The following is a 282,806-nucleotide window of genomic DNA, read 5'->3' as shown; positions in this document are numbered from 1 at the left end:
TAAAGTCACAGCTGAATAAAACCACATGAGGGAACAGTTTGAAGACAAGTCTCAGGGAATTTTGTGGAACTGAAGTTTTCCCAGCCCTCCTACAAATCAGGCTGGGTCAGTCTCAGCTGGGCTCGAGGCACTGGGGAGAGATTTTGTCATTGGCTTGGGTAAAGCCATTTCCTTCCCTGTGCTTCTGGAGCAAAAGTCCCCCAGAAATCCCTGTTGTGGTCAGTCCTGGCTGCTGAGAGATCCCAAACTTCCCTGTCCTGATCAATCCTGGCTGCTGAGAGATCCCAAACATCCCTGTCCTGATCAATCCTGGCTGCTGAGAGATCCCAAAAGTCCCTGTCCTGATCAATCCTGGCTGCAGGGGATCCCAAACATCCCTGACAGGTGATAAACTCCAGGTGATAAACTCCAGGTGTGCCACTGTCACACCTGGTGTGACCCAGGGGACATTCACACCTGAGCAAAGACTCTCTAATGGGCGAGCTGCCTCCACAGCGGCTTTGTTAAACTCCTTCCTAATCACAATGGCTTTGTTAAACTCCTTCCCAACCACAATGGCTTTGTTAAACTCGTTCCTAATTAAGAATTAGCTGCTCCCTTTGGAAAGCAGCACCGCCACCCTGCCCGTGGCTCCTGCTCAGCCCCAGGCTGTCACACCACCCTCACCCAGAGCGGTGCACAGGCCATGTCACAGGACCTCAGTGGCATTTGGCCGGTCCCTAGCCAAGATTATCTCCCCCCTGTAAATATTCAGCCCCCGGCGGGAGTTTGTACAAACCTCACCCACAGGAGCCGACTCCTCTGAAGCACGGCCTCAGCTCAGTTCTGCGGTGCTCACACAAGTCAGGGTTCAACCCCAAGCAGAGCAAGCATTTCTTTTCCTTTTGGATTGTTTCCACGCCCTCCCTGGACTCCACTCATTGGTTTTTTTATTCCCATTTTCCCCCTGTCACCAGATGACACAAGGAAAAACGACGCACCACAGCTTTGGTCACGATGAAGAGATTAATTTATTTTCTCTGACTCCGATCTTTTATAGTTCTCCAAAGGTGCCAGTGGATTGGAGGGTGAACGTGCCACCTCTCCAACGCCACTGGACAAACCACCTGTACATCAAATTTCTCCGCCTCTGTGAAAGAATGCAAAACAATCGGTTGTTTACAGAAAGTGTGTGAGAAAGTTCTCTACAGGAATGTAAACTCAGAAGGCTTTAGAAAACTCTCGATAATCAGGGCGACATCCCCCCAGTTCCGTGCCAGTACGAGTGCTTGTGTTTGTCTTTATCAATATCTTCTCCTAAGACACAACACAGCTGAGAAATGGAAGTTGAACCTCGATACCCAGCAACAGATTCACTGGGGAAATTTGGGATCGTCGATCTTTGCACAGATGCAGCAACCCCAAAACCTCGGGAAGAAGCTCTTTGCCACTGTGAAAAATGCATATTTTATGACTGGCTTCTCACAAAGGTTACAATGAATATTATATGTGTAATGTTAGAAAGTTGTGCTGTGTCAATTCTCTTCAGTGGTGTGTTAAATATATCTTTAGGTTATAACACAATGTTAAACTGGAAACTTTGCAATGTAAGATACTTTTTAACTAGCTCAAGAAAGAGATGAGATAATCAAGATACTTTTCACACAAAGATAACAGCGACAGGGCACATAAAGAGTTACAGCCTCCTTATCAGAAAAAAAACATTCTTCCACCTTCTCTCTGTCTTTATAGAACCACCAGGATTAAGGGGAAGAAGTTGACAAAACCCAGAAAAGTTCTTAATTTGCAAGGGATTTATGCACCATGTATGAGATGTATGAACATGCAACAGGCTGAGGATTTTAAGGGTTTTTCCTTTGTTCACAAGGCGTGGTTTTGGCAGCTCAGTGCCCAAAAACACCTGGGCATCCAGAATCCTTTGCTTTCTATTGTCTTGCAATTGTCCCAACTCTAAATTTTTATTACTCTAATTGTATTACTATTTTTATAACCATTTTATGATTATTAAACTTTTCAAAATTCTAAAAACAAGCGATTGGCGTTTTCCACACGCAGCAGCCCCAAAAACCTTGGGAAGAATTTCTTTGCCTGCACTCCTCAACAGGCAGAGAGCTTCAGGAAGGAGACACCAGCAGTGCAGAGGGAGAAAATCACCAGAAGCCCCAGTTTTAGTTCCACGAACCCATCTGGAAGACGAGCTGGTGTTGCTGACAGGATGTTCTGAATGCTCTGAAGGCCCCTGAGAACCACGAGGAAAAAACACAAAACCGAGAGAGTCTTGTGTGAAAGAGACTCCGAACTAGGAGCGAGCAGGGCTCTGCTGCTCTGTGCCCCAGGGATCTGCAGAGGGATGGAAACCCCAAGAAGTCCTTGGCAAAGATGTGCTCACAGATAAAAAAACCAAAAAAAACTGAAACCAAACCAAACGAAACAAAAAAAACCAAAAAACAACAAAAAACAACAACAACAATAAACAAAACAAAACAAACCAAAACAAAAAAAAAAAACAAAAAAACCCACAAAACCCAAACAAACAAACAAAACCAAACAAAAACCCAAAACAAAACAATACAAAACAAAAACAAACAAAAAACCCCAAACAACAAAAAACCCCAAAAAACCCAAAAACAAACAAAAAAAAAAACCCCACCAAAAACCACAAATAACCCCCCCAAAAAAACCACAAAACCACCCACAAAACCAACTAACCAAACAATCAAACAGAAAAAAAAAAAAACCCAAACAAAAAACCCCAAACAAAACAAAACCCCAAAACAAAAAAAAAAAAAAAACAAACCTATTTAATCCATCCAGCCTTTCATAGAAATTTAAAAAAAAGCCAGAGGATTGCTGACAAAACACAGTCAGTGTTTGGAAAGGAGAAATCTGGATTTTAAAGGCACCTCTGCCCACCCTGTGGGAGCTGGGGAATATCCCAGATGGCTGCAAACTCTCCCTGCCAGCAGAAATTCTCGTTCCTCACACTCCGTGAACCCTTCCCTGCTTTTCTCCACTAAAGAGGGAAGAGGCAACTCCAGACCTCGAAAATAAATTTCTCAGCACTGATTCTCCACCAGTCTCCAGCACACAAACAATTATATCCCACTCTGCTCTTAAAGGAAAACCCCACTCTTTGTCCTGTTTCCTTTAAATTAAATGTCTCTCTTGAAATTTCTTTTGACACAGAAAATAACTTTGACCTTGTGTTTAGCCAGTTTTACACCTCCACATAAATATCTTTGTGTGTGTATAAATATCTCAAAGGCAAGAACCTCATAAAATTCTATATAAACTGAGCTTCACTGGGGATTTCAATGCCAGTGAAGTGCATGGAGAAAAAATATTATTTAATTTAGAAAAATTATTTAAAATAATTTAAAAATTATTATTAATATTTAGAAAAAATATTTCTATAAATCATAATTTTTTCAGTCATCTGCAAGTTAAATGAGAAGTGTCATGTCAAGATTTCTAGTTAATCCGTAGAAAGGACTCTGCTGTAAATCCCAATATGCACAAAAAACCCACAGGTTAAACCATCCTGTGTGGGGTTTTTTCTGGTTTTCTATGAAACAACAACCAAGAACTCTGGGTAGGATGAAGTAAGTTGAAAGTACAAACCATTTCCAAACAATTTGCAAAACATTTTCACCTCACCCCAGAGCAGCTTCCGCGCTGGGGAAGGAAAACTCCGCTCCAAACACTCAGCACTGGGGCTTGTTTGGGATGTCTTTTTAAAGGGATCCACCAAAGCAGCTCCTACAGAACCATCTCCTTTTCCTCGGGCTGGAAAATATCCCCATGGAAACAGAGATGAACAGATGAGCAGACAAATGAGGAGGAGCAGGAATCCTTCAACTACACAACCTCCAGGAATAAAATGGGACAGGAGCAGGAAAAGAAACTCTGCAAACCTCATCACAACCGCTGCTCCAGCTCCCCATCCCCTTGCAGAATTCCTGCTTGAAGGGTTTTTAACAGCCCCAAAAAAAAAAAAACCCCGATGTAGGAACTGCCCCCTGTTGATGGAGTCACCAAGTCACCCTTTGTCTCCTTACAAAGGACAAAAGCCCAGGAGTTTCTCTCCTCAATTTGGGTAAAAGACACCTCACAGGACCTTGGGGACTTCACCTCAAACTCAAGGACACCCAACTGGGCAGGAGCCAGAAAGTCCCACCTGAGCAACTCCCGAGAGAAAGAAGAGAACAAAAGAAGTAAATCACTTTTGTGAAGTGTTTTAGCAGGAGCAGGAACCTCTTGCCCTGGCTCGGTTTTCCTCTGGGAAGAGCTTTTTTATTTTGCCTTTTATTCAAACTTTTCTGTTTCCAGCACTGTCACAGGAGCCACCCTGCTGCTTTTATGCCACCTGGGGTAGCTGAGCTATCTTGAGTGTAATACTTATTTCTGAGATAAGTTTTTATTATCTCTGAGAGCTTATGAGACCTGGCTCGAAGAGACCAAGCATTACCCCAGCACAGGTAATTCCGGGTTTTTAAAGATTCCCAGAGCCAAGGATGATGCAGTGACCTGTTGCCCTGATTTTTAAAAGTGTTAAGTTTCCTTTTATAGTTCTTTTGGAAGTTTTTAAGTTCTTTTAATAGTTTTAGATACCTTCTGATGTTCACATATTTCTCCTGCAGTTCTCACAGCTGTTCATGTAAACAATGATTGTTTTGCATTCTTCTTTGTGGGAGGAGAGAATTGCTGGATGTTGGTTTGACCAGTGTGCTTGGAGAGGTGGCAATTTCACCCTCCCATCCACTGTCACTTTTAGAATTCTATATTCTGCGAGGTGTGAAAAACGCATATTTTATGACTGGCTTTTCACAAATGTTACAATTAACATTATATGTGTAATGTTGGAAAGTTACGCTGTATTCATTCTCTCCAGTGGTGTGTTAAATGTGTTTTTAACTTATAACACAATGTTAAAATAGAAACTATGCTATGTAAGATACTTTTTAACCAGCTCAAGAAAGAGATGAGATAATCAAGAAATTCTTTGCACAGAGATAACAGCGAAAGGGCACATAAAGAGTTACAGCCTCTGTATCAGAAAAACCATTCTTCCACCTTCTCTCTGTCTTTATAGAACCACCAGGATTAAGGGGAAGAAGTTGACAAAAACAAACAAAAAAATCTTAATTTGCAAGGGATTTATGCATCATGTATGAGATGTAGGAATATGCAGCAGGCTGTGGATTTTAAGGTGATTCCTTTGTTCACCAGGGGTGCTTGGCGTGGCTTAAGTGCCCGAGAGCATCCGGACGTCCGGAATTTTTGCTTTTTATTGTCTTGTAATTGTCCTAACTCTAAATTTTTATTACTCTAATTGTGTTACTATTTTTATAACAATTTTATTATTATTAAACTTTAAATTTTTATACATCTAATTGCATTACTGTTTTTATAACCATTTTATGATGGAAAGGGGTAAGATAATCAAGAAAGAGATAACAGCGACAGGAAATCTGAAGAGTTACAGCCTCCTTATCAGAAAAACCATTCTTCCACCTTGTCTCTGTCTTTATAGAACCACCAAAATTAAAGAGAAGAAATTGAGAAAAACAAAAAAAAATCTTAATTTGCAAGGGATTTATGCATCATGTATGAGATGTATGAATATGCAGCAGGCTGTGGATTTTAAGGGTTGTTCCTCTGCTCACAAGGCCTGGTTTTGGCAGCTCAGTGCCCAAAACCATCCAGAGACATCCAGAATTTTTGCTTTTTATCATCTCATAGCGTCCTAATCCTCACTGTCCAAATTTTTATTACTCCAATTTTATTACTATTTTTTGTAACTATTTTATTACTAATAAATTTTTAAGATATTTTTGCTTTTTATCATCTCATAGTGTCCTAATCCTCACTGTCCAAATTTTTATTACTCCAATTTTATTACTATTTTTTATAACTATTTTATTACTAATAAATTTTTAAGATTAAAAAAAAAAACAAAAAAAACCCCAAGTGATTGGTGTTTTTCACACTCAGCACCTGCAGCTGCCAAGGAGAATTTCCCAGTGTGGATTTCTCAGGTGTGGAAGCTGAAATGATTCCCTTTGCCAGGGGGGCCAGAGGGAAATTCTGCAGGGAAATGAAGATAAAAGAGAAGCTGCATCCTCCAAAAGTTTGAGAGACCCCAAAAGAATAATTAGCACAATTAATTATTGTGATTGTGCTGATAATCTCAATTATTATTATACTTGTTATTAGATATTATAAAGATTTATTATAATTTATAAATTATCTAGAATTTATATTATTTTATATAATTTTATAATATCATATAATGTTATTGTTTTAAATTATTTTATTATTTTAAATTATTAAATTTCTTTTTATCAAATTCATTATTAAATTAAATCCAAAATTTTATTATTTTAAATTTTTAAATAACATTTTATATTATATATAATTTATATCTAATTTCTATATCATATATATAATTTATATCTAATTTCTATATCATATATATAATTGATATATATATGATATATCATATATAATTGATATATAATTTTTATATATAATTTATATAGTATGATAATAATTTTTATCACAATTAATTGCTGTGATTCATTGTGATAATAATAATCACAATTATTCTTGGGATCCCACCTAATCACAACTTTAAATTACTTCTGTTGGCTGGAGTTTGCCCCCAAATTCCCTAAATCCAGTTAAAGCTTCACACAAATATTCCATATTTCACCTCAAAAAGAACAGCCACACTTCCTCAGCTTCTGTTCTGAAAACAGACAAAATTTCAGGTTTTTTTTTTCAATTTTATTGGATGCTTCCAACTTTATAGCTAATAATATACAGATACTCAATTTTGTCATTGTTCCATTCACATCCTCACAGAGTTCAGCCATTCTGTCACATTAAAATTAAAAAAAAAAAAAAAAAAAAAAAGCACAACTGAAATAAAATAAATCCATAAGCTGGAAAAATACAATATAAACTTCTATTCAAGAAACAGTCTCTTTATAATTAATAACCTACTTGTAATAATTAAAGTAGGATTTAAAGAAAAAAAAACTTGATTTGAATTTTTAAATAGGTGGCCTTTGTGTATACTTTTAATCCTTTTATATGTACAAGCCCAACCAGTATCTCTGCCTACCTGTGACAGAATACCTGAAAAAAAAAAAAAAAGACACTGAAAAGGAGTTTTTAAACAAACAAACAAACAAAAGATCAATATTAATTCTCCAGGAAAATACAGTATAATCAGAACTTTAAACACATGCTTCCCTCATCTGGATTAAGGCCTAAGAGACAGAGGTGCTTTAATAAAAGCAGACAGTATGAAGAAAAGTCCTTCCACTTTTCTCTTCAAATTCCTGTAACAGCTCATCTATTTCATTTTCCATGTCTTCTGTGTGCTGTATCTGGAAGAGAAAAAAAAACTCTGAGCAACCAAACTCCAAGGATTCGATGGTTAGAAAACTCTAATAATCCCATTTTTTTGGTTTACTGGGAAATCTAAGTGGGCAGGCTGTACCCAACAGGGCTTTATGGCATTTCTTGAGATTCCCAGCATTCCCAAAGAAACAGATATTCTGTTTTATTGATAATCCCCAAAGGCACAGATATTCTGTATTATTGATAATTCCCACAGGCACAGATATTCTGTTTTATGGAGAATTCCCAAAGGCACAGATATTCTGTATTATTGAACATTCCCAAAGGCACAGATATTCTGTTTTATTGATAATCCCCAAAGGCACAGATATTCTGTTTTATGGAGAATTCCCAAAGGCACAAATATTATGTTTTACTGAGAATTCCCACAAGCACAGATATTCTGTTTTATTGAGCATTCCCAAAGGCACAGATATTCTGTTTTATTGATAATTCCCAAAGGCACAGATATTCTGTTTTACTGAGCATTCCCACAGGCACAGATATTCTGTTTCTATTGATAATTCCCAAAGGCACAGATATTCTGTTTCTATTGGTAATTCCCAAAGGCACAGATATTCTGTTTTATTGAGAATTCCCAAAGGCACAGATATTCTGTTTTATTGCACATTCACAAAGGCACAGATATTCTGTTTTATTGAGAATTCCCAAAGGCACAGATATTCTGTTTTATTGCACATTCACAAAGGCACAGATATTCTGTTTTATTGAGAATTCCCACAGGCACAGATATTCTGTTTCTATTGATAATTCCCAAAGGCACAGATATTCTGTTTTATTGATAATCCCCACAGGCACAGATATTCTGTTTTATTGATAATCCCCAAAGGCACAGATATTCTGTTTTATTGAGCATTCCCACAGGCACAGATATTCTGTTTTATTGAGAATTCCCACAGGCACAGATATTCTGTTTCTATTGATAATTCCCACAGGCACAGATATTCTGTTTTATTGAGAATTCCCAAAGGCACAGATATTCTGTTTTATTGAGCATTCCCACAGGCACAGATATTCTGTTTTATTGATAATCCCCAAAGGCACAGATATTCTGTTTATTGAGCATTCCCACAGGCACAGATATTCTGTTTTATGCTGATCTGCAGATCCCAGCCCACCCTGGTGGCATTTCAGGAGGACTTTGGTGAGCAGGCACCATCCCCTCCTCCCCAGATAACAAACAGAGGCTCCAGAACAGCTCCAGGAACAGATGGCTGAAATTTCAATTCCTTGAGCCCTCTTTAGGCTTCTTGGATCTGGAAAGGACTTGGGAGCAGAATAAATCACCCAGGCTGGAGCCAGAGCCAGCCTGGGATGCTGAACTCCTCAACCTTGGAGCGTAAAAGAGCCCAGCACCTTCCTCTGCTCTCACCACACTGAGCACAGCTCATTTCAATCCTGGTTTTTAGTTTAGTGTGGCTCTTCCCAAATCCAAACTCAGTTCAGTCTTTGCACTGAGAAGGGTCCACAGTGCAGGGGAGGCAATGGACAATCCGAGGGCATTGATGTGCTCATTCAATAGGTAATTTTGAAGGATATTTGGGTTCACAAGGCCACCCTCACATGTGTCTGTAGGGAGCTCAACTCTGCAAACCACGGGCTCAGCTCCATTCACCCCTTTGCCCAACAGCTCCGAAAAGAAGGCGGAACTTTGCGCTTTGGCAGGGATTGGATTTTACTGGGGCTCTGTGGAGCAGCAAGCACAGGGCAGCCCCTGAGCAGAGCGCGGAGGGGGTTTGCTCCTTACTTACACACTGGCAGAGCTCGCAGATGAGGAAGGCGCCCAGCGTTGCCTCCTCGTGGTTGTCCTGGATGTCCACGTTGATCACGTGCACGGGCTGACACGTCTCCTGCTCCCTGGAGTTCAGATCTGCTCAGAGCAAAGCACAGCAGCAAAGCTTTGGGTGCAGCGGCGCCGCGTTTTACACAAAGTCGTAAGAACATTTGTAAAAGCACCTAGGTGTTGTCACATTTAAATTTTCCAAAGTGTTTTTTAGAATTTGTTTCATATTGTCTTCGTAAGAACTTTTATATGATATATTTAATATTATTTTTACACTCTATATTTTATATTATTTTTATAGCCTATATTTTTATTACATATTTAATAAATAGAATTATACTGTATAAATATTCTTATTAAAATTTTATCATACACTATCATTTCATAAAATTAAAATACTTGAAATTTATAAATATACAATAGATAATATATCTTTTATAATTTATTATTATTTAATTTCTATTATTATTGTATAAAAATTAAAATACTTGAAATTTACAAATATATATTTATATGTATTTTAAAATATATTGTATATTTTAAATATGTTTTGTATTATATTTTAAAATATATTTTATATTGTACTTTAATGTATATTAGATCTTATATTTTAATGTATATTATATTTTAATGTATATGATATTTTATATTTTAATGCATATTATATTGTATATTTTAATGTATATTATATTTTATACTGTATATATTATTGTCTTAGTAATAACTTTTATTTCAAAAAGACTATATATATATTTTAATATATATATAAAATATTATATATTTATATATAAAAATATTATATATTTATATATAAATTATTATATATTTATATATATATTTATTTTTTATATATATATAAAATATTTTATATATATATATATAAATATAAATACCTTTTATTTCAAAAGGCAAGAAGCAGATTTTGGAAACATATGAACTCAGATGTGTGAAAGGGTCATGGCAGTTTATTTTCCCTGCCCAAAAGAAGTTATCGCTCCTCTCACTCTGACAATCTTTAAAGATGAAGAATCTCAAAAGTCAAGAAGGATTTTGAGCTTCCTCACCTGGAATGTTTTCACTGCTCCTTTTTATAAAAAGCTCTGAACTGCAAGCTCAGCACTGATAGTCGCATTGGAAAATTCTATTTTTATCATGCTCCATTGACTAACAAGGCTGGAAAAACCAAAATATTTTTCCTCCAAGTGCTCAGGTGTTACTCTTGTGCCTCCCTAACACATCCTAAAAGATTTTATCCTGGATTTTAACCGAAAAGTTGCTCTCTCCTACCTCCACTCTGCACCTTCATTTTGGGAAACCCGTTTAAAAATATCACCTTTCACATCCAGAGCCCTTTGGGCCCAGTGAGAAGGGCATTGTGAAGGCAGAGAGCTGGAAAATCTGCGAGTGGTGCTGTTCACTTCCCTTCCTCACAGCCAAAAAGCAGAGGGAGAGCTGCTTTCCACCTGAGACGGGCGGAAGATGCCCTCGAGGAGCAGGGCAGAACTCACCAACACCTCTCAAACCCTTCACCTGAGCATTCAGAACCCTGGCAAAGCCCGAAAATATCCTTTCCTTGTGACACCACCACCAAGAGGCCAAGTGACAGCTTTCAGCCCTATGGGTGACACCGACCCACTGGGCTGCTGTTTCAGCCTGGAGGAAACTCCTCAAACCTCCCACAAACTGCACCCAGGGACACAAAGCAATTCCAGGGACACAAAGCAATTCCAGGGACACAAAACAATTCCAGGGACACAAAACAATTCCAGGGACACAAAGGAATTCCAGGGAGATAAAGGAATTCCAGGGAGATAAAGGAATTCCAGAGACACAAAACAATTCCAGGGACACAAAGCAATTCCAGAGACACAAAGGAATTCCAGGGACACAAAGCAATTCCAGGGACACAAAACAATTCCAGGGACACAAAACAATTCCAGGGACACAAAGGAATTCCAGGGAGATAAAGGAATTCCAGGGAGATAAAGGAATTCCAGAGACACAAAGCAATTCCAGGGACACAAAGCAATTCCAGGGACACAAAGCAATTCCAGGGACACAAACGAATTCCGGGGACACAAAGGAATTCCGGGGACACAAAGCAATTCCAGGGACACAAAGCAATTCCAGGGACACAAAGCAATTCCAGGGACACAAAGCAATTCCAGGGACACAAAACAATTCCAGGGACACAAAGGAATTCCAGGGAGATAAAGGAATTCCAGAGACACAAAGCAATTCCAGGGAGATAAAGGAATTCCAGGGACACAAAGGAATTCCAGGGACACAAAACAATTCCAGGGACACAAAGGAATTCCAGGGACACAAAGCAATTCCAGGGACACAAAGCAATTCCAGGGACACAAAGCAATTCCAGGGAGATAAAGGAATTCCAGGGACATAAAGGAATTCCAGAGACACAAAGCAATTCCAGGGACACAAAGGAATTCCAGGGACACAAAGGAATTCCAGGGACACAAAGGAATTCCAGGGACACAAAACAATTCCAGGGACACAAAGGAATTCCAGGGACACAAAGGAATTCCAGGGACACAAAACAATTCCAGGGACACAAAACAATTCCAGAGACATAAAGGTATTCCAGGGACACAAAGCAATCCCAGAGACAAAAACCAATTCCAGAGACACAAAACAATTCCAGAGACACAAAGGAATTCCAGAGACAAAAACCAATTCCAGAGACACAAAGCAATTCCAGAGACAAAAACCAATTCCAGAGACACAAAGCAATTCCAGGGACACAAAGTTCTCAGCCCAGGAATTAACAGAGGCTCTGAGGGAGTTCCCATCCATGCCCTGAGCTGTGCTCATGTGGAGCTGGATCTCCAGCTGGGATCCTTCTGGCTCCTCTCTGACTCATTTTTGGGGCAGAGCTGCAGAATATTTGCAGGGTTCACCACGCTCCAGGAGCTCCTCAGAGTCCAGGAATGCAGCTAAGATAGTGAAAACTACATACTTTAATTAAGAGCTTCAATGAATTAAGGGGTTCAGTTAGAAATGTAGTTAGCAAAGATCATTCACAAGGAAATCAATTGATACCAGATGGGGGATAACTGAAGCAAAGTTAGGAGTGATGGGGGATACATGAAGTATTGTAAAAGAGCAGGAACATGGATTTTACAGCACATGAAGTATTGAAAAAGAGCAGGAACATGGATTTTACAGCACATGAAGTACTGTGAAAGAGCAGGAACATGGATTTTACAGCACATGAAGTACTGTAAAAGAGCAGGAACATGGATTTTACAGCACATGAAGTATTGTGAAAGAGCAGGAACCATAAATTCAAGTGGCTTCTAAGAATAATGGAACTATGAGGGGAGGCTTGGACTGTGACCAGCAGGTCAAGAAGCCCTGCCAACTTGACACAGGTGAAGAGTTCACCACGAGGAAGAGCTCTTACTTCCTCTTCAAAGAAGCCCCTGACCCATCTCAGAGCCCACAGACCCAATTAAAGAGGACAACTGGGCAGCTGTAATGAACATCCAGCTAATTATAATACAAAGTGGGGACAGGTAATAATTATGTATTAGGTGTCCTGGAAAACATCTGAATATGTAAAACCTTTCTGGATAAGTAGAGAGCAGCAGTTTGTGACTTTTTCACACATGCCTTTGGGAAATATTCTGCATGTGTCCAGTGCTGTCATAAATAAAACCTGTTTTCAACTTTAATTAGCCGAAGAGTCGTCTGTGCATGCTTCACTCCACCTGCCCAGGAGGTGTTTAATGGGGATGAACTGCTTGGGAGCTCACAGGAAGCCTGCAGGGAAGGCAGCTCAGACTTTGTTTTTCCATCAGCTCATCCCCAATTTGTTCAGTTTCTGAGATCCATGAGCATTTCCAAAGCAAACACGGAGTTTCTATAAATTTCCTTAAGCCAGCCCTTGCTGTGCACACACACTCTGAGTAGCTGCCAGCACCTTTTGGGGACAAGTGCTCAGCCACCACTTCTCTGGTGCATAAATCTACATCAGTAACTGCAAGCTCTTGTCCTCACTGGTTTTCCAGTAGCTGGAGGAGAGAAAGGTTTCCAGATTTGTGGAGGACTTCAAGGAGGAGGGAAAAAACCCCAAAGTTAACTTGATTTACCAGTTCAAGCTCCTTACCTTCTACTACTTGATCATAGACTCTTTCTTCACACGTTAGGATCAAATCAAAAACGTCTTTGCAGTTCTGGAATCTTTCTGGTCGTGGCTTGATTCTCTTATTTCTGTCCAACATGTGTAAAATTCCATTCTGTGTGTATCTGAAGTAGCTTGAGTTAAGTATCTTTACTTGAAGGAAAGTCATGGTTTTGAGTAAATGACCAGCACAAGGTAAATAATGAACGTATCTTTATAATAAAATATCCTGGTTGCAAATCTAAAAATCAGTGACCACTAAAGAGATTCCCAATGTGAGTGTGACCCCCATCATGCAGCTGCTTTTCACAGACCTGTCAGTGGCACCACAGCTTTAAAAGGCCCTCAGAAGAAGAACTTTTCTTGGGCAACTATTTTTATATCCATAAATACTCCGACCCCCCCAGCCTGTGCTGTTCTGTGAGCAGTTCTGTTCTCTTCTGTTCAGTCCTACATCCCTTTCAGCCACTGCTCCTCACTCTTCAAAGGCCATCCCGAGGTGTTTCAGGTGCCACCTGCACAAAGCCCTACCTGGCAATGTGGATTTATGCAACTGAAACTCCAAAGGAAGCCAAAGGAACCACAGAAGCACATCCCATAAAAATATCCTGAGATGCATAAATGGGGAGGAAAAGAAAAACACTGACTTTATGCCTGTCAGAGCTTCGTCACTGTGTGAAAGGAATCTGTGATGCTGCTATATTTATGCTGCTGCTGTAACCTTGAGGCTCTGATTTTACATCCTGGAGCCCCTTTTCAGGCAGGGTTCTCTAATCCCAATGTTTCCCACCCTTCTGGGATGTGCACTTTCATTGGGAGCGCTCCAGGCTTGACTGTCACATAGATCTGCTGGCTGGAGTAAAACCAAACAGCCTCTGAAGGGGAAGTTTTGGGGGTAAATTGGGAATACCAGGAAGGTTTGGATTGAGAAAGCCTGGAAGGGGATGCATCTCTGCCTGACTTTACCACAGCAGCATTTTTAGCCATCTAAGTAGGTATTTTTACAATGTAACAGTAAGGATAACAGCCTGTAATTTCTTGAGATAACAATTCTGAGAATAAAACAATTTGCAGCAATATGTAAGAGGTCATCTGGGCTTATTTCCTTGCTGAAAAGGTGACAGACAGGTATTTCTTTTCAGAAAACACTCCTGCTATTTTTGTAACAAAGGACAAACAATTTCCTGCCTACCTTTTAGCAGGAGCTGGAATTCTACTGCCCAGATGTGCACCTGTGTGCTCACGGTGCTCCTGCTCAAGCAAACAGCCTCCAAAGCTTTTAAATCCTTCAAATTTTTAATTTGTATTAAAAAATTAAACCCAGCTTTCTACCTACAAGAGTCTACTTCATGTTGGAAATAGATTCAGTTCTTCTGTGTGTCTGCATCACTGCACTTCAACTACTTGTAATTTCAATTTTGCACCACGAACTGAGTGATGTTTATCACAATTAAATCTTGTCAATTAGCCTCACTTCTGCTGCATTTCTTTTCTCTACTCCCAAGCCTTTTTTACTCTTCTTTATCAAAAGGTTTCTCCTTATATTCTTAAGGAATTGTCCTTTACAGCCCAAAGCTCTTGCACACCAGCACCCCTGTGAAATCTCCTGGGGTTTGTCATGTTTGGGGAAAAAAAAAAAAAACAAAAAACCACTTGGATGGAGCCATCTCAGACCTCTGGTTATTTGCAGAGCAGGAAAATGACTGCATTTTCAAAATACCATTTCCAAAATATCTGCCATTTCCAAAATATGCCAACATCTGCCTGCGTCGCTTTGCTCAGTTGGAAGGGGAGCCCTCCCCGGGCTCTGCACTCCTCATTTCTACATCACGCAGTTCAAGAGGGGGGGAAAAAAAAAAATCCACAACATCCCACACACTTTTTTGGGTTCTCTTTTTTCCCTTTCTAGGATAAAATGTTGCTGGCATCTGTCCCCTCGCTTTCCTGAGTGAGCCTGGAGACAGAATTACGCAGATTCCCAAACCCACACAAGATTTCTGTTTGCAGCCCAGCTCTCTGCTGCCAACTTACAGCTATTTTTTTTTTTTTTTTCCAAGGGTCCATCTGCCTATAAAAGGAGACTGAGAGAAGCAGTGAAGATTTATGGTGCTTTCCTATTTGGTAGCCTGGAATCTTTTTCACCTGGAAAAAGCCAGGAAGGGGGTGTGCTCTGCACATTATTATTCCAAGGTATAATAACCCAGCTCTTTGGGAGCTCAGGTGAATGCAGATAAAATAACTTATGAATGGTTTCCACCACACTGGCAGGTGTTGGGTCATTTAAGTCAGGCTCTGCTTTCCTTCCAACAGATTTCAACTCCACACTCCCTGTCCTGTGCATCCCTGCTCTCTTTTCAGGAGAGAATTCCCCTGGTTTTCTGTGCTGTCACATTTTGTAGCCCTACCAAGCCCAGGAGGACACCAGAACTTGCCTACGTTTCCCTTCACCTAACTCTTGGCAGAGTAAATCCACCACATCTCTCCAGAGTCCAATTTGGATTTCACCTTTAATAGAGTAACTGTGCTGAACAGGTCCACAGTGTGATGGAATTTAGGCAGGACTTCTCAGCAGTGGAAAGGCTCGATATAAAAAGGAAACGTTGCAGCACAAAAGTTGGGTTTTTCCAACAGGCACAGCATTGTTGCTCATTCTCATGGAGAATTTCTATTACTGACTGTGCATTCTCTCCTTTTAGCTAAGGTAATCCCATACTGGTGATGAAGATTCATTAAAAATAAGAGTGTTTAGGTAAACCCCTAAAGCTTTCACTGCTTTTGCGACACAAATTTAAAATTCCTGTCATGGACACCAGAAATGCCTTTTACCATCCAACTGATGGGTCCCTGCTCCAGACATCTGGGTAACCGTCCCTCCAAACATCCCTCACTCCTCCAGATTTTATATTTCATACTCCATTATTTGTCACTGACAGGACCCAAAAACCACTTTTAGCCACGAGCACCAACCTAGAGATGGCCAAGAGAGTCAAGTGTCTATCCTGTATGATAAAATTATCTTACTCATCTAAGTATTCAGTAAATTCCCTTTTAACTCCCATGTGAAGCTGAAGCTCACAAGTGATTTGAGCTGGAAGTGTTGGGGTATAGAAATTAATTATATCGATCTAAAATTCCCATCCCTATCCCTTGAAGTGCCCAAGGCCAGGCTGGATGAAGCTCTGAGCAGCCTGGTCTGTGCCAGGTGTTCCTGCCATGGACAGGGCTGGAATGAGATGACATTTAAGGGCCCTTCCAACCCAGGCCATTCCTGAAAATATAAAAGCCAATTTATTAAACCTAACTGGGCAAATGATACTTGCTAAAATGTACACGCTCATTTTAGGGGAAAAAATTTAAATCTTTAAAGTAATGGATGGCACCCAAAGCTTCTACATCTTCAAATAAATCTGCTGATTACTCCCTTTGGTGCAGCTGACACCATCCTCAAACACTGCATTTCTTCTTTGGGAAAACCAGGAGCAGAGCAGAGTGCTTCTCACCAAAGCATGAATGGCATTTGCAGGTCTCTTTTCCACATCAGCCTCATTTATTTTTTAGTATCTGCACTATGAACACGACACCTTGTGTTACAGTTTGTCTAGGAACTGGACATTTCCTTAAATGAAATGTGTGAGGGGGGTGAGGCTGCCCAAGCATCTTCCACCTTCAGAACCAGCTCCTTTTAGAGGGAATGAAAGACTGGAAATGGGCACAGGCACCACAAATTTCAATTTCCAGGCACAGTGGTTATGGCTGCAGTAACTGCCTTCACTCCACACCCAGAGAACACAATGCCTGTCCTTTGGAATGGAAACTGGGCAGTCTGGAACAAACTAGAGATTTTGCACAATCAAAGCTGAACCATTCTATTGGATTCAAATGGAAAAAGAGCAGGGTGAGATGGGATATTAGGAAAAAATTCCTAATACAATGCCTGTCCTTTGGAATAGAAACTGGGCAGTTTAGAACAAACCAGAGATTGTTCACAAGTCTTCTGTTGGTCCCTAACTTGATAAAGTCTTAAGCTGAACCATTCTATTGGATACAAATGGAAACAGAGCAGGGTGAGATGGGATATTAAGAAAAAATTCCTAATACAATGCCTGTCCTCTGGAATTGAAACTGCAGTTTAGAGCAAACCAGAGACTGTGCACAAGTCTTTTGTTGGTCCCTAACTTGATGAAGTCTAAATGCTGAACCATTCTATTGGATTCAAATGGAAACAGAGCAAGGTAAGATGGGATATTAGGGGAAAATTCCTCTCTGTGAGGGTGGGGAGGCCCTGCACAGGTTGCCCAGAGAAGCTGTGGCTGCCCTGGAAGTGTTCCAGGCCAGGTTGGATGGGGCTTGGAGCAACCTGGGACAGGGGAAGGTATTCCTGCCCATGGCACAGGACGAGCTTTAAGGTCCCTTCCAACCCAAACCAGTTTAGGATTCTAAAATATGCCATCCAAAACAATCAGGAAGACACTAAGCTGGGCTCCATGACATTTCTACAACATTTGTGCCTGCATGAATGACCTGCAAAAAACCTGAACTTGTTTTTTCTAGTGAAAGACAAGCACCCAGCATTTGGAAGCCATGAGCTGCAAGGATTAATCCAACTGCTCCTAGGAGCTGGTCCAAATATAAATAACCACATGCCAGCCCTGCTCAGTTCCCGAAGCCTGGCTGAGCCCAAAGCTGAGGGTGAAGTGTCTTCACATCAGTGAGGGCAGCAAACACCTTGAGTTTAGCCCTGAGCTCAAGTGCCAGACAAGAATTTACCAGTGCTGAGCAGCTCAAGCTGTATTTGGGGTGAGAACTGACAGATCTAGCTGCCAGAGGGGAAAAGAGGGAGTAATGGCCAAGTCCAGTGGCAAAGAGGCGGAGAAGGAATGTCACAGATGTACTGGAGGGAGCAGCAGAATGACAAGGGTACCAAGATGACTCGAGGATGTGGCACTGAGTCTATGCCATCAAACAGCTGAGCGTGCACTTCATCCAAGTGTGGACTTCAAGAGGAGTTTGGTTTGGATTGCTGCAATCCAGAGTGTTTGATCACCTGGCAGAGAGTGACACGGAGATGTCACTTTTGCAGTCACTCCAAGGAGCAGCAGATGAGCGAGAGGGCTGGATGGAGCCCTGAGCAACCTGGTCTGTGCCAGGTGCTCCTGCCATGGCCAGGGGTGGAATGAGATGACATTTAAGGTCCCTTCCAACGGGACTCGGGGCTGCTCCCTCAGGTCTGGGAAGCAGTGCCAGGTTCCAGAGATGAGCAGCAAATGCAGGACTGGGAGGGGGGATGTGCTTTGAGGAGAGAGGTCTGTGGGAAAGGATGAATCATCCCCTTGCCCAGGGAAGCAGGGACTACAACAGCCATTTCCAAACTGGCTTCTGCTGCTGTCACCCTTCTGCTGCTGCTGTGAAGCTCAGAATTTCCAGTTACAGCCGAAGGTACCTCAGACAGAGCAAACCACAAGCATTGCAAACCCTGAATCGATTAAACCATTTCATTTAGCACATTTGGGAAACCCGAGAATACAATGAAGAGACAGTAGGACCACTTGGCACCAGGAGGATGCAGAGAAAGCACCGCGCTGGATGAGGTCTGCAGGAAACATCCCTGGCCTGCAATCAATGCCAGTTTAAGGAATTACAGTTGAAATGAAAAGGGAATCGGTTTGGAATAAATGAAAAGAAGTATAAGCATCCCTAATGTTGGCACAGAAGTTTTATGTTAATGGCAGGGAACTTCAAGGCAAGAAGCATCGACTGTCACTTCACTCCCCCCCTTCAAACTGGGATGAAAGTGCCAAAGAGTGAAATCACTGCAGCTCTGAATGGATTTTACAAGAGTCACCAGCCTCACACTGGATCCTTCAGTCAGAATTCCTCAGATCTGTTTGGGGCTCACCTTGGATAAGGAAATAAACCTTTCAGACTACCCAGAAGAGACAGGATGGCAGAGGGTGTTTTATGTTGTTGAAAAGCATTTGCTATTAGATCAGAGTCTGTAGTTTGTACCATGTCCCACAGCTCAAAAACAGGGGAAATAGTATTTAAATAATATATATCCAGCTCATATATTTTTAATAATTTGATGTATTTCGTTTTTAATGTGAATGAAGCCAAGATTAAAGGCACTGTGATCTGAAGGCAGATGAAGAAGTACTGAAAATTTGCTGCCTTTGAAAGGCCCAAGATCCTGTGAAGCCTTTTGGTCTTAACAATCCTTCACGGAGAAAAAGGGATTGGAATGCAGCCTGTGGCTGGAAGCATGTTGATTTGCAGAAATGTGCCTCTCAGAAGCCTGTTTAAATCCAGTGTAAACACTTTCTTTCCATCCTCATCCCCGCTATTTCTAGCAGCACTGAAGTGCTTTGTAAGACATGGTAAGAATGAAAATGAGACTTGTAACTGCTCTGCTTTTGGAAGAAGTTTTGCCACTGACACACAAGCCATGACTTCAACTATTTTTAGGCCTTGCAAGGTTAGGCTTCAAAATAAAAAAAAAAGAAGAAAATAGCCAAACTCAACAAAAGGAAAAAATCCCTCAACAGATCTAAATGAAACATTCCAAAGTGGCTTCCAGAGACACAGCTCTCCTGCTGAACACTGGAATGACAGCTCAGGAGAGAAGCTGACAAGTGCTTAGCAGTTCAAAATCCACGAAGAAAAACCAGATGAAAATGTAAGATAAATACATGCATGAAGAGCTTACCTGAAGTAGAATTTAGGTCAGTTACTCCTCAAGACTGAGCTACGTATAAAATATCACATGGGCATCCAACTTCAATATGGAGTTCACAGGGTTAAAGCTAGATCCCATCACCAAGATTAGCACTACCTTTTGGGTTTTTTTTTGGACAGAAAAGAATCAATGTCTTCAAGGGAGGTGCACCGAGTTCTTCATTTCTGGAATTTTCCTCCTAACTGAAGCAGCTTTAGGAACTTCTTCAGGACACATTTTCCACCCTCCCCTCAATTTTATAACCTCACAGAGCTAAGGAGCTAAAACTGGAATCCTATCTGAAGTTAGGGAGGTCAAATTAAAAGAGGAGGTAAAAAATGTCAGGAACAGAGGAGGAGGCCAAGCTTGCAGGGTAAGTGCAGGCTGCCTAGAAATCCTAATTAAAAATACCCCATCTGTGAAAATCATCTTTAATGTGAGGGTCACAGACACATCAGTGTTGAGGAAAGGAAAGAAATCAGCCATGGAGTTACATTGATAAAGAACCCAGGAGCAATTCCTGCAGAATTCTGGCCAAATTTCCATTTGAACAGCTCCTATCCCTGGGCACAACATCAACTGCTGATGAAGATTTAAACTGAGTTTAAATTTAAACTGTTTAGCAAGTTTCACCCTTGACTAGTTTCTGCCTTCACTTGAAGGCAAAGCTCATCAGCAGTTTTGCTCTAATTTTGTTTCAGCTTTAAGGTCACCACCACAGAATTAGAATTAAGTCCTCAAACCCCTTCACGGAGTTGTAAGGGGTAAGTAATGACAAGGACAAATAATCCTAATGTGGGAAAGGTGGGTTACATATGCAAATACAAGGTGGTGTATGGGAACTACAGACCATGGCTGTGTCTTCCTCAAATTAGGAGCAGAATTCTCTACTATTGTCCTAGAAATAACAGAGGGATGCTTTAAAAAGCAACCTTCAGAACACTGTTGAATGGTTTTGGGGCAGTCCTCGACTGGGGCTCAGAGAATTGAAATGCTACATTCTAAAAATTCAATGGGAGATGCTGATACTTATTTTAACTCTAAGTTTTAACTGCCACATCTTAGAAGGCTTTGAAGTACTTCCATTTTAGATTTACTGTAACCACCTACTCAACCAAATCTGTATTCCTGGCTCCATTAATCCCCTATTCCTGTGCTGCTGAAATTCAACATATGCCTTCAAGGTATGAGAGCCTGTGCTCTATATTACACTAATTAACTGCAATGAAGGTGCTTTTAATCTCTGCAGAGTGGGTTTTTAATAGCTGTTCCCCCCTCTTCTCAAGTGAACAGTAGAGGTTCAGTGCATCTCTTCTCTCTAACACAACTTTAACCTTGCTCTGAGTGAGGTCCAGCAGTGCAGCAGCTCATTTTGGTTTGAGGCCACTGCCTTCTGAACCTGGGGGTTGTTTATTTGGGCAGAGGATGTTCCCTCACAGCCACAGTGTCACTGAGTATCTGGTGTCCACAGTGCCTGCAAGGAGAGCACTCAAACCTCAGGTGTCTCCTCACTGGGATATGGGAACAAGCAGGGTGTTGGCAGCAAGACTCAAAATTTCAGGCTACAGATGATGAAAGCAAGGCTGGGAAACAGAATAAGCAGCTCAATCATATGGAAGCACCCCTCCTTTGTACCCCCAGCCCAACCACACTCCAAGCCCATGAGGAGAGCAGCCCCTCCCACCCCACAGGTAATTCCCATCCCCTCTCTGAAGTTATGCTCACCCAACAGAACTGAGAGCCCCTGGGACACAAAACCTATTCCACAACTCGCTGATGAGAGCAGGTCTGGTTTTGGTTAAAATCTTTACCCTCAAAACCCACTTCTGGAAATGGAGTTGCTTTCTGTGCTGCCAGTCTTCAGTCTGAAAACCTTAAATTATCTGAGAATCAAAAAAAGCAAAGTCACAGAGGCATTTTGCCGTTGCCCTATTTCCCTTGCAGTGGCTTTTGTTTAAACCTCCTTTATCTTGAGAAAAGGTTTAACTGTTACACTGCAAATATATTTGGGGAACACAGCAGAGCATGGAGCAGAACCACAATGGTGACTCCAAATCATGCTGAGAGGGGGAACAAGTTGGCTTCCTGTTGTTTTTTGGTTTTTTTTTTTTTTTTCTTAAGTACTGCCATATTCAGCACAGCAGCAGTGAAGAATTCAAAAAAGGAAATCTCAAGTCATTGGTGCTTGTTAAAATTCATTCTCAGTTTCAAGGAGTTTTCTTTTAAGCAGTTCTTTTAATCAGGATATGGATATGGCATACCTCATTAAGATGGGTTTGCAAGATTTTCCTTTTCTCTATAGGCAGAAGAATTAAGAAAAAAAATCAAATAAACCAGCACATCACATGTGATATATTAAGACTACATCCTACATTTTGAACTTTTTTTTAAAAAAAGTATCTTTGTTGAAAAAACATCTAGAATGAGTTCCCCAAGTTCTGTTTGTGGGTTTTCTTATTAAAAAAAAAACAAGTTTAAATACAGGTATTTTAAAATAATGCAGCTGGGACATTTTTAGTAGTGTGCCTAACCCTGACCACCTTTGCTCTCCAGGATTAAATGTTATTGGGCTCTCCTCTGTCCATTCTTTATAACAAACTACAGGGTTATTTTTTCTCGGTGCACAGAGCAAATCACATATCACAAAATCCTCAGTGAGAAGGGTGAGCTCTTTAATGAAAGGCATCCTCTCTCCCAGAGAAAGTATTCTGTAAGCCTTACCTGGCAGTTTGTCTGAGCTAAATACAACATTAAAGTCGAGGTGGTCGCTCTTCCCAAATCCAAACTCAGGACAGTCTTTGCACTGAGAAGGATCCACAGTGCAGGGGAGGCAATGGACAATCTGAGGGCATTGATGTGTTCATTCAAGAGCTAAACATGGTAACACACTACAAAAGAGCATTTGGAATGTGTGCATTGGAACTGGGTAACAATTTACAAGGGAGCATTAGAGGCCCACTGTTAAAAAAAAAAAAAAACCTCCTATAAACTTAATCATTTAAAATTCGCCAGCCAAGCAACTCTAGAGATTCTTAATGCCAAATAATGAATTACACCTTTCAAGGATGAACCACACTGGATTTTTTAAAGAGGCCATGCCACAGGGATACAGTTCTTTGTCTTTCCTAAGCAGATCATTGTACATCTGATCATATGTTGTTTTGAAGTCATAAACATTTGGCTTGTCCGGGGCTGGTCCTGGCAGTTTCACGTGAGTCCCTGTGCCAAAGGATCGGACGCTGAATCCTCGTTTGCTGAAAGACACAAGGGAAGGGGGGAGAACACAGTTAGACTGGATTGAATTGAATTTTTAAAGTGCTGAAGAACATTAGAGTGAATCTTAAAAACACCTCTTAGCCAGCAGCTAAAATTCCTAGCTGAGCAACCAAATTGCCTAGAGTACCCAATGTGTATTTACTTACAGTTACAATCTAAATTCACACATCATTTCAAGGGAAACACCTCTACTTGACAGCAGTTTTCTTACAATTCTGGTACACAGCTATTTGGAAATGTCATTTGTGCTTTCAGACATCCTGGATTTGCAACAAACACGTTTTGTATTTGTGACAACACACTCAAAGATGGTTTTCTCTTGATACAAATAAGCAACTGTACTGACTGATCAGTACTTCAGTGTCCTGCTGAGACTGTTGGCCTAACTGCATTATTCTTCTCACTTTGTTGCCCAATGTGTAATTTAATTAGCCCAGGACAAACATTTGTGTGCCTGCCACTGAAAACCATACAGTGCAATTACCTTTACACAAGTGGGGCAAATGTTCTGCTGGCTGCTCTTTAAAACTCTTGGCTAAACCAGGGATTACTTCATTCCATTCTTATGAACACCTACTTGTTTAATAGTTACAATAAAAAAAAAAAAAAAAAAAAAAAAGGCAGGAACCTGCTTGTCTTTAGGAGTAATGCCAAAATGTTCTTGCTGATTAACTGAAATACTCAAACCTCAACACCTCCTTCAGTAATATTAAAAAATACAGCAATCTATTGAACAATGGGACAAAAAAGAGATTTTCTGGTGGTCTAATGGACAAAGTTACATGGTAAAGTACTGTTGCCATCACCCAGAAGGCTGCAACATTTGGGCTGTGATGAAAACCTAACTTGAAACAGCAAGACCAGGAGTTAATCTATTTTTTTAAGGACTCACACTTTCAGCTTGAATGATTTTAGCAGAGACTGAATGGAGTGAACAATGTTAAAACAAAAAGCAAGTGAACCACCCAGTGCCTGTGCCCCCACACCCCCAGAAACAACCCCAGATTTGCAGTGCTTTCCTCTGAGGGGAGTGAGCAGAACTGGGACTCAGTGCAAGAGCTGGCCCAGGCTCCTTGGTCAGCACATCCAAGGGAATTCAGCAGAAGACACCAACTCCAATTGTTTGTTTGCCTTCAAAGGCCGTCCCCAAAGTGATCCCAAAATGCTGCTGGGCAGAGACTGTGACCACCTCCTGCCCCAACCTCAAACACAGCTCTGAAACTGCCAACACTTATTTCCTTCAGCTCCTCCCACTGGAACACAGCCCCTCTTCCTCTTCTCTTGCTTCCCCACACTTTTTCCTCCAGCAACTATTTATAGGTGCCTATTTCTGTAAACAGACAAGATACATGAGGATTTTTTGCTTCTTTCTGCAGGACTGATGACTGAAAATGGATACAAGTGGAATAAAGTGCAATTCTTTGTCCCTCCCAGCCCTCCATCACATGTAACTGGTGCAGTTATGAGTCACTGTTCGTTTATTTTCCCTGCAAGACTTGCAGATCCAAGTTTTGATTCTGCTGCTTCTACTGGATGTGAAGTGAGACATAATATGTACAGAAGAAATTGCAGTGCTAAAAAATTCATGTTTCAATTTATCTTTTCTTCTATGATTCCCTTTATTTTAACATTATTCTTTAGAACAGATCTGCTTGGATCACACACATTAAAACCTCCACCTCTAATTGCTGTAGGTGTCCCTGAAGTTCACATGATTTCATACAAAGCCAATTTGACTCTTTGACATTTAACACATCAAAAATTTGTGCCTCCAAGGCCCATGATCCATTCAAAATTACTTCCTTAATAGCTGGAATATGAGTTCCTCACATGGAATTTCATGCTTTGTACCTTGGTGAGTGGCAGTGTCATTTTTTACACTATTTATGCCCCAGGTACAACAAAATATTCTAAAAACATTCCAACACATTTCTTACAACGACTGGGGCACAGGAGATGGAAAAATGCCAGCAGAGAGCCATCAGTCAGGAGCTTTTATTAAATATTATTCAGCTTTTATTAAATAGCTGGACACATCCAGTGTAGTGAATCCTCAGGTGTCTGTGGAAATGTGGCACAACTGTAAAAATGAACAATTCCTACAAAACAATGGCTTTGGTTTTCACCTGGTAAAACTACCCAGAAGATGGAAAAAAAAAAAATGAGCTTTGGCACAAAAAGTAAAGAGTAAGACAGACTAAGAGACTTATCTTCTGAAAATGTGGAGCTTAAACTTTAACAGACTAATAATGAGCACATTTCAGGGAGTTGTTTCTATGAATGCTATTAAGGCAGATGTAGATAAACCACCGATGTGTTAAGGACAAAGCGAGCCACTGCCCAATCTCGTTTCAGCTCTCTGCTCACCTCTCAGTCCAAAGCTCACCACAAAGGATCACTCAAGTGCCCCTGAGCACTTCCCTCCAAAGGATCTCAGAGCTCACCGAAAATAATTCTGAAATCAGAGACCAACCTGGACTGCACTGACTGGGACCACTCAGGAACTGGCAGGAGAAATAATAATCATCTGTGCAGCTTGAGACATGAGCTTTTGTCCACACCTTTTATTTCACTCTTATCTGGGGATCTCACACATTCTTATTAAATTGCTGCTCAGTTTCTTGTTTGTTCCTAACAGCACAGCCTCTCTTTCCAATGGCTGTAGGAAATATTGTTAAATATTAAAGCAAATGCAATAAATCCTCCAGTGCCACTGCTCTCGGAGTAGTGAAGGATTTCAGGGACCAATCACTAATTTTACCACGTCCCTTTCCACAAGAGGTAGCAGGAAAATAACCAGCAACCCTTGTAGGCTACTTAAAAAACATCTCATGCCACCCAATCAATATAAAAAAACATCCCCCAAAACAAGCCCACACTGCTGAACAGCAGGACAAAAGCATTGTTAACTCACTTTGAATACTAACAACTTATAATTTGCATTATCACTACTAAGCTGTCAAATGAAAGTGTGCTTTAATATAAAAATGTGAAAATAACTCCTTCTTGCAGGGTTATTAATTTAGGATTTCTTAAATTAGGCAATACAGATGCCAATACCTCCCTGCATTTTGGTGCTGACAGATGATGTCAGGAGAGAAGCTGTGATAACAACTTCTGAAAACAGCACGTGTCTAACTTAAGTTTTCTTAACATCAATATGAGAACTAAGTTTTTGCTACAGGGGTTGCAATATTTTAATTTCCCTGCTGCCACTAAGATCTCATCTTCATACTCCTAACTTCCTAAAAGTTAGCTTTCTACAACAAGGACTATGTGGCAGAAGTGTGTATCAGCATTTTAGAAATTTTTATTGCTAGTAAGTGACACAGAGAACTTGAACTCAGTAACTTCCTTCCAAAGCCATCAGGGTACTACCAAACAAACAGAAATGTGGAAGTTGCTGCATAAAAAAGTTTGTCTGAAAGAGATTTACCCTTCTGCCTTCCTCCTCTGAGGGAGAACCATGGCCTGAGTCTGCATGCTCTATGACAAAACATAAAATAAAAGATAAAATCACTTGCAGAACGAGCTGGTTTTGGCTGGGGTAGAGTTAATTTTTGTCCCAGCAGCTGTGTTGTGGGTTTGTGTTTGCAACAGGAGGATGTTTTTGTTATTGCTGTGCTACACAGCACCCAGGCCTGCTCTGCTTCTCTTCTCACCCCACCCCAGCAGAGCCTGCAAAAGCATTAAAATAACGCAGGGTGAGTAAGAGCTGACCTAGGGCGGGGTTACACACAGCCAGCCTGACAGCTTTTGAGGAGGGCCCGTGGCTTTCTGCACGGCTCTTCCTGCTCCCCTTTGCTTCCTCGGCCCTGTGGTGATGGCTCTTACTCTACCAACAAACTTCAGACAGGCCTCCAGCCTGACTTCTGCTGGAAAATGAGAACGAAGTGTTTAAAACTTGGTTAATTACAAAACACGCTGAATGCTGCACCCCAGACTTTGTTTTCCAACAGCACACAGAATTTGTGTCTTTTAAAGTCTTGTCATCCAGTAACAAAATACCTTAAAATTTCGTAATTCCTCAGCTTCTTCCTCTTTTAATCGTGTGTTCTTTCCAACTGCGTTGCAACACACTGCCCTGAACTGGTGAGGCAGGCTGGCTTGGAGCCAACACAGGCATTTTCCTCAAGTTTGCTGGCAAAAAGGCTGTTACTTCTTTACAGCAGCATCAGCAATTTATCTCTGCTTTGCCATTTGTGCTACTGCTGCTGTAACTACAGACGATGTTAATAAAATGAAACGTTTTCTAAATACTGTTTTGTTACTTTTAAATTCAAATCTTAAGGGAGAACAGACTTTTAAAAACCACCCCTGCCACGTTTGGCGAGCATCGGTCACACCGGAAGTGATTTATTTCTGCAAAAGCACGGGGGAAGGAAAAGGCCAGACATCAGAAGTAAATTTAGCTTTGTCCTTAACACTCAGCTTTCAATTAAAACTCAGTTCCAGCATTATTAGAGGAAAAACAATGTCATGTTTTCACAGAACTGCCACAGGTAACATCCGATGCCAAGAGTGAGCGTGAAGTGCATGAAACGCTGTCACAGTAAGATGGCTGCCAGACCAAATGCTTCTATTATTTATTCCTTTCAAAGCTTTTATTTTTATTTACATGTAGCACGCAGCTTACGCACAGTTGTTTTGCTTATTATGCCATTTGATGTGAATGTTTCTTTGCGTAACTTTAATAAAATAAACCCGACCATCCTTATCATGTTCGTGTAAGGGGAAGATTTAGGGACACTATTTCAGGCAGATCAGGTCTCTCCTGTCCATCCGTCTGTCCCCAGTCTCCCATCTCACCTCTGCAGCCAAGATGAGGTTTGGGAGTGCTAAACAGATTAACAATCATAATCTCAAAGACATTTAGCATTCTGAACCGAATGTTCTGGTTTTCCTGTGAGAGGAAAGGGCTCCCTTTTAGGGCACAGAGTGGCTCAGTCTTCACAGAATGTTAATGGGTGGGAAGGGACCTTAAAACCCAACACCTTCCACCATCCCAGGTTGCTCCAAGCTCTGTCTAACCTTGCTTTGGACACTTCGAGGGATGGGACGGCCACAATCTCCCTGTGCCAGCGTCTTACCACCCTTTTTACCATGCTAAAAAAAATTTCTTCCTAACATCTAACCTAAATTTCCTCTCTTTCACTTTGTACCCATTACGCCTTGTCCTATCACTCCAGCTCCTGACGAAGAGTCCCTCTCCGGCTTCCCTGTGGGCCCCTTCCAGATGGACTCAAGGGGAAAAAAAAAAAAAAAAAAAAAAAAAAAAAAGGGGGTTGGAAAAACCCAGGGAAAAAGGGAGCATTTAAGTTTCCACAGCCGAGACACAGGCCCTGCTCCACCCAAGTCCCCAGCTCGTGTTTTCAGCACTGGGGCCACAGCTCCGTCAGGGAGGGCCGGGACCCCGACCGCGGCCTGGAGCGGGGCGCGGAGGAGGCGAGGTGAAAACGGGGTAAAAAGCGGGTAAATGGGCGGTGAAAAGGGCGTACAAACAGGGTGGCAGCGAGGTGAAATGCGGGTACGAGCGGGATGAAGGCAGGGTGAAGGCAAGGTGTTGTCCCGCAACCACGGGCCTGCCGGGCCGGGCGCGGGCCCCAAAGCACGGCCCCATCCGCGCCTCCCTGACAGCGGAGCGCCGGCGGCACGGGGCGGGGGGGGGGGGGGGGGGTGGTGAACCGGGCAGCAGCGTTTACCTGAGGATGTTGTGCGCCTCCATGCTGCGGTTCTGGTTGCTGGAGCACACCACGGCCACGCGGAGCGGCGCGGACGGCATGGCGGGCACGGCGCTGGGGCTGCCCGCGCCTCCCTCCCTCCCGGCCGCCGCTCCACAAAATGGCGGCGGCAGCGCGGCGGGCGGGGACGGGACGTGTCAGCAGGGCCCCGCCGCGGCCAACCGCGGCACGGCGCGGGGGAGGCGGAGCGGCCGCGGCCGCCGTGAGGGGAGTGCCGGGAGAAAGGACCGGAGGGTGCTGGGCGAGGGCGAGTGGGGTGTGAGTGGCCGGCGAGCTCTGGGAAGCGTCGGGCGCAGCGTGGAGGGAGAGGGTTGTGCCGCCTCACCGCGAGTTTTGGGCGATAAATAATATATTAAAAAAATGGATATTTTTATAGGCGTGATATAGATGTATAGATAATGATAATATTTATAAGGTGTTGGTGCTCAGAGGAGGGTAGTGGGGGAGAAGCTTTATGAGGAGCGTGAGGGCTGGAGGGGGCTGAGGGGAGACCTCATTGCAATGTACAATTTCGTGAGGGGAAGGGGAGGGACAGGCACTGATCTCTGTGGGGACCAGCGACGGGACCCCGGGAACGGCTGGAGCTGTGTCAGGGGAGGTTTAGGCTGGATTTTGGGAAAGGTTTTTCCCCCAGAGGGCTCTGGGGCACTGACCAGACTCCTCAGGGAATGGTCCCAGCCCCAAGAGCTCCACGAGGGTTTGGATACCGCTCCCAGGGATGCACAGGGTGGGATTTTGGGGTGTCTGGGCAGGGTGAGGGCTTGGACTCTGATCCTTGTGGATCTCTTCCAGCTCAGGATGTTTTATGGTTGTAAAGCTTCTCGTTCACCTCGTCCAGGGAAAGGAACGGGGCTGGACACCAGGAGAGGCCGAGGGAGCTGGGAAAGGGGCTGAGCCTGGAGAAAAGGAGGCTCAGGGGGGACCTTGTGGCTCTGCACAACTCCTGACAGGAGGGGACAGCCCCAGGTCGGGCTCTGCTCCGGGGAACAGGGACAGGAGGAGAGGGAACGGCCTCAGTTGCACCAGGGGAGGTTCAAGGTTGAACATTAGGAAGATTTCCTCCCGTAAAGGGCGATGAGGCCTCCAGCGCTCCCACCACCCAGCAGCCATTCAGCGCCAATCCCTGAATCCCGCTGCCTCTGCGGGCTGCGGAATTTAAAAAGCGCCGCTTGTCAGAAAAGCGGGGTTTTTTTTAGCACAAGTTTCCCTCAGCTTGGCGCTAGATGGCAGCCGAATGCCGAGGGGAAGCGTTTGGATGCAGGATTGAGTCATCCCGAGGAGGAGAATTGGGCTCGACACCTTGGATGATCCCTGTGCCCAGGGGGATGCGCAGCGAGCAGAACGCCAACACATGGCTGCTGTTAGGATTAAACATGCAATTCTGCATTCCGGGAGGAAACGCTGGCGCTTTTACTGCAAACGGCACAAATTCGAATGCCAAAACTAGGAGTTATTTCTGTTATTTCTCTTATTTACCCACCGACTGGTGAAATAGGCTGGTTTCAGGATTGTTTTCTCGCATCCAGGTCAAAATTATCAGGGTGCTCCTTGCTCAGCCCAGCTCAATCCCATTTTTCTCTTGAGTTTTTTTTTCCATCTCATAATGTTTTTCCACTTTGGTCTCCTTGCACTATTTCAATGGCAGGAGGAGGTAACGGAGCAGGAGAAATACAGGAGATAAACCAGGACATCAAAGGAACAAATCTATTCCCCAGCCCAGCTGCACTTCACTAGTGAGGCAGGACTCTCTCCTCAGTGCTTCCTAAAAATATTTTTTGTCCTCCCATTGATATTTTTTTCCGTTTGTGCTTTCTGAGGAATTATCACCACAGCACTTCCAGCAGAGCCTTTTCCTGCTCCCACACCACCATTCTCCTCTGTGTAAAACTCTCCCTCACTTTTGTATTTTCCATTAAAATTAAAGCTTTTCTCACTATCCCCTCAACTTTAACAAAGAAATCTTTCCCCTTTCCTCGTGCAGCCCTTTTGTCACCCAGCATTTCCCACCTAAACGTGCCCCCTCAGCACTTGCAAAAACTTCTTTCCTTGGGTCTCCTCTCAGCCATTCCCATCCCTGCCCATCATCTTCTCAATTCTGATTCTGCAAATAATAAGATCTGATCACCTGGTAGTTCTGCTCAGGGAATGATCAGAGATGCAGTGACCACACCTGGGCTGAAGCAAGTCTCAGGGTGGTTTTGCTCAGGTTAAAGCTGCCAAAAAAAACCCCACCCAAGCATCCCTGCTGTAATTCCAAAGCTTTTACCAGGAATGTGACACTCTCACCTGCCCCTTTTCCTCCTTCCAGCCCACCTTTCTTTTGGAACATGCTGCTGAAAACACAGCGGCAGTTTGCAACCTCATAAAACTGAAACTCCAGATCACTATGGAAGCAAAATCCCAGCTTTTGCCTGCACCTCCAAATAAAGCCAGGCAGCCTTTCCATTTACATCCCACAAAAAAAAAAAAAAAGAAAAATCAAAATGCACTTAAGAGAGATTCTTTGCCTGAGGCACAGACTGTTTCCTCCAGAACACTCAAAGCTGGGGCCAAGCTGGGCTTTGAGCTGCTCACATTTGAAGCAGTTGTTTTCCTCACATTTAGCACAGGGCAAGGAAAAAGCAGCTTGTTAATGAGCATAAAATTCTCCATTTTAACTCCTGGATGTGGCCTGATGTTTGTACTGGAAATGCCTGGATGGATGCAGGATAATAAAACACCCAAGAAGGCACCACATGGATTTTTAATAGCATAGAAACATGGAGAATGTGTAGTTGCCCTAGGAGCTATTTCCACTTTTTCCCAAAGCAGCTTCTTGGCAGCTATAAATCAGCATTCTGCCACTTCTTTATTGCTGCCTGCACAGGCCAGGGTGGATTATCACTCCCCAAGGCACTCTGCACGTTTTGGGAATTGCTGCAAAGCCTGGAGAAAGCTTGAACTGTGCAGTCTCACTAAGGCTCGTGGCAGCTGGATTAGTACCAAGCCTGTGTACACATAATTTCCCCTTGTATTATTATCACAAGAAATGTCCACATTCATGGTGGAGGAAATTCCTACAGCGATAGAAGGAAAAAATCCAGTTACCAATGGGTCAGCAGCTGTTTTGCTTAATGTCACACAAAATCAAACAGGGAATACTCTGATTTTCTTCTCCACACGCCCAGATGTGTTCAATTAAAGCTTAATCCACCAAAAATGAATGAGAAACTGAGATATTGTTTCCCACATCCCATTTGTAATGCATGGAAAAGGAAAAAAAAAAAAGAATCCTTTAGTAAATTGCAGATTGTCTTCTATCAGGATTTATATTCTTTTTCTACCCTCTGCCCAGGAGGCTGTTGCAATGCAATCCCCAGAGACTGATGAATAAAAATGTGAAATGACTACAAAAACACCTCTTTAGTATCTTCTAGGTGCTGTTTTAGGGTTATCCCATTATCCATTAGGGTTATACCATTATTATTATTTTTTAAGGTATCCATTATTACCTGCAGAGTTGTCTTACTGAAGACAGTCACGTTCAAAACTGTAAATTAAATTTCCATTTCCTCAGACTCACATCAGTGTTACCATCTGAATTACCCAGTTATCTATAGTCCAAACCTCTAGTAAATAAAATGGAGTATTAAGAGAATAAATATATTTTTTTTTCCAATTAATGCTGTCATAATTTTACAATGCACATGGAATATTATTATGACCAGTTTGGGCAGACTCACTTTGAGTCAAGCAAGATCTTGAACCTTTAAATATTTATGAAATTTTCATTTCTTTTCATCATCCTCTTAATTTATTAAGTTCAATGCCAAGGTCGTGGTTTATACAGCTGGTTTTCACATCTGGCAATTCATGACACGATGAGGAACAGAACAGTGACATTGGTTGACAAAAGGTGACAGAAATGTACAAAATCAGTGGCACTCCAATGCTCCTGTGCTGAACTGGATACAACAACAAAAAAAAAAACAACAAAACAACACCCTGCAACCTTTAAAAGACCAAAATTTGTCTTTATGTTCTTCAAAACTGCCTTTTCTTCCAGCAGTCGATCCCCTTAGGGATAAAAACCCCAAAATGATGGCATCAGTGAGTTGCTTAAATCCAGCACACAGGCAAGGAAATAAACACAGAACACCTGGAGTCAGCTGCACGCGAGAATGGGAACACAGCAGGAAAGGAAACAAAGGAAAAGGTGTCGATGGAATGCAGACCTTCAGCTCCTCAGCCACTCCCAAGTTCTTGGAGAAGGGATTATGTTCAGTACAAATACTGTGTATTATTAAGGATTCCACACGCTTCCTATATTTACCCTCTACCACCCAGTTTAAACTTCACAAACGACTTCCACAAGGAAAAGCAAACAGGTCGTTCACCAGTGCTAAACATTTACACAAACAGATCACACAGTCCCTTTACAGGAAAGCCTTTCCCCTACTTTTTTTTTTTTTTTTTTTTTTTTTTTTTGCTTTAAGTGCACAGCTCCTAAGTGATAATAAATTATTTTTTTGTGTTACAGCAGTCAACTACATACAAACAACACGTACTAAAAACTACCTCACTAAATACCTCTCTGAAGGTAACTACTCTGTGTATATATTAAATTTCAAGTAATGATCAGCCCAAGTTGGTTTGTTGTTATTTTTTTTTTTTTAAAGAAAACAATCAGACAAACCAACAACCACTAATTCCAGGGACAAGAACACGAGGGAAGATACGCTTAACTACAAGGACTACAGGAAACAGATACACCAATAGAAATGGGACAAATTCTCAGCACTAAGGCACAATAGAATCAGTACTAGAGTATGGCTAAAACCTTACTTTACTACAGCATCAAGTGAGGAGTTACCAGGGAGTGTTCCTACGCTCAAAACACTCGGCTACAACATCAGTGACTTCCGTGGTCAAGAAGCTTCTACCTTAGTGCAGCTGCTTTGCTAAAGGAGGGGATTTCAGGGGCCAAGGGGGTGCTCACTTATATCTTACTTATAATTAAGGGTTGGTTCCTACTTGCTCAACGAAATTCTTACTGAATTTATCCCTTTACCTGCACTCTTTGTAAAACTATGACACAATTCTGATGGGAGAAAAGCGGGTGTTGGATGTTGGCGGTCGCTGGAGCTGACCAGAAAACCCTCGAGCAGAAAAACCCCCCCGTTGTTTTTGGATATTGGCCCCAAGATTTGTGACCACCGTTAAGGCGTGACACAAAACCCACCTAAAACACGAGATTAAGTGGGCTTTGGATCAAACACACACTTAGCTATGGGGTTTGTGGTCCCACCAGCCAGTTCTCCTGAACTTTAAACAACTTTACCCCACAGGAAAAAAAAAAAAAATCAAGCACGGGTCTAAGACCAAGAGGTTTTAGGCTTAAAATAAGGGTGTTCTGGAGAGTCTTTTCAAACAGGCCCTCGGTAGGATCTGCCGTTTGCCCTTAAAAACAGACGATTTCTGGCACTTGGGGACCTCTGCTATTGATTTTGGATCCGCTGAGATGCCACGAGTTCAGTCAGCACGAAGGGCTCTGGCCGAGGAAGAGCTCCGAACTCCGCTTGAAACGCGCATCCTGGAAATGTGGGCACGGCAAACCCAGCGCTGCCAGAACAGTCCGGAAAACCTCTTCCCTCGCCGGAGAGCGCTGGAAGGACGGCTGCGGGAGCGGCCGGGCGCCGGCCCCGCGCCCCGCGGCGCAGCATCACCATCACCACCATCATCATCATCATCACCATCACCATCCCCTCCCGCACTACGCGCGGCGCGCAGCGGCGGCCGCGTGTCCCCCGCGGGCGAGCGCGGGGCTCATGAGGTTCTCGGTGATGTAGGCCACGAGCAGGCAGATGAAGACGAGCATCACGCAGATGGATCCCCCCACGGCCGTCATGGCCACGACGATGTCGCGCATGGCCGCGGGCTCCACGCGGAACTCCACGCACTGCGCGGGCGGCGCGGGGCGCGGCGGGGCGTAGCGCGGCTGCAGGCACAGGCGGTAGCGCACGCTGCCGTGCGCCTCGGCCAGCAGGTAGTCGCGACATGCGGCTCCCAGCTCCACGCTGTCGCAGGGGAAGCGCGTGTAGGTGCCGTCCCAGGAGCAGTTGAGCGCGAAGCCGCGCAGGGCGGCGGAGGGGCGCGGCGGCGGCGGCCCCCAGTGCCGCAGCCCCCACTGCAGCAGCACGCTGCCGTTCCGCAGCACGTTGGCCACCAGCGCGCCGCCGGCGGAGCGGTGGGCGCGGCAGCCCCGAGCCGCGCACTGGAAGCCGCGGGCCGGCGGGCGGAAGCATAGCCGCGCCCCCGCCGCCGCCGCGCCATCGCCGCCCACCTTGTAGGGGCACCACGGCTCGTCGGGGTCGGCCTTGGGGTCGGCGACCCCGAGGCACAGCAGGGCGAGCAGAGGAGGCAGCAGGCTGGGCGTGCCGGGCATGCCGGCGGCCGCCGCCGCATGGAGCCGCGGAGCGCGGGGCCGGCGGACGCGCGGGGCGAGCGCGGGGCGAGCGCGGGCTCGGCAGCCGCCGCGGGGCCGCCAATGGAGAGGCGGTGCCGCCGTTAACTCTCGCCGGGCTGCGGAGCACCCGCCCGCTGCGGCCGCTGGTGGCCGCCCGGACGCGGCTCTCGGGGCTCCGCACGGCGCACGGAGCGCTCAGACCCCGCGGGGGCGCGTTCTGGCGGTGCTGAGACCCGCAAGGACCGGCACGGGGGTGCTGAGACCCCGCAAAGACCGGTACGGGGGTGCTGGGACCCCGCAAGGACCGGTACCGGGGTGCTGAGACCCCGCAAGGAGCGGCACGGGGGTGCTGGGACCCCGCAAATACCGGTACCGGGGTGCTGGGACCCCGCAAAGACCGGTACGGGGGTGCTGGGACCCCGCAAAGACCGGTACGGGGGTGCTCAGACCCCACAGGGGTGGGCACGGGGGATGATGAGACCCCTCAAGGGTTGGTACAGGGATGCTCAGACCCCACAGGGGTTGGCACAGGGATGCTCAGACCCCTCAAGGGTTGGTGCAGGGATTCTCAGACCCCTCAAGGATCGGCACAGGGGGATGCTCAGACCCCACAAGGGTCGGCGCAGGGGGATGCTCAGACCCCACAGGGGTTGGTGCAGGGGGATGCTCAGACCCCACAGGGGTTGGTGCAGGGATGCTCAGACCCCTCAAGGGTTGGTACAGGGATGCTCAGACCCCACAGGGGTTGGTGCAGGGATGCTCAGACCCCTCAAGGGTTGGTACAGGGATGCTCAGACCCCACAGGGGTTGGTGCAGGGATGCTCAAACCCCTCAAGGGTTGGTGCAGGGGGATGCTCAGACCCCACAGGGGTTGGTACAGGGATGCTCAAACCCCACTAGGTTTGGCACAGACCCCACAAGGGTTGGCACAGGGGGTGTGCAGCCCCCACCGCCCCTGCCCTGGGCTCTGCTGTGCCCACCAGGTGATGTTGGGGAGCTGCTCAGTCCTGTCTTGGTCGAGTTGCAGGTTTCATCCCACACCAAACAATGTTAAAATTTTTTTCCATGTTTTTGATCTGATTTTACATAACGTCCTGTTTTAATTTTTATAGCAAAACATAAGCATTTGTCTATATTTAACCTGTAAAATATGGCAATTCTCACGTTACGTGGTTAAAACCCCCCCAAAAAATGTGCCTGAGGATGGCCGGGAGGTGCCTCTGTCCCCGGGGGCTGCCACCAACAGGGCTGCGGTCCATGGCAGGGCTGGGGAAAGTGACAGAGCTCCCCTTCAGCTGATGCAAACCTTGTTGGAAAATCGGGCTCACACGGATTTTATTTTATTTTATTTTATTTTATTTTATTTTATTTTATTTTATTTTATTTTTAACATGGTGATAACCGCACACCCAGGCTGCTTTAACCTCTTGGCTTTGGGAATTTAAATAAACCCGGCGAGGATGTAATAAAGACACGAGACCCTCCCAGGAGGTCAGCTGAGAGCGGGGATAACTCTGGGTCTTAGTGCACACCCTGAGACAGAAGGAACAAGGATATTCCTCTTCCTGCCCTGCCCCATTTCCTCCCCCTGCAGCAGGAGCAGCTCTCCCTCCACCCCTGGCTCCGGAGCCAGCAGTTGATTTTGCAGCACAGGAGGAGACACAGCAGTGCTCCATCCCAGCTTCACACCGTAATTAATGCTCTCTGAACGACCTTGAGAGAGGTACACGACAGTACTGACTTGTCTAAATGGGGAAAGAAAAGAGCTCTAATGAAACAATAATAAAAAATACAGGATTAAACAGTGTTTGGAGATCCTTCGAGCTGTTAAATTTGGTAAAAGTTGCTTTAAATCCTTTTTCTGAGTAGCAGAGGGAAAAAAAAAAAGCAACGCTTCTTTTTGGTTTTGATCAGGTTTTACATAAAGTTGTGTTCCAGATTTTATAGCAAAACATAAGCATTTGTCTACATTTAGCTTGTAAAATAGAATAATTGACATATTATTTTGTTAAACCCCTCAGAAATGTGCCAAAACTCATTGCTGTAGTTCTTCACTGTGTTACCTGTTTAGAGACACATTGCAGTTTGCTGTGTATGTTTTCTTTAAAAACAAAATTTGAATTATGTAAGTTGAAAATACAACAAAAATAAGATCCCGAGGCCTATTTTTATTTCATAGCCTGAATAAAACCAAACCCAAATCATACCTGGAAGGTGATGCTTGCATATACACAAAGTGTAATTTGCAGCAGTGTGGAATTTGTTTAAATAATTTTGCTTTCTGATGCATTGAACATGAATGGTCTGACAGCAGGACACCTTTCCCTGTTGGAAAGACTGGATTTTTCAAGTGTATGGTTCCTGAGGAAATCTTTAATTTACCAATATCAAATATTACAAGTTATTATTTCCACATCTAGTTTTTCACCAGATTTAACGGGGGTGTCTGCTAGCCTATGGAAAGTTGCCAGGAATCTTTTTTGATACCAAGAGGGATCAATAAAAAAAATAGGATCAGCATAGAAAAGGATGCTGAAGGTGCAGTTATGGCTTGGAAAACACTCGGATGTTGGAGCAGGAAGAGGTGCTGTGCTGCTGAAGGCACTTCTTGGCAAATTTACGTGTGGAATTCCAGCCAGGATGCAAAAACTGGAGATCTGACAGCCCTTCCTGAGAAATGTGAGCGTGTTCAGCAAGTGGCTGGAGCCAAACCAAGCAAGTTTTTCCTCCTTCAAACTTCGTGTCCTTCTCCTCACGGCGTGATTGTTCCCAGAGCTGTCCTTGTTGCCATGTCCAGGGAGGAGATCTGGCACCAGCCTCTGTGCTTGCTTGTGATTAACACCTCACGCTGAGTTCTGCTGGGAGATCCAAGGGTCTGGAGTGTGGCGCAGGGAAGGAAAAAGGTTGGCACAGCAGTGAAGGCCCTGAACCCATCGAAAAAATTACAACACTACAAGTTAACTACACCTTCGGTGATTTTTTTGGCCTTGCACTGTTGTCACAGGGACATCCTTCTTTCTTCCAGGATTTTTCATAGAGTAGTACAGAAGAAAGAGAGAGAAAACAATTTGTATTTCTGCTCCTTGTTTTTCCCATGTGGAATGTGTTTGGAGAATTGTTTACCTGGGGTGATTGCTTGGTTGGATTCTGGTGAGGATTGTTTGAGCCTGGTGGCCAATCCAACCCAACCCAACCCAATCCAACCCAATCCAATCCAATCCAATCCAACCCAATCCAATCCAATCCAACCCAACCCAACCCAATCCAACCCAATCCAACCCAATCCAACCCAACCCAATCCAATCCAACCCAACCCAATCCAATCCAACCCAATCCAACCCAATCCAATCCAACCCAACCCAATCCAATCCAATCCAACCCAACCCAACCCAATCCAATCCAATCCAACCCAATCCAATCCAATCCAACCCAATCCAATCCAATCCAATCCAACCCAACCCAACCCAACCCAATCCAATCCAATCCAATCCAATCCAATCCAACCCACCTGTGGCTGCACTCTCAGAGAGGGGCACGAGCTGTGGGTTAGATTTGTAGTTAGAGAAGCAGGTTTGTAGCTTTAGTATCTCCTTTAAATAGTATATTAATGGATTATAGCATAGTTATAATAAAGAAATCATTCAGCCTCTGAGCTGGAGTCACACATCAGCATTTCTTCCCCCCCAGGTTCACCTGCGTTTACAATACCCTGTGTCTGAGCAAAACCCCAAATATTTATGCCAGAGCCAAGCAGACCCACATGCTTTGGCTTGGTCAGCCAGCCCGAGCTGCCTCCCTGCGAATCCTTTGTCTCAGTGTTTGCTCTCCATCTGTTTCCTGAGACCTTGTTCTGTGCAGTAAAACCCATTTTTCATGGCATCGCTTCAGCATTCTGCTGCTCAGGCCAGTCCCTGTGATCTGCTCTAAGCTGTGAGCCCCCAGCAGCGTCCCAGATTGCTTTACAGGCCTCCAGCCAGAGCCAGCACCGCAGGGGTTTGGCTTTTCTGCTTCTCCTCCGCTGGGTTTATTGTCTCTTCTCAAGGAAACGGTGAAGGAGCATCAAAACTTGCTGTGGGCCAGGCAATGAAGCACTGACAACCTTCCAGCTCACAATTTATGCAACACTCTGCTAATTTTAGTCTCAGATATGGCCAAGGCAGACAGTCCCCAGGGCAGAGATGTTTGCTCTCAGCTGAGGGCAGCACATGACATATGGTTCCTAAAGCATCCTCCAAGCTGGGAGCTTTGCATTCAGTTGAGTTGCTCCATTTCCCTCCAAGTCATAACTTTGAGGATTACTCACCCCAGGCATGCAAACACAGAGAATCTGCCTCCAAATTTAGATTATCCAGCAGCCTGAATCCTTGAGCAGCCTCACCCCCACTGGGCTTCTATTTCCAGTGCTTGATTCACTTCCAGTCAGGGCTGAACCTGGCAGTGCCAGGCTGAGGGAGAGCGGGGAGAGCTGGGCTGGGGCAGCTTGGGCACGGAGCTCTGGCACTGGGGCCGTGCCTGGGGGCTCAGGGGTGCTGCTCTCACCTGGGAAAGGGAGGCACTTCTGATCAGGATGCTCTGAAGCAGCAACTGCAGCCTCAGCTGGTCTGCTGTGAGCGTGCTATTCACAGAGGAGCTGCATCACAGCAGGGCTGGCAAAGCACCAGTGCAGCTTTAAACATCTCAGGGCATTTGGGGGATCTTAAACCCCACTAGGGTTTTGTGGTGAGCTCCTTACTGGGTTCCATGAGCAGCTCTGGCACTTGGCTAAAAGATAATTTCCTAAAATTGTCCCTTTCCTTATTCTGCTCCGCTCTGTGCCAGAGTTGGACTTGCACAGCTGGGGTTGTACTGGTAAGAAACACAAGCAGAATCAAAACAAAGAAGCAAAAAGTCCTATGAAATGTAAATTTCAAGCTCCATTACAACCAGTGGAAGAAAAAAAAAATAATCAATGCTGTCAGAATAAAAAAAGGCTGAGCTTGTTGGGAAATAAATATTGTTTTTCCCAGTGTCTAAAAGTGCTTGCAAAATATGCCACAAACAAGGGATTAAAAAGAGCTCAACTAATTCAAATAGAGAACAAAGATGCTCTGATTTTTTCCCAGGTGATGACATTCAGGCACAGGCTGTGTTTGATGGTGAGGTCCCAGAGTCTGGTGATGAGGAAGCAGCAGGCAGCTCAGGCACAGGGGTCTGGCACGGGACAGGGAGTGGGACAGCTCTGCCCTGTTCTTATCACTTAAAACAGGTTCTGGGCTTTGAGATACCCTGATTAAACCCATTCTCCTTTCATTTTAAATTCCAAGGGTTCCAGCTGACTGCTCCTTCTTTGCCCCTGAGGTCAGGTAAGATGTCTTTTGGAGGCCAAGTAAAGTCCCACAGGATTCAATCTATTGCATCAACAATTCCCAGCTTCCTGATCAAAACCTGTCTAGAAGAAGCAAAATTGACCTTAGCTCCCTCGTCAAGTGTTGGGAGACTGGAAATAATCCAAACAGGTTGGAACTGCATTCGTTGGGCTGCAAATATTCCTTTTTTTTCCCCTTTCTTGGTGTGGCTGTCCCTGTCCCCATGGGGAAGAGCCTCTCTCAGCTCAGGCCAGCCCTCACCTCCAGCAGGGAAGATGCACAGCATTCCATGGGGACACTCTGAGGCCGGCAGGACTGTCAAGGAGAGCTCTGCAAGGATCTGCTCCAAGTCCCTGGAGGGTCTCTGCAGCAGGAAGGGGGTGCAGGTGTTCACATCCACACACTCTGCTGGCCGTGGTTGGTGCTCTTGCACAGCTCCAGGCAGAGAACAGGAAATTTCCTCTGGTTCCCTCCCCACCCTACTCCAAGGATGTGTTAAAGAAACAGCACCGAGCAAAATCATTTATGAAGACAGATTCCTTTGTATTAGAGATCAGTCGAGTGAGTCCAGGGACCAGCTCAGGCACCCCTCTGCTGCCCAGGGGGGGTAAAAAACACCCCCCAAAACCAACCAAAAAAGCCCTCTGCAGCTTCGAAAGGGGATGTGAAAAACAAGAGGGCGAAGAACACAGTAAATCAAAAAGTGCTTCTAAGAAAAGCAGCAGGATAAGATCACTCCCAGTCTCAGAGATCTCTGAGAGGCAGCAGTGGCCCCACATCGAGATGGGATTTTCATCTGCAAAGCCCCTGCAAGGGCCTGCAGAGAGTTCCCTCCTCCTGCCTTTGCTCTGGGCAGTGTTTAACTCAGGAGGCAGTTCCCAGGAGGAGTTCCCATCCCCTCATTCCTGGAGTATCCCGTTTTTTCCAGCAGCTCTCAGAAGTAGTCATCCTTCTTGCCACCAGCTCCCTGCCTTCCCACACGGTCCTTCTGCTCTTGGACAAGCTCCAGGTCATCGTTGTCATCCACCTCCCCTCCATGATCCTCCTGGGGGCACAGGGAACAGGCAGGAAGGACAAATCAGCAAAAAAGGAAAACCTGGAGAAGGAGACCCTAAAGCACACCACGCTGTCCCCAAGCAGAACTGTCCCACCAAAGCAGCCCAGCTTTGGAAACCTGGGGAAACAGGGAAGAAGCCACCCCTGCCAGGCACCTTCAGGTGTCACTGGCAGGACACAGAGGTGTTTTAAGCACATTTAATATCCTGCAATGCAACTTGGACGTCTCTGCCTGTTGCCTCTGCTGCATGAGGAGCAGAATGAGGGCCAGGTGTAAAGAGCAGGTAAGAGGAGGTGACATTTTACATCCACCACATTTAAAACTGTGCCACCAGCCCCACCCAGGCCATGCAGCAGCCAGCACAGCCTCCATGCATGATTTTAGCTCCAACCATCCATTGCAGACACTCACAAGAGGCCTGAACTCACTCAGGGAAAGGAGACCTGACACCAGCTCTGCTCTGCCCACCTTGTATTTCCCCACTCCCTTCACTCCCACACCCTCAGCTCCCCAGCAATCCTTGGAAAACTGCAGAAAAAACCCTCAGGAGCCACTCACAAAGGGCAGGGAGAGAATGAATGAGACTGGAAGAGGATTCATTTCTATCTCTGTGAGCCAGAAGGTACCAGGGTGACCCTCTCTAGCTCTTGCTAGAGAAACATTGATCTGGCCTTGGTGCACTGGCACAGCCTTGATTCCTGCTGTGATTGCTGCTGTGATTGATTCCTGCTGTGATTCCTGCTGTGATTGATTCCTGCTGTGATTCCTGCTGTGATTGATTCCCCCTGTGATTCCTGCTGTGATTCCTGCTGTGATTGATTCCCCCTGTGATTCCTGCTGTGATTGATTCCCCCTGTGATTCCTCCTGTGATTCCTGCTGTGATTGATTCCCCCTGTGATTCCTGCTGTGATTCCTGCTGTGATTGATTCCCCCTGTGATTCCCCTTGTGATTCCTGCTGTGATTCCCTCTGTGATTGATTCCCCTTGTGATTGATTCCCCCTGTGATTCCTGCTGTGATTCCTGCTGTGATTGATTCCCCCTGTGATTCCTCCTGTGATTCCTGCTGTGATTGATTCCCCCTGTGATTCCTGCTGTGATTCCTGCTGTGATTCCCTCTGTGGTGGCTTCCCCCTGTGATTGCTTCCCCCTGTGATTCCTCCCAGCTGCTGTTTGGGAAGCATCCCACGCTCAGCTGCTGCAGGTGGATGCAGACAGAAGGGAGGAGGGGACAAAGAGCACAGAGGGTGCTCTGAACACCTGGAAAAGGCAGCAGTGGGCTCCAGGTTTGGTCTGGACACCTCACTGAGCAGGCAGAGGCAGATCTGGAGGCCCTGCTCACACCTGGCTCCCTAAAAGCTGAATTCCCCCCCAGCTCCTGGCTGCCAACACCCCCAGGCGAGCCCACACCAGAGAGGGAAAGAGGAAGAACCTTGGTGTCGTACAATTTCCTGCTCCTGATCTTCTTGGTAGTCCTCCAGAGGCTCTTCCCTGGGCTTGGCAGGTCTGCCAGCATCCTGAAAAAACACAGCCAGGCAGGGTTGAGAGTGCCCCAGCCTGCTCCCATCCCTGCCAGGACACAGCTCCCTGCATCAGAGCCCCAGCTCTGGAGCTCAGGGCTGGATCTGCAATCGGGGGAGCAGAGGGACAATCAGACAACAAAAACTCCATTTATTTTTTCCATCCAGTCTCTTTTCCCACCTGCTGGCAGCTCCTCTTTCCTGCAGCAGGAGGGCCCCAGGGCTGTTGCCTCAAGCCCTCTGGAAAACTTGGGGTTATTTAGGGTAGAGATTCAGGGAGCACAGCACAGCCAGATCTGAAAGCCAGGTATTTATGTCACTAATTCTTTCCACATTTTCACTAATCTCAAGGAGGTGTTGCTCTGCTGGTGCCAGCACCTCTCTTTTATTTGATTTCATTGGCCTGGATTTCTTTTTTTCTTTCTTAATCCCACCATTAATCATGATTTTAGAGCCTGACAGATAAAACACTCCTTTTTTTTTAAAACAAGCAACGTTCAGCTGCTTGTCAAAACAAATGAACATTTCCCTGATGCAGAGTCTGGCTTCAGGCAGCAAGAAACACTTTGTGAAATAAATGGATTCCATCTGCAAGGAAGCAAACAAGGAGGCAGAGCTCTCACATGCTGCCAGGAGCCTTGGACAGGGCCAGAACCCGAGCACAGACTCAGATTGTTGCCTCTGGTTCTGCTCCCAAGTCCATGAGAGTCCCCTGTTCCACATCTCCCCATCCCTAAAGGTGTTGCAAGTGCCAGGGGGGACTTCAGCAAGCAGAGAGGATGAGGCCAGAGCAAGCCCTGGTGCATGGCTAAAAGAGAATTTCCTAAACTCTGGCACCTTTGCTTATTGTGCTCCACTCTGCACCAGAGCTGGACTTGCACAGCTGGTTGTACTGGTAAGAAACAAAAGCAGAATGAAAACAAAGAAGCAAAAAGTCCCATGAAATGTACATTTCAGGCTCCATTAAAAACAGGTTGGTTTTGACCAACGTGCCAAAGAGCTTTCTCCCACCTGCCATAATCCTGGAGGGATTACGGATCCCTCCAGGAATCTGATGTTTCCCTTCCAGTCCTTAAACTTTCTAAAGCCCACCCATCCATCCCCAGCTGGGGATCCCTCCCTGGGTTGTCCCCAGTCACCTTTGGTGGCTTCTCCTTCGACTCTTCTTTAACTCTGGGCTCCTTCAACTTCTCCGAGCCTCCCACCTTCTCCTCAAAGTCGGGTCTCTCCAGCTCAGCCTCCTCAAACTCATCCTCACCTTGGTTATTGGGGTCCTGGGCAGGATCTGCAGCATCATCTGGCATCTGGACGAGAAAAGCCTCTTGTGGAAGGATATTCCCTGAGGAGGCAGAAACCTGCCTTCCCCAGCAGGCCTGGAGCACTCTCCAAGCCTGTTAGTGTTTGTTAAAAACCCCAAAGCAGTCTTTGCTATCCCTCCACACCCAAGGGGTTTGGAGTGGAACTTCACAGAAACTTCTGTGAAGTAAGCACTGACTTTTTGGACTCTTATTCCGAGCCAGAGTTGCATCCAGATGAAATAGGGCAGGATGAAAAGATGACAGCTTTTCACAGGGTGGGGCTTGGAGCACCCTGGGACAGGACAAGGTGTCCCTGCCCAGGACAAGGTGTCCCTGGGACAGGACAAGGTGTCCCTGGGACAGGACAAGGTGTCCCTGCCCAGGACAAGGTGTCCCTGGGACAGGGCAAGGTGTCCCTGCCCAGGACAAGGTGTCCCTGGGACAGGACAAGGTGTCCCTGCCCAGGACAAGGTGTCCCTGGGACAGGACAAGGTGTCCCTGCCCAGGACAAGGTGTCCCTGGGACAGGACAAGGTGTCCCTGCCCAGGACAAGGTGTCCCTGGGACAGGACAAGGTGTCCCTGCCCAGGACAAGGTGTCCCTGGGACAGGACAAGGTGTCCCTGCCCGTGGCTGGGGGTGGGCTGAGATGAGATCTGAGGTCCCTCCCAAGCCTTGGAGTGGGTTTGTGACGCTGTGGTTACTCACCATGGGCTCCTGGACCACGGGCTCCTTCTGTGAGTGCAACTCCCTGTCGATGACTCCTGCATCTGCCAGGGACAGGGACAGGGACAGACACAGGGACAGGGACAGACACAGGGACAGACACAGGGACAGACACAGGGACAGGGACAGACACAGGGACAGGGACAGGGACAGACACAGGGACAGGGACAGGGACAGGGGCAGGGACAGGGACAGGGGCAGGGGCAGGGACAGGGACAGACACAGGGACAGGGACAGGGACAGGGACAGACACAGGGACAGACACAGGGACAGACACAGGGACAGGGACAGGGACAGACACAGGGACAGACACAGGGACAGGGACAGGGATAGGGACAGACACAGGGACAGACACAGGGACAGAAACAGGGACAGGGACAGACACAGGGACAGGCACAGACACAGGGACAGACACAGGGACAGGGACAGACACAGGGACAGGGACAGGGACAGGCACAGGGACAGGGACAGGCACAGACACAGGGACAGGGACAGGGATAGGGACAGACACAGGGACAGGGACAGGGACAGGGACAGGGACAGGGATAGGGACAGACACAGGGACAGACACAGGGACAGGCACAGGGACAGGGACAGACACAGGGACAGGGACAGGGACAGGCACAGGGACAGGGACAGACACAGGGACAGGGACAGACACAGGGACAGGGACAGGGACAGGCACAGGGACAGGGACAGACACAGGCACAGGGACAGGGACAGGGACAGGGACAGACACAGGGACAGGGACAGGCACAGGGACAGGGACAGACACAGGGACAGGGACAGACACAGGGACAGGGACAGGGACAGGCACAGACACAGGGACAGACACAGGGACAGGGACAGGGACAGGGACAGGGACAGACACAGGGACAGACACAGGGACAGGGACAGACACAGACACAGGGACAGACACAGGGACAGACACAGGGACAGGGACAGGCACAGACACAGGGACAGGGACAGTCAGTGGGGTCTCCTTGAAGCCACTGCCACCACTTGGGCGGTCGATCTCAGCCTGCCTGGGGCAGAGCCCTGTGGGTGTCTGCAGGGAAAATGACGCAGGACAGGGAGGGACAGGACCCTCCGCGGACACGGGAGCTGTGATCGGCAGCCTGGGAAGAAGCCGGGCTCGAGTAAAAGAGAAGCTCACAGGCATGAGGCAGAACAGTGGGAACGTGATGTTTCTGTAGGTGCAAGGAGCAACGTGCCTTAGGGGAGTGAGAAACTACTGATGGGATTTTATAGCTGAAAGGTTTTATAGCGTAGCAATGTAATTGTATAGAGTAGGATAAGGATATAAAATCTATAATTATGTATTATATGTAATAAGGATATATAATGTATAAATATATATTATATATTATACATCGTAATTGTATTATTAATATAAATAATAATATATGAGAACAATATGTTATATAATAATTATAATAATGTACATACTATATAATTATATGTAATATATATAATATATAAAATATACATATAAATATGTATAATATTGCCTATTATATATTTGTTATTAATGTATATAACATAGATATATGATGTTCATATATAATATTTAATATTATAATATTTATATTATAAATAGTGTAATATGTATAATATTATAATAATAGATAATATATTATATCTACATTATATATTATATATAATCAGATTATTATATATAGTTATAAATATTATAATATTTATTTTTATAACTTATAATATATAAGTATATAGTGTAATAGTACATAAGTATATAGTATATATACTACATATAAAAAGATATCATATAATATATATAATATATAATATATAATATATAATATATAATATATAATATATAATATATAATATATAATATATAATATATAATATATAATATATAATATATTATATATTATATATTATATATTATATATTATATATTATATATTATATATTATATATAATATATAGAGTGTATATATATCTTGTGTATAGTATATAAGTATATTATATCTACTTATATATTTTATTTATATTTATATTAGATGTACTATATATTATGATAATATTATTGTATATATATACAATATATATTGTGTATATATATACACTATATATATATATATATACACTATATATATATATATATATATATATATATATATATATATATATATATATATATATATATATAAAAAATTATAATATGTATTATAATAGAAACGTAAGGGTGTACATGTAACAGTAGCCCAGTGGCTACTTATACCCAGTGCAGTAGAATTATACCCAGTGCAGTAGAATTAATTAAAAGTGACAGGTTTGAAAAACAAAATAAACTTTGTGGCAACTTTCCATTGGATTAGAGTGTTTTATATTGCCTTGCAACAAATAAACTTTTGACTACTTTTGAGCTGCGCCTGACTGGTTTTAAAACTTTAAAAATCTCATTTTAAAATTCAAAACTTTAAATTTGAATTGAATCCTTGTTATAAATTGTAAATCTCACAGCCTTTGAGGCTGACGTTTCTCTGAGCAATAAATGGGTTTTTTTTTTTCGGCCCGGCAGTAAGTGCCACCCCTTCGATTAAAGATGATAATTGGCGCGCCCATAAAATTATTAGAAGGGAATTCATTTGCATACCCATTTCCAGCTCCTCCTCGTCCGCCCTGTCCTGCTCTGCCCCTCTCCTGGGGCTGGGGGGCCGGGGGCTGCCCCTCTGCCCGGCCTCGGGGGCAACCTGGGGCTCCCTGGGGTAGCCACGCGCTCCTTCCTCGGCCAGCCGGGCGCTCTCCTTGCCAGCGAGGTCCTTCCAGCTGCGGCCGACCAGAAAACACCCAGAGAACTCAGTCAGTGTTCTGGAAAACTCAGTGAACAGCCCAGAAAACTCAGTTAATATCCAAAAAAATCAGTGAATATCCCAAAAACTCAGTTAATATCCCAGAGAACTCAGTCAGTGTTCTGGAAAACTCAGTGAACACCCCAGAAAACTCAGTTAATATCCCAGAAAACTGAGTTAATATCCCAAAAAACTCGGTTAATATCCCAGAAAACTTAGTCAGTGTTCTGTAAAACTCAGTAATTATCCCAGAAAACTCAGTTAATTTCCCAAAAAACTCGGTTAATATCCCAGAAAACTCAGTAAATAGCCCAGAAAACTCAGTGAATATCTCAAAAAACTCAGTTAATATCCCAAAAAACTCAGTTAATATCCCAGAGAACTCAGTCAGTGTTCTGGAAAACTCAGTGAACACCCCAGAAAACTCAGTTAATATCCAAAAAAATCAGTGAATATCCCAAAAACTCAGTTAATATCCCAGAAAACTCAGTTAATATCCCAAAAACTCAGTTAATATCCAAAAAACTCAGTTAATATCCCAAAAAACTCAGTAAATAGCCCAGAAAACTCAGTTAATATCCCAAAAAACTCAGTTAATATCCCAAAAAACTCAGTAAATAGCCCAGAAAACTCAGTTAATATCCCAAAAAACTCAGTTAATATCCCAGAAAACTCAGTCAGTGTTCTGTAAAACTCAGTTAATATCCCAGAAAACTCAGTTAATATCCCAAAAAACTCAGTTAATATCCCAGAAAACTCAGTTAATATCCCAGAACACTCAGTCAGTGTTCTGGAAAACTCAGTAAACATCCCATAAAACTCAGTTAATATCCCAAAAAACTCAGTTAATATCCCAAAAAACTCAGTGAATAGCCCAGAAAACTCAGTTAATATCCCAAAAAACTCAGTTAATATCCCAAAAAACTCAGTAAATAGCCCAGAAAACTCAGTTAATATTCCAGAAAACTCAGTTAATATCCCAAAAAACTCGGTTAATATCCCAAAAAACTCAGTAAATATCCCAGAAAACTCAGTCAGTGTTCTGTAAAACTCAGTAAATATCCCAGAAACTCTCAACTCCAGGTGCAGTGTGAGCTGCTGTCTTCACATTTTATTTTCAGACACAGCAATTCCTCTCCAGGCCTGGCAATCAAGGACCCCTCACTGCCTCAGTCCTCAAAAAAAAGTTAAACAAAAATGAATTTGGGGGCAGCAAACTTGGAATAAATCCCTTCATTACCTGAAGCTGTAATTGGGAGATTCACCCCCAATATGCAAATGGACCAAACTTATAAAAATATAAAAACCTGTGACTTGTTGTCCATTTTTTGGGGGGCTTTGTCTGCCCTAAATGTACCTGGGGGCCCTTCAATAAATAGAACTGCTTTTTATTCCCCTAATTTTGTCCGGTTTGTGTTTTTAGGTAGCCCCAGAAGGCATCACAGCCACAAATCCCCTGAGCTGTTCCTGCTGCGTCCCTGCAGATGTGATTTATCACAGCACTTTGGGGAGGACGTGGCCGTTTGAAGCAAAAAAACAAAGCAAAAATCCCTGCCCTGGAAAGGCCACAGGTTAAGTGAACAGACAAAAATAGGAGAGAAGAAAGGGCAGGAACAGGCTGAGTCTAGAACGAAATCCAGAAGTTTCCTCTACAGATAAAAGAGAAACGAAATCCTGTCTGCTCCAATAAGCTGAGCAGGCACGACGTGCACACACACGGATAAATAAGTTCAAGGAGGAAGCATTATTCATTATTTTCAGAGCCACTTCTTGGATTGTGGCCAGGCTTTGATGAATTGCAGCCACAGAGAGACATTTTCTTCCTTTTGCAGAACAGAGCAGCGTCCTGCCAGAGCTGCTGAGACAATACATTGGTTTTACAATTGGTTTTTTTTTTTTTTTTCCCAGTGTCTGTATGTTGGATTATGTGGTTTTTTTTTTTTTTTAACACTAATGGAACTTTTAAAACAATATAGATGTTATAATTCACATTATCACAATCAGAAGTCGACTATTTCTTGATTACAATGTATTATAAGTGTTTCTTGGCTTATCAGTTTTTGCTACACTGTATTATAAATGTCTTAAAGTTTACCATCTAAAATTACCCCTCAAGAGTCTTACTACAATACATCTTTCATCATTCTCTAAAATATCAAATCTTATTTATAAAAACATCCTTTAAAACTTTATTTCTAATTTTTTTTTACTTTCAACAGTATCCATCTTATTTTATAACATTTCGAAATTAGCCTGTCTTATCTCAAAATTTACAAATTTTACAAATTTACAAATTAGCCTGTCTTGTCTCAAAATTACAAATTTTACAAAAAAAATACAAATCCATGTTATATATGTATTTTACAAATTAGCGTGTCTAATCTCAAAATTTACATACAAATACATACTACATACACCTGTCAAACCTTAAAATTTAGGATTTGAGCTTTTTCTATTAGCTTTTCTATTTAGCTTTTCTAATTAGCACGTCTTACCTCCAAACTTACATACAAATCCATATTTTATATGTATTTACAAATTAGCACGTCTTACCTCCAAACTTACATACAAATCCATATTTTATATGTATTTACAAATTAGCATGTCTTATCTCAAAATTTACATACAAATACATACACTTTCTGTCAAACCTTAAAAGTTTTAAGATTTGAGCTTTTTCTATTAGCTTTTCTATTTAGCTTTTCTAATTAGCATGTCTTACCTCCAAACTTACATACAAATCCATATTAGATATGTATTTACAAATTAGCGTGTCTTATCTCAAAATTTACATACAAATCCATATTTTATATATATTTACAAATTAGCGTGTCTTGTCTCAAAATTTACATACAAATCCATATTTTATGTATACACACCTATCAAATTTAAAAAAAAAATTCTCTAGAAATCTATTTCCCACATCTGTACAGCACCCTCTGGATGCCCAGACTGCCAGGAATTCCACCAACACCAGCAACACACCAAGAAAAAAAATTTAAAAATAAAAAAAAAAGCTGCTCCTCCCAAGCGTTTTTCAAGCAAACGCACAAGAAGAGGGATGAACCTTTTGGGCATCTTCAGCCCCGAGGCTGAGAGCAGAAGGGTTTTGTGTCACCAACCTTTGCACTGGCACCTGTCTGCTCGCTGCTGAGCGCTGGCCGCCTGGCGCTGGAGCGTTTTCTGCTCGGGAGGGTTGTCCTGGCTCAGCCAGGGACAGCCCAGGAGCTTGGCTTTCCTCGTGGCTCCTCACCTGGATGCGCATCAGCATCTTCAGGTCCTGCAGAGGAGACACGCCCGGCGTATCAAACACCCCCGCTGAAAATCCTTCAGCAAAGAACGAACGTCCCGAAGCGCTCCAGAGGAAATCTGCAGCCCTGCCCACCCTGCAGTAGAAGATTCCTCCTTTCGTGCAGCCCAAAAAGGAATAATTCAGATTCCAAAAGGGAATAATTCAGATTCCAAAAAGGAATAATTCAGATTCCAAAAGGGAATAATTCAGATTCCAAAAAGGAATCATTCAGATTCCGAAAGGGAATAATTCAGATTCTGAAAGGGAATAATTCAGATTCCGAAAGGGAATCATTCAGATTTCAAAAAGGAATCATTCAGATTTCAAAAGGGAATAATTCAGATTCCAAAAAGGAATCATTCAGATTCCAAAAGGGAATAATTCAGATTCCAAAGAGGAATCATTCAGATTCCAAAAGGGAATCATTCAGATTCCAAAGAGGAATCATTCAGATTCCAAAAGGGAATCATTCAGATCCAGCTTTGGCTGGGGTAGGTGGAACTCCAAGAAAAGAGGAACAACACCAGGCTGATGTAATTAAAGGTATTCAAGGGGTATCCCTAAAGAGAACAGTGCGCTCTTGGCTGAGCCAATAACCTTTGCTCTGTGGTCCTTGTCTCCTATTGTCCTTTATGAAACTTTTTACATTTTTGCTCTGTGGTCCTTGTCTCCTATTGTCCTTTATTAAACATTTTACATTTTTGCTCTGTGGTCCTTGTCTCCTATTGTCCTTTATGAAACTTTTTACATTTTTGCTCTGTGGTCCTTGTCTCCTATTGTCCTTTATTAAACTTTTTACATTTTGGTTCTATGGTCCTTGTCTTCTATTGTCCTTTATTAAACCTTTTACATTTTTTCTCTATAGTCCTTGTCTCCTATTGTCCTTTATGAAACTTTTTACATTTTTTCTCTATGGTCCTTGTCTCCTATTGTCCTTTATTAAACTTTTTGCATTTTTTCTCTATAGTCCTTGTCTCCTATTGTCCTTTATGAAACATTTTACATTTTTGCTCTGTGGTCCTTGTCTCCTATTGTCCTTTATGAAACTTTTTACATTTTCACAGCGGAGTGAAGGTGTTTTTCACTCAGACTTGGCAGAAGAGCCCACTCCCCTGAGCCTGGCCATGAAGCCACCGCCTCCCCAGCTGACCCCAGCCCTGCCCACATGCACAGCACCCCCAGCCCCAGAGCTGTGAGCTCCGAGGAGCCCAGGCCCCAGAGAAGCAGCGCCGGACGCACGGGGCTGGCCAGGCTGTTCATGGTGCGGGTGAACCTGACGGCGTGGCCGGCGCCGCGCCGCGCTGGCCAGGCTGGCACGGCCTCTGGCAGCGAGTTGCCATCCTGTGCCAGGGCTGGCTGGATGAAGGGCACCTGTGGCTGGGCATCCCCGGGGCCAGCGTGGCTGGAGGATCCCTGTGCCGGCGGCTGCTGCGCGCCAGGCACTGCTGAGCGGTTCTCCTGGCTGGGCTGGAAAGCCTGGAAGGGAGAGAGGAGAGGGAAGGAAAAGAGAGGGAAGGAAAAGAGAGGAAAGGAAAGGAAAAGAGAGGAAAGGAAAAGAGAGGAAAAGAAAAGAGAGGAAAAGAGAGGAAAAGAGAGGAAAAGAGAGGAAAAGAGAGGAAAAGAGAGGAAAGGAAAGGAAAGGAAAGGAAAGGAAAGGAAAGGAAAGGAAAGGAAAGGAAAGGAAAGGAAAGGAAAGGAAAGGAAAGGAAAGGAAAGGAAAGGAAAGGAAAGGAAAGGAAAGGAAAGGAAAGGAAAGGAAAGGAAAGGAAAGGAAAGGAAAGGAAAGGAAAGGAAAGGAAAGGAAAGGAAAGGAAAGGAAAGGAAAGGAAAGGAAAGGAAAGGAAAGGAAAGGAAAGGAAAGGAAAGGAAAGGAAAGGAAAGGAAAGGAAAGGAAAGGAAAGGAAAGGAAAGGAAAGGAAAGGAAAGGAAAGGAAAGGAAAGGAAAGGAAAGGAAAGGAAAGGAAAGGAAGGACAAGAGGAAACTCTCAGCTTTGCTGTTTTGAAGCTCCAGGAGCCTTGCAGAATGCTCATGCCAGGGTTTTCCTGGGAATACCACACCTTCTGCCTCCCTGGCTGCAGCTGGCTGCTGGCTGGCACCAGGGGCTGCTGCCCCTTCCCACCTCCTCCTCCTCCTCTCAAGCCTGGCATCTTCTGGAGAGCCTCCTTGAGCTGCCTGAACTCTTCCATCTGGGCCTGAGGGGAGGAGAAGGACACAGAGAAACCTCACACGGGGTTAAACATCTCCCTGCTGGGAGCAGCCATGCCTTGCTTGTTTGGCAGAGGGACATTTTAAAGAAAAGGTGTGTTTTATAAGTATGAAATTTGGAGAAAATTCACAGCCATCAGTGACTGTGGGGACTCTGAATGAGTTAAAGTTGGGACCTCTGAGTCTTTCAGATGATGGGATTTATTTTTTTTTTATCTTCTACACAGGCAGGAGGGGTGAGTTCAGCTCACATCTTCACTGCATGGCTCAGAAGGTCACAAGACCCCTGGTTATAGGACTTATAAAGGATTTATTAACCAATAAAACACTAACAAGGATATTTATGTTTTTGACCCAATCCTTAAATATTTCATCTTATGGACCCATGCTACAGAGTGAGCTCTCTTAGGCAATCATGTTCTGGCACACAAACCCACAGTGCTGCATTCTGAACTCCTTGTTACCTCTGTAACTACCTTTATTTTTATTGCTTAAACTCTAAAACTCGAAACTTTCCTCTTCCTTCTTTCCTTCTTTCCTTCTTTCCTTCTTTCCTTCTTTCCTTCTTTCCTTCTTTCCTTCTTTCCTTCTTTCCTTCTTTCCTTCTTTCCTTCTTTCCTCCTTTCCTCCTTTCCTCCTTTCTTTCTTTCCTCCTTTCCTCCTTTCCTTTTCTCCTCTTCTTAGCTTAACGTGTCTCTGCTTTAAACCATAAATCCACATTCTCACTTCCAGCACCCCAGTCTCAATCACCTTTTCCAAGGTCTCACATCAAATCCTGGGTTTAATTCTAAACTTTGGCTTCCAGGCCCAAAGTTCTGAGGGTCCTCTGCATTTCAGATTCCAACATCTGACAAACCCAGATTTCTGTATTCTCCTTTTGCCTCTCATTTTGTTGCACATTTACCCTGAGCTGCTGCACTGATCCTTTTCCTGGTGCTGTTCAGTGCAGGAGCTGTGGATTAACTCCTTCCATTTCCCCTGCACGTGCTCGCCCCACTGGGGCTGACAGTAATTGGCATAATCCTACTTGACAATCCAATTTATTTTGCAAGACAAAGGCAAATCGATTCTCCTGGACTGGGTAAGGAGATGCAGTCCTCCTCTCTGTCCTGCAGCTGTTGGAGGCCTGGATGCTGAACAATTTAAACTTTCCAATTAAAAAAAAAAAAAAAATAAACTAATAAACTCAACCCCCCAAGAAAACACTACCTTTAACCTAAAGCCATAAAAAAAGCTTCCAAAAAGCTTCTTTCTTTCATCTCCAAGCATGAAAAGTAGGGCCTGAAAAAGCCACTCAGGAAAAGCTGCTCATTTCCACCCTGGTTATTTATAGGAAATTGAGGGGGGGAGACTTTTTCATCTGCTTGCCAGGGTACCTGGAAATGAACCAAATTCGGGATGGGCAGAGTAGGGGAGCAAAGTTTAGCAGGAAATTAATTCCTGAGCAGGCTCTGCTGATTTCAGTTCTTCCCCCTGAAATGTGACCTTAAAAATAACATTAAAGACCCAACAAGCAGCAGCAAAACCCCCTCAGCAAAGCAAACATGAAAGGAACGAGGAGAAGGCGGCCAAGGAGAGTTCCTGGGACATGAATTTGTAGGAAGTTTCCAGTCAGGACAAACCAGATGGATGCAGGACTTGTGGCCATCAATTCAGCATCACCTGGGAGCGTTTGGAATGTGGGGAGACATTCCAGGGCTGGGAATTCAGGGACTTTGTGCAGCACATCTGTATTTTTCAGCTGCTGGGACAGATTCCAGGCTGGAGAATTTTACAGCATGGGTCTACACTACCAGCAGCATTTTGGGCAGCTCAGCACCCTGGAATCCAGCTGGTAATTTGATTTATTATTGGAGAATATTTATTATTTAGGGAATATTTGCCCAGCTGGTTACCTGGGCATTGAGGAGCTGGGAGTGAACCTCCTGGTGGGCTTTCCTGAGGAGCTTGCTCTCTTCTCTGAGTTTGAACACCGTGTCTGCAGGAAAAGGAGAAATTTGTTTAAAAAGAGATTTTTCTTTTTCTTTTTTTCTTTTCCCCCAAGTGTGGCATCTCCCTTTCTCACCACAAATTCCTCCTGACCTCACAGATGTCTCCTCCAAGCCCAGGAATCACAAACCTGCTCCCCCCATTCCTTCCAGCACTCCCTTCTCTCCAGACTCTTTCCCAGCTCCTGCTCTCAGCTCTGGCTCTCGCTGTGTTTGCCACAGGACTCAGATAATTTGATTTTTAGTTGCAGCTGGAAAAGAGGGGGAGCAGGGAGTCACTGCCCCTTCCTGGGGGAACTTAAGGAAAAACCCCAAGAAAGGTTTCCCAGCTCTCCCGAGCCCACAGATCTCCTCCTGCTGCACAGAGAAGCTGCTCCTTGATGGTTCAAACCCAAAAAAAAAACCCTTGACCCACTTAGAGAAAATAATCATGGGCCAGCTCTGTCCTCAGGCACGTTTATTCCTGAGCTTTTGAGGAACAGTTGTGCCCTGCAGCCTCCAGGCTGGAGCTTGAAGAACTTTTCCAAGCTCTTTGCACACTCCTGGGCACTCCTGCCACGGGATGTGCTGGGGTTTGGATGTCACCGTGTACCCTCTGATGGGAAGGAAAGGCTGTGTCCCAAAATTCCAGCCCGAGTTTGGATCCTCGGAACACCCCCAGGACAGGAGGCACTGGGGTTTCTCTGCACACCCAGTTGGGATGGGCTGGGATGGGAATTTTCCCATGACTGGATGGTCTCTGCAATGAGCTGCATGGCTCAAAAATTACAGATATTTCTGATCACAGCGTTTCTTTTCTTTATATTCAGCCCTGGGACATTGCATTTTGCCACTGAGGTTGGGTGAGGGTTGACATCAGACTGAGAATGGAACTCTCATTGAGAGCCAACCTAACCAAAACCCCTCCAGTCCCCTCTAGCAATGTGCATTTCAGGAACAGAGCCAATCAAATCTTTAGGTTATTTTATTTGTCCTCAATTTCCCCCCTTCTAACCCAAAAGCTCATCTGATATTATACTGGGCTTTGTTGAGCAGAGGGAAAAAACCCCAAACATCCACCAGCAGATTTTGATGTTCCAGACCTCATCAAGTAGGAACAGATGCAAACCTTAAATGTAATTAAACAGCAACTGAATAAAACCCACTCTTTGGGAATTAAAGGGATCAGCACTGCCTACAACATTTGCACTATTAAATTGCATTTTACAGACCTACGCCATTAATTCAAAAAATTAATTTCATTTTGTTTCACTTCGCTCCCAAGCTCAAATGTCAGAATTTGGGGGATTTGTTCCTGCAGCAGCACCACAGTGCTCCAGGATGCTGCACATTGTCACACCAAATTGTTCCTGGGGGTGTTTTTGGGGGGCTTGCAGAGGAATCTCTGCCCTCTCTTTGTGGGAAATGGATTTGCAGGGAATTCTCCAAGCCTGGCAGAAGGTTCACACATTTGTATGCAAACCTTGAGATAAGAAATGCTGATTTAGAAATGCCATGGGACAGGACGGACATTGCTGAGAGAGAAATGGAACCAGAAACAAGTTTTCAAAGGATGGCCTTGCAAATAAGACTGGGGACTTTGGAGAAATAAAACTATGAAAGATGCATTGGAGGAGGAGCCACGAGGGGTAATTTTAGATTATTAACTTTAAGGCATTTACAGCATGGTGTAAATTTACGTTTACAGCCAAAGCTGATAGGCCAAGAAATGCTTATAATGCATTACAATTAAGAAATAGTTATTTTCTGATTGTAACAGTGTGAATTATAACATCTGTATTGTCTCACCCTTCACATGAGACTGAAAATGGAATAAAAGCTTTTAAACCACCTCTCAGTTGCTCCATCTCTGGGTCAGAAAAGGGCTTAATCTGCCAAATCTTGATCCCAGTCCTTCCTCAGCCTGGTGTTTCCTGAGGTTTTCACCCTCACCCTGCAGGTTGGTGACCTCGCTGTCCTTCTCCTGCTGCAGCTGGGCCAGTTTCTGGCTGTGGCTCTCCAGGCTCTTCCTGTGCTCCAGTTTGAGGCTGTTGTGCTGCAGCTGCAGGTCCAGCAGCTGCTTCTTGACATCGTCGTGCTGGTTCTGGAGAGAAAAAGAAGGGTCAGAGTGAAGCCTTGTGAAAGCTGGCCTAGAACAGAGGCTGGGCAGAGCTGAAGAATAAAGCAGGGATTTATTAAAGGATCTCCTCATGGATCCACCTTGGGCAGCACCAGAGCCCAGCCAGGGCTGCACCCAAGGTGAACCCAAATGGTCCCAAGAAATGGATGATTGGTCACAAAATGATCAGCTCTGCTCCATTTGCACCTTGGAGTTCATTGTCCCATTCCAGCTTTAGCCCATGCACTCCCATCCTGCTTGTTTTCCTCTCTCCAGCCCACGCTGTTTGTGCTCCTGGGCCTGAGCTTTGGATCATTTGTCCTTGGTGCCCAGCTGGAGCAGGAATTGTTTTGTCTCCCTGCTCTGTGCACAGAGCTCAGCATCCCCTCATGTGAAGCTCAGAGCCACACACTAAAGCAGCAGAGAATGTGAAAAATAGAAAAGCTGAACCTGAGGCATCAGCACAGAATGTGAAAAATGGAAAAGCTGAACCTGAGGCATCAAGAGTCAGTCCTAGAGGAGTAATTTGGCACTAAGTGTGTCTGTTTAATGAGTTGCTTGAGGGGGTGGGAGAAATGTTTGTTCCTCCAGTGAGGCAGGCAGAAATCCCAGGGACAATCGTCCTCTGTGCCCAGGGGTCCAGGGGAGGAGGTGAAATGCCAATTAAACCCTAATTTGGGAGGAGGTTTTGGGGGTTTCCTTGAGAGCCTTGAATTAAAGCTTTGAATTAAAGCCAGAATTGGTGGCCAGTCCCTTTCTGGGACAGAGTCAGGAGCTGCTCCTGCAGGAATTCATCCCAGGCAGGCACTGAGATTTGCTGGTTTTGTTTCTTTACGTTGTCAGTGGAAAATAAAAGGTTTTGGGGGAGGAGAAGTGTTCTGAAGTGTTTGTTTTGATTCCTACCACCTTTTTTTTTTTTCCTTTTAGTTACTATTGATAAAATTTTCTTCACACCCTTTTAAACTTTTGAGCCTGCTTTTCCTGTCCCCTAATCCCATCTCACAGCAGGAAATGAGCACAATAATAACTAACCCACACCAAACCCACCACACTCATTGGTGCATTGGCCGGGACACCTCAAAATTGGTCAAATTTCAAATTAGCGAGGCAAAACCGCGACACAAAATCAGCATTTCTGCCCTGTTTCCAACTAAAACCACCACCCAAAGCAAACACCTGTGGAACACAAATCCAAGGCTCTTCCCAGCCACCTGAAGGACATTCTTTTTGCAGAAATATCTTTTTGCAGAAACATCCTTTCGCCCGAACCCGCTGAACCAGAATTCACCTCCTGGTTTTTTTCTTTTTCTTTCTTTTTTTGTTGTTGTTCCCATGGTAACCCAGAGAGAGATTCCTTCCACATTCAGTTTGTCAACACGAATTATGCATGCAGATTGAGTGGCTCTCAGGTGAACCCCGGCCCTGCCACACAATCCCTCCTCAGGACTCAGCAACCACTTCAATCAGGCTGCCTGGGGGGAAATTAAATTTTAAAAAATAGATTTATTTTTTTTTTAAAAAAAACACCTCTAAATGCTATCGATGCTTGCATTTATCTCCAGGAAAACAAAGTGTCTGTGGCCCTGAAGCAATTATCCTCCATTAAAAGAGATGTAGCTGTGCTCCAAAAACACAGGCAGTGCAGAGGAAAAGATAAAGGGCTCCCAGAGCCAGAACAAAGGAGACAAGAATGTCAGGTTAACCAGATCACAAGAAATAAAGATTCCTGCTTTGCCTTTCGGAGGTACTTAGAGCTCTCATCAGAGCCCCTGGCAGAAAGAACTGCAGAGGAACCAATTCCCTAAAATAATTTGAGGCTAAACGCCTCAGAAACCACAACGTCAGCGAGCAAGCTTTGATTTAAACGAGAAAAAAAACTCTGAAACCCAAGGAAATTTAAGCCCTCATCAGCTCAGGTCAATTAATTTCTCGGCCACATTCTGCCTGCAGGGTGATGTGCATGATTGGTGTCCCCAGCCTGCCCCCAGGCACGGAGGAGGGAGGAAATTTTCATGCTGTGGCAGCAGCAGGAGCTGGGAAGGGACAGAAGTGCCTGGACTGAGGTGTCACCCAGCAGCCAGGGCTGCTGCTCCTCCAGCACGGGGAGCATCCCCAGCCCCAGCTGCTTCCTGAGCATTATTCATCAGGAAATTTAATCATCTGCGAGCAGAACGTTCCTGAGCCGCTCGGTCCCACCAAGGCCAGGTGTCCTGAGGAGCCCAGGAGCCTCCCATGCCCACCTGGGTGAGGATATTCCCTCCTGCCCCTCCTCGGTCCAGCAGCAGTGCAGGATGCAGCTCGTGTCAGCGATTTTTAGTGCCCTGTCCTGGCGGTTCTGGGTCCCTCACGCTGCAGTTTGTGGAAATCACGTCACCCCCAAGTTGTTTTATCTGTTCGAGCCAGGTCTTACAGGCTCTCAGAGACAAACATCACACCCTCGAGGGCTCAGCTACCCCAGGTGGCATAAAAGCAGCAGGGTGGCTCCTGTGACAGTGCTGGAAACAGAAAAGTTTGAATAAAAGGCAAAATAACAAAGCTCTTTACAGAGGAAAACCAAGCCAAGGCAAGAGGTTCCTGCTCCTGCTAAAACACTTCACAAAAGCGATTTACTTCTTTTGTTCTCTTCTTTTTCTCGGGAGTTGCTCAGGTGGGACTTTCTGGCTCCTGCCCAGTTGGGTGTCCTTGAGTTTGAGGTGAAGTCCCCAAGGTCCTGTGAGGTGTCTTTTACCCAAATTGAGGAGAGAAACTTCTGGGCTTTTGTCCTTTGTAAGGAGACAAAGGGTGACTTGGTTACTCCATCAACAGGGGGTGCATTCCTACACCCACTCAGCTCATCTCCCAAAAATCAGGAGTTCTGGCACTCAGAGCAGCAAGTTCTCCCATCCCACCTCCCTCCTGCTGTTCAGAGAGCAGGGAGTGTTCCAGACCTCTCTCCCCAGGGCAGAAACGATCAGGTGAAGGTGAAGGAGGCAACACCAGCACCTCAAACCCGGCTGTTTCTACCCTGATTTAAGAGCAGCTTTGTGGACAGCAAGTGGACAAAGCAGGATCAATAACCCGGGTGCTTCACCCACAAGCAGAGGGAGGCCACAGCTCATTTTTTTCACCCTCCAGCAGCCTCAGGAAGTCCATGGCACAGTCCCTTGGCCTGCCCAGGGAATGCCAGGTGCCTCCTGCAGCCAAACATTTTCATCTCCACTCAGGGGGAAGAAAGGGCTTCGTAAGACAAAGCCTGGCCCCAGCAGGAGCCCAGGCACGGCTCCAGCTGCTCTTTTTGGGCAAAGCCAAGCCCCTGTGAGGGGCTGTGCCAGCTCCAGATGTGACCCAGCCACCGAGGGGGGACAGCCAGATGTGCTGGAGTGGCTTCGTGGAACCCCCTGGTGACATTTGGGACCTCCAGCTCAGCTTCTGTTCAGCATTTCCCAGGGGATGACATTGCTGGCAGCAATCTTCCTCCTGAGCAAGCCACTTCCACTGGGGAACATTCCTGCCTGGGCTGCAGTGACAGAAGTGTCACCCACAGCCTCATAATGGGCTAAAAATGGCTTTTTTCTGAAAAAAAAAAAAAACCCAAAAAAAAAAAAAAAAAAACAACGAAAAAAAACCAAAACAAAACCAAAATCAAAAACAAAAAAACCCAAAAAAAACCCCCAAAAAACCCCCAAAAAACCAAAACAAAAAAAAAAAAAAAAAAAAAGCCAACCCCCCCCCAAAAAAAAACCCCAAAAAAACAACCCCAAAAAACTCCAGTCTTTTGGAAATCTCCCACAGTCCCAAGGGCTGGTTTTGTCTTTCAGCAGCTGTAAATGTAGTTAAAAAAAAAAAAAATAGATTGTTGGGGTTGTTTTGTTGTTTTATTTTCCCCACCCCTCCAATAAAAGGAAGCAGGAGAGAGGGAGCCAGGAGGAAAAAAAAAGCTCTGAGTGTCCCCCTGAGAGAAGCAAAGCAGAGCATTCTGCTCAGCCTGCAGTTGCTATGAAGAGGAATTTTGCTGTTGCAGAGCGTTCCCAGAATCCACAGAGCTGGAGAATGCCCAAGAGACAGAACTGTGCTTCCTTTTTTCAAGCTGGAATCCAAAATCCAAAAGCCAGGCAGCTGGAGGTCCAGCTCAGCTCAGGAAATCCAGCCCAGTGGTGCTAAGGGCTGCTGGAACCCAGCCCTCTCTCTCCATCCCAGACTTCAATTAGCATTTCACTGCCAAGTTTAGACTAAAAACGTTTTTAAAAACCACCCCAGCAGCCCCCAGTTGCACTGCTCCAACAAAAGCAAAACTGAACATCAAGATGTGCTTCAGGTAGAGCAGGTGATAAGCCATAAAATGCTATAAAATGCTATAAAATGCTATAAAATGCTATAAAATGCTATAAAATGTTATAAAATGCTTGAAGCTGCCCTGCTCTGAGCCTCTTCCATGGACTGCAATATTTGGTAGGAGCCCAAAGGTGAGCTCCAATGAATAAACCCCATTTTCACACTGAGAGACCCAGAAAAAAACAGCCAAACCCTGTGTGATAAAAGCGCTCAAAGGCTGATGTTGCAGCATGAAAAACGATAGAAAAATTATAAAGAAAAATAGAAAAATTATAAAGAAAAGCCTCACAAAATCAGGCCTTCTCTGGCTGGCCTGTCATTTCTTCTAAGCCAAGCTAGCATTTTGCAAGTTCCCATGTGAAATCAATCCTGGTGTGAGCAGTTCATTTAACAAAACAATCTATTCCTGGGTCAAAACCAACTTAGCACCTGTATAAACTGGTTTTACACTGTTAGATGGAAAAATATAAATTATCTTTCACAAACAACTTGCTCTGCACACCGAGAGTCTGAGTGACCAATCAACACAATAATAACAAGATTGATAATAACACAAGATTAACAACTTGTTACTAACCAATAAAAGCAGTTGGCAAGAAAGCTCCTAAGCAATTGGAGGTGTGTAAAACTGTATAAAAAGGAGTTTTGTGGGTAAAGAACGGGCTTTTTCCACCATTAAGAAAATGGATTTGGTGTGATTTATTCCCTGCCATTGAAAGGAGGGGGGGTGAGAGCTACGACCTGGCACAGGATCAGCAGGGAACTGCCCTGGAGCTGGGCACTCAGGGAGCAGTGTGGGTGAACACTGAGCTCCTCCCCAGGTGATGCTTCAGCCTTTATCTTTTCTATTTTCCAGATTCTCTGCTGATGCCTCAGGTTTGGGCTTTTCTATTTTTCACATTCTCTACTGATGCCTCGGGTTCAGCTTTTCTATTTTTCACATTCTCTGCTGATGTCTCAGGTTCAGCTTTTCTATTTTTCACATTCTCTGCTGATGTCTCAGGTTCAGCTTTTCTATTTTTCACATTCTCTGCTGCTTTAGTGTGTGGCTCTGAGCTTCACATGAGGGGATGCTGAGCTCTGTGCACAGAGCAGGGAGACAAAACAATTCCTGCTCCAGCTGGGCACCAAGGACAAATGATCCAAAGCTCAGGCCCAGGAGCACAAACAGCGTGGGCTGGAGAGAGAAAAACAAGCAGGATGGGAGTGCCTGGGCTAAAGCTGGAATGGGACAATCAACTCCAAGGTGCAAATGGAGCAGAGCTGATCATTTTGTGACCAATCATCCATTTCTTGGGACCATTTGGGTTCATTGGGTGCAGCCCTGGCTGGGCTCTGGTGCTGCCCAAGGTGGATCCATGAGGAGATCCTTTAATAAATCCCTGCTTTATTCTTCAGCTCTGTTCCCAAGTGCAGGAATCCTGGGATCCTCCATCCCCTAAAACACAGCAGCCAAACCTCCCTTACCTTCAGGATCTTGTGCTGGGAGCTGAGGGCCCCGTATCTGTTCATGGAGTCTTGCTGGGGAGAAAAAAGAGATCCATCAGAATCCAGGAAAAGCCGGGGGAGGGAGAAAAACCCCAGAGAAGCACCTGCCCAAATTCTGACCCTCAGGGAGGGACTGGGACCAGCCCAGCACGGGGAGCAGCAGAACGTGCAAGGCAGGAAAACGTTGAGCTTTTCTCTTCTTTTTGCTAGGGCTGGGATGAAATGCGTGAGATGGAATTTCTCGTTGGGGCTCAGGTGTTTATTAGTTCTTATCTCTGTTCTTATCTCCCAAAGCCCTGAGTCCTGCTGCACTCCAACAAACTAAAAATGGAGCCGTGTCTCTCTTTCTACAAAGCTCTTTAAGGATAAACTGCCCAATTAGCAATTACACCTAAATTATTTTTATTTTTAACTCAGGAACCAACTATTTGTGGTCCGCAATGTGGACTTTTTTATCCAATTACACAAAACCACCCAAACCCGTGGAGAAGGAGGTGAAGAAGAAGGAGCAGCTTCTGCTTTAAAATTCTGTCTGGCTTTTTATTTATGACTATATTCTAAAACCTTAATGTTGTCTGCGATGTGATATGACTTTTATTCATTCTGTCACCTACATTATTATATCACATACGTGATATCACTTCTACTCAAACTGCACCCTCATAAGCTCAGTTTTATCACTCGGTTCTGGAAGTTTTCTCTACAGCTTCAGGTCAAATGCGGCGTTCTCCTGCGGGGTCAGTGCTTGGCAGCAGAGAAAATCCGAAATTCTCAGGAAGGAGGCTTCCAACAGGAAAAGAACTTTTCCCAAAGAACTTCTTCACAGCACCTGTTCAAAGCAACCTAGCCAATAATAATGTTGGGGTGTAATTACGGTTCTTCACCTCCTTCTTCATGAATTTGAGGAGCATTTTGTAATTAGACAAAAAAAAAAGTCTGCCTTGCGGAACATAAGAAATCAGTTATGGAGTTGAAAGTAAAAATAATTTGGATAATTTGGATAAACATTAATTTTAAGACATATTAAATATAATATAATATAATATAATATAATATAATATAATATAATATAATATAATATAATATAATATAATATAATATAATATAATATAATATAATATAATATAATATAATATATATTATTTTTATAATATATATTATGTATATTATATATTATATAGAATATATAAATTATAATATTTATAATATATATTATATATTAAATATATATATATAATATATATTATAAATATATATTATATATTATAATATATTTCATATATCATATATATAATATTAAATATAATTTATATTTTATTATATTCTATTCTATTATAATTTATATTATATTTATAATATAGGTATTATATATTATATAGATTATATAGAATATATAAATTATAATATATATATTATATATTATATATTATATATTATATATTATATATTATATATTATATATTATATATTATATATTATATAATATATATTATAATATTATATATTTTTATATATAATGTAAAATAGAATTTATATTATATTATATTATATTATATTATATTATATTATATTATATCATATTATAATTTATTTTAATTGTATTAGATGTTAATTATAAGAACATTTATCGTTAATTTTAATGAACATTCATTTAAATAAACATTAATTTGAAGAACAGTTATTATTAATTTTATTAGGCATTAATAATAATAACATTTATCAATAATTTTAATATAAATTTGTTTAAATAAACATTCATTTAAATTAACATTAATTGCGCATTTAATTAAGATTTGAGTGGTTTTCCTTGGCCTTCAGCCCTTTATCCAGGCCCGGCTTGGTGCTGAAGGAGTTTTTTACACGGATCCCTTCTCTCGAGGCTGAGGGGGAGGCAGAGAAAGCAGCACAAAATCCATCACCAGAAAATGGAGTGAGCCTCAGGCAAAGTGTGAGCTGGCACAGCAGCCAAAATTCCGATCTTTTCCCCCGCCGTTAAAAAAAATCAGATATTTTCCCCGTTATTTAAAAAATCAGATATTTTCCCCACTGCTAAAAAAAAATTCAGATATTTTCCCCATCATTAAAAAAAAAAAAAATCAGATATTTTTCCCATCATTTAAAAAAATACAGATATTTTTCCCACCATTAAAAAAAAATTAGATATTTTTCCCATAATTTAAAAAAATACAGATATTTTTCCCGTCATTTAAAATATCAGATATTTTTCCCACCATTTAAAAAATTCAGATATTTTTCCCATCATTAAAATAATTCAGATATTTTTTCCCATCATTAAAAAAAATACAGATATTTTTCCCATCATTAAAAAAAAATAGATTTTTTTCCATCATTAAAATAATTCTGATATTTTTCCCATCATTAAAAAAAAATACAGATATTTTTCCCATCATTAAAAAAATTTAGATTTTTTTCCATCATTTAAAAAATTCAGATATTTTTTCCACCATTAAAAAATTCAGATATTTTTTCCCATCATTTAAAAAATTTAGATATTTTTCCCATCATTAAAAAAATACAGATATTTTTCCCATCATTAAAAAAAAATTAGACTTTTTTCCATCATTAAAAAAATTCAGATATTTTTCCCACCATTAAAAAATTCAGATATTTTTTCCCATCATTTAAAAAATTTAGATATTTTTCCCATCATTAAAAAAAATACAGATATTTTTCCCATCATTAAAAAAAAATTAGACTTTTTTCCATCATTAAAAAAATTCAGATATTTTTCCCACCATTAAAAAATTCAGATATTTTTTCCCATCATTTAAAAAATTTAGATATTTTTCCCATCATTAAAAAAAATACAGATATTTTTCCCATCATTAAAAAAAAATTAGACTTTTTTCCATCATTAAAAAAATTCAGATATTTTTCCCACCATTAAAAAATTAAGATATTTTTTCCACCATTAAAAAATATAGATATTTTTCCCATCATTTAAAAAAAATACAGATATTTTTCCCATCATTAAAAAAAAAAATAGATTTTTTTCCATCATTAAAATAATTCAGATATTTTCCCCACCATTAAAAAATCAGATATTTTTCCCACCATTAATAAAAATTCAGATATTTTTTCTGTCCCAGCATCTCATCCACAGATGCTCAGGGGAAGGAATGAACCCAGTGGCACCAGACCAAAACCATTTCCCATTGCTCCCCGGGCAGCCTGGGGCAAACCACACGTACCTTCTCCTTGTTGAGCGCTTCCTGAGCTTCTAACTTGTACACTAAAAAATCTAGAGAGGGGAGAAAAGGAGGTGAGGATTTCACAAGGGGCTGCTTTGGGTTTTGGAGGGGAGGGAAGAAGGAGCAGCTTCTGTTTAAAACTTTTAACTTGCTTTTTTAGATATTGCTATCTTTTAAAACCTTAGAGTTTTCTAACTGTGTGATGTTACACACTTCTATTCGAACTACACACCTACAATTTCAGTTTTATCGTTCAATTCTGGAAGTTTTCTCAGCTTGCTGAGCAAAAAGCTGCAAGTGAACAAGCTGGAGTGCAGGTGCTGCTGGGAGAGCATTCCGTGCCCTGGGGAAGGTGGGAGTGCTTTCCATGAGAGCTGGCCACCCAAAAAATGTCCTTCCCTTCCCTTCCCTTCCCTTCCCTTCCCTTCCCTTCCCTTCCCTTCCCTTCCCTTCCCTTCCCTTCCCTTCCCTTCCCTTCCCTTCCCTTCCCTTCCCTTCCCTTCCCTTCCCTTCCCTTCCCTTCCCTTCCCTTCCCTTCCCTTCCCTTCCCTTCCCTTCCCTTCCCTTCCCTTCCCTTCCCTTCCCTTCCCTTCCCTTCCCTTCCCTTCCCTTCCCTTCCCTTCCCTTCCCTTCCCTTCCCTTCCCTTCCCTTCCCTTCCCTTCCCTTCCCTTCCCTTCCCTTCCCTTCCCTTCCCTTCCCTTCCCTTCCCTTCCCTCAGCCAAGATCTTTGCTGCTCTCCCAGGTCACAAAGAGCTGCAGCTTTGATGTCAAGGGAGCTGAGTGACTTTTTGGGGTTCTCTGAGCTGAGAGGTTGTCGGAGTCCAGCACATCCCTCTGGCTGCCCTGGCTGGCTCCAGACCCTGGCAGGGGGCTCAGAGACCCTGGCATGAAGTCAAAAACACCTGTGGCTTCCATTTTAGCCCATGGAAAAAACTCAATTTTGTATGAGGAATTACAAGCCACAAGGGTTTGAGCAGTCTGATATTTGAATTAACACAGGGTGGAAAAATAGAATTTTGGGACTTTTAGAATGGGGTTAAAGGGGACAAGATGGAGGGATTTGGGCAAGTCCTGACCTCCTTCTCCTTCTCCTTGCACTCCATGTCTCGCTGTGCTGGTGACACTTTTCTGTTGGTTTCAGGCACAGACACACTGTCCAACACCAATGACAGACATTGGCACGTTATTGTAACCACAGCACACGGAGTTTTGGGTATAAAATGTGAACACTGCCCTGAGGGCAGACAGAATGCCATGGCCGAGCTGCTGGACAGAGCTCAGCAGGGCAGAGAGAGAATGTTCTAGATCAGGGGAAATGAACACCCTTGAGAAGCCGACCCTGCGCATTCAGACCCCTCCTTTGGCTGCGGGGCTGGGAAACAAAAGGATTTGACACTCTCGGGGTCACCCCAACACCCAGACCCCGAGAAGAGGTGAGTTTGGAAAAGGTGCTGTGAGACCCAAACTCACGAGCTGATCTCATCTGGGCCAGCTTCTCAAAACAGAAAGGTTCCACAAGGTAATGCGTACAAGGATGCTTCATTTTCTCAACAAGTTAATTAAAGAGGTGTGGAAGAGGTTTTACTGCGACTTCTCTGAGCCAGAGAGAAGTTTGAGAAGAGGATCCATGTCCACCCCTGAAAGAGTTTCCTGCCAAGGTCGTTGATACAGAAACCAAGAAATAAAGAAGGATAAAGAAGAGAAACCTGCAGCTGCCTGTTGCAATGCGCCCTTGGTTTGTGTTTCCTGACCAATGAGTGAAATTGGGAGCTTTGTAAGAATGTATAAAAAGCATGCATGCTAGAATAAAAATGGGTTTGGAGCCTTCTGAAAACGGAGGGTGTAATTTTGTATTGTCCCCGTCTCAACTACGACAAAGAAGCAGCACAGAAATGCAGGAAATGCAGGCACAGAGCTGCAGGCAATGCAGGTTCTGCCTCAGGCAGCCCCAGAGCTGCAGGCAAGGCTGGATGCTGGATGCAGCACCCAGGAGCCCAGAGCACGCTGGAGTGAGGGCAGGGATGTCACCCCACACACGACTTCTCGAGCTAAAACCCAATTTATGAAACTGCTGAGGGGCCTGACAGCCAAGCACAGCCCTCTGCTGAAGGGCTCACGAGCTGATCTCTTGGGTTGCTGCTTCCTGCTGGGTTCCATGGCCTTAAAAGCCACGGTTTTCAAACCCCTGAATGTTTGTGTGTCTGGGTTCCATGGTTTTCAAACCCCTGAATGTTTGTGTCTCTGGGTTCCATGGTTTTCAAACCCCCTGAATGTTTGTGTGTCTGGGTTCCATGGTTTTCAAACCCCTGAATGTTTGTGTAACCGGGTTCCATGGTTTTCAAACCCCCTGAATGTTTGTGTGTCTGGGTTCCATGGTTTTCAAACCCCTGAATGTTTTTGTGTCTCTGGGTTCCATGGTTTTCAAACCCCTGAATGTTTGTGTGTCCGGGTTCCATGGTTTTCAAACCCCTGAATGTTTGTGTCTCTGGGTTCCATGACCTTCAAACCCCTGAATGTTTGTGTGTCTGGGTTCCATGGTTTTCAAACCCCCTGAATGTTTGTGTAACCGGGTTCCATGGTTTTCAAACCCCTGAATGTTTGTGTGTCTGGGTTCCATGGTTTTCAAACCCCCTGAATGTTTGTGTCTCTGGGTTCCATGGTTTTCAAACCCCCTGAATGTTTGTGTGTCTGGGTTCCATGGTTTTCAAACCCCTGAATGTTTGTGTCTCTGGGTTCCATGGTTTTCAAACCCCTGAATGTTTGTGTCTCTGGGTTCCATGGTTTTCAAACCCCTGAATGTTTTTGTGTCTCTGGGTTCCATGGTTTTCAAACCCCTGAATGTTTGTGTGTCTGGGTTCCATGGTTTTCAAACCCCTGAATGTTTGTGTCTCTGGGTTCCATGGTTTTCAAACCCCTGAATGTTTGTGTCTCAGGGTTCCATGGTTTTCAAACCCCTGAATGTTTGTGTGTCCTCCTGTGCATCAGCTCCACCATGTCCATGAGTGGAGGGCGGTGATGCTGATGCCACGGAGCACTTGTAGAGCTCAGCTCAATTTTGGGAGAAAGCTGATTTCTTTCCAAGAAAAAAACACAGCCCAGTGAAAGGTTTTAGTCACTCAGCTGAAGTGACTAAAGTGTTAAAGTTCAAACACCCCACAGGGGGACTGCTGCTCACAGACTGGCCTGAGGACAAATGTGGCAGCAGGAGAGTGTTGGACACAAAATGAGTACACAGGAGCTCGGTAAGTTCAAAAGAGAAAAATAAACTAATTGTATTTCTGACCTCACAATATATAGAATTCTAAAAGTGACAGTGGATGGGAGGGTGAAATTGCGACCTCTCCAACCACACTGGTCAAACCAACATCCATCAATTCTCCCACAAAGGAAAATGCAAAACAAACATTGTTTACATGAACAGTGTGTGAGAACTGCAGTAGAAATATGGAAACGTTATCAGAAGGCTAAAGAAGTTTGATGAGAGCTTTAAAACTTTCAAAGGAACTATAAAAGAAAACTTAACACTTTTAAAAAGCAGGGCAACAGGAGAGAGCAGAGCCCACCTGTCGCTGTTGAGGCAGGACGGGAGCAGAAGAACTCCAAGATCAGAAGGCGAGAAGAAAAAGTGATTTATTTCAAATGCACCTCCCTATTTATAGAGAACATCGTGCAGACCAATTTCATTGGTCTTAGAGTAAAAACATCTCGCACCATTGGTGCGTGCCAATGACGCACGGTGGAAGAACATATCTATAAACAATGTGAACAAGAGAGAGAAATAATTATTTACATTCCTTTCCAACTCTCTCCCAGGCCCAGCCTGGTAGAAATGTCTCTTTTTCTCTCTGACTGAACTGAGAATTTGGGGACAGCTGGGGCTTTGCCTGGCCACTGCTGGGGACTCACCTTCCTTTGTCTTCTTGTGCTCCCCCCTCTCCTTCTGCAGGGACCGCTCCAGCCTGGACCGGTGCTCGTACACCACTGTGGGGGCAGAGAGAGGCAGAGCTTGACAAACCTCCTATTTATCCCCATATTTTTCCCCCCATTAAAAAAAATTCAGGTATTTTTCCCACCATTAAAAAAAAATCAAATTTTTTCCCACCATTAAAGAAAATTCAATTTTTTTCCCACCATTAAAAAATTCAGATATTTTTCCCACCATTAAAAAAAAAAATCCAGATATTTTTCCCACCATAAAAAAAAATTAGATATTTTCCCCACCATTAAAATTCAGATATTTTTGCCCACCATTAAAAAAAATTAGATATTTTTCCCACCATTAATAAAAAATCAGATATTTTTCCCACCATTAAAAAAAATTATATATTTTTCCCACCATTAATAAAAATTCAGATATTTTTCCCACCATTAAAAAAAATTAGATATTTTTCCCACCATTAATAAAAATTCAGTTATTTTTCTGTCACAGCCTGGCATTCACCCACAGAGGAGCAGCCTGGAAGTGATTCCCCTTCTCCAGCATCTCATCCACAGATGCTCTGGGAAAGGAATAAAGGGAGGGGATATTTGGGCTGCACTATAACACACCAGTCTCACCCACAAACTGGGAATGTTTGCACTCAGGTTTTGCTTTGATGTGATGCCCAAGAGATGTTTAAATTGTGTTTGTGTGGGCTCAAGCAGCCAGAGTCACCTGCTCTGGAAAGGCACCAGCACCATGCAGGAGAGATTTTTTTTTTTCCCTTCCACAACCCAGCCATTGACTGGCCCTCTGTGCAGGAGAATTTTGGTTTTTTTCCTCTTCCACAACGCACTGAGAAAAACGGAGCCGAGCAGCTCACCACACACAGAACTGAGAATGGCAATGAACACATGGAGGTGGCAGGTGGAGGGTGGTGATGGAGCCACTGGTCTGGTCTTGGGGTCTGGGTGTTGGGGTGACCCCGAGAGTGTCAAAGTCCTTTTGTTTCCCAGCCCCGCAGCCAAAGGAGGGGTCTGAATGTGCAGGGTCGGCTTCTCAAGGGTGTTCATTTCCCCTGATCTAGAACATTCTCTCTCTGCCCTGCTGAGCTCTGTCCAGCAGCTCGGCCATGGCATTCTGTCTGCCCTCAGGGCAGTGTTCACATTTTATACCCAAAACTCCGTGTGCCGTGGTTACAATAACGTGCCAATGTCTGTCATTGGTGTTGGACAGTGTGTCTGTGCCTTAAACCAACAGAAAAGTGTCACCAGCACAGCGAGACATGGAGGGCAAGGAGAAGGAGAAGGAGGTCAGGACTTGCCCAAATCCCTCCATCTTGAACCCCATTCTAAAAATCCCAAATTTCTACTTTTCCACCCTACGTTAATTCAAATATCACACTGCTCAAACCCTTGTGGCTTGTACTTCCTCACACAGAGTTGGCAGCTTTTTCCATGGGCTAAAATGGAAGCCACAGGTGTTTTTGACTTTGTGCCAGGGTCTCTGAGCCCCCTGCCAGGGTCTGGAGCCAGCCAGGGCAGCCAGAGGGATGTGCTGGGTTCCAACAATGTGGCAATGCCACCACACTCAGCTCCAAGGGGCTCCTCGTGCCCTCCGAGGGGCCAGGATGGCCCTGGGCAGCACTCAGAGGGAGAGGTGGTGAAAGAAAACTCCCAGAGCCAAGATTCCAGCCAAGAATTCTGGGGGCCGGTGGTGCCATAACTCGTGGTCTCCCGGAAAATGGAGATGAAACCAGTGCAGATCCCTTCCCTGCTGAAATCCTGCCACGCCAAGAGCCCCAGGTGACTCACGCTCTCACTCCGAGTGGATCTGTGGACCCTGCCAGCTCCACTCAGGTCAGGCTGGAGCAGGAAATTCCCCTGTCCCTTCTGACCCCCCTCAAGGGGCAGCAAGGGGCCATAGGCGAGCCAGGCTGTCTCCTTCCTTATCTGTGTCAACACACAGACATCCCAGCGATGCTCTGACCACTCCACCCAGACCTTCCTCTGAACCCTACTGTCCACACCATTCCAGCGGTGCTTCCAGTCTGGAAGGAGGTTTCCCCCTGCCAAGCAGCAAACCCAGCTCTGCAGCTGTCCAAGCGTCTCCTCAAGCGTCACAGCTTCATTTTTAGGAGCCCTTTCCCCAGCAGGCTGCTCAGATGTCACCCTGAGGGCTTCCCCAGCTGAGCACACCAAGGGCCCTGGGTGCCGCTGGAAAGCCTTGTCCAAGGGAATTGTCAGCTTGAGAACATCAGCCACTTCCCAGAGGATTTGGGAGCCCTGGGCTCTCACTTTGTGACTCTCCCACACCCGACTTTCTTGCAGATGAGCTCCTGAGGGCAAGGCTTTGATGTGACGGGACCTTCCCACCAGCGAAGGGCTGTGTTAACACCCACAGCCACAGATCCATCCCAGAGCAGGGGAGGCTTCAGCGACAGCTCCCGATCACAGGCTGTTCACTCTGAATTTCACAGCACAAAATCTGGCTCTCCCCGACCCTGTTTTTACAAGCCAGATCAACTGAAGTAACCTCCAGTGACTAGAAAAGGAAATTTTAATCTCTCCTGCCTTTCCTACAGGGCCCCCAGAGCCCAAAGTGGGTTTAGCTTCACACAGAGCAGGGATTCAGCAGTGTCTCAGCTCCTGGGGGTGTTCAGGGCCAGGAGATGGACCTGGATGATCCCAGTGGGTCCCTCCCAGCTCAGGACAATCCAAAATTCCATGATTCGTTACTCATCTTTGTGCTGAGACGCAGCAACAGCTCATCTGACCAAACTGGCACGGCGCAGTTCGGAGGCCAGGGAGCCAGGAAATCTTGAACAATTTGCTTTTCCAGCAGAGAATGGAGGGTGGTCAGTGTGTAAATCCAGCTGGAATCCAGCCAGGACTCGGCTCTAAGGCACCCTCACCTGCTGCCAAAGGAGCTGCTGAAACAATGAAACCCCTTGCTGAAAAGGCAGGGCCAGGTGCAGAAGAGCACGCAGGAATTAAAGTCGTGCAACAAGTGCAGGGACAGAGCCCAGAGCCCCAGGACTGTCCCCAGAGCACTGCAGGGAGCAGCCACAGCACCAGAGGCAGATGTGCCAGCCTCCCACGAGCATCTCTCCCATCTGCCCCTCGCCAGGCTTCCCCCAGCAGCCAAATCCAAAAAGAAGCCTTGCCTTTGTTAAAATTGTTGGGCAAGCGAGTGTCTTCTCAAAATAAAAAAGGGTAGCCATGGCAACAGCTGTATTTAGGAATGGGAGGACTGACAGGGGGTTAGGAATCCCAGCAACAGGCTGCAGCTCTGCAATTCACACACGTTTGGGTGGAAAAAATGTGAGCTTGGCTCAGTTGTTGGCCTGTTGTTCCCAAAACTGGGGTTTCCTGAGGCTGCCACTGTCATCCTCTGGAGAAGCAAGAGATGATGGCACACCAGGGAGGAAATTGGGTTAACTTCTGCCCTGCTGATCTCTGCACATCCCAGACTCAGGCTGCAGGTGGGAATCGCGGCTGGGACTGAGCTGTAGGTGTAGGAGAAATGAAACCAAACCATAGATAACAGCGCTGAAGCTGAACACACATGAATTAGATCCATTCCCAAGGCTGATTGGGTTTTGTTTCCTGGAGAGGAGCGCACACACCCCCCCACGCTGTGCAAACAGAACACACAGCCCTGGGCACCAGCAGCCCTGGTGGGATGCTCCATTTGCAGCACCGAGCCACCAGGAGAAGGTTTAACCCTAAAAGACTCAAACGTTGAGCCGCGGATCTGCAGAACGCCCCAGCAAGACGGGCTGTAGGAAAGAATATCCCTGGATGTGTCCGCAAAAGTCATGACAGAACACCCTGTATTTCATTTTAGCCGGGGAAGATCTCCCATATAAACACCGTGATCTAAACTGACTTTTGAGGAGGAGGAAAAAAAAAGGGGTTAAATAATCTCTTGCCCTTGAGTAGAACAATTTGTGGCCACATGGGTTCATTCTGTGGGCACTCCAGGGGCAGCCCGTCCTCCAGCATTACACACCCGAGTGCTGCCTACCCCGAGGGCATTCCCACCAAACCTCTCCTCTACGGGGAATCAGCAAATCCCCCCTGAGACTCCAAATCCTGTGACAGCTGCTGGAAACGTGGCCTTGGCGCACCCAGCAAGGCTGGAATGATGGGCTGGACAAAGGAGATAAGAGTTCAGCGGTGGAGTAACCGCGTGTCCTCAGCCTTCCCTGCCGGCAGCTCCCCGAGGGCTAAAATCCCATTTTCCCACAGTGAGGCATTTATGTAAGGAGGACAAATGAGGGGAGAGAGGGGGAGGAGGAATCCACACGCTGTGTTTGCCTTCCGGTCTCCGGCAGCTCTTGCCAGGGGAGCCAAGCGCTGGGCAGCGGGATCAGAAAAGCCAGTTCTTCCTCCCCCTCCTCCTCCTCCTCCTCCTCCTCCTCCTCTTCTTCCCCTTGTTTTAGGGAGCTAAAAATCTGCAGCATCCATCAGCCCCAAAAAAGCTCGCACGACTTTTTAAATCCCGGATCAACCTCTCGAGAACGAGGTGGGTTCGTCAGCTGAGAACCCACCGTCAGCGGGGTCAGAAAAGCCAATTCTTCCTCCTCCTCTTCTTCCCCTTGTTTTAGGGAGCTAAAAATCTGCAGCATCCATCAGCCCCAAAATGCTGGCACGACCTTTTTAGTCCCGGACTTTTTTAGTCCCGGGCTTTTTTAGTCCCGGACCAACCTCTGGAGAACGAGGTGGGTTTATCGCCTTGCAGAGGCAGCGGGCAGCAGCGGACTGTGACAAAACTTCAGGGAAAGATCCCTTCCCTCTCTGCTCACTTCCACACGGGGCAGAGAGAGCGGAGCCGCATCCCAGAGCCTGCCCTGCGTTTTTACTGCCTCGCATTTGGCGTGACAGGGGTTTGGATTCGCGGCCAAAGGGAGAAGAAATGGAATAGACGTGACGCAGCTGAGCTCGCCGATCCAGCTCCGATCCCCCTTTGCTAACTCAGACTCAAGGCTGCTCTAATTCCTGGCATCCGAATAGGAGGGAAGGAAACGGGCACAGCATCCTCAAAGCCGAGAGATGAACAGGGGACCCTGCTCGTGGCTGGGAGGGAGAGAAGTCGGGGCAGGGTGCGCACACCCAGGGACGCCTCGGAGCGGGTCACTCACCTTGGAGCTGGGCTGACAGCGCTTCCTGCTGCTGTTTGTATTTCTGCGCCAGCGCCTCGGCGCTCCGCACCTTCTGCTGCAAGTGGTTGTAGAGGAAGACTCCGGAGGCCAGGCAGGCCAGGGCGAGCAGGCAGAAGGCGGTCTGCAGCAGCCCCTTCTGCCTCCTGGAGCACATCCCGGTGCCCATGGCGGGGCCGGAGCGCCGCGGTGCAGCGCAGCCTCGCCGGCGCTGCTAAAGCATCTGGTTATTTTCGCCCAGCGGCCGCGTTCCTCCGCGAACTCGCGGATCCCTCCGGAAGATGCGATCCCAGGCTCGGCTCCGCTCCCTCGCGGCCCTGCAGGGGCTCCTGCCGGGCTCTACTCCTCGCTGGCCGTCGGGACATCGGCGTCCGAGCGGAGCCCGAGCATCCTCGGGGAGCGGCCCGGGGGGGCTGCGGGGCGAGGGCAGCGGGCGGAGGGCACCGAGCAGGAGCAGCAGCAGCAGCAGCAGGAGGAGGAGGAGGAGGAGGAGGAGGAGGAGGAGGAGGAGGAGGAGGAAAACTTTTGCTTCCCATGTGCTGCGGCGGAGATGGGGGGGGCGGGAAGGGGGTACCGCCGCCTTTGGCTCTTCCCACCTCCCCCGCTGGAGCAACCACCGGAAAAAATAACCCGGCGAGAGGAGGAGAAGCCCTTGGGCCCCCTCCCCGCGGCTTCCCCCGCCGGCAGATCCTGGAGGAAGCGGCGGCACCGGGGCCGGGAGAGCGGCCAGGAACGCGGCGGCGGCGGCGGCGGCGGCATCCGGGCTGCGGCGGCGGAGAGTCCGCCCTCGGCGGCGGGAGGGGCTGCGGGGACCGGGGGGGACAGAGGGGGACAGGGGACAACCGAGGGGACAACAGAGTCCCGAGCCCTGCCCCTCCCCGGGGCAGGCATCGCCGGGAGCCGGCGTCACCCGGAGCCCCTCGTCCGTGGGTTCCCTTCCTTGCTCGGCACCTGTTGCTAACGGGGGATGGATGAGGGACACGGGAATGGATGGACCGGGAGAGCATCCTCGCACGAGTTCTTTAAAAGCTGCTAAAAGCTGTGGTTTCTCCTCGGGAAAATAGGAGCTGATAAAGGCAGGAGGGCGGCACGAGGGGAAAGCCGGGAGTTTGGCTTTTTCCCAGTGGTTTGCGTTGGAAGGGGCCTTAAAGCTCATCCCTGCCGTGGGCAGGGACATCTTCCACTACCCCAGGTTGCTCCAAGCCCTGTCCAACCCGGCCTTGGACACTTCCAGGGATGGGGTGTTCCAGGTGTTCTGGACATGCCCTCCATGTGGAGTCCTCTCTTCTGGCAGAGCCCAGCTGGTTTTACCCCGGTGTGGGATGCACAAGGTGACCTTTAAAGGTCCCTTCCAACCCAAACCTTTCCATGATTTTGTACCTCACGGGACAGACAAAGCTCCTGGAGCCTCGCCTGGGTTCTGAGCTCAGCTCTAAGACCCCCAGGTTTGCAATGAATCTTCTCTGACTGTCAGGTTGGCTCATCTTTTATCTGAGCTCACAAGGATATTTCTTCTGGAATTCTGCCAAGTTCCCTCTTCCAGGCACCTGGGGAATAAGGAACAATCACAACAGTTCTTCAGCAGCAATTCCCCTCTAAGAGTCATGCGTGGTGGTTTCATAAATGTTAATCAAATGAGCTTTACAGCACTGCTGAGAATTGGTTGAGTGGCACTTGTGTCACCCCCATTTGTCATCGGGAAAACTGAGGCACAGTGTTCCTGTAAGGTTATGATTTATCCAAAGTAAATTTTTTGTGGTAGGATTTTTCCCCCCCCCCCCTCTAAGCATTTTAAGTGGATTTGTTCTGCCAGACCTTGGGTGAGGCTCAGCCTGCTGGAAATGGGGTGATTTGGCTCTGATAGAGCTTCCACTAAACATTATAGGCTTTCCTTAATGAATTAACTGATTACTGCAGCTCCTTCTGAAAAGCAGAGCAGCACTGATGGGATGTTTCATGGCAGCATTTGTCTGCCATGGATTTGGTGTGTGTAGGACCAGGGATAACCTCGTTCCTATTCCCAGATACTCAGTCCAAGACACTCCACCGTTCCAGACAGATTTACTGCCCAACTGTGTCTTTACACAAATGCCCAGCCCTGGGGGTTGCTGAACGCTCCAGCATCTCTTCAGGCTGTTTGTCAGGAGCTGGAATGTCCTGTCTGCATCCTGAGGACTGAGCAGGCAGCCCGTGGGATGAGGGGTTTCAGTCTCAATTTTGCCTTTTTTCAGCACATTCTTTTTTTTTTTTTTTTTTTTTTTTTTTTTTTTTTTTTTTTTTCCCTTCCCTCCTGCACTCATTAATTACTTCCTCATGTGCTGATTCCTGCCTGAGAAAATACTGGGAGTTTTTGAGGTTTGTGACAGGGAGGAGTCTGGAAAAGGTTAAAATCTAGATTAGGGAATGTTTATCTGAGAAAGATTTGATTGACAGAATGTCTATGAGCAGGCCCTTTATTTTTGTAACAAATGACCTTACTCCTGCAATAAACTCAGGCTCAGATTTAACTCCATGTTTCTGCACCAGATCTAAGGCCACTGAGAGCCAAAGGCTTTGCTTCATGCTTGTGCTTTACCAATGTTTAAATGATTCAGAGGATTCTTCCTCGTACAAATCCCCACGACATCCCACATCTCTAAAGGTCTGCTCGAGTATTTTTAGGAAGATACAGAGGAGGAGAAACCCCTGAGCTAAACAAATTGACCATAGGTGACAGCTCCCTTCAAACCCAACTCAAAATGCTTTGTGCCTCAGGGATTATCTGATCATCTCCTTTTGCTCCCTCTAATCCAGTGGGTGATCACATCTGATGACAGCTTTGAAATAATAATCTGAACAGAACGAGCAATTCCCATGGGAAAGCTCGGGGTGTGTGTACTTGTAAAGAAAATTCCACTTTCTCCCCTGTAGAACAAACTGTGAGTGTTAACCATCTGTGCAAGGAGTGCACAGATTAAAAAGCTCCAGCCTTTTAATCAGAGCTTTGGACTCCGGAGCAGGATTTAATCAGCTGTGGGAGTGTTTTCAGCCAGGTTATGTAAATTCTGTCAAGAAACCAAGTGGCTGAAAAAGATGGATGGATGGAAGGAATGTGCTGGGAGGAGGCTGCATTGTTTAGGGGTTGCAGTTTTATAAATCTACAGACAAATGTGCCACATTTCACACCGGACACTCACCCTAAAGGCTTTATGGGGTTTGGATCTGCCCTCGAGGGAATCCCACTCTGGGAATCCGGTGCACAAATGTGGGAGGGAATAGGGTGAGCAGGGGAGGAGGACTTTGAGGCAGGAGTCCAGAGGATGAGAAATGACAGGCACAAATGTGTGAAAATGTTCAAAGTGATGTGCATGGATTCAGAGCATGAGAGGAACCAGCACTCCTGGAGCTGCCTTTTCCCACACAGAAATTCCCAATTCATTTCCTCCAGGAGCAAAAAATGCCCTAAAATGTAACCATTCCTGGGGACAGATCTCACCTCGGTGTCTCCAAGGTTAAGGGGTGGGAGAGCTGAAGCATTCCTGTCTTCCCATAACAAGAAGTGACAGCTTCTAATTAGAATTCATTAGAGGCAGCCCCGGGGAACTGATGGGACCATTTTTCAGGATGTGTTGTTGAAATTATTTTTCATCTCACGATGACACGTTGGCTCAGTGCTCTGAGTTCTCTTCCCCAAGCCTACAGATGTCCTTTGAGTCATCTGTGCCGTGCCTAAAACTGAGGATATGAGATCCCAGAACCCTCAGCAAACTCTGAGATACAAGAGAAGGGGAATGGGGGAGCAAAATGAGGCAGAAACATTGGGGTTTTTTGAGTTGCAAGGTAAAAGTCATCATCTAGATGAGCATTTCATAGAAACTGGAGCACAAGGAGATCCACAGTTACTGAATTTCTGGATATTTTGGCAGTTATCTGGTACTTACTTTAAAATATCAGCTCCCAGAGTCAAAGTATTCTGAGAGAAACTCTTTATTCTTTCAAAAAATAGTCCAAGAATTTACAGTGTAAAAAACTTCCACCTTGTGAATCTTAAATCCTTTGGGGGAAAAAACCATCTTTGCCTTTTAGTTCCACCTCATCTTTTACAGCTTGGACTGGGAATTTCCCTTGCTTTGAGTCCTAGACCAGTCTGTGATTTGGGTTAGTTTTTAATCAAAAAGCAATAAAAATTGGTTTCAGAGGGATGAAACCAAACAAGAAGGAGCAAGGAACATATTGTGCTTAGAAAATGCATCACAGCACACCCAGAGCCCGTGACTCCATTGCCTGTTTGCTTTTACTGCCTTTCCAAAGTTCAGGCATTTTTTATTAGAGCCAGGGAACATTCCAGAGTTTATTCCAGTTTATTCCAAAGGTAATAAAAATGCAGTGTGCCAGAAAACAACAGCAAACAATAGCAAAGGGATTTTTTGGTTTGTTGAGGTGCTGCTGAATTTGCTGTTTCTGCCTCTCTTGGGGTTCCAGCATCACCCCCCTTTTAGGACAGACACAAAGTCTGCCTCAGCCTCACCATCCTGGATCATCCAGGCGTTCCTCACACCATCACCAGGCAGGATTCTGGAGGTGCAGACCTCCAGAAATTATAATTGATCTAATAATTATATTATTTTCCCTGCTGTGGGTGAAGTGCCATTTATCAGCGTGTTGTTGTGGGGGGAATTTGTGGGGAAAAATAAAGAACATTTTAACTGCTGTTAATCAGGCTGGAGCCTGAGCAGCTGATGGTGGGAGGAGAAGGCAGCAGCAGCGTGGAGCTGACACAGAACACTCAGCAGCAGATCTGTTCTGGTCCCTCCTCCAGGATGTTCTGCTGCACCCTGTGGCTCCTCGGGATGGCAGAGAGATGAGAATTCCTCATGATCTCGCTCCAGTGTTTTTCCAGGGGAAGCTTCATGCCTGCACAAGCGCGCTGTGGGATCAGCCTCATCACTTGGACACAGGGCTGCTTGGTCTGACTTCATGCTCTGCAGATATCCGTGACACATCGAGCTGGAAAGATCATTCCTGAGCACCTCGAGCTGGCATTTCTACACCCAAGGTGTCAGCCAGGGAGATTTCAGTCTGGTTTTTAATACCCCCACAAGCCAAGAGCTGAATTCATCTCTGCTTTGTCACTGTGTGTTAACAGTAGCCATCAACAGATTTAGGGTGAGATTTTAGACATTGCTTAATCACTGTTAGTTTTAAATAGAATAGACTTTCCTGAACCATGCTTTTGGGTTCTGAAAATCCCATTCAGCATTTTTCCTGCACATGGATAATGGGAACATGGTCCCAAGGGTTTAGCCAGATAGATGTGGGGTCTGAGGTTCACATCTGAATTCAGAAGTGATGAGAGGATCTGGGAATCTTCCTAAGGTGGATTCAGCACCTCCTTCCAGGGATCCATCTCCAGCTGGCAGGAGTGGCTGTCTTTAGTAGCAAGACTTTGATAAGGAGAACAACACAAAGCCATAGAAATGGAAACCAGCTCCTGTTCTGTTAAATTAACCTGTCAAAAACTCTCTCTGTGGCCAACAATCAAGCTGACAATAAGCTAATTATAGAAAGATCTCTAAACACAAAAAGTAATAGATTGACTGGGTTGTTACCTGCCTGTATTTTCCTGTCTGAGCAACCCCCAGGTCTTGAGGCACATTGTTGATTTGCCTCCCTGTGCGATCCCAGGGGCTGCGTGGGGAGATAAAATCTGCAGGAGCGCCTGTGACTCTCCCAGATCCCGTGGCTGGAGGCACAGCAGCCAATTCCCCTGCACAAAACCACTCCTTCCAGCCAGCACTGCCTGCAAAGTCAACCTCAAGGAGCTCCAGCTCTGTTTCTTACATAACACTCAATAAAAAAACCTCGTGGGAAGCCCTCCCAGCCCTCCTTACATCATTTAGACCAGGAAAAAGCCCCTTTAGGGCAAAGTAATTCAAGCCCCTCTTCTGCAGATGATGCATTGATGGGTAAGTGCAGGTTTAGCCCTGCATTGAAACACCCTGAGGAGCACAGTGATGCCTTGTGGAGGCTGAGCTGGAACAGAGAATCGACAGAGCTGAAGAATAAAGCAGGGATTTATTTAAAGGATCTCAATGGATCCACCTTGGGCAGCACCAGAGCCCAGCCAGGGCTGCACCCAAGGTGAACCCAAATGGTCCCAAGAAATGGATGATTGGTCACAAAATGATCAGCTCTGCTCCATTTGCACCTTGGAGTTGATTGTCCCATTCCAGCTTTAGCCCATGCACTCCCATCCTGCTTGTTTTTCTCTCTCCAGCCCACGCTGTTTGTGCTCCTGGGCCTGAGCTTTGGATCATTTGTCCTTGGTGCCCAGCTGGAGCAGGAATTGTTTTGTCTCCCTGCTCTGTGCACAGAGCTCAGCATCCCCTCATGTGAAGCTCAGAGCCACACACTAAAGCAGCAGAGAATGTGAAAAATAGAAAAGCTGAACCTGAGGCATCAGCACAGAATGTGAAAAATAGAAAAGCTGAACCTGAGACATCAACAGCACAGGACAATCATGCTGCAATTCCAGCTTTTTCTCTCTGAAACTTTGCCAATCACCCCCTCTTCCCCTGCTCCTTGGCTGTTGGCCATGGGCACGTCCTCCCTGCCTCCTCACACCCACCTCTGCAGTTTGCTCCCACCAGATTCCCTGTCTTGCTGTGTGGATAGAAAAGAGGGAACGGCAGCGAATCCCCTTCCCTGGGCACCACAGGAGGGGAGAGTGGGGAATGAGCAGCCTTGCAGTGTCTCCTTCCTCAGCATTCCTGCAGCAAGGATGGCTTGTTCCTCCTGGTGACCCTCCCAGGGCCTGCAATAGCACCAGGATTTCCTGAATTGGGTTTTCAGTGAAAGCCAGTGACTGTAAAAAATCACCAAACCTGGGCTTGCAAGGGGTTCATCAAGGCCTGGAAGGGTGGGGTTGGGTTAGGTTCACTTCTGAAAATTAACTCTGATTTAAGGCAGGACCTGACAAGAATTACAGCACGAGCACTATTCATAAAATCCTTGTGTGGGGTTGCTGTGTGCAGTTTCACTTTTAAAAATTAACTCTGATTTAAGGCAGGACCTGACAAGATTTATAGCAGGAAGACTATTCATAAAATCCTTATGAGTAGTTGCTGTGTGCAGTTTCACTTTTAAAAATTAACTCTGATTTAGGACAAGATCTGACAAGATTTACAGCAGGATTCATAAAATCCTGTGTGTGCATCACAGACAGGGAGGCACAAGGACCCAATTTCCCAGGAATAAAAAAAGCCAAATATTCATTTACAGCCACACAGGCCTCGACTGGGGTACATGAGTGGGCTGCTTAAATAAAAAAAAAAAAAAAAGCAGGAAAAAAAAAAAAAAAAAGAAAGGATTGTTTTCAGGTTCAGGGCTGGGGTAATCCCACTGATTTCAGGATCACTTTGGGATTTTCAAGGCTCTGCTCTGCTCTCCCAGCCTTTAGCATTCCGAGGTGGTAGAAACCCATCCCATCACACAGTGCTGAGAATTTTACAATAATAAAGAAGCCAAGATGCCTGCTGTCACCACCAGCAGCTAATTACAGCAGCGTGGACAGGCTTCCCTTGCAGGATCCCATATGCTGTGCACAACAAATAAACCATATTAGGGAGGGAAGGCTGAGAAGTCATTTCTGATTTTGAAACCCTCTAACCCCAGAGTCAGAAACACTGAAACACGTGAAATAATTAAATAATTGAACGGGAATTTGCCTTTTTTTAAAATTATTTTTTCTTTTTTTTTTTTTCCTGAGGAAGTGGGCAGAGTGCAAGGGAGAAAAAAATTATTGATAAAAAAATTGCTAATAAAAAAATAAATTGCTAAACTGATATTTAGCAGTTTATTATGAGTTTCTTTTCTCTATTTGACTCCTCCTCCACACAACCTTGGGTTTTAGGCGCAGCCATCCCAGAATTCAGCCAGTTTTCCACCTGGCACTCAGCAGAGGCCAGAAGACTGATCCAGTTTTCCTAATTTTTCAGTGATGCTGAGCATTGGAGGCATCCTGCCCTAGATACTGTGTGGAGCAGCCACGGGAGGAAGAGGAGGGGACTCCAAATCCCCCTCAAAGAGCAGAACTGGCACAGGATCAGGGTCTGTCCCCTGCCTGGTCCTGCCACCCTTAATTATTCTTTTTGCTACATTTCCCAGCTGTTTTTTCAGTGCCAGGAGGGAGGGAACAAAGAGGAATCCCCCCTTGGGCTCGGGCTCTATTAAGCTGTGGCTCCCTTTTCTTCAGAGGAGAAAATAAAAGGTGGAACCGAATTTCCTCAAAGTTAATTCCCCAGGCTGGGCACTGGAGGGATGTAGGACGCTTTGCTTTGTTCTGAGGCTGAGCTGAGCTATAAATACCATCGGTTTTTCCCTGAAAAGTGGGAGCACACTCATCCTTGCTGCTTTATCCAGGTCACTGCCTCTGCAGGTGACACCAGTGGCTCCTGCTGCCTCTTCCAGGCTCTGCTTTTGAGGACTGGATTCTCCAAAACAATTTTTTTTTTTCCCTGTATTAAGCATGCAAAACAGCACTGCAGGACATGCACTTGAGGGGGATTATTTTATATTTTTTTAATATTTTAGAATATATACGTTTATATATTTCATATATTTATAATTTTATACTATATAAATTATCCATATAATTATTTTTATTTTATGCACTCATTATTTTTATATAATATACAAGATCATATTCTATACTCGATATTCTATATTATTATCTATTATACATGATTATTGTACTATTATATATTATATATATTCTAAATATATAATTATATATATTATATATTATAATACATATAATATATATTATATATATATTAATATATATAAAATATATTATATATATATAAAATAAATTATATATATTTTAATATATATTATATATATTGTACGATTATATATATAATATATAATATATAAATATATATTATAATCATATATTAGAATATATATATTATATATTGTACTATTATATATTTACTTATGTACCTATTATATATTTATATATTATATCTTTGTATTTTTATATTTCATTTTTACATACCTCTATATAGATAGATAGATATATGTAGAGATATATATTTAAAAAAAAAAATATTTTATAGAGATATTTTATACCTCTACAGATCCCGAAAACACATTTTGGGCAGCCTGTATAGAAATATGTATTTATAATTATATAGGCTAAATATATTTTTATCCCACCAATACATTTTGATCTGACGAAACATTCACCTCCAAAGAACATCACAAAGGGATCAAGTGGCCCAAGTTGGGCCAGGTCTGGAAGGTTCAAAATATTAAGGAGATTTCTTTTGAGGGGGGGAGAAAAAAACCCAATTTTTTCCCTCCCACAAAATAAAAAAAAAAAGATAAATCCACTTAGGCTGGCTGCCGGAAGGTGCTGAAGGAAGCCCGTGAATATTTCTGTGAACAGCGGCATCCAGTGGGTAAAGAAATATTCCCGCTGCGACCCTCGGAAAAACGGGATAACAGCAGAGCTTTGTCCCCAGTATTCAGTGCTGGGCAACGCCAGCAGCAAACGCTGCAATGCCCACATTTTCCTTAATGTTCGAGCTGAGTTTTCATTGCTGCCTTTTGACCCAGTGATTTTTTTGGGCTGATGATGCCTGAGAAGGTAACTTTGCAAACAGTCAAATTTTATTTTTTAAAAGAGAGACTAGCTTGATTTTTTTTTTTTTAATTTTAAACAATTAATTTTAATTTTTAATGTTGTTTTTAGCTTGAATTTTAATTAATTTCAATTTAAAAAGATTTCGGTTTTAATTTTTATTTTTTAAAGAGCGATTAGCTTGAATTTTAATTACTTTCAATTTTAAAATATTTCGGTTTTAATTTTTATGTTTTAAACAGAGATTAGCTTGAATTTTAATTACTTTCAATTTAGAAAGATTTAGGTTTTAATTTTTATTTTTTAAAGAGCGATTAGCTTGAATTTTAATTACTTTCAATTTTAAAAGATTTCGGCTTTAATTTTTATTTTTTAAACAGAGATTAGCTTGAATTTTAATTCTTTTCAATTTAAAAATATTTCAGTTTTAATTTTTATTTTTTAAACAGAGATTAGCTTGAATTCTAAGTTTTAAAATATTTCGTTTTTATTTTTATTTTTTTAAAGAGAAATTAGCTTAGGAAAAAACCCCCAACCTGACATAACTCAGAGCCTGGATGTGCAAGCTTAGAACAAGCACTGGCAAAAATAAGTCCTGAATTATCTCAGTATTTATTGAGTGAGCCCAAAACTCCATGAATGGATCTTCACAACTGCCCTCACCTTCATTCATCTTTACATTTACATTAACATAACTAATTTTTACACTTACATAACACAAATTCATCTTTACATTTACATTAACACAAATAATTTTTACACTTACATTAACAAAAATTCATCTTTACATTTACATCTACATAAATAATTTTTACCTTTACACTAACACAAATTCATTTTTACATTTACATTAACACAAATAATCTTTACACTTACACTAACACAAATTCATCTTTACATTTACATTAACATAAATAATTTTTACCTTTACATTAACACAAATTCATCTTTACATTTACATTTACATAAATAATTTTTACCTTTACATTAACACAAATTCATTTTTACATTTACATCTACATAAATAATTTTTACCTTTACACTAACACAAATTCATTTTTACATTTACATTAACACAAATAATTTTTACACTTACATTAACACAAATTCATTTTTACATTTACATTAACACAAATAATTTTACACTTACATTAACACAAATTCATTTTTACATTTACATCTACATAAATAATTTTTACCTTTACACTAACACAAATTCATTTTTACATTTACATTAACACAAATAATTTTTACACTTACATTAACACAAATTCATCTTTACATTTACATTTACATAAATAATTTTTACCTTTACATTAACACAAATTCACTTTTACATTTACATTAACACAAATAATTTTTACCTTTACACTAACACAAATTCACTTTTACATTTACATTAACATAAACAATTTTTACCTTTACATTAACACAAATTAATTTTTACATTTACATTAACATAAATAATTTTCACATTTACAGTAACACAAATTCATTTTTACCTTTACATTAACATAAATCTGCCTGGCAAAAATCAAGCTGAGGGAGGGAACACCAGAGCATGCTCAGACCCACTGAGCACATCCCAAAATATTCCCTAGCACTCGCTTTTCACCCTCTGGCCATGAAATGCATGAAATGCATGAACTGCATGAACTGCATGAACTGCATGAAATGCATGAAATGCAGCAGTGTCAGGACCAAGGCAGATCAATCCCCTCACTCCGTGCTCTCACAAATTCACATTTTTCCAGTCTGTGTGTTTACCTGGCCTGGCCAACATCACTTTTTACGCAACACAGAGGGCAAGGGACACCGAGTCCTCGTGTTTTTTTATCGAGTGGCAGTGACGAGCTTGTTTTTGGACAGGTCCTTTGTAGCCTGTAGCCACCAAACTCAGGGTAACAGCTGCTGTGCCCTGACACTGTCTCAGAAATTTGCTCTCCTCCGTCTCCACGAGCCCCAGGCGATGCTGCTGCCCGATGCCCTTCTTCCCTCTGCTTCACTCCCAGGGCTCTGGTGGTGCTGGGGTGGCACGAGGGATGTTTTTTGTGACCTTGCTGCCACACTCCTCATGTTCTGTCTGGCTCATATTCCATACGAGTGCAGGGCATTAATGCTGGCAAGGTTTTACCTCGCTTAACCCGAGTTTTCAAGGTGTCTCTGAGCTCAGCGGGGGCAAAATTCAGCGGAGTTTGTGCGTCCTGCACCTGACAGGAGAGAGTCACATGAGCACTGTCATCACTGTTATCGTCACAGACACGACAAAAACTCCTGAATTGCCTCTGAAGGTAATTATAAAAGCAGCAGTCCTATGCTTTAAGCTTCAAGGCCAGGCTGGATGGAGCAACCTGGCCTAGTGGAAGGTGTCCCTGTCCACAACAGGGGGTTGGAGCTGGGGGATATTTAAGGTCGCCTCCAACCCAACCCAACCCAACCCAACCCAACCCAACCCAACCCACTCCACGATTCAGGCGTTCAGATTCACCTGTGGTGGCCCTTCAGCCGCCCACGATCTCATTCCAGGCAGAAGGCTGGGACAGGAGGAGGATTTCAAAGCAGGGACACCTTCCACTATCCCAGCTTGCTCCGAGACTTCCAGGGATGGCTGATCTACACTTCTCCCAGTGCCTCACCCCCTTCAAACGGCAGAATTTCCCCCTAATACCCAACTCTTTTAACATCCAATCCCCCTAAACCGAGGACTTGTTGGACTGAGTGATCCTAAACACCCCAAACACGCAACCCACGAGCATCCCTCCCTCATCCCTCCCTCATCCCTCCCGCGGCCTGCGCGGCCGCTCCGCCCGGCCAAACCGGGCACTGCCCCGAACCTTTCCCCTCACCCCCGAGCCGAGACGGGCCTGGGGCTCCCCGCGGGCGCCCCTTGGGCTCCCCCGCGGCCTCCCGGGAGTTGTAGTCGGAGCGCCCGGAGCGGAACTACGGCTCCCGGCTGCCCGCGGGAGCGCAGGCGGGGCGGCCCCGGGGCCGAGCTGCGGCTGCGGCAGCGGCACCGCGGGGACGCGGCGGCCGCGGGGACACGGCCCGGCTCCGGGGACACGGCCCGGCTCAGGGCTTGGAGGGGGGCTTTGCCACAGGCACACCGGGAGGTACCTGGGCATAAGGGCGGATCCCAGCCCCGCTGCCCAGCTTCGCCCGCGTTCTCCGCCCGCCCGGGCGCGGCTGTGGGGATGGAGGAGGGACGGCGGCGAGCGCAGCGCTGGGCTTGTGGCTCTGGGGATCCTCGGCTCTGCCTTGGCGCTGAGGTACGTGCCTGGCTTTTCCCCTCAGGGATCGTTCCCCTCGGGATGGGGCAGCTGGAAGCGGCTCGGGTGGTTCTGGAAGCTTTAGCCGGGCTGGTTCTGGCCCCTTTAGCCGGGATTGGGGTCGCTTTAGCCGGGGTGGTTCTGGCCCCTTTAGCCGGGATTGGGGTCGCTTTAGCCGGGGTGGTTCTGGCCCCTTTAGCCGGGATTGGGGTCGCTTTAGCCGGGGTGGTTCTGGCCCCTTCAGCCAGCGTGGGTTCTGGCAGCTTTAGCCGGGATTGAGGCCCCTATACCGGGGTGGTTGTGGCCTCTCTAACCCGGGAGGTTCTGGCCCCTTTGGCCCGGGTGGTTCTGGCAGCTTTAGCCGGGATTGAGGCCGCTTTAGCCCGGGTGGTTCTTGCACCTTTAGCCAGGATTTAGGCTGCTTTAGCCCGGGTGGTTGTGGCAGCTTTAGCCTGTATTGAGACCCCTTCAGCTGGGGTGGCTCTGGCACCTTTAGCCGGGCTGGTTCCATCACCTTTAGCCAGGATTGAGGCTGCTTTAGCCCGGGTGGCTCCGGCCCCTTTAGCCCGGGTGGCTCTGGCCCCTTTAACCCGGGTGATTTCGGCCCCTTTAGCCCAGGTGGTTCTGATTGCTTTAGCCCGGGTGGTTCTGGCACCTTTAGCCTGGCTGGTTCCATCACCTTTAGCCAGGATTGAGGCTGCTTTAGCCCGGGTGGTTCTGGCCCCTTTAGCCCAGGTGGCTCTGGCCCCTTTAGCCCGGGTGGCTCTGGCCCCTTTAGCCCGGGTGTTTCTGGCCCCTTTAGCCTGGGTGGCTCTGGCCCCTTTAGCCCGGGTGGTTCTGGCCCCTTTAGCCCGGGTGGTTCTGGCCCCTTTAGCCCAGGTGGCTCTGGCCCCTTTAGCCCGGGTGGTTCTGGCCCCTTTAGCCCGGGTGGTTCTGGCCCCTTTAGCCCGGGTGGTTCCGGCACCTTTAGCCCGGGTGGCTCTGGCCCCTTTAGCCCGGGTGGTTCCGGCACCTTTAGCCCGGGTGTTTCTGATCGCTTTAGCCCGGGTGGTTCTGGCCCCTTTAGCCCGGGTGGTTCTGGCCCCTTTAGCCTGGGTGGTTCTGGCCCCTTTAGCCCCGGTGGTTCCGGCACCTTTAGCCCGGGTGGTTCTGGCCCCTTTAGCCCGGGTGATTTTGGCCCCTTTAACCCGGGTGGCTCTGGCCCCTTTAGCCCGGGTGACTCTGGCCCCTTTAGCCCGGGTGTTTCTGATCGCTTTAGCCCGGGTGGTTCTGGCCCCTTTAGCCCGGGTGGCTCTGGCCCCTTTAGCCCGGGTGGTTCTGATCGCTTTAGCCCGGGTGGCTCTGGCCCCTTTAGCCCGGGTGGCTCTGGCCCCTTTAGCCCGGGTGGTTCTGATCGCTTTAGCCCGGGTGGCTCTGGCCCCTTTAGCCCGGGTGGTTCTGGCCCCTTTAGCCCGGGTGGCTCTGGCCCCTTTAGCCCGGGTGGTTCTGGCCCCTTTAGCCCGGGTGGCTCTGGCCCCTTTAGCCCGGGTGGTTCTGGCCCCTTTAGCCGGGATTGAGGCCGCACCCGGGCGCTGCTGCTGCTCCAGCTCCGCCGGTGTTTTCCCGGCCGCCCTGGAGGGTGTGAGCAGCCGTCCTGTTCCCCGACAGGTCCTGCAGGTAAGGCCTGGCTGGCTGAGCTGGGGCCGTGATTCCTGCCGGGAATTTCGTTTTCCCTGGAGCGTGTGAGGAAGGAAGCTCGGAGCCGAGGCACGTGTGGCTTTTTCTCTGCCGTGTTTCTGAATTTCCAGTCTGACTGAATGAGGCAGAAAGGGCCAGACGAAACGCAGAATAAACCCAGAGAAGTTGGTGCAGCTGCACTGGAGGCACTGAAGGTGTTTGCTCTCATGTCACTGCCCATGCTCAGCTGCAGAATTACTTTCTGAATGTCACAAATTCTGATTTCTGCCTCACTGAGAAGCAAGCGAGCCCTGGCTCACCTTCATGGAGGTCACTTGAGCTTGGCTTTACTGCTGAACCTTCTCTCTTTTTGGCTAAGAGCCTCATGACATCCTCTGCACTTCTCTGTTGCTATAGGAGGAGTGTATTTGCTCAAATGAGATACCATTTTTATTTCTCCTCTGTTTAGCAACTCCTTGGTTTCCTGAAACTGCTTGCTGTGAAGAATGATGCAGTTGTTCATCCTTCTAGGACCTTCCTCTGTGCTTGATTACCTGTTGAATTTTTCATTCATGGTTTCAGGATCAGGAAGAGTGAATTGTCAAGGGATGCAGCTCCTGTAAATAAACCACATCCCACATTTTTATGGTGGGAATGATGCTGTGTGACAAGTAGATAATAGAGATGAGAAATGGGAAGCTTCCACAGCCTTGGAGGAGCTGGAGAGGTTCTTGCCCTGTTTTGAGCTTTGCTTTCTGCTCTGAGTTGTCAGTGTTTGTGTCTGGAGCAGGTGACATCTTTTGGGCACATGTTGGTTCCTTTAAAAAGTTCTTTTTTAACTTACAGGGCAGTAGTTGGGTATCAGGTAACTCTCTGTAGTCCCAGCTCTTCCACTGGTTTATCCTCAGTACCTCATGCCTGTTTTTCAGACTGATTTAATTCTGTGGTGGAAGGGCAGGAGTTCCTTCAGGCTGCCTGCAGCATTATTAACAGACTGTCATTTAACAGCATCACCACAGGCTCTGTTTTATTGAAGAGTTATTTCCTTTTTAGGCTTCACAAAGGTGAATGTGTTTCCTATGCTTTCCTCTTTGCACAGCTCTGTGAGTCACTGCCATGAGAAGGAGCTTCACATTTGTGTGATACTTGGCTCAGCACAATTCTCTGCTTATTCTGATTTTGCTGTAGAGCATCATATGTTTTGACATTTATTTTGGGTGCGTGTTTGGATCTCTGTGGCTGCAAAAATCCTGTGCCAAATCCGTGTACGAAGAATCTGTTATTCTCCTGCTTTGGTCTGCAATGGGCACTGCTGGGATTGTTTGGAAGGACTGGGATGCCTTTTCCACTAAAACTTTGCCAAATGTCTGGGAAATTGCAAAAAACTGTGGGAGTACTGTAAGTGTGGTGGTTGCAGTTGTCTCCTTCCCTTTTTCTTGGGAAGAGGGATGTCCATGGCTTTTTCAGCTGCCTTGATGTAGAAGTGGGTGGCTTCAGGAGCACAGAATGCTCTGAGCTGTGGCTGCTGCCTCAGAAACGAGCTCATCTCCTGCCTTGTGTTTGTGCAGGTTTGATTTTGCTGCTCACAGAGGCTGCTCCTGGTGGTTTCTCTGGAGTTGAAGGCTTTCTCCAACCTAGTTCAGCTCTCTGAGGTCGTGTTGTCCCTGCCTGTTCCCATCAAATCTGCTTGCCTTGCTCATCATCTCTGCTCCAGAAGTGCTCCTGGGCTCAGGCAGGATTCAGGGCTGTGCTGAACGTGACTGTGCCACTCACAGCAGCTCTGATCCTGCCCTTTCCCTTCAGTTGCTGTTTTCCAGGGATAGAATGGAGAGTCCTCTTTGAGTTCTGGTTGTTTCTCAGGAATTCTAATTCATGGCTTGTCAAGGGTGTTTTTGGAGTGGCCAGAATTGTAATACAGTGCTCTCTCACCTTTCCATACACTCTCCCTGGAAGCTCTGATGGGAGAGAGATCATTGGATTCTCCTTAAACAAAGAGAAAGTGGAGTCTGTTGTTTCTTGGGAGACTTGCAGAATTTAAATAATTCTTTTCCCTGTGTACTAGTGCTTGAAATTTCCAAGAACATAGAAAAAGTCTGTGGAATATGGAATCAGTGTAGTTCCACTGATGTGCTGGCAGGATATTCTGTTGATTGATCTTAGACCTTGAGCCACATTCCCTGATGAAATCCCAAGGGAATTAGGGATGCATGCTGGATCAGGGGTTGAAACTTCATTCTTTTCCTGTGACCAGGCCGTGGAGAGCAGAACTTGGAGTTGGGATTGTGAGCTTTGTTCCTGGCTCTGCCACCAATCCCACGTGTACCTCAGGCTCCATTTCCCATCTGCAGAGCGCTCTTGGATTCTCCAGAGTCCCCAAAGAAAACATCTGGACTTGTAAAATGCACAGACCTGGAGGTGAACTGATGGATGTGCTGCCCCTCAAACCTGGGTTGAGTAAGGAAGGCAAGAGCTCCTCCTCATTTGTTCTGCTCCCACAAGCCTGCCTGGCCAAAGGCATGTCAGGAGAGATTAGATTTAAACCTTCTGATCTGTGCTTTCTTCTGATTTCTGTGCTTCCAGAGCACAGAAAGGGCAAGTTGCAGGCTGAAAGCAGGCAGGAGTGCAGTGCTGACCGTTCTGGGAGCCTGAAGGGGAATCTCAAGTTGCTATCAAGGCTCATCAGGGATCCAGCAGGTTTTATGCTCCAGCTCCCTCATGCCACGCTGAAGGACCTGCTTTTCATTTGGAAAAATTAGGGGAGGAGGAGGAAAAATTGTGTTCCTAACTCAGAGGATTTGTTAATCCCTTTGTGCCACCAGTGCTGAGGGTCCCAGAGTCTGAACACCTGTGAGCCACAGCTCTGTGCTTCCTCAGCCCCACCGTTCAACCACCTCTCAGGACAACAACCATCTCTTAATTCTCTTGATTTTTTTTCACTCCTGCCATAAATCAGGATTTTGATTTTTGAATGACCTTTGGGGACACTTACTGACTTTATGGACAGGCAAGGCAATCATGTCATTAGATTGGGGTTTTATGAACTTTTAAGTGCTTGAACTCAGATTTTAGTGGTAAATAGGAGTTGATAGCTGGTGTGAGAGAGATGCAGACCTGAGCTTTACCAGGGCTCCACACCATCAGCTCTGGGCCAGATGGTCTTGCCTCTGAGAAATATATTAGAGCAATGTCAAGGAAGAGCACAGTTGAAATCCACTGCCAAGACAGATTTCTCACTGTTGGAATATGTTTCTGTCTGATCCTCTATTTCTAGATGATTGAAAATAGTTCTGGAAGGGATTTTGCTGAGGCCACCTAGTCCATCCTTTTCCACAAGGCATGATAAAGTACACTGAAACCCTGATGGATCTGTGAAGCTTGTTCTTAGTGCAGTGGAGATTTTCCAGCTGCCCTGGGTGGGTTGTATTTGACTTTATTAAACACTTTTTTAAAAAATATTGTGGCTTTGTCACTTTTCTGGGCACAGAAAAGGGGGATGCAGGTGGTTGATTGTTGACCTCTTAGTGCCAAGGGCCAGAAAAGTGATGGTGATTCCTGGCAGGAAATGGAGAAGAATCACTCAATGCAATATTGAGTTTTTATTTCTTTTCCATGGAAAGGTTTAAATACCATTCTCCCATTTTTTTCCATGCAAAGACCTTCATTCAAACTGAGCAAATAATTGCTTTTTTTTTCCCTTGAACATTACCTAGTAGTTGTGTGTGTGGGCAGGGAGTATTTGTTTTTATTGTAAAGCAATGTGAGTTTAACTCTGAGATCTGCTATTGAGGAAAAAGTGGATTCTCATCAGCTGCTGAGCTTTTTCAAGGCTCTAGGCTCAAATCTGCAAACTGTCAGCTCCAATTAAAGCAAATGGCTGGAGCTGTTTTTTCTCCCTCCTGGAAAGAACACAGTTCATCAAAAGCCAGAAGGAAATTTCATCGGGCTCATGAGCAATTATCTCATGGGATGTAATAAGAGAGATCCACGAGGTGCCCAGTGTGAACTTTCACTTGTAATCACTTTTAATTCTCCACTGGGCACACGAGCACTGATCTCAGCAATTTGAAGCCTGAAGTTTTCCTGTGGAGTAGGAGCTGGTAGAGGGAACTTGTGCTTTTGTAGGGTTTGATTGATGCCGATGTAGAAATGTGAATTTTGAGCATCCCTGAGCTGGCAGGAGATATTCCACCTTTCTGTGTGGGGTGGCTTAACCCTGGCAGGCAGCTCCAGTGGGACAGGGAACAGGACTGGAGAGGTGAAATTAGGGAATTCCTCAGGTGTAAGGATTTCTTGGGGAGGCAAAGAGACTCCAAACATTCCCCTTTCCTATTTCTTCCTCCATTTTTTTTGCACCTGTGGTCACTCGGGGTGCTCCCTCCCACATTCCTGTGCCTCAGCCTCAGTGGGAAAACCAGAAAAGGCTTGGATTGTCAAAGCCCCGTGTGCTGTCAGCACTGCTTTGGTCACAAAACCAGAGCAGTGAAGGAAATGAAGGGAATCCCAGGCAAACCCAGCACCCTGTGGTGTGCCACAGCTTCTGGTGCTGGCAGCCTGTGCCAGCTGGTTACTTGTGGTTTATGGTGGTGTTTCCTAAAGGTGCTGTTTGCATTTCAGTGTTTTAAAGCAAATATTGACCATTGTGCAATCCAAGATCATTTCATGGTTTAGTCCTGCAGCTAGCACGGAGCTGATTAATGAAAAACACTGTGCTGTGTCTTTGCTCCTGGGTGATCACTGCCACTTTCTGTTTAATTAATTTTGTTACTCACTGCTGACAAAAAGCCCTTTTTGGTTCACAGCTCTCAGTGACAAAGCCAGTTTGGATTTTGTGCAGATCAGTGTTATGTTTTTGGAGCAGGTTTGCTTTTCTGTGCCTGTGGTCATCACGGGGTGGGGGGTGAAATTTGAGTTAAATTGAAGGTTCAAGGCCAGCTCAGTGCAGTTTTTGTGTCCACTGCAGCTTTTGGCTCCTGCCATACTCACACACAATGAACCCAAAATTTAAGATGTGTAGCTTCTCTCTAACTTCTTCCACCTTTAGGTGGAAGATCATTTATTTAAATCATTTATTCTGAGGTTGATGTCCATTTTTTAGGAAACCAGAATGCTGGAATGAAGAGTTTGCACAAAGCTCCTGAATATTAATAAATTGCTGGTGCTTCCTTTAGCCCTACATCCTTTAACAAGGCAAAGGAATAGATGGAAAAACAGAGTGAGAACCACTCAAATATTGCTGAAAGGGAAAGAAACAACTCAGTGCCAGGACACAACCAGTGTAAAATGGAATGTAAAATTCAGTTTGGGCAAAGCAGATCAATGGGCTGGCATTTGTAAAGGCCAAGTGTTGATTGCAGAGATAAAATGCTCGGTGGGGACTGAGCCTGGCTGGTTATTTTTAGCATTTCCTCCCTTGTGTTTCAGGATGTGCCTGTGCCTGCTCTCATGTTGGAATGACAAGATATTAATCCCTGAGCAAAGGCCTATTAATCACCTGCTTTATTCTGTTTATGTAATACAGTTAAATATACTCTGGGAGCACGTGAAGTTTGGGCCCTGGAAATGATTTCACCTCCCACAGGCTTTTTTTGTTTTTTTGATTGATTCGTTTCACCAGTGGCAGCTGCCCCATATCTGATTTTTTGATTTCATCTCAAACTGATTTATCAGTGAAATGCCTTCATTTATCTGCTGTTGGTATTTAAGCCACAAAAGCAGCATCTGCTCCTCTCTGCCTCCCTCCCCTGCGCCAGTGATGCCATTTTACAAAATTTTAGATGAAACAAAATTCCTGGCTGCACCAGGAGAAAGGAAGAAAAGTGCCATTGAGGCCTTGTGGCTTTGCAGGGGAATCTCATGGAATTCCTGACTGCTTTGGGTTGGAAGGGACATTAAAGCCCATCCTATTTCCACTACCCCAGGCTGCTCCAAGCCCTGCCCAGCTTTGGCCTTGGACACTTCCAGGGATGGGGCAGCCACAGCTTCTCTGCTGCGAGGCACTGTCCATGTGGTGATGGGTCAAAAATATTGATTTTCCATGTGTTTTGCTGGTTGTCTGCTGTGTTTTCATCTAACAGCAACTATATTTGGGTGAATTTCAGGATGAATGCTAACCTTAGTAATAAACTTAGCAGCTGAAGGCCTTGAGCAGAGGTATTTGATCCTGGTTGTGTTATTAAAGAGCACAAAAGTATTTATTTCTGGCTTGCAGGTAAGGAACAATACTTGATGGTGCATTGAGCTGTGAAATTTGTGTCAGGAAAGGGGGAAAACCCTGCTGATCCTTATTTCTGTAGGGAAATGCTCACAGGAGTAGTGGAGAAAGTGCTAAAACCCAGCAGGTTTTAATTCAATATGAGCTGGCTTAATTCAGCCAGTACACCAAAATTCTGTTGATATTTTTGATGTGAGGATGTGCAAAATTAAATCTTGAAGCTTCGCAGTGGTGGTAGCTGATGAATCTACACTTCTAATGGCTTGATAAGACTTTATTTAATGGCACTGGAAGAGTCAAAGAGAATGAAAAGAGTAAGAAATGGACAATGGTGGTGTTTTCAAAATGTTCAGTGTAATGCTGGCTGATTTGGGGGCTGATCACTCGGGGAAGTTGGGAATTTTGGAGAAGTGTGTGATTTGCAGTTGCCTGAGGAAGAATCTCCTGCATGGGCAAATCTCCCTGAAGTGGAGCAGTTCACCTCAAGACAATTCAAACTGCAAAATACGTGTAAAGGGAAAAAAAAAAAGCTTGCTTTTTTTTTTTTTTTTTTTTTTTTCCTTTTAAACACATCCTCTGTTTACCATGCTGTTCAAATAATGTTCCAGGCACTGATTTTTGTCAGCTGCTTACAGCACTGGGTTCTGTTTGCTGTGGGGCCACACCAGCAGCAACCTTTGCCTCCTACGAGGTGGAAATTGGGCTGAAATATTTGAATATTGGCAGAAACCTGCCACAATTATTGCAGCTAAAATTCTGTGGGCTGAAAGCTGGAGTATTTCCCTGTTTTCCAGTTAAGTTTTAGTGGGATTTCCTAAAACCGAGAGATTACATCTAGGCTGTGTCAGAGCAGGCAAGGTCAGAATGTTAGAGGAGGATTCAGAAATTTGCTCTTCTTATAATGGATTATTCCTTTATGGTTACTTGAAATTCCCATGGGAAACTGATGTTTTCTCTCTGAATCATTTCTGGCAGCTCTACCTGGAATAATTACAGCCCAGGCAGCATCAAGGGAGGAGTATTTGCTTCAGTGAGTGAAACATTTCCACTTAGGAGGTCAATAATGCTGCTCTGGCAAGGCTCAGGCCACAAGAGCACTGTAATTCATCTCCTAAATGTTTTGAATAAAGCTTTCCTCCTGTTCTGCATCTCCCCCGAGGAGGAGATGGGAGTGCAGGATGCACTTGGTGCCTTCTTGTGTGGAAAATGGAATATTCACCTTAGGAAGGCGTCCTCAGCTCAGCCAGCCAGGGGCTGCTGGTGCTTTTTTTTTGCACTGGGGCTCCTTTAAAGGCATTCAGCATCACAGGTGTGCAGCTGAGCTCCAGCAGCATCCAAAACTTGTGGGAAGGTGCACAGGGAAATGTGGCTTTGCCTCTGTGGGACACAGGGATGGCTCTGCTGTCGGGATTCTCTGCTGGGCACTTGTCAGGATGTGCCAGCAGTGCCAGCCTGCTCTGCCCTGCTCAGATGAAACCCTTCACTGACCCAGGGATGGGGCAGCTGAGAGGTGTTTGAAAAACTTTCATTCCATTTTCAGTCTCATGTGAAGGGTGAGACAATACAGATGTCATAATTCACACCACCACAATCAGAAGCCAACAGTTTCTTAATTAGAAGTGTTTCTTGGCCTGTCAGCTTTAGCCACACCATGCTGTAAATGCCTTAAAGTTAATAATCTAAAATTACCCCTCATGGCTCCTCCTCCAATGCATCTTTCATAGTTTTATTTCTCCAAAGTCCCCAGTCTTATTTGCAAGGCCATCCTTTGAAACTTGTTTCTGGTTCCATTTCTCTCTCAGCAATGTCTGTCCTGTCCCATGGCATTTCTAAATCAGCATTTCTTATCTCAAGGTTTGCATACAAATGTGTGAGCCTTCTGCCAGGCTTGGAGAATTCCCTATAAATCCATTTCCCACAGGGAGGGATTATCCTCCTCTATGCTGTAGGGTTTTATGGGTTTGTGGGACAGCCTGGAATGTTCTTTGATCAATAATTGCAGGAACTGGCATTCCTTTCCTTGGAATACTGAGAGTTCTAAGCCTGTGGTGGTTCATTCATTCCTGGGGAGAGGAAGAAGGCTGGGAAGTGACCATCTATCCCCATCCAGCACCCTGTGGAATTTATTGCTTCCTTCCCTGAGCATGAAATTCCTTTTCCCACTGGCAGTACCCACCCCCAGTTCCCTTGGATGAAACAGGAAGGGGTGGTGGGGTGGTTCTTTTTAGGGAAAAGCCCTGTAACAATAATTGAATTGTGCTTTATTTTGCATTGTTGGATGTTCCCATTTGTTTTCTCTGCTTGACTGGTTCATAGCAGCCTTTAAAAAAAAAAGCAGTTCTGCCTCTTAGTTGAAGCAATAAATAGTTCATTTTATTCATCTGTGATCTGGAGGAAGAGGGAAAATCTCACTAAAAAGGATATTCTTTGATAATTCCTGCTCTCATAAAGACAGTAAACACTGATGCACCTCCAGCTCAGCAATGTTGCATCACCCCCACAAAAACAAACAAAAGTGTCCCTCAGGGCAACTTTTAGTGCTGATTAGAAGGTTGGATGATGTGGAGTGCACAAGGACAGCTGGCTTTGATGCTGTTCTGCTGTGACAGGTGTTTGGATGTCACAGCAGTGGGGGACAGGGAGAGGCTGAAGCTGCAGAGATGCTGAAGCTGAGCAGAGATCAGGCTCAGCGCTGCACGCTGGAAGTGTGGTTTTGCATCAACCCACTCCTGCATGCGTTCAAAAGGGGATGTTTGGCTGGAGGATGGGTTTATTTTTAGGGTTTGGTGGTTTCAGATGGTTTTATTGGTGGGTGGGAGCGTTAACAGCACATCCAGAGCTGCTCCTGCTGCTAGGGCTGAGCACATCCCCTCAGCTGGACCAGCTCTCCACCCTCTGTGTTGTGGCACCAGGGGAGCTTTGCTTGTGCCATCTGCATTTTTCATCCCTTGGCGTCCTCTTGGGCCTTTTTTAGTATTTGTGAAAAAAATCTGTGTGTTATGGGTAGCTCAGGAGGAAGAGGGAGACATCCCCCAAGGATGCTACAAGAGATTTTTCCAGGCTCTGCATATTGAAAGCCACATTCCTCTTGTCTGTCTTGTGCTGGTAAAGAGAGAAACAAGGATTTGAGAATTTGCTTGATTTAAGAATCTGATTTAATTCAGAGCTGAGGATGTGCTGGATCTGTGTGGTGTTCACCTCATTTACCCATTGTCATGGCAACAGTTGGGAAGGCTGTCCCTGTCTCACTGATCCCAGCACTAAATCTGCTGGGTTTATTGCAGGTGGAGCAACAGCCCTGCCCTGTTCCTGCTGTAGCTGATGGATAAATAACAGGAAAAACTGAAATTAATCTGACATTAGCCATGTTTGTAAAACTGCCCTTACTTGGGGAAAACAGGCAAACGCTTCTTTCAGGTTTTAAAACTTCCTGTATCCTCAAATCAAAACCAAAACTGACTTGAAGGGCAAGTGAAACTCAACAGTGCTGTATTCAGAGGAGACTTCCTGAAAAATGGACTGAGATTCAGTTTTATTGCTAAAATCCTGTTGGTGGCGTTTTCTTGGTCATCTGTTTCAATTTTCTTTACTTTGCTTGCTTGTTTCTGCTGCTGTTGTATCTCTGTGCTTATTTGTGAGTTTGGAATCAAGGGCTGGTACTGGAATTTTGTAGATTCCTAGCCCAGTTCTCTTCCCTCATGCACATCTCTCTGGAAGAAGTTTTTGGATATTATTGCAGCTGCTGATGAGCCTTGGAAGCTTGGTTAGTTTTTATATCCCAGTTGGGAATAAAACAGATTTATCTCCTCAGCAGGTCAGGCTTTTTCTGCAGGCAGATAATTCTGGGGGTGGCGGGGGGGGAAATGTGATGTGTGGAGTGGCACCACCTAAATTCCTGTTGTATTTCCAGGTGTGCTGACCATGCTGCCGCTGATCCCCGACTGAGACCCCTCTGGAGGAGCAGTTTTAGGGTTTGCTGTGCAGATCCATGGACCTGGACCCCCATGCCAGCATGCAGGTCGGGATGAGGGTAGTCCGTGGAGTGGACTGGAAGTGGGGCAGCCAGGACAGCGGCGAGGGCAACGTGGGCACCGTGGTGGAGATCGGCCGGACGGGCAGCCCCACCACGCCCGACAAGACCGTGGTGGTGCAGTGGGATCAGGGCAACAGAACCAACTACCGCACGGGCTTCCAGGGGGCCTACGACCTGCTGCTCTATGACAACGCCCAGATCGGTGAGCACTGCAGGGCACGGCCACTGGCAGAGCCACCTCCTGCCCCACGTCACACCTGCCCGTGTGCCAGCCTCTGGCAGCTGCCTGCAGAGCCATGCTGGGCCTTGTTGATGGCCAGGGCATTCCTGTTTCTCTCTGTGCTGGAGCAGGGCCTGGGCAAGGGCACAGCCACCTCCTGCTCCTGTCCCATGTGCTGGGACACCCTTTGGCACCACCTGGCCATGGCCTGGCCATTCCTGCTGCTGGAGCAGGGCCTGGGCAAGGGCACAGCCACCTCCTGCCCCTGTCCTGTGTGATAGAACAGTCTTTGGGGTCCTGGTTTCCCTCTGTGCAAAGGCTCTGCTGGAGCAGGGTGTGGGCAAGGGCACAGCCACCTCCTGCTTGTGTCCCATGTGATGGAACAGTCTTTGGGATCCTGATTTTCCTCTGTGCAAAGGCTCTGCTGGAGCAGGGCCTGGGCAAGGGCACAGCTACCTCCTGTCCATGTCCCGTGTGATGGAACAGTCTTTGGGGTCCTGGTTTCCCTCTGTGCAAAGGTTCTGCTGGAGCAGGGCCTGGGCAAGGGCACAGCCACCTCCTGCCCCTGTCCTGTGTGATAGAACAGTCTTTGGGGTCCTGGTTTCCCTCTGTGCAAAGGCTGTGCTGGAGCAGGGTGTGGGCAAGGGCACAGCCACCTCCTGCTCCTGTCCCATGCACAGGTTTCCCTCTGTGCAAAGGCTCTGCTGGAGCAGGGTGTGGGAAAGGGCACAGCCACTGGCACAGCCACCTCCTGCCCATGTCCCATGTGCTGGCACAGCATTTGGCACCACCTGGCCATGGCCTGGCCATTCCTGTTTCCCTCTGTGCAAAGGCTCTGCTGGAGCAGGGCCTGGGAAAGGGCACAGCCACCTCCTGCCCGTGTCCCGTGTGATGGAGCCACTTTTGGGGTCCTGGTTTTCCTCTGTGCAAAGGCTCTGCTGGAGCAGGGCGTGGGAAAGGGCACAGCCACCTCCTGCTCCTGTCCCATGTGCTGGGACACCCTTTGACACCACCTGGCCATGGCCTGGCCATTCCTGTTTCCCTCTGTGCAAAGGCTCTGCTTTCCAGCTTTTTCCACCTGTGAGCTGAACACTTCCACTGACTTTGTCCTTCTGCAGAGAGGTCCTCCAGCCAGGAAAATGGGTATTTCAAATGACACATGTCACTTCACATTGCAGCACCTAAAATACACTTTTTTTCCCCCCTTTAAGACATGCATTCATCAAGTTTCATTCAAATCCCCTTTACAGTTGTGTTTCTTAGTTCTGTAAAGTGTGGATTAGAGGAGTAGGTTCATTCAGAACAGTTGTGCCAGGGTTTTCTAGCCCTTAAATAATTTCTCTTTAGAAGCAGAACTGTTTCAATGGCCAGCACTAAGCATGGCACTCTTCCATGAGCAGTATTTGTGCTGTAATGAACAGAGATGTTTACTTCAGACATGACTGAGTTAAAAAAATGGGAATGTAAGAAGCTGGAAAGAGATGAACACAGGACTCAGAGGATTTCTAGGTGCATTGTGTTTGTGTGTGAAATGCTCCTGCCTGCCCTTGGCTCAATGAAAGGTCTTTTTCTGGAGGGGTTTGGCATTCTGCAGTGCTGGAAGGGTGGTTCTAAGAGCCTGATTTCCCCTGGAATTTGTGTGGATCTCAAAGATCATTTTCTGGAGGGGTTTGGCATTCTGCAATGCTGAAAGGGTGCTTCTAAAAACTCGATTTTCCCTGGAATTTTTGTGGATTTCAATGGTCTTTTTCTAGATAGATTTGACATTGTGCAATGCTGGAAGGGTGCTTCTAAAAACTTGATTTTCCCTGGAATTTGTGTGGATCTCAAAGGTCTTTTTTTTGAAAGAGTTTGACATTGTGCAATACTGGAAGGGTGCTTCTGAGATCCTGATTTCCTTTGGAATTTGTGTGGATCTCAAAGGTCTTTTTTTGAAAGAGTTTGGCATTGTGCAATGCTGGAAGGGTGCTTCTAAGAGCCTGATTTTCCCTGGAATTTGTATGGATCTCAAAGGTTGTTTTCAAGATAGGTTTGACATTGTGCAATGCTGGAAGGGTGCTTCTGAAAACTCGATTTTCCCTGGAGTTTGTGTGGATCTCAAAGGTCTTTTTCTAGATAGATTTAACATTGTGCAATGCTGGAAGGGTGCTTCTAAGAGCCTGATTTCCCCTGGAATTTGTATGGATCTCAAAGGTTGTTTTCAAGATAGATTTGAAATTCTGCAATGCTGGAAGGGTGCTTCTAAAAACTCGATTTTCCCTGGAATTTGTGTGGATCCCAAAGGTCTTTTTCTAGATAGATTTGACATTGTGCAATGCTGGAAGGGTGCTTCTAAAAACTTGATTTTCCCTGGAATTTGTGTGGATCTCAAAGGTCTTTTTTTTGAAAGAGTTTGACATTGTGCAATACTGGAAGGGTGCTTCTGAGATCCTGATTTCCTTTGGAATTTGTGTGGATCTCAAAGGTCTTTTTTTGAAAGAGTTTGGCATTGTGCAATGCTGGAAGGGTGCTTCTAAGAGCCTGATTTTCCCTGGAATTTGTATGGATCTCAAAGGTTGTTTTCAAGATAGGTTTGACATTGTGCAATGCTGGAAGGGTGCTTCTAAAAACTCGATTTTCCCTGGAGTTTGTGTGGATCTCAAAGGTCTTTTTCTAGATAGATTTAACATTGTGCAATGCTGGAAGGGTGCTTCGGAGATCCTGATTTCCCCTGGAATTTGTGTGGATCTTAAAGGTCTTTTTTTGAAAGAGTTTGGCATTCTGCAATGCTGGAAGGGTACTTCTAAAAACTTGATTTTCCCTGGAATTTGTGTGGATCTCAAAGGTCTTTTTTTTTTGAAAGAGTTTGGCATTCTGCAATGCTGGAAGGGTACTTCTAAAAACTTGATTTTCCCTGGAATTTGTGTGGATCTCAAAGGTCTTTTTTTTTTGAAAGAGTTTGGCATTGTGCAATGCTGGAAGGGTGCTTCTAAAAACTCGATTTCCCCTGGAATTTGTGTGGATCTCAAAGGTTTTTTTTTTTTTTAAAGAGTTTGGCATTGTGCAATGCTGGAAGGGTGCTTCTAAAAACTCGATTTCCCCTGGAATTTGTGTGGATCTCAAAGGTTTTTCTAGATAGATTTGAGATTGTGCAATGCTGGAAAGCTGCTTCTAAAAACTCGATTTTCCCTGGAATTTGTGTGGCTCTCCCATTCCCTTTTGCTCCCCCAGGTGTGCGTCACCCCAACATCATCTGTGACTGCTGCAAGAAGCACGGGATCCGAGGCATGAGGTGGAAATGCAAAATGTGCTTTGACTACGACCTGTGCACCCAGTGCTACATGAACAACAAACACGACCTGTCCCACTCCTTCGAGCGCTACGAGACCGCTCATTCCCAGCCGTGAGTCCTCCTCACCCTCAGCACGTTTGTGGGGTTCAGTTCCACCCTGGGGCTCTCCAAAACCTCCAAAACCAGGGGTGTGCAAAATAACCCAGAATCTAACTGCTGTATCTGTGTGATTTATATAGAATTTAATGTAAATGTATTGGGTGGCGCTCAATTTTTGCTGATTGGGTTTTAAAAGGTTTATTCTGTAGAATAATTCTGATTTATGGGGCTCAGTTCCGTCCTGAGGCTCTCCAAAATCTGCTGTGTGCACCCCAGGGGTGTGCAGAATAACCCAGTAGAATCTAACTGCTGTATCTGTGAGATTTATATAGAATTTAATGTAAATATATTGGGCGGTGCTCATTTTTTTTTCTGGGTTTAATTTTGGGTTTTATGACCAAAAATATTTGTTCTATAGAATAATTCTGATTTATGAGGCTCAGTTCCGTCCTGAGGCTCTCCAAAACCTGCTGTGTGCACCCCAGGGGTGTGCGAAATAACCCAGAATCTAACTGCTGTATCTGTGAGATTTATATAGAATTTAATGTAAATGTATTGGGCGGTGCTCCGTTTTTTTCTGGGTTTTATTTTGGCTTTTATGATCAAAAGTTTGTTCTATAATTCTGATTTATGGGGCTCAGTTCCATCCTGAGGCTCTCCAAAATCTGCTGTGTGCACCCCAGGGGTGTGCAAAATAACCCAGTAGAATCTGACTGCTGTAAATGTGAGATTTATATAGAATTTAATGTAAATATATTGGGCTGGGGCTCTCCAAAACCTTCTGTGTGCACTCCAGGGTTGTGCAAAATAACCCAGGACTACCTAACTTGTACAAGTCTGGATAATTTATAAAGAATTTAATGTAAATATATTGGGTGGCGCTCAATTTTTCCTGATTGGGTTTTAAAAGGTTTATTCTGTAGAATAATTCTGATTTATGGGGCTCAATTCCATCCTGGGGCTCTCCAAAACCTGCTGTGTGCACCCCAGGGTTGTGCAAAATAACCCAGTAGAACCTAACTGGTACATGTCTGGATAATTTATAAAGAATTTAATGTAAATATATTGGGCGGTGCTCCGTTTTTTTCTGGGTTTTATTTTGGCTTTTATGATCAAAAGTTTTGTTCTATAGAATAATTCTAATTTATGGGGCTCAGTTCCATCCTGGAGCTCTCCAAAACCTGCTGTGTGCACCCCAGGGGTGTGCAGAATAACCCAGTAGAATCTGACTGCTGTATCTGTGAGATTTATATAGAATTTAATGTAAATATATTGGGCGGTGCTCAATTTTTTCTGGGTTTTATTTTGGCTTTTATGACCAAAAGTTTTATTCTATAATTCTGATTTATTGGGCTCAATTCCATCCTAAAGTTCTCCAAAACCTGCTGTGTGCACCCCAGGGGTGTGCAAAATAACCCAGCAGTAATTTAGAACCTAACTTGTACATGGCTGTGTGATTTTTAAAGGATTTAATGTAAAAATATCAGGCAGTGCTCAAGTTTTGCTGATTGGCTTTTAAAAGTTTTTTTTTTTTTTTTCCATAGAATAATGTCAGGCTTGGTTAGGTTTTATGAAGCTGCTTGAAAAAAAAAAAAAAAAGGCAGCAAACAGAAATCTGCAGAGTGTTTTTCTAAAGTGACAAAAGGATGATTTCTGCTCTGGTTTTTCTCTTCCTCAGCTCCCCCACAATTCAGTAATTTCTCAGACATGCTTTGCTATTTGCTGTTCTCAGGCCACAGGGAGGCTGGCAGGGATCTTGCACTCCCAAATTGTTGATTTATTCTTGGGGTCTATTCACTGAAGAGCAGCACTTCCTCACTTACTCCTGCTCTGCACATAATTTTTTTTTTTTTGTGGTGATTGCTGCACTGATGCCTGTGGAGCAGCATCTGTAATTTCATGCTCCTCCAAAACATGGGAAATCTGTTCTCCCGTCCTGAGGAAGAATTCAAAAATAGTCTCACCAGTACTTTTATTTGCACCTCCTAAAGTGGGCATGGAGATGAATCATGTAATCCTCTTGCCTTCAGGAGGAGGAATAAGAAATCAGTTTCTCTCTGTCATTGATTTTCTTTATTTTTTCTTCTTTTTTTTTTTTTTTTTTTTTTTTTTTTTTTTTTTTTTTTTTTGCCTGCCTTTGAAAATATCACTGTGCCTTGCATCCATCTGTGGAATGCAAAGTGTAATTACTGTGCTCAAGGCAGTGGTGTGGGATCTGCAGCTGCTTTTCCTGCCGTGTGGGAAGCTCTGCCTGGAGCTGATTTTGCCAGGGTGGTGCCAGCCTTGGTTGAGCCAGAATTCCTGGCAGAGGAAGGATTTTGCTGGCCAGAGGATCTCCCCTCTGAGCTCTGAGATTTGTGTTTATCCACCAGATCAGGCTGTTTCTGGAGCTTGATATGTTAAATTTCTGGAGTGTTAATATGAGAAGCCAGCCAGATCCTACTGTGAAATGAGCTTCACAATTTGGTGTATCTCTAAAAATACACATCTCTATAAAAATAGACACGAGGGGGGTTTTTGCTCTTTCTATTAATAACAGACTTATCTCCAAGTTACTTACTCAGGGATGCCTGATTTTGTCTTTTATTTGAGCTTTAAGGTACATCATTTTACTCACATTGAAATTAAAAATAAAAAAAGGCACTGCTGCAGAGCAACTGTTGGATTAAGCCATTTTCTGACCCAGGGATGGGGCAGCTGAGACGTGTTTGAAAAACTTTTATTCCACTTTCAGTCGCATGTGAAGGGTGAGACAATACAGATGTTATAATTCACTCCATCAAAATCCAACTATTTCCTAATTAAAATACATTGTAAGTGTTTCTTGGTCTGTCAACTTTAGCCACATCTGTAAATGCCTTAAAGTTAATAATCTAAAATTACTCCTCGGGGGGTAATGCATCTTTCATAGTTCTATTTCTCAAAAATATTTAGTTTTATTTGCAAGGCCACCTTTTGAAACTTGTTTCTGGTTCCATTTCTCTCTCAGCAATGTCTGTCCTATCCCGTGACATTTCTAAATCAGCATTTCTTATCTCAAAATGTAAAATCAAATGCACACTATAAAAAAAACTTGTATCATACTTTAAGAATTTTCTACAAATCCATTTCCCACAAGCAACCCCAGTTTTCTGCCCTGTGCTGGGCATTCCCAGCCCTGCAGGTGGGAAATCCTTTGGGCAGCAGGGACCTGACCCTCCCCAGGAGCACCTGGCTAAAAAGCAGATTTCTAGGTAATTTCTCCCCAGGACTCATCCTCTGCAGAACTTGTTCTTTTTTTTTTTTCTGAGTGGTGGAAGATGGAAATAGAGCAATTTTCCCTTGCAAGGCTTGGCTGTGCCTGTGCCCAGGCTGCTGCTGGGGTTGGGCAGGGCAGATCTTGCAGTTCTTGCAGTTCTTGCAGTTCTTGCAGTTCTTGCAGTCAGGGTGAAGAAGGGAGCTTGGAGGATGGCCAGGAGCCCTGCCAGGGCCAGAGCTGTCCTGTGGGAGTTGTTTTGACTTTCCCAGAAGCTGCAGCACCACTCTGGAATGTCCTGGAAGCACCGGGGAGCTCTGGAGGTAGAGCAGGATGTGATGTCTGATGGTGCTTTGGTGGCTTCTTGGTTGGGTTGGGGATTTTTCCCCCTAAACTCATTCACCTTTTAAATTTTTTATTTTTCTGTGAGGGTAGCTGGTTGAGTGCTTAGAGAAAATGTGCTATAAATTAACTTAATTTGACAAAAACAACTCTAGACGTAGTGCCTGATACCAAATCTTTATAAAATCAGCAGTATTCTGATGAATGCTGTGTGTGAATTCTGATTGAATGCTGTGTGTGAATTCTGATGAATGCTGTGTGTGAATTCTGATTGAATGCTGTGTGTGAATTCTGATGGAATGCTGTGTGTGAATTCTGATGAATGCTGTGTGTGAATTCTGATGAATGCTGTGTGTGAATTCTGATGGAATGCTGTGTGTGAATTCTGATGAATGCTGTGTGTCAGCAATGAATAAGGATCTCTAGGATAAGATCTTTAGAAATAAGGATCTTCAGAATAAGGATCTTTAGGAATAAGGATCTTTAGAATAAGATCTTCAGGATTAAGGATCTTCAGAATAAGATATTCAGGAATAAGGATCTTCAGGAATAAGGATCTTCTGGAATAAGGATCTTTAGGAATAAGAATCTTCAGAATAAGATTTTTAGGAGTAAGGATCTTTAGGAGTAAGGATCTTTAGGAATAAGGATCTTTAGGAATAAGGATCTTTAGAATAAGATCATCAGGAATAAGGATCTTTAGAAATAAGGATCTTTAGAATAAGATCTTCAGGATTAAGGATCTTCAGAATAAGGATCTTCAGAATAAATATCTCCAGAATAAGGATCTCCAGAATAAGATATTCAGGAATAAGGATCTCCAGAATAAGGATCTTCAGGAATAAGGATCTCCAGAATAACAAGCAGCTGATTAAAAAAAAGGAATTTAAAAGAAAAAGAGACACAGCATGAGGCTGTCAGGTGTGGCAGTGATTTCTGGGAGCCTCAATAAGGGGCAAGGATAAAAGAACAGTTTAATTGGATCGTGGAACACCTTTCCTGCTGTTCCTGCTTGGCAGGTGTTGATTCCAGCTGAGTTTTGGGATGGAGAGGAATTAGAAATTTTCCAGGAGGAAGCTGCAGGTTTAAAGCTGGATGAAAATTTCACGTTGTGCTTCTTGGAAGTCACTCAGCTTTTGGAGGAGGTTGTCAGAAATGGGTTTGGTTTCAGGATGGCACCAGCGTGGCACAATAACTGCAGTAAATGTGTGTTTTCTGCAGCTTTCACACAGGGAGCTGGCAAATGAAATCCCTTTCACTCAGAAGTGGGAGCACTAACTTAGAAACACCATAAAATGGAACAAATATTGTTAAAAGAGAAATAGAACTAGGAAAAAAAACATCTCTAGATACTTCAGAGAAATAAAACTATAAAAAATACATTGTAGAAGACCCCAAAAAAGTAGTTTTAGATGATTAACTTCAAAACAACTCCAACATAGTGTGACAAAAAACTAATAAGCCAAGAAACACTTAAGAGTGTTTTGTAATTAAAAAATAGTCAACTTCTAATTGTAATAACATAAATTATAACATCTGTATTATCTCACCCTTCTCATAAAACTAAAAATAAAATAAAACTTTTGAAAACACCTGTAAATTACCTCATCTCTAAGCCTAAAAAAAAATAATAGTCAAAAAAAAAAAGTAAACTTAAAATGTAAGTAAAAAAAATAAAATTTCTTCACACGGGGCAGCATCTTTGCTTTAATGCAAATGTTGCTGCAGGGTTCTGGAGAGTGCTCTGGGTTTTTAAGGATGGAGTGTCCTGGTGTGGAACAAAGGGCAGGGATCACCTTTGATGCCATGGAGAGCATTTCTGTGGAATAAGGCAGGTCTGAGCTGTGCAGACTCTTTGCCTTAGGCACTGCAGCATCCTTTTCAAGAACAGAAATTTTCTGCCTATGACTCACTGGGTCTATTGCTTGGATCACTCATCTCTCTTTTTTTTTTTCCTTTTTTCTTCTTTTTTTCCCTTCTAAATAAAGTAGAAGATAAAACCTTTGGCAGTTCCTTAAGGACAAAAAGAGAAAATCAGAGTATTTCCTTTTTTTTTTTCCCTTCTAAGTAAAGTAGAAGATAAAAGCTTTGGCAATTCCTTAAGGACAAGAAGAGAAAATCAGAATATTTAAAAAGCCAGTGGTAAATGCTGTGTGGATTTGGGTTTTGTTACTGAGCCTCCTTTATATTCCAGGATTCTCCCAGCTCCTTTCTCTGGCAGGGAACCCTTTGGTCCTTGGATTTTTCACAAATTCCTGCTGCTGCTGCCAGAGCCCCCCTGGCCACTGACCCAGGCAAGGCCAAGCATCCCTGTTTTAGCAGGTCACTAATCCCAGATTTAGCAGGATTTAACCCCAGACGGGCCCTGCAGAGGGTTCCCAATCAGTTCTCTAAAGAGGCTTTGGAGACACCTTTACCTGAAGGCTATTTCAGCTCTTTAAATGACCTGGGTTTGAACTTTAAGTGATAGGAAGTGCTGATTTTTTTTTTTTTTTTTCAATTTTGCTATTTGAGGTAATCTCTTCCTGACCTCCTAATTTGTTATTTCCTATTGGTCTTGTTCAGTTTGAATTTTATGGCTGTTGTGGGAGAGGCTCTCATCCTTGGCTTAAAAGGATGGAGGAGCTCAGTTTTACTGAAGAGCTTTTTTCAGAGCTGTTGTATCCATTTGCTCAGTAGGTGCTTAGTAATTGGAAGATAAATCAAGTGTCTGTGAGCAGGGCAGCAAAGCAAAGCTCACCAAGTTTATATTAGGGCAGGAAAAGTCAGGCACATTCTGGTGAGTTCTGCAAATAACCAAACCTGAGACACAAAATATTAATTGTTATATTCCCATGCAGCACCAACATTTTGCTTGGATCACCTGCTCAGGGCTGGGCTGAGCTGAATTTCAGATGTGGAACATTTTACCCAGGCTATTTTCTAGCCTTCTCTCACCAATAAATCACAACCTCAGTAGTTTTTCACAAGCCTTGTTTTGTTTGTTTTTTTTTTTTTTTCCTGGCAAACAATGGAGCTGGAGGAGCCAGCGAGCTGCACAGGGAAATGTTTTATGTAATCAAGCACAAGAAATACAAATATTTTCTCCCATTGTGCTTTATCCTGTAGTCAAAACAGAAATTGCAGTTATTTTCATCCGTATTTCTTAAACCAGCTCTGTCTGGTGGAGTTACCAGCTGGATTTGGAAATCGGATCCAGGAACAAGTGCTCTGATTTAGGTCTGTGCAGTGCAGACCCATTCAAGGCAGCTTCAATAATCCCAGCTCCCATCTGTGGCTGCTGAGAGCTGAACTGATCCAGCAGCCGAGTGACAGCTGCTGGGTGTTTGATTTCTGAGCAGTAAAGGGATGCAGCTTTATTTCCATAGTAACCTCCTCAACACGTGGTATTTATGAACTGTTTCTTTTAAACTGCAGGGGCAGTTTAAGGTAAGAAAATTTGGGTGAGGAATATTTGGAATCAAATGGATTTATTAATATGAATTTGTATGATTTTATTTTAGGGGGAAAAAAAAACCCCAGTATGATTTGCCAGATGAATTGCCTGTGCCTCCTTAAAAAAACCCCAAACATGAGCACCAAGGTGTATTTTCATACTGGGGCTTCCCTTGTGTAATTTTAATTATCCTGTTTGATTTCTAGAAGTGGGATTGTGTTTCAATGACATCTTTTATCTTTATAATTTCTGGAATTACATGATCAAAATTTCAAGAGAAACCTTCACTGAACCAGCTTTAGCTGGGTTTTGAACTAATAATGAGGTTTGGAGGATGATAATAAGACATTTTCACTCCTTGTGCTCAGTGGTGTTTCTGCATCTTCTCAGTGCAATATTCTGCCTTTAAATGAATGAACATCTCTGAGAGCACAGTTGTGAAAAACTGGCTGCAGGAACCTTTTTAGTTCCCATTTAGTAGCCTTGGTCTGAAACCTTCCCTGCTGTGGCTTTTCAGAGCAGGATTTGATTTAAATTACTCTGGGGGTTACCAAAAAAACACAGCTTTTACAGATAAAGATGTGTTACAAGCATACAGCTGGTTTTGTCAAGATATGTGTCCTGTCAAGGAAGGAGAGGATTGAAAAGGACAAAATCTGGGTAAAGGCACTTCCTGAAATAGGTTTCTGTGATCCAGATTACTTTGGGGGTTGCCAAAAAAATGTACTTTTACAGATAAAGATGTGTTACAAGAATACAGCTGGTTTTGTCATGGAAGGAGAGGATTGAAAAAGAAAAAATCTGGGTAAAGGCAGTTCCTGAAATAGGTTTCTGTGATCCAAATTACATTGGGGGGTCACAAAAAACAACCACAGCTTTTACAGAAATATGTGTTATAAAGCTGGTTTTGTCAAGAACTGTGCCTTGTCATGGAAGGAGAGGATTGAAAAGGAAAAAATCTGGGTAAAGGCAGTTCCTGAAATAGGTTTCTGTGATCCAGATTACTTTGGGGGTTACCAAAAAATGCACTTTTACAGATAAAGATGTGTTATAAGGCTGGTTTTGTCAAGAAATGTGTCCTGTCATGGAAGGAGAGGATTGAAAAGGACAAAATCTGGGTGAAGGCAGTTCCTGAAATAGGTTTCTGTGATCCTGATCCCTCTCCAGCTCCCTGTCTTAGTGTGGTTCCTGCTTGAGCAACCAGCAGCCATCTGTCAGAAGTGCCTTCCTTTATCCTTTGCTGGAAGAGTTTCAGGAGAAGCTTTGCTGGGGGGATTAAAAACCTGGAATTTCTTGCATTGAGGTCACTTTTGCCTGTAGTTCCTGCGAGATCTTCGTGTTGGCTTTTCTGGAGGTGGATCTTGGTGTGTCCTGGCAGGGATGTGTCTCCCACAAGTTGAAAATCTGGTTTAGAGCTGTGCCTTTCTGAAGGGATTAATGGGATATTTATGGCCTGCCACCTTACAGGGTGACCAACCCTTCTGCTTCCTGGTGCCCTTCATTGAGTTTATTTCTTCAGATAAGAACTTTCTGCAGCAGAAAAATCTCACTGAACACATCAGCCATGCCTGGTGTGAAGGAGCTCTGGCTTGCTGCTGCAAATTTAAACTTGTTTTTGTTTAAATCTCTCCAGATCAGTCGATTTGGAGGGATTAATGTGATATTTATGGCCTGCCACCTTACAGGGTGACCAACCCTTCTGCTTCCTGGTGCCCTTCATTGTGTTTATTTCTTCAGATAAGAACTTTCTGCAGCAGAAAAATCTCACTGAACACATCAATCATGTGTGAAGGAGCTCTGGCTTGCTGCTGCAAATTTAAACTTGTTTTTGTTTCAATCTCTCCAGATCAGTGGATTTGGATCTCCCATCCCTCTCTTTAAAGCAGGGGTGATGCTGCTGTTCCAGATGCTGCAGCTGAGTTCTCAGGGATGTCAAAACCCAAATCAGCACCTCAGAGAAGCTTGAGCACAGGCAGAACATCCCCAGGGAGTGGTTCCCAGCATGCTGGCGAGATCCATAACTTCATTCTGTGCAGAGCATGCTCCCAAGAGCTTTCTGGGCTCTGCAGTCATTTAATATCCTTGGAATTTGTAGGGCAGAAATGGCTGCAGACTCGTGCTGTCATAATTAACATTGTTTTTAAAGGCAGGACCACGGTGATTAAATTTATCCCAGGGGTATTTTTGCATCACACTGGGTAATTTTGGTTGTTATCCAGTATTTGGAGCAAAACATTGAATTAGATTAAAACCTTGATAAGACTCTTTGGCTGAGGATTTCTGGTGCTTGCATCACTCTTTGGTGGTGCTGCTCAGCAGTGCTTTAAGGCAGGCTCAGAATTCTGGTGAGGCAGGCTCAGAATTCTGGTGGCCCCAGAATTTCAGCAGGGCAGGAGAGGGAGTTTCTTACAATTTCCTTCTTTAAGGAAGCTCAGCTTTCTAAATCGATCAGCTTTGCTTTTTTTGGTCTCCATCCACAAATTTCAGAGGAGGTGGCAGGTTAATGTGAGAGTGTTGAGCTGGGGAATGACTACTGTTACATGACAATCCAAAAAGGGAACTTCTGCTAAGAATAGAACGAGTGGTGGATATTTTGCTATTTAAACATCTTAAGCTCAGCTCGGTGCTTTATTTTGCTATCACTAAGAATCTTTGCATTGAATCCCATCCCTTGTGAGAGAAGGGTTTGGAAGCGAGAATTATATTTTTATCACTTAGTCTCAGGGCTTGGCTCAGGCATCTTTGATAAATTATTAGAAAAACATTGAACAAAATGCAGTGAAAGCATCTAAGCTGTTTCAGAGGCTGTACCCAAATCCAGGCTGGTTTTTGAAGCCAGTCTGTAGTGCCTGACACAGTGCAATAAAATAAATGCTGAGCAGTGGCTCTTTATAGCTGAGCTTTTCCCTCCACTGTCATTATCTTCTTTCATAACAATTTCCAGCCTTGATGGTGCTTAAAGCAGACAAAATCTCAACCCTCCAAATACAGGGCCTTCATTTTCCTCCTGCTGAGCTCCAGCCTGGGTAATTAATGAATATTAATTATTAGTGATTACAAGAGCAAGGCATAAATAGTCCCTCCCTCTTTTGGAACGCACGAGGTTGTAAGCCACAGGTGGGAGATCTGGTAACAGGTTAAGAAAGGTAAAAGACTTAAGCATTTGCTGGATAAGTAAACAGTAAGTTCAGGCATAAGCTTTTTATCCTCCTGAGTCTCCACCTTCCCTCTGGAGGCATTAGATGGAAAAGAAATGCAGAGCTCTGAGGTCAGCCCTGCCCCAGGCAGCTTCCCCTCCCCTTGCCCTGGGCAGCAGCTGCTGAACTTGGGCTGCTCTGTCTGCGCTGGGAGTTGCCAAGAGCCTGTCTGGCTCCAGGGGCATGGGTTTTGCAGTCACCTAGAAAAGAGATTGTAGGCTGGGTGAGCAACCAGGCAGGTGCCCGTGGGGTTTGGTGGCTCGGGAACTGATGAGAAGGCTTTGTGGCAGCCCGGGGACAGCGCTGCTGGGACAATATGGGAATTGGGAGCTGCTTTAACAGGACGTCAGACCCCCTGTTCACCATCACGTAGGTACCTTCTCCTTTTCCCTGCAGCTGGAGGGGGGGGCTGTGCTGGGGTTCTGGGGTGCAGGGAGGTCTGTGAGAGCCTGGGAATGGTCCAGCCACAGCCCTGCTGCTCTGAGCTGCTCTGATTTTCTCTTCCAGAACGTGCTGAGCTCCATCACTGCCCCCGTGCAGGGCCACCCCAGTAATGTCCATTACACCCTCGTGTGACAGCCCTCAGCTGGAGCAGTGTCTAGAACAACACCAAACTCATTTCTTTCCCCTTGGTTTTGTTTTTCCAGGGTCCTCGTGAGCCCTCGACAGAATCTGACTCGCATCACGTTAAAAGGGACTTTCCAGGGGGCTAAAGTGGTCCGTGGGCCTGACTGGGAGTGGGGTAACCAGGATGGTAAGCTGCTTTTGGGATGTCCTGTAGAACACCATTTGATTTTTCATATATATATATATATAATTTTTTTTTTTTAATATTTATATTTTCTAATTTTTTATATTTTCTAAATTTTTTTATTTTCTAATTTTTTATATTTTCTATTTTTATTTCTATTTTATAAATTATTTCTATTTTCTAATTTTCTATTTTACCTCTTTATATACTTTTATGTATATTTATAAAAGTATAGATATTTGTATGTATATATAATTAATTTTTTTATATATATATATAATATTCTTTTATCTTTACAAATTGCTCGTTGAAAATCCACATGCTGAGCAGCTTCTAGGGGAGTTGTTCAGGTGATGCAGGTGATGCCTGTTCTTTAGAGTAATTAAAATCCTCTGCTTTCTTGTCACATATCTGTGACACAAACCATGTCCAGGGTGTGGGGAGGAAGTTTTGCTGCTCCTCTTTCATAGATGTGAAAAGCACTGGGAATCATCCTGGAAGTCCTTGTGTCAAACTGTAAATGCACACCATGTTACAAGAAAATAAAGACTCCTTTCTTCCTGAAAAAGCTTTAATTGATAGTGGGAAGTTTTTGTGACTTTGTGTACACTGTCCATTTTCTTCTGGAGTTTTTGGAATGTCCCTATTTGGATACTTTTGAGAACAGTGAGGAGAAGTTCTCTCTAAGGAGGGTTTTGCATGTTGCACTAGTGAAGGACTCTGTGGTTGTTGGAGAGTGGTTCCTGCTTTCTGCAGGAATTGAAACCTTCAGGCTAAGAGGGCAGTGGGACAAAAAAGCCTTTTTAAAGCTGCTTTTGGGCTGCAGTGCCGGTCCCCAGGTCGCTGGCAGCAGTTGCTGTGTGGTGCTCCAGGGTGAGGGAGCTTTCCTGCCCCTTTGTCCCAGAGCCCTGCACACACACTGGGATGTTTACAGCTCCTTTCCCCCTGAAGAATTAAGTCAAAAGTTCAAAGGTTTCCAAAGTTGACTCTGCCATTTATTGCAGCTCTGGGTTCAGTGGAGGATGAGGATCCTTGCAGGGTCTGAGAGTAAATCAGCTTATGCTCAATGCAGCTTATCCATCCTTTTGAGATCACAGCAGCATTTACATGTCTGAGACTGGTGGTGTTTATGGTGCTGCTGACCTGAAAGCAGCTCCCTGAGCAGGAGCAGTGAGAGGAGCCCTAAATCCACCCCTCAGCTGCTCTGGTTTTGGTGGAGCTGCCCCATCCACAGCCATGGTCTCGTCATGAGTAGCACTGCCAGCAAAACCCAGTTTGTGTTGTGCTGATAAAGGAGGAGTTCAGCTCCCTCAAGCTGCTGGATTTCAGGACTTTGCAGACAGTAGAAGTTCCTCAGTGAGACAGATGTTGCTGTCCTTGTTTGGGGCAGTGCTGGGACTTGCCCAAATTGGGAATCTGCAAACCCTGATGGCCTTCACAAGGCTCAGCATTGTCTCTTGGATCAGAGCAACGTCCCAGTGCCCAGCCAGAGTCACCTCCCCACATCCATCCTCCTCTTCTGGATTCTTCAAGCTCCTTGCTTGAAGAAAACCAAGTTTATTTGATGTTTCCCCACCTGGGTGGTGCTGGGGAGAGATTTAAAGATCCTGGGTGGATCTGCAGCACTTGGATCTTGGATCTTGCAGCACATGGATGGTGTTGGGGAGAGATTTAAAGATCCTGGGTGGATCTGCAGCACTTGGATCTTGGATCTTCCAGCACATAGATGGTGCTGGGGAGAGATTTAAAGATCCTGGGTGGATCTGCAGCACTTGGATCTTGGATCTTCCAGCACATGGATGGTGCTGGGGAGAGATTTAAAGATCCTGGGTGGATCTGCAGCACTTGGATCTTGGATCTTGCAGCACATGGATGGTGCTGGGGAGAGATTTAAAGATCCTGGGTGGATCTGCAGCACTTGGATCTTGGATCTTCCAGCACATGGATGGTGCTGGGGAGAGATTTAAAGATCCTGGGTGGATCTGCAGCACTTGGATCTTGGATCTTGCAGCACATGGATGATGTTGGGGAGAGATTTAAAGATCCTGGGTGAATCTTTAGCACTTGGATCCTGGATCTTGCAGCACTGCTGAGTATTTTTATTGCCACAGTGTGGTGCCATGACACCATGTGTGTATTCCCCAACTAGGCCGTGCTCCTGCACACCAGGAATTCTCCACAGAATCATTCCAAAACGAATGGCTCGCTGGTTTTCAGCAAATTTAACAGAGAGATTCCCTCCTAATCACTCAAAATGAGTTGTCTCATGATCCAGTTTTCCTGATGTGCTCTTCTTTTCCCCTCAGGGGGTGAGGGTAAGACTGGCCGCGTGGTCGATATCCGGGGCTGGGACGTGGAGACCGGCCGCAGCGTCGCCAGCGTCACCTGGGCAGATGGGACCACCAACGTCTACAGGGTGGGCCACAAGGGAAAAGTGGACCTCAAATGTACCGTGGAGGCTTCTGGGGGCTTCTACTACAAGGAGCACCTCCCAAAGTTAGGTGGGTGGAGACAAATCTTTGTTGAGGAGTTGTGATGCACGCGGCCGTTGGCGCTGAAGCCATTTTTTGTTTGGAAGGCACAAAACCACCTCCTGATTTTCTAAAGTTCCCACATAATGAGCATCATCTAAGAGAATTTGGTTTGTGTGTGAGCATACTGCTTGATCTCAGGGTGGTTCATGAAATAGTTTGAACCATCAGATACCCACAGTTCTATCCCAAGGAATACAACCTCTGCAGGAAATGCAGGAAATTCCCACTTTGCTGCAGAGAACCCAACTTTTCTCACTTTGGTTACATTTGACAATCCAAAGCTTTTCATTCTTCAGGCAAGCTGTTGTTCTCTGTGCTTTTAGAGAGCAAACGCTCTCCTGGTGGAACCAAAAGGGGGAATGTGACCAAAGGGAGACTTTGGAGAATGGAACAGCCAAAAATTAGAAAAAGTGATGGGAAAAGGTGATGTCTGCACTGGCAACTTGCTGCAATCCCCCTTTCCTCTTAAGTCCAGGAAAATCCTTGTGCTTTTGGACTTGAAGCTTTTTTTTTACCCAGGTGTAATTTAGCTGTGAGGTCATTTTTCTTCTAATGAGGTGCAGGGACCATCTTTGGCTGCCCTGAAGGAAAACAGAGGGGTCTGTTCTGGTGTTTGCAGCAGCAGACTCAGGGTTTTTATCAGATAAAACTTTTCAGGCAGACTTTGACCAGTCCTTCTCAAACTTTTCTCTCCCTGAGCACCTTGGCAAGAGCATGAGGGGAGGGAAGGGTTGGATGAGGAGCTTAATTCCAGGGTATGGCTGCATGGGATGGGTGGGAGGGTAAGGAACTCCTCAGAGTGAATTCTGTGCCTGCCTGTGGAGGGGAGAACTAATTTTGGGTGCTGTGTGGGCATGTCTGAACAGCAGTTGTGGGTGAGTGGATTGCTAAGAACAGCTCCTGGTGTCTGCCGTGGCCTGAGAGGCATTCCCTGCTCTGCAGAGGGACAAAATGGGTCTTGTTAGAGCTGCTTATGTTTTATTAATGTAGTATAATTGTAAATTATAATGTGATTATTAAATAATCAGAGTTAAATCCTACTGATTTCTCTGCTGCCCTATAGAGTGTATGGGGCATGAAAAGGGGTTTGCACCATTCTCCCCCAATTTATGTTAATTTTCAGCCCTTGTAAGGGAGGCAGTGAGGCACCAGAGACAGAATGGGTCTTGTTAGAGCTGCTTATGTTTTATTAACATAATATCATTATAAATGTAAAATATAATTGTAATACAATGTAATTATTAATATAATCAGAGTTAAAGCCTACTGATTTCTCTGCTGCCCTATAGAGTGTATGGGGCATGAAAAGGGGTTTGCACCATTCTCCCCCAGTTAATGTTAATTTTGAACCCCTGTAAGGGAGGCAGTGAGCACCCAGGGTGTGAGTGCACCCTGCATGCCTGTGGCTGCTGTCCTTGTTGTCCCCAGGGAAGCCAGCTGAGCTGCAGAGGAAGGAGAGCACAGACAGGCATCCCTTCCAGCACGGGGACAAGGTGAAGTGCCTGCTGGACATCGACATCCTGCGGGAGATGCAGGAGGGCCACGGAGGCTGGAATCCCAAAATGGCTGAGGTAGGTGCCTGCATTCTCCCTGGCTGCAGTCCCAGCCTCTCCCTCGTTCTGCACTGCTCAGGAAGTCACCAGCACATCTTGCTGTGACCTTAGAGTTGAACTGAATCACAAATGCAGATTTTTTTAGTGATAGGACGCTGGAGTCAGAGCTATTTTTAGGCTCTGTTGGATGAGAATGGCCTTGTGGATCTTTGCAGAAGTCTTGGAAGCAAAAAACAAACAAACAAACAAACAAAAAGGCTGGTTTGTTTGTTTTTAAATGAGCCACGGGCCTTTTCTTTGCTGTTCTGGATCCATTCCTTGTTTGGCTTCTTTTGTGCTGTGCATTACTGGTAATTAGAGTTGTGTGTTTTGTCAACACTGAGCTCTGTCCTTGGCCAGGGCTAAAATTTCTCAGCCCATATCATATTTTTGGAGCTTAGTCTTGCCTTTAAATTGAAGAGCCATCAGTCTGCTGTCACCTGTTGTTTTAAAAAAAACCCAGAGAGTGGAGGAAATAAAGATAGAAATGGCACCTATTACTGCAAATAGCATGAATAAAATCATCAAGATATGTTAAATATCTATCCTGGCCCAACCTGCCCTATAGGTGAGCAGACTTTTTGAAATCAGCCTTTAAAATGTTTCAATGTGGAAATCTCTTAACTGAGCATCAGCCTCTTTTTTTGGGTTTTTTTTTTTCAGCCTGGCAGGCAGGGATTTGGCATCTTCTGATGAACTTTAACAAAGCTGCCAGTGGAGCCATGAGATTTTTAATTCCAGCTCAGGAATTCACCCCTAAAGCTGTAGATTTTGGGTGTTGCTGTGCCTGTTGTTGGCTGTTAAACCTCTGTGCTCCTGAATTCCTGTTGTTGGGGAATGCAGGGGTAGAGAGGGACACTAAACAGAGAAACAGGAACCTCCCATCACCTCAGAAATTGACATTTTTTACCTCTTTATAAACCACGAGCTGCTCAGGACCTGATCCAGAACCCTGCACCACACAATTCTATTTTTATTTAGTGTGCCTTGCCCCTTTTTCCCCCTCTCTGAGTTTGCCTTGCTGATATTTTATAATGCAGAACAACGTTGGATTCCCTGCCCACCTCTGTCCTTTGGAAAGAGGACAATTTGTGCTGCATTTTCAAGCATTTCTGCACTTTGTATTCCTATCCCCCTCCTCCCCCAATATGCTGCTCCTTCAGAGGAGCTTTTAGAGGAGCCTTTCCCCTCCTTTTTGTAGAAGAAGAATGTTTGCATCTCATGCAGATATTGGAAATGCTGGGATTAACGGGAAAATCCAGAATTTAGGACTCACAAGAATTTAGGACTTGGAAGTGCTGGGATTAACAGGAAAATGCAGAATTTAGGATTGGGAATTTATGGGATTAACAGGAAAATACAGAATTTAGTATTGGGAAATGATGGAATTAATGGGAAAATCCAGAATTTAGGACTCACAGGAATTTAGGACTTGGAAATGTTGGGATTAATGGGAAAATGAAGAATTTAGGATTGGGAAATGCTGGGATTAACAGGAAAATATGTAATTTAGGAGTCACAGGAATTTAGGACTTGGAAGTGCTGGGATTAACAGGAAAATGCAGAATTTAGGATTGGGAATTTATGGGATTAACAGGAAAATACAGAATTTAGTATTGGGAAATGATGGAATTAATGGGAAAATCCAGAATTTAGGACTCACAGGAATTTAGGAATTGGAAATGCTGGGATTAACAGGAAAATGCAGAATTTAGGATTGGGAAATGATGGGATTAACGGGAAAATGCAGAATTTAGGATTGGGAAATGATGGGATTAATGGGAAAATCCAGAATTTAGAATTTGGAAATGTTGGGATTAATGGGAAAATGAAGAATTTAGGATTGGGAAATTATGGCATTAACAGGAAAATGCAGAATTTAGGACTCACAGGAATTTAGGACTTGGAAGTGCTGGGATTAACAGGAAAATGCAGAATTTAGGACTCACAGGAATTTAGAACTTGGAAATACTGGGATTAACAGGAAAACCCAGAGTTTAGGACTGGAAAGTGCTGGGTTTAGTAGGAAAATACAGAATAAAGGTTTGGGAGCACTGTGGATGGGAAATGCTGGGTGATTTAGCCTTCTTTCCCCACTGTTAAACAAGGTGATTTATTTAGGGGCTTCCCCCTCTTTTCTTTTCTTGTCCCAAGTTCATTGGGCAGACAGGGACCGTGCACAGGATCACGGACAGAGGGGACGTGAGGGTCCAGTTCAACAGTGAGACCCGCTGGACGTTCCACCCTGGAGCCCTGACCAAGGTAGGTGCTGGGAATGCTGCAGGGAATTCACTGATCCTGCTGGCTTAGGGCTCTCCGTGTCCCCAGAGGTGCTGAAGGAGCACCCTGCTCTTCTAAACACTTCTCTCCTGTTTTTAAACTATTGCATTTGCAAGTCCTGAAGGTAAAATGCATTTCTTAATTTCAGCTTCCAGTCCTTCATCCTTCTGCAGCTGCCTTGCCCTTGTGATGAACCTTTTCCCCACATAATTTCCCTTTGATTTTTCTTTTGTTCTTCCTTGTTTTGTGTCTCCACGTTGTTCTTTTTTGCATCTTTGTCTCGTTTCTCTTTGATTTCTTCCGAGTCTTTAATCCAGCCCTTCTAATTTTGTGGCTGCATTTCTAAAGCTCACAGCTCTGGCCTTCCCCAGAGGTTTGAGGACTTTGAGAAGTGGATAATTAGAAATAGAGATAATTAGGTATAGAAGAAGCTGCTGGAAGACCACAAAATTCTGACCTGAGCAAGGTCACAATGCTAAAAACTCCCAATACCAGTGGAAAATGCAGTGTCAGACTGTTTTGCACAAAATCAGTCTGCTCTGAAAAGTGTGTTTTGACACTGCTCCCTTCCTAGCTCAGTGAGCAGAGGGAGCATCTGGCAAATTCCCAGCACAGATAAACCCTGGTTTCCCTTTTCTGTTTTAAATAACAAACAGATTTAACTTCTTTATCAGAGAGAATTCAAATCTCCAGTGCCAAGCCAGGTGTAGCGAGGAGAAGGAGCAAGAAAACTTCCATGCTTTATCTGGTATTAATTATAAAGGATTATTGGGAGCAAAAGAAGTTAGGAAACTGCCTGTTCCAAATTATTTCCCTACTTAAATGTGCACTTGGCTTAAAAGAGGATTGGACTGTGTTTATTTTGCAGCTCAGTGGTAACAGAGCTTTCTTGGTAGCTGCATTTATGTTTTGCAGTGCTGTTTCTTGACTCAGTGGGTGTCTTCTTTGTTGGGATTTTGGGAGTGGGGCGGAGGGGCCGATCCCTGTGAATTGTTTGTCTCTGTGTGTGTGTGGCTTCATCCCCCAAAAGCTTATGACTTTCTTTTTCTTGTAGCTCAACACCTTTTGGGTTGGTGATGTGGTCCGGGTGATAGATGATATGGAAACAGTGAAGCGGTTCCAACCTGGTCATGGGGAGTGGACAGATGAGATGGCACCTGTGAGTGCGCGCCAGTTCCAGTTCCAGGACAGTCCAGTAACCTCCCGAGCTTCCCCAAGCCCTCAGCTCTTAGCCATGGGCTTGTACCCCCCCCCAGAATTCCTGCTGGGATGTCCCTGCCCAGCCCCTGGTGCTGGTGGCTCTCGGTGACACCGTTGTGTCCACGGCACCCAAACGGGACAAGGGGGAATCCAGCAAAAAAGGATTTGGCTGCCACCAACTCACGTGAGAGGTTTCCATCACCAAAGTCCTCTTATGCCCTCCCTGACTGTCTGGAATGAGGCAGGGAGGTGGAAAAATCAGCCCAGCATGGCTAAAAAGTGTGATTCAGGTTCCTCCAGGAGCAGTCAAAGCCCAGAGGAAACTGTTCCCAGTCCCAGCTTGAGCAGTTCTTATCAGCACCTCCCTCCCCAGCCACTTCCAGTGTGTCTGGGAAAACCCTGCCATGGCAAACCAGTGAGAGAGAAACTGGTGAGAAGCCTCTGGTGTCCTCGAAGTGGGAGCTGTCTGTGAGTGTGTCACTTGTCCAGTGCTTCTTTTCACACAGCAGGAGCTGCAGCTTTACGAAAAAAATAACCCCAAAAAAAAAAAAAAAAAAAAAACCAACCCTGGCTTTAGGTCTGGGAACTGCAGCTTTGAGGAGGGGAGAGGGGAAAAAAAAAAAATCCTCTTTTTTCCTTACAGACCCTGGGGCACATTGGGAAGGTGATCAAGGTCTATGGGGACGGAGATCTTCGAGTGTCAGTGGGGGGACAGTCCTGGACCTTCAACCCTGCCTGCCTGACAGCCTACCAGAGGGAGGAGGAGGCCAACCTGATGACCACGGAGAGTGCCAAGGAGCCCAAAAGTGAGGGACAAAGCTGGTCCCCCCACGGCTGGGAGATCTTTGGTCCAGCTCTTTGGATGGTGGCAAAGTCCAGGTGTTCGTCCCTGGATGGAGAGCTAAAGTCTGGCTGTGCTTTACTGAGCAAGCAAAGCTGGGCCTTAGGAAAATGCAGGATTTAGGACTGGGAATTGCTGGGATTAATGTGGAAATGCAGGATTTAGGACTGGGAATTGCTGGGATTAATGGGGAAATGCAAGATTTAGGACTGGGAATTGCTGGGATTAATGGGGAAATGCAGGATTTAGGACTGGGAATTGCTGGGATTAATGGGGAAATGCAGGATTTAGGTCTAAGAAATGCTGGGATTAATGGGGAATTGCAACATTTAGGACTGGGAATTGCTGGGATTAATGGGGAAATGCAAGATTTAGGACTGGGAATTGCTGGGATTAATGTGGAAATGCAGGATTTAGGACTCGCTGGAATTTAGGACTGGGAAATGCTGGGATTAAGAGAAATGCTGGGAGAAGATAGAGAATGAAACTTTGCTGTGCTTTACTGGGCAAGCAAAGCTGGGCCTTAGGAAAATGCAGGATTTAGGTCTAAGAAATGCTGGGATTAATGGGGAAATGCAGGATTTAGGACTGGGAATTGCTGGGATTAATGGGGAAATGCAAGATTTAGGACTGGGAATTGCTGGGATTAATGGGGAAATGCAGGATTTAGGACTGGGAATTGCTGGGATTAATGGGGAAATGCAACATTTAGGACTCGCTGGAATTTAGGACTGGGAAATGCTGGGATTAAGAGAAATGCTGGGAGAAGATAGAGAATGAAACTTTGCTGTGCTTTACTGGGCAAGCAAAGCTGGCCTTGACAGGAAAATGCAGGATTTAGGACTAGGAAATGCTGGGATTAATGAGGAAATTCAGGATTTAGGACTGGGAATTGCTGGGATTAATGTGGAAATGCAACATTTAGGACTCGCTGGAATTTAGGACTGGGAAATGCTGGGATTAAGAGAAATGCTGGGAGAAGATAGAGAATGAAACTTTGCTGTGCTTTACTGGGCAAGCAAAGCTGGGCCTTAGGAAAATGCAGGATTTAGGACTAGGAAATGCTGGGATTAATGGGAAAATGCAGGATTTAGGTCTAAGAAATGCTGGGATTAATGGGAAAATGCAGGATTTAGGACTGGGAATTGCTGGGATTAATGGGGAAATGCAGGATTTAGGACTTGGAAATACTGGGATTAATGGGGAAATGCAAGATTTAGGACTGGGAATTGCTGGGATTAATGGGGAAATGCAAGATTTAGGACTGGGAATTGCTGGGATTAATGGGGAAATGCAGGATTTAGGACTGGGAATTGCTGGGATTAATGGGGAAATGCAGGATTTAGGACTGGGAATTGCTGGGATTAATGGGGAAATGCTGGGATTATCAGGAAAATTCAGGATTTAGGACTCGCTGGAATTTAGGACTGGGAAATGCTGGGATTAAGAGAAATTCTGGGAGAAGATAGAGAATGAAACTTTGCTGTGCTTTACTGGGCAAGCAAAGCTGGCCTTGACAGGAAAATGCAGGATTTAGGGATAAGAAATGCTGGGATTAATGGAGAAATGCAACATTTAGGACTGGGAATTGCTGGGATTAATGTGGAAATGCAGGATTTAGGACTTGGAAATACTGGGATTAATGGGGAAATGCAAGATTTAGGACTAGGAATTGCTGGGATTAATGGGGAAATGCAGGATTTGGGACTTGGAAATGCTGTGACTACCAGGAAAATGCAGGATTTAGGATTGTGAGATGCTGGGATTAATGGGAAAATACAGAATAAAACCCAGCTGTGCCTTACTGGGCACAGCAAAGCTGACCTTGTCAGGAAAATACAGATTTTAGGACTTGGAAATGCTGGGTTTAACAGAAAAATACAGAATTTAGGGCTCAGAATTGCTAATTGCTAGGTTCAGTATTTGCCTCGTCCCTGTTGTGTCTCTGTTCCCTGTTCCATCCTGCTTCCTGTACAAGGACACTGATTCTTGAGGGCTTGTGAAATATTCCCAGGCCTGTGCGTGGAACTGTTGTGAAATCAACAATTGTTTTGCCTAATCTGTCCTGAAATCGAGTTTGGGATCACATGGTGCATGGAGGGGATTTTTTCTTTTTTGGTGCTTTTCACATCTGCTCAGAAATTTTTTTTGTGGCTTGACCATCTTGATTTCCTCTGGATGTCAGGATCATGTGGGAGGGAGCACAGACTTGCCAGGATTTTTTTGTCTTCCTGATGTAGATGGATCTGGAGCTGTTTGCTCAAGTCAGACTTGAGGCAGAACTCGCAAGATTTTTTGACTTTGCACTGCTGGGGAGCTGTGACACCTGTGTCCCCTCAAACGCTGAGGGATGTGGGGTGACAGGTCCATTTTTGTCTCTTTTTCAGGTACTTTGGTGACTGTCCTGGAGAAGCTGCTGTCCCAGAGAACAGAGTCAGAGCATGCAGGGTGCCTGGTCATTTGTGCAGCCCTCAACAACGCGGCCAAAGTCCGGGAGCTCCTCCAGAAATACCCAGACAAGGCAAGTTTGGAAGACAAAAATGGTTCTTTTTCCTTTGTTTCTGCTCTTTAAAACATCATCATAAAATTTTGTATTCAAGCAGGGAAAAGAATGTGAGAAAAACAATAGATTTGTCAGGCTTAGTGAGATCTCCTAACAGTTGGAATATTATTTTGCTGCAATTTAGGATTAAATTCACAAGTTAAATGTGCATATTTTATGCCTCTAGTTTGTGGCAATAAATCTGAACTGAATTCCTTACAGCACCTTTCCCAAGCTGGCTTTTCCCAGATTTCCTGTGTGGCCACTGCAGCTGTAGAATGAGGAGGAAAGGGGTTTATCTATAGGAAAACAGGAGCAGAAATCAGAGGATCTGCTGGAAAAGAAAGGCAGGGCTTGTGCCTGTCCTTAGAGGACCTTGTAAAATCACATTGTTGGAATCAGGAGGGAGAAAAGCTGCCCAGATCTGTGCAGTGTCTTATCTCATGTCTGACTGGAGCAGGGAGCTGGGCTGGACTCGTTGCTGGACAATTTCTGTGCTTGCAGAGTGCCAAACTGTCAGGATCACATCTCCTGAAACCTCCTTCAGGGAGGGGCTCGGGGTTTAGGAACAGAGCAAAAATAATAATAAAAAAAAACAATCCACCAATGTCTATCAGTAGTGTGTGCTTGGAAACCATGGGTAACAAAAAGAGGTTTTGTTGGGGGTGTGGGGCTGTGACCCAGGATCAGCTCTGAAGCTGATTTAGTGGTTATTTGTCTGGTATTTATTATACTTCTTTATTTATAAACATAAATTTAAATTTAAGTTTATAAATAAACTTCTGGACATGGGAAGGAGACACAAATACCTGCAGTTCTCAGATTGATCCCAGATAGGAAAGTCCCAAGAGTAAAGAATCCATGATATGCTCAGTTATCTTTATTAGACTTCTATTTCTACTCTGATATTTGTATTAATAAATTAGCTATTTCTGTTTGGGTCTCACAGAGAGATCAGGCTGGATTTGAGGCTGACTTAGAGCAAGTTGGAATTGCTTGGCAGGGATTTTCCAGCTTATCAGCACTGTCTGCCTGGTGTAACTGGAAGAGCAGCAGTGACCTCTAATTCCTCTTTGCCCAAAGGACTCGCCCATCTTTTTGAGCCTTTCCAGGGAAGTGCTGCTTCTCCTGTGCTCTGACTGCTGCAGGGATAAAACCTGGATTATTAACTTGTTCTCCTTGCCAGGCTGCTGAGGTTTTGTGCCTCCTTCTCCTCTCCTTCGCCTCCACTGCTTTGCCTTTTTTTTTTTTTAACCTCTTGTTTTTAAGTGCCTTTAATTCTCCAAAACTCTCACTGCAGCACTTGAGCCCTGAGATGTCCCCTGCAGGCACTGCACCCACTGAAGTCCCTGCAGCAGCACAGCACAGCAGGGACCTGGCACCTCCAGAGCCTTATGCAAAGCTAATTTGATTTCCTCACACATTTTCCTCTCGGGAAGGGAATTGTTGGCAGAGGGCTCAAGGAGTGCTGTGCTCTCAGGCACAGAGCGATTTGGCAGCAGGGCTCTGCAATTACAGAGCTTCCAGCTCTGTTCTCTCACTTCTCCCCTCTTGACTGAACGTGCTGCCCCCTTCCCCTTCCAGAATGTTCTGGGACAAGCTCAGCTGGGAGCTGCTGGCCAGCAGGGCACGGACCCTGTGGGATTTCTGGGCTGTTCCCACCCTGCTCCGGGCACAGGACGAGGTCATCCCTAATTTTCTGTGTCTCTGCCCTTCCCAAAGGTGGATGCCAAGAACCAGGGCAGGACTGCCCTGCAAATTGCCTCTTACCAGGGGCACCTGGAGGTGGTGAAGACGCTGCTGCAGGCTCACGCCAACGTCGACCTGCGTGACGACGAGGGGGACACGGCGCTGCACTACGCAGCCTTTGGGTAGGACACCTCCCCTCCTGCTGTCCCTGGTGGAAAAACCTCTGTCCTGCATCCAGATGGATCCAAATGGATCTCTCATCCTTCACTCCGTGTCAAGGATGTGTGCCTGGTGGGAGCTTTGCTCTGGTTTTCACGTTGGGAATGGAGCGTCAGCCCACAGGAGGATTTCTTCTTCTACAGCAGCATCCTTCTTTCCAGAAGGATTTCTGTCATGGTTGAGATGGTCACAGTACACAGCAACACTCCATTTGCAGAAGGCTCCAAACCCATTTTTATTCTAGCATGCATGCTTTTTATACATTCTTACAAAACTCTTAAGTTTACTCATTGGTCACAAGAGACAAACCAAGTGCTCATTGCAACAGGCAGCTGCAGGTTTCTCTTATTTATCCTTTTTTTTTTTTTTTAGTTTCCATGTTAATGACCTTGGTAGAAAATTCTTTCTCGGGGTTAAACATGGATCCTCTTCTCAAACTTCTCTCTGGCTCACAGAAGTCACTGTAAAACCTCTTTCCACAGATTTTTATCTAGCACAGGATCTCTTAGCACAAGGATTTCTTATCCTTCACAGCTGGTTCAGTTTCCATGCTAGGAATTTTCAGGGGGAATCAGAAAAAAAAAAAAATGATAAGGAGGTTTTAGTGATGAAATTTTTTTTCAAGGGGAAGGAGGAGGGGATATAGTGGATCGAGATCAATTTGTCAGGTTGGTTTCTCTAAGTTTGTGTTTTCCAGAGCAAGATGGGATTTTGAGTTGTGTCATCAGTTAGCAGGGAAGAATTCATCCTTAAGAGTGGGAATTCCTGGTGGTTTAGAGCAGAGAGCACAAATTAGGAGGGTTTTGTGGGGTTTTATGTTGGAGCCCTGGTTACTTTTAGACTTTCTGTGCTGACAGGCACTGACCCCCAAGAGAACACTGCATTTGACCTGAGGCTGTGAAAAAAGCTTTCAAAATTAAATAATAAAACTAAAATTATGAGTGTGTAGCTTAAACAGAAGTGTGTAATATCACATAGTAAGAAACTTTAAGTTTTAGAATATAGTTATATATATAAAATAGAAGTTTTAAAGCAGAAACTAATCCTTCTTCTTCCCCTTCTTCTTCATGAATTTGAGTAGTATTTTGTAATTAGATTAAAAAATCCACATTACAAGCCACAAGTAGTTAGTTATTAAGTTAAAAGTAAAAATAATTTAAGTATCATTTCTTAATTAGTTTATCCTTAAAAAAACCTTACAAAGAAAGAAATGCAACACCATTTTTTAGTTTCTTACAGTACTGTAGAACTCAGAGTTTTCAAAACTGTAATATAGATAAAAACCAATAAACATGTGAATCCAAACAAGATCTCACACATTTCATCCCAACCCTAGCAATAAAAAAATAAAAACACAACAATTTCTTTAACACTGAGAGGAAGCGGGGTGGGGCTGAGAGGATACAAAACCTGATTTCTGTTGCTTTGCAAAGAGAAAAGAATTGACTGGAATTACTCAAATCTGTTTTTTTTTTTTTTTTTTTCCTTGCTTTAAACCAGAAACCAAGCTGAGGTTGCCCGTGTGCTGCTGGCCAGGGGGGCCAGTGCAGACCTGCTGAACAATGCCAAGTGCACAGCCCTGTACGTCGCTGTCAGCCAAGGCTTCACCGAGGTGGTGAGAGCCCTCTGTGAGCTCAACTGTGATGTCAACCTCCCAGTAAGTTTTGGGATTGGGATTCCTTAGTTATAAACATAAATTTAAGTTTATAAATAAACTTCTGGACATGGGAAGGAGACACAAATACCTGCAGTTCTCAGATTGATCCCAGATAGGAAAGTCCCAAGAGTAAAGAATCCATGATATGCTCAGTTATCTTTATTAGACTTCTATTTCTACTCTGATATTTGTATTAATAAATTAGCTATTTCTGTTTGGGTCTCACAGAGAGATCAGGCTGGATTTGAGGCTGACTTAGAGCAAGTTGGAATTGCTTGGCAGGGATTTTCCAGCTTATCAGCACTGTCTGCCTGGTGTAACTGGAAGAGCAGCAGTGACCTCTAATTCCTCTTTGCCCAAAGGACTCGCCCATCTTTTTGAGCCTGTCCAGGGAAGTGCTGCCTCTCCTGTGCTCTGACTGCTGCAGGGATAAAACCTGGATTATTAACTTGTTCTCCTTGCCAGGCTGCTGAGGTTTTGTGCCTCCTTCTCCTCTCCTTCGCCTCCACTGCTTTGCCTTTTTTTTTTTAACCTCTTGTTTTTAAGTTTGGGATTGCAGGCATTTGGGGCAGGGAGGTGTTGGAGGATTTTTTGATTTTTTTTTTTTTTTTGAGGTGGGGAGGTGCTTCTTTGTGAGAAAAATTTGATTTACAGCCTCGAGAGAAGCTTCGATTAATGTAAAAATACACAAACATTAAGCAGAAAAATCATAAACTTATGTTTCTATGGTTGTAAGTAAGAATATGCCTTAAGTAAGAAGCTGTCTTGATAAAATAGTGAAGAGTTTATCATGTAAAAGTGTAGTTATATAAAATAAGCTAAGAATTTAGAAGTTATAATAGAAACATATATAGACATAAGACAGACATAAGACATAAACCCATAAGACATAAGACAGAAACCCATAAGATAAAAGTATCCACAGTGCAGCAAAATTAAGTAAAGGTAATAAGTCAGAAAAACAGAATAAACCTTGTAACAACTATCTATTAGGTTAAAAAGATTATAAATTGTCTTATAACAAAGAATTTGTGACTACTCTTCAGCTATAGCCAACTGCTTACTCCCTTAAAATCTCACAACCTCTGAGACCCATAGTTTATCTCATCAATAAATTGTTTTTAGCCCAAAAATAGTCCCATCCCTTCATTATTAACAACAACAATGTACTTCTTTATGTCTCACACCATCTGTAGCTTTGTAGAATTCAAATTTGTCCTTTGAGAAGGCACTGGGAAATATTCCTGAATATCCCTGAAATTCCAGCTTTGAGTCTGCCCCTTCTTCTTCATCACATCAGCATTTTCTGCTGGACTCAGGCTTCCAGCAGAGCTGAGCTGCTGTTCCTGTGTGCTGTGGCCACACTCCTGTTCCCAGAAATAAGATTTTTAGCATTTTTAAGGCAGGCAGTGATGGTGACTTGGACCCAGCCCATTTTTAGGGTGCTGGTGGGGCTGTTCTGAGCTGGGTCAGTCCCTCAGAGCTGGTCAGGAGTTTCAGCAGCTCACAGGGGCTTTCCTTGGGGTTTCTGAGGTTGGTAACCTGGGTTTGCTTTGTTCTCCATGTGTAGGATTCCCAGGGAGACACCCCCCTGCATTATGCCATCACCCTGGACTACAAAGTCGTGATTGAGATTCTCACTGAAGTTCCCAACATCGATTTCACTGTCCAGAACTGTCAAGGCTTCAACCTGCTCCACTATTCTGCCCTGAAAGGCAACAAGCTGTAAGTCACCTTGCTTTTTCTTTTTTTTTTTTTTTTCCATTTTTATGCTTTTTGCAGATGTTAATTTGTGCTGGCTGGCTAAGAAGGTGGCAGATGTGGTTCTGGGTAGCTGGTTAAACATTTCTTGGGTTTGGAAATGGCTGGATAGGGCTGTTGGCCTCCTTCAGGCCTTCACAGGAATCTCCTGCCTGCTTTTCCCATTTTCTCATGCTTCCCTAGGCTGGGAAGTCTCTCTGTTTCTGGACAGTCTCAGATGTTTGGGTCTTAGTAAAGCCTGGGAGCCTCTGGAACTCCTCCAAAGATAAATCTGCTCGTTATTTTCAAAGCAATGTGGCTTTTCCCTACTTTATTAAAGATAGCTGAGGGCTTTTGTTGTATTTTTGTAATTCAGTTCGTGGGTTTAAGGGACAAGGGTTTATCTCAATATTCCTAAAAATGTCCTGAACTTTCATCCAAGGGGATGACTGATCAGGTTCCTGCCCCTCAGGAGGGTTTGAAGCAAGGCCAGGTCCCTTCTCCATGGGGAAGGGCAGAATCAGGATCACTTTTCCCCAAATTAAATTGGGAGCCCCCCATAAAAAAGAGACCAAAAAAATGGGATAAAGCAATCCCACATCATCACAAGCTGGTTGTGTTTATTTTTGCCTTTATCCAGCCTGTTTTCCAGGAGGTTTTAGCCCAAATTCCCTCGCTGTGTGCTCTAATCACAAGGTTTTAGCCTTCATTGCTGGTGTCAGAACCACCTGGTAAAACATGGACATTGCTAACTCCTGAGCAGGAGAGGCAGAAATTCATTCTTCCATCGTTTAATAACCTCTCCAACTCTGTAGAGCCATAAAGAAGATTCTGGCCAGGGCTCGGCAGCTGGTGGACTCCAAGAAGGAAGATGGATTCACTGCCCTGCACCTTGCTGCTCTCAATAACCACATGGAAGTGGCTGAAATTCTCATCAAAGAGGTAAGAAATAACTCAAAACCAAAATCAAGAAAACCTGTCCCACTCCCAAGCCTCACATTTCCCACCCACTCCTGAGTGAACACTGATAAACCCTGGTTTCCCTTTTCTGTTTTAAATAACAAACAGATTTAACTTCCTTATCAGAGTGAATTCAAATCTCCAGTGCTAAGCCAGGTGTAGCGAGGAGATGGAGCAAGAAAACTTCCATGCTTTATCTGGCATTAATTATAAAGGATTTGGAGCAAAAGAAATTAGGAAACTGCCTGTTCCCTACTTAAAAGTGCACTTGGCTTAGAAGAGAATTGGACTGTTTGTAGAAATGTTTGTAGAAATGATGCAGCAAATATAAAGCAGTATGTCAGTTCTGGAAATGCACACGTCTAAAACTCTCTAAATATTTATTTGTATGATTATTCACTGTAATTAAGTCCATTCAAAAGCAATTGAGTCAGACAAATGCTGTATGCTTTAGTTTATTTTGCAGCTCAGAGCTTTCTTGGTAGCTGCATTTATGTTTTGCAATGCTGTTTTTTGACCCAGTGGGTGTTTTTGTTTGTTGGGATGTCCCTGTCCCTTTGAAGAGCTGGCATTGTTTGCCAGGCTGAAAAACAGGGATTGGCATTCCTGGGGGCTTTTCCTGTGGCACTGGCAGGGAGGAGAGAAGGGTGTCTTGGCTAAGAACAAAATGGGTTGGAACTGGAACGTTCGTGGAGATATGTGGGAAATGGATGTGTAGGGAATTCTCCAAGCCTGGCAGAAGGCTCCCACAGTGTGTGCAGCTGTGTGCAAACCCTGAGATAAGAAATGCTGATTTAGAAATGCCATGGGACAGGACAGACATTGCTGAGAGAGAAATGGAACCAGAAACAAGTTTTCAAAGGATGGCCTTGCAAATAAGACTGGGTATTTTGGAGAAATAAAACTATGAAAGATGCATTGGAGGAGGAGCCACGAGGGGCAATTTTAGATTATTAACTTTAAGGCATTTACAGCATGGTGTGGTTAAAGCTGACGGGCCAAGAAACACTTAGAGTGTATTGTAATTACACAGAATCACAGAATCCCAGGTTGGAAGAGACCTTCAAGACCATTGAATCCAACCCAACACCTCAACTCAACCCTGGCACCCAGAGCCACATCCAGGCTTTGTTAAACACACCCAGGGATGGTGACTGCACCACCTCCCCGGCAGCCATTCCAGAACTTTATCAACCTTTCTGTAAAAAACTCTATCACCCTTCCTGTAAAAAACTTTTTCCTAATATCCTAATACAGGAAAGAGTTGGATTCTGATTGTGGTGGTGTGAATTATGACATCTGTATTGTCTCACCCTTCACATGAGACTGAAAATAAAATTAAAGTTTTCCAAACACCTCTCAGCTGCCCCATCCCTGGGTCAGAAAATGGATTATATCAACAACAAATAACAATTTGTTACTGCCTGACAAATTGGTGCTCCATGGGAGGAGCAGGCAAATCAGCTAATCCCACTCAAAATGGGATTATAGGAGTTTATCTAGATAAACTCCTCTTTGGGAGCTGCCAGGCCCCACAGTCCCAGCTGCGCAGCCGCATCTCCCTGTGATGCAATTCCTGCTTTTCTAGGGTCCCACGAGGGTTAATTTTAGATGATTGACTTTAAAGCATCTACAACATGCTATAACTAAAACTGATTAAGCCAAAAACCACTTACAGTGTATTGTAATTAGGAAATAGTTGGATTCTGATTGTGGTGGTGTGAATTATGACATCTGTATTGTCTCACCCTTCACATGAGACTGAAAATAAAATTAAAGTTTTCCAAACACCTCTCAGTTACCCCATCCCTGGGTCAGAAAATGGATTATATAAATAACAAATAACAATTTGTTACTGTCTGACAAATTGGTGCTCCATGGGAGGAGCAGGCAAATCAGCTAATCCCACTCAAAATGGGATTATAGGAGTTTATCTAGATAAACTCCTCTTTGGGAGCTGCCAGGCCCCACACTCCCAGCTCAGCAGCCACATCTCCCTGTGATGCAATTCCTGCTTTTCCAGGGTCCCACGAGGGATAATTTTAGATGTTTGACTTTAAAGCATCTACAACGTGGCATAACTAAAACTGATAAGCCTTACAGTGTAAGGCTTACGTGTAAAACCACTTACAGTGTATTGTAATTAGGAAATAGCTCAGCTCAGCTGAACTCAACAAAGGCAGAGTGGGATCTGGGAGCTGCCAGGCCCCACAGTCCCAGCTGCGCAGCCGCATCTCCCCGTGATGCAATTCCTGCTTTTCCACAAGGGATAATTTCAGATAATTGGCTTTAAAGCATCTACAACGTGGCATAACTAAAACTGATAAGCCAAAAACCACTTACAGTGTATTGTAATTAGGAAATAGTTGGATTCTGATTGTGGTGGTGTGAATTATGACATCTGTATTGTCTCACCCTTCACGTGAGACTGAGAATGGAATAAAAGATTTTCAAACACTCCTCAGCTGCCCCATCCCTGAGTCAGAAAAGGATGTTACTGTCTGACAAATTGGTGCTCCATGTGAGGAGCAGACAGCTCAGCTGAACTCAACAAAGGCAGAGTGGGATTTGGGAGCTGCCAGGCTCCACACTCCCAGCTGCGCAGCCGCATCTCCCCGTGATGCAATTCCTGCTTTTCCACGAGGGATAATTTCAGATAATTGGCTTTAAAGCATCTACAACATGCTATAACTAAAACTGATAAGCCTTAAAGTGTAAGGCTTACATGTAAAAACACTTACAGTGTATTGTAATTAGGAAATAGCTCAGCTCAGCTGAACTCAACAAAGGCAGAGTGGGATTTGGGAGCTGCCAGGCCCCACAGTCCCAGCTCAGCGGCCGCATCTCCCCGTGATGCAATTCCTGCTTTCCCAGGGGCGCTGCGACGTGAACGTGAAGAACAGCCGGAAGCAGAGCCCGCTGCACCTGGCGGTGATCCAGGGCCACGTGGGCATGGTGCAGCTGCTGGTGAGCCACGGCAGCGACGTCAACGGCGAGGACGAGGACGGCGACACGGCCATGCACATGGCCCTGGAGCGCCAGCAGCTCATGGCCCTGGCCCTGGAGAAGAGGGACGGTGAGATGGGAGCCACCCTCCTGGCCAAGGTCAGCAGAATGCCAGCAGGGAAGTGCACAGGATGTGTATCATAGAACATATGTGATGTGTATTATGTGTTACAGAATGTGGTGTGCATATTATATATATATATATATATATATATATATATATATATATATATATATATACACTATTATATGTATATATATATATATACATATAATATTATATATATATAAACTATTATATGTATATATATTATATATGTATATATAATATTATATATATAATATTATATATATAAACTATTATATGTATATATATACACATATAATATTATATATATAAACTATTATATGTATATATTATATATATGTATATATTATATATATGTATATATTATATTATATATATTATATATATAAACTATTATATGTATATATATACACACATATAATATTATATATATAATGTATATATATCACGTGTATATATATAATTTATATATATACATATATACAGATAATAGATAATTATATACAGGTACAGAACGTGTATATATATATATGCAGGTAATATAATATAATATAATAATAATATAATATAATATAATATAATATATATAATATAATATAATATAATATAATATAATATAATATAATGTAATGTAATGTAATGTAATGTAATATAATATATACAGAATGTGAAGTATAGATAATATATATAACCTATATTATATGCATTTATATATTACAGAATGTGGTGTTTTAGTGATTCCTGTGGGTATTATATGTGATATATTATATTATAATATTATATATATATATATATATATATATATTATTATTAGTATTATTATTGTTGTTGTTCTTGTTCTTGTTGTTCTTGTTGTTCTTGTTGCAGGGATCATTTAATTCACTTGAAAATCCAGCATAGATTTTAAAATAATTGTTGTTTGTTTGTTTGTTTTTGTTATATGGTAATGATTTTATTATTTATTATTAAATTTTATATTATTGTGAATTTATTTTATTTTTATTATTGTTATTGTTATTTTACTATATTTAATTGTTTTATTAGTCATTATTAATTTATTGGTTTTATTATTATTACTACTACTACTACTATTATTATTATTATATTTGAAATTATTATTATTATTATTATTATTATTATTATTATTATTATTATTATATTTGAAATCATTAGCACAATTAGCATTCCTGCTTTTTAGCTGTTGGTGCTTGGAAAAGCCCAGTGCAGGGCCAAAGTCCTGGAGGGATCTGTGCCTGTCATTCCCAGTATTATTTACAGTAACACCATCTCTAAGTGCTGTAGATTCCTTCCCATCTAATTTTACTTGCCCTGACTGACCCACTCTGGCTGTTCAAGTCAGTGGAATATGTGACTTGACTTCAAATTATTTGGGATCATGCACATCAAAATTTGGCTCTGGAAGAAGCTGTCACTTCAGGCCCTGCAGCAGCAGCTGCTCAGCAGCTCTGTGGGGCCTCCAGCTTCTCCCTGCTCACTGCCTGGAGAGGTGAATGAATGCCCACTGCTCTGATCTGTGGGGATCAGCACCAGGCAGGGTCACTCTGAGACACCCTGCAGTGTAAGATTTGAGCCCATTATTTATATAAAGGCAAAAATCCATTATTTGCATCAAGGATGTTTAAATATCCTTCTCACTGCCTGGAGAGGTGAATGAATGCCCACTGCTCTGATCTGCAGGCATCAGCACCAGGCAGGGTCACTCTGAGACACCCTGCAGTGTAAGATTTGAGCCCATTATTTACATAAAGGCAAAAATCCATTATTTACATCAAGGATATTTACATACCCTCACTGCCTGGAGAGGTGAATGCCCATTTCTCTCATCTGCAGGGATCAGCACCAGGCAGGGTCACTCTGAGGCACCCTGCAATGTAAGATTTGAGCCCATTATTTATATAAAGGCAAAAATCCATTATTTGCATATCCTTCTCACTCCCTGGAGAGGTGAATGCCCATTTCTCTCATCTGTGGGGATCAGCACCAGGCAGGGTCACTCTGAGACACCCTGCAGTGTAAGATTTGAGCCCATTATTTATATAAAGGCAAAAATCCATTATTTACATCAAGGATATTTACATATCCTCACTGCCTGGAGAGGTGAATGAATGCCCACTGCTCTGATCTGTGGGGATCAGCACCAGGCAGGGTCACTCTGAGACACCCTGCAGTGTAAGATTTGAGCCCATTATTTATATAAAGGCAAAAATCCATTATTTGCATCAAGGATGTTTAAATATCCTTCTCACTGCCTGGAGAGGTGAATGAATGCCCACTGCTCTGATCTGTGGGGATCAGCACCAGGCAGGGTCACTCTGAGGCACCCTGCAATGTAAGATTTGAGCCCATTATTTATATAAAGGCAAAAATCCATTATTTGCATATCCTTCTCACTCCCTGGAGAGGTGAATGCCCATTTCTCTCATCTGTGGGGATCAGCACCAGGCAGGGTCACTCTGAGGCACCTTGCAATGTAAGATTTGAGCCCATTCTTTACATAAAGGCAAAAAGAACCTCTGCTTGCTTTCAAAAAGTTGCACATCCAAGTTTAAGGCTTTATTTAGATTTTGATGCGAGTCAGAGCAGAGCATCAGAAGCTTCTTCTGTTGACAGACTGTTTTTCTCAATTTCTTTCAGCTGCAGGCTTCTGGCTTCCTGGGAAATGTGGAGCTGAACGTTGGGACTGCCATCGCCTGCTACTTAGCACAAGAAGGAGCAGATATTAATTATGCAAATCATCGGGGAAAGTCTCCTTTGGACCTCATCACAGATGGAAGAATCATCCAGATCGTCAAAGACTTCTCACAGAAATTCAGGTGAGCCTCAGGAAACCCTTGCAAACCAGAGTTTCCCCCAGCCCTGGCGTCTCTGGGGCTGCTCCAGGAGGGATGGAGAATCTCTGAGCCCCTCTGGATGTCACCCTGAGCACGTCCTGTTTGTTCTGGAGTGTCTGAGGGTGTGTGCTGAGTTTGGAAGGGTTGGGAAAAGCAGATTAATGAGGCCCTGTGCAAACCCTTGGCAATCTGGGGAGCCTCTGAGGCCACTGAGAGCAACTTTGCAGAGCAACCCTGGGATCTGTTTTATTTCCATTTGATCCTCACTGACAGATACTTAAAGAGAGCACAAGAGTGGGCACCAAAACCCCCAGGATTTATTCCAGGGCTAGATAAAGGCTTGTTTTGAAGCTGATAAGAGAAATAGCTGAGAAAATGCCAAAAGGAGAGTATGGCAAGTCAAAGCTGGCTTTATCTGGGGCTCTGAGCAGCATTTGTTTGGATTTGGGCTTTGCAAACATGAAAGCAGAGCTCTGTTTGATCTGAGGGCACAGAGTCTGTGCTGTTCCTGCTGGAGGAGGAACCCCCCAGCAGTGCTCATTGGCCACTGCAAATAACAGGTGAAAAAAACCTTCCACAGGAATTCTCTCAGTGGAATCTGTGTTGGACTGGGTTTTTTTTGCTTAAAAATTTTCATTTCTGTCAGGCTGACATTTCTCATTATTGTCTCATTATTGTTGTTATTATCTGCTTTCAGCAGATGATTGTGCTGTTACCTTCCTGTTACCTCCAAAATAGCAGTTTCAACTTGTGTAAATGGATATAAATTAGAGATCCCTGCTCTTTTCCTTTCTTTTTTTGGGCAGAACTGGTCAGGATCCCAGCTGAGCTTATCCCAGCAGGGCAGGGAAGGTTCTCAGGTTTATCTACCTGAGCCTGTGCTGCTCTGTGGGGTAACCCAGGGATAACTCAGTGTTACCTGTGCAAAATGAATTTGTAGAAAATTCTTAGGACTTAACAGAAAGTTGACGTAGTATGTATGTAAATATCTGTGTATAAATGTTGAGATAAGAAATGATCTTATTATTTAAAAAGAAATGATCTTAAATGATCTTGATTTAGAAATGTTACAGAATAGGACAGACATTGTTAAGAGAGAAATTGAATTAGAAACAAGTTTTAAAGGATAACTTCACAAAAAAAGATTAAATACTTTTGAGAAATAGAACAATGGAAGATGAAATAAAGGTTTTTAAGTCGCCTCTCAGTTACCCCATCTCTGGGTGAGGAAAAGGCTTTATCTGACATTACCCAGTGCTGAAGGAGCTTGTGGCTCACGTTTCTCACATTTCCTGCTTGCAGGGATCAGCAGGTTTCTTCTGAGAGCTCAACCATCACCTGCAGCCTTCGCCGTGTGCACACCACGCCCAACACCATGACCAACCTGAGTGTCTCCAGCGTGGCAGTGCCCACAGAGTGCCTGGTCTGCTCAGAGCTGGCCTTGCTCATCCATTTCTTCCCATGCCAGCACAGCATTGTGTGTGAAGGTGAGTCCACACTGATTTTTTTTTCCCCCTGTTTTTTTTGTTTTTGTTTTTTCATGGTTTTCTTCCCAGCCTCCCTCTTTGCCCTGTCAGAAATCCAGCCCTGCTCAGACACAGAGCTTTTTGTGCTGTTTGTGTCCTAAAGCAACCCCAGCATGATTTCAGCATCTCAGACAGCCAAAGTTATCTCTGGAAAACACAGAATGTTCTGCCCACCTCCTGCTTGGGACTCCAGGCAGCTTTGTTGGGCTTAGAGATGCCTGGGTAACTCAGAGGGAAAGCCAGTTCTGGCTGTCAGTGCCTTATCCCCCAGAAATCTCCTGGGAAGGATTTCCCTCTCCTCTGGATTTCCTAACTCTTCATTCTTCAGGATTTCAGCTGATTTAAGGGCAGCCTGCTCAGACTTGTCAGCAAGTTCATCTCACAAGGCACAGAGTGAGCACGGGGAGTTTGCTCAGAGCTCTGTGCCAGAGCTTCATCCTCTTCCCCCTGAGCTGCAGCAGCTGCAGGGGCACAGAGCAGGGAGGATTTAAAGGTGTTGTGTTTGCTGCTGACCTGGGAAGGATGAAATAAAAAGAGTAGGGCACAGCTCAGAAAGCAGGCAGTGACCTCATTCCGTGCAGGAGCAATCCCTGAATCACCCAGGGAGGCCTCAGGTTGTTCAAATCTGATCTTCTTCAGTCTGCTGTGGGATTAATTGTCATCTCTTCTTGTGGCAGAATGCTCCAGGAGGATGAAGAAGTGCATCAAATGTCAAGTGACAATAACCAAAAAGCTGAAACAAGGTATGTCCTGGCTGTTCCTGCTGCTCAGGGCTGCATTTTCCTGGCAGTGATGTCTTCAGTGCTTGCCTTTGACAAACTCCCTGTCCCCAAGGACTGGATTTGAAATCACTTCTTGCACCACTGATGTGCAGCTAATTCCAGAATTAGGAATGGAACATCTGTAGTGAAGTGTAAATCAATGACTCAGGAGCAGGAGATGAGCAGTGAGAGCTGCATTGAGAATATTTACCCAAACTCCAGTTATGCAGGATTTGGGATTCTTTCATTTCACAGAGTCAACCAAATGACTCTTATTTATGTAAAACTCTTCATTTATATAAATGAAAACAGCTTCATTTATGCAAAACTCAACACAGGTGTTCAGATGGTTTCTTCTTGTTTGACCATGTGTGTCCTGAAAGACACACACACATTTCTTAGACATTTCTTAGGCAGAAATTGGAGTCCCAAGTGTGACCAGGGGGCTGAGAGAACACGGTGCCCTGCAAGGATTCCTGGATTAGTGGGGCAGAACATCACAACCAACTTGGAATATTTGCACTTGAAGTGAGCAGCATGTTCCAGAGCACCAAGGCAGGAATCTCAGGCAGGATTTAAAGAGAACCCGAACCACCAAACCATCCCAAACACACACTGGGCAAGTAAAAAGAAAAAGCATCACCCCAAGGATTTTTATTTGATCCCTGGCTGAGGCTGAGTGCAGAGTGCGGTGTGAGTGGGATGCTGCTGGGAGGTGCAGAAGGGGGGGTGTTAATTGGTTAATTAACGCTGAGCTCTGCCCACAGACAGCACGGAGGTGGAGTGCAGCCCCAGCTCGGAGTGCACGGAGCAGAGGAAGCTGATGGAGGAGCTGCAGAGCCGCTACCGGCAGATGGAGGAGAGGATCACCTGCCCCATCTGCATCGACGACCAGATCAAGCTGGTGTTCCAGTGCGGGCACGGCTCGTGCCCAGACTGCAGCACGGCCCTGACCGTGTGTCCCATCTGCCGCCAGGCCATCCGGGAGAGGATCCACATCTTCGTCTGAGGCTGCTGCTCCAGCCCGGCCCGGCCCGGCCCCGCCGTGCTTCCCGCCCGCCCTCCGCAGCTCCGCGCCCTCGGCAAGGGAGGGAAGCACAGAAGGGATGTGCCAGGGGGAGGAGGAGGAGGAGGAGGAGGAAGAGGAGTACCCTCTGGGGTGTCCCAGGGAAGGGACAGCCCTTCCCTCAGCTGTGCTGCTCATCCACCGCCACCACCGGAACGACCACGCTTCCAGAGCTGAGCTGGACAGATCTGGGGTGTCCCAGAGCTGAGCTGGACAGATCTGGGGTGTCCCAGAGCTGAGCTGGACAGATCTGGGGTGTCCCAGAGCTGGACAGATCTGGGGTGTCCCAGAGCTGAGCTGGACAGATCTGGGGTGTCTCAGAGCTGGACAGATCTGGGGTGTCCCAGAGCTGAGCTGGACAGATCTGGGGTGTTCCAGAGCTGGACAAATCCTGGGGTGTCCCAGAGCTGGGCAGATCCTGGGATGTTCCAGAGCTGGACAGATCTGGGGTGTTCCAGAGCTGGACAAATCCTGGGGTGTCCCAGAGCTGGACAGATCTGGGGTGTCCCAGAGCTGAGCTGGACAGATCTGGGGTGTTCCAGAGCTGGACAGATCTGGGGTGTTCCAGAGCTGGACAGATCCTGGGGTGTTCCAGAGCTGGACAGATCCTGGAATATTCCAGAGCTGAGCAGATCCTGGGGTGTTCCAGAGCTGGACAGATCCTGGGGTGTCCCAGAGCTGGACAGATCTGGGGTGTTCCAGAGCTGAGCAGATCCCTGGAATGTTCCAGAGGCATCCAGGAGTGTTGCCAGCTGCCACTCAGCTCCCGAGGAGCTCCTGGGATCAGCTCTCCCAGGTGCCAGCCCCAGGGAGGTGACGTCCCCCGGGCTCAGCAGCAGCAGGGCTGGATGTCAGGAGAACTAAAGACAGAGCGTGTGCCTTAGAGAAAAAGTAGTGAACACTGATTGGAGAAAATCTGTTACAACAAATATTTCTGACCTCTAAGTGACACTCTTCTTCTTCTTCTTCTTCTTCTTCCATATTTTATGGTTTTTTTTGGCAGAGCCGTGTGTTCAGAGACTCCTGAGCTTTCTATCCATAATGCCAAAGGCAGGTGTTAAATACTCCAATCAAAGTGTAAAGAAGATAAATAGTAAATAATTAAGATATGAGGGGGAGGAGGAGGAAAAAAAAAAAAAAAAGGGATTTCATTTTTGTTTCTTTGTTTTGCAGCAAAACTTAATAAAATAAAAATATCTATTTTCCTGAGCATTAAAAAATGAATGTACAAACAGTAGCTGTATTGTTTTCCAGCTGAGTGAAGAATTATTATCCACTCAGTCATCCTGTAAAGTAAATTTTGCTGGAAGTGTGGCTGTTTGTTTGGGGTCTGGTGACACAGTGATGCCCAAACCTCCTGTTTGTTACGTATTGAAAGCAATATTTAAACAAAACAAAACAAAAATTCCAGTGTTCCTCTACTCCCTTTGTTCGTTAGCAAAGAGGTGGCAAATCTTTTACAGAAATGTTGAGCTGAGTAGAATGTGTGGTGGTTATGGGAATGTTTCTTACTTATAACCCTGTGGTGTATTGAGAAAGTTATTTCACCAATTCTTGACTTCTAGAGACAATATTTATCCAAATATTCATTTGAGTTTGTTACAGTTTCAATAGATTTTTTTTTTAATCTGTGAAAGTGGATCAGATTTAACCCCTAAATTATTTGTTTGGCTCCTGCTTAACACCCAAATAACGTAAAGCTGAATTTCAGAATCAGCTTTGGTGTAAAAATCAGAGGTGCAGATTCTCATTATTTCCTAGAAATCCATGCTGATGGGAATCCCTTTGGAATAATCCAGAAATTTCCCCAAAATCTTCGCTGGGACAGCAAAACAAAAATGCTCAAAAGTACAAATCTGAGCCAACTTTATCCTGTCAAAGCTGCTTTTCTTAACCACTTTTGCTGCAAGGGAATAATTTTGCAGACTATTTATTACCCCAGCCCAATGCTAAGCTTTTTTTTTTTCCTTTTTTTAAATAATTTATTCACAAGCCTCTCCATATGAAGGATATTTCCCCATGTGTTGTGTTTGTGCTGGCACCAGAAGAGAGGGGACAGAGGTGACAAAATGTTCAATATCTGTCATGTCATTCTCACCTCTTATTCCAAAGGTGTCCTTTTATTCAGGAAAAACAACCTGGAGCATCTGCTTAATTTTTTACAAATGGTTTCTTTGGGTGCTGAATGAAGAGAGGCTTCCAAGTGATTATTTTCCCTGAAGGAAAAAAAAAAACCTGAAATTATTTTAATTTTTTTTTTTTTCTTTCCTGACTGATGAGATTTGGAAGGGAAGGAAGAGCTCCCTCAATTTTATGCTTTATCTTTTTTAAATTCTTTTTTTTTTTTTTCAATTCAGGAGGTGGCAGAAGGCAGCAGGTGCCCCTTTGTGCCAAGAATGTTTTTTGGCAAACTTTGCCAGGCTCAGCTCAGGCTTTGGAAAAGGGAAGAAAATTCTGTTTTATCTTCCCTGATGAACCTGAGTGAAATCTGCTGAGAGAGCCTGGGGGAGATTTCCCTCCCCTTGTTCTCCTTTTCTGCCCTTTTGCTGTTGGATTCCTTGCTGGCTTTTGGATTTCTTAATGGTTTTTTTGGATTTCTTGCTGGCTTTTGGATTTCCTGTTGGTTTTTGGATTTCTTGTTGATTTTTGGATTTCTTGCTGCGTTTTTTTTTTGATTTCTTGTTGATTTTTTGATTTCTTGCTGGTTTTTGGATTCCTTAGTTTTTTTATTTCATGCTGGTTTTTGGATTCCTTGCTGGTTTTTTGATTTCTTGTTGATTTTTGGATTCCTTGTTGATTTTTGGATTCCTTGCTGGTTTTTTGATTCCTTGTTGACTTTTGGATTCCTTGCTGGTTTTTGGATTCCTTGTTGGTTTTTGGATTTCTTGCTGGTTTATGGATTCTTTGTTGACTTTTGGATTCCTTGTTGGTTTTTTGATTCCTTGTCGATTTTTTGATTCCTTGTTGATTTTTGGATTTCTTGTTGGTTTTTGGATTCCTTGTCGATTTTTGGATTTCTTGCTGGTTTTTGGATTCCTTGGTTTTTGGATTTCCTGCTAGTTTTTGGATTTCCTGCTAGTTTTTGGATTCCTTGTTGGTTTTTGGATTTCCTGCTGGTTTTTGGATTTCCTGCTGGTTTTTGGATTCCTTGCTGGTTACAGAACAGGGAAGCTGTTCCTGCTGCTGCAGGCAGGGAAGGAGATGCCAGAGCAGTGGGAAATGCTCTTTTAAAGGCAAATATCATCATTTGTTAATTGGGGTGGGTAATGAGCAGCTTCTGCTCCATGTTTGTGAGCAGCTGCTCTCCCAAAAAGCAGAATTATTGAGTCCTCTGCAAAGGAGCCCCTGGGGCTTCTGCCAGCTCTGGGCCTGGGATATCCCCAGCTTTTTTTGGTGTACAGCTTCAATTTTAACATTTCAGCTCATCTCACACTTGGTACAAAAGCTTTCTAAACCTTTTCCTTTGGATGTGTGGCCAAAGCTTTGTATTTTACAGACAACGTGAGACTGAGGTAGAAAAGAGAGGGAGATTTTTTCCTTGCAAAGCAGAGTCAGGTGAAGAACCCATCTCTCCTTTATGTTCCCACCAATCTGTGCTGCCCCCAGGATGTAAAGAGCATTGGTCCACCCACAAATGGATTATTAATATTAAATTAATTATAATATTTAAATTAAATGAATCATATTGCAATTAAATTATAATTCTATTAAATGAATTATAATTCTATTAAAACCAATTCTATTTAATTATATTAAATTAATTGTAATATTAAAATTACGGTACATTAATTATAACATTCAAAATAAGTTATTAATACATCCCACCAGAGAGCAGTGACCAAAGTATCCCCACCCAGGGGAGCAGTTCTTAGTTCAGTGTGGATTCACTTTGTTATCTGTGTTTTGGGAAACCTTTTCCCCTCGTTTCATCCCCAAATTTCTGCTCTCAGGTCAGGACTGCAGCGCTGAGCCGGGTCAGGCCAGTGCAGCACTTCTGTGAGCTGACATTTAAGCAAAATATTCCTTTTTCTGTGCCAGCTGGAGCTGCTTGCAGCTCATTTGTTATTCAGCAGAGCGTGGATTTTTCTAGGAACATCAGCAGATGCTGATCACGAGGGGCTGCAGGGGAGAAAGTGGGAGAATTCCCTTTGGGCCCCAAACATTCCTGCTCTCCCCCTCCCTGGGGAGCACTGCTCCCTCTTCCAGCACACAAATCCCTTTTTTTAGCCCATGACCCACAGAAAAAAAAGCACAATTTTTCAGGGCCATTCCCACAGGAACCACGTGGGGATGTTGGGTTGTTGGTTTTGTTTTTTTCCCCCCCCCAAATTGGGAGCTGAAGAGTTGAAATCTGTTAAAGGAAGGGCTGTGTGAGAGTTTCCTGATGCCTTTCACACCCAGGAGGGGCTGCTCCCTGGTCACTCACATCCCCTGCAGATGAAATCCTGATCCCGCTGCCTTGAGCCATCAGATTTTGGGTCCTTCTCCTGTCCCCAGCTCCGTGCAGAATTCCCAAATCTCCACAGGGGAAGCTGATGGGGGCGTTCTGTTCCAATGATGAATAATTGGCTCTTATCCCTGAATAAACAGAGATTTCATGAGAGGTGAGGTTCCTTTGGGACAGTCAGAGATCCCCACTCCCAGCACTGATGGTTCCTCTCTGTGCAGCATCTCTCAGCACAGGTTTTGCTGTAATATTTGTTGTCATAGATGGTTTTTGTGTTATTTTGGGGACTGGGATGAAGCAGTGCCAGTGTCCTGAGAAATGGGGCAGAGTTACTGGAAATTGTGCTGAAAATAACATTTAATGAACAAAGGAAAGGAGAGAAATGCAAAAAAAAGAATCCATAGAGGTGAAAAAAAAAATGTATTTTCGAGCTGAAGGCTGCCCTGGGGAAGGGAGCCATGTGTTGTGTGTTATGCACAGCCCTGCTTTAAACCAAACATTTCAGCAACAGAGTGAAAAGAGCAAAGCTGAGCTGGTGGATGAGGGGAGTGCATCCTGTTGTGCACATGATCCCGTGCTTCATGCTCTCCACAGCCTCTCCTTGCCCTTGGTGGGGTTTGTGCTCCATTCCCTCCCTGCTGACACTGCTTGGAGCTCCCCAGAGCTGGGGATGTGCATCCCTGGCTTGGAAAATCCCTGCAGAGCTCCCTGGAAAGGAGAATCCAGAGGAGACAAAGCAGAGCCAGTTCTGTGCCTGCCCTGCTCCCCTCTCCCCGCTGCACCGCGTGCGTTCCCTCGGCGTCATGAGTTCCACTGCTCCGAGACACAAACCAGCGCCAGGAATGTTTCTGCTGCCCAAATATAGCCGGGATGACGGGTCCTGCCTGGAGTCCAACCCAAAAATCCGCGCTCCAGAACCTCTGGAGCCCAGCAGAGCTCCAGCAGCAGCTGCCTGGTGAGCAGTGGGGAACGTTCCCAGCAGCGCCAGCCAGGGTTCAGTGCCCTGCTGGCTCCGGGGGAGCAGGGATTTCATCAGGAGCGCTGCTGGTGTGCACAGCAAGGATTTCCTGAGGCTCCCAGGGCTCCACCAGCTGCAGCTGGGAGTCCTGAGTCCTCTCCTCAGCTGACTCTCATTGCCCTAAAAAACGAGGTTTGTCTTGGCCTCAGTGCTCAGCTGGTTTCTCGGCAAATATTTGCCTTGAACTTTAATAATTTTGCAAGCTCTCTGCAGCCAGGGGTTTGGTGGGGTTGGATGCTCTGGATTTCCCTGTAGATGGGCACAGTGCATGTAGGGAGAGAAAAAAATGCTTTCCAAGAAACCCTGCTCTCCCTTCTGATCCTCCCAGGGATAACCTGACAGGGGAGCAGGATCCTAAAATGTCCCTGAGGTTGTGAATCAGCTCTGCAGCCCAAGGTTCCCACTCAGCCAGCACAAGATAAAAGAGATCGTGTGCAGCACGGTCTCTTCCCATTCAGAATCCTTCTGTGACTCATGGAAAAGGGTTTTCTTGGCTGTGCTAACCCTTAGTGGCCGCATGGAGAAGTATTCAGGAGCAGTGAGGTCCTAAAAATGCACTTTACTAAAGCTCTGTGCACTCACTTAGCTGTGCTGAGATGTATTTCACGAAAACTTTTACATTATGAAGGAAATTCTTGGCCCCCTCAGGCTGTGCTTGTTTGAGTCCCCAGTCAATCTCCGCTTAAAGTTTGGGTCCTTCTGCTCCCCTTCACCAAAATGAGTGAGTGCCACAAAAATAAGGCACCTGGCGGGTGCTTGGAGGGTTCCAGGTCCTGCCAGATTCCACGTGGACCTCGGGCAAATCCCCTCACCTGCCCAGTGCTGGTCTGAGCCCGTCCACGGTGCAGGACAAAGCCCTGCCCTAGGTCGGGATTAAACTGCAGGAGGAGGGGAGGGTGTGCAGTGCATGAGCTAAAATCTCCCTCCAGCACTGCTGAGTCCTCCTGGCTCTGGGAGAGGCACTTAAAGCTGTTCCGTGACTGAAACTCAGTGTTCTTCCAGCTCTGGGGTTGATAACAATGTTTTTGTTTCAAGCCAGTGCTGCCTCACTGGAGAAGAGCTCTTGGCTGGAGGTCTGGAGCCCCATTTCAAGGCAGGTTTTTCCTTCAAGACTCCCCTCTCCATCAGCCTTTTTTCTGTTCTCCTCTGCAGGCTCTGAAAGAAACTCGGAGAATTGGGGCACTGGAGGAGGCAAAGATCAGTTGAGTTTCTCCCTTGGTGCTGTGATTGCAGCTCAGAGCACAAACAGGGCTGAATTTGCATCCCTGAGGAGCTCCAAATGCAGGATTTGGTCAGAGCCATGCACAGTTCCTTCTGCCAGCTGGGGAAGGAGGAAGCATCCCTAGAAAGCTGCAGCAAAGCAGCTGAGGGCAGCCAATTGCACAGGAGGGAGAGCTCTGGACCCTGGGTTTCTGCTCTTCCTCCTGCTCCCAGCTTCCCTCTGTGATTCCCTCCATCCTTTCCTTGCCTGTTACTCCCTATTTGATCTTTTCCTGGGCTCTGAACCACTGCTGCACTTTGTGGTGGTTTTTCTTGTGGGTTTTTTTTTTTTTTGTTTTTTTGTTTTCTTTCTGAGAATTGAACAGGAAAATGTTCATGAAATTGTACACCCAGACTCTCACTGGCCTTATTTATCCTGAGTTGTTTAAAAGCTCCAGGCCAGCTTGAGGCTGAAAATATATGAAACTAATAAAACGTTGCAGGCCTTGATTATGAACTAGGGTGGAAAAAATTCCAATTAAAGCATTTTTCATTATTAAAATTACAAGGCTTTTCTGAAACCTTTTGAATGCCTCAGATGCCCCCAAGGAATTCTTACATGACCTTTCCCCCTCCCTGGCATTTGCTGGTGGAGCTGGGAGCCTGCAGAATTCCTTTTCCTCTGAGAGGGCAGAGCCGGGGTTGAGTTCACCCCTCCTCAGGATGAGACAGGAAAGTGCAGCTGTCTCTGAAAACCTGAGAGTTCCTCAGTGAGCTTTTTCAAAGAGTCCTGAATGGACTTTTTGATGGATATATGGACTTTTTGATGGATATGAATGGATATAATTTAATTATATTCATGTGCCTGGCGATGCCTCAAAGACAAACCCCTCCAAGCCACTCTTCGGGACCCAAACCCAGCGTGGCAGAAAATGCTCCAAGAGCCGAGCACAGCAGGAACCCGCAGCTCCCCGGCCAGGTTTGCTGCAAGAGGGGCTGGTGTTTACTTTTGGGTGAGTTTGTCAACTCCCCGAGCAGTTTCCCAAGCAGAGAGCCCAGGCTGCTCTCCCAGCATCTCATTTTTCACCCTGAGGACAGCCCGTGACAAATGACGTGGAGCATCCCCGGTGACACATTCCAAGGGGCTGATGCTGCTCTTCTGGATTCCTTTTGCTGCCCTCTCCCCCCATATTTTTTTTTTTTTTTCATTACATGAAGCTGACAGCTGCAGATTTGCCCTCTGTAGCTCACACAGTTAAAGAGAAGAGTTCATGTCCACCCCAGCTTGTTTCACTTTGCTGCTGTTCCTCCGCCAGCCCAAATTTCAGCTGCAGTAACACGATCCCACTTGGCAGAGCCTGAGAGAATCTTTGGCACATTGGAAAGAGGCTTAATGTAAAGTCTACTTTTTTTTTTTTTCTTCTCTCTTTTTTTTTTTTTTTTTTTTTTTTTTTTTTCCTTAGAGCTTTTTGAAACTCCCCTGGTTGTGCACAGCTCTGGCAGCAGCTGCAGGGCTGCTCACAAACGCTCCAAATGTGAGCTCAAGGATCACAAATGCGTTCTGTGCAGGGAATGTCTTGAGTGCCTGTCCCAAAAAAAAATCCTCCAAAAACCCCTCAAGAACGACATGGACCGGGCTGAACGACTTTCTGCAGGCAGAAGGAAAAGCTCCCCGTCCCTGGAGCAGAAGAAGAGCAGTGGCTGGAGGACCACGGTGGGGGTTTTGTGTCTGTTCCCTGTGCTGGCTTTGCTGGCAGTTGTGGAATATCCAGCAGGAGTTCAGGAAATTCAGGTGAGGAGAAGGGATCTGGTCCTCAGATGCTTGGGAGGGGAGTGGGGTGTCAAAGAGAGGCCCAGGTGTGCTCTGGTTAGAGGCTGGGATCTAAATAGATAAATAAATAAATCTAAATGGATAAATATATCTAATGGATCTATAGATAAATCAATCTAAAGTAGCTCTAGAGACAAATAGATCTAAACAGACCTAAAGAGATACAAATAGATCAAAATAGATCTAAATAGATAAATATCTAAATAGATAAATGTCTGACTATCTAAAGGGATCTCAATAGATCTGTAGACAAATAGATCTAAATGGATAAGTATTGAAACAGATAAATGTCTTCATGTCTAATCTAAATAGATAAAAAGATCTCAATGGATCTACAGATCTAAATAGGTCTAAATAGATAAATGTCTAACTAGATAAAAGTCTAGATTTCTAACTAGATAAAAGTCTAGCTATCTAATTAGATAAAAGTTTAGCTATCCAGTTAGATAAAAGTCTAGATATCTAACTAAAGTCTAAATATCTAATCTAAATAAATAGATCTCAATGCATCTACAGACAAATAGATATGAATAGATAAGTTTCTAAATAGATAAATCTCTAAATTGCTCATCCAAATAGATAAATAGCTATACATAAATCTATATATAACTCAAAATAGAACAATGGATCTATAGATGAAAAAGATAAAAAAAGAGAAATGTAGATAATAAGATAATAGAATAAATATAGATGAAAAAGATCTGAATAGGTGAATGCCTGTGAGGGCAGCAAGTCGTGTTCAGGGCTGTCGGAGCCCTTTGGGCAGAGGAGCCCAGGAGGGATTTTGGGATCAGGGGCTGGGGCTGTGTGTGCAGCCGGGGAGGAAACGGAAAATTCAGAGTCTGCCGAGATCGCCCGGAGCTTTGGCTCTGCGGGGAATTTTCTGCTTTCCCAGCCCGGGCTGGGCTGGGCTGAACTGAGCTGAGCTGGGCTGGGTTTGGCTGGGCTGGGCTGGGCTGGGCTGAACTGAGCTGAGCTGGGCTGGGTTTGGCTGGGCTGGGCTGGGCTGGGCTGGGCTGAGCTGGGCTGAGCTGGGCTGGGCTGGGCTGAACTGAGCTGAGCTGGGCTGAGCTGGGCTGGGCTGGGCTGAACTGAGCTGAGCTGGGCTGGGTTTGGCTGGGCTGGGCTGGGCTGGGCTGGGCTGGGCTGGGCTGAACTGAGCTGAGCTGGGCTGAGCTGGGCTGGGCTGGGCTGAACTGAGCTGAGCTGGGCTGGGTTTGGCTGGGCTGGGCTGGGCTGGGCTGGGCTGGGCTGGGCTGAAACTGAGCTGAGCTGGGCTGAGCTGAGCTGGGTTTGGCTGGGCTGGGCTGGGCTGGCTGGGCTGGGCTGGGCTGGGCTGAGCTGAGCTGGGTTTGGCTGGGCTGGGCTGGGCTGGGCTGGGCTGGGCTGGGCTGGGCTGGGCTGAGCTGAGCTGGGTTTGGCTGGGCTGGGCTGGGCTGGGCTGGGCTGAGCTGAGCTGGGTTGCTGGGCTGGGCTGGGCTGGCTGGGCTGGGCTGGGCTGGGCTGGGGCTGGGCTGGGCTGAGCTGAGCTGGGCTGGGCTGGGCTGGGCTGGGCTGGGCTGAGCTGAGCTGGGGCTGGGCTGGGCTGGGCTGAGCTGGGCTGGGCTGGGCTGGGCTGGGCTGGGCTGGGCTGGGCTGAGCTGGGCTGGGCTGGGCTGGGCTGGGCTGAGCTGAGCTGGGTTTGGCTGGGCTGGGCTGGGCTGGGCTGGGCTGGGCTGGGCTGGGCTGAGCTGAGCTGGGTTTGGCTGGGCTGGGCTGGGCTGGGCTGGGCTGAGCTGAGCTGGGTTTGCTGGGCTGGGCTGGGCTGGGCTGAGCTGGGCTGGGCTGGGCTGGGCTGGGCTGGGCTGGGCTGAGCTGAGCTGGGTTTGGCTGGGCTGGGCTGGGCTGGGCTGAGCTGGGCTGAGCTGAGCTGGCTGGGCTGGGCTGGGCTGAGCTGGGCTGGGCTGGGCTGGGCTGGGCTGGGCTGGGCTGAGCTGAGCTGGGTTTGGCTGGGCTGGGCTGGGCTGGGCTGGGCTGGGCTGGGCTGGGCCTACTCAAAAAAAGAAAAGTTGTTTTCTGAACTAGAAGAAAAATGGCGATTTTTTGAGTGCAAGCTCAAAACTTGTATTACATTGTAAAAAAACAAAAATCAAAAAAAGCACAAGGGTTTAGAGTTATTTATATAAATGTTGAAATTTTTCACTATTTAAAAATATTTTTTTCTCTATGTTTTAAATTTTTTTCTTCATTTTAATATATTTTCACTAGATTTTAATATTTTTCACTAGATTTTAACATTTTCCACTCTTTTTTAATTTTTAATATAAACATGTCAGTGCTTGTGTTGGTCAAGGCCTCTATCATGTCTACCTGTTCATAAACTGGAGGCAAATTTTTCCTTTTTTATGCAGGGAAAATGGCACTGGCAGAGTAAAATCAGAGGTAAAACCCCCTGGGGGTGAGGGGAGAACCAGCGACCCACAGCCCTCGTGCCCAGGGAGGAAGGGGCAAAGCCTTGAACCCAAAAATGGGACCCCAGCCCTGCCAAAATCTGCGGGGTTGGCTCCCAGCTGTGCCCCAGGGATGTCCCAGCGTGGTCCTCACCAGCCTGGTGAGGAAAATCTGCAGGAAAACCTGAAATTGTCCTTGGAGGGGAGGAAGATGCTGAGCTTGGCTCGGGAGGGAGGGAGAAAATCTGAAATTGTCCTTGGAGGGGAGGAAGATGCTGAGCTTGGCTCGGGAGGGAGGGAAGGAGAAAATCTGAAATTGTCCTTGGAGGGGAGGAAGATGCTGAGCTTGGCTCGGGAGGGAGGGAGGTGGGGCTGGCAGCAGGAGAAGTTTTCCAGCCTTTCGAGCCGTGGAAAGGTTCTTGTGCTTCTTCAGGCAGGGCCCGGAGCTGTCCCCTCTTGTCTGCTCTGCTGACACAAGGGATGTGGGGTTTGGCTCTCAGGGCAGCATTTCTTCCACCAGGAAGCTGCAGACAGCTCCTGCTGCCTCTGGAATGTGCTGAGGGGCTGGGCAAGGCTCTTCTGTACCGTGGCCACTGGCCCTGGCTCTTGGCCAGTGCCTTGGTGCCTGATTTTCAGTGTCTTAGCCCCCCCAAAAAAGGGGAGACAGAGCTGGAAAACTTCCCCAAAACCCACGCTGGGTCCCATTCATTTCCCTCCAGGTTCTAAAGGCTTTTCCAGCTGGAGCCAGACGTGTCACACAAAATCCCACGTCTTTTGCTGTTCCATGCTCTAAAGGCACTCCAGGCTTTCCAGGGCTTCTGTTTGCTTTGAGGGCATTTCAGAGCTCCCTGCACAAAGAGTTGCCTGTTTTAGTCATTTCCCCAGATTGGCATCTGGGGAGTGACGGCGAAGAGAGGAGGAAATGAGAACTTTCCAGGCAGAGCTGCAGCACTTGCTGCGGCCAGGAGCCTCCTGAGGGCTCATTTCTGCTCTCCAAGAAGGAGAGGGCTGCTCTGGGATCTTTTGGGATGGTGCAGGGCTGGTCTCATCTCTTGGATGCCCCTCAGGCAGAGGCAGAGCCCCCAGGTGTCCTGTTCCAGGTTTTTATTCTGCACTCTGATGCCTTGGGGTGGCTCCCTAGAACAGAGGCTTTAAGAGAATAAAGTGGGGATTTATTAAAGGCCTTCAGTAGGTGCACCTTGGGCAGTGAAAAAGGGTTTTCAGGAACCTCTGGGTTTCCAGCCCAGCATGGATGATGGTCACAAGTTTTCCACACAATTAAAAGTCTGGTCCGTTTATGTATCAGGGTTAATCCTCCAATTACAACTTCAGGTGATAAAGTCATTTACCCTGGTTCTCCACCACAATTTAATTTTTTTTTTTGGACTTTTCGGGGCCTGAGGCTGTGGGCTGTCCTTGGATCTCAGGCCTAGAGGAATTGTTTTGTCTGACAAAAAGTGAAAACACTGACTAACACTTTGTTCTGGACTTCAGAGCTGTGCACCAATGCAGTACAGCACTGGAGATATATAGGCTAAACAAATATAAAGGCTAAATATAAAAGCTAAAACCTTAAGGCAACAGCTGTCCTGGAGTGTCTCCCATCTCCTCCCAGTGTCGCTGTTGAGGGAGGACGGGAATGAAAATGACTCCAAGTTCAGAAGGCAAAGAAGAAGAGAACTTTGTTAGAAAGTCCATGGCTCTTTTATAGAGAACATCGTGAGGACCAGTTCCATCGGCCCTGGAGTGAAAACATCTCACGCCATTGGTGCCCTGTGAATAGCACACGGAGGCAGAACACACCCATAAACAATTTGAACAGGAGAGATAATAAATGCTTACATTCCTCTCGGACTTTTCCCCAGGCTTAGCCTGGTAGAAATCTCTCTTTTTCTCTCTGAACTGAGAAGATGCCCATGCCAGCTCCTGTTTTGTCTTTAAGGAAGATGTGCCAGGCTCAGCTCCTCCCGGGCCCGCGGCGCGCAGCAGGCGGTACACCATCACCCCCGGCCGCCTCAAGTGGGACCACTTCAACCTCACCTACAAGTAAGGCCTGGAACCAGCCCCAAAAGTGATCCTGGATCCTCCTGCTGTATCCACTGCCTTTGGATCATGCCCCTGTGGCTTTTGGCAGGGCGGGGAGAGCTGCTGAAGCCACTCCAGAACAGGAATGTTTTGATAAATGCTGCACCTCTCGCTGGAGTGGAACTGTTCAGGGCACAGTCAGGGCTCCCCACGGCAGGGAGCTCCCTCAGAAGGTCCTGGTTGAGGATTAATTCTGTTTATCCTGGTGGTTTTTTTAAGAGTTCTGTATGAACCTCAGTCAGCACTGAGGGAAATCACAGGGTAATCACTGGTAAATGTAAATTTACCCTTCCAGATTTCCACTGTTGAAAGGTGATCTCAGGATTTCTGGGATTTCAGGGCTCTTAGTGAGGCAGAATAATCCCCTCTTAGTGGGAGTAGTTGAGCACTTGAGTCAAGCCCCAAACTTTTGAATATTGTTCCAGAAGGCAATGGGAGGATTCCCAAATTTTTGAAGCTCTCCATTAAAAAAAATAATGCAAGAATTTTTCAAAGCTGAGCTCTCCCTTGGCTCTCCCTTCAGCAAAAGGGAGTTTGCTGATGTTGTGCTGCTTAGTGAGGGATTTTAGCAACCTCTCTCCCTTTCTCTTTGGGAAAAGGCTGCTGAGAAATCAGCAATAAAAAGCCCTTGCTGACAATGGATCCACTGTGGGTGTCAGATCTTACTGCAATACATTTTTCATCATTCTATTTCTCTAAAAAATATAATTTATTTAGAAAACCATCTTTAAAACTTATTTCTAATTCCATTTCTCTCCTAATGTTATCTATCTTATTCCATAACATTTCCAAATCAACAGAAAAGCTAAAACCTGATGGATGAGAGGGACATTTCCTGTGTGTCCCTGCAGGATCCTCTCCTTCCCCAGGAACCTCCTGAGCGCCAGGGACACGCGCCGGGGGCTGGCGGCCGCGTTCCGCATGTGGAGCGAGGTGTCCCCGTTCAGCTTCAGGGAGGTCCCACGGCACCTCCCCAGCGACCTCAAAATCGGTGAGTGCCCCCCGTGGGCTCCTGCACTGGGCCAGGGAGCTGTGGGCTGTGGTAATTCCAGCAATTCCAGCGTGTAATGCAGGAGCTGGGAGGCAGGAGAGCCCTCCCGTGCTCAGCAGGGCCTCTTGGATAAGGTTTGGGATGTCCTTTGCCTTTAGCCAGGCAAAGAAGAACTACTTTTGTCTGCTCAAGGAAATGTTAATGTCACATTTAACACTCCCTGTGAAGCTGGGAAACTTCAGGCATTTGCCAAGAATGAGCCCTCAAGTTCTGCTGCTGGGATGGGATCCCACAGGTGGGGAAAGCCCCAGGAGAATAAGAATCCACAGGTGAGGAAAGCCATGGGAGAATAAGAGTAAGAATTCACAGGTAAGGAAAGCCATGGGAGAATAAGAGTAAGAATTTACAGGTGGGGAAAGCCACAGGAGAATAAGAGTAAGAATCCACAGGTGGGGAAAGCCAAGAGAGAATAAGAGTAAGAATTTACAGGTGGGGAAAGCCACAGGAGAATAAGAGTAAGAATTCATAGGGGGGGAAGGCCATGGGAGAATAAGAATCCACAGATTCTTACTCCACAGCTGGGGAAAGTGAATGCTGGGAGGTGGAGTGACACAGCCAGGGTCACACGGAGCAGGTGAGGGATTCTGGTTGTTGGTGGGTTCAGTCTCCCTTTTGCTGATCCCTTTGGAGCAGTCACTGCTCCATCCCTTCCCTCCTCCCCCTCCACGGCTGTTCCTGAATTTCCTGGGGCCCAGAACAGTTCAGTGCTGAGGCGTTTTCTGCTCAAGCCCAGACCTCAATTCTTCCTGGGATTTCTGAGTGTGAAGCACAGATTCCTGGGGCCAATGGCCCAGCCAGCAGATTCACCCTCATTTCACACCATGTTCCCCTCGTGATGAGGCTCCCAGGGGTCTGTCCTGTCACCTGTGGGAGCTCCAGGTGCCCTTCCAGGGATTCAGGATTCACTGTGATCCTGCTGCAGCTCTGACTCCAAGGCATCTGCTTATTTATGTTCAAAATAACAATTTTGGAACAATCCAGGGGTTATCAGCTCTGTCCAGCTTCTCTCTCAAAAAGATAATTTCCACCTGGAAAGAGGAGCTCAGCATTCCCTGCTGGAAAACAAATTCATTTGTGTCCTTTGGGAGCAGCTCTACATGCAGGGTCAGCACGTGGCTGAGCGTTGCCATCAGTGCTGATAATTGCTTTGCATTTATCTTTCCTTTTGTGGCCCTGGAAGCTGGAAAACACCTGGGATCCCATCAGAGACCTTCCCAGTGACCCAGGGGTTTCCTGGGCAGGCTGATCCTGCTGGGTAACCCTCAAGCTGCTGCTTTTTCCACAGGTTTCTACTCCATCAACCACACGGACTGCCTGGAGTCTCTGAGCCACCACTGCTTCGATGGCACCACGGGGGAACTGGCCCACGCCTTCTTCCCACCCCACGGGGAAATCCACTTTGATGACCACGAGTATTGGATCCTGGGCAACACCAGGTTCAGCTGGAAGAAAGGTTAACACAGGGAGCACGTGGAATGCTTGGGATTCAGATTTTAGTCTGGGAAAGTGACAACAGAAACAGTTGGGGTTTTACTGTGGGCTTGGAAGTTGTTCCTCTGCCCTGAGCCAGAACTGTGTGGTGGCAGGGCCACTTCTTGCTGGAATTACTGGAATTACTGGAATTATTGGATAGTTCAGACACATCCTTCAGTTAAAATCCATGAGCTGCATGCTGCCAAGAGGCTTGAGTTTGACTCCAGGCCGTGGATGTCAAACAAGAGCCTCTTCCAGACTGGAATCTTCCCAAGCCCATTCCTTCAGCTCGGGGCTGTGGGAGCAAAGTGAGCAGGAGGATGAGGAGGGTCAGTGTTGCACTGGGACAAGCAATGCTGGTCCAGAGCAGCTCTCCTGGAGCCTGGCACTGCTCTGGGGCCTGCTGCTGGGAATTAGAAGCACGTGGAAGTAATTGGCTGGATTTGGGCCCAAGCAGCTACAGGGAAGATGAACCTGGGGCAGCATTGCCCGTTCTAGGGCTGACATTGATGCCTTGTGAAGGCTGCCCTAGAACAGAGTCTAGACAGAGTTAAAATAAGGTAGGGATTTACTAAAAGGATCTCCTCAATGGAGCCACCTTGGACCTGGCCAGGGCTGCACCCAAGATGAACCAAAATGGTCCCAAAATGCACAAATGCTCACGGGGGCTCTCACTTTGATCAGTTCTGCTCCATTTGCACCTTGGAGTTGATTGTCCCATTCCAGCTTTAGCCCAGGCAGTCCCATCCTGCTTGTTTTTCTCTCTCCAGCCCACGCTGTTTGTGCTCCTGGGCCTGAGGTTTGGATCATTTGTCCTTGGTGCCCAGCTGGAGCAGGAATTGTTTTGTCTCCCTGCTCTGTGCACAGAGCTCAGCATCCCCTAATCTGAAGCCCAGACCCACACACCAAAGCACCACAAAATCTGGAAAATAAAAAAGCTGAAACCCGAGGCACCCAAATCTTTCCCCTGGTGTGACCCTAGGCAGAGCTGTGTGACAAAGCAGAGCTGTGCAGCACCGCACTGCACAATCCCAGCTTGGTTTCCTTTCCCCCAGGAGTGTGGCTGACTGACCTGGTCCACGTGGCAGCCCACGAGATCGGACACGCCCTGGGCCTCATGCACTCGCTGAACCCCAACGCCCTCATGCACATCAACGCCACCCTGACGGGCAAGAAGAGCATCTCCCAGGATGAGGTGTGGGGAATCCACAGGCTCTACGGTGAGAGAGGGGCTCAGTCTCTGTGGGGCTGACGCTGTGGAGCAATCGTGGTGTCACAGCCCACCTCGTGCTGCTGCTCTACAGCGTTCCCCATCCCAGCTCCACCTTGTTCACAAGCCCTATGAGGAACGTTTGAAGGAGCTGGGGTGGTTTAACCTGGAGAAGAGGAGGCTCAGAGGTGACCTCGTTGCTCTCTACAACTCCCTGAAGGGAGGCTGCAGACAGGTGGGGTCGGTCTCTTCCACCAGGCAGCACTGACAGAACAAGGGAACACGGCCTCAAGCTACGTCAGGGGAGGTACGGGTTGGATATTAGGAAAAAAATTTTCACTGAAAGAATAATAAAGCACTGAAATTGTCTTCCCAGGGAGGTGGTGGAGTCACCATCTCTGGATGTGTTTAAAAAAAGACTGGACATGGCACTTGGTGCTACAGTCTAGCTGAGGTGTCAGGGCATGGGTTGGACTTGATGATCTTAGAGGTCTCTTCCAACCTCATTATTCTGTGATTCTGTGTTCCTTCTGACATTTCACCTAAATTTGGTTGTTCAGTCTCCTCCATCCCCCCTCTAACTCATCTCCTCCTGTTCCAGGCTGTAAGGACAGGTTATTTATGTGCCCCTCGTGGGCCAAAAAAGGCTTCTGTGAGAAGCGCAGGAAGCTGATGAAGAAGCACTGCCCGTCCACCTGTGACTTCTGCTACGGTACCCAGGGGCTTCTCTGGGATTTGGGCTGGGGGCCGCAGAGGGAGGGGGTAAAAGTGAGGCTGGGATAGGCAGGATCCTCATTTCCCACCAGGGATCAGTGACACCAGTGATCCAGCTCCAAGCAGCACAACAGAGATGGTGTTTTGTATCTCTGAGTCCAGAAGCAGGCCTGGAGCGAGGAATAATTCCACATTTATGGAGCAGAACATTAAACTGTCCTGCTCCTCTCTGCTTTAGCTGAGCCAGGGAATAGCAAGGCAGAGAGAGGGGCTGCAGAGGGATGGGGCAGAAACAAGACAAAAACATCTCCAGCACAGCTGGACTGGAGCTGCTCCCCAGAACAGGACAGAAAGGTGATTAATCACAGGATGTTAATCACCTTCTCCAGCCTCAGCTTATGGATCCAGGTAAGGAGCTGATGCAGGGCAAGTTGCTGCAGCTGTGGAATTGAGTTCAGATAAAAACTGCTGTCCTTAGGAGAACCTGGATAAGCAGTGCCTCTTTCCTCAGCACAGGGGTTTTTTTTTTGGGTCACATTAATGAAAGATGCAATTAGATAATTACAAACCCAGATATTCCATGGCTTTTCACACACTGGACTGTTCCCATCCTCTTCCATAGCTGCGAAAGGGACGAGTTGATTTTTATCACACCACGGAATTTTTATCTTTGCACATCAATCATCTTATTTGTCTATCCAAGAATTGCTCAGGACGAGGAGGCACTTTTAAATTAATACTTTTAAGGCTCTTTAAATGATGATTTTGTGAAAGGGTTTTGGGGTGGCTAAAGCTCCTTAACTGCTGGCATTTCCTTCTGTGCCTGGACAGAATTCCCATTTCCAACGGTGCCCCCCACTCTGCCCCCACCAAGGACCAAAACCAAGACAGTTTCTGAGGGCAGGAACGTCACCTTCCGCTGCGGGCAGAAGATCATCCATAAAAAAGGCAAAGTCTAGTAAGTGCTCTGTCCTTACCCAGGCCTTAGGAAACTTCACATGCCAAAATCCATCAGGAAGAATGACAAAAACGGGGTAAAGAAGAATGGAGTTCATCATCTGGAGCTCAAAAAGGATAAAATCCAATTTTACATATAGCACAAAGCTAATTCCTACTCTCAAGTCGAAGTCCCTGGCTTGAATATTTATATTCTTTATATTCTGCAAAATATTTATTAAATTTTTCTATTTTTATTTTATACATGATATTTATATCTTTAAATTTAAAAATAATTTTATATTTTTATACTTTTACTTTTAAATATAAATATTTATATTCTTTTTAAATTATAAATTATATATTCTGCAAAAAACCCCGTAAAATTTAAATTTACCCTTTCAAGTTTTAATTAGTTGGTTATAACTGAAGTATGAACAAGTTTTGGATGTATCCAGAATTTAGGTTGGCTCAAATCCATGAGTTGGTTTAGACTTGAGGACCCAAATTCCCATCAACTTTCAGAGATTCAAACTCCAAAATAATTCATGATTATGCCCTGTTAATCCTTTTTATCCACCTGAAATAAAGAGTAAAACTCAACTGTGTTTTGGTAAAGTCTCTGCTCTACACTTATTCAGCAAAATTTATTAGTAGAAATAACTAATATTCAGTTTAACTTCCACTCTTTTTCTCCTGACAGCTGGTATAAAGATAAGGAACTTCTGGAATATTCCTATCCAGGTTATTTAGCCCTAAATGAAGACCACATGAGCATCATTGCAAATGCAATTAATGAAGGAACTTACACTTGCATAGTGAAGAAGAAAGAAAGGATCCTGACTACATATTCCTGGAGAATCAGACTGAAGCACTGACCCAGCCCTGGATTTGGTTCCTGCTCCTGATTCCAGTTTTTCCTTTGGCATTTTAGGTTTAATTTCCAGTAGTGCAACTGAATTCTCCAGCAGCTGCTTCGGTACCTTGGGCAAAAGAGATTCTGGGACTGGTTACTGGAATGTCAAACTCTTCCAGATTTGTTTTAAAGATAAAGAATTTATCAACTATTTGCTGTACAGAGAATTAAAAACCTTTTTTTTTTTTTGTAAGAAAAGTGTCAGATGGAGCTGTGTGGGGCACTGCTGCAAACCAGGAGCAGACTCTGCCCCAGCCCCTGGGACAGTGGGATGGCAGGAAGAGGACAAGTTTAACATTCCCTGAGTGTTTTCCTGCCATTTTTTACATCCTGGTGCACTGCAAATCGAAGAAATTACAATGCTAAGCCTTAACATTACTTTTCTTTCACTTGTCAGGAGGATGAGGATCACACAAACTCCTCACTTGTCCATTCCAACACGTCCAGTTCAAGGAGCCACAGAACAGCTCTTCCCCTCAAGTGGTTTCCTGTGGTTTGAGGATTTTCCTCTTATTCCAAGAGGAATTTATTGCTCACAGCTGGTCCTTGAGGGGTCTGAGCTGCTCAGGGTTTGGTTCTTGAAGGGTCTGAGCTGCTCAGAGCTGGTCCTTGAGGGGTCTGAGCTGCTCAGAGCTGGTCCTTGAGGGATCTGAGCTGCTCAGAGCTGGTCCTTGAGGGATCTGAGCTGCCCAGTTTGGTCCTTGAGGGGTCTGAGCTGCTCACAGCTGGTCCTTGAGGGATCTGAGCTGCTCAGGGTTTGGTCCTTGAAGGGTCTGAGCTGCTCAGTTTGGTTCTTGAAGGGTCTGAGCTGCTCAGTTTGGTTCTTGAAGGGTCTGAGCTGCTCAGGTTGGTAATTAAGGGATCTGCACTGCTCAGGTTGGTAATTAAGGGATCTGCACTGCTCAGTTTGGTAATTAAGGGGTCTGCACTGCTCACTTTGGTAATTAGGGGGTCTGCACTGCTCACTTTGGTAATTAAGGGGTCTGAGCTCTCAGTTTGGTCCTTGAGGGGTCTGAGCCTTGAGTCCTGTGGGAGATGAGGTGATTTCCTCCCTCAGGATGAGGTGAAAGTGCCACATCCAGCTGGAGAAGAGCTCAGGAGTGGCTGGCAAAGCTGGGAAGGGAACAATTCTGTGTCACAGCCAAACTATGCAGTGGGGTCATGCTTCAATCCCTCACAGCTTCCCTGCTTTTCACTGGGTTCCTGGGGAAGCTTCTGGAATCAGGAATGTTCAGCTGTTTCTCCTTCAGGGCTGAGGGGAACAGGGAGTTTTGTCTTCCTGCACAGGAAAACAACCAGACTGCTTTCCCAACTCACCACAACTGCAGCACATCCACATTCCAGCCCCACGGCCTTTCCCCAGGAAAACTCTCCAAAACGGACTGGAAGTGATAAAATGTTTAGGATTGGAGTTAATCCCTTACTGGCCTGGTGCCCAGCTGTGGTTGCAGGAAAATGTGGTGTTTTCCAGATCTCCCTGTTCCCAAAACAAAGTGACAGCTTCACAAATCAGGGGCTCCAGAGGATGAGATTCCAGCATGATTCCTCCTCTCCTCTTTCCCCAGAAAGGACTGGAATGTGGCCTTGCACAACCACTAAAGCTGAATTCTTCTCTGGATGGAAAAAGGGCATATATTAAAAAAAAAAAACAACCTTCCACAAGAAATAAAGTTTCAAGTCTCCATATTAAATCTTTTTGATTTATAAAACAATAGAGTAATTTTGCACCACTGTAAATACATTTACAGAACAAAAAAAAAAAAATCCGGTCAGGGAGTATCAAACCCAGCCCAGCTCTCTCCAAGGTAACAGGATACAAACCTCAGAATTGCCATTGTTCTTTTTGCTCTAAATATATTCAGACACAAATTTACTTACTTTAAATAAAAAATAAACTCTCTTTACTGTCACCAACATCCCACTTTGCTGCATGTGAAGCAATGAAATCCTTCACACTATTAAACAATTGAAAATGTATTTTAATTCTACAAATTTACAAGAAAAAAAAAAAAGAAACAAAACAAAAACAAAACAAACTCAACAAAAAAAACCAAAAAAACCAAAAAACACCCCTAAAAATAAACCAGAAACTGTTCCAGGACTGTTATTTCAAGTTGTCCTTTGTCACAGTTTGTGATGATCCTGGGGTTTTCAGGTAACTCCAGTCCTCTAATGGAATGCAGCAGATAAACTCCACATTGATTTATAAAACAAGAGCCTTGGAATCTGTGATAATCTTTGAGTTTTTTTCACAGGGAAAAACATCTGGTGCCCCTGACACAGAACAGAACTGGGGCACTCAAATCCACTCACATGAATGGTGCTGTGATTTTTTTTTTTTTTTTTTTTTTTTGCTTTTTGGGGTTTTTCTTTCCCCCCTCCTTTTTCATGTTGAGTTCAAAACTTGAGGCTGAAGCCAGGTCCTGCAGCAGATGCTCCTTGATTTGTGGTGGTCAGATGGAAACCTGTGTCCTTCAGGTCATCATCACCCTGTGAAAACCAAGCACAGGGCACTGGTCAGGGGCTGGGCAGCTGCATTTACCCCTCCAAAAATCTAAACAACAAAAATAAAGCATCTCAAGATGAGAAATAAATGTTTGGTTTAGTGGCATCACAGTTAAGGTTCATGCTGGGTTATTCATAATCCTTAAATATTATTATTTCAAAATTTGCCATTGCTAAAAGCCATTTGAGTGTTCCTAGTTCCTGTACCCACTTTTGACTGCATGAGAAAGATTAAAAAAATGGGTGTGAATAAGTGAAAACTTCACTCATTGAGCATCTAATCCAACACACATCCTCCACGGCAGTGTTTACACCCCGAAAAAATCGACTTTTGTATTATTTAAACTGCAAATTGGGCACAATACAGTACAGTGCCATTTCAGGCATGCTGAAACATGGAACTGGTAATAAGGATTTTCTAGAATTAGGGGCCTAACATGCCATACTTATGGGGTCAGCACAATTCCCATGGACAGACAGAACAGATATCCCCACAGAGAGAAGCCAGCCTGGCCTTTTAGGAATTCTCCAAGCCTGGAAAAAGGCATCTGTTTCTATCCCCAAGATCTGTATCACTTACCTGGCTGTGGATTTATTTCAACCCCAAATTTAACAGCTTAGTTTAAAACAGTGAATATTTTCAAAGGAGAAACTGCTCTGCACTGGGATAAACCAGATATTTCTTTCTGATTGTGCCTTGAAATGATCCTGGGAGCAGAGCAGTAACTGGCACTGACTCTGGGAAGGAAAGCTGGACTTTCCCTGGCCTTTGGGAAGGAAATCTGGACTTTTCCTGCCAGTCCAGGTGAATCTCAGGATCCCAGCCCCAGGTGAGGCTCTGGAGCTGTGCCACACTCAGAATCCAGGTTGGAAAAGACCTTTGAGATCATCAAGTCCAACCTAATGGCCCCAACACCTCCTCATCAACTAAACCCTGGCACTGAGTGCCACGTCCAGGCTTTGTTAAACCCCTCCAGGGACGGTGACTCCACTCCCTGGGCAGACAATTCCAGTGCCCACCTCAGCAGCACTGGCCTTTGGGAAGGAAAACTGGACCCTCCCTGGCCTTTGGGAAAGAAAACTGGACCCTCCCTGGCCTTTGGGAAAGAAAACTGGACCCTCCCTGGCCTTTGGGAAGGGAAGCTGGACATTCCCTGGTAGTCCAGGTGAATCTCAGCATCCCAAGCAAAGCCCAGCCCCAGCTGAGGCCCTGGAGCTGTGCCACACCCACCAGCACGGATTTTGGGAAGGAAAGCTGGACTCTTCCTACCAGTGCAGGTGAACCTCAGGATCCCAACAAAAGCCCAGGGGAGGCTCTGCCCCGTGCCACACTCACCAGCATTGACTTTGGGAAGGAAAGCTGGACTCTCCCTGGGCTTTGGAAAGGAAAGTTGGACTGCTCCAGGGCAGGCTCTGGAGCTGTGCCACACTCACCAGCACTGACTTTGGGAAGGAAGGCTGGACTTTCCCTCCCTCAGGATCCCAAGCAAAGCCCAGCCCAGGGCAGGCTCTGGAGCTGTGCCACACTCACGAGCACTGATTTTAGGAAGGAAAGCTGGACTCTCCCTCCCACAGGATCCCAAGCAAAGCCCAGCCCAGGGCAGGCTCTGGGGCTGTGCCACACTCACCAGCACTGATTTTAGGAAGGAAAGCTGGACTCTCCCTCCCTCAGGATCCCAAGCAAAGCCCAGCCCAGGGCAGGCTCTGGAGCTGTGCCACACTCACCAGCACTGATTTTGGGAAGGAAAGCTGGACTCTCCCTCCCTCAGGATCCCAAGCAAAGCCCAGCCCAGGGCAGGCTCTGCTTTGTGCCACACTCACCAGCACTGATTTTGGGAAGGAAAGCTGAACTCTCCCTCCCACAGGATCCCAAGCAAAGCCCAGCCCAGGGCAGGCTCTGGAGCTGTGCCACACTCACCAGCTGGCTGTAGCCCAGCCCTCCCTCGGGGGGCCGGGGGCTGGTGCCCCTCTTGACCCTCTGCTGCTCACTCTTGGCTGGCCAGGTGGGGAACATGGAGGGGTCGATGGGCAGCGGGGTCTCTCGGAAGTACTCGTGCTTCAGCCCGTCCTCGGCCGTGATGCGCCGCGCCGGGTAGTACGTCAGGAAGCTGCCAAGGGGCACGGAAAAAAGGGAGATTTTAGCCCCCCAAAACTGTCAGCTGTTCAGGAATGAGGTTGAGGGTTCTGTGATGTTCAACAGAATTGTGGCACTGGGTATTGGGGATGGTTCTATTACTGGTGTTGGGGGTAATTCTATTACTTTGGTGTAATTCTATTAGTTGTAATTCTGTGAGTGGATATTGGGTATAATTCTGTTCATTGGTTTTGATTCTATTCATGGTATTGGGTATAATATATTACATTATAAATATATAATATATTATACATATTATATTTTATATATATATAAAATATATATATATTTTATATATATAATATATATATAATAAATTGGTATAATTTTATTACTGGACATTGGGTATAATTCTATTAATTTGGTCTAATTTTATTAATGGACATTGGGTATAATTCTATTAATTTGGTATAGTTTTATTACTGACATTGGGCATAATTTATTACTTTGGTATATTTTTATTATTGGGTATAATTCTATTGATTTGGTATAATTTTATTACTGGGTATTGGGTATAATTCTATTCCTTTGGTATCATTTTGTTACTGGACATTGGATATAATTCTATTAATAAGGTATAATTCCATTAATTTGCTTTCATTCTATTGCTAGTACTGGATATAATTTTATTACTGGGTATTAGGTATATTTCTATGACTGGGTATTGGGTATAATTCTATTAACTGGGTATCATGTATAATTCTATCAATTTTCTATATACTATGACTGGGTATTAGGTGCAATTCTTTAATTGGGTATAATTCTGTTAACGATTGCTGCCACATTATCTAACAGAGCTGATTTTTAGGGCAGGATCCTCCATGAACCCATAATTTATGGGACAGCAGCTGGAACTACACATCCAAGCAGCTTCTGCAGGGATCTGCTCCCAGAGTTGTAAACCACTGGATATCTCAGACCCTTGGATAGACAGATAAAAGCTCCAAAGGGATCCATTAGAATATTTTACAGTTTTTGCTATTTCAAGAGAGATTTTAGACATTCTATTAACACACCAAGTACTCCTGTAACACAGTTTAACTGCACAGCCTGGGCTTGATTTTATAAACCTTTCACAACACAGAAAATTGTTTTCCTGCCAACAGATTCCCAAGGATCCCCTGGAATTTGGCACCCACTTGTTCATCAGGTCAAAGCCCTGGTCAGAGAGCAGAGCCCCGAATCTCTTGCGCAGGTTGTTGTAGGGATATTCTGTGAAGGTCATTTTCTTCACTGCTGGCAGCTCGTTGTAACCAGGCCAGATCTTTTCACTGGGAGTACCCAGATCCTGTAAATTAAAATACCTCTTTAATAAATTCAGAGTGCAATCCTTTATTTATTCATTAGGAGCTGGGAAGTATCTAGAGAAAACAGACACGACAAATCGTGGTCTCAGCCTATTCAAAGTGTGGTAAAGCAAATTAAATAACTTTTTACTGAGGCTGAATCTCTGTTAAGGAACAACATGAACTACTCCAATGCTCCTGTTTCTAAAACTAGTCAAAATTCCAAAATATTAAAAAAATCACCTTAAAAACTTTGTTAATCTGGTCGATTTCTGACTTCCCTGGGAACAGCGGCTTCTGCGTCAGCAGCTCCCCAAAAATACACCCCACTGACCACATGTCTATGGCTGTGGAATATTCCTGGAAAGAAGGGAAATAAAGTCACACCTCAGAAAAACCAGGAAGATATTTTCACTGAGTTATTTGGAGGGACGTTGTGGTTTCTAGGGGTTTGTTTCGGTTTTTATTTTTTTTTGAGCAGAACACACACAACCAGTCCCATATCCAACTGTAATTATTTCAAATTTCTAATTACTGTGAATTATGAGCAATAGCAATGTACACAAATCTTTCAGGATGAAAGGTGGAAGTCTCCAGGCTGATGCCTCTCTTTTCCACTCACAAACAAAGCAGCACAGCTGACAAGCCAGTGTTTTTTTCTGGCAGGGCTCTTGCCACTGCAGCCCTATAAAACCCTGATTTCACCCAGTTTCAGTTACCAGCAGGGAACATTCTAGAACAGTGTCAGTGCCTCGTTCTGCTCTCAGATGTCACAGGTTTTAGACTAATTTAAAAAGGCATTTAAAATCCAGCTGCCAAAGGTGACATTTTGCCACAACCCATGAGAAATCCATCAGCACTGACCACATCAGCATTCCAAGGGACAAAATCCATCTGTCACCCATCCTACCCCGTGTGTGGGGAGGATGGAAGGGTTTTAGATGTCATTAGGAGGAATAATACTGAATATTCAGGATTTTCAGCTGTGAATCAGTATAAAGACCCAAGCATGCTCACACTTTAATCATGGTTTATAAAATACAGTCAGGCTGCAGTCACTGCTCCAGCAGCCAGAAGGAGGAACTCACCTTTGCTCCAAGCAGCAGCTCTGGAGCTCTGTACCACAGGGTCACAACCACGGGGGTGTAGGGCTTCAGGGGAGACCCATATTCCCTGGCTAATCCAAAATCTCCAACCTGAAAGGGAAATAAGCAACATTTCCACCTCTGCTCATTCACCATCAGTGCCATGATGACGACTGCACAGAACTTTAGGTACAGCTATAACTCTGTAGCACAGAATTTGTCCTGATTTCCTCAATTTTTTTTCCTAATTCTTACTTTTAAAATGCCTGAATGACTGAGCAGCAGGTTGGAAGTTTTCAAGTCTCTGTGAAGGATCCAGTTGTCGTGGAGGTGTTTGACCCCTCGCAGTAACTGAATCATCAAAGTCTTCACTTCCCCTGGAATGATAAAAAATGAATTGAAGAAAATAAATCTACCTTTAATTTGTGTTCTGTTTGTTTGGAGAACAGGGAAGGGGGCAGGAAGGAGTGGCAAGTTAAAAGCACCATAAAAATGTGTCACAAAACAGCAAAATTCATTTGGGCAGCTGGAATTCATCCAAATTATGCTCAGAAATTATTGTCTCTCATAGGAAGCAGCCAAAATGAAAACCCAGTGTTCTTTTCCAGTTCAGCACAGGGGAAATTCCCCCAGCTCCACCCCAAAAACACAAACTGGATTCATCACCAGCTATCATCACCACGAGGATCAGCCAACACCTTAATTTGGGTCAGGTTTTACAGAACAAACAGAAAAAGCCAGGAAGTGTCAGTTCCAAGGAACACAGGACATTCCAAAGCAACACATGGCACTGCCCAAAGCCAGCAGGGCCATTTGTGTTGGCCACTTTTCCAGCTCTGAGGATTCCAGGGCACTGTGGCAAGCAGTACCTGGCAGGAAAGGCTGTTTCATTGTTTCCATCAGGCTCTTGAGGTCGTGTTCCACGTAGTTCATCACAATATAGATTTTATCCATGTTACTGCCCACAACGATCTCCTGCAACACAGAACCACATGAGCAAAACCTACACATGGTGTTTAAAAAGCATCCAAAATCAGTTTTAGAAATGTACTGGCAAGAGGATGGAGGCTGCCATTGGTAAAATCCTCAGAAAATGTGTTTTTTCTATTAGAAAACAGCTCATTTTTTGTAAGACATCAGATTGTGCAGACAGTGATGTCTATACAGCCTTATGAGCAGCACACAATTGTTCACAGAAGCAAGACCTGCCAGGGTTGCTGATATTTTTGTATTTAAAAGCCAAGAGGAGTATTTCAACAACAGAAGTACTTCAGACATAAAAGATTGCAGCCTTACTCTGACAGTGACAATATTCAGGTGCTGTGCTTTCAGAATTGTATTTATTTCTCTCAGAGAAGTAATGGGAAAACCTTCCTTCTCCTTTTCCATTTTCAGTCGCTTCAGAGCCACAATTTCATCTGCAAAGGAAACGCATTTCCCATCACACAGTTAAAAATTCACATTAACAGGTGTTCTCTCACTGATTTAACATTTAATTATCTGTGCTGTTTTGCCTTGAAAACGAGCAGCTTGCTGGTAAAGAAATATTTTAAACAGATTTTGTTCATCACTGAAAAATGCAGAATGATAATTTGCAGCCCTAAATGCCCTGAAGAAAGTGGAGGGCACTGATACCCACCAGTCTTTTTGTCCTTTGCCCTGTACACCACACCATAGGTTCCTTCTTCAATCCTGTTCAAACACTGGAATTCCTCCACGCTGCGACATCCCTGAAGAAAACACAGGGACAACATTTACTCCTCCAGCATCTGGGGGAAGGTTTTGCTTTTTCAAAAACTTCAGCAACTTCACAGCTAAAATTTAGCAGAAGAATTCAGCTATAAACCATAAGAGAAAGGTATCTTTGGGGTTTGTTTTTCATAGTTTCTAAAGGAATCCTGGACAGACAGTGTTTCAGCAGATTAACTAAATTATTCCATTCACTTTTGCATAGAATAATCTGAAACACAAAGGCAGCAACTCAGCACCTTTCACATAACTAATTAGTAAAAATCTGATTTTTATTAGTATTTCTACACTTTGCTGTTGGCTACATAAAGAATAACCAGTTTCTGTTTATGAAAACAGATCCTCTCACAAGGATCTATTTCCAGACAGCAATACCAAGATAACAGATATCAATGATATAATTACATTCTTATCTACATTTAAGAGGGTGATTCCCTACCTGGAGGGCAGGAAGATACTTGGGAAGCTCCTGTTTCAGCTCGATGGGGGAGGAAGCTGGAGAATCAGGAATGTATTCCCCTTCTGTCATGGCATTGGAATGAGGGGATCCCTCCCCGACCTCCTCCTCCTCCACCTCACTCCCTGCAGAATCCCGGTCAAACCTCGACTCTGGAACTTTAAAGGTCAGAATCAGTCGTGGAAAGAGGAGCTGTCTGGACTAATTAAACTCAGCTTTAGGCAAATAAAGGTGGTGACATCGAGCACTGCATGGGAGAGGATGGTGGAGAAGCCAAATTTCTCCTCTTGGCAAAGGTGATGCTTTCAAGAATTCACCTACAGTTTCCAGTGTTAATGCAGCAGGTGAGAAAAAGAAATCTTTACACCAGAATGAAAGAGAAAACTGACCCAGGATGTCTCATCCTCATTCTGGGTCTCATTCTCTGATTTTGATGAGAGGACAGGATAAAAGAACACAAAATGAAAGAGAATGAAACATCAGCCAATTAGACTGATTCTCTCTAAACATAAAGCAGATTTCAAGGAATTTCTGAGTTTGACATGAGAATAGCATTTTAATCTTTTAAATATTTGTAGAAATAGATTTCTTTAGCTGCAAAAAACTCAGCCAAACGCTTCTTTAAAACATTCAGTATTTGCATTGTACCAACTGGGATGTGGTTTCCATTCTCCCGTTCCTCCTCTTCGCTCATTTCCTCTTCGCTCACCTCCTCTGCAAAACAGAACCGAGTTTGGTTGGAAAAAATCCACATTTCTGCAGCTCCTTGGGAGGTAAATCCCTGCTGAAATCCTCTCCTATCTCACCAGGCTCCTGCACTGTCAGTGACCAAGAGCTTCTGTTTCACCCAGATAGCAAATGCTTCCAACAGGGAACACAACTCTTATCAATTCTCTGGGAACTGGGATGTGGGCAGGTAAATAAATTATGAATATTTCTTTATTAACTGTAATTGATTTTAAAGAGAAACACCCAGCCATCAGAGCCTGCTCTTGTGCCTTTTCTTTACTAATTAATGACAAGAACAGCTGCACTCAGACTTCTTTACTGAACTTTGTGTTATTGCATTTATTCATTTGGGAAAAAGTTCTATCATTTGCAACAGAAAATAATTCAACATGACAAAGTCATTTTGATTTCACCACCCCCCAAAGAAGTGCAAATTGTGCTCTGCAGAGAATCTGATGTGCTACAGAACCCCCTGAACTGCTGACCAGTCAGGGAGACAAAAATGGCTTTCAGGTTTCTGATCTGGCTTCTTAGATGAAGAATTGGTATTACCTCTACACAAAAGGATAGAATAGGACTTGTACTTGGGTTTTTTCTTTTTAGTTATCTTGACCTGTGAGGTCTCAGCCTAGCCTAGACTAAGAGAAAAGGAAAATGTTCAAATAAAACAACACAGGATGAGGAAAAAAAGAAAACCACACACGCCCGTAGGCCCTGCTTGGTGCTATCCTCACCTGCTGATTGCTCAGACACTTCCTCAGAATTGCTTCCTGTCTCCTCCTCCTCCTCCTCTTCCTCTCCCTCTTCCTCAGAGCCTTCACTGCTGGACTCTTCCTCTTCCTCTTCTGAGCCTGATCCAGATTCTGTCCAGGAATAATCAGGCACTTAACACTTACAGGGTTTGCTCAGCAGAGAAATTAATTACATCTGTACAATTAATTACAGCTCCTAAATTGCATTCAATCACCTGAGGAAGACTCTGCTGAGCTGGTTTTTCTCTCACTGTCACTGATGTCTTGCAAGTCTGACAGAGGATCCCTCTCTTCTGGTTTCTCTTCTTTTACTGCTGAAACCACAAAAAATTAAAAACACAGTGGTAATTGAGTATCATTTCCAAGCCTCTGAATTCCCAGGTAACTGCTTCACTTTCTGCTGGCATTAAATCAGTGCTGAATATTCAGTATTGGAAATTCAGAGCACTAAAATAAAAAAAGAAATAATAATTTCACTCTGCTCAATGACAAACAGCTTTTCTGAATTGCAGAGGTGCAGGATCAACAGCCAAAAATATGGAATATTGACCTGATTTTTAAATATGATGTGCTCCTAAAGTATTCTAAGATGAATTAAAACGGGAAAAATGGAAAAAAAGCACCATGGTGACAAGAATCACCAGGACAGGGTCCCTTACTGTCAGTGCTCACTGCTCCAGTGCAGTGATCACCATGAAAAATCCCTGGTGGTTGATGAGGCAGGAGTTTCCCAGGCCTTGCTGCCTGCCTCCACCTGGAATTCCAGCTGATTCCATCCTGCTCTGAGAGGCTACACTTCTTTTCACAGGTGCACACGTTAGCAGGGCAGACACAGAGCTTTCCTCCTTCAAACAAAGGCATTTTTATGTCACTTGTGCAAGTTCTCTACCCCCAGAACCTTCAGGGGGTGATCATTGTCTGGCTTGGAAAACGAAATTCACCATCTAAGCAGAGCTCTGCCTTCAGAATTCAATTTCTTCTTCAAGATGACAGAATCAGTGATGCTTACATTGATCCCTGGGAGGTCACTTTTTATAGTTTAGCTCCTAACCCCAAATCCAGTTGGAGCTGAAGTAACCAATCCCTTTTTAACCGGCAAAGCAATTCAACTGAGGGATTTTACAAATTCAGTCAGCTGCTTCTTTCACCACTGAACGGGGTAACTCATTTTGAAACTTTTCCAATTGCTACTCCTACCCCTAAACCCATTCCATTTCTCACTTGTGCATCTCCTGCAAAACCAGCACTGCTTTAGGAAAGAGATGTTCGTGAAGATTCCAGAGTTACGCCGCTGGGGCTGAGCTGGACAAGACTTTAACTGAGCACCTGGGATGTTTGTTTGAGACTAAAAATTAATTTAATTCGATTTTTACCCCAGCCCAGCTCCTGCTGCCCCCCAAGACAGTGTAGAGTGGCAGATGCTACCTGGTTTCCTGCTCTCTCCTTGCTCAAGCTTGTCTCTCTGCTGGCGCAAAGGGCTGCGACTCCAGGGTCTCATTTTTACTTTGTCTCCATATTCTTCCCTCACTGTTCTATGGTGTGCAGAAACTAGGGAAAACAAAACCAAAGAAATTGTTACATCTGCCTAATTAGAGTTGTCCTGTCTGCCACAGCCACCTGATTTGAATGATTTTCATTTTTTTTTTTTCAGGGTAACGGGGAAGAGTGGGAGATGAACCTACTTAAATCTGGGAGAATGAAGGGCTTTGATTTATCTCAAATAAAATATGGATTTGTACTGCTTAGAGAAAGCTGCTGCCATACTTAAAAACAGAAGCAAGCTGCCCTGTATGTTACACAGTAAACACCCTGATTCTAAAGCATTAATGCCAGAGAAAGAAGTGGAAAATATGTAAAAGAATAAAACCAGCTGAGGTTTAGAAGGAGCTGACAGAACATTCAGAACAATAAAACCAATTAAATGAAAGGTTACACAGATTGAGCACTATCAGCATAAAGCCAAGCACAAAAAGGAGCTGTTTGGTATGAGCTGAGCAAGAAAGAGAAAGCAAAAAAATATGGTTTGTTCTGCTATTCTTGAATCTTTTCCACCTGATCACAGGAATGGGCTCTGATTTTTACCTCTGAAAGCTGGGACAGAGATCCTTGAACCAAAAATGATCTGAGCTGAGATTGCAAACACCCAACACACCGTGCAAAGAGTTCAAGTGCAGAACTTAAACTGCTCAGGCATCAGATCCTCCCACCTGACTCCCACTACAGCATTTCCCATGCCTGGAGTACTTACATGACCTCTCCCTTTTTACAATTTATTCCCCCAAATCCTTAAAACATTGAATTTTGAGGTTTCAACCTCTATCAAACTGAGTTAGACTCAGCCAAAGAGTTCAGAACCACTGGGATTGTGCTGGGTGCACACAGTGGCACCACCAGAAATCTTGTTTTTATAGGAAATCTTCCTGACAGGGAAAGCCAAAGACTCACTGAGTGACCAACTTCTCAGGATATTTAAGGCACATAATATCATCACATTGTTTTATTTCCCCATGTAAACCTTAAATTTCTTTTTCCCTTCCACGTCAAAGGCCCTCCCCACTTTTAATTCTTTTTAAATTCTGGCACTGCTTTAACAAAAACCACTTTCTATCCCTCCACTGTGTCAGCAGGTAGGAAAGTGATAGTAAATATGAAGAAGATTTATGCAGAGGGAGTCACCTTCTCTCCTGGCTTCCCTCTCCTTCCTCCTCTCCTCAGCTCTCCTCTCTCGCTCCTTTTGCTCCCTCTGTTCCTTCTGCTGCTCCCGGATTTTTCTTTCCCTTTCTCTCTCCAGTTGCTCCAGACGATCTCTGGAAAATAATTTTTGTTTGTTACAAATTCAGCTCGTGAAGAGAAGGAAAACTGGTTTGCAGCACCAAACCACTGAACTCAACTTATCAACACCCCCAGTTGTGCATCAGTCAGAAACAGGTGGAGTTTTTCAGCTGATCCTTTAAAAAACAGGTTTAAAAGACCAAGACCAGGTGTCCTCCACCCTATCAGGATTTAAGCAGAAATTAAGCCAGTCCAATTAATTAATCCCCTGACAATCCAGATAATTAATCTCCTGTGCAAATCTGGTTTGTACTTATTTTTTTAGGTTGGAAAAAACCTCTAAGACCATCCAATCTTTTTATTACAGTGAACCACTGGCAGTGAATTCACCTGGAATGTCCATGGTAATAAATCACTTAAAAACAATTAAAGCAAAGAACACATTCCCCATCAGACAACACATTCCCAGGAGCACAGACAAGTTTTCACTGTGGATTTTTTTTTTTTTGGTCATTTCACAACAAGAAATGCTCAGAGGAGGCAGCTGCTGATGTCCCTCCCCAGGGGAGGGAGGGATGGATGTACCTCTCCCTCCTGGAATGCTCCCTTGCCATCTCTCTCCGTTTCTGTCTCTCCCATTCACGCCGGGCTTTATCCTGCTCTTCTCTATGTCTCTTCCTACGCTCATGCTCCCGTTCTTTCTCTTTCACTCTGGCATGCTTCCCTTGAACAAACAGAAATCAATTTCCGAGTGTTACCGCTCAAAATAACCACCAGAAGCAAAACTTAGGGGGTGAAACTGATGGGAACTGTTGCCATGACCTCTGTTGTTTTCTTAAAGGGAAAATCCCGCTCTGGAAGGGGGTTGGAAAGCCCAAAGTCTGTAAGATTTTGCATGAATACTTGTATTAAAGTAAAAATTTGTTGTAATTGAGAGGAAGACAATGGGAATGTCTCTAAGAAGGATATTTCTTTCTTTGGCAGGTACAAAGATCAGAGGTCTTTCACTCAGTGAAGCCAGAGAGAATCTTATCAGGCTTCAAGGAGTAAAAGTGACCTCAGTGTCCCTGTCTCAAAGTGATTTCTGTCCTCTCAACCACGTTCACACCCCTGTCGTTCCCCTAAGGGCCCTAAGCACAGCCAAAGCAATTATAACAGTTTAAATTCCTCTGCCTTATCCAGCTGCTGTGGTTCCTTCAGTCTGAGTTATTGTAATTTACTCTGCTCCAGAAAGCAGAAAGTTCCAAGAGTGGCAAGAAGCACCTTCTGCAGAGTGACTCCTGTGCCTGCGTTTCTCTTTCCTCTTCTCATCTTTCCTGTGATGGGTTTTTTCCTTCCGGGACATTTGCTGGGGTGGTTTGATAGCCAAGGAATCATCTTCTTCTCCCCTGAAAGGCAGGACAGGAATAAACTCAGGGAGTTTGATAAACTCAGGGAGGTGACAGGAGAAATCAGATTTCCTTGTTTGGAAAAGATTCCCATTTTATACTGAGCTCCCACAACAAATCAAAACTGGAACACAACACTGTTAAATCATAACCAGCACTTCAAAAAGTTACCCTGGGGTGTTCATAAAAAGGATTTCCACTTCTGCACACTAAAAAAAATTGATTTTCCCTTCAGATATTTGAAACCCTCTTCTCAGGATGTTGAAATGTTAAGGTCTCTTTTTATTTCCTCACTCTTACCTGTCTTCCATGGAGTCTTCCCTCCTGTAAGGCGAGTTCCTGATGGTGATTTCCATGCGATGGTCTCTCAGCTCCCCCTCTTCAAGAGAATCCCTCTTGGAATCCCTGTCATCTGACTGAGGGAACCACAGCAGAGAGAAAAACCCAGTGATTTGTATGGCTCAACATGAAAATAATTCAATGTTACTGAAATCTTCCACTGCTGGCTCAAGAATTCAGCCTGGACTGTAAAATCCACTGATTTATGACAGCAGCACTTTATTAGAGCTGCATTAATTTGACATAATTAGACAAAATTAAATACTGAGTTGGAGTGCAGTAACTATTGTGTGGCTTTTTTCTGCAATAATTATTTTGTACACAGCTGTACAAAACCAAACAGCAAGATAAAAGTGATTCCAAACCCATGATTTTAACCCATTCTTCTCTAAAACCTTTAAAAGTTGCTCCTTGAACTGCAAGCCCCAGCGGATTATTTATTTTTATTTATTTATATATTTTTATTTCTTTAAAATTCATTTATTTAAACATTAATGACTGTATATAATTATATAAATTTAAGTTATTAACTACATTAATTTATCTTTTCTGACCACTAACTAAATAATAATTCTGACCAATAACCAAACAGCAAGATAAAAGTGATTCCAAACCCATGATTTTAACCCATTCTTCTATAAAATCTTTAAAAGTTGTTCCTTGAACTGCAAGCCCCAGTTGATGACTTTATTTATTTTTATTTATATATATTTATATTTTTATTTATTTAAAATTAATCTATTTAATGTATTTAACCATTAATTATTGTATTTAATTATATATAATTATATATATTTAAATTATTAGCTGCATTAATTTATCTTTTTGGACCAATAACTAAATAATAATAATAATTCTGACCAATAGCCAAACAGCTATTTATTTATATCTATAGATTTATATTTTTATTTATTTCAAATTCATCTATTTAATAATATATAATTATCTAAATTTAAATTATTAACTACATTAATTTATTTCTCTTTTCTGACCAATAACTGTAACAAAGCACAGTATACAATGCAAGACCAATGAAATCTCCACAATTATCATATTTTTGTTAAACTTTGCAATTAGAGACCACACAGAAAAGACTTCAGCTGACAGAGCATGAGAAAATCAGGAAAATCACCAGAAAATCAGGACTGCACCCCATTAAAATGCAGTTTTCTATTAAGAAAGCAAATAATTCCATTAAAATGAGTCCCAAAGGGCAGCTTACATTTTTCATACGTTTGATCTCTGCCTTCTCCTCTTGCTCCTTCCTTCGTTTCTTCTCCTGGAGAATCTCATCTAAAGTCTTCACTTTCCAAGAATCCTTTTCATCACCCATTTGAGTTTAAAAAAAACACCCTCTGTAAAAGGAGGAGACGTTGACAAAGCCCACAATTAAACAGAAAGAAATCGAAATAAATCTATTTTACACCCATTTTTTTCAGTGCAAACACTTAATGTTTTGAGAAAAGCCATGCTGGAGTTGATTTATGATGAGCCAAAAAATGTTTATTTTAAACCCAAAGGAAAGATTCTGCTGAGAGCTCAGGGAGATGCTGGAGGGCACAAAAACCAATTTATGGCCAAGGTTTGGTGCCACACGTTTAATAATGACCGAGACCTCGGGGGAGGTAACAAAACTTGGGAAAAAAAGGACACGAGGAATGCAGAATTGACGGGATATCAGGCAGAACTGCTGAGATAAGGATGAAAATAAAGCAGCCAACTGAGCTGGAATCAGCTGTCACTGAGGAAAAGGTAACTGCAGCACGACCACCGACCCAAGAAACGAGAAACACCGAGCATGGCACTAATTAACACGAGCAGAGAAACCGTAATTACCCGTCAGGAGGCAGAATATTAATTAACAAGAGAACCATGCCATTTAAAGCTAATCCCTCGCTTTACCGAAAGCCCCGCGGAGTCCCCTCTGTGCCCCCGGTGTCCCCTCTGTGCTCCCGGTGTCCCCTCAGCGCCCCCGGTGTCCCCTCAGCGCTCCCGGGGTCCCCTCAGCGCCCCCGGGGTCCCCTCAGCGCCCCCGGGGTCCCCTCAGCGCTCCCGGGGTCCCCTCAGCGCCCCCGGGGTCCCCTCTGCGCTCCCGGTGTCCCCTCAGCGCCCCCGGTGTCCCCTCAGCGCTCCCGGTGTCCCCTCTGCGCTCCCGGTGTCCCCTCTGTGCCCCCGGGGTCCCCTCTGTGCCCCCGGTGTCCCCTCAGCGCCCCCGGGGTCCCCTCAGCGCCCCCGGGGTCCCCTCAGCGCTCCCTGTGTCCCCTCTGCGCCGCCGGTGTCCCCTCTGTGCTCCCGGGGTCCCCTCAGCGCTCCCGGTGTCCCCTCAGCGCCCGCGGTGTCCCCTCAGCGCCCCCGGGGTCCCCTCAGCGCCCGCGGTGTCCCCTCTGTGCCCCCGGGGTCCCCTCAGCGCCCGCGGTGTCCCCTCTGTGCCCCCGGGGTCCCCTCAGCGCCCGCGGTGTCCCCTCTGTGCCCCCGGTGTCCCCTCAGCGCCCCCGGTGTCCCCTCAGCGCCCTCGGGGTCCCCTCAGCGCCCGCGGTGTCCCCTCAGCGCCGCCGCGCTCCCCCCGGCCCCGCTCACCGCCGCCGCCACCGGGGACTGCGAGCAGCAGCGCGCGAGTCACGCGTCACTTCCGCCCGCCGCCGCGCGCCGGTGACGTCAGCGCCGCCTCACGGCGCGGTAATTAATTCAAGGCGTTAATGAGGCGTTAATTGAGCCGCTCCTCTCGGAACGGGGCGTTAATGAACCCGCGGGCTGTGCCTGGGCAGCAATGAGCCCAGCGAACCGGCGGCAGGGCTGGCAATGGAGGCGTTGTCACTGCTGGGCCGCATTTAATTACAGATCGGAGTGCGGCGTTTGAATAAATTTGAATAAATCGGAATAAATTGGATTGAATAAATTTGATTCCAACCAAAAGCTGCAATTCTTACGTGGAAATGAGTGAGAGTGTGAGGGAAGAGGTGACAGAGGTGACACAGGGACGGGACACGGCCCAGAACAGCAAAGATCCCTAATTACCCTAATTATGATCCCCAAGATGCACTAATTATCCATCCCCCACTGGAAATATGACAATATAAGGAGAAATAATGATATAGAATGGGAAATAACGGGAAAAATGACAATTTAGAAGCACAAGGAGTGCTGTAACACCTTCCCCCTGCACTTCCTTAATTGACATTTAAGGAAGACAAGCTCTGAACGAATTAAAAATGTAAAATAAATAAAGTGCACAGAGCTCCAGCTCACAGAGCTCGTCCTCGTCATGGGTACCTGCGTGTGGCCACCAGAAATGCAAGGACAGAAACTCTAAAATGTTCCCAAAAATTCGATTTTTCTGTCACAGGAAGAGCTGGGGTGGGACACCCTTGGGAATTCATAACAAAGAGCAAAAACCTCCTTGTTTACTCAAGAGAAAAGAAGATTTATTGGTCTGATTGGAGAACAAAAAGGTTTTTGGTTTGTTTAATTGAAGGAAAGAAAAAGAAAAAAGATGGCAAAGAAAAAAGGGGTTAAAATCCCATTCCCAAATCCTCCCAAGGTCACAGAAAAACAAAAACCTGCTGGATTTTAAAATGATGGGGTTTATGTGAGAGCTGGGATTTCTGTCACCTAAAGCAGAAATATGACACACACCACACTTCTTTTGTTTTTTTTTTTTTAGTTATACTTTCAAAAATCTCAATGTATTTAGCAGAAAACAAATTAAAAAAAAAAAAAAAACCCACAGAGCTCCACGGTCCACAGCTTTTATAAAAGTGACAGGAGTACAAAAGAAAACAAAATACCACAGACGGATCACATACACAAGGATGAAATAATTGGCATTTTTCTCCCTCAGATCTTTGGGGAATCTGCCCCAGGTAATCACTGAGGTGTGGAAATGTAATTGTACAGAATTCCACTTGTAATTTCCTGTTAACCATTATTTTTTTTCTTAAAGACCAGTATATATCCATGCTCCAACCTTCCAGAAGAAGAGTGGCAGTTATTAAAACCCACTCCTTTCAACTCAAGTTTTGTTCCCAAAAAGTCCATGTGAATGTTTTTTGTGCTTTATTTTTTGTCGAAACCGACTGTTCTTCAGAATTTTGAAAAGGGAAGTTAACTTTTAATCTTTGATCTACCACAAAAACAAATTTCCTTTAAAAAAAAAGGAAATTTAAAAGCAGCAGAAATAAAGATTTGCCTCAGTTTATGGTTAATATTCCTCCCATCTGTCACAGATGCCTCTGAGATTTCTTTATATCATCAGAAATTAGGTATTTTACACACAGGTCAGACTCATAACCCTGAGATTCTAAAAGGCAGCCTTTTGCTGCACTCTTAGAAAGAATATAAAAAACCCCATCAAATTCTTTCCTCATGCATAATAAAATGAAATTAAAACAACAAAATGGTTTTTCACAGAAATGCAGAGATCCTGCTTCCTTTGTCACCACAACTTTCAGAGTTTTTTTTTTTTTTACCTCTAAGCAACTACAAGTATTGAATTCAACACTCCATTTACACAGGCTACGTGTGTGAATATTTGCATTTCAGTTTTGCCAATAAATGATCAGAATGCAATATTTCCACATTCAATTTTTACATTTTAAACCACTACAAATCCTGGATTTGTAGCCAGCAGCAGGTGCTCACCACAGCTCATTTCCCATAGCTTGCTTCAAGCAAACCTATAAAGTTGTTTTTTTTGTTGTTGTTTTTTTTTTTTTTGGGAGAGAAGGGTGGGAATTCCAATCCCTCTTAGAATTATGGAATATCCTGAGTGGGAGGGGACCCACAAGGACCATCCAGTCCAACTCCTGCCCTGTACAGAAACCGAAATCCACCCCAAAATCCCTCCTTGTGCTGTCCAAATGCTCCTGGAGCTCTGGCAGGTTTTGGGGGCCCAAAAAGCCCCCAAGTGCTTGAGGTGAGGTCAGGGTGGGACAATCCCCTCCTTGGACCTGTTCCATCTCTCCAGCACACAGGAATGAGGGAGGATGCAGGAAATGCAGAGCAACAAGCAGAAACTTCCAGGAGGCACCAATTCCAACTCTCTGCCAGCAGAATTCAGTGCTGGGGCCCCATTTTCACATTGTTTGGATTTGGAGGGAGACAGGAATTGCTCTCCCACAGGACACCGAAGTTCTTCCACCAGCACAGGCTTGGATGTGATTTGGAGTCAAGGAGAGACAATAAAGCCCACGTTCACCACGCTCCAGGTCCTCTCTTTGGGGCACCAGATTGCCAAGGCTTTCCTGGATCCTTCCCAGCTCCTTCCAGCTTCAAATCCTGGGCAAGACCTGCCAGGAACTCAGAGGAACAACCACATCCAGGAGGGTTTGAGGAACTCAGAGGAACAATCACATCCAGGAGGGTTTGAGGAACTCAGAGGAACAATCACATCCAGGAGGGTTTGAGGAACTCGAAGGAACAATCACATCCAGGAGGGTTTGAGGAACTCGGAGGAACAATCACATCCAGGAGGGTTTGAGGAACTCGGAGGAACAATCACATCCAGGAGGGTTTGAGGAACTCAGAGGAACCATCACATCCAGGAGGGTTTGAAGAACTCAGAGGAACAATCACATCCAGGAGGGTTTGAGGAACTCAGAGGAACAATCACATCCAGGAGGGTTTGAGGAACTCGGAGGAACAATCACATCCAGGAAGATTTTAGGAACTCAGAGGAACAACCACATCCAGGAAGATTTTAGGAACTGAGAGGAACCAGAGGAACAACCCCATCCAGGAGGGTTTGAGGAACTCATACAACCCCATCCAGGAGGGTTTGAGGGACTCAGAGGAACAACCCCATCAAGGATGATTTCAGGAACTCAGAGGAACAACCCCATCCAGGAGGGTTTGTGGAACTCATACAACCCCATCCAGGAGGATCTCCTTGGGGCCGCACTCGGCCGGGAGGCTGCAGGGCCCCATTAATCATAGGGTTCCAAATCCTTGGGGATCAGGGGCTCGGTGTCCTCAGAGGGCCCTGGGGGCTGTGGGGCCATGGCCAGGCTGTGCAGGGTCTCCTGCTGGTGCTGCTTGGCCTTGTTGTAGAGCAGGACCCCCACGGTGACCAGGACCGTGCCCACGGCTGACAGGCTGGTGATCTTGTTCCCAAACACGATGATGCTGAGCCAGATGGACAGGGCGTGTTTGACAGTGCTGGCAACGCTGCGGGGACAGCAGGGGGACACGGGGGACGTGAGGGGACGCCAGGGACCTGAGGGGACATGGGGGACCTGAGGGGACACGGGGGACCTGAGGGGACACGGGGGACCTGAGGGGACACGGGGGACCTGAGGGGACACTGGGGACCTGAGGGGACATGGGGGACCTGAGGGGACACTGGGGACCTGAGGGGATGTGAGGGAAGGTGAAGGGACATGAGGGGACACGGGGGACGTGAGGGGACACGGGGGACCTGAGGGGACACTGGGGACCTGAGGGGACACTGGGGACCTGAGGGGACATGGGGGACCTGAGGGGACATGGGGGACCTGAGGGGACGTGGGGGACCTGAGGGGACGTGGGGGACCTGAGGGGACACTGGGGACCTGAGGGGACATGGGGGACCTGAGGGGACACGGGGGACGTGAGGGGACACGGGGGACGTGAGGGGACACGGGGGACCTGAGGGGACACGGGGGACCTGAGGGGACGTGGGGGACCTGAGGGGACACTGGGGACCTGAGGGGACACTGGGGACCTGAGGGGACACTGGGGACCTGAGGGGACATGGGGGACCTGAGGGGACATGGGGGACCTGAGGGGACGTGGGGGACCTGAGGGGACATGGGGGACGTGAGGGGACACGGGGGACCTGAGGGGACACGGGGGACGTGAGGGGACGTGGGGGACCTGAGGGGACACTGGGGACCTGAGGGGACACTGGGGACCTGAGGGGACGTGGGGGACCTGAGGGGACGTGGGGGACCTGAGGGGACACGGGGGACGTGAGGGGACACGGGGGACCTGAGGGGACACGGGGGACGTGAGGGGACACGGGGGACCTGAGGGGACACAGGGGACCTGAGGGGATGTGAGGGAACGTGAAGGGACATGAGGGGACATGAGGGGACACGGGGGACGTGAGGGGACACAGGTGACCTGAGGGGGACATGGGGGACGTGAGGGGACACAGGGGACCTGAGGGGGACATGGGGGACGTGAGGGGACACAGGGGACCTGAGGGGGACATGGGGGACGTGAGGGGACACAGGGGACCTGAGGGGACACGGGGGACCTGAGGGGACACGGGGGACCTGAGGGGACAGCAGCTCTGCCACATCCCACAGCCAGACTTTAATGTCAGCCTTGCCTCTAAACACCACCTCAGATTCCACTTCTGACCCCAACCATCCTGTGCTTTCCCTCATTCATCCCTTTGCACAATATCTTTAGTTTTTCCTGTTTTTTTTTAAACCTCAGATTCCACTTCCAGCCCCAACTATTCTGTGATTTACCTCATTCATCTCTTTGCAAAACACATTTAGTTTTCCCCTTTTTTTAACACCACCTCAGATTCCACTTCCAGCCCCAGCCATCCCGTGATTTACTTCATTAATTTCTTTGCAAATACCTTTAGTTTTTTCTTTTCTAAAACACCAACACCAGATTCCACTTCCGACCCCAACCATCCTGTGATTTCCCTCATTCATCCCTTTGCACAATATCTTTAGTTTTTCCTGCTTTTCTTAAGCCTCAGATTCCACTTCCAGCCCCAGCCATCCTGTGATTTACCTCATTAATTTCCTTGCACAATATCTTAATTTTCCTTTTTTTTTAAACACCGCCTCAGATTCCACTTCCAGCCCCAGCCACCCTGTGATTTACCTCATTAATTTCTTTGCAAAATACCTTTAGTGTTCCTTTTTTCCTAAACACCTCCTGAAATTCCCCTTTCAGCCCCATCCATCCTGTGATTTACCTCATTAATTTCTTTGCACAACACCTTTAGTTTTCTTGGTTTTTTTTTTAAACACCAACACAGATTCTACTTCCAGCCCCAGCCATCCTATGATTTCCCTCATTCATCTCTTTGCACAATATCTTTAGTTTTTCCTGGTTTTTTAAACACCACCTGAAATTCCACTTCCAACCCCATCCATCCTATGATTTACCTCATTAATTTCCTTGCACAATACCTTAATTTTCCTTTTTTTTTTTTAACACCACCTCAGATTCCACTTCCAGCCCCAGCCATCCCGTGATTTACCTCATGAATTTCTTTGCAAAATATCTTTCGTTTTCTTTTTCTTTAAACACCAGCTCAGATTCCACTTCCAACCCCATCCATCCTATGATTTACCTCATTAATTTCTTTGCACAACACCTTTAGTTTGGTTTTTTTCTTTTTTTTTAAGACCACCTGAAATTCCACTTCCAACCCCATCCATCCTATGATTCACCTCATTAATTTCTTTGAAAAATATCTTTAGTTTTCCTTTTTTTTTTAAAGAAAACACCAACACAAATTCAACTTCCACCCCCAACCATCTTATGATTTAACTCATTCATTTCTTTGCTCAATATTTTTAGTTTTCTTTTTTTTTTTTTAATTCCACTTCCAGCCCCATCCATGCTGTGATTTTTTTCTTTGCACGCTACCTTTGCTGCCTGGTTCTCAAGCACAAATATTGAGCAGGTAAAAAAAGAATAGAAAATAATGTTTGTGGCAAAAAAATAGAAAATAAATGTTCCTGACAAAAAAATAAAAAAATAAATGTTTGTGACAAAAAAATAGAAAATAAATGTTTGTGACAAAAAAAATAGAAAATAAATGTTTGTGACAAAAAATAGAAAATAATGTTCCTGACAAAAAAATAAAAAAATAAATGTTTGTGACAAAAAAATAGAAAATAAATGTTCCTGACAAAAAAAAAATAGAAAATAAATGTTCCTGACAAAAAAAATAGAAAATAAATGTTCCTGACAAAAAAAAATAGAAAATAAATGTTTGTGACAAAAAAATAGAAAATCATGTTCCTGACAAAAAAATACAAGACAGTGATCTTGACCAAAAAAAATATAAAATGGTGTTTCTGACAAAAAAAAATAGTGTTCTTGAAAAGGAATATAAAATAGTGTTCCTGACAAAAGAGAATAATGTTCCAGATGAAAATAAATTAAAAATAATGTTCCTGACAAGAAAAAAACACCAACTTTTTGGTTCTTGATCAAAAGTTTATAAAATGGTGTTTATGAAAAGGAATATAAAATATTGTTCCTGATGAAAGAGGATAAAAATGTGTTCCTGTCAAAAAAATAGAAAATAGTGTTCCTGACAAAAAAAAAAAAAAAAGAAAAATGGGTTCTTGACCAAAAAATTATAAAATGGTATTTCTGACAAAAAAATTATAAATAATGTTCCTGATGAGAGAGTATAAAAAATGTTTTGACAAAAAAAAAAAAAGAAAATAATGTTTTAGACAAAAAAAAAGAAAATAATGTTTTAGAAATAGAAAATGTTTTAGACATAAAAAAAATAGAAAATAATGTTTTTGACAAAAAAAAATAGAAAATGTTTTAGACATAAAAAAAATAGAAAATAATGTTTTAGACATAATAAAAATAGAAGATAATGTTTTAGACAAAAAAAATAGAAAATAATGTTTTAGACAAAAAAAATAGAAAATAATGTTTTAGACAAAAAAAAATAGAAAATAATGTTTTAGAGAAAAAAAAAAGAAAATTATGTTTTAGAAAAAAAAAATAGAAAAGAATGTTTTAGACAAAAAAATTAAAAAATAATGCTTTAGACAAAAAAAAATAATGTTTTAGACAAAAAAAAAAGAAAAAAATGTTTTAGACAAAAATAAAATAGAAAATAATGTTTCCTGATGAAAAAATAAAAACCAGTGTTCCTGATCACAGAAAATAAAATAATGTTCAAAAGAAGGCTCCTGCCAGTTTTACCTGAAAGTGACAGGGGAAATCTTCCCCATCAGGGCATAGGCGGTGACGCTCTGCAGGTGGAACAGGAGCCCGTCCGTCAGCAGGAGAATCACAATGTCCTGGTTGTAGCTGAAGCTCCTGCCACTTCTCCCAATCACAGGCACGTCCTAAATTACCAAAAAAACAAAAAAAAAAATTGAATTTAAGGGTTTAGGTTCATGAGAAAGATCTAAAAGTGATTTTCCACCCAATTCTTAGAAGCAGAGAGTTGTAAATTTAAATTTTAGCTCAACAAAACCTAAAACATACAAGACATTTAAATCCATTTTTTTTTTCCAAAAAGATTTGCACATCCTAAAATAAAAAAAAATTGATTTTAATAGTTTAGTTCATGAGAAAGATCTAAAAGTGATTTTCCACCCAATTCTTAGAAGCAGAGAGTTATAAATTTAAATTTTAGCTCAACAGAACCTAAAACATACAAGACATTTAAATCAATTTTTTTCAAAAATATTTGCACATCCTAAAATAAAAAAAATTGAATTTAAGGGTTTAGTGCATGAGAAAGATCTAAAAGTGATTTTCTACCCCATTGTTATAAGCAGAGAGAGTTTTACATTTAAATTTTAGCCCAATAAAACATAAAACACACAAAACATTTTAGATCCTGTAATTTTTCTCAAAAATATTTGCACATCCTAAAATAAAAAAAAATTGATTTTAAGGGTTTAGTTCATGAGAAAGATCTAAATGTGATTTTCCACCCAACTGTTAGAAGGAGAGAGTTATAAATTTAAATTTTAGCTCAACAAAACCTAAAACATACAAGACATTTAAATCCAATAATTTTTTCTCCAAAAAGATTTGCACATCCTAAAATTAAAATTTAAAAAATTGAATTTAAGGGTTTAGTGCATGAGAAAAATCTAAAAGTGATTTTCCACCCAACTGTTAGAAGCAGAGAGAGTTTTATGTTTAAATTTTAGCCCTAAAAACAAAACCTAAAACAAACAGGACATTTAGATCCTGTAATTTTTCTCCACAAAAATTTGCTGTCAGAGTTAATATTCCTGTACACCACATGAACAGCAACAAAAAGTCAACGAATATTCCAGATTTTGTTTCAAGTCTTGCTCTCAAAACTCAAATGCACTGAGACAAAATCATGATTTGAGCTCAAAAATCCTGAGATAAATTCAGGCTTTTTGGATTAATTCGTGGCTCAATTAAATGATTTCTTTTAAAATTTTCTATTTTTTTATTGCCCCAATCTCTTGCAAACTTTGGATAAATTGTATTTCAGGCTGATTTTTTCTTTTTTTTTAAATCAAAAATTCATTTTTCAAATAAAAATATTTTTTTTTAATGGGAAGGCTAAAAGGTAAATTTTGAGATTAAGCTTTGTTGCACATTCTGCTCACAATTACCAAAAAAAAAACTAAATTAATTAAAAAAATTTCCTAAATTCATTAAAATAATGACTTCAAATTACCATGAAAAATATCCAGGCTGGAATAAGCATAACCACAGCAGCAGCACTTGTGTAGAACTGAAGCTCTGGAGCTCTACAAGGAGAAAAAAAACATTAAAATGATTTAAAACTTCATTTTTCAAAGCAAAGACAGAGGTTTGCTCTCAGGGATTGAAGCTGAAAGGCACAAAAAAAAACAAAAGTAGCTTTTTATCTTTTTATTTTTTAATAGCTTTTTATTTTTTAATAATATATTATTAAAGGTGGTTTTTAGCACAAAACTTGGTTGAAGTTTCAGAGATAAAAAGTTGTTTTCTGCACAGCCAACAGTGTTAAGGATGGTTCCTGATTGCACAGTAAGGGCTGATTGCTGGGAAAATATGATTTTATTATGATTTTTTATTATTTCATTATTATTTTTATTATTTTTATTATTATTTTTTATTATTATAAATATTTTCCATATTCAAATTTATAAAATCTTATCATTTCAATGTATTATATGTTTATAAAATATTTCTATATCAATAAAAGATTTCTATTAAATAATTCTTAACATAAATCTATAACTATTAAATAACTATTTTATAAATACATATAATTATATAGATCACAAAATCATATAAATATACAGACATTTTTATAAATATTTCTATTTTATTTATATTTCTATTTTAAAATATTTATTTCTGGGAGTTGTAGCTGATGATGAGTTTTCCTACCCTGATAAAATGCTACAGGTGATCACATTTACACCTTGGTGCAACATAATGATAAATATTTAATTTCTTTATGCAGCCCTAATAGAACCAAACCTGAAATATTTTGAGTACTTACGAAAATCTGTATTTATCTCCACTGAGAAGTTTTTTGGAAAAGACGTTTTGCAAGCTAGAAGAAGAAAAAGGAAAAAAAAATAATTAAGAAAAAAAAATTAATATTTTTTTAATTTAATTTTTTTAAAATGTAAATTAAAAAAAAATAACAAAAAAATTTAGTTATTTTTAAATGTAAGAAAAATTCTGAAAAATTTAAAATTTTAGGTTTTTTTTCATTAAAAAAATTAAAGCCCACCATTTAGCTGTATTATAATTAGTACAAATCGATCAACTCATCAATCCTCAGGTGGATAAAAATTTTCAGCAAGCCCAGAAAGGAGTTTGGTCTCATGAAGTTTCATTTTTTCATCTCAATAAATGCTGTTAGATACGAGAAAGTGAATAATTTCTTAAAAATGCATTTTCAATGCAGCAATTTTCAGCAGCATTCCAACGCGCTGTAGAGAATGAACAATGGCAAACGATTTTCTGTCATCTCCTAATGAAATTAATTGTTTTTCCCACCCCAGAGCTGCCCTGGTGTAGGATCTGCCCCCTGTTGATGGAGTCACCAAGTCACCCTTTAAAAAAAGGACAAAAGCCCAGGAGTTTCTCTCCTCAATTTGGGTAAAAGACACCTCACAGGACCTTGGGGACTTCACCTCAAACTCAAGGACACCCAACTGGGCAGGAGCCAGAAAGTCCCACCTGAGCAACTCCCGAGAGAAAGAAGAGAACTGTTGCCCTGCTTTTTCAAAGTGTTTTCTTTTCTAGTTCTTTTGAAAGTTTTAAAGCTCTCATCAAACTTCTTCAGCCTTCTGATAACGTTTCCATATTTCTACTGCAGTTCTCACGCGCTGTTCATGTGAACAATGATTGTTTTATATTCTTATTTGTGAAAAGAGAGAATTGATGGATGTTGGTTTCACCAGTGTGCTTGGAGAGGTGGCAATTTCACCCTCCAATCCACTGTCACTTTTAGAATTCTATATATTGTTAAAATAAAATCAGTTTCTTTTTCTCCTCTGAACTTACCAAGCTCCTGTGTACTCATTTCGTGCCCGACAGAGAACAAAAGAAATAAATCACTTTTGTGAAGTGTTTTAGCAGGAGCAGGAACCTCTTGCCCTGGCTTGGTTTTTCTTTGTAAAGAGCTTTTTTATTTTGCCTTTTATTCAAACTTTTCTGTTTCCAGCACTGTCACAGGAGCCACCCTGCTGCTTTTATGCCACCTGGGGTAGCTGAGCCATCAAGGGTGTGATGTTTGTCTCTGAGTAAGACCAAGTTAGAAGAGATGAACGCCCTGGTGCTCACCAGTCCATGATGTTGGTGGACAGAGCTGCAGAGAAGCCCAGGATGTTGAAGCTGATTTCCGTGGCTGTGCACAGAGCCAGCCCTCCCATCACAGGGATCAGGGAGAGATTCACCAGCAACCCTGCAGAGCAAAAGGGCCAACCTCACTTATTGTTTTATTGTTTTATTGGAGAGAATTTGAAATTCTGAACAGCAAGAAAAAAGGACCGCCCCGAACTTCAGATTTTTAAAGCCACAATAATTTCTTGACAGAAAAATAACAACAATCCCCTTCCACCAAACCCTTTTAATTCTACAAACTCGTTGGGTTCAGACTGATTCTTCCAGCTGCATTTATTATATTTTTGTGACCACAGCCAATAAAAAAAGAGAATAATTAAATCTCATTTCAGGACTCACCAGTGTATTCCCCCAAAATCATCCGGGACATGATGACAGTGAAAATAGGAGCAGAGCTTTTCACAGTTTCTGCAAATGAAACTGCCACATTCTTCAGGCTGACCAGGCCCAGGACCACTGTTGCAAATCTGCAGCAGAAGAAAATCACAAGAAATTAATTTTTAAAAAGGAAGGAATTAATTAGTGCAGCAGAAGAAATTAAAATAATCCTTCAAGAGCTACTCTTGGACACTCAGCATAAAAGGAATTGCACTGTGGTTTCTCCTGCACCTGCAAGGTCAGATCTTTCTTTTAGCTGTGGCTTAAACATTATTTATTTAAAGCAAATAAAGGCACCCTTGGGCAACTGTGGAATGTCTTTGGCTGCAGAGTGGATTTCCAGAAAACAAATTTACTTTTTAACACACTCCAACCTTCAAGTGACCATTTTTTAAGCCAAAGTTTTCAACAGGCTCCGTTAGAAAAGTAAAAAATCTTCTGAGAATCAGAAATTCACCAAGGAAACTTTATCTGCAGTTATCCATCTTTAGTGTAAATTAGATATGCTACACAATTACCACAGTTTAAACTCTGAAATTAATTGAATTTATCACTTGTTTGATTTTCTTTATCAGTTTTGCAGGGTAGAGGAAACAAAACCAGGCATTTTTATTCCCTCCTCGACCACAAAACTAATACAACCCCAGCACCCAGCAAATATTTATTTATCAAAAGATAAATTTTAATAGCCTGGATGACTTTTGAGGCAAAAGGCTGATAAACATTAATGCAATAAACAAACATCAGCCTCAAAAGAGAGCAGGAAGAAAGTAAATGGAATGAGCAATGAGCTCTGAAAAAATGTAAATGCGATGGGAAGGCCAAAAAATTAAACATCTGGGAAAAGGAATAAAAACAAGATTATCCTGGGATAGCTTTTGGTGGGGGGTGAAGGAAGGTGAATACTCCAAACACCTCATCAAGAATAAAAAGGCAGAGAGACATGAGAACAGAAGTTTGGTTTGGAAAAGCACAAACATTAGCAGGAAACATTTCCCACTTACCTCATCAATCCAACAAAGAGCATGATCATGATGAAGTTGGGGGGGTAGGAGATGCGGGTTTTGTGCTGGTACAGACAGCACGGGACAAACATCTTGATGCAGCCAATGAAGGTGGTGGAAAGCATCTGAACAGCACCTAAAGGAGGATCCCAGAGGGGAAATGAAGTCAGATCACAAGCTGGAACACAACAAATCGATTTTCAGGAGAAAAATCTCTGGCACGAACATCAGCGTGGTGTTTTTTTATGTATTTTATAAAATAGAAAAAGTATATTTTATAAATATAAAAGTGTGTATTTTATATATTGTCACAAAAGCCCTTTGCTTCTACATCTAAGCAAGGCAGCACAATAAACCAAATCTTTATAAAGCTGGTTCACAGATAAAGTGCCCTTTGTTTGCCCCTTAAGAAGAAAAAAAAAGAACTAAAATGGCCATTGGATAACAGAGATCACCAAAGGCAACTCTTGCACTGCACAGCTCTGGAGAGAATCAACTCAAAATTTGACTTTTTGTTAAATCCTCCAGCACAGAAAACTAAAAAATTACTTTTTTTTTTTTCCCTCTACGAAGAAAATTTCATCTTTCAGCAGGTGGAGGAAAGGACAGTGTCAAAAACCACTTTAAATCCCAAGTTCCCAGCCCCAAGATCCCTCCCCCACACCTTCCAAGCCAAGCATTTTCACTTCAATTGAACCATCCTCTCCCTCAGCTTTATATGGGAAGATCTGGGATTGTCAATCCTAGGATCATGGAATATCCTGAGCTGGAAGGGATCATCCAGCCCAACTCTTATCCCTGCACAGACACCCCAACAACCCCACCCTGTGCCTGGCAGCATTATCCAAATGCTCTGGGAGTTCTGGCAGCTTTTGGGGCTGCTGTTCCATTAAATAAATCAATTTCCCCCTGGAATTCAGGAAAAAGCAGGGTACCAAGCATGCTGGGCTCTCCCTCCAGCAAGGACAGAATGTATTTGTTAAGGAACAGAGTGCAAAAGCTGAAGAAAAACCACAAAGTGAGGTAGATGAGGGCGTGGGAATTCCAGATGCCCAGGTCGGACTCGATGACCGTGGTCTCTGTGATTGTGATTTTCAGGACATTCTCCTCTGGCAAGCTGTCACTGCGAGCAATCACAAATTTCTCACTCCTGTTAGCAAAGAGTGAGCCCAGCTGGAACAGGGATTTTCCCTTTGGCTTCTCCTCCAGCTGGGGAGGGCTCGGGGCCTCTGGGGTCAGGGCACTCGTCACGGCCGACATGGCGAGGCGAAGAAATAAATCTTTGTCCTTCACACAAAGCAGCACTGACACAGCACTTGTTGAAATAAAAATGTCATGTGGTCAATGCTTCATCTCCCAGGGGCCTGGAAAACTGGCCTTGGTCCTCCAAGGAACATCTTGCAGGAATATAAACTCCACACGCTCCTTCATGTGGGCTGCTCCATGTTTCCTGCCTAAAAGGGGGAAAAAAGGAAAAAAAACATGTGTGACATTTTATATTCCTAGTGCAGCAAAGATAACACATTTCACCTGCACTTTATGAAAGATAAAGACTTCTGTAATCCCTCAGGCTGGATTTTGAACTTCTGATGTCTTCATGCCAAGATTAAGCAACAAGAACTCATCTTAGGGAGGTTTTTTCTTCTAAAATAACACCCACCCACCCACCAGACTTTGTGTTTTTATGTCCTTTTCCCTCTGGAGCACCTCAACACAGCCTTTCCAATTATAACTAACTCCTCTTCCAGATTCTGCCGTGTCTTTGATCTCAGTCTGTCTTTAAACACTCCCCAGAAAAATCTTCCCAAACCCAAGCAGGAACCTCTGCCCTTTATACTAATTAACCTGTTATCAACCTAAGTCAAAGAACACAATGATCAAGGGCTGTAACTCCCAGTAATCCCAGAGCTACCCTGGTAAATGTATCCAGGTGAAAAAAGTAGAGAAATATGTCCAAGAGCTTTCCAGAGTGGCTGTTTAATAACATGGGAACAATGCAGCCTTCCTCATTTTGCTATACCTTGCAATTCAATATTAGCACTTGCAACTAATTCTTAAAGCCTTTTTAACAGACTTGGCAGCAAAAGGCATTAAATGGTTCGCAACCAGAGCTTTTTTCTTTTACAAATTACACAAAATGTGGCAAGTTACAGTGGCAGAGCAGAGGAAACAAGAAAACCACCCTGTGAAAGAAAGAGAAACACAAGAGTTCTAACAAGAGCTACTGCACCTGCCCTGATTTTTTGAGCAGTTCACTCTATTTTCTTTAAGATTTTATTTTTAATCCTTTTAAAATGTCCAATGTAGCATATCAAATAAATCACACAGAGGTACTGAGGAGTTAAATATCTGGTGTCAGTCTCAGTATCCTACACAGCAGCTGTTTCCCAGTGAAATTTTCCATTCCTCACATTCTCCAGTTACTACAGCCATGCACTGAAGATTTCCATCCCTGTGCCCTTATCTCTTCCCACTTTTTCAGGAATTCATGCCAGCTGCACACTGAGGTATGGGACCCTCTGACACCACCACATTAAACCACAAACTCGTGGTAACCCAGTTTAACAGAAAACTTTGAAAAAAGATACACGTTCTCCAAGAGAATTTGTTCAGAAAAATCGATTCTTGACTCCTTCTCCTTTTCCAGGTCATTAAAAAATACCCCAGTACATCCAAAATAGTTAATTATCACAGCTTTTCCAACAGCTTTTCTGTTTATACAACTAAAAGCAAGACCAATTAAGCACAACCAAAGCCCCACCCTCAGCAGCGCTGTGATATCAGATTTGATATCAGATTTGGTATCACTGATTCCACACACGCCAGGAAGCAGAACAGCAAATAACGACAAAATTACTCCCCTAAATTACTGACCTGCTGGCTTTAATCAAGTGGAAAGTCTAAATGGGCTGAAAGAGTTCTCCATCTGGAACTAATTCAGTCTCCCTCCCTCAAGGCCAACCAGCAGCTGATGTTTACCAACAGATGAAAACGTGGCAGTGGTTGGCAGTTGTTTCTCTTGGATCACTCACAAAGACTCAATCTTCCAGCTCAAAAGAACCGGCAAGCGTGAGTGCCTCTCACACTCCTTCTCCCTTCTCCAACCCTTGACTACACTCCTAGTAGCAATTACGGTGGAAAAAATATCCACGAGGAACTTCAGAAAGTCGGCTTTCCACAAACAGAAACTAAAGCTCAAATATGTTGCAAGGGTTGGAGAAGCTAAGGCTGACATGATGTGAAAAAACCAAAGGTTTGTGTCCATGACCCTTTATGTCTTATGCAAAAGGCCACTCGAACATTGCTCCCAACGCAGCAAATGCACAAAATTCCGCACCCTGAGCAAGCCTCGCTCATTAACACCGCTTCGCCAATGGCAACGAGAGCATCCAAGGCACTACAAATACAACAGCAGCAGACGCTGGAAGGCTGAAACAGCTTAGCACTTTGTGGCAGTCCAGCTGCGTTCCTGCTCACCCACAGCCACAGCCTTCCCTGCGCATTCCCAACCGCACTCCATTCCCATTCCCGGCCGTGTCCCGCTGCCCGCAGCTCCCGGAGCATCGCCCGCACCGGAGCGGGGTTCGGAGCCCTGCCGGGAGCGCCGCAGCCCTTCCGAGCCAGCCTCCGGGCCCAGGGGCTTCCAGCACCGCCACCCCCTGCCCAGGCCCGGCTCGGATCCTCCTCTGCGGCACGCCCGCCGCTCCCACCCCTCTTTCCCTCCCTCGATCCATCCCCGGAGCCCTCAGCGCATCCCGGCCAGCACCTGCGCTCCCCGCTCGCTGCCGCCGCAGCCCCGGCGCTCCCACGGCTGCGGCAGCCCCGGGCTCCGGCCGCCCCGGGCTCCGGCCGCCCCGGGCTCCGGCCGCCCCGGGCTCCGGCCGCCCCGGGCTCCGGCCGCCCATGCCCTGCCGTGCCCGGAGCCCCGCGCTGCAGAGGCGGCTCCGGCCGCGCACCGCCCGCCCCGCCGGGCCCCGGGGCTGGCCGGGCACCGCGGAGCCGAGCGCCGGGCTCGCCCCTTTGTCCCCGCGGCGGCGGGGAGGCCATTTTACCAAAACCACGAGGAAACCCAGCAAAGCAGAAGGGGGTTACGGGGCACGCACAGCCGGGTAGAACCGCGCAGAGCGCTTCGCTGCCGGCCGCCCCTCCATCGAGCCGGGCGGGCTGCCCAGCGCTGAGGGGACCCCCGGGGCGGAGGGGCGGGAGCGCGGCGGCCCCGCCGCCCGGGAGGAGCCCAGGCTGCGCTTCCCGCCCGTGCCGGGGAAGTGACGCGGAGCGGGCCGGCCCCGGAAGCGCCGCCGGGACCCCTCAGCAGCCATGTAGGGCCCGCGGCCGGGGCGGGAGGCGAGGCGCGGCCGCCGCCATGGACGGCAGGTACGGCCGGGCCGGGCCGCACCACGCGCGGCGCGGGGGCGCCTCCCCGCGCTCCCCCGGAGGCACCCGTGCTGGGGATGGGGGGGTGGCGGGCGGTTCCCCCCCGCTGTGGGGGTGGTACGGCCCCTGACGGCCCCGCTCTCTCTCCCACAGCGGCCGGGCCGCACCACGCGCGGCGCGGGGGCGCCTCCCCGCGCTCCCCCGGAGGCGCCCGTGCTGGGGATGGGGGGGTGGCGGGCGGTTCCCCCCCGCTGTGGGGGTGGTACGGCCCCTGACGGCCCCGCTCTCTCTCCCACAGCGGCGCCGCGGCTGCGGCGGGGCCGAACGTGCCCAACCTCACCCCGCGGCACCGGCAGCTCATCCCCACGCCCTGCGGCCCCGTGAGTACATCTCTGCTGCTGCGGGCGGCTTGCCGGTGTCCTCCGCGTTTCTCTGCCCCCGGGGGGTGGGGTGGGGCTGGAAAAACGTGGCTCAAATCCGCGTGCGAAGTCAGGTGGAGCAGGGAGACGCGGTGTCCGCTCGCCGAGGCTTGGCACCGCTCTGCTGGCAGCACCGTGGAATGTCCTGAGCTGGGAGGGACCCTCAGGATCACTGATCAGCTCCTGACCCTGCTCACACACCCCAAAATCCCACTCTGGGCACCCCTGACAGCTCCTGGGACCCTCAGGATCATTGATCAGCTCCTGGCCCTGCACAGACACCCCAAAATCCCACCCTGGGACAGCTCCTGGAGCTCCTGGGACCCTCAGGATCATTGATCAGCTCCTGACCCTGCTCACACACCCCAAAATCCCACCCTGGGCACCCCTGACAGCTCCTGGGACCCACAGGATCATTGATCAGCTCACACACTCCAAAATCCCACCCTGGGCACCCCTGACAGCTCCTGGGACCCTTGGGATCTTTGATCAGCTCCTGGCCCTGCTCACACACCCCAAAATCCCACCCTGGGACAGCTCCTGGAGCTCTGGCAGCCTCTGTGCCCATTCCTGGGGAGCCTGAGCAGTGCCCAGCACCCTCTGGGGGATGAACCTTTCCCAAAATCCAACCTGCACCCCCCTGGCCCAGCTCCAGGCTGTGTCCCTGTCCCAGAGCAGAGATCAGAGCTGTCCCTGCAGCCCCTGGGGTCCCCCTCAGTCTCCTCCAGCTGAACAAGCCAAGTGTTAAGTTCCTGTGAGGATGTTGCTCCACCTGAGGTATTTCAGTAAGAGAAGGACTTTGCCTTCCTGAGAACGCTGACGCTGTCTTTACAGTTTTCCAAAACGGAAAGTGTAGGAAAATGTTATTTCCACGCTCTGACAGGTGTGTGGGCAGTGTTAATGCCTTGGGTTATAACACCATGGCCTTGTGAGGCACAAAGGCAGGCTGTGGGTATAAACCAGGACAATCTAGGCTGAGATTAATTATGAAATAAAGTTACACTTCTCCCTTCCTCAGCAGTTTCAGCCCAATCGCGGAGTTTCTCTTTTCCCTGCACTGTCTCCTTTACCCCACTCGCCTCAACGTGATTTTTAGGAACAGCAACGAGTTTATTCTGCATGATGTGTTAAAGACTTTTCTCCCTTTGCAGATAAAGCCATGTTCAGAGCTCTCGTTCCCTGTGAAGATCTACTTCTGTGTCACTATTTTGTCCCTGCTGAGCGTCATAGGGCTGACCATCGAGACGCTGGTGCGCCAGACTGAGGAGGATTTCACCATTTCCTTCATTCAGTTGGTTGGAGTTGGTAAGAAACCCAGTTTGGATGGAGTAAATAATGAAAATAACAATAATAATAATGATGCTGTGATTAAGCAGCAACTCAGGTTTCTTATGTAAGAGATACTGGACGTTCAGCTATTCCAGAAAAATTCACCAGTTCCTATTTTAATGTCTGAGCCATAATATGCTGAGAATTCAGGTGTCCACAGTCCAAGCTTCCTTCCTTGGGTATTTTTCCAATCAGAGCTTCAGCAGAAGCTTTATGGGTTTATTTGTATTAAACAGAAATTAACATGAAAATAATAAACTCGAGGATTTCAGGAAATCTCATGTGCATATGCCATCTCTGCAAAAACCTTGACGACCAAAAAAAGAGTTTATTTTCACATTTGTAGAGATTCTGTGGATTTAGCAGCTGAATTTGCAGAACAAGGAAATACCATCTTAAGCCTTTGGGGCCTTCCTGAGGTCATGTCCAGAAGATCACATGATTCACTTTGTAATTGGCCACTCATTTTCCATTTTCTCAGTCCCTGTTAAGGGCAGTGAAAAAGGAAGTTCATTCACTGAAGGTTTGTTTAGAGACTGGAGTTACTATTTAATTGGAAAATTTGTACAACGCTGTCCCTATGTCCCAGCACAGCAAACGTGGATGAGCTGATGTGTGGAATTAAGGAAGCAGTGCTTTGGAAAGAGAAATTTGTTCCTATTTTGGCTGCTGTAAGAATTAACCAGTATTTGCAGCAGCGTCCTGTGAAAGAACAAAACCTTTGCCTTATTTAAGTTTTACCAAAAAAGCATAAAATTCCCAGTGACAGATGTCTGGGGGCTTGATGTGTTTTATAAAAATAAAACTCAGACCTGTCCTGACCCAGTTCTTTTTTGGATTATAGTTTGCAGGGTGGGTTGTTTCAAAATTTCCCCACTTAAAAAACTGAATCCAGTCCACGTTCAGTTCCACACACAAACCCTGAGCAGTGGCCAGACCACAGGCAGCACTGTGGAGGGGGTGTGTGAGTAATAAACTGAATTACTCTGGGAAGATGATTTGGTTTCATTTCTTTAATAAAAATGGTGCTGTTTCATTTAATTCAAATAAACAACTGGACACAATGTTCAGTGTGGTATTCATAGGAGTTTGGACAATACACTGTGGCAAGCACATTCTCTCTCTCTCAGGATTTTTTCATAGAGGAGCACAGAGGGAAGAAAGAGAAAACAATTTCTATTTCTGCTCCTTGTTTTTCCCATGTGGAATGTGTTTGGAGAATTGTTTATCTGGGGTGATTGCTTGGTTGGATTCTGGTGAGGATTGTTTGGGGCTGGTGGCCAATCCAACCCAATCCAACCCAACCCAACCCAATCCAACCCAACCCAATCCAATCCAATCCAATCCAATCCAATCCAATCCAACCCAACCCAATCCAACCCAATCCAACCCAACCCAATCCAACCCAACCCAATCCAATCCAACCCAACCCAATCCAATCCAACCCAATCCAATCCAACCCAACCCAACCCAACCCAATCCAACCCAACCCAACCCAACCCAATCCAACCCAACCCAATCCAATCCAACCCAATCCAATCCAACCCAATCCAATCCAATCCAATCCAATCCAATCCAATCCAACCCACCTGTGGCTGCACTCTCAGAGAGGGGCACGAGTTGTGAGGGAGTTAGAGATGGGAGTTAGAAAAGCAGGTTTGTAGTTTTAGTATCTCCTTTAAATAGTATATTAATGGGTTATAGCATAGTTATAATAAAGAAATCATTCAGCCTCTGAGCTGGAGTCACACATCAGCATTTCTCCCCCCAAGGTTCGCCTGTGTTTACAATAAGTGGAAAATCCTGAGAGAGAGAGAGAGAGTGTGTTTGCCACATACACTGCCATTTTCACAGTGGTACTTCACAAGCAATTAAAAAATCTAATTACTTAATTTCTTGTGTGCTAAACACAGCAGGGAGTGTTTTAATTACCTGATTCAAGCTCCTTGGTAAGAACAAAGACCGAGGAACCTCAGGGACGCTTTGACCCTTCCACTTGGGCTGGAAAATTGGGAGTTTTGCCCCTGTGTGAGCTGGCACTGACATTCCCTCTCGCCCCCAGTGTTCTGTGTGTATTATGTGAGCAGGGGCATCCTGCAGGAGAACCGCCAGGAGCTCTCCGTGTTCGTGCTCTCCATCCTGCTCGTGATGCTGCGCTCCATCATCAACTTCAGCCTGCTCCCTGCGGAGCAGAAGCCAAAACTCCTGGTCAGTCTCTGCTCTCCAGCAGCTTTTCCTTCCCCCCACAGCTTGGGTTTGAAAAGGCAGCACTGGGAAGGCAAGAGTCTGTGGTCACACAGATTGTACTTTTAATTTTTTATATATATATTTATATTTCTATAAAGAATTACTATATAAATATAATATATTTCTATATTTATATATAAATAATTACTATATAATAATAATTGATCACATATATATGTGATCAATTATTATATAGTAATTATTATATTATATTATATTATATTATATTATACTATACTATACTATATTATACTATACTATACTATATTATATTGTACTATATTGAATTATATTATACATTATATATTATTATAACATATAATAATATATTATACTATACTATATTAGATTATATTTAAAATACTATATATTATATAAAAACAATATATATAATATATAAATTATATATTATATGCTATATTATATATAGTATATATTGTTATATATTCTATTATTATATGGTATATCCTATTCTATATACTATATATACTGTTTTGTATATGATACTCATCACATTTATCATATTTAAATATATATTATATATATTATATATTTATATTATATAATATATATATTATATATTTATATATATTATGTATATTTATATATGATATATATAATATATATCATATATAAATATAATATATGATAAATATTATATTTATTTCATGTTATACAATATCTTATACATTCTATTTATTTTATATAACAATATATATGTTATATATTGTTTTATATATTGATATATGATATTTTAATATGATATTTATATGATTTTTATTTACTTTTGTGATATATAATTCTTTAGTATTTATTTTATTTATTTACCTCTATATTTATTATTACATATTATTTATAACATATAAAAGTTATTTATGTTAATGTATTTTTGTATTTATTTTTATGTTTTTGTATTTAAATGTTTGTATTTTAAATACAAAATTTTCAGTTTGCATTTTTTTGTATTTATTTTTGTCTTTTTGGGTTCCTTACGTATTCATGGTACTGATAACAGAGAATCAGGCTGAATTACTGCACAACAAAATGTGCACAGCCCACAACTGCAAATCTTCTCTGAGCTGATCTCTGAGTTTCCTTATGGCAGCACCCAAAAATAACAGAAATATCAAAGAATTACACAAAATTACTGCAAAATGCATCCTTCACTTCACCTACCCTGCTTTAGATTTCCCTGTGTGAAATGTCTGGCCTGAAGTCACATAAATCTAACCTGGAATCCCCAGTCTGCAGCACAGTGCTCATAAATGTGTTTTTATCAGATTTATGGGAACCCGGGAGGAAACACAAAGATGCAGTGATGCCACTCCAGGTTATCTCGCTTGCATTTCATGGCAGTAAAATTTTTTAAAGGGTTATATTCTGGGCCTTACTAAGGTTTGTAGTTAAATTCCCACTTGCTGTGCTTCCAGGAAGTGCTTTCTTTTTATCACATATTTCTCAAAAAGCTGTGAAGTCATCCACAAATGACTCTTCAGCAGGAGAGGTGGCAGCCAAGCAAGGGAGAGGGAGCAAAGCAGCTTTGCCAATTCAGTTTATTTATCAATTCAGTTAAACACACTTTACCTAGACTGGGTTGGTTGGGCCAATAAGGAAAAGGCATCAAAGAAATGCAGGTTACTTTTAAGATGCACAGCCAAGTCATCATTTTAAATATTAAACAAGAACTTCAAAGTAAAGCCTGGTATAAATGTGAAAAGTAATTTTAGGGTTTTTTTTTTTGTTTTTTTTACTGCTCTAACTGTAACTTGGATTACTGTAACTCTGCTTCCTGAGCCAGAATAATTTCTAGTTATAAATATTTTCATATCAACTCTGAAGGATGTTTTGCCACTTGAGCCATCCTTAAAGCAGGAAAAATTGAGTGTTAATTCCAGCAGAGTGGATACAAAGAGACACAAACCTGTGTTTTTTGGAACTTTACGGGTCCAGCATTGAGAATAACCCCCTGCCCCCAGTGGGAAAGGTTGTTTTGTTCCAGCAGAAACTCAGAACCAGTCTCTGTGAAGATTTTGCTACTCCTGTCTGTGTTTCCCCCAGTGGGAAAGGTTGTTTTGTTCCAGCAGAAACTCAGAACCAGTCTCTGTGAAGATTTTGCTACTCCTGTCTGTGTTTCCAGCTGGGTTCCAGGTGCCAGCCTGCCCCTGCTGTGGCCAGTCCCATGGTGTTTCTCTTCCCCCAGGCCCGTTTTGTGCTGATCCTGCTGGTGGGCTCCTTCGATGTCATCTGTGCCCTCATCCTCATCCAGAGCCAGTCCATGATGGCATTCCGGGTGGGGGGAGCCCTGGAGAGCCTCCAGTCCCAGTACTTCATGCTCAACCTCTGCTTTTCCATGCTCACTTTTGATCTGCAGGCACAGGTACAGAGCTCTGATTCCCTTTTTCCCTCTTCCTGATGGACTGGCTGAGTTGAATTATTCCTTTCCAAGAGCAATCCTCTCTCTTACCTTTATTATATTAACTTAATAATGGTTGTAGCTCAATGTGTTTGTCATAGCTTAGCTAAAATCCATAAAAATGAATCAAAATGTATTTCATTGTTGTCCTGCATAAAAGGAGCTTATTTTGGGGAAGTTTATCCATAAAAACAATTGCATCCAGGAGCTCCACCTTACCCACAGCCTCCTGAAATAAGCAAAGTTATTCCTGCCCATCTCAGCCTCCAGTCTCCTGCACTGAGGAAATGATTCTGGAGTGGGAGAGGGGAACTTGACCAGCAGGGCAGTGAGACAGAAAATGAAATTACAGATGGGGGAAGTGAGCCCAAGACCTGTTACTTCTGTAAGCACCCCTCATCCTTGTTTACTGCTGCTTTACTTTGCTGTATCTGCTCTCCCTGGTTGCTGTTATACAGGGAATTACCTCTGTCCTTCTTGAGGAATAATTCAGCTTTTAGACCCGTGCCCAACTTGCTGTCGCAGGGAGTTTGTGGCAGATGTTTTTTTGGTGGGGCTGCACGGTCTCCAGGAATGATTTCATCCAATGTTTGCCTCCCCCAGCTGTGCCTGTGCATCCTCCTGATCAGCCTGCACGAGGTCACCCTGCTGCACAACATCATCTCAGCCACGGGCGTCGTCTGGGGCTGCCTGAAGGTCACCGTGGGCATCATTGCAGTGAGTGTCCAGCTGCAGGGGACACCAGGGACACACAGCCCCTGGCACTGCCCATCCTCACCCCCCTCAGGCTCAGGGAAGGGAGCCAGGATGGAGAAAAGCAGAGCACCAACAGTGTTGAAGCCAGGTTTTGTCTAAATCTGTGTCTGAACTGAGCACACGGAGTGAAACGAAGTCACATTGTCATTGGGCCATTCTCAGGGATGTTGTTTTACTCTCAGTCCTTGATCACTTTCATGAAATCTGGAGGATCACACTGTCTTCAATATTTCTGCCTCTCTGCCAAGGCTGGGTGAAGTGGGAGCAGTCCTCCAGGCCTTAAATCCTTAGGAAACCACACCAAAAAGATGAGGGCTCCTTTGTTGGGGCATCTCCTTCAAAGCTCAGGGACAGTTTCCAGGTTAACCTAAAGATTTGTAAACTTGAAACGTCATTTTTTATGTCAGACTGGACCTCCTCTGAAATCCTGAGCCTCTGTTCCAAGAATGATTGTAGAATCAGGGCCAAAGTACATCAGATAAGTGAGTTTTTTATTACCAGGAAGGAGTTTAGGGGTTTTTGGGGGTGGATGTGTGTTTAGGCTCCTGAGTTGTTTGCTTTAGTCATTCACACAGATTCCTGGCAGCTGAAATACGGCTCCCTATGTGTTTTGATGGCTTTCCTGCTTTTAAAACACATCAGTTTTGTGTTTGGGGGGAATCTGGTGCTGATCAGATGCATCAAATCCAATCCTAACACTGGCACAGTCACTGCTCTCACCTCCAGTGGCTCAGCTGCTTTTCCTTCCTTTGCTCAGACCTGCCCTCCCAGCCCAGGGCTGCTGCAGTCCCTTTCTTCTTTCTCAAGCCCCAGGGTAAATTGTGAAATTAAATTCTCCTGGCACTTCAATCCTCTTGCTTCTCCCACATTTCAGTCCTCAGTGACTGCACTTCCCTGTAGTAAAAAGAAAGGTGGAGAAAAAGCCACAGGGGGCTTTCAGACTGTCACCTATGAAAACATTCAGCTGCTAGAGGAAATCTGAGTGTGCTCAGAAAGGTCATCACCACTCCTGACCCAGCTCAGGGGAAAACAGAGGCTGAATTTCCTGCTAAAAACACAGGTGGAGAAAGGAAGTGGAGAGCAAAGCTAAAACTGAGAACTCAGCCAACACTTGAAATGCTATGAAAAATCAACTATATGTAGCTTTTTTAGAATATACAGCAACTTAAAGAAGCTGTATCTCATCTTATTTTGCAGATTTTAAAAGAGCTGAAACCTCTGGTGTGGGTTTTCCTGATTCAGAATGTGCCTGAGGTGGTTTATCTCATCTACCTGCTCTACACGGTAAGGGGAGCAAGGCTGGGGGGTCTCACCCTCATCCTCCTCGGGGCTCAGAGGTGTTGCTTTACCCTTTCCTGCAGCTGGATTTAAAGAGAGCAGAGCACATCCTGCCTCTCCAGGACCAACTTTTCAGGATAGGGATGAAGTCAAGTTGCTCTTGAACTGATCAGAGGGAGAGGCTATGGAAGTCCCTGCAAAGAATGATGAGGGAAAGATGAAACAAATTCTTTTTCAAGATACACAGCTCCTCAAAAATGCCTCCTCTCCTTCACAGCAAGCCTCGAGTGGTGCCAGAGTATTTGTCCAGGGCTCAGTTGTTGTGTTTTAAAGAATCTCTTAGGCAGCACCCACAGCTGTGGATCCTGTTGTAGCCAAAACAAGGCAGTGCAAGCCCAACAAACTCCAGTTCGGGGCAGTTTTTTGGCTCTGTAACGCTGATAAAACCTTTACCAGTGAGCACCTCCCACAAGATGTGTGGAAGGAGGTGAGGAGGGCAAAGGGAAGCCAGGTTCTTCCTGCTGGGCAGGGCTGGAATGCTGAGAGTGGCCAGTGCTTCTCTCATCCTTCCCACCGAGAGCACCCAGGGGCTGCAGCCACCCACAGCCTCAGGGATCCATTTATCAAATGCAGCTTGCCATTATTCCAGTTTGAGCTGGCAGAGCACAGCAGGACTCCACACTGTCTGTACATCATGAAATCAGAAAACTGGGATGGTTTCAAAGTGACCAGTTGGGTTTTTCTTTTTTCCCCCCAGTTCCCACCGGGTGGCTCCTCTCAGAAATTCAGTGCTTGGTTGCATGTTGTGGCTTCAAGGCTTTGTGGCAGCAGGTGGTGATGGTTTCATGTCTCCTTTTTCCTGCAGGTGATAAGGGAGTGGGGCAAAGGCAATTCTTACACCCTGGAAGCTGCTTTCATCACTGGCTCCTGCATTTCTGTCACAATAAAATCTGTTCTGTTCTGGGCTCTGGTTCACGTCTACCGCAGCTTCGGGCAGGGGCTGAGGGAGAGAAGTAAGTACCCCAAAAACTCACTGGGAAGGGTGGAGCCTGTTCTATCCCAGTCCCAGTCCTGGGAAACAGCCAGGAAAATCCCTAACAGGAAAAGGCAGATCCCCAGTCAAGCAGTTGTGCAGCCTCAGAATTACCAGGCTGCCAAAGCTCAGAAGTTGGGTGGAACAGATGTGGCTTTTCCCTGGAGAAAGCTGCTGCCAACCTGAGCAAGAACTGCTGCTGTCCAAAAAAAAATCACACTTACGTGAGCAAATCTCTGTCTAGTTGCAGTATTTCTGTCACTGTATAACACAGAGACAATAAAGGGACACTGATGTGACACAACCCAAAGCTCCAGTTCCCCGAGGGTCACTGAGCCCCTGCAGTGCTGCTGACTGAGCTCCTCTCTTCCCACAGTGTTTTCTTCCTATGGAAGGATCGACTCCTGAGCCCTGCCCCTGCAGCTCTCCCACAGTGAAGCCACCCCAGGAGCTCCTGCCCAGGACCTGCAATCAGGGTGGCAGTAAAGGGTCACTTTCCCAGGATGGAGGAGGTTCAGGCAGGTGTCACACGTTTCTTGGAGCAGTGCAGGTGGGACAGAGCTTAAAAAGCAAAACTTGTTTGGGAAATTCCCAGCTGATCCTGCTGACAGGACCAAGCATCTTTCACTCCTTTTCCTGCTGCTGCTGCTTTGGAAGCACAGGGGGTTCACACCTGCATGTGAGTGGGGAATGCTGCTCCTTTCAATGCTTTTGGCCTGGATAGACACAAAGAGCATGAAGGAAATTTGCTCACCCATTCTCTGTACCCGAGTCTAGAAGGGGATTGTGCTGCCATCATTTCCCAGCTTGGATCCACTGCACAGCAGGTCCAGCCCTGATGGGTTGGTGACAGTGGTGTCCCCTCTCTAAGGCTTCATTTCCTCCTCTGGCTTCAGAATATTTCAATTTTTTTTTTTTTAACCCCAGCTACACGTGAAAACTCCTTGTAACCTCACCCCTCCCTCGGTGTAACCAAGGTGCCATTTCATACCAGGGGGACTGTTACAATTAAGCCTTTAATATTGTAATTTAAAAGTTTGGTATTTTATTGACTGGAACCTTTAACTACTGGCTATTTTTAAATAAAGTATAAGCACAGTTTGTGTATGGATAATTATTTCACATGGAACAGCACCAATTCAATGGGAAATCCCTTACAAAACTGGATAGGGAAGAGGTTGGGACTGGAATTCATGGGTGCTGTGGACACTGCCACTACTCTACTCTTCAGATACAGCTTTATCTGCAGGCAGCTGGACACTGCAAAAAGCAATTAAAATTAAAAATTTATTACAGCTTATTAGGGAGATTTACAAGGATTCTATCAAAACTGCTGTAATTTTTTTTTCCTCATCCGAGCCATCTAAATCAAAACTTCTCTTACAAATATTTATTTTTCTCACCTAGATCTCCTAAACCTGAATCAAATCTACTTTATCTGTAGCCCAAGGGAGGCATGAAGAGGTTAATGTGTGCAGGGGCTGACAGAGCAGCAGCTGCCTCTGTGACTTCATCCCACAAGTGCCAGTGGCAGCAGGGATTGTTGCTGGAAGAATTAAACATTTAAACATCACAACAAAACGTTTCCAGTCCTTCCCTCAGCCAAGCCCAGGCAGAGGGCAAGGCTCTGCTCTCACACAAAGCCTGTGCTGGGGCAGAACGAGGTGAAGGAAGTGTTTTATGGCCAAGTCACAGTGTCACTGTCACAGAAAGTGCTCTGGCCGTGGACAGCAGAGTTTGTCACCAGCCAGGCATGGAAAGATAGAAAACCCTTTCAAAGGTGCCTTGTAAACCCAAAACTTCACTTAAAAACAGCTCCTTTACCTGCAAAAGGCATCTCCTCACATCTCTCTCAGCTGCTGCAGTGAGTTACAGATTAATTATCCAATCAAAAGGCTCAAACATCATCATTAATCTCAAGTTCCACGGGAGAAGTTTCTAGAACTTCATCAGAACATGCCACAGGCATTTAAACTCCATTTTTAATCCTAAACTTCCCAGATAAAAAATATCAGATTATTTGACCATCTTATCTGACCCTTATATTATTTGACCCTTATCCATTTCTCTCCTCATATTTCTATTATTGGGCTTTTCAAAACAGCATTTAATGCAGCCCAGCTGGTTGTACACAAGATTTGTTTGAAGTTGCACTGCAAATCCAGCAATTATTTTGATACTTTTGAGGAAAACCTGGTTATCAGACATTCAAAAAACCCTTGGGTGTATTCCCAGAAAAGAGATGCCACTGTCCCATGAGAAGTGTCAAACCCCACACAATTCCAAGGAACTGATTGGGAATTCCCAATTTTATACTCTCCCCAGTAAAAGGGCAAATCGACCAATCCAACTTTACAAAAAGGTTTTATTGAAAGGATTGAAAAATATTTTGTTTCTCAACAATATTTAAAACCAAGTTTTCAATGTGTTAACAATATGTAACAGGATTTTTCATCTTTTAAAAATTCAGTACACTGCTTTATTCCCTACTACAGTTGGTAACAACTTCTTTAATTTCTACCAGAGGATAACTTTTTTTTTTTTTTAAACCACCAAATTAATTTCCCAGCTTCCATTTTGGCCCTTTGTAGATGAAAGGATTTGTAGGTGCCAGTGACTTACAAAGCCTTTTATTAAAAACTCTTAATCAGCAAACCCCCCTTTTTTAGCACAGTTTAACCAAGTTATTCTGAATAAGCTACATTAGCAAAACGAGGTTTTATTGCCAATAAATTGAGGTGCATTTCAGCTTTTTTCTGGTTCAGCTCCCCCACTCCTGGAGCAGTTCAAATGCAGAACTCCAGGGCTGCTCCAGCCTTGCTCTCCTGCAGTTTGCAGATTAAAAACCTTGGAAAGGGACTTTGCACACTCAGATCAACTTTGTGATGTATTAACACAGCCCAGGCTGTGAAAGCAGCTGGGCCAGGGAGAATCAAGGCAGCTTTTGGAGGAAAAGCCAGGACTGAAGTCACTGAGCCAGGGCTGCAGCAGCCACCCAGAAAATGCCTTTTCTCAGCAGGAATTCCATACAAGCAAAGCTGCAGCAGCCTCAGAGCCAGCAATGCAATTGCAGCAGGTGATAAATTGAAAGAAGAAATTTCAAGCCAACCCCCTAACGTAGATCTAAAGTAGTTCAGTACACTTTGATTACAGATTTAATTACCTGTGCACTCTGAAAATTAAAAGTTCGGCAATTTAGTCAAGAATAGCTTTACTATTATAAAAAGCATAAATAAAAAGTGCTGAATATAGTTTTATCTTTAAAAAAATACTAGATAAGGCTCATAAATCATTTCACCTCTGCAAAATGATTTTCCACTCCCCAGTGTGCCTAGAACTGCTCATTCTCCACTCATCCACACGTTTCTCTAGACACCATACCCTGTTCCTTCTCTCAATTATTGCATGTTTAAATAAAATAGTTCCAAAGCAAAAAAGCCTGACACTTCTCTAGTTCAAAAAGTAACCAGTTATCAAATAACTGAACACTCTGCTTAGGAAACCCATAAGCAGCTTCAAAACAGTGATAAAACAATTACTGCAGATTCAAGTGAGAGAAATCCCAAAAGCTCCCTGGATATTCTCCAAGATATCCCAACATCCATTTGGTTTTGACCAAATCAAACCAATATTCTATTTTACAAAATGTACAAACCAAATGTTAATTTATACCAATACTCTTTCATTGTGATTTGAATCGTTACCCAAGAGTTTGCTTCTCTTTTCTGGAAAAGTGCTCTCACCTGCATTTCATGAGCTCAGCCCAGGGCAGCATCCAAAAGGGATGAGACAATTACTGAAACCACCAGAGGACAACAGGTCAGGCAGAGTTTGGAAATGAACCCATTTCCCATTTCCACTTTGGACCACAGAAACAACGTAAGACAATCATGAAAAAGGTTCAGCAGAGATTCTCCCTCCGTTCCCAAGGAAATCCCACCTCAATCAGGAAATTCATTCCTTGGCAAGATTCTGCCACAGGCATTGAACAGCTCCTGTCCCTTCCTTTAGTGAGCGATGCAGCAAGACTTGAAAATGCTGAAATTTGGATAAGATGATCAAGAGACTGCACCACAGAGAACATAAATGTAAACATTATCCTTGGGTTTGCTATTTTGCAGTTAAAGTACAGTACAAACCCTTTCCCCCCAACCCCAACCAGTTCTTTTGTTGGGTTTTTTTTTTTGTTTTTTTTTGTTCTTTCATAAAAGCACATACAATAAAATATGTACAGAGAGAAGTTAGAAACATTTGAAAGCATCTTAAAAAGTAAATGTGAGACTTAGAATATCTTGAGTGTGCTGAAGGCACCGTTGCTACTCCACTGGGAATGTGTCCTCTCATTTCTCCAGCCCACCAATGCAGAATCCCACCCTGGATTACTCAGCACCAAGAGCTGGAAGGTATCCGTGGAAGTTGAGGGCATTCAGGATCTAGAATAGATCCTGACAACAGTGAATTCAGTAGTAATTGAAGTCCAGATTCTTCTTGAATCGGAGAATTATTGGAGATAATTATTATTATTATTATTGGAGAATTATTATTATTATTATTTTAACATGATAGTCTGTAATGCTACCATTTATCCCAGGGAATCAAACAAGAATAATAAAAAAAAACCAACACATGGATGATTCCCACCAAGAGGAAGTGCAGAGCTGTGAATTAGCTCAGCTACAAATCCAGAATAATTAATGCTCATCCCTGCTGTTTGTGGGTATTTCCACAGTGCTGACAGCCAAGGGTCAGCCACTGCTCAAATGGGCACAAGAGAAAGAAATGTATATATAAAAAATATATACTTTTTATTACTAATTCCATCTATTAATAAAAAACATCCTTTGTGGGTGTTTCTTCAGTGTGTCACACTTGCAAGTAAGAAAGTATTTTCTGGGCAAGGTGTATATAAGATAACAAAGAGGAGCTTTTTTTTTTTAAAGAAAACTTCTCAGAGCCTTTCTGTTCCTAGCAGTGTTAAATGGAGTTACAAACCTACCAAATGAGATTTTAATGCCACTTTTCTGCTGCCACTTTTCCCTGGTGTAGCTACATTCAGCCTACCATGGAACTGGTAAGTCAGAGGTTACAATCAAATCTGCAGATGTGGTTTTGGATAGCAGTCAGGAATGATCCACTCTCAGACTGCTCACTTGGAAGGAAATTCACACTGGATTAGAACCATCAGAGCCTTCCACTCCCACTCGTGATGGACAGGAAGGAGCACAGCCCTTCCCAGCCCCAGCATCATCTGAGGGATATCAACCACAAGCACAGGGCAGCTCCGGGGCGGTGCCTGCACCCAGAGCTCCAAAATCCAAGCAGAGGGGAGGAGGGATTCTGCCACATTCCACTGCCAGGAGCCCTGCTGGGTGTGGACACTCAGAATTCTTCCTCCTCCACGGCGAAGTTGTTCTGCTTCTTGCGGACGTTCCAGTGCAGGCACTCGGCCAGGCTCTCGAACCAGTCGCTCACGGGGTCCCGGAAGCAGATGGAGGGGAGGGGGTAGCAAGAGGTAGTGATGCTGATACTGCAACAGCACAGGGCAGTCAGGCAGGGACAGCAACAATCTGAGCAACCCCCAGGCTGTCCCCACCCGGCACAGTGCTGATTCACTGCCAAACAGCAGCTTTCCATGATCAGCCACCACAACTCCAGCTGCTCTCAGCTGGGCTCTGGGGACACTCTGTGACACGTCTGTGAGCCCTCCATGGCATCCTGCAGCCTCTGGCATCACCCACACAGGGACAAAGGAAACCCAAGGCACCACCTCAGCCTTTGGGTTTCAAGTTTTAAGCAACTAGCCCTAAAATTCCGGAGTGTAACCAAGGGCCAAACCTTGTGTTTGAATCTTTACTGGGCACCTTTCAGCTTCAAGTTTTAAGCAACAAGCCCAAGGATTCTAGAGTGTAACCAAGGGCCAAAGCTTGTGTTTGAATCTTTACTGGGCTCCTGAACTCCTTTATAGATGCTCCAAGCTCAGAGGAAATAAAACCTGCTCAGGATGGAGGGTTATACCAGCTGTACATTTTCCTTCATGGCATCTTGTGTGGGCCAAGAGGAAAAAGGATATCCTGAATAAGCAATCTGCCAATCTCCTTCCCAGAGCTGCCTTTTAACACCTGCACCACCACAAAGTGAACACAAAACTGAGGGACTTCACACCCTTCTGCTCACTCGAGGCCACAGCAAGTGACCAGCACCACTCCCAGTTAACCCAGTTTAATTCACAGGGAGTACTCCAGCACCTCTGCTCACAGGCAGCTCCTGTTGGTTTGTCTCTTTCAGAATTCCTAAGATTTATCTTGAAGTTAAAATTTACAGAGTTTTCTAAAGATATGCCCATCTTCCTTGCCAAGCATGCAATGTTTACAGAGTCTGAACATTTCACTTGCTTTTGTGGGAAGATCTGAAGAACTCAAGTTAGAAATTAAATCCCTTTAGTGCAGTTTGTGCTCTAGGAGGTGTTAGGGTTTATAAAAGCTTCTTTCTTCACTGCCAAAAACCCTTTTGGCAGATGTTAGAGAATGAGGGAGCTGCATGAATCAGGATTTTCTATACTTAGAGATAATACAATCAGAAAAAAGGTTTGACCTGTCTCCATGGCATATTTCCTGCCTCTTCCTTCCATCAAACGAAACCCACGCCGTGTTCCTGGCATCTGGGGAGAGCATAATCTGAAAAACAGGAATGGTCCAAAACTCAAGAGCAAGGAACAAACACCTCCTCCACCCTCCCTCTGAGGGAGAACTGAGTCCTTAGAATTCCACACTTGCACTGGAATTCCTCAGGTGTGCATGGCAGCAGTGCAGTAACACCACTCAAGCTCCAAACCTTTATTTTTTGTTTATAAACATGTTTTTCTATATGCAGTAAATCCCCTTTTTGTAAGTACAAGGTCATAACCCACAGAGACCTTCCAGTTCCAGCCTGTCCCTTCCTTCCAGTTCAGTTCCTGTAACTTTAATTCAGTTACAGGAGCTGACTTAGCTTTTCTTTCAAGAAAAATAATGAAGTTAATTCAGAAAAGTAGATTTTAATACATAATGAATCCAAAGCCATCAAATTTAGGAAGTTTGGTTCCTATTTAAATTATATTCCTATTAAAAGAATTAACTACCACTGGCCAGTAACACCCACTGACATGAAAAGTGGAGGCTGAGAGCTGTGCCATGAATAAACATTGAATTTATTTGTGAAACAGGAACAAGAAGTCCAGAATATACTCATTTCTCAATGCTGATCCTCTAACATCCTCAGGACAAAAGGAGAAAGGAGTTCTTCCTTGCACAAGAGTATTTGTCCAAAATACCCATTAACTAAGTCTATTTTATATTCAGAAAAAATGTCTTTTTTCTGCAAGACAACATTAAAAAAAACTAAACATTGAACTGCAGATAGTGCTACCAGTATATACTTAAGATCTGCAAAATTTCTGCTTGAAAGGAGAGATTTTGATTCCCTTCATTGATCATTTACAGGCACTTTAGCCAAGATTATGGAACACTTTTCAGAATGCAAATATAGGAATTCCCATTTTGTAGAATGCTACAGAGCTACAGTCCAGCAGGAGAAGTGTAAAGTATTCCACTTATATTAAGTGTGCAAACTCTTCCACTTAAGTGTGCAAAACTCTTCCAAAGAAAGGCACATTCCTGAACCACACTTGGTCTGATCCTGCCCCGAGTGAGAGGAAGCAGGAGCCACACGACACTTCCCACCCTCCTCACATTCCTGTGGCCACTCCAGAAGTTTTTAACCCACAAAGAGAAATAAAATGACAGAAGCCAACCTTGAGTTCCACTCCAGCAGGAACCACGATGGGTCTGAAGGACAGGGAGTGGGGGCAGATGGGGGTGATCATGATGGCAGGGACGTTGGGGTGGATCATGGAGGCTCCGGCCGCGGCGGCGTACGCGGTGCTGCCGGTCGGCGTGGACACGATCACCCCTGGGGACAGCAGGACAACAGGACAGGGCCATCAGCACTGAACCAGGGATTGCTCTGGGGGACACCAAATCCCACTGTCACCCCTGGGAACCAGGGATTGCCCTGGGGGACACCAAGAAATCCCACTGTCACCTCTGGGGACAGCAACAGGACAGGGCCATCAGCACTGAACCAGGGATTGCTCTGGGGGACATCACCAAATCCCACTGTCACCCCTGGGAACCAGGGATTGCTCTGGGAGACACCAAATCCCACTGTCACCCCTGGGGACAGCAACAGGACAGGGATATCAGCACTGAACCAGGGATTGCTCTGAGGGACACCAAGAAATCCCACTGTCACCTCTGGGAACCAGGGATTGCTCTGGGGGACATCACCAAATCCCACTGTCACCCCTGGGGACAGCAAACAGGGCAGTGCCAGCAGGATTAACGACCAGGGATTGCTCTGGGACACACCAACTCATGCTGTGCTAGGAAAGTGAACCTCTCTCCTTGGATTTCACAGCTCAGCTGCAGCCCAGCACACACAAAGTGAAAAACTCCCCCCTGACCCTGCCACGTGGTTTCAGGAGTTGCACAAACTCAGGTTACACAGTTTTGTAATAGTGACTTTCGTTTTTTTTCTTTACGGGTAAGAGCTTTAAAGATTAACTCCTTTCGTTCATGAGTTGAGATTGTTTGCCTTCAGCAAATCCCAGATTTCCAGGCCAATCTTTTCTGAGCTATTTCTTACCCTTAGCCTGAAATATAATACCCCAAAATATAATACTTGCCCTCACATGCCCATAAACAAAATCTTTCAGCACCTACAGCTTCACTATGGGAATGAACACACCCATTCTTTGCACACTCATGTTTGCTGTCAGCAGTGAACTGGAGCTCTGTTTCCAGGAGAGAAAATCCTCCAGGAAAACCCAGCCAGGCCCTGAGCTGGGCCAGGTGAGCAGCACTCACCATCTCCTTGCACCGTGGTTATCAGGTGCCCATCCAGAAACACATCCACGTTGGACAGGTAGGAGGAAGGGCCACGATCCACCACAACTTCATTGAGGACCTGCCACGACACCAGACATTACTCCAGCCTGCTGCTGCTGCCTTGGCAATGAAATAAATGTCAAAAACTGAAATGTTTTCCAAATCTCCTAAAGATTTGTGCTGATTTAGTACCTGCAAATTAAAGTCTCTTTACACTTCTGTCCTATCGAGTGCCAGCTGAAGTTTAAGAATTTACTTTTGAAGATTTAATTCTTAATTTTAAGTTTTAAAGTTTAAGAATTAGTCCCAGGAGCACCTAACAACGTGCAGGGTTTTTCTTGTCATTTTTATAAATCTTTGGTGTGTTTGACTTCAGAATTTCTACTTTGTTTTCAAAATAGAAGGAAGGTTGGACTCAAGCTTGGAGATGTTTTCCAGCCTAAACAATTCTGTGAAATTAATTCTACAGCAAAGTGTGAGATTAGCACTTGTGCCTGCACAAAGGAAGTGTGTGCAGCAGCTCCTCAGCATTTAGAGCACTCTGGGAGCTGGAGCAGCAAGGCCCAGCCCCACACTGCTGGGGGAGAGCTCTAATGAAACAAATACAAATTACAAACAAATAGATTGGGTTTTTTTTTTTTTGGCTTGTTTTGCCCTCTGACCTGATATTGCATAATTTGTTTGCCCACTTCTTTCTCCAGGTTTGCAGACACAACTCCATTCTCCTCTATGCCATTCTGCACTGTGGTTTTCTCCCTGTGCTCCTTCACCACCTTCACCTTGAGCCTGCTCCGGAGAACGAGAGCAGCGTTGCCTGGAGGGGAAACACAGGGAAAACACACAAAAATGAGATGCTGGCACAGGAAATAACCCCAGCAATGACTAACTCACTCTATGAAATGCCATCCAGCTATTCCTGAGCTTTCAACATTCCCAGTTTCATTCACAACATAATTGGCTACACTTGGCTGAAGCTCAAAACTGATTTTTAGTGGCAACGAGCAAAAATCAAAGCCAAATTTCAAGCCACTTTTCTTATTATGTAAAAAGAAAATTTAGATTTTATATAGGCATGATTAAAATGGGGAAACACTGTTGGGCTCATGTGATCTTCAGTAAGACAAAAGCTAAGCTTAAAGAAAATTAAAGTATTAGAAACATGTATTAAAAGAAAACATTCTAGGGAGAGTTTTAGACATCTTTTCAGGAATCTACTTTGGATGCAACTCAAATAACCTCATATTGAAGAAACAAAGAATTTATTTCCTCAAATATTTTATTTGCCTGACTTCTCAGTATTTAAACACTGCACTTTATTTCTATGCTTAGTTGCCATTTAATATAAATTCTACATTATCTTACACTTATTTACTCCATAAAGTGATTTCTTAGCCCTTTTTCTTTACAGAGCAGCACTGGATGGGTCAATGCAATGCAAAACTTCTGGTAATTTAAGATACATTTTTGGTAATTTAAGATACATTTTGGTAATTTAAGGTACATTTCTGTTATATTAATATTTCTCTTAATTTCAGATACATTTCTCAAGTTTCAAATCTTAAGGGCCAACCTAAAAAAGTTGATTAAGAAAAAGTAACAAACAAACACCACACCTTGTCCCCTTAAATTTACCTTCTATAACCTGAGTGACTTGGGACTGAAAATTCTCAAAATTAAATGGAGTAAGAAATCCAAGGGATCCCAGATGAAAAGCCATAACTGGAGGGACACTACCCTATCAATAAAGAAAAGAGTTTTAAAGCTACTCAGTCAAAGCAATCCATACTTCAACTATTTGCCTGTAAATATTGTGACTATTGATGAGACTTCAACTGTGTTTAATAAAAAAACAACACATTTGACATTCTTTTCACAAAGTTAAAAAGAGGGAATGAAGAACAAAAGACAAATGCTGAACTCAGCAACAAAGAGGAGAAAAAAGCACTTGTAAATACTTCCAAAAGAAAAGGTTTATGGGTTTATTTCCCATAAAAACCAACCTGGAAAAGTGAAGAAGCATAAAGTAAGGTCCCATCTCCTCCCAGGCATATGATAAAGTCTATCTGATTGGAGATATCATCATAGTCTAGGAGAAACATTTGAGATAAAAAGGTTTGAATTAAATTGTAGTCACAATCTTAATTTCCTAACAAAATTTAGGAAGAAAAATTACAATTTGCAGCATGCAAACATTTCCTCATAAATATATAAAAAAGCACAACTAAGATGTAACAACTGTCTGCAAAAGGCACAAAAGTTTTGCAAATTCAACTTAACAACTAAGAAAACACCAAGACCAAAAAAAAAAAAAAAATACACTCCAACTGTCCTTTCAAGAAATCATTTCCATACCTTCTCTGAAGGTGCAAAATTTCTTCTTCACTGGTCCAAAATTCTCATCATTAGCTATAGCAGGGTCTTCCAATACTTTTTTTTCTACATACACTATCATATTGTTCTCCTGAAGAGAGAAATTAAGCTTGTGAGGGACCTCCTAACAACACACTTGACTCTCTCCATGATTTCCATTAATTTAAGACATATAAATAATATTTACAGCCGTGTTCTGCATCTGCTGGGTGTTTTTAATGTGTGGTCTGATCCTAATGCACAGACCATTTAATAAATTAAAGCTTGGAATATAGATTACATGATACAGCAATGTGTTTGCTCAAGGCTTAAAGGTTTCAGCTTTTTATATCCCCTTCCTGTAATTCAGAACTGCAAACAGAATGGAAGTTTTTACTTTAATCATTTTAGTTTTAAGCTTCACACTGACCTTAACTTCTGCAAGAAATTTCAGTACACCCAGTAGCAGCGGGTATGAAGATTTGATTGCACAAATTCTGCACAGAATCAGCAGCTGGAGAGGGCTGAGGTGTAATTTCTATTTTCTCACCTCGGTGAGGTACACACAGAGCTCTTTGAAGGGCTGCAGCAGACTGGCATCACGGATCTTCTTAATCACAAGGACACTCTTGGGAGGTTTGTTCCATGTCAACCGCTGGCTTGCTGGATCCTGAATGTGCCTGGGGGACAAAAAAAAAACCCAAACATCACCACATTTTGGTCTGACACTGGTAAAAATACATCCTCCAGTATGGAGAACACAGCCCTACACACCAGGGCAGGAAAAGGCAAGAATTCCCTTTGCAGTGATGTTTCTGAGGAAAAGGCAGTAATTCCCTTTGCACTGATATTCCTAAAGGAAAGGCAATAATTCCCTTTGCACTAATATTCCTAAAGGAAAGGCAATAATTCCCATTGCAGTGATGTTCCTGAGAAAAAGGCAATAATTCCTTTTGCACTGATATTCCTAAAGGAAAGGCAATAATTCCCTTTGCACAGATATTCCTAAAGGAAAGGCAATAATTCCCTTTGCACTGATATTCCTAAAGGAAAGGCAGTAATTCCCTTTGCACTGATATTCCTAAAGGATAGACAATAATTCCCATTGCAGTGATGTTCCTGAGAAAAAGGCACTAATTCCTTTTGTACTGATATTCCTAAAGGAAAGGCAATAATTCCCTTTGCACTGATATTCCTAAAGGATAGACAATAATTCCCATTGCAGTGATGTTCCTGAGAAAAAGGCAATAATTCCTTTTGCACTGATATTCCTAAAGGAAAGGCAGTAATTCCCTTTGCACTGATATTCCTAAAGGAAAGGCAGTAATTCCCATTGCAGTGATATTCCTAAAGGAAAGGCAATAATTCCCATTGCACTGATATTCCTAAAGGAAAGGCAGTAATTCCCATTGCAGTGATGTCTCTGTGCTTTGTTAATGATTCTGGTCTCTGCTGCCCTGTGAATGACCTTTGCCAACAGGGACCTGAAGAGAAGCACCACAAAAGCTCTCAGAAAAAGTTCCTCAACTGACTGACACCACTGCTTCCTCTTGTTTTAGTGCTGACTCAAAGGAGAAACATTCAATTAGAGGATCTGAAAAAGTCACAGCATAATTATTTCCCCCATCTAATACTCTAAGTCAAACAGCTTAATGTAAATTTAAAATTCATTTTATTTCAGTGCTCACATTTGGGATACAAACACAGCAGAAACGAAAGGTTAATGCAGGGCTCTAATACCAATAATGCTGACAAGAAGTAGGGATTGCAGCACTGAATAAACCCAGAACTAGCACCAGCTTCATTCAAACAAAAGCCATCTGCCTGTTTCAGCTGTACTCACCAATTCCACGCAGTTCTATTGAATGAAAAGTTATTCATAACTTGCTTTAAGATCTTCATGTTTCTTTCCAGGGTTCAGGCAAAAGGAACAGCTCCAAATAAAATAAAAGGCTGAGGCTTTTATCACTTATTAGTAACAGCAACCTCAGATGAATACATTTTTCCCTGAAAAATGTTTGTTTCTTCTACTGAAGATTTCAATCAGTTCCAATAAAAAGTTGTGAGGCTTCACAAAAAATCCTGTGTAAAGCTTGTATTCCAGATCCTCAAGGCAAGGTTTCATAAAGAAAATCCCATTTCAAGGAAAATAAGCAGGTATTTGATTTCCCTTTCTCTCAAGAGCACAAGCCCCTGATCCTTTCTTCACTGAGTATTCATTCAATTCATCTGCTCATCAAAAAGCAGATTTGCAAGTTCTAGAGCTGCTGGTTGTATTGAAAGAGACACCCAACATTTCCTAACTTAAGCCTGCACATAAAAACTATGATCTTCTGTTAAAAATAACCCCTCCAGTGAGGAGAGTTTAACAACATTACCCACAGCAGAGGGGAAAAAAAACACCAACAAGGTTTTGCTTGTTTTTAAAACCCACAAAACCTCGTGTGCAGCAAAAGTAATTTAACAATTTGCTTTTCAAACAAGTCCTTGCCTTCAGCAGCCTGGGGGCAGCTCTGCTCCCAGCCCTGCCTGCCCAAGCTTTTCCCTGGCACAATCCTGTGCCTGTCCTTATATCCCTGTGCTGGGCCAGCCCCTGGGAGGAGCAATTCCCCAGGTCAGGCGGGTAAACACAACCTGGGCTGGCTTTGAGCAGCACTGCAGCACCCCAGGGCTCTTTACAGCACCAGGGGAGAATGAGGAAGCTCTGAGTTGCCAAAGGGAGGGATCTGTGTTAGACTTTCCCAGGAAAGGGTTGGATATCACCAGGAAGGTTGCAGTCTGCAGAGGTAGAGATTTGGGCAAATAAATATTGACTGCACGGTTAACTGGAAGGACAATTAAATAAAACTTTTTTTAAAGGGGCAAAAAGCACAGAATGGTTTGGGTTGGATGGGCTTTAAAGCCCATCCAGTCCCACCTTCCACCATCTCAGGTGGCTCCAAGCCACGTCCAACCTGGTCTTGGTCACCTCCAAGTGGGGCAGCCACAGCTCCTCTGTGCCAGGGCCCCAAAAACCAGGGACCACTACCTTGGTTAAACCCTGAATTTCCTCACCCGGCCAAGTCAGGCCCCCATTTATTAAGGATGTAACACCTGTATAGAAAGCAACACTTTATACCACCCAGCCTACAAAATTTAAATGTTTATTTGCCTACTAAGCAGAAACCAGCCCTTATTTCCACATCTATCAACAGTCTAAAAGCAAACTTGCTTTAACTGAAAGTACCAGAGACCAAACAGAACAATTGAAAGTACAAATTCAAACATCATCACCAAGGGAGGGAGAAGGCTTCCCTCAGATTTCACAGCACACAGCTCCTCTTCCTCCCCTTGTGGTGCAGAAAAGAATTTTTATTGAGCTAGAAGTATGAGAGTTGCCCTTTTAGGCAGCAAACTATGGACTGCAGGCCATGCCAACTTGGGAAAGCTGACCCCAGGATGGCAATCAAGCAACATGAAAACCTCTAAATACCAGGTAAAATACAAACAGTGCTGAGGGAGCTGGGGTTGTTTGGAGAAAAGGACACTCAGGGGTGACCTTATCCCTCTCTACAGCTCCCTGAAAGGTGGCTGTGCTCAGGTGGGGTTGGGCTCTTTCTCCAGGAACTGACAGAACCAGAGGACACAGTCTCAAGCTGCACTAAGGGAAATATAGGTTGGATATTAGGAAAAAGTTTTTTACAGAAAGGGTGACAAAGTTCTGGAATGGCTGCCCGGGGAGGTGGTGCAGTCACCATCCCTGGGTGTGTTTAACAAAGCCTGGATGTGGCACTGGGTGCCAGGGTTGAGTTGAGGTGTTGGGGCTGGGTTGGACTCGATGGGCTTGAAGGTCTCTTCCAACCTGGCCATTCTGGGAATTCTGATTAGGGGGTGAACAAAGTGGAGTCAGTGGAAAAGCAAAGTGGTTTTCTTTGCCACACAAGGAGCACAGTGCCACTGGTGGGAGGAGTACTCACATAATCGTTTTAGGATTCTGCAGCATGCAGGCCTTTGGTCCAAACGTGGTCACTGGGCATGGTCCATGCAAGGAGCGTGTTCTCCTGAAGGCAGAGAAAATAATCAGTGAGTGAGAGAGATGTGCTGCCAAACTGGGGCTGGCTGGCTGCTCAAACACCAAACCCTCCTTTCAAGCAGCTGCACAAAAGCATTACAGGGCAAAGTGCATTTCTTAAACCTCTGTGTGCTTCCCAGGCAGGGTAATTTTACAGATTAGCTCTTATATTTCCAATGGCTGTATCAGTTCCACTGCTGCAGGCACAGGAACAATGCTTTTATTCTGTGATTCTCACAACACTACATCCTACCTAAAAGTACATTTTTTAGAATGGCTGAATCTGGTATAAATAGAGCTAAAACAGCTCAGTGAATGCTCTTCCCCTCACTGAGGGCTTTGGGTTTCCCAGTGTGTGACTTGACAAGGAGCTCTCCAACACCTCTAGATGTTTTTAGCATGGTCAAGTCACAGTGTCTTGGTCATTTAACACCCTTAATAAATTAATCAAACAAATTCTTCAGCTCTAAGGCACATGGAGATTTGTATCTGCAGTATCAAGCTGCAATTTTGAACAGGCTGAAAAAAGAATTGCTGTTTCCCCCATTTATTTCTCTAATAAAGTATTTGTCTTCAAATAAACAGGGGCTCTGAGGTGTCATTTATCCTCAAAATTGAATCCCACCAGGACACAGGGTTATTCCTGGCTCTAGGATGAGATTATCTGGATAAAGTCAGAACTCTTCTGCCTCACCTCCCTCCCAAACTCCTCCAGCCAAGCTGGAACTGAGAGCACAACTTGCTCAAGCCACGGAACTGTTGAAGCATTATGTGACTGCTATTAGAATTATTCCATTATAAAGAAGGGGGAAACATTTCTTTCCTGAGCTTAATTCAATCACATCTTGCTTGTAACAATCATCACTGCAGAGCCTTCTATTGTGTGTTACAAAGTAGCTCAGACCAGCCTGATGACTCACTCCTAGAGCTAAAAAAACCCTCAGAAATTTAATAAAAATCAAAACCAGATCACAGGTTAAACATATAATTAAGGAACAACAGCAACATCTTATCTGTTCCTTGCCTAATAAAATATGCCAGTCTAAGATTTGAATTCCAATAACAAAACCGGAATAATTTCTTTTCCATCTCTAAGTCCAGGCATGACTGACCAAGTCAGATAAGAGCATTACTAAGTGTTTTATAAAGTTTACCTTACTGATATTAAACCAGAAAAATGAGCAAGGGCTGACATAACAAGAGATTAACATGTCTGTCAATAAGGGCAAAGGGATGATAAGTCTCTATCTACTTGTAAACAATTACCCTTGGCATTAGGATGGTTAAATAACACCCTGGCAGCATCACCTCCCACTTCTTGCTCCACTCCAGCTTCTCCCAGATAACTGTAATTTCTGCCTTCTCCCAACACAGGTCATTATTTGATGCCACTCCCAGTATTTGGCCAAATTCTGTTTCCATGTGAAGCTTTAAATATCCACATCTGACCTCCATGACATTCCAAAAGCTTCCTCTTCAAGCCCTAATTAATAAGTGGTGTAAATTCTCCCTGAGATTCCACATGGTTTTATTAGTGCTCAGTAAAGTGCCTGAGTGAACAGAATTTTAAGTTATTCCTAGTCAGGCTGCCTTTGCTAAGAATGAGCAGCAATGCCCTGGAAATTATACATCTTTTAGGGAAATCTACTTATCAGTTCCCAGCAGCTGGGCAGCTACCTGGAGCTGAAGAGCACAGAGGAAGCCTGAGAGCAGCACTTCCTGCCAGCCTGCAAAATGCCTTCAGACAATTTAGCTCTGCAGTGAATACAGCCAGAGAATGACTGCAGAGCATCCTAATGAAGGAAAAATCTCAGAAGCAATTACCCTGATTCAAACCCACAACAGACAGAGCACTTCTGGCTGAAAAAGCAGCTGTTTAGCTAGAAAATAACACACAAAAATTTGGACCACATGGTCTTCCATGCAGATTGACTGAAAGGTTTGAGTAGAGAAGGGAAAACCACCAGTTTTACAGCACAATTTAAATATCCAGTCTTACACTGGCCATACACACATCACCAGAGCTCCAACAGAGCACAGCCCTCAGAAGACATTTCCCAGAAGCATCAAATACACTGAACTACAAACACAGAGCAGTTATTTTCCTAACCTTTCAAGGCTTTTAGTTTGCCTCCCTTCACCACAAACCCACCCCCTGTGCCCTTCAGCCTCACCCGTGTGTTCTCTTGCCTCCCAAGAACATTGCTACCAGCAAAGCAGGAGCTCTGAACAGGAATTGCATCTGCTGAGCAGCTCCCTCGTGGCTCTGCCCATGCTTTAGGGACAGTCACATCACAAGGAAGGTGAAGTCCTGCTGTGCCTCCCACAAGATCAAGACACGGCACTGCCCCTGCCCGCCGTTCAATATTTACAGCGGGTCCAAAGATCACCAAATCAGAAGTTCTACCCACCCTGTCCACATGACAGGAGCCTTGCAATGAGATCAGAAAGTTGGCTCCAAAAAAAGAATGGGTGTTTCTCACTGCTCTGAAACCGTCTGCAAACACAAAGTTACTTTTTGCTGCCTCACACACAGCACTAAAGCTCTGGCTTGAGCCTTTGTAAAAGTCTAAAGAATTGTCTCTACTGTTGACTGATTATTTTTGGGAGACTGTGAGCTCTGCAGACACCTGTTTTGACAAGCCATGAAAACTTTGATTCTGAGTCTGCTCTTAGTCAACACCCCACCTTCAACTCCACACCTTCATTTTGAACCTTCCGAGGCACATTTTAAGAATCCCTCATGGCCATATTAAAAAAAGCCACTAAAATCTAGTTAACTTCATATATTTTAGCAGCAAGGGGAAGAAGCAGGGGCCTCACCTGAATTCTTTGGTGCTTCCAAGGGCTGGTGAAGCTGACAAACTCCGTGACTTGGCTCGGCCCCGGCTCGTGCTGCCCCACTCCTCATCGTCGTGACACGCCGAGCAGTGGTAGGCAGAGTCTGAGCTGCCATCAGCCTTGCTGGCACACAGCTTCTCCCGACTCATCTCCATGCTGGAACTGCAGGAACCTCAGCCAGAGAGAAATCCAATCCCTGCGGTGGAGAGGGACAGGCAAAACCTCAGCGCCCGCAAAGGTAACGGAGCTTTCCTTTAAATTCCAATTATGGGTTCAGCTGGCTCAAGGAAAAACAGAAGATTTGCTAACACAAACCCTCCTCTCTCAGTAGATAACATGCTGAACATCAAAAAAATTACTGGAGTTGTGCTTAACATCAAGGAGCTCCTGGAGTTGTCCAGGAGATGAGCTGGTGCTTTGAGCCATTTCCCTGCTTCCTGCAGCTCCTGCTCTGTGGTCAGCACTGCTGACCGAGGTGGAGCTCTCCCAGAGCCCCCACAGTGGTTTTTATAATTGCTTTTCAGCAATTAAATTGTTTTAAAGTCCCTGCAAGAAAATCTGGAGGAGCATGTTACACTCAACACAGTTCAGACACACTGTTAAAGACTTCTCCAAAGAATCTGGGAAGTTCTTCAAGGTAATCAGAAGTTCCTGGAATTAAAAATGACCAGTGTGTTCCCAGACTGAGAAGAGGCCCAGCACAGATTCGTGTCTTCAGTTACACAGGAGATAAAATTAATTTCTTTTAGCTCTTTAAAAGAAAGAAAAGCTTTAAGTATGTGCCAAGGAATCAAGGCACAGGAAAACTATGAAGTCTCCTATGAGGTGATACATATATTGAATAGATAAAACAGAATACTCTAAGAGCAAAAAAAAAAAAAAACCTGTCAGATGATGCAACAGAAATAACCTTAATAAGCCTCAGCTTTTAAAATAAAAGAGGTTAATACCAAGCTGAGGAGAGACAAAAACAAGCTGGAGGACAATACATAAGTCTGTAACTAATTTTTGACAAATTGGGAAGATGATCCAAAACAAACAGGACAAAAGACAGGCAAATGTGCAGTATTTCAGTTCCACAAACAAGCAGCACAAATGAGAGACAAACAGCTGGTTAGAGCACAGCTTTGCAGAGGTAAAAAAAAAAAAAAAAAACACAAAACCAAAACAAAACCCAAACTTGAAATAACTGCAGAAGTTGTAGAGGTCTTGTGGGCAAGTTCTCATGATTACTTGAAGTGATAGAGAAGAAATCTTATCAGAATAAAAATGGAAAGCAACTTTCAGTGTATGAACACTAAGCCATAAACAAATAGTATCCATGAGAGTGCAGCCCAGAGGAACAGCACATTCCTCAAGTCAGTTGATTCCAACACAGGGAGAAAAAAAGCTGGTTCAGGGTTCAGTAAAAATTTGCAGATGTTTTCTCCAATGGTTTCATCACTTTGGATGAAGTTCCCACCTCATCCTGAAGAGAGAGGAACTAAACATTGGTGCAACCATGAAAATGGACTGCAGCTCTGGGAAATCATCACACAACGAGGAGATCTGGGGGGAAAATCCCCAGGGAATGGCAAACCAGAACCCCAACATGCAGATGACCATCAACAAAATGCAGCTGTAATTTTAGACTCATTATTAAATTAAGACAGCACCACCACCTAATCAAATTAGAAAGTGCTTTTGCTCCTGCTGTAGTTTAGGCTGACCTGAGGAGAGCATCACTACAAAGAGGTGCAATTACTGCCAGCCATTAATGATTTATAGCATCCTGCCCTTGAAAGGTATCAATGGTTAACTGGGGGTTGCTCATTGCTGTGTCACCTGTGACGACCACGGCTTGGGAAACAGCCATTGCAACACACCTGCAATTTTGTCCAGCTAAGATTAGCAAAATGTACCTCTATTTTTAGACAATTCGAGCTGATATATAAATTTTGTGCCCATAAGTTGAGCAAGGGAGGCAGAGAACAATAATTTATGTAATAAGCAAGATGTGTTTCCATGTGACTTTGACTGAAGAATGTTCATCTGACAGATGCTGACAGTAAAGAAAATCAGATTAGCACGAAACTGGAAGTAAGAAGTGTACAGACATACTAAATACAGCCTAAGAACTTGGTATTCCCTCCATGTAATACTTTCCAATTCAGGATGTTTTAACTACAGCTTACACCATGTACTGTTTAATTAACATTCCCTCACAAGACCTTTATTGAATAAGCAGACTTGACATAAGACAAAACTGCCACTGAACAGCTTCCAGGATTGGATCCAAAAAACCTTTAAGCACATGGTAACAAACTCATGAAAAGGCTGCTCTGTTTTAAATCATGTCCAAAACAAAAACAACACAAGAAAAGCAAGTATTTAAATGTCCAGCACTGCAGAATGATGGACAACTGAGAAAGTGTCAACATTTAACAACAAATATCTGTGATGGTGACACAGCGGCCAGGTGAGTCACCACTCACACGTATCCAACTCCAGTTTTATTGTAGTTTCCCATTTCTAATTTCACTCTAGATCCCCTGAACAAGAACTTCCCAAGGGTTTCATCAAACCACCTTTATACAACCCCATGACATCCCCCAAAGGAGCTGCAAGGCTGCAAATCACCGAGGGATTTAATTTTATTTTATAACGACCATGCTTGTAAGCTGTTCTTTCGTAACAAACTTTTCCCGTTAAACACCCTGCCCTAAATCATCCTGGTTAAAGGATTACTGTAGGGTCCATCCTGACAAAGTCCTCGCAGTGCTTTAACTCCCCTCCAAGGCTGCAGCATTTGTACTGATTTCTTAGAAACTATATCAATAACTCAAAACTCATTTTCTACTTTATTATTGACTTTCTCTTGGGGCGTAAGGGGACAATGTTCTATCCAAAACTGTACCTCTTGTCCCACTGCTACAGAGCACTGTGTGCTTTATCACTCTGCTCTGTGGAGCTTTCTTTTGTTGTATTTTGCTGAATAAAGCACTCCAGCAGAGGTTACATGCCTGTGACTCCATCCCGAAGGCACTAAACCCCCTCTCACACACACACAAAAATGAAGGAAGAACTCCATCAGACAGACAAAGCTTGGTTTAGTTTAGAACTTCATATTCCAGTGTGCCTGCAGAAAACCAAAACCCCTATTAAAACCAGGCAGTCTGGCAGCAGTTACAATTTTAGGTTTTGATTACACACCCAAATGCTATTTCCACCAAAAACCCAGGCAAGTCTGACCATCACGTGTGCACGGACCAGGCAAAACAAGTCCCTTTATTAACCCTTCCTCGGCGGAACCCCAGCACGGACCGGGCACGAACCGCCCAAAGCCGGGGCCGGACCCTCGCGGGGCAAAGAGCGGGGCCGGCCCTGCGGGAAGGGTTATTCCAGCCTCGGGGGGCAAACAGCGGGGCCAGCACTGCGGGAAGGGTTATTCCAGCCTCGGGGGGCAAACAGCGGGGCCAGCACTGCGGAAAGGGTTATTCCAGCCTCAGGGGGCAAACAGCGGGGCCGACCCCTGAGCCATCCCTGCGGGAAGGGTTATCCGGCCTCGGGGCTGCTCAGGGGGATCCCGCGGGCTCTGCCGGAGCCAGCCCGGAGGGAGCGGGATGAGGGAATGCGGGCACTTGGGACACAGGCGGGCACGGAGCGGGCCCGGCGGGGACAGGCACCGGGCAGGGCACACAGGGACACGCACCGGCAACGCGCACCGGGGGGACAGAGGGACGCGCACCGCGGGGACAGAGGGACGCGCACCGCGGGGACAGAGGGACGCGCACCGCGGACACCCGCACCGCTCCCCCCTCACGGCCGCCCGGCCCGGCCGCGCCGCCCCGCGGGCTGCCCTGCGCGGCTCCCCCGGCGCCCCGACTCACGGCGTGGCTCAGGGCCGGGCCCCGCGGCGGTGCTGGCGGCGCTGGGCGCTGTGAGGGGCGCGGGGCCGGCGGACCCTGCGCGCCTCCATCGTCCCCTCCCCGCCACCCCCGCGCAGGCGCGGTTCCGCCGCGGGCCCGGCGCGCAGGCGCGGAGCGGGGCGGCTGCGCGGGGCCGCCTCTGTGCCGCGGGGTGATTAGCGATAATTAGCGGTAATTAGCCGCAGGTGCGGCGCGGGGGCGCTGGGTGGGCTGTGGGTGTGTAGCGGCCGCCTGAGTGGCCGGGATCGCATCGGGTTATACCCGCGTTGGAGGTGCCAGCGGGGGACGTGGGCAGCGGAAGCGTTCAGCCAGCCCAAGCCCCTCACACCAGCCGACACCCCCCGAGCCGTCACACCGCCAAATTCCAGCCATCCCACACCCCTCACACCCCCCGAGCCGTCACACCGCCAAATTCCAGCCATCCCACACCCCTCACACCCCCCGAGCCGTCACACCGCCAAATTCCAGCCATCCCACACCCCTCACACCCCCCGAGCCGTCACACCGCCAAATTCCAGCCATCCCACACCCCTCACACCCCCCGAGCCGTCACACTGCCAAATTCCAGCCATCCCCTCCCTCCAACCATCCCATTCCTCCAACAATCGCCCACCCTCACCTCCAGCCATCCCACACTCCTCACACCACCCCACACCCCCCGAACACCACCGACTTCCAACCACCTCACACCTCTGGCTGTCCCTTCTCTCCAGCCATCCCACACCCCTCACCTCCAGCCATCCTACCATCCCACCCCTGCAGCAATCCCACTCTTCCTACCTCCAACCATCTCAACCCTCCAAACATCTCAACCCTCCAACTGTCCTACCTCTCACCATCCCATCTCCCACCCTCCAACCATCCCATCTCCCACCTCGCACCGCCCCATTCCTCATCTCCCACCAACCCATCCCTCCAGCCGTCCCATCCTTGCACCCACCTCCCCTCTCGCCATCCCACCTCCACCATCCCATCCCTCCAACTATCCCACGTCCCACCATCCCACCCCTCCAGCCATTTCACCTCCCACCATCCCACCTCCCACTCTCCAACCATCCCATCCCTCCAACTGCTCCATCTCCCCTCATCCCATCCCACCCCTCCAGCCATTTCACCTCCCACCATCCCATCTCCCACTCTCCAACCATCCCATCCCTCCAACTGCTCCATCTCCCCTCATCCCATCCCATCCCATCCCATCCCATCCCATCCCATCCCATCCCACCCCTCCAGCCATTTCACCTCCCACCATCCCATCTCCCACTCTCCAACCATCCCATCCCTCCAACTGCTCCATCTCCCCTCATCCCATCCCATCCCATCCCATCCCATCCCATCCCATCCCATCCCATCCCATCCCACCCCTCCAGCCATTTCACCTCTCACCATCCCATCTCCCACTCTCCAACCATCCCATCTCCCCCCATCCCACACCCCAAGCATCTCACCTCCACCGAGCCCTCTCAGCTCGGGCACAGACTGCACCATCCCCTGCTCTCCTCCTGCCTTTTGCCCTGCGGCTCCCACCACGCCCTCGGCCAAGGGTGTGGCTGTTGGCACAACCCTCACGCCCTGCTCACATCTCCCTACAGTACCTGTCACGAACTTTTACCTTAATCTGGCCTTTCATCATCGGGTCAATGCCCTTTGACACAAAACTGCTTGACAGCCCCACACTCCTCTCAAATACAGACATAAAGTGGAGAAATGTAAAAAAAAAACCAAAAACAAAAACCAAAAAACATTCTCCAGGCTGTACTTGAACTGAAAAAAATATAAAAGGTTCTGGTACCTCAAAATCGTCAGGAGCTTTGTCACAACTTCAACAGAGGGAGGATCAAGCCCCTGGATGGATGCCAGCAAGAAAACAATTCTTCAGTTACCAAATCTATCAGGTTTTGTAATTTCAAAATTGCATCTTCTGCTTTTAAAGAGGCCACACTGATGGGATAAATCACACCAGGATGAACCCACACAGTAAGAGCAAGTTACACCATAAGAGAATGTGGCACTTGGGGATTTTTTTTTTCTTCTTCTTCCTTTATGTAGTAATTTGTTTTTGGGGAACCAGGGAGCTGTAAATAACTGATGGTCAGTAAAGGCTGAAACAAACCTGAAAAAGAGGAAGCAGTTGCTAGATGTGGGAAAATACCATTGGCCATGTTACACCACTCTTGAAAGTACAGGATTTTGAAGCAAAATTTCTCTTTAGTCCTTCATTCCAGAGGCCAGTGTGCAAGGAATTAAGGCAACAATACACAGCTCCGTGGAGTGAATGATATCTCAGAGCCTCAAATGTCTTTATTGTGCTGAAAGGGATTCTCAAAGTGTAAAGGGACACCAGAACATGACGCTGGGCATGAATTCAGCTTTAGGGAGTCAAAGCATTGCCTTGAAACCCAGAGTGAAAAACCATCCCAGCAGAGATGCTCAGACACAGGAGCTCTGCCAGCCACCACTCACTGACCAAGGCTGGCTCTTGGGATGGACTTTTCCAAATTCACCAGGGTGAAAGTGGTAAATCCCCACTACAGCCACGACAATTTACATTGGCTGCTCAAAAAGAAACCCTTCCAGTGGCAGGTTGTTCTTCCCACAGAGCAGCCGCTTCCCTGCTCTTGCTCAACATTTTGTAAGAGGCCTGAACTCTGCAGCAGGAGCAGCTCTTATCCCTGGTAATTGGTGGAGATAAGACTGCTAAGCAGCTGAGCCTGTCCTATTTATAAAAGGGCTGCTGTTAAAACAGCAGCTCTGAACTGGGCAAGTTGAGCAGCGACCTTGGGAGCTCTGCTTGGGTGTTGGGATGAGTTGGCTGTGACAGCTCTTCCCTCCCCAGACTGCAGTGACAGGACAAACAGAAGGGTTTTGGGTCCCTTTTAAACATCTCCTCCCTGACACCATGAGCAGAACGCTGAAGCTCAGCACTCTAAGCCAGGTTGTGCTTCCTTTCTCTCAGGGAAGAAAACAAAGAGAAATGTTGGCAGGAACTTGAGAAACGAGCATAAAAACATTCTGCTTTTTACTTTTTCCTACTGGGGTTCTCAGTTCCTAGAAGTAACAGAAAAGATAATTTCACCAAAATGCTGTTGTTTGACAACTTGCACAGATGTGCCTGGTACAGAAGCTCAGTTCAGCCTCCACCTACACCCCAACCCTACCCCCAACAGGAGGCATTTCCACTGAGCAGGAAGCAATTAGCAAATTGTCTCTATTAACATCTAGCAGAGTGGAAGAACATAGTTCTTACCTCTCAACCCTAATTTCAAGCAGCCTCAGATGACTCAGAATTCCTGAGGGATCACGAGAAGTAAAAAAGTACCACAAAGCCTGAATTCTGATGGAGATGGTGGCATGTGGATGTGACAAATAAATTATTTCTCAATGGTGACACACTGACACAAAGACAGGGAAATGCTTTTCATTATTTAGGCTGATTACCAACACCTCCAATCGTTATGTTAATGTCACTGTCCCAGTTTTGAGGCTGAACTACATTAATTGACTTGCATAAGGGTTAATAAATCTGAGATGAGCAATTGGGAATGTTGACCTGATACCCAAACTCCATCCCCAGATCATCTCTGGCAGTGTCAGGGTAGGACTGAGAGCTGCTGGCAGCCAGGAAAGCAAAGTTAGGTAAGAGAAATGGAGAGATTTTGGAGAAGTCTAACATGAAGAGGAGTATCAAAATCTGCAGCCAGGACTTACCTCCTGTCTCGAAGCAGGATGTGGAGGAGAGAGACATTTGAGATTCAGCTTGGGGTGTTTGGGAGGTGCTCTGTGTCTCCATGAGTGACTATCAGAGTGTACTTTTCTGTCTCTAAAACAGATAAAATCAATTGCTTTCCTCTTTATCAATCTTGTCAAAACTGTAATCTCCCTGACACAGGAAATGCATCATTGCATGCACCCCAGAAGTGCTCAGAAGCGGATGGGTTGTTGAGGCCGTTGAGCAGGACGGGAACAAAGAACTCCAGGTCAGAAGGTAAAGAAAATGAACTCTCCTTTATTTCAAATGCACCGCTCTGTATATAGAGAACATCGAGAAGACTCATTTCATTGGTCTTAGAGTAAAAACATCCCCCACCATTGGTGGGCAGTGAATGATGCACAGTGGCAGAACATATCTATAAACAATGTGAACAACAAGATCGATTAGAGAATTATTTACATTCTTTCCAACTGCTTCCCAGGCTCTCGCCTGGTTAGAAAACCTTTCTCTTTCTCTCTGACTGAGCTGAGAATACCCACAGGTTGTCACTTGTAAATAAAAATAATTTTAAGAAACTGCTTTACTTATCACACCATTTCACTGTTCCCAGGAAAACTGGTGATTCTTTTGAGGAAGGACCTTGGTTCATGGCAGACCTTGATTCTTTTTAGGAAAGCAGCTTGATGAACTGGAAAATGTAAAAGCTTCCGGTTGCTTCATTTTCCAGATGTTTCTGCAAGCACAGTCCTGCAGCCCTGGATTTTAAACCAATTTACCAGAGAGATGTGCAGCCCAGAGGAATGAATTATCTTTTCTGTAGGATCCCTCTAAAGCCAAACACCCCTTAAACCTTTACTAGGCTAAACTTTCATGCTGGCAAAGTCAATGTTGTCTGCAATACTGGGTAAAGGGAACTGTGGGGAAAACCTCTTGGTTTTCTATAAAACACCTTTGGAGAGGTCTGGGAACTGCAGCTGCTTCCTGCCCAGGAGCCACCAGTGCTTCCAGCATTTATGGCAGGAGTTCAGGAAAGATGGCAGAATTCCTCACAGAACTCCAGCTCTCAGTATTTCAAGGAAAAGGGCTTATTTCTATCTGGATACCTGGATTATCATCAGAACTATGAAATAGAACTATGAAAGATGCATTGGAGTAGGAGCCACGAGGGGTAATTTTAGATGATTGGCTTTAAGGCATTTACAGCATGGTGTGGCAAAAGCTGATAGGCCAAGAAACACTTATAGTGTATAATAATTAAGAAACAGTTAACTTCTGATTGTGATGGTGTTAATTGTAACATCTGTATTGTCTCACCCTTCACATGGGACTGAAAATAGAATAAAAGTTTTTCAAAAACCTCTCAGCTGCCCCATCTCTGGGTCAGAAAAGGGCTTAATCCAACACCCAGCACCATCACAAACTGCTCAAAGATACTGAAATTGCCAGTCCAGTTACCAGCTGGGCCGTGATAGTGGGGGGGACTCGTTGTTCTGGGGCCTTTCCTTGCCAGAAGTCACCCAAGTCGAGCGAGCAAGATAAACAGCCTCCTGTAAGAAGGGAGGAAGTTGGGTCACCAGCTTTCATAACTGCCCGGGCTTTGAAAACAGCCTGAGGAGTGACAGCAAGAGTGAGATGGATTCCTCGTTGTTATCATGTGTGCCCAGGCACTGGCAGCTGTGGAATGGGCTGAAATAGCAACAGGCACAAGATCCACAGGTGACAGGAAAAGTAAAATGGCCAAACCCTGTTTTTGTTGCTGGCAAGGGAAAGAATTATCACTGCAGGCTCTGTACAGGTGTCAAACACCATGTTCTTGTGCCAAAGGGAATAAAGATAGTGGGGGGCTCATTCTTTTTTTCTAGGCTGTCACAGCAAAACCTTATCCCAAACCAGCTGGCTCAGCAGGTACCAGAATCCTTGGAGCACTGCAAACACATCCATGCTGCAGGGAGGCTGATCCTTGTTAGCTCACCAGGAGTTAACACCAATTTCTGCTCTCAGAGCCTCCAGGGAGCCAATTTGCAGCTTGGTCATTACCAAAAATTTCCTTGCAGCCCTAAGACTCCGCAGTTTTAAGTTTGAGAGCTTTGTTGTCCCCAATTAGCAAAGTCACTGCCATCACCTCACTGTGTGGCTCTGCTCCATTGCAGTTGTTGGCTTATGAAACACTCCACCCTTGTATTAAACTCTGGTTAAACCCTCACAAAACAATCCAGGGATTAAAAAAGCTGCTCATCCTCTTGTAATTGAGGCTCTTTATTCCTTCGACCTTCAGGTTTGTGCTGCCCTGGGAGATATTTGATAGCACAAGAGAGAATTCTGAGCAGTGGCTTGATATTACCAGGACACTTAAAAAAAAAAAAAGAAGTTTAGTTTTCTTTTTGAGAAACCTGAAATCTTGATGGAAGATCTTCAAAAGTAAGTGCCTGAATCCAATTTGCTGATGAGGATCAGATGGAGATTTTCACCAAGAGGAGAGTCAAACTAAGGCCAGTGCTAACACAAGGTGGACTTGAAGAGACAGAATTAATGCTTGGAAAAAGTCTCTGCAAAGGGAAAAATTAAATTTAATTCTGAAAACAGAAATGTCCAGTTGATACAATCAGAACAACACAAATGCAGAGGAAATCAGTCTGGAATCCAGAAGCTTCACCACAAGGTAGGATTAGTTCTGAATATGAGCTTTACATCACACTCTTGTGACTGTCAAAAACAGAAATGAAAAGAGACTGGTCTCTGCCAACTTCTACTTCATTTGCATCAGAATTCTCTATAGCCCAGCATTATTAACTTCTTCTTTTCATGTTTTCAACTCCCTTGTATTTTGCAGATGCTCAGATCACAGATGCATTTGAAAACCTTCCCATTCAGCCCCTTTGTTCTAATTCTCAGAAAGGTGATGCAGATATCCTTTGCCTCTGCACAAAAGGAAATATACCTCCCCAATACCCCATATTAAAAGAACATCCTGCACTGTAGTTAAATGATTCTTTTTCTTCATAGAAAAGAGCAGGGTAATTTTTCAGATGAGAGAATGACACACTCAGGAGCTCTGCACCTGCATTTACAATAGCCTGGGTAAAATTACTGGTCCTGCTGCCTCAGACAGAAGGCTGAGAGTAACTGTGGCCCCCAGTGAAGCCTCTCCTTTCCCCAAAACATTTTAGTAAAAAGTACCAGAAAGAAAAGCACCAGTCTGTTCTGATAGGACTGGTTTGTTCTCATGGTTACTAACTAGCTATGCTCAGACACCCATTTACCTTCCTCCTCATTCAGAGATGATGCTCCTAATTCTGTGGCCAGGCAGGTATTTTAAAAAACTGCAAAAAAATCACCCAAGAATCATCCAAAATAACATCTATGCACATTGCCCTCTCCCAGCAGACCTGCCTCCACCTCATTCCCTCATCTTAACTACTTCTTCCTTAAAATTTGTGCTTTTTCTGAACCCAGCAGGTTCAGAATGCAATTTCCAATTTCTCCCTGTACTGCTGGAGGACAAACTTTCTATCATTCCCAGCTGGCAGCACTCCCCACTCACCATCACAGACTCCCAGGCACCCAGGCTGATCCTGAATCCTGCTCGTCCCTCCTGTTGTGCCCCTGAGCATCACCTGCAGTGAGAGAAAACGCTCAGAAATGTCACATTTACAAATCCACGGCTGGCCAGCTCCCAGCCACAGAAAAACAGGACTGGGGGATCCCTGAGGAGGTCACACACCCCCCAGGCTGTATTTTATCCCTGTCCTGTCCTGCTGCAGGACTGGGGGATCCCTGAGGAGGTCACACATCCCCCAGGCTGGGTTTTATCCCTGTCCTGTCCTGCCGCAGTCCCCCCTCAGGGCTGGGCAGAGATGCTCAAGCCATGGCACACACAGGGTCATGGGGACCCTGTCACTGCTCTGTCCCCAGGGCAGGGACACCCTGAGTGTGGGACAGGAGGGGCAAAAAAAAAAAAACCCTGCTCCAAACCCCACACAGAGCTGGGCACTTTTTGGGGTGTCCTGTGCAGGGCCAGGGGTTGGGCTCGATGCCCCCCTTCCCACTGAGGCCGTTCTGAGTTTCCCTGAAATCCTGGAAACCAGGGCAGAGCTGCGGTAAGAACGGCAGCAGTGCCCTCTGCTGCTCCTGCAGCAGGCAAAGCTCTTCACCCAGCCTTTTAATTAAGCTCAGAAGGTTTTAATCAAGCTCAGAAGGCTTTAAACACCAAAGATGAACTTTTCCCCCGAGCTCAGCAACGCTGCTCCCATCACCTCTGTGAGAGCACAGCCAGGCCAGCTGAGCTTTGTCTTGCCCAGACAATTCCCTGCAGGACATTTTTAGATCTGTTTGGAACACACACACACAAAAAAAAAATGGGTTTGAGACTCCTTTACACATTGGCTGTCAAGATTGATTAGTACAGAAAAAAGAATTCCTCCTCATCGGCCTTCATGTCTATAAATGAATGCAGAAAATTCACATTTCACCATGTGAAACCTGAGAGGGCCAGAAGGATGAGGCAGGAGGTGCTCTGCAGGTTTTACAGAGATATTTTCTGTAACTACTCCCTGACAAGAGCAGCTGTCCATCCCCAAACCACTGAAATACAACGTGCTCTGGGGGGCATCTTTGTTGTTATAAATAATTTATTGGGGGAATTATGGTGCTTGCTCACTGTGTTCCATCAAAGCAGCCTCTCAGCCTGTGCTTTAAGCTACTCCACACCCCACAAATCCACTGGAAGCAGTGCCATATATTCCATATATTCTTATATGATATATATTTATATATATATTTCTCCTCTGTTTTTTTTTTTTTTTTTTTTTTTTTCCCAGCCCATATTTTGGTGTCTCATTTGCCCTTGGGCCAAGCCTGGACGTGGAAAAGAACCTTACATTTGCCTTGTGCATCACTGGGACCAGTTCCCCGGCCAAACTGGGCGCCAGCACCAGGTGGCAGCAGAAGCCGCCTCCCGGTTCCCTCTCACGGCCACGTTTTCCAGAAAAAAAGGAGAATTTTGTCCCATTATCCAGCACCACAGCGGATTTGGTGCTGTTTTCCCACTCCCCATGGGATGATATTTTGCCAAAGGAGTCAAATACAGCAGTTATTGATCGGTTATCGATGAGCAGCATCTGTTCTGTGTCAATAAAAACGTCCCAGCACGGGGCGAAACCCACAGCTAAAAAGCTTCTAATGAACTTTAGGGTCTTATTCCCTACACCTCATGTTTGTTTCCTTCTATGAAATCAGGAAATTCAAGCACAGTCTGTTAGACATCCCACTGAACCCAAAATTTCAATGTAAGCGATCAGAAATTAAATTATTTTGATATAATTAAGCTGATTGTTAATTACATATTTATGACTAGAGGTGGAAGTCAGCCCCCAAATGTCATAAAAGCCCCGGAAAAGCAGAATTTGATGTTCACAGCACCTGACCACTCATGCAAAAATTAAATTAAGTTTTTCTAAATAATATTTTAATAATAATTTATATATTCTTCTATATATTTAATAATATTTTATTACAATATTTTATAATAATTTCTAAATAATATTTTAAATATTTTTTTCTAAATAATTGCTGTGAGTTCATGCTCAATGCACCGGCTCTGCTCAGGATCCCCAGGCTGGATTTGAGCCCTCCTGCAAGGGTGGGATCCAAATTAAATTCACCACTACTGTTTCACCTCTGGACCCTAAAGAGCTCTGGATTAATGTTGGAAGTTTCTGATTTTGGGACATGGAAAAGGAGGGACAAGGGGAAAAGATCCAAGGTGCTTTCCCATGTGATGCAGTTGCCCAGTTATGTAATTTTTCAATTATTTTATGGTCTGGCCTCCCTCCACAGGGCTGGGTGTCCACACAGCACGGGATTAAATCCTCTCAGCCACCCCCAAAAACCCAGCACTGAGGAGGAGGAACTGGCTTAGAAATCCCTGAGCTGAAACTGCAGAGGATGTCCCATGAAAACTCAGGCAGACACAGCCCCTGAGATGATCTAATTAGAATAAACTGTAAAATTCAGAATATTTGTGCTGTCTCTGGCTCACACCCAAATGTATTAGAGTTACAGGAATGTGATGAAATCTTTTGGGAGGTTTTGCCTTTTCAGATGTTCAGACACGGAGGCATTGCTTTATCAAAGGGGCTCAAATGGGCACACACAGGTTCAACAATTACTGGATTTCTTAAAAAAAATAAGAAAATGGTTGAGATGAAGAGGCTTCTTTACAAACCTCACCCTGCAAAAGCAAATATTGCCAATGCTGCTGCTTCCCATTCAAAATATAAACAGTGAGGCACTAGAAATAGTAAATAAATAAGTTCAGCTCTTCAGAACCACGAGGACAGCAGGGTTTTGGAGTTCTTGGCAGAGGTACCACGAACCTTAACTGCCTGTTTCCCATCCAGAATGCACCAGACTTTAATTGATGGGGCTGGTTCAAGTGCCAAGACCTGACAGGATAATTTGGACTCTAAAGGTGAATACAGCTGACACACCATAAAAGAGGCCCAAGAGTTTGGATTTTTTTTTTTTTTTAAATTTTTTTTAGTGGAGAAAGATAAATTAGCCCTGTTAATTCAAGCTCTACAACTTGATGAGGAACTTTCACTTCCAGATCAGAGCTGAGGTCAGAGGCTGCCTGGCTCCCATCTGGTATTTCTGGTTAAGTTACTCTTGGTGGAGAGAACAGTGACAGGCTTCAAAGAACAGGAATGATCCTTTGGCTTAGGAAAGTTTAACCTTCAGTTGTGATAAGCTGCTCCTTGAGGTCTATCTGTAATTGCTCCATTTCCTGCCACCATGACTGATGCTATCACTTGATTGAAATAAGCCTTGGGAGGAGGGGGGGAGAGAGAACAGCTCAAAAGGATCCTTTTTAAATTCCAACATCACATCTAGAGCTGCCACCGACAGACACCAGCCTGGCCAGTGAATCTCATTCGTTTTTCTCCATGCTGAATGTTCTTGGCTCTCTGGATTTCCTCAAGAGCTCACTCAGAGCTCATTCCCTGGGCAACTCTGTCACCTGGGCCAAGATTTGCCAAGATTTCAGCTTGCAGTGGGTTAACCACACGTCTGATGCAAGAGGCAGATGAAATATGGAATTGTTCAATTAAGTGATGCAGTCACCCTTGGCAAAGCTCCCAGATCTCTCATTAGTGCAAACTGGTGTCCATCACTCGCAGAGCTGTCACTCCCTGAATACTTATTGTTCATTCAAGGCTCAGATCCCCAGCAGGCAAAGAAGAGCAGCTATTTTAGCAGTCAAACAGCTCCTGGGCTCTGAAAAAACCTGCAGGGGCCAGGGGGAAGGTGGAACTGGTGCTCTTCAGAGCTCAGTGTCTCACAGCTCCTCTCCTCACCTGCTTTTTGTTGCTTTCAGGGTGGAAGGAGTTGTTAAGTTCCTAAACACATGAAAACCACAGATCAGTGTGAGGCTGAATTTTCAGTGATTCCAGGAGGGGGATGCCTTCAACTCCAGCTAATACCATCCACTGTCATTTTTGTTTTCCTATTGGCAGAAGGGGGGGATGAACTTGGGCTTCCCAAGGTGAAGTGAAAGACCCTCAGGTGCCAACAGGGAATTCTGAGCACCTTCTGTGTGGAAGAGAACACAGAACAAAACAACTCAGAGTTACAAATTTTGAGTAATTTTAAATGTCAGATGTTGTCTCCCATTCACTCCAAATCCCGTCTGCTTCTTCCCATTGGATTGAGCAGCAGCTCCAGGGAGCCAAGGGTCAGACTTGATTATTCCCATTGGACCTTCTTTCAGTTTTGCTTATAACATCCCAGGAAGTAAATCAATAAAGGAAAGATAAGGAACTCCAGTGAAAAATCAATGGAAGTTGAGATAAATATATGCAGTTACGTGTTTTCCAGGATGACTCACCCTGCCAAGCACCAGCCAGGGTAGGAAAGGAGCTGCTGCTGCTGCTGCCTACTGCTCCTCACTCAACAGCAACCCTGATTGTGCAAAAGAGAAAAAAAAAAAAAACCTAAATATTAGAATTCTACACATCTTAAAATATGTTTGCTTTTATAAACGAGGGTTTGGAATGTGTGTGATGGTTCTCTCAGGTGCAACAGGAGTGTGTGTGACAGCAAAATCCAGATTTCCACTGCAGAGGGACTTCCCTGGCACAGCACAGGGCACCAGGCTGAGATCAGCAAGAGCACCCTGCCAATCAAAATACCTTCATTATTTTGATTCTAGATCCTCGTTCCTACCTAAAGCAGAGGAGGGAGGCTGAAAAGAGTAGGATTCTCATCAGGGCTGTGACAGAGTGTGGCAAAAAATGTGAGAGGGAGCTCAGGAATATTGGGGACAGGGGCTGGAGAGAAATGCAGGGAGTCCTTTCTAAGTAAGACTTGGTTTTAAAGTTGTCCAAGAGCCCCTGCTCCAGTTAACTCTGGCTCATTTTTAACCTCTCCATCTTCACCAGCTGAGGTTTTTACATAAAACACTGGGAAAGAAAAATCCCTCCAAAAGTAAACATTGGGAAAAGCTTGTTTTGTTTGTAAGGCCTTATGGAAAAATCTGCACACATTCAGTGGACCCTGGAGAGGCAGGAAGGAGGGGTTCCATGAGCAGGAACACGAACTGCAGCCAAATCCAGCACAGGCTGCTCTGTCACACACGTTTCTCCCTGCACCGACCATTTCATGGGCTTGGTACCACCAGATGGAGCTGCACTGTTCGTGCTTCCAGACAACATTCCTGGGAACTCAGCATTTTCCCATCTTCAGCGCCTTTTTAACAGACTTTTTTTTTTTTTTTTTCCCCTCACCCTTTTAAACAGACTTTTCCCTCCCTTATCTATCTGCCATTTAAAAATCTGTTCCATCAAATAAACTTTTCATTTTGCACTTCCAGCTCCCCAGACAATTCCCTCTCAGGGTCAATCACGTCTCACTGCACTCAGCCAGAGCAAATGGCTTATGAATAATTAAAGCAGGAAGATTCTCTTTGTTCTATTTTATGACAAAATTGTCTTGGGTTAAGCCAGGAATTACTTGAATGAGTATTGAGCAGGACCTGTATCCCTAAAGGGCAAGTTTGGAGCTCTCTGAACAATGAGAAGTTCACTCAGTTTTTATCCACATTTCTATGGCTTCTGTTTTTCCCAGCTAAGTGAAATACTGGATAATTTTACCAATGCAGTTACTATTCCTTATTTAAAAATGCTTCTTGTACATTGTATTGTAATACTCTTTAGTATTGATATAAGAAGAAAAAGCTGAGCAGCCTCAGAATGATTCAATTTGGCTTTCTTTGATGAACTTTTGAACAGGCCCAGATTACCAAAAAAGAAACAGCAACTCCTAATCTGGGAGCTCAAAGCTGATCGATATTTGAAGCTCTCCTGCTTCCACTGAATTGATTTAAGCTACAGAGTGAGGGCTACAGGAGGAAATTCTTCCCTTGTCTGCAGCAGCAGGTTACAGAGTGAGCAGGCAGAGTCTAGCTCCAACTGTGGCCAGGCCAGGAATGTGCCAGTCATGTCCCATCTCCTGCCAGGAAATGGGAACTGAAGCTTGTCCCAGCAGCATTTCCTGCAGAGAGGCTTTAACCAGGGCAGTTTGGGCTGGATCAGCAGCCAGGCAGGCCGGGCTCAAAGCCCTGCTTCTCCCAGCCCCAGGGAGGGATGAGGAATTCCCACTGAGCAGCAGCAAAGGCTCAGAAGGGCACTGAGGACAGGACAGCACCCAGGAGTGGTCAGGCAGAGAGGAGACAGAGCAGGGATTTTTGAACCCATCAGGTAAAATGGAGCAAAGCAATGATGTTTCCATCAGCAAGGCAAGGGCACATGTGAGGGAGGCAGGACAGCAGATGGCTGCTGCCACCTCTGGGAGCTGCCGTGTGCCAGGGCCATTCCCAGCAGGAGGGACAGGGAATGCACCAGGCATCCTCGTTCCAAGAGGGAAACTGAAATCTGGGGTTTCATTTTTCCTCACACGACCCTGAAACAGAACAAATTCAACTTTCCGTGTGCTTCAGGAGGATTCTTACACCTGGGAATGCAATGGGAAAAGATCAACTCATAACTGAGTAGCCTGATGGTTAAAGCAGAGGCAGACTCTCAGAAATTACACGAAGAGAAGAGAACAGCACCATGCAAAAATAGCCAGCTGCTGTTAGAACTTGTTCATCAGCCACTTCTTTTATTCTTTCCCCTCCAATCTGAATTCATGGTTACACCTACACTAAAAAGTGTTAATCATAAAACCACACAGGATCCTGCCTTGCTGCAGACCCAGGCACACAGAGCTCAGCATGGGTGACAGGTTTTATTATTCTTTATTTACTCTGCCACTTCCCAGAAACCAGATTATCCTATTTTTAGCTCCTATAGGGCATGATTCAATCAGTCATTTTAAGTGTTTTTCACAGCTGATTTAAAACACTCCAGGGGACTTCATGGTCAAAAGGTAGAATGCCCAATTCAATATTTTTTTTTTTTTTTCTGCTGGTAGTAGAACCTCAGATCTTTTATTTAATTCATGAAGAAATTAAAGGCCTTGAGGGGCACAGAATATGCTAAAGGTCTTAAGTGAAGCTCCTGGGATTGAGAAATCTGTTCTGTCTTCCTTCACCCTTTCCTTGAAACTCCATGAGAGGATTCCAATCCCATTCTCTCAGATTTTGTGTTCTCAGGTCATGGAATCTGAACCAGAAACACAAAATTTTCACCAAAAAATCACCAGCAGCTGGGGAAGCTGCTCTTTGGAGCCACATCCCACAACAATCTCCAACTCAGAATCTTTTCAAAGCCCACAGAAGGAGTTTGTAGGTAAGATGACATAAATAATTGTGATTTGGGTATATCCTAAAATTAAAGGCATTCAAAACTCAAAGTTTTGGCCCAGACTCAAGAGTTCAGAGCTGCTCCCTTTGCACACCCATTTTTCTCCAGTAGCAGCTCTCTGAATAACCAAACACACAATGAGAGATGTTTAAATCAAAGAAAAATTCGCATTTAACATGAAAATAAGAGTAGTAAGAGGCAACTGCAACTGTTTGTATTTCAAATAAACCCCAAAGGGCTGCACATCAGCCTCCTGACACAAGTCACTGTCTTGGCAGGTGTTTTATTGCCAGCACAGGCAGGGCACAGAGATTTAACACATGGATTGAGATTAAGCAAGGTAAGACAGATCATTGATTTTATTACAGACCAGACAGAGTCACATATGAAACATCCTTTGGAATAAAAATATTCCACGTAAATGGAAACCCCACAGCTACAGCATTTGGAATTGGAAACCACTAAATCTGAATTCCCAAAATTAAGCATTTCTAGCCATGAGCTACTTACCAGTCTCATGCAGCCCAAAACTCCACTGCTCACAGTTAGGCAATGTCACCATCATATTTTCCATACTCCCAGCTTTTAAAAACCTCTCCAATGAGGCTGAGAATTTCCATGTTTGGTGTGAGACCAAGCCATGGCTTTGCAATTTCTCTTGGTTGATGTGAAATGAGGGAAAATCCACTTTTGATTAGGTCAGAACAAGAGATGGGACTTTACCCACTAAAACCACAAAACCCCCAAGTCAACCAACACCTAATTGTTGAACCAACTGCTTTTTAACACCTCATTTCACAAATCTGCTTCTCTGGCTATAAAACAATTTTTTTAAAAAGAAAATTTTAGATAAAATTCTGCCTCGTGGAGACTTTGTTCTTACTGAGCATGAAAATGACTTCTTACCCTGTCAACCTAAGAGTGCCAACAGAGCTGCTGTGGCCAGACCCTCACGTGGCAGGAACACATGTTCCACTCAATTCTCTTCCTATTAAAGGACACAAAAGTTTTAGAAGTCACTCAGCATTTTGCTTTGATTTCCCACTTCAGGTGCTCCACTCCTACAGCACAAAGCATTTTTGTGACGTGCACCTCATGAACCATACTGGCTCTTAGAATTTGGAGTTAAGTGCATCCTCTGCCCAATAACTGACCATTAACCATTTAAAAACCACCAAACCATTTCTCTGGGGACAGCATTCCCTCCTCCAGTGCGTTTATTTCACAACTCAGAAGATGTTCTGCATGTTGAACAAGAAGCTGCAAAACAGATCAGTCCAAACTCATGTCAAACTGCTTTATTACATCTTAAATAACATTACATTTTAATATAGTATCTATCTTGCATCCAGCTTTCTTGAAGTACACTGACTTTAAAATTAAATACAAAAGGTGAAGAGGGATACAGGGCGTGGAGAAAGCTCTACAGAGTAGTTTCATGAAAGAGAGTAAGAGGGAACTCATCTTTTATGCCAAATCCAGGCCTAACGCACAATTACAGCACATTTTTGTACAGAATGTTGCAGAAAAAACAAAATGGAGAAAAGCTACTACTGCTGCTAGGAAGGAGCATTTCTGGATACAGTGAGAAGATAGGAAAGAACAATCTGCTGTCCAAACACTGCTGCTTTTAACATTTTATTTGAAAAGAAAGCCAGGAAAACCTGCTCATTACAAAAATGACTCTGATCAGATGCAAAGGACTCATCCTGCAAGAGGAACTGGCTGTGAGGAACTGATTTATAAAGAAGATGGTCTAGGTTCCCTCCTCCCACACCCCAGAATCTTTGACAGCGATTGTTTGAACAGGCTGTTTCTTTTTTTTTTTTTTCTTTAAAAAAAAAAAAAAAAAAAAAAGTGACTTATCACGCTACTCCAAAACGTGCATAGCTTTGTACTGGAGTTCTTCATAGATTTATGCACAGAGTAGCAACAATAAATGAATACAGCGACAATGGTTACAGTTTTTAAACAGGTTATTTCTTCAAAGAAAAAACATCTAAGGACTTAGTCCAATATGCACTTTTTAGCATTTCTACAGCATGCGATTCTAAGAGTAAACCCACCCAATATGGCAAACAATCAAAAAAGGTTTTTTTTTTTTTCTGTTTAACTTAGAAAGTTCAAGATCATTATTTTCAAAACATTGATTTGTACATCATTTCATACACAAAGAATTGACTCAATACCCAAGTGTAGGATAGGTCTCTTTTGAAAACAGAGATTCCTGGTTGTTGAGACTTATAGGATAGTGTTAGGATATATAAACTGCCCTTCCAAGTGGACAAACCAAAACAGATTAAAAAAATCAGTGTGGTGAAAAAGGGGGGGCCAGGAGGGACCAAGGATTGCATTTGTAATCCATAAAAGGTGAAAGGATTCTTTAAACAAGCATTCATTACCTTTTACAGCATGTGCTTGGTTACCTTACTGCTTAACATTATCCTATATATGCCAAGTTTTGTGCAACAATTATCTGTGATACTAGAAAATAAAAATAAAAAAAATTAGGGACTAAATTTACAGCGTTAACAACCCCCAGTACTCTGGGCTAGGACTCCCTTGTTTTGCTCAATTAAATACATAAGGAAATGTATTTAAAAAGGAAACTTGAAAAAAATCCTGCTACAAACATGACTTTAAAATTTGCAAGTGTGTGAGATAAAGTCCTTAACTTCAACTTGGAAACTACAGTGAAAGCTAACTGTTTCACAATTATGCTCAAGTTTATTTTCTGGTCATGCTTTTTATGATAGTGTTTCATTTGTTTTTAAATTCTCAAGACAAAAAAAAAAAAAAAAATGGTCCCAAAAGGAATGCACAATTTCATTTTGCTTACAACACAGAAATTCTTCTTGGAAAGGTAATTGTGCTCTTCATTTCAGCAACAGGAGACGGAAAAGATCTTGCCCTTTGAAGTTGGGGAGGATGGGGGTCCAAGTTAGTATGGTTGGATTGGATATGCTATCGTTTTTAATTTTCAACCGTTGGAAACTTCTTCCAGTCGTGGAGTCCGCTGCTCTTCTGGCACACAGAAACATCTGGTGAGAGTTGCACTTTGAGAAACTGCAAACAAGTGGCAAGCTCTGCTGTCCCCACCACTGACACACCCAGGCATTATCCCACCCCCTCCCCAAGGGTATTTATTTACTCAAAAACCCACAGAGGAAAGTAAGTAATTAAAAATAGGCCTCCAGAAATTTGTCAGTGCACACATTAATGTCATCTAAACCCCCCAGCTGCTCGGGTTTGCTCCTCACTGATTTTCTACCCTCAATGATCAGCACCAAATAACAGCACTGCTGGCAAAAAGCATTCTGGAGCCCAAAGCAGCCTTAATGAGCTGGGTACTCACCTACTTCAGTTCCAGATCTTGAGGAAGCTGTCCCATGACCCTGTTGCCACTGCCATGCCATCATCAGTCACACCTAAGCAACTGACACGGTTATCGTGACCAGCAAGGACACCTGGGAAAGAGAAATGCAACAAATAAATTGCATTGTTTGGGTGATTTCCTGTCTGTTCAAGTTACACCACAGCACGTTTGGATTAGCCAAGCTCTAGAGTCAAAAATCCTGAACAAACACAGCTGGAATTTTAAAATGCCTTTGGTTTTACAAGCACAGACTCAGGATAGAGCCGGGTGGGTTCTCAAGGGGATAATTCAGTAAATTATTATTCCAGAATCTTCCTCGTATATTTTCCATATTATGACCTTTATGGTCTCCTATGAGTTGTGAAGTGACAGCCCTGAAGATTCTGACAATGTCACCATAACCATGCACTGCACAGCTTTTGCTCCTCACCACAGTGATAAAGATCAGTTAAATTTTACAAATTTTTCATATTTGTAAAGAATTTTCTTTTAAAACCGGACGTTAAACTGAATTGTGTTATGAACTCTAAAGCATTTTTCATCCAATTTTCTCTTACTACATTCACAAGACAGACTCCTCCATACAATCTATTTGTCAATATGGAGATCTAATACAATTAAATTATAGCACCATTAAAAGAAAGAATTGAGACACTAAACAGAAAAATTAAGGGAGACAACATTTTCCTCTATCCCCTTTAATTTAACAGTTTCAAGGAGGTAAAAAGAAAACCTAATTATGTTCAAGCTTTCCAGTCCACAGCACTGAGCCAAGATATTCTTGATAGACTTGAAATTAATCTTTCTACATGAATTGGAGTGCTCACAGGACTCTCCTCATTCTCCCACCAGCATCAGGAAGTGCTGCAATTTGGTAAAACAAAATCAGCACCAAGAAGTCTTGAATACTTGTACTGAACACACAACCACAAAGGTGTTTAATACAGAAGTGCCAATATCAGAAAATATAGAAGTGTTTAATATGAGAACTGCCAGATCTGCCTGGCAATCTGAAGCCTTGGAACATTTTAATATGCAGAATATTCTTCTCATCTCCTATTCTGATCAGAGTAATGAAACATCTGTGGTCTAATTTATACTTTTTTTTTCCCAACAAAAGTTTTCATTTTGAAGACCTGAAGTTAAATTCTCTGCATCTTTGCACCATGAATTTCATGTTTGTTTCCTCAAAAGAAACTCCACAATCTGTTGTTTTGCTGGTTGTCTCTACAACTACTGCTACAAATACCAGGAAAAAAATTCTTGTGTATAAATAGCAACATTCATGTTGAATTGCTTTGAATAGTTAATGCATAAACAAAGCCATAAAATCTAAAAAAGAATATCCCTCCACCCCAAGCCCTTGTTTTTAATGGCAATCCTCCTGTTCTCAAGCATCCATCCTTGAGCAGGATTCCAATGGATTTGTACCATCACTGGACAGCCTAAAGAAGTTTTCAGAGAGTTCTGAAGCTGAGACAGCGAGTGCTGACAGATCTGTGCATGAGACTCAAGTCACACATTCACTATCACAGAACCAGAGGCTGGAAAAGGTCACCAAGGCCATCGAGTCCAACCTGTGGCTGGTCCCCTCCTTGTCACCCTGCCCAGAGCACTGAGTGCCAGGTCCAGGCATTCCTTGGACGTCTCCAGGGGTGGGGATTCCAATGAAAAGCCCAATATTCAAACCCATTTACCTGCTCTGTCAGCTTTCAGCGTGTCCCACACGTTGCAGTTGAAGTCATCATAGCCAGCTAGGAGCAGGCGGCCACTCTTGGAAAATGCTACAGAGGTGATGCCACAGATGATGTTGTCATGGGAATAAACCATCAGCTCCTGGTCAGCCCGCAGGTCGAAGAGCCGGCACGTGGCGTCGTCCGAGCCCGTGGCAAAGGCGTTGCCGTTGGGGAAGAACTTCATGGGGGAGAATAAAAACACAAATGGTTCCAGATTTAATCCCTCTGCATCACACCAGAGCACAGCAAACCAGAGGCTGCACCTCCCCACACTGGGATAGTTTCTTCACAAACCCAGTGAAGAAACTCGTGATCAAACACCCAGTTTTGTGTTTTCCCAGTTTCTTGGGGTTTCCTGAAACACCAAGTTTCAGGTGATTCTCTCAGCTCTACAAACTTATTTTTAAAAACCCAGAAAATACTTGATTGTGCTGAAGAGCTGAGAAATAGGAAATGCTGGAGGAAGCAGCTACATACACAGATGGCGTTGATGTCCGACTCGTGGCCGGTGAAGGTTTGCCGGCACATTCCTTCTCTGACATCCCACAGTTTGGCAGAGGCATCGCAGGCACCAGAAACAAAACACCGGGCATCGGGGGCAAGGGACAAACTCATCACGTCTCCAGTGTGCCCAGTAAATGTGGTTGTCTGCTGACCAGTTTCTATGTCCCAGAGAGCACTGGAAAGAATAATTAAAGAGGAAAAAAAATCAACGTGTTTGTGCTCCTTCGTGAGGTTTTTTTATCACTGCTGAAGTAAAACTCCATGTATTAACAACATTGATCCTAATAATGGAAACAAACATTTTTGGTTGAATTATTTGGCTGTTGCAGATTAATTGTGCAAAAATCAACACGTCTGTGCTGCTTCATGAGGTCTTTTTATCACTGCTGAAGTAAAACTCCAAGTATTATTAACATTGATCCTGACAATAGAAATAAGCATTTTTGGTTTGGCAGTTGCAGATTAATTGTGCATAAAAGACCTTAAAGCCATCCTCAATTTTAAAACATTGGGGGTTTTTAAACTGAAAAACAGTGGAAAAAACTGATGACTGGCACTGAGGGCTGCTCACCCCAAGGTTCTCTGCCATGGCTGTTATCCAGTACTACCACAGCTTGATTTAAAGCAGCAGTGGTAAGGCTACAGCAAAAGCTGAGCCAGCATTTCGCACTTTTATAAACTCACAGGGGATGAGTAACTTTGTGAATTATGTCTGATCTTAAAGTTGCAGGTCAGCCAAATCACTACTACAGTGATAATTAAGAGTATAAAAGGGAAGAACACTATCACCTCCTTAAGAAGAGGTCTAAACACTTTAGGAAGTCAGGATTTTTAACTTCTGTAATTTCTCAGAGCCATCAGCAGCAGGTTCAAACCAGGCAAACAAGAGATGCCTGTACTTTGATAAAGTCCTTTGATGCTTGGCTGAACTGAGGTGATGTCAAGGACAGCAGCAGAACTACTACAGAACTCCTGAAGCAGCTGCATTCTCTTACAAAGAGCATCATTTCTACAAACCCTCTCATTGTATTATAGTTTTTTGGGTTCTCTAAACACCAACCCATATTCAGAAACATTTTTGGTTTTAATCCTGTATATATTCCATAGCTACTCAGGATCAGGCATTCAAAGAGACTGGCATTGTGTAGGACAGGTATTTATTAGACAGCCTTTGCTCGAAGTGCTGCTGCTTGGGAGAAGTGCAATGCTTTTAAGAAATAGATATAATAGAAAAATCTATGAAAAAAAGATGGAAGCCTTTTTTAGTTCAGAAGCCAGTATTTATGAAGATACACACCTACATTCTCCTCAAAAAACCCAGCTATTGTCAGTGGAGAATATTTTCTAGGAGCTCTTCTGAATAACAAGCACAGACTCAGGACAGAGCTGGGTGGGTTCTCAAGGGGATAACTTACATTCTGTATTAGAAATATCCAAACATGACTTTTTAAGTAATAAATACTGAATACAAAAAGAGTTTTGAGGAAAATCATTAGTCTAATACACTTATTTCTGAAAGTCAAATAGTTACATGAAGGAAAAAATTCCCACATCTTAACACAGATTTAGGGTAGGCTCTTCAGAACATGGGCACAAGGAAACAGCCAAAGCTCACAGGGTTGAAATTACCAGCAAAAAGTGACATGTGAGCTGTATCACCAGAGTCTTGTGGGTGATGATGAAGTTTGTGAAGGACAAAGTTTCCTTCAGGCACAGAAAATGGATTAGAAAAGCCCTTCCTGACAGTGCTGTCCCCAGGTCCCAGCTTACCAAGTGGTGTCGCCAGAGCTGGTGACGATCTGATTATCATCCAGGAAACGACAGCAGGACAAGTAGCCTGGAAACAGAGCAAAAGGTGCACAAATAAGGCCAGAGATCACCCTTCAAAGGCAAACTGATTTGCTAATAAGCTGCTTCCTCCTCTCCTGAAGCTGCAGCAAGAAACACTAAAAGCCTAAAATGCAACAAATGATTTTGGTATAGGAATCTGCAGTGCTTTGGACAAAATGTGGTTTGGCTCTTTGGAGACCACCCCAACCCAACCAGAGGAAGGGGGACAAAAGTGTGGAACCCTCTGGCCAAGCTGGGCAGGAGTCCAAGTGAGCCTGCACTGCACACACCCAACTTTCTAAGAAAGTGCATCTCAGTCTCACTGCATCCAGCAGCAACAAATGCTGATGGCCTCAACTGGATCAGACAACCACTGAGGAAAAATAAACTGCATTCCTGGTCAGTACAAAGACCTGAGCAATGACACTGGATGTTTCCCAACAGTGGCATCAAAGAAGTTCATCTGAATGCTCTGAAGCATCTTTTTTCCTGAAATCCCATCTGCCAAACCATCAGTGGAACCAGTCTGATTACAGAATCAGCCTGCCTGCCAACCACCTCCATTTCACAAAGCACAGAATTCAAACTACAGCAGGAAATATGAAAACCTGCAAACATCAACTTCCAGCTGTAAGTTTTTGTTCGATTTTACAGCTGAAAAACTGTTTAAAAACACTTAAAACCAAGCAGTCTGCAGCTAAGCTCCTGCCTGAGGAAAGAAGTAGATCTTTATTAGGAAATTATATTTAAAGGTTTTTTTTTTTTTCATCTTCACTGTGCTGAGGTAATTCTGAGCAGCACTCACCTGTGTGCCCAGCGAGCTCACGGCTGACACGAACATTCCCTTCACGAGTTTTCAAGTTATAAATGGAGCAGATGTTGTCAAGCCCACCACAAGCCACGTAATTCCCAGAGGGAGCATATGCACAAGTCATGACCCAGGAGGAGCGCAGGGGAATCGCATGCACCTGAAACACAGACAGGTATGGATTTCAGCTGCAGAAATTGCAGTGATGCACCAAAAGGAAGTTTTTCACCTGTCTCTCAAGACAGGCATCGTGTTTTTGGCAGAGAAGCAAGAATAAAACAGCTGTTTGAGTATTGAACTATTTTGAGGGTAACTTGCATATGAAGCTCATCAGAACAAGTAGTGACGTAATAAAACCTCAGTTTTGCTTTTCCTGAATCCAGTTTTCATCAGCAATTTTGGTCCAAAGTGAATTATTTCATTTCAGTGCTCTGATTACTATTGGTTTATTATAGGTTCAGGAAAATATTGACTTCCAAGCACAGTCAGCAAAACTGCCAATTCCAGGCTTAGATGCTGTGAATGAACAAGTAAGGAAATCGCTGCTTCCACTGCCATTTAAATCCTTCTTTGGAAACCCACTGCAAGCAATCAAGCTTCACATTTAAATAACTACCCCATGTTTCCTTGTCATTCTGTGCTCAAAGAACTTTTTTTAGATAATTATAGAAGCTAAACCTGTTCTGTCTTGTTAACTCATTGTGTTAATCCCTTAAATTTGTTCATAAAATCTTTAGGAAAGGGCTGGTGCCCGTAGAAATATGGTGGTATTTCATGTAATATTAACAATGTGCCTGAATTCCTTCAGGAAAAATTTCATTAAAAGCATTGGAACAGCTAGGAATCAGTGGTCCTGCAGCAAAGAGCAGTTAAAAACCCCCCAAACCTGTCCTAAAACCACAACCAGTTCATTTTTTTAAGTCTTCTACCAAGAAGTCTAGAATATTCCAATAGTCTTCTACGATTTGGAATATTCACTTAGAGCCATTTTATTTTATCATTAGGCAAAGATCAAATTGATGACAACACTGTGTTACTTCCAGTGTGTTCTGGAACTGCCAAAAGAATATTGCATGGATTAATTAGCATTGATGTAAGAATTGAAGGTGTCAATACAGAAATCATGGGATGATTTCACCATCCTACAGTAGTCAGAGTAATTTAGATGACATTTACCTGCAGGCTGGGGTCAAAGGGTGAGGATGAAGGTAAAAATGAGAGGGTTTCTTTTTCATTTGCAAACCATACTATATTACCTTTTTAGTAAAGTGATTCCATTAGCTCCAATGCACTGGTAACATTGATTTTAATGCTACGAGGAGCTAAGTTAGGAAAATTTATTTGGAATAAAGCTAGTTCCATGCAGGAGATTCAAGCAGCTCTGTCAACCACAAGGGGCTACATGGGAATTGCTGCCAGCCCTGCAAAGTGGCCATGATCAGTAAATACCAATCACTGTCAAATGAAAGTAAAGGTAGTCCTGAATTGCCTGATGTGATTGCAGCCACGAAATGATGACTCATTAGAACATGTCAGGTCTTCCAGGACTTCACTGCAGACAACAAATTCATCTGGCTATGCCAAAATTTCTGCCCCTTCTGGTGTAAGATGCCCATCACTGCCTGCTCTCTGGTAATCACTTTTCTGCAGTATCAAAACAAATCAAAAGATTCTTTAGAAGGAAGTCTTTCCTTGTTCTCCATTTGTGGTGCACATTTTCACACACTGAAGACACTGCTGTGTTCTTTACATACAACTTGATTGTTTTGGAGAATTCAAAATTTGGATGTAGGACTGGGAAAGCAATAGAGCCAAAATGATGATGGGCAACACTTCCTTCTGCTGCTTTCACAACTGAATTACACAGCAATGGATCAGCTGGCCTTACCTTGTTTGTAGTATAGCTGTCCCAAATGATAAGTTTGCCATCCTGGGAGGCACTAACTAGAAGCCTAGGGAGGAAACAGTAGGGAAACACAATCATTGTGGGCAGCCAAGGAACACCTTTGTGATGAACATTGTAAAGAAAAGAGAATGAAAGGAGCTGATACCAGTGGCATTTCGTATCTCTTTAAATTAATCAGTTGTTAAAAGGAAAGGGAAAAAAAAGGAAAAAATGACAACTGATAATGGCATCTACTTTATTTCCACAGTTCCTCAGAATTCATGTAGTACCACTACTGTACTTTTCAGGCAAGTAGGCAAGGACTGGGATTTTGGCATCAAATGCACACTTGGATTACAAAAACATGGAGGAAACTTGTGGCATTCAGTGTTTCTGACTCCTCTCAGTTATCCAAGTTCTCTCAGAATTATTAATTCCATGTGGTCCCAAGGCTTGTGCATCCAACTTTCTGGAGAGCAATGAAGCCACGTGAGCCAGTTTTGTACCCACCTGGAATCAGTCCCCCAGTGCATTGCATAAATTTTGGCCAGGTGTCCCCGGAGTGTTCTCCTAGTGCGCATCTGGATTCTCCCCACGGGGTCGATATTGGCTGTGATCTGAAACAGGAAAATGTCACACACTGAGTTCTTCCCTTCACTGTTCTCAAGTAATGTCTCAAACACAGTTCCCAGTCCAACATTTTCAATATTGACTGATTTTTTTTCAACTGCTCATTCACAAGTTATGTCATTTTAAGTAGCATGTCTTTATCCCATAACACAAGTAGCCTATTGCATTTATAAACACTCCCAGAAATAGTTTTGTTTAGGTCATATCTTCTTAGACTTCTAGGATTTTGGACCTTTGATCTGGGTTTTCTCCTCCTGCACAGATAAATGTAGCAGACATTGAAGAAGTTTAACCTCAGCAGGCCTTATGGTTCTGATTATCAGGGTAACAACAGTATTGCTCCCAGCTCCAGGGCAGAGCATTATTTTCCATTAAGCAGCAGAAATGTGCCCTGAGTCACTCCAAGAAATCACTGCTCAAGGCCACTGCTCTCAGGAACTGGACAAACATGTACTTATTTCTAGAAGAAAACACCCAAAGGCAAAATTAATAATAATAAAAAAAAATTGCTACAGGAGGCAAAACCAGATTCACTTGCATTCACTTTCTTACAGAGCATTTTCTTTTTGTAAAGGAGACATATTCTCTTAATTCCTGTTAAACTCTGAAATTCTTACCTGAGCCAGGGTGGCATCTGCACATGCTTTCCTAGCATCCTGCAAGAGAAGGAAATTAGATAAATTGGATGGAGTTCCGTACATTTCTCTCTGTTTTTCAAGCTGATTAAGCCCCCTGAACCCAAGGTTCAGAGAACATTCCTGCTTGTCACCCAGAGAGGACCCATCCTAACAGCAGCATTACCATAACACACTGCCTGCTGTCAACACACATTGTGCATTTAACTTTGAAATTTCTTCTTCTTTTGGAAGAAAGGTAACATGACTGTCACCACAAAGACACTCAAGCAGTGAAACTGCTTGTTCAGAGAGGCTGTGCAGCCTCCAACCTCAGAGGTTTTTAGGAACTTACTGGACAAAGCTCTGACAAACTTTATCACTGAACTTATTTTAAGCAGTTTTTAAAACTTTAGTTATTTTCTAGCTCAGACAAACTTCAGTAAACATTCATTTTCATCAGCAATTTTGTGCATTGCTTCTGTTTATTTTCTAAGGAACATAAAAGACCAAAAAGTAATTTTCTAAAGCAGCCATATGTGCTTGCCCTTTCTTCATTAACTCTGACATTGGGGAAACATTTAAGGCATCATTTCTGTCCTCCTCAAGACACATTCATTTTGCTGAGGCACAATACTTACTCTGATTTGGTTTTTCAGTTGCTCGGCCTCCTGGCGTAACTGGTCAAGCTCGCTCATTTTCCTGTGCTAAAGGTGTGCTCCACTGCCACCTCTGAAACAACCAGAAATCTGAAAAACAGGTCACAAGCAGGACAATTAGGAGAAGGCAGAGGCTGAAATTACAAGTCCTTTCAACCATTTCAAACTTGAAAAAAATAGCAGACTGATTTATAAACACAGGAATACAGGTGGGAACACGTGTCTGAAATTCTCTCAGCGTAAGGTGTTGTCACAAATGAATGTGCTTTGCTTCCAGCCACAGGAAATAAGAGAGAATTTGGACTCATTTCTCTCCTCCAGGCCTCTTCCTTTTTTCATTTTCTGATTCATTTTTGTATAAATTCAAGTTGTCCAAGACTGAGTAAGTAGGTAGCAACCAATTTTAGACATGGAAGTCAGAACTTCCCCTGCAGCTCTTCAGACCAGAGTAAGGAATCCTCCCAGAAAAGAAAAAGGATTTACACTGTCACAAGCACCTGCAAAATGCTCTAAGAACTGTCTGCAACATCATAGCTATGAAAAATTTTGTTCTGCTATCTGGAGAAAAGGAGATCACTCACCAATGTTCAAAGTTTTATTTGATAACTGCTAAAACATCTGAGATCCCAGAGCAGATTGTAACATGAATGCGTTGTCAGAGTAAAACCAGGGATTTTTTGCTGGGTTGAGGGCAGGAGTTTGAGAAACCACAGACATCAGATACTTCTCCCCTCTAAGCCTGTTTTCCCAGTATCCATAGGCACCAAATTACATATATTTTATAGAGCCAGCAAGACAGAGGCTCTATGAAACATCACAACCACTGAAACCACCTCAACTTTTGCCTTTAGAGCTGCTCAACTATTGGGCTGTTCCCCAATATCACAATCATATGGGTATTTCCTATTAAATGTACAACTTCTCTTTAAAAGTCTCTGCTCCAAAAGGATACTGCTGGCATTTTCTCCAGCATTCCACATCTCCAACTCAGCTGTTCCTTAACTTTGTGTTCTAAAATCTCTGCAGCTTGATAGCAATGGAAGATGCTGAAGAAACAAGCTGATGAATTTTATCTTTTACTGCAGAACAAGATTAATTGGTTCCAATTTCAAATACTACACAGAACACCTGGAGTTTATAAATTGACACTGATAATGTGTGATTTTAGAACATTTTATTAGCCAGAATTGACCCTTTACTATTAAATAAAGGAAATGCTTTGCTAGCAGCTTTACATATTATTCTGTTAGGATTTAATCAGCTTATTTATCTTTGCAAGCATGTGGGGTTTGTCTTCCTCTTAAAGCCCTTCCCAAGGAGAAAGATGAGGATAATTTCCAAAGTTTTATGCAGTCACAATAACAGAGAACATACTGTCAAGGTAAATTAGAGTAGCAGAACAAACATCACTGCTAAAAGAAGCTTCAAAATAGTTTAGACTTCAATATTCCCTAAATATTTCTATCCCCCATAACCAGACTTAGGCTGCAGTTCTCTCCATAGTAGTTATTCCAAACTAAAACCTCTAGGAACAGATGCCAGATCTTGTCACAGCATCATTTACCATTTTTTCCTCTTCTCTGAAACCCACAGTATCTTAGAAAAGGAATTTCAGTTGGCTTCTCTCCCAAAACCTCCACTCACACAACTTCAAGGCCCTTCCCCTTCATTGTGAAACTGGGTCTCTTCCTTCTCTCTTCTGGTTCCAGGGTCATCTCTAAGCCCCTTTAAGATTGCTTGTTCAGCTCAGCCCAAAATCCAGCTAAGACAAAACCCATCCTGAGTGTTTCATTATCCTGCTTTTCTTTGGAATGCTCTTTTGTTTCTCAGGATGTTTTGTTCATTCTACATCTCAGACAAACACTCTGGGCTGGATATCTGTTAGGATTTTGAGCATGTCTGCAGCTCCTGGGCAGTTCATACACCTGGTGAAACACTAATCCACTGCTTCTGTCAGAAAGGAGTTAATTTAAGAATGAACTGTGATCTTTCAGGTTCTTCATTTCCAGTTCTGCCATTCTCTGAGTTAATATATAGGACCATTTCCTACTAAGCAAATACTGACCACACAGACAAAGAATTTAGAGATGGTATCATTCCTATTTCAGAGCAAGAAATTCCAAAACTTTCATGTTCTGCCCAAGGTCACAGCAACTCACTGATGAGACTGCAATAAAGACTCAGGACACCAAGAATTCCAGCTGCAGGTACAAGGAACTACACTGAAGCTTTTACATGCAGCTTTATTTAAAAATACAATAGGAGGAATAATCTCACGTCAGTGAGAGCAGATATGCTCTCCTTAAAATAGCACCCATTTATTTCTGCAGAATTTGTGCACTATGAGAGAGAATTCTCTTGCATTTAAATGAAACAATGCTTCTGTGCTTGGAACAGGGAGAGGCCTAAGGAGATGAAGCCTTATCCTAGGAAGAAAGTCACATTAAGAAAGTTCATTTTCCCATCTTCTATCATCTAAGTTCCCATCCTGAAGATAGATCCACTTTGAGAATTCCAACTTAGCCCCTATGCATTCCAAGCAACTCCAAACTCTGAACTGCCTTTCTGTCAGCATCCATAGGAATTGTTTAAAGCACATTTCCACATTCTCTTTGTAGTCTTTGTTGTTTCAACATCAACAGGAAGTGCTAATTCCTGCCAACAGGACTGAACTCACTCAGGAAATGACAACCCTACAGCAGCCAAGGGCTTTAAAATATAGGAGTTCTCTGAAGCAAACTGTAAAATTTATGGGACAAACAGCAAACCAGCCTGGCTGTTCCACTATTTCTTTTATACTAAGTTTTAGACAATTGAATTTATGGCAGAAATAAGATCTGTGGGAGGAAAAAAGGGTTCCAACCTCCCATGTCATTTTTAGCTCTACTGTAAATCAGAGCTTACTAGTCTCATATTAAAAAAAGTGTCTTTAAAAGATTAAGGACATCAGGTAAGGTCAAAAGAATGTGTGGGGGGAAATGCTTTAATCCAGTCTCACTCTTGAGACATGGGAAATTTTATACAGATTTATTTATATTACAGACATGGATCATATATTGAACAGTCTCTGCTCATCACAAACAAGCCCCGTTGAGTATCATGAAATAGGTTTTTATTTCCTGGCATGTTCTAAAAGACATTTAACCCTGTTTTACAAGAAGGTTTCTAGAAGAATCTGTAAGCTTGATGTGGATGATGGTACTATTTCTGGACTTTGGAAGAAGTTAGTGCATTTCCAGATCAAGCAAACCTCAAGAAAAAAAGTCACTCCTCAAGTTCCACACTCCTTTTTCCCAAATTCCCCCAGAGTTGTGCAGAAATAGGAAAGAGCCAAACTCCTGCTTACCTCCCTTTCTCTGGACTATGTGTGTCCCTGAAGGCAGCTCCTCAGGAATAACACATTCACTTTCTTCAACCCCCTCAAGACCTTTCCAGGGGCTGAAGTGCTTAAGTGTCTCTGGTCTAAGCTTATTTCCCCTAATCCTGTTGACCAGTCCACCTTGTGGGTAATTCTCCCCTTGCTGGATAACAATCTGTGCATTTAGGGCATTCCCTATTCCCCACTCCTCCTGATGACCCAAGTCTCTCATTTCTGACAAGGTACCCATGGAAGAGTCACTTTGTTCCTCTGTTTCCCACACAGGATCATCAACTGACTTTGCCTGATTTGTTACTTTCCACATCCCACAAAACTTCACAATTCAGCTGTGTCAAAAGGATTTATCATTTATGTCAAAGGAACAGCTCAGGGTTTGCTTTTCCCTGACCCTCCCTAACACGAGCTGTGTTCCTGTGTAAAAGGAGAGTTATGTATGTCCAGTCAGTTGTGTGTCCAACAGCTCTGCACTAAATCTTTCAACTGCAGGAAGCCTTACAGAACCTCCATGTGCTTCCTGTAAATGGAGATATACTCATGATCCCAGTGGACTAATTCTTATTTAAAGATGTAAAGAATTATTCGCTCACTGCTCAGAAAATGGTGACAGAAAAATTCAAAGGCTGAGGAAGAACTCAAATTCACTCATTTCATTGTAACAACTCCAGTGTCCTTTCCACAGCTCAAACTGTGTATCCAATTAAACCCAGTTACTGAAACCAAAGTATCATTAACACCCTCACATTTATTTGTAGCCTGATGCATACATTCCACTGTTAAGTATTATTCCTCTCTGAAATTCCTCTGCTGGTAACAGCAATGAAGCAATGCTTACAAAAAATTTCTTTATTTAATTTTCTTACACCATTCCTATTAAAAAAAAAAAAAGGATGGAGTCTTCCACTCTCTCTTTGTCCTGAGAATAACCTCTTACAGATTAAAAGAAAAAACTCCACGTTTGAAATCACAGCTATCATTAAGTCAAATATTTCGAATTTCTATCCCTTGCTGGTCAAACTTTGCTTGCCACAAGGTATTTTTAGCAGACATGACTACTACCACAGCCTAAGATAATCCCACCAAGCCACTGTGGATGCAAAGCCTGGTAACACAGAGGGTTTAAAGCTAAATTGTTCATGTTTTACTCAAGCACAGTAACTTTCTAAGGAGGTTTAGCAAATCCCTCTTCTCCCACGAACAGGCTGGCATTTGTTCCCTCAACCTCTTTCCTGCCAATACCCATCACTCCAACGTGGATGAAAAGCAAAAAATATTTGCAAAACCAGAGCCCAAACTCTCCAGCCTAAACAAGGAGCTCCCAGCATGGCCAGCAGACAGTCCCAGAGCAGGTCATCTGATTAAATGAAGCTGTGCTAATCTAGCAGATACCACAAATCCTATTAGCAACATGCACAGCAGCTTGGACATTTTCACAATGACAAAGGAATTATCCACAACTCTCTGTTAGTTACAGTGAGCTGACGTCACACTGGCTTTGAAAAGCTGAGGGTTCTTTTTGTTTTCAGGAGCAGAGATGGATTTCTTGTTTCTCTTTTATTCTGTGGGAAATCCAGTGAGATCAGTATTGCTTGTGGAACAAATTTGAGGTGTTCTTTCTCTCATTTATAGGAACTAAAACTGAAGAAAAAATTCAGGATTCCCTTAGATCCAGAGGGAGACAGGGGCACAGGAATAAAGCCTGCTGCCTGCCTTTTGAAAAACAGGTAAATATCCAGTAATTGAAAAGATCAGATTTAACACAGCAATTAGCAATGTTCCTCACAGACATTCAAGTTAAGGTCTGGAAGGTAATGAAGATTTTACTGCTCCAAGAACAATAGTAATAATTACAATTACACAGAATATAAACTTTGAAACTTTTAGGTTCTGTTTAAATAACACTGACATGTTGAAAAGAACATTCTGACAAGAGCCACTTTGCTCAAAAGAAATTTGGCCTTCTTTTGTCAAACATGGTGGAGAAGTAATTTTTCATTCATGAGAGAATGACTATTCTCATCATTTTATTTATTACAGTTCCCTGCCCCACTGAGATGAAACAGTTTCATCTGTGGTCTCCCTCTGCTTTGCCAGTTCCCTCTCTGACAGAAGGCAGGCACTAACATCTATTATTTAGCAGGTTTCCTGGCCATTTTAAAATCCTTCCTGTTGACACAAGAATACACATGCTGAAGGAGAAAACACGTACTTTAGGCTTGCACAGATTAACAGCCAAAAATCTGAATTAGCCACGTTTTAAAAATAGGATGTTTCTCAAGGACTAGGAAAAAAAAAAATCTTTTTTTTCCCTCTACTTACATTTTCTCTCACTACAGTAGAAAGCCAACTTCTGCTGTCAAACATGTAAATTCTGGAAAAAAAAGGACACCAAAACCACAATTAATGTAATTACCACAAAAGAGCATGGATTTCTCAACAGATCTAACAGAAATTAAACTACTATCAAAGTGCAGACTATTTCTGTTAGCAAATGGGCACAGTTTTATTTACGGTAACACAACCGAAAGACGAGTTTGTGTCAAAAGCTCATTTTGACCTTCTTTTCCCAAAAAAATCTTGCAATCCTGAGATCATTCTCCTGCCCTACTGACAGAGAAGTCCACACTATTAGAGAATTTAGGATTAGAAGAAAATACAGTCTCACTCACACCATTTTCACTGTACTACAAAGTGCCCCCCCTCCCCAAATCAGCATTTTCAACACACTGGAATTATTTCTGCTCAAACCTGCCCCTGAGCTACATTTGCCTTCTAAGCACAGTTAAATATCATTATATCTATTTTATTAGAAGAAGTTACATAAACCTCCTACTAATGAGCTCAAGTGAGAGCACATCACTCTTCTGGAAGAGTTACAACTTTAAATCACTAATGATATCAGAAAGTACAAAAGAATTGACACATTCAGTAACTCACACGCTCACAGTCTGGACTGCACTGGTTTTACAAACTGGCTTTGAAGCAAGGGGAAAAATGTAAGAAATTTTGGAACATTTTTTTCCCCTGGCAGCACAAAGCAGTATTTCAGTTCACCCCGAGATGTGGAACACTGACAACCACTTCTACATCCCAAACACCTGGATCTGGCTCTGTCATACACCAAGACAAGGGCTGGGGGTGATGCCAGGGGACCCCTCAGTGTTCAAAGCCGCTGCATCAGGACAGCTGAGATTATTCTGAGCACAAAGCAAGAAGGTACTGAAGCAAAATGACCTTAAATCAGAAAGCCAGCCTAAAACTCCACACACTTCCAACCAAAATCTCACATAAAATGTGTGTTTCTGATTTTACAGTTCACTACTAGCAAGAGAATTTACAAACCACTTCAGTGTCTGGTATGGAGGTTAAGCTACTTAGGATATGGATCATCCTCACCCAAGCTCATTTATAGATAAACATTTTAATACTATGATTATGAAACTGTCACAGTGTAAGCAGTTTGTTTGGTACTGCCAGAACAAAACACTTTGGGACATAAACAGTAACTCACACTTAGAGGCCAAACTCCACTCCCCAGACACAAAAACATGACATGACCATTTTAAGTTCTGAAAACAGAGCAACTCCAGTCAACTTTCAGAAGTCTTGATAGGAAAAAAAACTGCCCCCACTACAGAGATAATGAAATCTAATGAAATTCTGAAAGAATTACCTGAAATGTAAACAAGTAAATTTATGCTGGCGCACTAACAGCACACAGAATACACAACAGCAAAGGCCAAAACACACACCATTATTGTCCTGTGCTGCACCCTCATTAATGCAGGAGAGGTGTTGCAGATTTCATATGCCTTCTGCAAAAAAGAAAAACAAAAACAAAACAAAAAAAAAGCCACTTTAACCAGCCTGAAAGAAGAGGAAGTAAGCATAACAGCAAACTTTTCCACAGAAGTTGAGTTTATTTTTCAAAGGGTTAAGTTTCTACTTGAGGATGCTGAAAGCACCCTGCGATGCTCGCAGAACGCAGTCCTGGCAACGGAGATATTTTCAATTCTACCTTAAAGATGGAGCTCATTTAAGGACAAAAGCAGACAAGCTACTCATGAAAAAAAAAGATCTGCACTGCCACAAGCTTCCATTTTTAGTTAAAATGTAGCCTGGTAAAAGCAACATGAAAATTAGAGGCCAGTTCATTCCCTGCACCGCAGCACTGGCTCAGTAAAGAGTTCTTGTAAGGAGCTCCACAGGCTGCCCTGACAGCCCTGCTGAGCCCAGAGCTGCAGGTCCTTGACACCAAAAACTGGAGTTTCAAAAACAGCAGAGAACAAAAAGTTCCACAGAACACTCGGAGCATGGTTCAAGTGGTTAAACCATCACACCAAAGCACCTGGAGGAGAGCCGGCCCCACACAGGGCTGGTGTTCCCAGTGTCCCCACATGCCCACAGCCTCCTGCTCCAAGTGAAGAACCAGCGCAGTCATTTGGGCTAAAAAAGAATAAAGTAACTCACAAGTCAAAAGCTTCATCATTTCTGGGTAAAGCTTCCCTCACTGACTGCTGCTAGCCCAATATTCTTTTTTCTTCTTCTTTATCCTTTTTATCAGTTACTCTGAGCTGACAACCCAGCCTAAAATTTATCTCAACTCCAGCATAGTCAAGGTACAAGTCTACATATGAAGGAGATTTCTGCAGAAGACACCAACTTTTCTCATGAGGCTGGGGAAAGCAGGGAAGAAAAGGAAGGAAAAGAACTTGGAAGAGTATGGAAAGCATTTTGAAATATTTTCACATCCTAGGAAATCTGAATAACCCTCCAAAATGAAGCAACTTCCTAAGCAGATTAAACACACTCACTGTACTCTCTCCAAAGCCATTAACCAGATAAACATGTTTTTCTCTTGACCTGTGGATTCAATAAGAGACTTAAAACCCAAATATTCTGGATGTAATTCCAACCTTCTCAAGACTGCTTTACACACACATTGACTAGATGCCAAGGCTAAATATCTGAATTGCTGCAAAGGCATTCTTGTATTTAAAACACACCAGCAATTCATGCACAATGATGTGGGGCCAGGCATCAGAGAAGATACTGAGGATCTGGCTCAAACCCTGGGGTGAGGTTTGCCCAGGACTCCCAGCAGTTGTCCTTGCTGTAAGAACATGGAGAAGCTGGGAGATGTGTTCAGTAATCAATGTATACATGGGTATTTGAGTGGCTTTATCAGCACAGTTTAACATGGATCTCAACCAACACCAGTAAAAACTGATTTTCAAAACCATTATACCACACGAATCTTAAAAATATCTTGCATAACACATCCTCCTGTAAGAGTGGCACACAGGGTTGTTTTATTCAAGGCACTCAAACAAAAATAACTTTACTGGAGGGGAAGAAAAAAAACCAAAAAAAAAACCCTCAAACTATCCAAAAATCTACTAGCAAACCTCAGTATCACTGTGAAGATAAACCAGCAATTTCAAGTGAAGTTTCTCTGCTGCTCTGTGCCCCTGTGAAGAGCACCCCTGAGCCAGCAGGGATGGCTGGATGGAGCCAGGCAGTTCCTAATTCCTGCTCTTACCCAACATCATCACCACTGTAATGTATCACCTACGAGGCAGAGATAATGGCTGTGCAACAGCAACTGCAAGTCAGTTTATTAAAATCATTTCTTACAGTCTACATAGCTGATTATTATCACAGAACAGTAGCTAGATGCCCAAGAGATTACACCACCTTGCCAAATCACTGCCAGCATCGTGAAATTCCAATGTGCCACCAGGCAACAGTAATTAAGTCTCAAATTTAAACTTTCAAGATTGTTCTGGATACAAAAAACTCTCCAAAAAATCCCATCCTCAGTTTAATGACTTGGTCCTAACCATCAGCATTAAGTGCTCTAGCAGACAGCTGGAAACTCAAAGGATGTTTCAGGATCTGCATGTGTCCCTCCAAGAGTTAGTTAATTCCAGCTCAGAATTTCCTTGGGGAGTGCAGAGCTGAAGTCCAGAAATCCAAGTCTTTGCTGTCCCCTCCTCCAAGGGCAGCTTTGAAGTACAACCTAGAGAAGTATAAAATAATAATTACAAATTCATAAATCTAAATACGCTGGAGCAAGAGGATACAACTCCTCCTTTATTTGAAGTCTCCTTTCTGGGAACCATCTGCCACGTCTGTAATTTCCCAGCACACAAAGTCTGAAAAGCAAGCAGTACCTTCCTAACAGGTTTGCCAAAGAGCTCACCCTGGTAGGGACAACAGGAGATTGTACAACTCCTTCAAAAACTTCCTGAAAGCACTTGTGTCGTGCAAGGCCAGCACAGCTGAATGTTTCTGTGGGAGGTATTGGCTGCTTCTTGTGCTGAAGAATTGCCAAGTTCCCAGCTGAAGCAGTTGCTGTGCTCAGTAGACATTTTTCCATATATTAGTGGGAAGTACACACAAAACAAGCATCAGGTCGATCAGTGTTAATGCTCATCTTGCAGCAGCCACGTTGGCTGGCTGGAGAGCTCACAAATTTCCATTTTCAATGTAGTGTGTGACTAAAATGATAATTACACAAGCTAAAAATAGCTGCAACTCAACAACCTGATTTCATCAGTGCTTCACTATTACCTATAGCTCAGTATGGAATGATAGGTTCCATTTCTAAAGTCACTGATGCTGAGAGTTTTAGAGCTTTTGTGCGTTTTGTTTGAAGTAGAAGAACTCCAGAAATGCTTTCCTCCTGAAGAAATGTGTGAGCTTTTTCTACTCAGCTCAAGGGATCTAAGATCCCATTATGAATAAAAGAAATTTTCCTCACTGCACAGAACACAGGAAAATTGTTGGCTAAAGAATAAAGGTCAGTTCTAGGGTCCTTGCAAAGTTCTGGCCACATTCCTTCATCCTTTAACCTCATTCACACAAAACAGCACATCCAACAGGAAAAAGCAGGCAGAACAAACCTAGGTGGAACAGCCTCCAATCCACCAAACTGCCTTCAGTGAGGCACTGAGGCAATTCACAAGTGCCTCACCACTTCAATTTGGCACTTCAGAATCCAAATCCCCACAAAAATAACAAAAATCCCAGAACAAACCCATCCACCAGAAATAGCTGTTACTATTCAGAAAAAAAAATAAGCTTTTATTTCAAAAAATTGAGGGAAGAAACAAAATATTAACAAATCTGGAAACCTTGAAAGACCTTGCAAAACCCAAATTCAGCAAGGCACTTTCACATTCAAAGTCCCAAATTGGAACCACTGTCTCAGAGGAACAGAGCATTTTTGTCTCCTCCAAAACTGCTACAGAATATGAATAATTCACCATAAAAGTTAAACTTCAGTGTTCCAATTCCCCAATATGCCAGAGGTTGTTACCACACAGTAACACAACACAACACCTACTGAAAGCCACCAAAATGCTAATCATCCATAATCCAGCAGCTCTTGCTTGCATGCCTCGATTTTTCAAGGAGTCATCCCTCCCTCTGTTTAACAAGTACTTGAAAATCAACCTTTTGGATAGTTTACCACTTTCTCAAAATAGCAGCCTAACAAGCAGACAACAATGCTAAGATCATGGCAGGACACACGACTGCAATAAACAGCTCTGATGTGAAGTGTTCCATGTCTCCTCCTGCCACCACCACTGCACAAACTCCAGCTGTCTTCATGGCAGACACAATCCCATGTTGCCAAAATACTCACATTTCCTGATGTTAATCCCATGACCTACATTTAAAAAAAGAATCATACTGATGTAATATTTAAGCATAAAAATCTGGACTGTAACAGGTCACTTCATTAATCCTTTCTAAATGCATCTGGAAGCCATGTGCATTATAAAAAAAAAATACTTTTAATATTCTAGGTACAGCAGAGAATTTCTGTAAAAAACTAAAAGAACTGATATTACAAGTTTAACAGATGCCTAAAGCCAAATGCTTAAAATAACACTTTTTAAAAAGAAGGGTCTTAAGAGATCTTTGAAGTAGTTCACGAATATTAATAACTCTTGGTACTTTAGTGACCCAAGCCCAAACATTTCCTAACTATATATCTTCTGTCTTCCTCTCAAAGAAATTCCCATTTAAGAGCATTTTTACACTTCCTGATAAGAAGCAGGCATGGAAAGTTAACTTATTTTAAGAACAAAAATTACTGGTATTTAGTGTAAGTTTTCAACAAAGTTGTTAAATCACAATAAGCCAGTATTCTAGATTTTATTCAAATGTATCTCTATGCAGTGAGTCCTTCTGAAGAGCAACACATTTATAGATAACCTCAATTTTATCCAACTAGTCAGTGATGGTTTTTACTGTTTCCTCCCTGATCTTACCATTTAAACAGAATGTAAAAACCCCAAAACCAGAGTAAAAACTTAGAATCTGCTTATGCATCAATTTCTAGCTACATTTATCAAAAATGTCACTGAAAATTGTCACTTGCTGAAGCATCCCCTTATCCAAACCCAAGCAATTTTGCTGTCACATACTACCAGACATCTCCCTTCAGCCTGACAAACAAAACACATGCAGCACTGAAGGAGAATATATTACTATTAATTAACCAACAGAGAAATGACTAAGCATTTATTACTAGATGCTTCTATCTGCAGAGCCTTACAGTAACTGAACAGTTGTTTCTTACTTCAACTGTCATTTTTCATTGCTTCCTTCTACTCTTTTATCATGAACCTCCACTTTTTACTGCTATTTTCACTTCATTTGCAAAGCCACCAGAATCTGTGTTTACCTAAGCAGGGCAGAGCACATGCAGCACAGGAATATTGCAGTCTTGCTTTAATAATTAATAACTAAAGTAAGACTGCAATATCCCTGTGATATTACCAAGTAATGCCATGGTATCAGGATATTATCTTTTGATATAATGTGTGATCTCTCATGTCTGTCAGCTGAATCTATAGGTTTGGGGTAGTTCACAATCCAAGCTATACAGAGAACATTTTCTCCTAGAAGCCAGAAATGGAAGCACACAGCTGTAGGAGAAGTTCACAGTGTCCCAGGGTGACAGAATCATTACACAACAAATGAAAACACTTTACATGCCTAAATTCATATAGTTGTTTCTTTTTAATGGAAGTCGATATTAAAACCATGTTTATTCATGTATCAAACCAAGTTTTTAATCCACACTTTAAGAACATGCTTATAGTAAATTGCAATCATTTTAAAGAAACATAATTATTGAGAATTCCCATTAAGTATCCAAATATTGTCTTTTAAAAGTCACTTCTGGGTAAGCCAATTTTCAAGCAGTCTTCAGTTCATTTTCTGTGATTTAAAAATGCTCAGAAGTCCTCACGAAGATTGATGGATTTCTCCATCAGGATGATGTTCTGCTCAAGCTCTCCCCAAATATTTCCCAGTAGGTGCTGAGGAGAGCCCAGCATGTGACCGGATCACACTGCACTGAACTCCCAGGCAAATTAATGAATGGGGAGATGCAAAACCTGCCAGAGGCACCTCCTGTTACCAAAATCCTAAAGATTACAATGAAATCCATCAAGTGGATCAGCTGCACTGTCAGGGATTAAAGTGTAAAAGAACAAGTGGGTTCCAAAAGCCTGGATGGGATTTCTCTCAGCTCTGCTTGCCAACACATCTGTCTTGGAATGATCTTCACCTTGTTAAAAATCATGTACTGGTTCAGATATTACCATCACAGTGACATCAGCAGGTACATTAAGATCTTCACTACAATATTTATTACATTAGAGGAGGAAATGGGTTATGTGATCACTTATTTACAACACCAAAAAAAGCTCCCAGAAACAAAAATTGCAGAATAGACGTGAAAAATACTAACACAAAAAATAAATCAGGAAGACTCTATGCCTGCATAAGCACAGAAAATCAGCAGAAATCCCCATTATTGTGTTTTGTATTTCCATACATTTTAGCTCTGCTATTTTATCAACAGGAGCTGAATCATCCATTTTGTTCTACATATGCCAGCTAATAAAGAGTCAACTGAGTCAAAGGAGAATCAACTGCTTCCTGTCTACACCCTTTTAAAAAATACAACCAACTTCCAGAAAGCTACACTTAGCTACCCTACTTTTTACATCCTTAAAAGTAAATCCATTAAAAAACACGGATGAAGAGCCAATCATATTGGCATATCTCTACTCGATCTAAAGGAGGCCTTTACAGATCTAAAGCGATCTTTTACGGCCAACTTTGCTTCTGAGAAGCATTTCCCTGATCTGAGCAGCTCACATGCTGCCATGTCTCACTGCACCAAGGCCCTCAGAACACTAATGAGAAACACTAATGAGAAACACATTGTGTTTCCAGGAGCAGCAAGACAATCCATATTCCATCAAACCTCAATTGTGCTTCTCCATACGGATCAAGAGTTGCACCCAAAATGCCTTTTGCTGCCAGCAAAATCCTGAGAGAGCACTTCAGAAACCAGGGATTCTTCTTCCTGCTCTGCCTTAGAACCACTGAAAGAGCAAGCAAGCTTTTACTGTATTAAGCTTTCATGAAGTAAAAATAATAAGAAGAAAAATCCAACAGAAGCAACAAAAGTAACTCCATCTTCAAGGCAGGCTGGACGTGAGTTGATAACTACCTTCTCACCACAGCTGCTGTCACATCTGCCCCAACAAAAATAGGGGAGTTAAGACATTGGAACAAACCATCTGCTCCTTTGTGCCTCTGCTACACAGACTGTACAAAGCCTCAGAGATCAGCTAAAAGCAAAATATTCGTTCTTTACAACCATGTAAAAGATCTTTATCCAAGCCCCAGCTAAAAAACAGAATACATTCAACTCACTGAAATAAGAATTTAGTGTTCAAACAGCACAGTGATCTTCAGTAAGAGATTAACAGAGCCCTGTTAGAATAGGTTTAGCTATACCATGAAAAACAGCTGCTTTCCAGCACCAGTCTGAAGATAAGAAGCATTTCAGTGGACCTTAAACATCAATGAAATAAATATATGCATACAGCAGATAAAAGATATTCAGCAGAGATTAAAATATGGCATTTCTCAAATCTTTTCACCCAAAATAGACTGAGCAACACTTCATTCTCTAGCCCCAAAATCACCCCAAAATCAACATGCCCATCTTTAATCAGTGTGCAAGCAGCCCCATTAGTTTTGAGAGCAATGATTTATGTCCTGAGTAGCTCATTGATTTCTCCCAATTGCTGTATTTTGATACGTACTGTTTGTACAAAATAAGGTACAGAAGAACAAGAAAAGCAAGGCTGAGTCTGAGAAGTCGAGTAACACAGGAGACCTTGAATCCATTAGACTGAGAAGTGGTGTTTGGGAACACACAAGGCAACAATGCTCAGTGCTGATAGGAGAGCACAGCCCAGGGCCAGTATCACAGCAGAAAGCACAAAGGTACAGCAGGAAATACTTGCTTTCACCCTTGGACATTCCTCTTCCCAAGGGATCTGCATTAACTCTCTGAAAACTTCTGCTGTTAATCTTTAAGTATCACTTGCATTCCCAGAGATGGTATCTGTCTTGTTAGGTGATCAAAATATAGAGGAAAACATGATAAATAGAAAAAAAAAAAGTAACACCAGGGAATTAACTGAGAAAAACAAAACTGAAAACATCAGAAGACAATTCCACCTATTTCATGAAAAAAAAACCACCTGCAAAGTGGTGCCAAACCAGCAGCCAGGTAGGTTGGTTGAGCCCTGGAGCTCCTGAAGTTCTGCCCTGACCCTGGAGCCTCAGCACAGCCCCACTGGATGAGCACTGGGTGCTTGTTTGGAACTCCCCATGAGTGCTCCCACCCATGACTGCTGTGCCCAGAGCTTCCAGCCCCAGAGCAAGCTCTGCACAAGCTCCCCCACCCTAGAGCAGCAGAGAGCGACTCAGGAGGATAAACCACAGCACTTCCTGAAATGCTGAACTTCAGTACTTCCTGAAACTTCATCTACTGCCCAGAGCTAGAAAGGAAGAATTTATGTCAAACCAACCAATTTGACCTCATTGTCCAAAGTGTCTATGATATTGCAGTTTCCACATACAGAAACCTACTTCCCCAACATCTCAGGCACCTTTTGAAGACCCCACTACTTTGTCAAGATTTAAACACATTAATAAATGGTTCTTGTTCAGTCCTATTTTCTGTGAGTACTACCCAGCATTTTCAGCGAGGAACTTGCACAGTGAGTCTTCAGGCACTGGCCAGATAATATCTGACAGCTGCAGTGAAATGCAGGACTTGGTAACCTGCAGCACAAGTAAACTGCCATGAGCATCAAGCAGCCTGTTCTGATCTTTGTACAGCCACCACCTTTGTTACACAGACAGCAGCCTGTCTTCAGAGTCCTGCCACTTCACAGAGAACGTGCAACAGGAATATCAAACATATGTTCCAACAAAGACAGCTCCTCAATTAGTACAGTATCAGCTTATTTCAAGCACCAAAGATTTCAGCAGACTATCACATCTACTTTGTTTTTCTAGACAAACAGAGAAAATTACCACACCAACCTCCCAACACATTTGTTAGGCTTTGTGAAAAACAACAAAACCCACCAGAGTTTTGGGAACCAGAATGATAAAATGCAAGAGGACCATAAACAGATTTCTTCTCAGCATCTTGAGGCAGGCATAGGCCTGCTCTGTTTAGCTCTGTAATGTCATTTACTGTAAATGTAAAATGTAGCAAGTTTTGTATCATGCAGTTGTAACTATTTTTTTAGATTTTAGATATTGAAACCTAAGTTTACTTTTTTATTTTGAGATTCAAACATTGCTATGTTCAACACATACCTTGAACCACTTGGTGTTAACCAACATGTATCAGCTCAAATATAATTTAAATAAAGTTAAACACGACAGAACTTCACACATATGACTAAACCAGACTTTCTGCACTGGGTTTCACCACGAAGATCTTACTAGAAAATATCAGTATTGCACATATTTCAAACTAAGAAGTAAGTTCAGGGACAGGACTTGTGATCAGTGCTGTCGACACAGTGAATGTTTCTGCCTGGCCTTACAAATGTTACTACTGAGGATAACCAAGCATTGACTTCCAAGATCTCTGCATCACCAAAAAAGACACATCTCTACCATCTTCTGTATGGTTTTACCTTGGAGCTTTGACCCACCTTGTATCCCTCATTTTTTTTTGGTAAATCCCTCAAATACCTACAAAACTCCAAACAGTTAGACTGATTATGAAGTGTTTTGTGTGATTTAAGAGACTTAATTTCTCCAGTTCCAGAATAAAGCCATGTTTCCTATAGACTACAGAAGAGCAGCAACACCCCAAGCTTGCAAGGCACATCTGGACAGGACATGTGATCTCCAACAACATCTGTAAGCTCAACATCCTGCCCAGTCACCCCCAGGAAAAGAAATCTGGGAAAATATCCCATGTTAGCACAGATGTGCCAGTGAGAAAGTCCTTACAGTAAGGAACCCCCCACTAATACTGGGCATGTGTATTTCTGTATCCATGCAAGTTAAACTCCAGTTTTGAGGCTCACAATTAAAGATTCTTCTGTCAGATCAGTGTTGGAAATTTTAATGTTTCACAAAAATAAAACAAAACCCACTCAGCTTGTCAAATTACTTCGTGGTTTTACAAGTAATTTTAGATAACCACTATTTATTGACAGATTTTAGTAAATCCTGAAATGGCAGGATAAACACAAAGCTCATGTGCCCGAGAAGACTTTTAAGATGGTTCCTTCCACCTAACCCAAGCCAAGCAAAAAAAGTCAGAAATGCAGTAAGAAAATCGAGATGTACAGAGTGAACAGCTCACCTGTAACAGTTCAGCAGAAACTCTTTTTCTTTAAGAAAGGAAATAACTGGCATCAGCTGCTGTAATTAAGGTTACTGTAACAGAAGACAAGGCATCCCTTTCCTGTCAGTGAAGGCCAACACCCACAGCTGCCTGTCTCAAAGTCATACAGAAAGCCTTGAAATTTCTTCTTTATTCCCTCATCCCCAGAACAGCTTGATTTTGTCATGAGGATGAGCCAAATCAGCACTGATATCTGAACTGATAAAATATTCCTTAAACCTACTTTCATACACAGCATGCAGGAGTTTGGATGGAGCTCTGAGTTTCCAGAGAGAAGTATTTTGGTTTTACTTTTTTTTTTCCCCTTTGCTGAGGGGAAAAAAAGGAACAAGCTTAAAATAGTGACAAAAATCTATACATAGCTTTGAATATAGGACCACGTTACATAAAGCTACAAAAAATTATCTAATCTATCTAATTACAGATAATTAATATTTTCTTTTTTTGGGGAGTGCTGGCAGGCATTACTGCAGTTTTCAAGAAGACATCAAAAATATTCTCATCTGAAAAAAACATGATAAACATAACTGGCATGGAATTGTAGGCAAACCTTCTTCAGATCAAGGTAGGAACACACAGAAAAAATATTTAAGTATATACAATTCAATTAATCCTTATAACATCTAGTATGTATTTCTCATCTAAAGAGAGAACCTTTAGAAATTGCAGTGATTTGACAAGCTGATATTCTACCTCCTCAAATTAATATACTTATTTTTAATGAAGCATTTTCAGGCAAACTACTTACAGAAATGAATTACATTCCCCATGAAAATGGCAGCTAGGTTTTTAATCAGCCTCTTTCTTCCCTTCACTGTATTATATGCTACTAATTTTTCCCTCATCAAGTTCTAAATATGATCTATGAAAATAACTCCAAGATTTAGCCTATCTTTACCACCTTCAATTACAGAGCTACCTTATAGCTTGTTTCCTTTAGGCTCCCTCAGATCACCTCCCTCAAGTCTTCAGCCTCATTTTCATTTATCCATTATTAGGATTCCAAAACAGACACAGCATAGGAAGATCAAATTTTAACCCTTCAGTCCCATCAAATGCAGAAATACCTGTAGGTCTTCCCTTCATGACAAAAATACTTTGTTTTCAACAATTCTTAATTACCACGGAATATCTGACAGAGGAAATATATTCATTAATCCAGGTCTTCCAAATGTCTGCAATGCCTTCCAAAGAATTCCAATTTTAAACCTGCTGGAGTTACTTTATTGGATTTTAACAAGACTTAAATCCAGCAGTATCTCAACATTTGCTTTTTAACTGCTTTCTCAAGGCCTTATTGCTGTGTCCACCCCCAAACACCAATAACCAGGTCAATGTGGGACACCTGGACACATCCCTATTTTCTGCCACTTTAGGCCAGCGCTGAAAATCCTGCAGAGAATTTACAAGTTATTATTTCCACGGCTCCTTACAAATTACACTTCCATAATGTCCCCAAAAAAGTATTTTTTTTTTGGCTAACACATAAAAAAAATTCCCATGTAGGCATCTAATTCCAGCACCCCCACTAAAACTCAGAGTAAGATATACATAGCAAGAGACACCACATCTTGGCTGCTTCCAGATGGCACCCATGAATATTGTCAGTACTCCCTAGCTGGGTTCAAGACAGAAAATTCCTGCATTTCTAAGAATATACCGGGCAAGGGAAACATCACCCCCTGTAACCAGTACACTCAAACCCTCCAGACAGACAGAAATATTCCATTATATTTCAAGAGAATAACAAATCATAACATATTCTACACCTCTCCAATAAATGCAGTGGACAAGTATTAACACATTCATACGTTAATTCATTTGTGTTTAATACAACTGAATACTCTTACAAGATATTAATTGCAAACAACTCATTTTAGAAGGTCAGCTGTTAAAAAAAAGAGGCCAAAAAGATCTAATTTTTATGTTCACAAAATTATTTTTAAGTGTGTATTTCTATTCCAAGACTAACCATCTCCTTTCTCTCTACTCAGAAATCCTCTACTATTTTAATAAAAATGCAGTATTCTGCCTAAAAACCTATCTTGGAGTGTCCAAATTTCTGTACTAGGAAGCCTTGCACAGTAATTTACGTTGATTATTTTGGCATCTCAAGTAAAGGTACTGCTCATAGCCAGCTCAAGGCTTTTAAAAACCTCTTAATGTTCTGCTCAACTACCAGTTGGCTCAAGTATCTATGGATTCTGCATATATTTCTGTTTGGTGAAAAACAAATCCACACTCACAAAATCCCCAGCACACTGGACACCCTGTGAAGAAACAATAAATTGAGACACTATGTTAAATAGAGACATAGGGGCTTGGGGGTATTTTTGTTTTTTATCATGACCTTGGCTAATACTGGTTCCAACTTCATCAGTGGGGAGAAAGAAAACATTTTGAATGGAGTATGTATTCTTTTCATTTTCAGTCTGCACTTGAAGCAACCAAGAGACTCCCTTCAAAAAATGTCCACTTTATCTTCAGTCACATGCTTAAGCAACATTTCATTAATGCAAGCAAGCTGCTTTCAAGGTTATCTTTTTTTTTTTTTTTTTTTTTTGGCCACATAACCAGTCAAATCATGTTAAAAAAAAAAGACCACATCTAAAATTCTGCCATGACCACAGGCATTAGAGACTCCAAGGACAACTCACCTAAGGGCAATTCAACAACTGGAATGCCCAATTTCCCATTTCAACTTGCTCATAACAAAGCAGCGCTAAATGCAATTGCTGAGACAATACGGTGTGCCATATGGCTAAAACTGGATATTAAAATTGAGAATATCAATTACCAATCCACTAATGCTGAGAGCCAAAATCCATGGACAGTAAGAATTTAATCCAATTCAGTGCCTAGAACATGAGCTGAGCCCGGCGTAGAGGAGACAAATCTACTGCTGGTTTCACAGAGCGCAAACAACTCCAATTTTTTTATTGCAGTAACTACAAAAGCAGCTGAACCCAAAACTTGCTTAACATCCCCAACCACAGCTCCAGGCCTGGTAGGAATCTACAAAAACAACAGGGGTTTCAGATGAATTGGCATCTGGTTTCACAGGGATTGAGAAATCATAACTAAGTTACTATTTAAGAAGAAGCAGTTTAGTTGTTTTTCCACATGACCAAATCGAAGCCTCCAAAGCACCAGGAAGTTACACAGTGCAGCCAACATCTTGCTTCATTTCAGGAAAAGGCATCCTACAAACACAATATATATTTCTACTAGAATTAAAGGGCCTTGGAATTGCATTAGTTGAAGGGTTTTCTTATTCTAAGTAAACTAGTTTAATGGTTCAAGCTTTAAAATTTTTAATAGCTGTGGAGGGTTTCTTCTGGGATGGTATTAAGAATAATGCTACACAAAATTCTATCCACTCCCTGATAATACAGAACTTCATTGATTACTTACACAAGAATTCTCATTAAGTCCAAATACAGCATCTCCACACTTCCATGAGGCACGGAGGTGATTTAAAAAACTGTACTGCTAAGATTTCCTGTGGAATTTTAATTTACCATGTTGTCAAAGATTTCATGCTAGGATGCCTGCTACGTACTGACTTAGCAGCTGCAAGGACTCAACAAGGATAAATGTAATTTATCTTACCCAAAACAGAATCTCACTTCACTCTGCTCCTTTCTGATCCTGTACTAAAGGGCCAAAGTAGTAGTAACAAAAAAATTGCACAAGTAATTTAAGGTTTAACAGGACATCAACGTCAATGGAACTAACAGTTTATTGGGCAGTATTCTTAATTAAAAAAAAATGTTCTTGAAACACCAGGAGTAAAATGCACTCTGCTAATTTCAGCTTTTTTTTTTTTTTTTTAATTAAGAAAAACACCAGCAATGCAAGCCTCAACTGAAAATGAGCTCTGCTGTTCCCAGCTTCCTTCTGCATGAGCTACAGCTGGGTTACTACAATAAACTAACAAACAACTGATTATACATTGAGTAATAGATAAACAGTAGTAAAATGTTTGATAATATCAAAGGTTTGGAGGTCACTTGAATACAGGAGACATAACAAGCATTTCTTATTTTTCTTGCTGGGAAGTGTATTGTTTTAAGCCTGAGTCCAGTATATCAAATATTAACCAAGCTATTTTATTTAGGCTACCAAAGTTAAGGTGTTTGGCAGTACAGTGAAATATCACAGGAGTTACAAATCTAAAGTCCATTTTTTTCAAAATATACTAAAAACCACACGTAAAAGGCTTTAGAAATTTGCAGTGTTGTTCTGAAACAGACTACTCAGACACAGAGCTGTTTTAACACCCCCCCAAGCCTTTCTTATTCTTGCCCATTAAAAGAACAGTTATCCGGAGGATGGCAGTAATTCTGGGTCAGCAGCAGCCTTAAACCCTCCACAAATTGTGAGTGTTCCGAAGCAGACAGGAGACTCTTGTGTCACAGAAAGACACCTGTCTGCACATGCTCTGATCTGAGGATTACCTGGCCAGCAGAGACCCACGGCCCAGCAGCCTTTGTGTACCTGTGCTCTAGGTTCAAAAACTGGGTTTTAGCAACAGGCTTAATAAAAGCCAGGGACATTTTGGTGGTGTTAAGCAGGCACTGCAAGGTAAAAACCAAAATTGTGTCACCCCCTTATTCAGTTAAGAGCCTATGTGAACATTTCAATAAAACTATTTACTCCTCCCACCTGGTTCCTATCTGGAAGAGCTCACAAAAATTAAGAAAAAAAAAGAAAACCCACAGATTTCTCACAGCAATCTTCCAAACGCTCCTCCTACCCCCACCCCAGAACAGAAGAAAGCAAAGAGAATGAGAAAGTAAATCTAAAACACAATTACGAAATAAGATCTAGTTTGGCAAAGCTGGGGTGAGGAGGAGTTGAAAAATGAGAGCTGCCTTGCTGCAAACGCCATCTTGTTGCAGCTACTGGGCCCAGGCACAGAGAGATCCATTCATTCACAGCAAAAAGAAAATCAAACAGACACCCTGGCTAATCTGCAGCCACCAAAACAACTACACTATTATCACCCCTTCTCCTTCTCCTCTCCTCAAGCACAAGGGAGAGAAATAAACTCTGATCTATCACATTTAGGAACGGATTTAGGTATTAACATATCATCTTCGTTTCCCCACACGTATTTCACATACACATCGGCAGCATTTTGTCTTGATTCACATCCTCGTGTCCAGATCAGCTTAAAATATGGGATAAATGTCTCACGATTAGGTGCAGATATCCTACAGCAGCAAAACGTTTAATTTTTCAGTCTTAAATCGCCTCCCCAAGTTGAGCCAACTATTCTCAAAAGCTGTTTCAATAATCACTTAAGCCTTACATTTACAGTGCTTTCCTCCTATTTCCTCCTGTGGAGACAATACATAATAACGTGGCAGTCGGCACATCCTAGAAAGGATGCCTGGTTTAAAACGAGTCCCAGCCATGACTTTGTTAGAGAATAATGAAATATCACATTCGTTAAAATTTCAGATCATCTTCAGGAATGATAAATTGACATCTTACAACAACCTCTACATCATTCTGATTTTCTTCTAGACAAGATTTTTTTGTTAATAAAACGCCTCATCTCTTTCATATTTACATGCAAGGCTTTACACATCCTCGTTCCCTACAAAGCTGTAGGATTAAAAACCCTACACGTTCAATATGCCTTGCACGGATAAAAAAAAAATAATACTGAAATCCTTTCGATAAAAAGCTCAGAATTTAAGCAATATTTTAAACATTTCCAAGGAGAAAACTCCATCTTTCTATTGTAGCAAACACCCTCCATGATCTTCGTTATCGCTGCTACGGGCACACAAAAATATGCAGCACCGTAATACATGGGGGAACAAATATGCGGTTTGAATCCATCCTCGGTTCCGGTTCTAACGAGAACAAAACCTTCCCTACCCCTCCCTCGCCCAGCACACCCAGCATGAGCCCCATCTGCGAGCCCTCGGCTGGCCGGGGGTGCTGGAAGCAGCCTTACCCTGTTTGTCTCACCCCCGGCTCCTCTTAATCAGTTTTCCACCATTACAGCAGCCACACCATTGCTTTTTTTTTTTTTTTTTTCCCCTTCGAATCTCTCTCCAAATATTCCCTCTGCCGGCTGGATCGCTCGGGAACTCGCCTTTTGTGGCTTAAGACAAGACCCCAAGAGCGTCTAGCAGAGACCACTACAGCGTAATTATAATTAAAAATGGAACCCCGCAAGATCCGAGGTCTCCTCCCTTTTCGCCTGGAAGCCTTCGAGAGGGAATCAGTCCCACCCCCACCTTTTTCCCCTCCTCCTCCAGCTACAAACACACTTCTTTTTTAGGGGAAGCTGGAGCCCCGAGGAGGTGGGAAGCGCGGGGGAGGGGGGCTATTTCCAACCCCGCCATACCGAGGGTCGCCGAGAACGGGGGCAATGAGGAGGCGGCGGCCCGGGGGGCCCCCGGTGCGGCGGCGGAAGGGGAGGACGAGGGAGGAAAGGAGAGGGAAAGGAGAAGTGCGGCAGGGAGGAGGAAGCGCGGGGGAGGGGAAGGAGCGGGGCTGAGGGGGAGCTGAGGGAAGATGGCCCCGGGGTGGGGCCGGCCGGGGCTCGGCGGGCGGGAAACGCGTTCTGAGGGACCCCCGCCCTCCCCGCACCCCTCACACGGTTACCTGCCCTCCCGGCCGCTGCTCATGAACCGGGCCGGTCCGTCCGCCGCCCGCGGTCCTGCCCGCGTCCCGCCGGCCTGGGGAGGGAAGGGGGGCGGAGGAGGAGGAGGAGGCGGCGGAGGAGGAGCGGGGGAGCCGCCCGCGATGCGCCCGGCGGGTCCCGGGGAAGGCGGCAGAGCCGAGCGGGGAAGGAGGGATCCGCGGGGGAGGGGGTGTCGCTGGGTCTCGACTCCTCCTCAGCCCGCTCAGCTCCCCGCAGCCATCGGGCAGCGGCAGCCTGGGCGCGGCGAACCTCCCTCCTTCCCCTCCTACCTCCGCCCCGCCCGTGCTGCCCGCCCGGGAAACCCCGGCTCGGCTCCCACCCCGCCCCGGCCCGCCGCCCCGCGCAGCCCCGCCGCTCCCCGCCGAGCCTCACCGGAGGCTCCGCCGCCCCGGCCGCCGCGAGCCTCACCGGAGGCTCCGCCGCCTCCACCGGGCACCCGCCCAGCGCGGCCGGGAGGGAGGGCGGGCGGTGCGCGCTCCCGGGAGCCTCGCGGTGCGCGCTCCCGCGCGGGCAACGCCCTTCGGCCCCTTACGCTGGCGGCGGCCGCGCGCTTCCCGCCTCCCGCCCGCGCTCCCGCGCGCTCCCTCCCCTCAGCGAACAAAGGGCGAGGGCGGGGGGATCGTGGCCGCCCCGCCGGCCCTGCAGGCCAAAAACAAGTCTGCAAGAGCCGGATGGGAACAAAAAGACACGAAACTGAACCCGCAAATGGTGTTTAAGTTAAGGGCTGGGGGAGGCAGAGCCTCCACACCACGTTAAATGGGAGTGCTCCGGGCTGCCGAGCGGGAAAGGCCACAGGCCTTAAATGCTGCTCACAAGAGCCTGGCAAGCAATAAATATTTTCATACCCTCGTGTGAGGAGGGACTGCGGGAGCTGGGCCTGGTTAGTCTGGGAAGGGAAGACTGAGGAGGGAGCTCGTTAATGAATAAAAATATCTCCAAGGGGTGTCAAGGGATGGTGCCAGACTCCTCAGCGGTGCCCAGCGACGGGACGAGGAGCAATGACTGTAAACTAAAGCAGAAGTTCCTCCTCAGCATGAGGAAGAGCTTCTTTCCATGAGGGTGGCCGGGAGCAGCTGGGCATGGAGTCTCCCATTCTGGAGCCATCCCAAACCCACCTCGACACTATTCCTATTTCATCTGCTCCAGCTGACTGTGCCTTGGCCAGGGTGATCTCCAGAGAGCCCTTCCAACCCTCACAAATCTGTGATTCTGTGATCTTTCCCTCAGGAACTTGACAAATAGCAATTCTGTAGCTTAGAACTTCTTTTTTTTTCCAGCTTTGCTTATAAAGGTACTCACACAGCCAAGGTTTCCAGAGCATTCCTTTAATATTCTCCTCACAGCCTCTATCACTGTTCTGGAAGGGTTTGCATGAAAGAGAAAGTAGGAAAAAATAATAAGGAAGCATTACATTTGCAGTTTCTGTGTTGCAGATGGGACCTCACGTAAATCAGGCAGGAGAGATGTTATCAAAATGGAATAATTTCCCACCAGAACTCATACTGAAACCTTAACTAATATTGAAAAGTAAGTAGAGATACAGTATTGCGTCACTTTTCCTCCTATCACAGATCTAAATCTGGGGTTTTTTTCCCAATATTTGTTTATACCTTGCTAAAATGTGAGATTACTTAGCAACCAAAATAGGTTTATAGTAAAACAACCCACAGCATTATAGCCAATTTTCAATTAAAACCTATCCAGCACCAATACACTGTAATAAACAAAAGACCCCACAACACACAAAAACCTCACAAACACAACAAAAAACAACCAAAAAAAGGTTAATGAGGCCAATACTTCTTCTGCAAACTCTTCCCCTAGTAGATTCTTGCTTCCCTAGAATTTAAACCAGTGCTCCTTCTGTCATGCCTTCTGAAGGGAGGTGTGGTTACCTTTAATTAGTAAAAGAAAGAGCAGGTTTGCCATTTAAACTGTAGGAAAGTGGATTGGCCATTCTTCAGGTTGTCTGTTATGAAAAACTATTAGATCCTGGTGTGGTTAAGCCTTTGATTTATGATGATCAAATGTTTGTTTTAAAATAACTTTTATGATGCACTAAAGCTTTAATTCATCACCTTGAGATTTACGAATAACAAAATAAGAAATTTAGTGAAATTAAAATAAATTATTCTTGAATTACTGTCCCAAATTGCTAATATTCTTTCCAGTAACCATGGGGAAATTTCTGTTCCACCCCTGAAATGTGGACAGGAATTATCCTGTTAAAATCTGTGGAACCACATTGTATGCAGATGGGGATGTCAGTGTTCTTGAGGCTAGAGATTCATCCAGCATCCCCATCTGGAAAATACTGATTAAATCTAAGTGCTTAAGAAACACCACAAGTTTATTAGATATTTGCAAAGTTGCTTACAGATTTCAAAAGCAGTTACACACAATATTTTAGTCATTAAATCTAAGTGAGATTTATAGTAGGCAAGTTGCATGTTGGTTTTTAAAAAAAAAAAAAAAAATTAGTTAGAGATTGCTTTTAGGCTTAGCAGAGATTAAAATACCCTTATGGGAATACCCCATTTATGTGGAAAAGAATGACCACTTAATACATTAGGCAGAAAAGATACTATACATAAAAGATTTTTTTTAAAAAGTGCTTGTTTTACAAAGGAAAAATTCTCAATCTTATGAGATTTTGTGGAAAATTTTCAGCTAGCACTGGATCATACAAAAAAAAAAAATCTGTGTAGTGAACAAAAATAACATTCTGAGATTGATAGCAAATAGTAAATCACATTTTGCTTCTTTGAGAAAATAGCTGCATTGAGATTTTGTTATTGGACTAGAACAGTTGCAGTGTGGATTATATCATAAATTACATAATTATAAATGATATCATTTTAAACTAATGCATGCTTTTATTCATTCCCATTGCACATTCTTATCATACAGATACTGCTTTTCCTCCTTAGATTTCTCTTACATGCTTTTTACCAGTGGTGCAATTCTAATAACTAAACATGATTTTTTTTTAAATAAAATACACATTCAGATCTTATCCTCTCCTAGGAATCTCTATTTTTTTTTCTTGCATTCTAATTTTTATGCATTCTCTGTTTCATGAGAGCTAAAGGGAATTTCTGTCCACAGGTCTGTGCTGTGCCATGTCTTCAAATCTGTGGAATTTGGGTAAGGAAACTGGATCAGTCAGAAGTGTTTATAACACATTTACACACAGCCAATGCTTTCACCACACCTATTCTTTTGTAAAAATACAACTGTTGCAATAGTTCCTGTTCCTCATCCAGTGACTTAATTGCATCTTATTCTCCAGTGAGAAGTTTGATTGATGCACAGTTACACTGCTATCGTGGGGAGGGATCCTGAGGCTTGGAAATGGTTCTTTACAGAGGGGAGGTTGTTCCAGGTGGGCTGGGTGGGCTTTGGTTTGGTTTGGAAATCTCACTGGACAAATCAGTTTTGCTGCATTTTAAAACCTGGCAGAAAGAATCCCACATTGCTGTGTGCAACAAGGTGGTTTGTTCTTCTGTCCTCATATAGTCCTGTGCTGGAAGCTGCTGCACAGGCATTTTCTTTATTTTTTTTTAATTTCTTCTTCATTTTTAATCCTATTTTTTCACACAGATCCCTGAACTGCCATAGTTTGCACTGTTCAGTGGATGAATGTGCAGATCACCAGATTTAAGTGGACTTTACAGACATGTTTATCTGTTTCTACACACTGCAAAAATATTGTTTATAACTAAAAGTTTAGCTGAAAATACCTGTGAATACTTGAAGATCTGGTATAGATAATTAATAAAACCAATTTTAATGGGTTTTTTATTAGTCCACTTTGAGGCTACAGTTTTGGTCCTGAGTTAGAGCTACAGAAAACCTCTCTGTAGAAAGGTTGCTCCATAGTTCTCCATTGCAAAATTTCTTGCACCTTTTTCTCAATCAGCTGACATTAACCCCTTTGTAGGGAGCATCCTGAGTTAGGTGAAGCTTTGGGCAGTTTCACTTCTTCAAGTAATTAATTTTTGCATACAAATACCATTGTTATAATCAAAATTTACATGGTGTTACCTGACTGAAAATATTGCATGATTCTTATGGTAAATCAAGATATTCCTGAATAACTGTCACCAAACAGGTATAAATTATGCTTTCTACAAAAGGTTAAAAAATCAGCATTTCTCAAAATGGCAAAGCTCCTCAGACAGTATAAGAATATTGCTGAAGTAATAAATAATTATGTTTTGCCTCCTTTCTTTGTTAGCTCAGATGAGTGTTTTTAATAGACTGACTCAAAACTCCACCTCATATTCCAGAATTCCAGAAATTCCGTTTCCCATCCCGTAACATTTTGTCTGCCTTTGTATCCTTTGATGGCTGCAGAGTGCATTCTATGAACTCTGGAGAGAGCCAAGGAGACACTCACGTGATTTTGAATTAGTTTGAAGTTCTCCATTTGGTCCCTAAAGAAAAGCAGAACTCTCATTTCTCCTGACATTGCACCAAAATTAAAGGAAGCTTATACAATGTCTAAACTTCAGCTGTGCTTCAATCCTGAGTCTATTCAGAACTCTTTTTTTTTTTTTTTTACCATTGTTTTATTTTTTAAAACCTTACTCAGAGCTGTTCCAACCTGCTGTTATTTGCCACTTCTTTAACAACTGGATGACAATCACCACTGCTGCCTTCTGAGGAAGGACCCAGGTAGCAGAATATCAAGATCATTCATTAGAGAAAATAAATAAGTAAAAGCAAACTGAATAGAAATCCTCAGTGGGGCCAGGCAGAGCAAAAAGTAGGAGTAGCTCAGTCTCCTTAGTTACATTCTGCATTCTCACAGTTTCTTTCAGTTTCCCTATTATTATGGAACAAAAGAGTTATTTTAAACACTTCTGAGAACATGGCATAAAATTAGCAAAACTGTGTTAGTCTGCAGAGAATATAATTGACAAGGTTTTAAGGTAAGGAGAACTGGTTCTGAGAGTCTTCGTGTCAAATAGCAAAGTCCATACAGCTGAGTTTATAACTGATAGAGTCATGGAATTCCTGAATTCCATTCTTATGGTGAGGGTCAGGATGGGTTCTGTGTGAAATGGGTTCAAGGACAGTTAATTCAGAATTGTTGAGAGAATTTGGAAGTCAATTCAAAATCCTTTGGAAAAATCCATTGCTGTGTAAGTGAAGTAGCAGAGTTGTAAAGGCCCAGAGCTTTCCTGGATGTGTTCCTG

The 282,806-nt window shown here is 43.9% G+C and overlaps 10 protein-coding genes and 4 long non-coding RNA genes across 34 annotated transcripts; 5 read left to right on the top strand and 9 right to left on the bottom strand.

Annotated features, from left to right (window-relative positions):
• Positions 1 to 6,767: 6,767 nt before the first annotated feature.
• SSU72 (SSU72 homolog, RNA polymerase II CTD phosphatase) lies at positions 6,768 to 29,225 on the bottom strand. Its single transcript, XM_053962720.1, has 5 exons — positions 29,049 to 29,225; positions 23,181 to 23,324; positions 13,344 to 13,483; positions 9,183 to 9,301; positions 6,768 to 7,397 (listed from the first exon to the last, which is right to left on the bottom strand). Exons 1-5 carry the CDS (start codon positions 29,126 to 29,128, stop codon positions 7,296 to 7,298), a joined length of 585 nt encoding a protein of 194 aa, XP_053818695.1. The 5' UTR covers positions 29,129 to 29,225; the 3' UTR covers positions 6,768 to 7,295.
• Positions 29,226 to 32,072: 2,847 nt separating this feature from the next.
• FNDC10 (fibronectin type III domain containing 10) lies at positions 32,073 to 35,511 on the bottom strand. Its single transcript, XM_053962719.1, has one exon. The coding sequence runs from the start codon at positions 35,509 to 35,511 to the stop codon at positions 34,840 to 34,842; it is 672 nt and encodes a 223-aa protein (XP_053818694.1). The 3' UTR covers positions 32,073 to 34,839.
• A 2,363-nt stretch (positions 35,512 to 37,874) lies between these two features.
• Positions 37,875 to 38,713, bottom strand: LOC128798843 (uncharacterized). The gene is made up of 2 exons (XR_008434562.1): positions 38,500 to 38,713; positions 37,875 to 38,407 (listed from the first exon to the last, which is right to left on the bottom strand). It is a non-coding gene; the product is annotated as an uncharacterized LOC128798843 (long non-coding RNA).
• Positions 38,714 to 39,211: 498 nt separating this feature from the next.
• On the bottom strand, positions 39,212 to 76,276 carry LOC128798824 (Golgi integral membrane protein 4-like). 6 transcript variants are annotated; one of them, XM_053962679.1, is made up of 14 exons: positions 75,956 to 76,276; positions 70,797 to 70,871; positions 66,890 to 66,939; positions 63,657 to 63,710; positions 57,713 to 57,863; positions 55,688 to 55,770; positions 53,645 to 53,779; positions 52,826 to 53,062; positions 51,417 to 51,574; positions 48,099 to 48,271; positions 45,458 to 45,519; positions 44,593 to 44,757; positions 43,379 to 43,450; positions 39,212 to 41,922 (listed from the first exon to the last, which is right to left on the bottom strand). In XM_053962679.1, the coding sequence occupies exons 1-14, from the start codon at positions 76,140 to 76,142 to the stop codon at positions 41,812 to 41,814; spliced, it is 1,713 nt and encodes a 570-aa protein (XP_053818654.1). In that variant the 5' UTR covers positions 76,143 to 76,276; the 3' UTR covers positions 39,212 to 41,811. The 6 variants fall into 6 exon arrangements, with proteins under 6 accessions (XP_053818654.1, XP_053818655.1, XP_053818657.1 ...); XM_053962680.1 differs by having other exon boundaries at positions 45,458 to 45,513; XM_053962682.1 differs by having other exon boundaries at positions 52,958 to 53,062.
• A 9,918-nt stretch (positions 76,277 to 86,194) lies between these two features.
• On the bottom strand, positions 86,195 to 88,500 carry LOC128798845 (uncharacterized). Its single transcript, XR_008434564.1, has 2 exons — positions 88,448 to 88,500; positions 86,195 to 87,811 (listed from the first exon to the last, which is right to left on the bottom strand). It is a non-coding gene; the product is annotated as an uncharacterized LOC128798845 (long non-coding RNA).
• A 128-nt stretch (positions 88,501 to 88,628) lies between these two features.
• Positions 88,629 to 143,108, top strand: MIB2 (MIB E3 ubiquitin protein ligase 2). Of its 3 annotated transcripts, XM_053962670.1 has the most exons (19): positions 88,629 to 88,867; positions 100,645 to 100,969; positions 104,198 to 104,369; positions 115,215 to 115,321; positions 117,625 to 117,819; positions 119,281 to 119,423; positions 121,599 to 121,706; positions 122,779 to 122,883; positions 123,568 to 123,730; positions 126,153 to 126,286; positions 128,030 to 128,178; positions 129,716 to 129,872; positions 131,443 to 131,597; positions 132,428 to 132,554; positions 135,447 to 135,677; positions 138,322 to 138,500; positions 139,821 to 140,005; positions 140,722 to 140,787; positions 141,573 to 143,108. In XM_053962670.1, exons 2-19 carry the CDS (start codon positions 100,723 to 100,725, stop codon positions 141,812 to 141,814), a joined length of 2,865 nt encoding a protein of 954 aa, XP_053818645.1. In that variant the 5' UTR covers positions 88,629 to 88,867; positions 100,645 to 100,722; the 3' UTR covers positions 141,815 to 143,108. The 3 variants fall into 3 exon arrangements, with proteins under 3 accessions (XP_053818645.1, XP_053818646.1, XP_053818647.1); XM_053962671.1 differs by lacking the exon at positions 122,779 to 122,883; XM_053962672.1 differs by lacking the exons at positions 88,629 to 88,867; positions 100,645 to 100,969; positions 104,198 to 104,369 and adding an exon at positions 114,703 to 114,936.
• Positions 143,109 to 150,056: 6,948 nt separating this feature from the next.
• Positions 150,057 to 161,332, top strand: MMP23B (matrix metallopeptidase 23B). Its single transcript, XM_053962714.1, has 8 exons — positions 150,057 to 150,328; positions 154,739 to 154,842; positions 155,733 to 155,872; positions 157,218 to 157,385; positions 158,461 to 158,625; positions 159,217 to 159,327; positions 160,161 to 160,287; positions 160,969 to 161,332. The coding sequence occupies exons 1-8, from the start codon at positions 150,164 to 150,166 to the stop codon at positions 161,141 to 161,143; spliced, it is 1,155 nt and encodes a 384-aa protein (XP_053818689.1). The 5' UTR covers positions 150,057 to 150,163; the 3' UTR covers positions 161,144 to 161,332.
• A 1,515-nt stretch (positions 161,333 to 162,847) lies between these two features.
• Positions 162,848 to 179,012, bottom strand: LOC128798820 (cyclin-dependent kinase 11B). 5 transcript variants are annotated; one of them, XM_053962673.1, is made up of 20 exons: positions 178,955 to 179,012; positions 177,600 to 177,732; positions 176,339 to 176,454; positions 175,914 to 176,038; positions 175,236 to 175,374; positions 174,555 to 174,685; positions 173,304 to 173,426; positions 172,094 to 172,192; positions 171,861 to 171,989; positions 171,046 to 171,111; positions 170,380 to 170,555; positions 169,831 to 169,921; positions 169,488 to 169,609; positions 169,061 to 169,166; positions 168,447 to 168,568; positions 168,195 to 168,302; positions 167,350 to 167,466; positions 166,960 to 167,108; positions 165,605 to 165,794; positions 162,848 to 163,671 (listed from the first exon to the last, which is right to left on the bottom strand). In XM_053962673.1, exons 2-20 carry the CDS (start codon positions 177,708 to 177,710, stop codon positions 163,579 to 163,581), a joined length of 2,313 nt encoding a protein of 770 aa, XP_053818648.1. In that variant the 5' UTR covers positions 177,711 to 177,732; positions 178,955 to 179,012; the 3' UTR covers positions 162,848 to 163,578. The 5 variants fall into 5 exon arrangements, with proteins under 5 accessions (XP_053818648.1, XP_053818650.1, XP_053818649.1 ...); XM_053962675.1 differs by having other exon boundaries at positions 170,380 to 170,549; XM_053962674.1 differs by having other exon boundaries at positions 172,094 to 172,189.
• A 1,006-nt stretch (positions 179,013 to 180,018) lies between these two features.
• Positions 180,019 to 195,595, bottom strand: SLC35E2B (solute carrier family 35 member E2B). 3 transcript variants are annotated; one of them, XM_053962711.1, is made up of 9 exons: positions 195,411 to 195,595; positions 192,243 to 192,761; positions 191,308 to 191,443; positions 190,265 to 190,392; positions 189,866 to 189,986; positions 188,571 to 188,624; positions 187,755 to 187,827; positions 186,284 to 186,429; positions 180,019 to 182,539 (listed from the first exon to the last, which is right to left on the bottom strand). In XM_053962711.1, exons 2-9 carry the CDS (start codon positions 192,565 to 192,567, stop codon positions 182,299 to 182,301), a joined length of 1,224 nt encoding a protein of 407 aa, XP_053818686.1. In that variant the 5' UTR covers positions 192,568 to 192,761; positions 195,411 to 195,595; the 3' UTR covers positions 180,019 to 182,298. The 3 variants fall into 3 exon arrangements, with proteins under 3 accessions (XP_053818686.1, XP_053818687.1, XP_053818688.1); XM_053962712.1 differs by having other exon boundaries at positions 195,360 to 195,417; XM_053962713.1 differs by lacking the exon at positions 195,411 to 195,595 and adding an exon at positions 194,182 to 194,230.
• Positions 195,596 to 195,597: 2 nt separating this feature from the next.
• Positions 195,598 to 206,257, top strand: LOC128798835 (uncharacterized). The gene is made up of 9 exons (XM_053962718.1): positions 195,598 to 195,681; positions 195,980 to 196,061; positions 197,252 to 197,405; positions 199,492 to 199,637; positions 201,877 to 202,053; positions 202,693 to 202,806; positions 204,043 to 204,129; positions 204,989 to 205,136; positions 205,533 to 206,257. Exons 1-9 carry the CDS (start codon positions 195,671 to 195,673, stop codon positions 205,562 to 205,564), a joined length of 951 nt encoding a protein of 316 aa, XP_053818693.1. The 5' UTR covers positions 195,598 to 195,670; the 3' UTR covers positions 205,565 to 206,257.
• Positions 206,258 to 207,503: 1,246 nt separating this feature from the next.
• On the bottom strand, positions 207,504 to 228,696 carry NADK (NAD kinase). Of its 6 annotated transcripts, none has more exons than XM_053962708.1 (12): positions 228,678 to 228,696; positions 223,304 to 223,517; positions 220,386 to 220,469; positions 216,980 to 217,109; positions 216,433 to 216,541; positions 216,081 to 216,166; positions 215,713 to 215,815; positions 214,743 to 214,894; positions 214,060 to 214,159; positions 212,946 to 213,103; positions 211,748 to 211,830; positions 207,504 to 210,683 (listed from the first exon to the last, which is right to left on the bottom strand). In XM_053962708.1, the coding sequence occupies exons 2-12, from the start codon at positions 223,474 to 223,476 to the stop codon at positions 210,536 to 210,538; spliced, it is 1,326 nt and encodes a 441-aa protein (XP_053818683.1). In that variant the 5' UTR covers positions 223,477 to 223,517; positions 228,678 to 228,696; the 3' UTR covers positions 207,504 to 210,535. The 6 variants fall into 6 exon arrangements, with proteins under 6 accessions (XP_053818683.1, XP_053818681.1, XP_053818682.1 ...); XM_053962706.1 differs by lacking the exon at positions 228,678 to 228,696 and adding an exon at positions 227,191 to 227,275; XM_053962707.1 differs by lacking the exon at positions 228,678 to 228,696 and adding an exon at positions 223,681 to 223,769.
• Positions 227,317 to 233,682, top strand: LOC128798846 (uncharacterized). Its single transcript, XR_008434565.1, has 3 exons — positions 227,317 to 227,400; positions 231,119 to 231,214; positions 233,217 to 233,682. It is a non-coding gene; the product is annotated as an uncharacterized LOC128798846 (long non-coding RNA).
• A 9,344-nt stretch (positions 233,683 to 243,026) lies between these two features.
• On the bottom strand, positions 243,027 to 277,876 carry GNB1 (G protein subunit beta 1). 3 transcript variants are annotated; one of them, XM_053962715.1, is made up of 12 exons: positions 277,563 to 277,876; positions 259,481 to 259,532; positions 253,768 to 253,875; positions 253,130 to 253,168; positions 252,393 to 252,499; positions 251,886 to 251,949; positions 249,995 to 250,157; positions 249,130 to 249,196; positions 247,333 to 247,534; positions 246,817 to 247,033; positions 245,099 to 245,210; positions 243,027 to 244,784 (listed from the first exon to the last, which is right to left on the bottom strand). In XM_053962715.1, exons 3-11 carry the CDS (start codon positions 253,822 to 253,824, stop codon positions 245,104 to 245,106), a joined length of 1,023 nt encoding a protein of 340 aa, XP_053818690.1. In that variant the 5' UTR covers positions 253,825 to 253,875; positions 259,481 to 259,532; positions 277,563 to 277,876; the 3' UTR covers positions 243,027 to 244,784; positions 245,099 to 245,103. The 3 variants fall into 3 exon arrangements, with proteins under 3 accessions (XP_053818690.1, XP_053818691.1, XP_053818692.1); XM_053962716.1 differs by having other exon boundaries at positions 243,027 to 244,767; XM_053962717.1 differs by having other exon boundaries at positions 243,027 to 244,764.
• Positions 277,877 to 278,128: 252 nt separating this feature from the next.
• LOC128798842 (uncharacterized) lies at positions 278,129 to 282,290 on the top strand. The gene is made up of 4 exons (XR_008434561.1): positions 278,129 to 278,482; positions 279,036 to 279,129; positions 280,711 to 280,749; positions 281,895 to 282,290. It is a non-coding gene; the product is annotated as an uncharacterized LOC128798842 (long non-coding RNA).
• The last annotated feature ends 516 nt before the right edge of the window (positions 282,291 to 282,806 follow it).

The sequence above is a fragment of the Vidua chalybeata genome, chromosome 22 (genome assembly GCF_026979565.1).
Source record: "Vidua chalybeata isolate OUT-0048 chromosome 22, bVidCha1 merged haplotype, whole genome shotgun sequence".
Lineage (NCBI taxonomy): Eukaryota > Metazoa > Chordata > Aves > Passeriformes > Viduidae > Vidua > Vidua chalybeata.
This window is presented reverse-complemented; position numbering and strand designations above follow the sequence as displayed.

Bases quoted from the DNA above. Each gene is read 5' to 3' on its own strand.
- LOC128798820 (XM_053962673.1), bottom strand. From the start codon at position 177,710: ATGGGTGATGAAAAGGATTCTTGGAAAGTGAAGACTTTAGATGAGATT. The intron at 173,427-174,554 runs GTGACTCCCTCT...TGTTTTCCCTAG, and splicing joins GAGGGAAGCCAGGAGAGAAG to TTTCTGCACACCATAGAACA. The intron at 168,303-168,446 runs GTAAGAATTAGG...TTTCCCTTTCAG, and splicing joins GTCATTCAGGCATTTTAAAA to GTTGGAGATTTTGGATTAGC.
- GNB1 (XM_053962715.1), bottom strand. From the start codon at position 253,824: ATGAGCGAGCTTGACCAGTTACGCCAGGAGGCCGAGCAACTGAAAAAC. The intron at 251,950-252,392 runs GTGGGTACAAAA...TTTCCTCCCTAG, and splicing joins CACTGGGGGACTGATTCCAG to GCTTCTAGTTAGTGCCTCCC. The intron at 245,211-246,816 runs GTAAATGGGTTT...TCTCTTTCCCAG, and splicing joins GCTGAAAGCTGACAGAGCAG to GTGTCCTTGCTGGTCACGAT.
- NADK (XM_053962708.1), bottom strand. From the start codon at position 223,476: ATGGAGATGAGTCGGGAGAAGCTGTGTGCCAGCAAGGCTGATGGCAGC. The intron at 216,542-216,979 runs GTGAGAAAATAG...TTCTCTCTTCAG, and splicing joins TCTGTGTGTACCTCACCGAG to GAGAACAATATGATAGTGTA. The intron at 216,167-216,432 runs GTATGGAAATGA...TGTTTCTCCTAG, and splicing joins ATTTTGCACCTTCAGAGAAG to ACTATGATGATATCTCCAAT.
- FNDC10 (XM_053962719.1), bottom strand. From the start codon at position 35,511: ATGCCCGGCACGCCCAGCCTGCTGCCTCCTCTGCTCGCCCTGCTGTGC.
- MIB2 (XM_053962670.1), top strand. From the start codon at position 100,723: ATGGACCTGGACCCCCATGCCAGCATGCAGGTCGGGATGAGGGTAGTC. The intron at 129,873-131,442 runs GTAAGTTTTGGG...CTCCATGTGTAG, and splicing joins ACTGTGATGTCAACCTCCCA to GATTCCCAGGGAGACACCCC. The intron at 135,678-138,321 runs GTCAGCAGAATG...AATTTCTTTCAG, and splicing joins GAGCCACCCTCCTGGCCAAG to CTGCAGGCTTCTGGCTTCCT.
- SSU72 (XM_053962720.1), bottom strand. From the start codon at position 29,128: ATGCCGTCCGCGCCGCTCCGCGTGGCCGTGGTGTGCTCCAGCAACCAG. The intron at 9,302-13,343 runs GTAAGGAGCTTG...TGCTCTGAGCAG, and splicing joins CTATGATCAAGTAGTAGAAG to ATCTGAACTCCAGGGAGCAG. The intron at 7,398-9,182 runs GTAAGTAAGGAG...TTTCTCTTCCAG, and splicing joins TCTGCGAGCTCTGCCAGTGT to ATACAGCACACAGAAGACAT.
- SLC35E2B (XM_053962711.1), bottom strand. From the start codon at position 192,567: ATGTCGGCCGTGACGAGTGCCCTGACCCCAGAGGCCCCGAGCCCTCCC. The intron at 187,828-188,570 runs GTAAGTACTCAA...TTCTCCTTGTAG, and splicing joins GGAGATAAATACAGATTTTC to AGCTCCAGAGCTTCAGTTCT. The intron at 182,540-186,283 runs GTAAAACTGGCA...CTGTCCCCGCAG, and splicing joins ATTTCCCCTGTCACTTTCAG to CGTTGCCAGCACTGTCAAAC.
- LOC128798835 (XM_053962718.1), top strand. The intron at 202,054-202,692 runs GTACAGAGCTCT...TGCCTCCCCCAG, and splicing joins CTTTTGATCTGCAGGCACAG to CTGTGCCTGTGCATCCTCCT. The intron at 205,137-205,532 runs GTAAGTACCCCA...CTCTTCCCACAG, and splicing joins GCAGGGGCTGAGGGAGAGAA to TGTTTTCTTCCTATGGAAGG.
- LOC128798824 (XM_053962679.1), bottom strand. From the start codon at position 76,142: ATGGGCACCGGGATGTGCTCCAGGAGGCAGAAGGGGCTGCTGCAGACC. The intron at 66,940-70,796 runs GTGAGTCCCCAG...TCCCCTCTCTAG, and splicing joins GCACAAGAAGACAAAGGAAG to ATTTTTTAGTGTACAAGTTA. The intron at 48,272-51,416 runs GTTGGTGACACA...GGTCGGCCGCAG, and splicing joins AGACAGGTGCCAGTGCAAAG to CTGGAAGGACCTCGCTGGCA.
- MMP23B (XM_053962714.1), top strand. From the start codon at position 150,164: ATGGACCGGGCTGAACGACTTTCTGCAGGCAGAAGGAAAAGCTCCCCG. The intron at 155,873-157,217 runs GTGAGTGCCCCC...CTTTTTCCACAG, and splicing joins CCCCAGCGACCTCAAAATCG to GTTTCTACTCCATCAACCAC. The intron at 157,386-158,460 runs GTTAACACAGGG...CCTTTCCCCCAG, and splicing joins CAGGTTCAGCTGGAAGAAAG to GAGTGTGGCTGACTGACCTG.